Here is a 253,558-nt window from a genome sequence, read left to right on the forward strand (position 1 = left end):
CTGTTAAGTGGAGAAATTTAACAGTCAGGTCTCTCTGACCCTAAAGCCCAAACCTCTTAATTGCTTTGTGTGGCCAAAAATCCACTGTGCTCATGGATTTGGGAGGTTTTCCCACTCAAGAATGTCAAAACCCGTAAATTAATCTGTAAAAAGCATTATAGCTCCTCAAATGACACATTACTTAGAAAACAAAAAATACTCCATTATACAAAATAAACATCCTGAAGTTCATGGAGAAAATAAAAGAAACTTTTATAGTAAAGCAAAATTTTGTAACTCAAATCCTTTCTATTTATGATGATTAATTACCTATGGGGGGACATCCCTAAACAGAGTTGAAACACTGGGGAAGGAAGATTTCAAGATGTTGACTAATTCATCAGCATATTAGACATTATAATTTCTTCAAAGCATTATTCCTGTCCAGAGCTTAGTTATATTTGCTGAATAAAGAACTGAAGATTGTGTCAGGACCTAACACAGTATGTAGTGCATAATAAGGGATTTATAATATGTGGTGAAGGAATGAAGTCATTCACCAGACTCCTTGCTTACAGATTACATAAGTCCATGGTAATAATCATTGCTAACATTTATTGAATACTTATTATTTTCAGACATTGTTCAAAGACCTTTACATGTATTTGCTCATTTAATCCTACAACAATCCGTGAGGTAGAGCTAGTGATATTTCCATTTTGTAAGTAGGAAAACTAAATCTGTCCAAGTTCAGCAGCTAGTGTAGGGCTTGGCTTTGTACCTTGGTCTGCTTCACTGTTCTTGAAAAAAAGAAACAACAGACCCAAAACAGAGTCACTTGTGCTAAGCCCCACATCAGCAAACCAAGACTTAGTAGGTAACCTAACTGCAGTTATAACCTCCCCTAGGATTGTAGTCTTAACAGGTCAGTCTGGAATTTTCTGGTCAGCACCAATGTGGTAATCAGCCACATAGGCCCTTCCCATCCCTCACAGGAAGATGAAGTAATCCACTCTCTCCTTTTCCCTTTCCCCTCCTGTCTATAAAAGCCTTCCACTTCATACAACTCCTTGGAGCTCTTCTCCACTTGCTAGATGGGTTGCTGCCCAATTCATGAATTGTTCAATAGAGCCAATTAGATCTTTACAATCGACTCGTTTGAATTTTTACTCAACACTGCCAAACCTGTGTTCTAATCCTCACAAGACTGTCTCCTGAACCTCCTAGCTCTCCTACCAACTCCATCCCCAATACCAAAGGTTCCAAGTTTCCCTCACTCAAGAGGATTTATTGGCTACCAAAATTGCTCTGAAGGTTGCCAAACCAGAGATACTACTTGGAGCACTAGCTTTGGGAAGTGGGGTGGGGAGTAGGGGTTGGGGGCTAATTATTGACTTAGGGCAAAAAGGAAGGAGGTAACTATTACCAATTGTTGCTGAGAAACAACCTGAAGTTCATAGAAGAGAAGAGAGGAAGTGGAAGGTGAGCAGATGAACTTACCCTCCCTTCCTCATTTCCCTTTTGCAGGATTCGCTGATTGGATGCTTCTCTTCCTTTTCCAGGTTGCCTTGGGCTTCATTTTAACTGTACTTCACCTGGATGAAAATATGCAAGAACGGTAAGCACAGTATAGTTTTCTCAGGTTTAGAAATGCCCCAGGGGAAGGCATACCAGCTAATAAATACTGCTTAACCATTTAAACCCAGGGTTAGCATTTATTCCAATTCTCACCTAAACACACAGGTCCTTCAGATGGAAACTACTTTTTCACACAAATTGCCTTTTCTCCTATAATTTGCTGTCTGGGTTGGAGATTATGTATAGAAGGGTGCAAAGGAGAGGCTACTGGGAAAATAGTGACTCTGATGCAAGGTCTGGCTTAATGTGGAAGAAGAAAATGTTTAGCAAAGATTTGTTGAGAAATGTATGCTCCAGGCATTATACTAAGCATGGAGATTACATGTTAGTGAGGAAAATAGAGATGTAAACCTGTCAGCACAATCAGAGCGCTAAGTTCGATGAGACCAGATGCCCAGGGAGGGCTTAGGAGGGGCATCTGACAAGGGAGGGCAGGACAAGCCTCCAACTGCAGTCTGGGCAGAGCGGTGAGAACCAGCACTAACACAGTGTTCCGGGTGCCCGATGTCTTCTGTCACTCTCTGGGGGCTAAGGCATGGGTTCTTTGACTTCTTCTCATGCAAGGGACTTGTTTTCCTGTGTGATTTAACCAGAACGGGGGCCGGTGGAGGTGGGGGGAGGGTTTTTGTACTGGTCATTCTAATATTGTGGCATTTTCAACACGTAGATTACTATAAAGAGGGGAAACATAGTGATTAAGTGCACGGTTTCCAGATTCAGGCTGTCTCAGTTTAAATCCTGGCTTTGCCACTTATAGGCTTTGTGACTGAAAGCAAGTCACACCATCTCTGACTCCTATTACTAATCTGCAAAATGGGGCAAATACTTGTCTCTACTTCTTAAGGGTGCTGTAAAGATTAAATGAAAATAATACATACAAGCCCTTAGTGTCTGACACACAAAAGCCTTTCTAGTTTATATTATAAGGGTTGAGTGAAATTTTTGGATAAATCACAGTTATTTTTATGTATCCTTTCTCTACAAAGGAATTGTGAGTTTATAGTGCCATCTTAAGGATAAAGCAACCATATGATTTTGTCATTTTATCATCTTTTTTTTTTTTATTACTCGCAATACAAGGCTCATTTTAACCAGCACCTGGGCAATGCCCAGTTTGCCCTTCCCACTCCAGCCATTGTTAATGGTTCTTCTTTGCTGCTTACCTGTATTCATACCCCTTGCAAGATTTATCATGCTAAACCTAAATTCTTGCTTTTACGTCCATCTCCTCAAGAATGGTTGCATATTCAATTATGTACCCACTCTGCCTAGCATACTCAACAAATATTGCTGAACTAAATAAACAAATTCTCAATAAAGACACTTAGTTTAGTACAAATATGTATGTGGATTCCAAAAATCACGAAGGATATAAAGATTCTCTTTGGTCCATCAAAATTTCATGGTCTGGGAATCCACACACTAAAAATTTAACTTAAAAATATGTCACTGGCCACCTGGGGCACCTGGTAAAAACAAATATAAAGCTTCTTTGGAAGGCCATGCATTCAACCCAGGCTGTACAAGTTTCCCATGTATAAAACTGCACGGAAGGACTCACAACCCAAAAGCACAAAACATTTAGTGAAACAGTCCGCAAGAAGCACAAATCAGCTGCCAACAAACAGCATAATTAGATACCCAAGACTTCATGGCCCCCATCCAGCTGTGCCATCACTCTAACATCTCTGACCCTCTTGCCTCCCTCTTATAAGGACCTTTGTGATTATATTGGGCCTACCTGGATGGTCCATGATGATCACCCCATTTCAAGATCTTTAATTTAATCACATCTGCAAATTCCCTTTTGCCATGGAAGGTAATATATTCACAAATTCCAGAGATTAGGATGTGGGCATTTTTGGGGAGCCATTTTTCTGCCTACCACAATTTTCTTTTGCTATTAGGTCAGATCTCTTTAAAAGGCCTGTTTTCATTTTTCCTTTTCAACTCCTCTATCTGCTTTATTTTCTTATCTGGCAGGCTAAGACATCCAATATAGTGCTAAATAGAAGCAGTGATAGTATCATCCTTGACTTGTTCCAGAACCTGAGAACATTTCTAAACATTTCATCATTAAATATGAGTTTGCTGAAGGTTTCTGGTGTTGCCTTTTATTGGTTAAATGAAGTTTTCTTCTACTCACAGTTTTCTAGAAATTTTAACTATGAATGTGTGTTGAGAATACTTTTTTTTCCTGCTTCAATCTTTCTCCTGAAATCTTTCAATATGAAGAATCATATTAATTGATTTGACTTGCTAATATTTAATCACCCTTGAATTCCTGTAGTAAACCCAATTAAGTAATGACATTTACTTTTTTGAACATTGCTACATATGTGCAAATATGTTCATGAGAAAGAATGACAGAAAATTTTCTTCAATTTCCTTAGAAATTAGGGGATTTAGACAAGGTTAGACTCATAAGATGAGCTGAATGAAAAATCTTCCTTCTTTTTCTATTCTCTGAAAGAGTGGGTAGGATTAGAGCAGTGGTTCTCAACTGGGGGCAATTTTATCCCTCACAGGACATTTGCCAATGTCTGGAGACATTTTTGGTTATCAAAACTGGGGAGGTGTTACTGGCATCTAGTGGGTAGAGGCCGAGGATACTGCTGACCATCCTGCAATGCACAGGACAGCTGCCTCCTCTCCCGCCAGCAAAGAACTGTACCCAGCATGTCAATGGTCAGTGGTGCTGAGGCTGTGGTTTATTTTCTCATGCTGAAGAAATGATCACTCTCCTCATTTTGTATGTGTAATTTGGTACTTTTTCAGAGAGGGCTTCAAAATTTATATAAGCTTCAGGCCCCACAGAACCTGGACCTGGTGGGAGAAAGAGAGGGCACCATGCAGAGGAGAGGGGTGTGTATATGTGTGTGTGTGTGTGTGTGTGTGTGTGTGTGTGTGTGTGTGTGTGTGACAGAGAGAGAGAGAGATCATTGAGTCAAAGCCAATGCTAGAGAGAGGGGGAAAAAGAGAAAAATTTGTCTAGACATAATTTTCAAATAATCACAGTGACTAAGAAATTGGCCACAAGCAACAATTCCAAGAAACTGAAGGAAAGTAGTTAGTGTGGTATATGGTCTAGCAATTCTAATTTTTGGTATCTGTCCTAGAGAAATGCTAGTACACATACATAAAGACATGTCTGAGGATGTTCCCTGAAGCAATGTTTGTAAAAATGAAAAACTGGAAGCAATCTACATTTCAAATCAGTAGAGTAATGGATGAAGTGTGATATATTCATACAAAAACTCTACAGCAGTTAAAAGGGAGCCAGATTTATATCTGTCAACATGGATATATCACAGGAATATATTTTTTAAACAAAAAAGCCGTTGCATAACTATTCTTACCATATTTTTATGTTAATACATTTACATATGTATGCATGTACTACATTGTGTGTTTATATAATACATTTTCATAATGCATTCACACTCAAAATATTATTACATATTTTCTGTAGATAAAATGCATGTAAATATTGAAATGGCAGGCTTCCTTGGTGGCACAGTGGTTGAGAATCTGCCTGCCAATGCAGGGGACACGGGTTCGAGCCCTGGTCTGGGAAGATCCCATATGCCGCGGAGCAACTGGGCCCGTGAGCCACAACTACTGAGCCTGCGCGTCTGGAGCCTGTGCTCCGCAACAAGAGAGGCCGCGATAGTGAGAGGCCCGCGCACCGCGATGAAGAGTGGCCCCCGCTTGCCGCAACTGGAGAAAGCCCTCGCATAGAAACGAAGACCCAACACAGCCAAAAATAAATAAATAATTTTAAAAACTTAAAAAAAAAAATATTGAAATGGCCTTAAAAGGCATTACATTACACACTGAACTAGTGTATAAGAGTAGTTAACTCTGAGGGATAAGGAGTACAGCAACAAGATTGAAGAAAAAAATGTCAAGTGCATACTAATTTTATCTGTATTGTTCTAATTTTTAAGAGAAGAATCTGTTCAAATGTTTCATATGTAATTTTTTTAAATAGATTAAAAAAAGACAATGAAATCATGCCAAATTGTTCAGGGTTAATTTCTTTTTTTCCTTCCAGTTTTATTGAGATATAATTGACATACAGCACTGTATAAGTTTAAGGTGTATAGCACAATGATCTGACTTACATACATCGTGAAATGATGACCACAAAAAGTGTAGTGAACATCCACCATCTCATATAAATACAAACTATAAAAGAAAGAAAAAAAATTTTTTCCTTGTGATGAGAACTCGACTCACTCTTAAAAACTTTCATATATAACACACAGCAGTGTTAATTATATTTATCATGTTGTACATTATATCCCTACTACTTATTTATCTTATAACCAGAAGTTTGTACCTTTTGATCACCTTCATCCAATTTCCCCTCTCCCCACCCCCTGCCTCTGGTAACCACAAATTTGAATTTTTTTCTCTATGAGTTTATTGTTTTTGAAATATAATTGAACTTAAAACTAACAAGTTATGGGAGAGTTCAGCACCCCAGCTTGTGGCGATATTGGGATGAAATGTCACTCTCGGTTCCTGATACCAAAGGATTCATTTTATAATTTATGAAGCTGATTTCAACAGATTTAGCACCATGCTGACAATTACCAACTTTCTTTCCTTTAGGAAGTAACAGGGTGTTAGGGGAAATGCTTGCTCTCCCCCCCAGAGGCTCCCAACCCAGCCTGGGCAAGGAGGACCATCAATTCATTCGACAAAGACTTGAAGTTGAGCATAAATTCCTTCTGGAGTGGTTTAATATTGTTTTCCCAATTTATATCCTCCAAAGAAATGAAGGAAGGCCTGTTTAGCTCTAGGCTTTCTAGCATGACACATCACAAACAACACCTGAAACCTAATATTAATTCCTAATGATTTTTTTAATCTTTCAGTTGGTTTTTGTATTCAATAAATGGAAATTTGAGAAAGAGACAAATCTGTTGAGACATTGATCCAGAATATAAAAATGAGTTATGAAAGAGTGCTTAGAGCAGCAGCTGGTATATGGTATATGGTAAATGCTGTTAGTATTAGCTATTACTACTAATACGATAGCTATTATTACAACCAATTCCAATACTAATATTGCTACACCAAGAAGCAGCAGACATTTTGATTGTTTTCAACTTTTGTATGATGTTAGAAACAAATTTTTAAAAATTAAGAACTGTAGAGATAAGGTATTCTTACCTCTAGCAGAACTTGTTTCATGGGGTTTCACTTCCCTGTGGGAAGGGTGCTCATTCTCTTCAGAAACCCTCATCCCTGCCTAGATCTTTCCCATCAGTTCCTTAACTAGGTTGATGAGAAAGTGTGTATATATGTGTGTGCATGTGTGTGTGCGTGTGTGTGTGCATGTGTGTGTGCGTGTGTGTGTGCGTGTGTGCTGGGAGCGGGGAGAGGGGGGAGCGTTGTTCCTGGGGGCCAAGGACTTAGGTTTTAGTATCTGACTTCTTCCCTCCCTTTCAAGCCATGAGGGTTCACTTTTCTACTTTATGAATTTACCAAAAGCAAAAGGAATATTCCCTCTCACTTGGTATATAAACCAGAGGAGCGTATTCCTGTTAACCTGTGAGGGTTCTTGTTAGAACTGGAAGAGAAAGCTGTCTCAGTCAGAGATGGCCTCAGCGGCGTCCCATTCCATGCATCGTGCCCCCACCTTCTTGCTATTGCAGTATCATTATCCAAAGCTTGGAGTGAAGCCAAGAAAGAGAACATAGAATATGATATTCTAATGGTGAGGTGAAATATATTTATAATCCTTGACCCTGCCCCTGTCTGCCAGGTTTTTGTTTGTGTCAGTTTTAAAGTTTCTGCAGAATTGGAAGGTCATCACTTAAAATGGCCCCTGGTCACTTATTCCTTGGTCAATAAAAAGTTAAATACAGTTGCCTTGCCACATCTATTACCTAGCAAGGATGGCACGATGAATTGAGCTGATGACTCGATGGTCACTTATTCCTTGGTCAATAAAAAGTTAAATACAGTTGCCTTGCCACGTCTATTACCTAGCAAGGATGGCACGATGAATTGAGCTGACGACTGGACTTTAAATCATGGATGTGTAAGATTAACTGTTTTGGCTCAGTCACTCATTTATTAGCATCAGATTCTGGTTAATTGATATTCTATTTCCAAAGACCTCCTTCTGCCTCTTTAACACAACCCCTTTCAAGACAGTTTTCACCAGTGGAATTAAAGAAACCAGACGTGGCTGGTTAATAAATAAATGTGTATACCTTTATGGGTGTATGAAATTGTTAAAGAATATTAGGAAGCACTGAGCTAGTATAACCTGCCAGTGTCTCTCTGGTTCATGCTAACTTCCAGTCATAGAGTCCAACAAAAGAGGAGTATTTAAATCTGTTTGACGGAATACTATATACTACACTATACTATATAGTTACTTAAAACTGTGTTACAGAAAAATATTTAATGGCATAGAAAGATAATAATAAGTGAGAAAAAGGGGGTTAAATAACAGTATATATAATTTGTGCAGTATAATCCTATTTTTTTTTTAACAAAAGGGCCATAACATACATATACAAGGAAAAAAGATGTCAAAACATACACCAAAATCTTAACAATGATTAGTCTGGGTAAAGGAATTATGAGTAATTTTCCCCTTTGTGTATGTTTTTCTCTGTGTTCCCCAAATTTCTGCATTTAACACAAATTGCATTTGTGAAACCCAGTAACATTTTCCTTTAAAAAGGATGATGGTAGAGTATGACTGGCTGACTGTCTAGACAAGAACTCATAATGTGTGTGCATTCGTGGGGTCATCACAAGTTCAGGGGCTCTTTCCCAACTTTCAAGTTTATGAGCACAATTTGAGTAGTTCACTAAAGAACTAATGATGATATAAAATGATTAGATATGTTCCTTGCTCTCAACTCCCATTACGCCTACATTATTTTTCCATTAGGATAGGTTTCCCTAAATGTAATCATTTCCTCAAAGAATTTGACTCTTCTAAGGCTCTTGAAGCAGGGTACCAAGTCACTTTTCAAAAAATTTGTACTAGTAATGTAGCAAATGACAGTACAGTGCCCTCCTAAACACTATTTTTTTATTTCCTGCCTTTCAAACAGTTATAAAGGTATTCTACTTTATTTTAATTTGCATTAAACTTTAAAAATTTTCTAATAACAAGTTCACTTTTTTTTTTAAACTTATTTCTACTTTCTTTTTCTTTTATTCTACTTTCTTTTTACTTTTCTTTTAGAGAGCGCAGATTTCAGTTGTGTGAGAGGAAGAAGCAGGAGCCTGGGAAAGGAGCATTTGTCCAGAAGTCAGGAATCAGGGTTCTACTGCAATAGCTTTCTCAATGGCCTCCCCACTCCCATGCTTGACCCCGTCGAATCAGCAGAGTGCTCACTTAAAAACTTTAATCAGATCACGTCCCTCTCCTGCTTAAAACCATCCAATGGCTTCCCACTGCTTTCAAAATAAAATGCACGATGGTCAAGGCTCCCCTAAGCAACCTTGCTCACTTCACTGCAACCTCGCTGCCTTCCCTTTGTTCGTCATTCCACTGGTTCCCACCTCAGAGTCTCTGTCCTTGCCTGGAATGCTCCTTTCTCATTTCCACACCTGCACCTGGCTTCTTCTCCTTCAGGGTTTAGCTTAAATAGCACTTCCTCTGACAGGCCTTTCCTGCCTCTCCATCACATTCATTCTGTTTTTTCTTCCTGGGACCTATCACCGCCTGAAATTATCCTGATCATATGTAGCTTATCTTGTTCTGTTCCTGTCTCACACACCAGAACGTAAGCTCTGAGGCATGCAGCATTGACTGGATCACTTACTGCCGCAGCCCAGCCTCTCGTAGATTAGACATTATTAGTTGAGTGAGTGAAGACCTACGTAGGCCTCAGGGAACCTCATCTTCAGTAAGGGAGTTAACTAGATGAATGTGAGTAGGTTTAAGTGGAAACACCCTCTCAATGACGCCAGCGGGGATTTCTAGAAACCTCAGGGGAAGAAGTCTTAATAGAGAATTAGGGAGCGAGGGGGTGGAGAGTCAGTGAGGAGAACCTTTGCGGTGTACTCTTTCCATCTGTTGGAGAGCGCAGGAGACCCTCGCGTGATGTTTTAGGGGAGAAGCAGGCATAGAGCCATTTGAAAGTCTTTTTTTTTTCTTTTGTGTTTTTTTTTTTTTTTTGGACTCGGGGACCTGATTGAAAGCAAGGTAAGAAGACTCGCCGGACTCCAAACCGGCGAGTCCCGGCGCACTCGGGACCCCGGCCCACCCAGGTGCCACCGCAAACGCCGCCCTCCGTCCCCTCGCGGATCTGTTTCCTGGGAGCGCTGAAAAGGCTTTCAAAATACTAAATGCAACTGACATCTTTTTCTGAGTTGAAAACAAACAAAACCTCTGAAAATACAGAGCAGAAAATCCCGTAACCGCTTCCCGCGAGTTCCCAAGCCCCACCCCCACGTTCTCGCCGGCTCAAGTTAGGCCCTGCACAGGGCGGTGGGAGGGGCGGCGTATGCCCGCTGACGCTACGGGGCTAGACTGCGCAGGCGCGGGGCGGGCTCGCGAGGGAGTCGCGCGCCGCTCACTTCGCGCGGGAGTGGGGCGCCGGAGCGTTGGAGCTGCAGGTCTGTGGGAACGGAATCCACAGCCAGGAAGAGAGGCAGCCAGGATGGCGACACCGAGCAGGAAAACGTCCACCCCAAGTCCCCTGGCCCCCAAGAGAGCTTTCCCGAGAGACCCCTCGTCGGAAGTCCCGAACAAGAAAAAGAGTTCGGCCCCACCGGCGGCGCCGCCGCCGCCACTGCCGCTGCAGTCGTCCGGGCCTTTCGTGGAAGGCTCTATCGTCCGCATCGCGATGGAGAACTTCCTGTGAGTGGCCGGAGGCCGTGCCGCGGCGGAGGAGGCGAGCGGGCCCGCACACTGGGCCGCGGGCTGAGTGCGTGCGGGGGCGGGTGGGTGGATGTGTGCTTGGCTTGTGCGTCTGACAGTAAATTCTTGCCGGGATTGCCGTGAGGATATTTACTTGTGGGCCGTGGAGATCGACGTGTGTGTTGATGCGGTAGGTGTGTGTTGCGGTTTTTAAATTCTTAATGCCAACGTTGTTTGAAGGCGTCATATGGCGGGCCGTGGAAGTAGTAGGAATTAGATCTTCGCCCGCTGGGAGTCGCGGCCTAGAGAAGTAGGACATAATCTGTAATTCACAAAACTATGCGTTCTGGGAACTTAGAGGCTGCAACAGTTAAATCAGAGCGGCAGTGATGCTGCGGCAGATACGTGAGGAGTAGGCAGTTGCCAGGTGGACAAAGATGGTGAAGGTTGTTCTGGATGGAGGTTGAAATATACAGGAACATTGAGCCTTACTCTCAGTTGTTGCGCCTCCCAACAGACCCTTGACTCCTTGAAATCTGGGTTTCTTCCCTGGTTCCTTTCTTACCCTTCAGACAACTAACCATAATACTTCAGAATTGAGTAAATATGTTCTAACACAAATACCGTGTATCCGTTTAGTACCTTGCTGTTCGTTTGATCAAGGTCTGTTTTGTTTTTTGGTTTTTTTTTTAAAGCTTGCACAGAGTGGTGTAGGGAAAACAGAATTGCAGTAACAATAGGGACATTTTTTTTTTCCCAAGAATCTGTCATGTGCCAGGTATAGAAGTAGGTGCTTTATTTACACAGTGCCCTCATTCATTCCTCATAACAACTCTTTATATCACCTCCATAGATAAGCTTAGACAGGTTAATTTGCCGACGTTTACACAGCTAATAAGTAGCTGAATTGCTGTTTGAATCCACATCAGGAAAGATAAATATAATTAAATGAAGTACCTGCCATAATAATGTATATGCATCATGATGCCGTGCGGGCACAAAGGATGAAATGATTAATTTCGTCCACAGTTGTGAGAAGGGCTTTGTACTGGGGGTTATGAAAGTCTTAAAAGAAGGGAAGAGCAAGGAACTGCCTGAAACAGTTTGCTATATTTGGGAAATTTCCAGTATTTTAGTATGGCTAGGACATAGGATGTGAGCTAGTATGTGGACAGAGTAGATACTGAAGATGTAGACAGATGTTGAGGGTCTGTGTTTCCTTTGCTGAGGAATTCCAACTTTATCCTGTAGGCAGCCAGGATGCATTTTAAGCAGGGCATGACATGTGATTTATATTACTTTGGAAGCAGTGCGAAGGATGATTTAGAAAGGGTGCAAGATTGGAGGCAAGAAGGCTTTTACAATATGAAGGCAGAGATGATTGATTAGGGTTTGAACCTAGCAGTGGGAAGTAGGATCAGAAAGAAGAGACTTGACAGGATTTGGCTGCAGATTAATTGTGAGGCATGAGGGTAAGGGAGGAATGGAGCATTTTTCTCAAGTCTCTGCCTTGGCTAATTGGTCATATATAGTGCTATGCAGAAGAAGGAGCAATTTGGGGAGGATAATAATAAATACCTTTTGGATCCTGTGAATTGAAGTTTCCTGTGGGACATCTTAAAGATCTTTTATAGTCAGTAGTTTTAAGGGTTTGGAGCTTACAGGAAAATGTGAGAGGTGAGAGACTTGAGAATCATGCATATAGGTGATTGTTGAAATTGCAGAAATGGTTGAGATTGCCCAAAAGGGAATATAAATAGGAATAGAAGGCTGAGTACAGTGTCCTGAAGGAATGCCAACATTTAAGGGCGAGCAGAAGAACTCACAGACTAAGAAGGAACTGTTCAGGGAAGTAAGAGGAGAACCGTGGGAGAGTATTATCAAAGAAGCCAAGGAAAAAGAGCGCTTCAAAAATATCATCTGCTACATTGAAGTCAGATAACAGGACAGAAAAGAACCTGCTGCATTTAGCAGTTAGGAAGTCTTTGACACTTTGAAGTAGTGGAAGCAGAAAACTTTGCAGTCATAGAAGAATGAATGAGTGTGAGGAAGTAAAGCTTGGATGTGAAGAGGAGAAAGAAAAGGTAGCTGGAAAGTGCAGAACTAGGGGAGGTTTTGTTTATTTTTACAATGAGAGGACTTTGAATTTTAGGAATGAAGTAGGAAGAGTAGGCTTAGAGAACCGAAATGGCCTGGAAGAGGGTAGCCAAGGGAAGGATTCCTGGTAGTTAACCAAGTCGAATGGGATCGAGAGTGGGGGGAGAGATTCCTAGGCAGAAGGAATAGCATGTGAAAAGGCTTGGAGAAGGAAGCATAAGATAGTCAAGAAACTGAAAGAAATTCATTATAGTTAGAATTTAGAGGCCTTATTAGAGAATAGGGGAAGGAGATAGAAAGTAGAAAACAATGAGCTAGAGCTAAGTTATGAAGGGTCCTATTTTTTTTTCTTTTTTTTTAAACTTTATGTATGTATGTATGAACATCTGGCTGTGTTTGGTCTTCGTTGCTGCGTGCGAGCTTTCTTTAGTTGCAGCGAGCGGGGGCTACTCTTCGTTGCAGTGCACATGCTTCTCATTGTGGTGGCCTGTCTTTGTTACGGAGCACAGCCTCTAGGAGTGTGGGCTTCAGTAGCGTGGCACATGGGCTCAGTAGTTGTGGCTCGCGGGCTCTAGAGTGCAGGCTCAGTAGTTGTGGTTCACAGGCTTCGTTGCTCCACGGCATGTGAGATCTTCCCAGACCAGGGCTCAAACCCATGTCCCCTGCATTGGCAGGCAGATTCTTAACCACTGCGCCACCAGGAAAGTCCTTCTTTTTCTTTAAAACAAGTTATTTCAGATTTGCTTGTCTACCAACATGATTTGGTGATTGATTGGATGATGGGTGGGTGGGTAGTGCAGATAGAGGTGAAGGAGATGGTAAGAATCAAAGATGATGCAAAACTAATGCCTAGGTTTCTGACTTGGGCAGTGGGATGAATGATGATATCCTTCACTAAGAGACTATAAGAGTGGTTTTAGATGGGAAAGATGGTGGGTTTAATTTTGAATGTGTTAAGTTTGAGGTGACTCTATCCAAATAGAGTTCTTGAGGTGGGAATTTCATTTATATAGGTCATCTGGACTGACTTTAAGCATGTAGATGCTACCTGAGGCCATGGAGAATACATGAGGTACTAGGCAAAGTATGTAGACTGAGAAGAGGGTGGGCCTCTGACGTTAGCTCTTTCAGAGCGAGCTCAGAGCAAAGGGAACTCACAAAAAGGGCATTCCCAGTAAACATATTAGAAAGGTTTCTTAAAATGCAGAGGCTTTATTTTGTTTTTGGCAATTTTTCCTGTTTATAATATTTGTGTGTATAGTATAGGCCAGAAGTTCTCATGCTTTTTCCCGTTGTATTTATTGTTTGCTTAAATACCAGTTGCATCACTGTTTTAGTAAGACAGTCACACAGAGATTTCACAGCAGGAAATTCCAGTATTAATAGAATGGGGCTTCATGTGTTGGGATTAAGAAGTTCCAAGTCAGATACTTTTCCAGATGTCTGAAATTCCCAAACTAGTTTTATTTTAGCCTATGTAAAGGGTTGCTTTAAAACTCAGCTGTTACTAGAATAAAGCTTCTGAAAAGATAGATAGGTGCTGTACAGAGATGTGGGGTTGGAAACCTGCCAGAAAATACCTCTCTTTACCACCTGTATTTATTTTATTACCACCTGGCATTTCAGAATTGTTAATTTGTTTGAGTATTAAAGTTAAAGTGTGCTTGGTTAAATTATTTAAATACTTAGCAGGTTAGTAGCAGGCTAAGGTTTTTTTTTACTCTTGGGGAATTAGTTGGCAGCTAACTGAAACCCTGTGGGAACAGGACATTATTTATGGGTTCCAATTCAGAGTACTCAAAGACAAGGTAGAAGGATATGTGAGTCAGAGTCCGCTTCACATTTTGCCGTAGCTGTCCCTGAGTACTAATACGGGTTACATGCTACTGTTGCATGTAGAGTGCAGGACAGCATGCTGCTTTCTAGTATGAGGGAATGTTACAGAAGTGCTTGGTGATGATGCACTCTTGTTTCCTCCCATAGGAATAAAATTTACTTGAATTTGTACTAAAAATAGATCCTTTGGTGAATGGCAGCATATTAAAGGAATTGGATGTTATTTTTTTAAGTAATAATAAAAATTAAACTATTGGCTTGATATATCTTCAGTTTTCTAATTAGAATAAAAATAATTTGGTTGACTATGAGAAGTTGCTAGTAAGCATTTTAATTCAAGAGAAATATAAACGTAAAATCCACAGATTTAGTATGAGCCATGGCTTCACTTACATATAATTTGGATAAAAATTATCTTATTTGTATAGTAACTTTGATGTACTCTCTCATGTATTGTAATTATTAAAGAGTAAATAGTATCAAACTTTGCTTTATTCAGCAGACTTAATATTTGAAAAAAAGCACATGAAGTCTTATTTTCCTATGAATGTTCTTATTTTAGATATACATTATCACTTCTTCATTTCTCCCACTGACAGATTTTTTTCCCTCTAGTTTATTAACAACCTATAAATTAACCTTACATTAAATTTGTAAGGTTAGGTGGTTTTTAAAAGAATTTGAGGAAGCCTGTAGATAATGATAAGGGTAAAAGAAGAAAATGTGCTTTGGTAAGAAAATATTCTTCACTTCTTATCTCTGCTTAGTAATGTCACCTCTTTATAATTTAGAACATATGATATCTGTGAAGTATCTCCTGGGCCCCACTTGAATATGATTATTGGAGCCAATGGAACAGGGAAGTCCAGCATCGTGTGTGCCATTTGCCTTGGATTAGCAGGCAAACCTGCTTTCATGGGACGGGCAGATAAGGTGAGTTAACATATGTACGTTTTAACAGAATTCAAAGCCATGAATTGCTTTTAGTCACAAATCAATTTCTATATCTCCGTTCCTTGAGTATAGCAAATGTGTTGTGCTTGAATATAAATAATGAAGTTGGCAGGGACACTGTGGGGAGATTTCCATTTCCAGAAGTAGTGTGCACTATATACCTAGAGAATTCTCCAAGTATGTAACACCTGCAACCTTAGAAATAGTGTAAAATCTATCTTTTTAAATGTATTGCTGGGCTTGTGGAAAGGCGAAGTAAGTTTACAAAAGGCACAAACAAAGTAGTTTGGATCTAAAGATTTCTGCAAGCTCTGGCGTTGTTTACCCAGGGGTATTTGCTTTACCTTGCACCCTAAAGCCTGGCTTTGAATTGGTTGCATAGGATTGGGGGTCCTGAAGGTGCAGAAGGGTTAGTAGATAAAACTAGAAGCCAAGCACTTCATGTAGCAGAAGAAAAAAAAAATCACAAAGTGGGACAGTGAGGTTACTTATCTCATTGTTAGCTGTGAATACAGTAGATAAAAAAAGAAAATCTTCCAAACAAGTCATAACACATACATTGTAATTTTAGTTTAAAGTGGTCCCAGTTAGTAACATCTCTCTTCTGGCAGAAGCAAATGCAAATCCTCTGAGGGAAAATACCTTCAATCCAGTCCTCAACATAAAGCTCTAAGAAATTCATGAATCCATACCTTAAAAAAAATGACAAAGCATAGGAGGAAATGAATCACCAAAAATGAGAGCTAACAAAAACAACAGACTATACAATCAGACCTACAAAACTTGTAGATACAGAATGTAAACTAGGAATACTTAATTTATTTAAGGAACTGAAAGAAGGTTGCAAGTATAACAAAGGAATAAGTAACAAAAAAGATCAGGTAAATTTGAATCAAATAGAACATAAAGAAATAACAGTACATGGGAGAGAAACTTGATGGACAGGTAAAACAACAAAGCAGACATATTTGAGAATTTGTGAACCAAAATACTTGACAGTTTTTCTAAAAATGCAATATAGAGATAAAGTGAGAAAAAAGTATGAAATAAAGATTGTGACCTGATAGTTAATGGACTAAGGAAGAGGCAATATTCAAGAAAGAATGACTAAGAATTTTCCAGAAATGTTGAAAAACTTGAATCCTCAGATTCAAGATACGTAATGTATCCCAGACAGGGTAAATGAAAGAAATACACAAATAGACACATGGTAGTAAATTCCAGAATACCAAACATAGTAGTAATATGGTCTCAGAATGGGAACAGAGGGGGAAAGAAAAGAACAGTTTGAGATGCTCATAAAGAAACTTTGAAAGTATATAATTTAGGAAGAAGGAAAATGATACCAGAAGGAAGTCTGAGAGGTAAGAAGAAATGGTGAGCAAAAAAATGGTAAACATGTAGGGAAGTAAACTGTGTAAAATAATACTAATGTCTCATTTGTCAAGTTTTTAAATCAAAGAAGATTGTACTAAATGTTGTCCTTCCTGGACAACAGGAAGGAAGTGATCATAGTTGAAGTATTCTTTGAATTTGTATTGTTGGGAGGAAGTTAAGATAATTGGTTAGCTTCAGAGTTTATTAAGCTAAATATGCATGTTAAAATTTCTAGGGTAAGCCAGTAAAAAAATTGAAATATATAACCTCCAAACAAGAAAGGTTAAAGTAGGAAGAGAGAAGTAGAGAAAAAATAACCACTGCCCAAACAACCCAGAAGGAGTCTCAAGAAAGGAGGAGGAAGAGAAAAGAAAGAGAAATATAGAAAAGGATATTATTAAAAAACATAAAAAAGATAGTGGAAATACATTCACAATAATAATAAATGCTCTACATTCTTGTTAAATGAGAAAGTCAGAGTAGATAAATAAAACAAAGTTCAGTTCTGTTTTGTTGACAATAAGCATATCTAAAATAAAAAACTACGGAGAAATTGAAAGTAAAAGGATGAAAAAATACATACCAGGCAAATATTATACAAAAGAAAGTAGGTGTAGCTGAACTTATACCAGGCAAAATAGAATGTAAAGGAAAAAAGAACTTTTAGAGATAAAGATGGTCATTAAATATTGATGAAAGTTTCAGTTCAGCAGGAAGATAATTCACCTCCCAACTTAAATTCACATTATCTAGTTACAAAATATATAAGCACAATCACAGAGTTCTTAAAGACAAGTTAACAGCTCCAGAATTATAGTGGAAGAGCTAGTGGTAATCAATAGATCCAATCAGATAAAAAATTAATAAGAGTATAGAAGGTATGAACAACAGTTAGATTGAACTGATGGACATGTTGTAAACACTGCACTCAACAATTGGTAGAGCACGCATTCTTTTTAAGCAAAAATGGAATATTTCTTAAAATTAACCATAAACTGAGCCATAAAGCAATATCAAAAATTTCAAAGAATTGCTACCACATAGACTATGTTCTCTGACCACAGTGCTATTAAGATAGAAATAATAAAGAAGATAACTAAAATTTTCCCATTTGTTCAGAATGAAACATGTACTTCTATATTATACACAGGTCAAAGAAGAAATTTTAATAGAAACTGAAAAGTAAGAGCAGAAATTAATAAAATACTAAACAATGATTCAGTAGGAACCACAAAACTAAACTTTTCAAAAGTACTATTTAAATCAGTAACTTCTGGGGACAGGGAGAGAAAGGAAGAAAAAAATATAAGGAATGGCAAAAAGTAATAGTTAAGATATGTTATATTGTGATCCAGAAAACCCCCAAATTTAAGTGGTTTAAATACGCAAAAGGTTAATTCTTGCTGCTTATCCAGTGTAGGCCCTTTGTGGCCACTTAGGTACTTTAGCCTTATAGAATCTTCATTTCAGTATATACAGTTTACCCTTGGAGAATGCAGGTTTGAACTGCGCAGGTCCACTTATATGTGAATATTTTTCAATAGTAAATATGTATGTTCAGCTCATATTTCATTGGACAAAGCATGTCATGAAGCCATAACTTGGATCAGAGAGAAAGAGCAAGTGCAGTCCTTTGCTTGAAAGGAGAATCAGAATATTCACGAACTGCCCTGATGACTACCACAAGGGCGTTACAAGAATGCAGCAGAGGTTTGAAAGATTATATAAGAATATTATGAGATGGCTTCCCTGGTGGCGCAGTGGTTGAGAATCTGCCTGCCAATGCAGGGGACACGGATTCAAGCCCTGGTCTGGGAAGATTCCACATGCTGCGGAGCAACTAGGCCCGTGAGCCACAACTACTGAGCCTGCGCGTCTGGAGCCTGTGCTCCGCAACAAGAGAGGCCACGATAGTGAGAGGCCCGCGCACCGCGATGAAGAGTGGCCCCCGCTTGCCGTAACTAGAGAAAGCCCTAGCACAGAAACGAAGACCCAACACAGCAATCAATCAATCAATCAATCTTTAAAAAAAAAAAAAAAAAAAAAGAATATTATGAGAATCATTATGCCACTCAAGTTTAAATTTTTAAAAAGTTGTAACTATAAATGTTTCTACAACTACTTAAATTATCAAAGCTGACTAAGTAGAAAAGATAAATAAGCTGGTAAATTTTTTCTCAGAGAGAAAGACAAAGACAATTGTGGATTAGTCCTAATAGCAGTAAGTTTCTGTTTTACACAGAGAATGTGACCCTAGGTACCCAAATCAATCAAGGGTAGAATGAAAAAATTACAAGCCCGTCTCGCTCATGAATCTAGAAGCAAAAATCACACACAAAAAAGAAACTTTAGCATTTTGAATTTAATAATACATAACATATCATGACCAAATTGAATTTATTCAAGGAGTGAGAGTTGTGCTATGTTAATTTTTTCCTAATAATCAACCACATTTTAAAGGAGAAGAACTCCATGGTCATCTTAGTAGACAGAGAAAAAGCATTCAGTTAAATTCCACAGTAATGTATGATTAAAAGCTCTTAGCAAACTAGGAATAGAAGGGACCTTTATTAATTTCACAAAAGATATCTCTGAAAATGTACAGCAAGTTCAGGAGCAAGTCAAGGTTACCTACTACCATTACTATTGAACATTGTACTGGCAGCTCTAGGTAGAACAGAAAAGATACATGTTGGAAAGAAAGAAAACTGTCATTCACAGATTATATGAGTGTCTGCATAAAAACCACAGAGAAACTCCAGATAAGCCTCCTGATGGATCAATATGCAAATTTATCAGGATTACTAGATATAAGATTGTATAACACAGACACTGAATCTGTAGCCACCTTGATCTTGGACATCCTAACCTTCAGATTTGTGAGAAATAAATGTTAAAGGCACCCAGTCTGTGGTATTTTTGTTATAGAAGCCCAGACTAAGGCAAGGACCTTTTTACATTCTTTAACTTACTGAGGAGTCCAAAGCCTTTTGTTTCTGTGAGTTATATCTATTGATTAGAATTAATAATAAACTTAAAAATAATTATCAGATTAGAAATAAAAACTGAGACCCCCCCCCGAAAAAAGTTGTATAACAAAAATCAATTGCATTTCTATATACTAACAAAGAACAGAAAATGCAATTAAAAATGGACATTATAGCCACAAAAGTACAAGTTTCATAGCAGTAAATTAATAAAAGACGTGTAAGACCTATATGCAGAAATTACAATTTTTATTTAAAAACATTGAAGTTTAGAGAGATGCACTGTATTAATGGACAAGAAGATCTAATATAAAAATGTCATTCTTCTACATATTCATTGTCATTCCAGTCAAAATCCCTATACTGTCTATACAAATTACAAGCTGACTCTAAAATTTAGGTGGAAGAACAAAGGGCCAAAAATAGTTAAGATACTTCTAAAGAAATAGGACAAAATGGAAAAACTTGCCTATCAGATATCAAGACAATACAAAATTACAGTAAATTAAGACATTGTGGTATTGGTGTAGGATAGACTAGTGTGATGTGACAGAATAAAGAGCCGAGATACAAAGCCATGATTAGTAAAAACTTGATTTATGACAGAACTGACATTGTGGATGAGTGGAGAAGAGATGAATAAATAGTACTGAGACAATTGGTTATCGGTATAGGAAAAAATGAAATTGAGTCCTTTCCTCACACTTTAACAAAAATCAGTTCCAGATAGATTAAAGATCTAAATGTGATTGACCAGAAAGTTTCTAGAAAAGATTGGTAGTAGAAGAAAATACCTTTGTGACTTCAGGTTAAAGAAGAATTTCTTAAACAAAAATATAGACTGCAAAGGAAAGGTTGATAAATTCAACTACAGTAAAATTAAGGAACTTTTTTGTTCATCAGAAGACACCTTGTAGAGAAAAGACTAGTCACAAATGAGAGAAGGTATATATAGCACATATAACAAGATTGGTATCCAGACTACATAATCAAAATAATGGCAACTCAAGATAAATGAGCAAAAGATATGCTCAGATGTCTCACAGAAGAGGCACCCCAAACAGCCAGTAAATACATGAAAATATGCTCAGCTTCATTAATTATCAGAGAAACACGAATTAACCCTGGCATGGTATATCCATTAGACTCACAAAAACTCTTGTGGTGCCATGTGGCTTATAAGGATATAAAGCAGTGGGAACTCTGATGCATTCTTGGTGGGAATATGAATTTGTACACCCCCTTGGAAAATATGGCATTACCTAGTAAATCTGTAAATGCCTATATCCAGTCCCTCAAAAATTCTACTTCTAGGTACCTTAGTAAGCTTGTGTCCATTTATACTAGGTGAAATTATGGAAATATTTATAGAAGTATTGTTTGCAATAAATTCTAGTATAGTCAAATAAAATTGAATATTATATGACAGTAAAAGCAAACTTTGGCTCATTGGTTAAATCTCAAAAACATAATTTTTTTTTTTTTAATTTATTTTATTTTTGGCTGTGTTGGGTCTTCGTTTCTGTGCGAGGGCTTTCTCTAGTTGCGGCAAGTGGGGGCCACTCTTCATCGCGGTGCGCGGGCCTCTCAGTGTCGCGGCCTCTCTTGTTGCGGAGCACAGGCTCCAGACGCGCAGGCTCAGTAGTTGTGGCTCACGGGCCCAGTTGCTCCGCGGCATGTGGGATCTTCCCAGACCAGGGCTCGAACCCGTGTCCCCTGCATTGGCAGGCAGATTCTCAACCACTGCGCCACCAGGGAAGCCCCTCAAAAACATAATTTTAAGGAAAAATGCCATCACAGAAAAATACATGTAATGTGAATTTGTTTCTGGAATGGTCAAATATATATTTAATATTTGGAGATTTATACAGTAAAAATAAAAGCGAAAGAATTATCAGCAAATCAATTTAGAGATTACATTTGTCGAGAGAGAAGGCCGTAATTGGCGTGAGTTAAGGAATGTCAGATACACTGGTAGTGATCAGTTCCTTAAATAGGTAGATACATGGTTGTTTTGTTATTTCTTAAACAGTGCATGAAGTTCGTATTTACTGTTTGGTATGTATTTCACATAAAAAATGTTTTAAAAAGAAAGTCTAGGGGCTTGGCTTCCCTGGTGGCGCGGTAGTTAAGAATCCACCTGCCAATGCAAGGGACATGGGTTCGATCCCTGGTCTGGGAAGATCCCACATGCCGCAGAGCAACTAAGCCCGTGCACCACAACTACTGAGCCTGCGTGCCACAATTACTGAAGCCCACGCACCTAGGGCCCGTGCTCCACAACGAGAGAAGCCACCGCAATGAGAAGCCCACACACCGCAACAAAGAGTAGCCCCTGCTCACTGCAACTAGAGAAAGCCCATGTGCAGCAACGAAGACCCAAAGCAGCCAAAAATAAATAAAACAAATTTTTTTAAAAAAGTCTAAAAGTTGAGTTGTTACTTCACTGTAAAATATTTTTAAAACTTGAAATGATTCATTTTTCTAAAACTGTTGTAAATATTGCAATATTATCAAAATGATATTACAGGTTTCTTAGCCAGGCTTAAAATTTAATGTAGGTTACAAGATTGAGTTATATACCCCTTATGATTATAAATAACCTATTCAAAATATGATTTTTTTAATGCTCTGTGGGAGGCATTTATGAGGTAGAGAAGATACTGTTTTATTAATGATTGGCTTTGTTACCTTAGTCACTTGTCTGGAACTCAGTTTTTCTTTATTTCAAAGAACAGGGGTTGGAGTAGATAATTTCCAAGGACCGACTCAGATTTTTATAAATATTGATACGTAGTTTTGTCTGTTTTGTGACCGCACCGCCCACTGCTCGGCTTGTGGGATTTTAGTTCCCTGACCAGGGATCGAACCCCGGCCGCTGGCAGTGAACGCACAGAGTCCTAACCACTGGACCGCCAGGGAATTCCTGATATGTAATTTTCAGAAATCATTTATTAAATCCTTATCTCTGTGTAATGGTCTGCTGGATTGTACTCCAAGGGCTGTATGGTCAGAATGGATTGGGCTGTAACAATATTCACCAATCTTCTATTTATTTGTGTCATAAAGAAGACACATTTCTCCTCACCCTTGAGTGGTAGGCTTTTTAAAGGAAGCTGTGGAGTGCAGTGCAGTGTTTCTTAGATGACAGATTGCAGACCTTTGTGTATCCATAGATGTGTTTAGCAAAACTTTTTAGTGTTGTATTTCTATTTAAATGCTAACATAAAAATTTAGTACAAGCATGTTCTGTACCACCTGTACGGATACTTTATAATAAAAACTTCCTCCTGATCTTTTCTTCCATTTGGTACCAAGTATTTTAATTGTTGCAAGCTAATGAGCAGTCGACCCACTCCTACAAAAATGCCATTGTTTTCCCTATCTGTGAAGAAACTGAAACAGAAGTTAAGTAACCTGGTTAAGGTCAAACAGCTTGTATATGGCAGACTTGAGATTTGAACTAGACATGGTAAAGCCTGTACTCTTGATCATTTAGCTGTACTTTCTTGTTACAGGAACAGGCTTTTTCATATTTCTGGGTTTCAGTTTCATAATCTATAAAATGGATATAACATATAGCTCATAACTTTGCTCATAAGTATTAAATGAGAAAATTGTATATAAAGTGCTTACCACAGAAACATTTAGTAATGCTTAATAAATGTTAACTGTTGTGGTTATAATTGTCATCATCACTGTCATTGCCACTATTAAAAAGACAATTATTTGCAAGGTGCATTTTCTGCCTTTTTTTAGCTTTACTTACTTATAGTCTAATTTAAGATCCAATCTGATTTTTTTAGGCCCAGGGTCTTTTTTCATACTTATGCTCAAATATATAGGAACTAGCTTAAATATGTCTATTATACTATGTAAATTGTACTTACCTAAATTGTATTTACTATGTGTATTGCTCTTTTTTTTAAGTGCTTGGTGGTAGGTGTATCGTAATTAATAACAGGATGAGTACTTTTAGAGTGATGGTTAATAATATTTAATCTATGCAACTCCATAGAAGTACCCAGAGTCTGGAGCTGGGCTACCTGGGCTCAGATCCTTGCTCTGCACTACTTACTGGCTCTGTCATGAACTTTGTAAGAGGCTATTAGGCACATAGAAGGTTCAGTAAATGGTAACTTAGATGATTACTATCTGTGAGTGAACCAATGGAGGAGTCTAAATCTGGGAAGGGTACAATTAGAAAGTGATGGGAATGAATAGAGTAGTTATTGAAAGAATCTGACAAATAATAATGACTTTGCTAAATTGCTCATTGTTAACCTGGGAATGTCACCACACAGCTCACTTTGTCTTTCTTATATCTTAGGTTGGCTTTTTTGTGAAGAGAGGATGTTCCAAAGGCATGGTTGAAATTGAATTGTAAGTGTTAAAAGCGCTAAAACCACATTTTCCTACATAATTTCTTCGTTTATGTTCATGCTTTCCTGATGACTTTAGTCAAGAGTAATAATACAGTATTATGGCATAGATATTGGGAATAATATTTAAGGATACTTTATCCAGACAAGTAAGTTTTGTTGGTTTTTTGTTTTGTTTTTGGTTTTTTTAATGCATCTTTTTAAAAAAATATTTATTTATTTATTATTTATTTGGGTTGTGCCAGGTCTTAGTTGCGGCAGGCGGGTTCCTTACTTGTGGCATATGGGCTCTTAGTTGCGGTGTGCATGTGGGATCTAGTTCCCCAACCGGGGGTTGAATCCTGGCCCCCTGCATTGGGAACATGGAGCGTTAGCCACTGCGTCACCAGGGAAGTCCCTTAATGCATCTTTTAAAGCCTGAATTGTAAGAACTTTCTTCTGGAAAAATTCTTAAGGAAATTAGAAATTTATGGGAGATAATGAAATAGAAATATACCACTATTAAATATTCATTAAGAAGTTGCAGTATTTTTTAAAAACTTAAGCTTTCTTTTTTCTGATTTTGAAAGCAAAATATTCACTTGTTTAAAAAAAAAAAAATGCAAACAGTGTAGGAGTGTAAAAAGATGAAAGCCTTCTTGCCATAATTCCACTTGCAGAAATGACCACTGTTAGTAGTTTGGTGAACTTCATGTATGGCAGATACTGGGCATTTATGTCACCATTTTCCATTCCCTCCCTCATGGTAGAAATTGATAATTCATTATGGTGTTCTTTTCCCTTAAACCTAGATGTTCTCAGTTTACCACTCTTGGTAGTCATTTCTGATGGATGAGAGTTACTCTTCAAGATGAAACCAGTTGACCATCCTTGGTGCAGATACTTTGTCTTTTATATATGAATATGCACATCCCTTAGGTGGTTTTTAGAGTGTTGTTTTTTGGAGAGTTTATAGAAAGTTATTGAATTTTCTTAGCTGAAATAGCTCTTAAAGATTATCTAATAGCCTTATTTTATAGGAAATGAGGAAGTGATCTTTATTCAAAAATTGTTGAAAATTTTAGAATTTATGTAGAGATGAGAAATAGGCACACATGGAAGAAAACAGTTAAAGAGGTTATACTCAACTTATTAAAATATAATGGTGGTATTTTACTGAAGGATACAAAACCGAGACCTGAATAAATGGAGAAGCATATTATGTTCTAAAAATATAAATTTAGGGCTTCCCTGGTGGCGCAGTGGTTGAGAATCTGCCTGCTAATGCAGGGGACACGGGTTCGAGCCCTGGTCTGGGAAGATCCCACATGCCGCGGAGCAACTGGGCCCGTGAGCCACAACTGCTGAGCCTGCGCGTCTGGAGCCTGTGCCCCGCAACGGGAGGGGCCGCGATAGTGAGAGGCCCGCGCACCGCGATGAAGAGTGGCCCCCGCACCACGATGAAGAGTGGCCCCCACTTGCCGCAACTAGAGGAAGCCCTCGCACGAAACAAAGACCCAACACAGCTAAAAATAAATAAATAAATAAAGTAGCTATTAAAAAAAAATATATATATATATATATAAATTTGTAGTCACCATTAACATGTCAGTCCTTTCCAAGCTAATGTATAAATTTGATATAATTCCAATAAGAGTCTCAACAGGTAGATTTATAAGTTGATTATAAAGTTCATCGGGAAGAATAAACCCAAGAGGTCTTGAAAAGTAGAATCATGAATAAGACATTTATGTAACAGATGTTAAAGTGTAAAATAAGGCTTTTTTTAAAATTTAATTTTTATTTTATATTGGAGTATAGTTGATTTACAATGTTGTGTTAGTTTCAGGTGTATAGCGAAGTCATTCAGTTATACATATACATATATCCATTCTTTTTCAGATTCTTTTCCCATATAGGTTATTACAAAATATTGAGTAGATTTCCCTGTGCTGTACAGTAGGTCCCTGTTGATTATCTGTTTTATATATAGTAGTGTGTATATGTTAATCCCAAACTCCTAATTTATCTCTTTCCAAGTCCCCCACCCCCACCCCACAATCCCAAGTCTGCTTTCGAAATCTGTGAGTCTGTTTCTGTTTTGCAAATAAGTTCATTTGTATCATTTTTTTTAGATTCCACATAAAAGTGATATATGATATTTGTCTTTCTCTGTCTGACTTACTTCACTTAGTATGATTATCTCTAGGTCCATCCATGTTGCTGCAAATGGCATTATTTTATTCTTTTTTATGGCTGAGTAATGTTCCATTGCATATAGGTACCACATCGTCTTTATCCATTTCTCTGTCAATGGACATTTAGGTTGCTTCCATGTTTTGGCTATTGTAAATAGTGCTGCAGTGAACATTGGGGTGCATGTATCTTTTCAAATGTGCATGTATGGTTTTCTCTGGATATATGCCCAGGAGTGGGATGTATGGTAATTGTTGGAGCATATGGTAATTCTATTTTTAGTTTCTTAAGGAACCTACTTACTGTTCTCCATAGTGGCTGTGCCAATTTACATTCCCACCAACAGTGTAGGAGGGTTCCCTTTTCTCCACACCCTCTCCAGCATTTATTGTTTGTTGACTTTTTGATGATGGCCATTCTGACCCGTGTGAAGTGATACCTCATGTAGTTTTGATTTGCATTTCTCTAATAATTAGTGATGTTGAGCTCTTTTCATATGCTTTTTGGCCATCTGTATGTCTTCTTTGGAGAAATGTCTATTTGGATCTTCTGCCCATTTTTTGATTGGGTTGGTTGTTTTTTTGATACAGAACTGCATGAGCTGTTTGTGTATTTTTGGAGATTAATCCCTTGTTGGTCGCTTTGTTTGCAGATATTTTCTCCCATTCTGTGTGTTGTCCTTGCGTTTTGTTTATGGTTTCCTTTGCTGTGCAAAAGCTTTTAAGTTTCATTAGGTCCCGTTTGTTTATTTTTGTTTTTATTTTCATTACTTTAGGAGGTGGGTCCAAAAGAGATACTGCTGTGATTTATGTCAAAGAGTGTTCTTCTGCCTATGGTTTCCTCTAAGAGTTTTATAGTATCTGGCCTTACATTTAGGTCTTTAATCCATTTTGAGTTTATTTTTATATATGGTGTTAGAGAATGTTCTGATTTCATTCTTTTACATGTGGCTGTCTAGTTAATAAAGCTGTTGATAGTATGGTATTCGTACAGAAAATTAGAGGAGCAGAATGGAGAAAATAGGAACAGTTCTAAATGTATATAAGAATTTTTTTTTGAATTTTATTTATTTTTTTATACAGCAGGTTCTTATTAGTTATCCATTTTATACATATTAGTGTATACATGTCAATCCCAATCTCCAAATTCATCACACCACCACCCCCACCCCACCACCACTTTCCCCTCCTTGGTGTCCATACGTTTGTTCTCTACGTCTGTCTCAATTTCTGCCCTGCAAACCGGTTCATCTGTACCATTTTCTAGGTTCCACATACATGCGTTAATATACGATATTTGTTTTTCTCTTTCTGACTTACTTCACTCTGTATGACAGTCTCTAGATCCATCCACGTCTCTACAAATGACCCAATTTCGTTCCTTTTTGTGGCTGAGTAATACTCCATTGTGTATATGTACCACGTCTTCTTTATCCATTCATCTGTCAATGGGCATTTAGGTTGCTTCCATGTCCTGGCTATTGTAAATAGTGCTGCAATGAACATTGGGGTGCATGGGTCTTCTTGAATTATGATTTTCTCTGGGTATATGCCCAGTAGTGGGATTGCTGGGTCATATGGTAATTCTATTTTTAGTTTTTTAAGGAACCTCCATACTGTTCTCCATAGTGGCTGTATCAATTTACATTCCCACCAACAGTGCAAGAGGGTTCCCTTTTCTCCACACCCTCTCCAGCATTTGTTGTTTGTAGATTTTCTGATGATGCGCATTCTAACTGGTGTGAGGTGATACCTCATTGTAGTGTTGATTTGCATTTCTCTAATGATCAGTGATGTTGAGCAGCTTTTCATGTGCTTCTTGGCCATCTGTATGACTTCTTTGGAGAAATGTCTATTTAGGTCTTCTGCCCATTTTTGGTTGGGTTGTTTGTTTTTTTAATATTGAGCTGCATGAGCTGTTTATATATTTTGGAGATTAATCCTTTGTCCGTTCATTCATTTGCAAATATTTTCTCCCATTCTGAGGGTTGTCTTTTTGTCTTGTTTGTAGTTTCCTTTGCTGTGCAAAAACTTTTAAGTTTCATTAGGTCCCATTTGTTTATTTTTCTTTTTATTTCCATTACTCTAGGAGGTAGATCAAAAAAGATATTGCTGTGATTTATGTCAAAGAGTGTTCTTCCTATGTTTTCCTCATAAAAATTTAATTTATTGTAAAGGTGGCAATTTAAGCATCGGGTATAAATTACTCAAATTGAGTTGAAATAATTAGCTGTTAATTTTTAAAATGGATAAATATAGAGCTTTATCAGGCACCCTGTACATAAATAGAATCTCGATGTGTTAAAGGCTGAGTGAAAAAAATATGTAACTTTGAAAATGATAGGAAAAAATGTAGAATATTTTTTAAATCTCAGGAAAGGGAGAGGCCTTTCTAAGTAGAACAGGATAGCCAATAACCATATAAAGGAAGATAGGAAGAGCTCTAAGGAAGAGAAGGCTTTGGTGACTGGAACTACATGGCCTCTGCCAAACCACATGGAAAGCTAGGCTGAGAACAGCAGGTCTCCACTTGAGATAGGCTGGGACCTGGGACCCTTTACCAGAGCACTTGAACCTGGACAAACTTCCCCTGAAACAACAGAATACAAAGAAACTGTAAGGACTAAAAATAACTGCACATATGGCAGTTGGGGCAGTTATGAACAATAAGATACAAAAAAGCCACAAACCAGTTGAGGTGCCAGGAGCAAAAGCAGGGCACTGTGCATAATCCCTGCACAAAGCACCACCAAGGCAGTGGGCAGGTTACCTAAGCTGTACCTCCTGCCCAACCCACGTACCTGCCCCTGTTGTTACCCATTTTAAAGACCCAAGCACTTCCTCTTGTGGAGTGAGCATGGGCACCTGACTCTTGTTTTCACCCCCTTATGCTGCAGCATTAGACCCAATAAAGCCTTGCCTCGAAAAAAATAAACAAATAAAGGAAAATAAGAAATTTAGGCTCCATAGAAATCTAGCTAAATATAATGGTGCCATAGTTAAAAATGAGTGACAGATGGGAGGAAACATTTTCAGTACAGATAGCATGTACATGTCTCAAAATTACCAAAATACCAATGTTTCATCAAGTCAGTAAAAATTATAAACAACTTAATAGAAAATAAGCAAAGAAATTTAATACAAAGTAAATGGCCAGTAAGTATAAAAAGAGGCTACACCTAACTAGTTAGCAAGGAAATCAAGGTGAGGATTCTTTTCTTCTCAGCTTAGAAAATTTTTAAAATAAAATTCAGTCATATGAAGGTATAGGAAAGTGAATCCTGTTGTGCACTGTTTGTGGGAGTATAGGCACTATATCCTATTCGGCAGCATCTATCAAATATTAAATACAAATATTCTTTGGTCCAGTCACTATTGTAGAGATTGATTGCTCATTGACACAAAAGTAGCTTTTTCCTAATTTTAATAATGAAAATTATGAATAACTCAAATGTATATCACCTGATAAATGGGTAAACAGAATGTGATATATCCATACAATGACATTTTATTGAGCCGTAAAAAGGATTGAAGTACTGATAGACCCTATAACATGGGTAAACCTTGAGAAGATAATGCTTGGTGAAAGAAGCCAGACACAAAAGAATACATATTGCATGATTCCATTTATATGAAATGTCCAGAATAAGCAAATCCATAGAGACAGAAAATAGATTAGTGGTAGCTGGGGTATGAGGGGAGGAAAGAATGGGGAGTGATTGGTTTAACAGGTATGGGCTCCTCTTTTGGGAGATGAAAATATTCTGGAATTAGATGGTGGTGATGGTTGCACAACCTTGTGAATGCATTTAAAAACCATTGTTGATACACACAGTCTTTCAACTGTATACCTGAAAATGGTTAAACTAGTAAATTTTATACATTTTACCACCATTTTTTTAAAAACCATCAAATTGTACACTTTAAAATGGTAGATTGTATGATATGTGAATTATATCTCAATTTTAAAAAATACAAGCATACCTCATTTCATTGTGCTTTGCAGATACTGTGTTTTGTTTTTGTTTTTTTACAAATTGAAGATTTGTGGCAACCCCGCATTTTCAAATGATGGTTAACATTTTTTAGGAATAAAGTATTCTTAATTAAGGTAGGTACATTGTTGTTTTATATGTAATGCTGTTGCACACTTAGTAGACTACAGTATAGTATAAACAACTTTTATAAGTACTAGGAAACCGAAAAATTCGTGTGACGCACTTTATCGCAGTATTCACTCTATTGTGGTGGTCTGGAACCAAACCCGCAATGTCTCTGAGGTATGCCTGTTGCCAAAGATACTCCTGGGTTAGCCTTGATACCATTGATGAATCACAATGGTTTCTTAGATATTGAAACTGAAAAAGTATCCTAAGCCAGGTATATTTATAAAATACAGAGGAAGTATTAATATTTAAGTTTCAAAAGTCCATTATGGATGGCTGCAGATCTTAAGCACTCCTGACTTTCTACTCTGAATCACCAAAGCCCAGTTGTCTTCTTAGTTATCTAAAGAGGTTAACTACTTGGTGTGCAGTAGCTACTTGCTCTAATAATCTAACCAGTGACTATTAACCAGAGTTCTGTTACCAAGTCTGGCACAAGGGGAGGTTTCCCTTTCCCCATACTCAACATGGTTATGTTGTGCTCTCTTGTTCCATTAGGGTCCATGTGGCTTTGAGAGTACCAGACATAAAATGGCTCATTATTAGTTGTTGGAATTGTCATTGCTGTTGAACGGATGCATTAACTGACCGCATATCCATTGAAGGCAACGGTGGATAGAATAGTCTCTGACATGCATTTATGCAATCATTTTTCAAATATTTATTAGTTCATTGGGGGATACAGCATTCTGCCATCATGGAATTTATGGTTAGAGGCGAAGAGGAGACATAAACAAATAGATAATAAAATATGTTAGATGGTGATAAGCACTATGTAGAAAAGTAGAGGCAGGAAGAGAACATAGGGAATGCTAGAGTGGAAATTACAGTATTGAATAAGGTGATCAGGAAAGTTCTCACTGAGAAAGTATTTGAACAAAGACTTGAAGAGAATAAGGGGATGAGCATGGAGATATTTGGAGAAACAGCATTTCAGGTAGAGGAATCTGTTAATGCTAAGACTCTGAAGTGGTACCTAGAGTCACTGGATTGCATTGAACAGGAAAAGGTAAGTTCTGAAAATATCAGGGAGGGAGCCAGCTCATAAGGCCTTGTGGACCAATGTAAGGAATTTGCATTTATTTTGAATAAGATGGGAAGCCACCAGGATTTGAGCAGAGAGGTGACATAATCTAACTTAAATTTTAACCAGACCATTTAGGTTGCTGTGTGAAAAATAGAAAACAGAGGCAAAAGCAAGGATACCAATGTAGTGATGAATATAATAACCTTAAGAGAAATTAAAATAGCTTGGGATTTGCTCACAAATTGAATATAGGGTGTGAAAGAGAGGCATCAAAGAGGACATGTACATATATAGATAATCTGGCATGCTTAAGAGTGGAGTTTCTGTTAGCTGAGGTAATGAAACCTGCATCAGTATGTTTTAGGGTAAGATCAGAAGCTCATTTTGGAGTAAATTATATTTCATCAAATTAAGATGGCAGTATTTGTAAAATGCAGCTTCCAATTGAACTATGACACGGTTTGAAATGCGCAACCCAGTTTCAGAAATGTTAAGATGGAAAAGAACAATAACAAAAACCGATGCTTTTCAGGGTCAGTAAAATACAGAGTAAAGTTTGAGATGCCTATATAGCCATTCAGGTAGAAATGTTGAATGGGCAATTGGATTTTTTAACCTGTCGTTTGGCGAGAAGTCTGGGCCAAAGATAATGCATTTGGGGAGTTGGCAGTAGGGTGATTGAAATCTCCAAGGGAGAAGATACAAAGCAAAGAAGTCTAAGAGCTAGACCCTGTTGTACTGCAGCATTTAGAGGCTGAATATAGGGAAAGGAAACTGGGAGGAATGCTAGTGAGTCAGAAGAATATAGTACCTGGAAAGCAGTACTTTGAATGGCTCGATGGCTTGAGGAGGAGGGAGTGATATGTGTCCAGTGTTGCTGATAGGTCGAGTAAAATGAAGACAAAGAACTTAAATTAGATTTAGCTCATTTTAGGCCTTGGCAAGGTTTAGGGGAGGTGGTGCTTTTATTTATTTCTGTTGAATGTTCAGGAAAGGCCTGTTGAGAATATTCATGAGTTGAGAACTAAATGAGAACCATAAGAACTGGGAGTAGAGTATTCCAGGCAGATGGAATAGTTTGTGCTCAGGATCTAGGGCAGAATTAAATTTGTTGTTTCTGAGGAACAGAAAAATGGTAATGTGGCTGGAGTGAAATGAGGTATTTGTTGTAGGACTTTGGAAGATACCACTTACTTGGTTCCTTGATACCATTTACTTTTTGTTCCTGATTTGGTGTTCTTTTAATTATGACTAGCTAATGAATTTTATCAGCATCTATTGAATTGATCATATTATTTTAATTGTTAAATTCAGTTAATTTCCTGATATTCACCCAGTTTTGCATTCTTAGAATAAATGCAGTATAGTCATAATTTTTGCATTGCTAGATTTGCTTTTCTAATGTTTTATTTAGGATTTTTACATCTGTATTTTGTTTGTGAAATATCTGTTGTTTGAAGGTTTGGTTAAACTTACTGATAAAATCATCTGGGCCTCGAGTTTTTTTGTTTTTTAATTTTTTAACTATTGATTTAATTTAATTAATGATAATGGATTATTTAGTTTTTCTATTTCTTGAATCATCATGGTAGTTTATACTTTCCTAAAAGAATTTTTCATCTTAGCTTTTAATTTTATTGGGCTGAATAATAGCTTCTTATGTAACTTTATTAAATTTGTATTATGTTGTCTCAGATATAATATATATTATCTAAGTGTCTTCTGTAGTTGTATTCCCCTCTTTCATTCATGTTTTTTTCATGATTTGGAAAAAATTGATTTGTTAGTTTTATTAGTCTTTTTTAATGAATTAACTTTTTGCATTGTTATTTCTGTCTTACATCATTGCTTTCTATTTCATTAATTTTTACTCTTACCTTTACTAATTTTTCTTTAAACTTTTGGTTTCTTTTGTTCTAATTTCTTGAAATGGATATTTATTGTACTAATTTTCAGTCTTTTGTTTTTTCCCTGATATAAATAGTTAAGGTTAAAAATTTCCCTCTCAGTATTGCTTTAGTTCCATCTCCCAAATTTTGGTATATTGTGTTTTCGTACTTTTCAGTTGTGAATTTTTTTTTCATTTTCTTTTTGAGTTCATAAATTAAAAGTTGTTTCAGATTCTAATGTAGTGATTTTCCTGTTATATTTTAGTATTGATTTCCACTTTGATAATAGTGTGGTAAAAGAAAGAGAGAGAGAGAGAGAGAGATGGTCTCTATGTTCTCAATCCTTTGAAATTTGTTGAGACTTATTACTTGTACTGAGCTTTTGTAATTGTTACTTGTTTGGTTGAAAGAATGAGAATTCTGCTGTTGTATGTGCAATGTTCAGTATTTGTCCATTAGTTCAAGCTTATTAGTTATATTGCTAAATCTTCTGTATTTTAGCTGATTGCAGTTGTCAGATCAATTCCTTAATTACTGAGAAAAGTGTATTACACTATCCCTTTATGTAGATTCATCAGTTACCCTTGTTCTCTGTCAATTTTTGCTTTATATATTTTCAGGACATTATTGAATTCTTTATTGTTATGTGCTGATTTCTTCATCTTTCGAGGCTTCTTGCTTTAGAATCTGTTTAATTTGCTATTAATGAATGTACTTAGCAGCTTTCTCTTTAAATATTTTCCTGGTTATCTTTCATTCATTTCAAGTTTTTAATATCTTTTTTATCTTATTTAAACAAGGATAGCTGGGTGGTGTTTTTCATATAGTCTTTTAAATAATACATACAGTTCATTTATTGTAATTACTTATACATCTGGACTTATTTTTACTGCCTTATTCTGTGCCTTTAATTTGGCCCACTTTTCAGTATTTGTTTCCTCTCTTGCCTTCATTTGGATTTTTTTGTTTGGTTAATTTTTCTTTTTTTATTGTTTTGGAAATTATGCATTGTTCTCTTGTTTTAATGGTTATTAGAATTTTTAACAAATACTTTAATAGAGTCTAGACTTAATTAAATTTTCATCTTCTACTGAATAAATATCTTAGAGTGCTTTTTATAACTTTTTTTCTGAATTTATATGCTACTTTAATTCTGTCTTGTTTCTTAAACTCTTCAAGACATAATAACTATTATTAACTTAAACTGTAATGTTTGTTTAGAATTACACCACATATTTTCTGTTTGCCTTGCTTTTCATTCTTTCTTGCATTTGTTTTCTTCCCTCTGGGATCACTTTCTGCCAGAGGACAGTCTTTAAAGTTTCCTTTAATGAAGCTCTTCTAACACTCGGTTTTTGTCTGTAAATATCTTGCTCTAAATCTTGAAAGATGTACTTGCTTTATATAAAATTCTACACTGATAGATCTTTTCTCAGCACATGCAAAGTATTCTATTGTCTTCTGTTGTGAATCTAATCTTAGTTTCTTTGTTAGTAATTGTTTTTGGTGTTTTATAGTTTCACATATATTTATGTGTGGATTTATTTTTTATTTATTTTGCTGTGATTTCTTCTTAAATCTGTAGTTTGGAAAATTCTTATCTGTTATTTCTCCAAATACTGCCACTGACCCATTCTTGGCCTCCCTTCCTTCCAGAACTCTTACAAGACAGATATTAGGCTTTCTTAGTCATCCATGTCTCTTAACATCTTTCATATTTTTCATCTTTTTATGTCTACGTTGCATTCTAGATCCATTTCTCTTTGGTTCTTTTTCATATCATTTATTTATATTTTCAATCTTTTATTTCTTAAAATATAATAAACGTATTTATACTTGAGTCCTTTGATTCCAATATGATTTTACTTTCTATTTCTGCTAGTTCTTACTCTTGAAGCTTTGTTTTCTTGCGTGTGTGTTTCCAGCGAGCTTCTCCTTTCTCTTGGAACTTTATCTGTGTTAAACTCTTTGATGATAAAGGTAGATTCCTGCAGAGAGAATTTTTGTTAACTTCTGTTAGAGATCATTGGATACTTTTAAACCAGTATCTCAATACACAGAATTCTCAGTTTGAGGGTTTTTGAACCTCCTTACGTCTGTCATGTAACTTCAAGATACAAATCTGTTTGAGAGTGACTTGGGGTTAGTAACTCTCAGGGTAAAATTTTTCTTCATTTCCAGTTCGAGTCATAGTTTGATACAGGCAAGTTTGCCTTGCTGTGGGTGATGGTGGTGGTGGAGGTAATGGAGTAATTCTAGTTTACCCTCACAGTGACAGTATAGCCTTTTGGGGATGGTTTCTTTTTTCCTTTTTGTTTCTTTTTTTTTTTTTTTAATTAAAGTATAGTTGATTTACAATGTTGTGCTAATTTCTGCTGTACAGCAAAGTGACTCAGTTATACACATATATACACCTTCTTTTTTATATTCTTTTCCATTATGGATTATCCCAGGAGATTGGATATAGTTCCCTGTGCTATACAGTAGGACCTTGTTGTTTATCCATTCTAGATGTAATAGTTTGCATCTACTATCCCCAAATTCCCAGCCAATCCTTCTCCCACCCCTCCTCCCCCTTGGCAACCACAGGTCTGTTCTCTATGACTGTGAGTCTGTTTCTGTTTTGTAGATAGGTTCATTTGTGCCATATTTTAGATTCCACATATAAGTGATATCATATGGTATTTGTCTTTCTCTTTCTGACTTACTTAGTGTGATAATCTCTAGTTGCATCCATGTTGCTGCAAATGACATTATTCTGTTCTTTTTTATGGCTGAGTAGTATTCCATTGTGTATATATATACCACATCTTCTTTATCCATTCATCTGTTGATGGACATTTAGGTTGTTTCCATGTCTTAGCTATCATGAATGGTAGTGCTCTGAACATTGGGGTGCATATATCTTTTTGAATTATAGTTTTCTCCAGATATATGCCCAGCAGTGGCTTGCTGGATCATATGGTAATTCTATTTTTAGTTTTCTGAGGAACCTCCATACTGTTTTCCTTAGTGGCTGTACCAAATTACATTCCCACCAACAGTGTAGGAGGGTTCCCTTTTCTTCACACCCTCTCCAGCATTTATTTGTAGACTTTTTAATGATGGCCATTGTGATCGGCATGAGGTGGTACCTTGTTGTGCTTTTGGTTTGCATTTACTCTAATAATTAGTGATGTTGAACATCTTTTCATGTGCCTACTGGCCATCTGTATGTCTTCTTTGGAGAAATATCTATTTAGGTCTCCTGTCCATTTTTCAATTGGGTTGTTTGTCTTTTTGTTATTGAGCTGTATGAGTTGTTTGTATATTTTGGAAGTTAAGGCCTTGTCAATCACATTGTTTGCAAATATTTTCTCATTCTGTGGGTTGTCTTTTCATTTTGTTTATGGTTTCCTTTGTTGTGCAAAAGCTTGTAAGTTTGATTAGGTCCCATTTGTTTATTTTTGTTTTTATTTCTATTGCCTTGGGAGGCTGACCTAAGAAAACACTTGTACGATTTATGTCAGAGAATGTTTTGCCTATGCTCTCTTCTAGTAGTTTTATGGTGTCATGTCTTACATTTAAGTCTTTAAGCTATTTTGAGTTTGTTTTTGTGCATAGTGTGAGGGTGTGTTCTAACTTCATTGATTTACATGCAACTGTCCAACTTTTCCAGTACCACTTGCTGAAGAGATTGTCTTTTTCCCATTTTATATTCTTGCCTCCTTTGTCAAAGATTGACTGTAGGTGTGTGGGTTTATTTCTGGGCTCTCTATTTTATTCCACTGATCCATATGTCTGTTTTTGTACCAATACCACACTGTTTTGATTATTGTAGCTTTGTAGTATTGTCTGAAGTCTGGGAGGGTTATACCTCCTGCTTTGTTTTTTTTCCTCAGGATTCCTTTAGCAATTCTGGGTCTTCTATGGTTCCGTATAAATTTTTGTATTATTTGTTCTAGTTATGTGAAAAATGTCATGGGTGACTTGCTAGGGATCGCATTAAATCTGTAGATTGCTTTGGATAGGATGGCCATTTTAACAATATTAATTCTTCCTCTCCAAGAGCATGGGATATCTTTTCATTTCTTTGAATCCTCTTTGATTTCCTTTATTAATGTTTTATAGTTCTCAGCATATAAGTCTTTCACCTCCTTGGTCAGGTTTATTCCTAAGGGTTTTTTTTGGTGCAATTTTTAAAGGGATTGTTTTTTTACATTCCCTTTCTAATATTTCATTGTTAATATAAAGAAATGCAACTGATTTCTGAATGTTAATCTTGTATTCTGCTACTTTGCTGAATTCATTTATCAGATCTAGTGGCTTTTGTGTGGTGTCCTTAGGGTTTTCTATGTATACTATCATGTCATCTACATATAGTAAATATTTTACCTCTTCCCTTCCAATTTGGATACTTTTTATTTCTTTTTCTTTTCTGAGTGCTGTGGCTAGGACTTGCAATACTAGGTTGAATAGAAGAGTTGAGAGTGGTGATCCTTGTCTTCTTCCAGGTTTTAGTGAGAAGGCTTTCCGCTTTTCACCACTGAGTATTATATTGGCTGTGGGTTTGTCATAAATGACTTCTATTATGTCGAGATATGTGCCCTCTATACCCACTTTGGTAAGAGTTTTCATCATGAATGGATGTTGAATTTCGTCAAATCCTTTTTCTGTATCTATTGAGATGATGATGTGGTTTTCGACTTTTGTTTTGTTAATGTGGTGTATTAACATTGATTGATTTGCATATATTGAATCATCCTTGTGAACTTGAGATGAATCCCACTTGGTCATGGTGTATGATCTTTTTTATGTATTGTTGGATTTGGTTTGCTAATATTTTGTTGAGAACTTTTGCATCTATACTAATCAAAGATGTTATAATTTTCTTTTTTGGTGATGTCTTTGTCTGGTTTTGGTATTAGGGTGACGGTGGCTTCATAGAATGTCTTTGAGAGTGTTCCCTCCTCGTCAGTCTTTTGAAAGAGTTTTAGAAGGATCAGTATAAGTATGATCTTTGTATGTTTGGTAGAATTCGCCTGTGAAGCCATCTGGTCCTGGACTTTTGTTTGTAGGGAGTTTTTTTGTTTTGTTTTATTTTTTAATTACAGATTCTATTTCACCTCTAGTGATAGATCTGTTCAAATTATCTTTCTTCTTGATTCAGTTTTGGTGGGCTCTGTGTTTCTAGAAAGTTGTCCATTTCTTACAGGTTGTCAACTTTGTTGGCATATAATTATTCATAGTATTCTCTTATGGTTTTTTGTATTTCTGCAGTATCGGTTGAGATTTCTCCTTTTTCATTTCTTATTTTGTTTATTTGGATTCTCTCTTTTTTCTTCTTGGTGAGCCTGGCCAGAGACATGTCAATTTTGTTTACCCTTTCAAAGAACCAGCTCTTGGTTTTACTAATTTTTTTCTGTTGTGTTTTTAATGTCTATTTTATTTATTTCCTCTCTGTTCTTTATTATTTCCTTCCTTCTGCTGACTTTAGGTTTTGTTTATTCTTCTTTTTCTAATTCTTTTAGGTGGTAGGTTAGGTTGTTTATTTGAGGTTTTTCTTATTTTTTGAGGAAGGCCTGTATCGCTGTGAACTTCCCTCTAAGAGCTGCTTTTGCTGCCTCTCATAGATTTTGTATGGTTGTGTTTTCATTGCCATTTGTCTCCAGGTATTTTTAATTTCCCTTTTGATTTCCTCATTGACCCATTGATTTTTTAGTAGCATGTTATTTAGTCTCCATGTAATTTTTTTTTCTCATTTCTTTTCCTGTGGTTGATTTCTTGTTTCATGCCATTGTGGTTGGAGAAGATCCTTGAAATAATTTCTGTACTCTTAAATTTGTTGAGGTTAGTTTTGTGCCCTAGTATGTGGTCAGTCCTAGAGAATATTCCATGTACACTTGAAAAGAATGTGTATTCTGGGTTTTTTTTGGATGTAATGTTCTGAAAATATCAATTAAGTCTAACTGTTCTGTTGTATCATTCAGGATCTCTGTTACCTTATTGATTTTCTGTCTAGAAGATCTGTTTGTTGATGTGAGTGGGGTGTTAAAGTCTCCTATTATTGTATTCCCATCAATTTCTGCCTTTATGTCTGCTAGTATGTTTTATGTATTTGTATTCTCCTATATTAGGTGCATATATGTTGAAGAGGGTAAAATCCTCTTCTTGTATTGACCTTTTTATCATTATATAGTATCCTTCTTTATCTTTCTTTATGGCCTCTGTTTTAAAATCTATTTTGTCTGATACGCTTATTGTGACTCCCGCTTTCTTGTCATTTCCGTTTGCATGAAATATCTTTTTCCATCCCCTTGCTTTCAGTCTGTTTGTGTCCTTTGCCCTAAGGTGGATCTCTTGTAGGCAGCATATTGTAGGCTCTTGTTTTTTCATCTAGTTGGCCACTCTGTGTCTTTTTTTGGAGCATTTAGTCCATTGACATTTAAGGTAATTATTGATACATATATATTTATTGCCACTTTAAACCTTGTTTTCCAGTTGATTGTATGTTTCTTCTTTCTTCCTTTCCTTTTTTGTTTTTGTGATTTGATTACTTTCTTTTATTTTATGCTTGTGTTCTCTTCTTTTTGGTTTTTGTGAATCTATTGTATGTTTTTGATTTATGGTTGCCCTGTTTTTCAAGTATGTTAACCCCTTCTTATATCTGCTTGCTTTAGACTGATAGTCATACAGGCTCAAACACAGTCTAAAAAAAAAAAGAATCTACATTTTCTTACTCTTCTTCCCCACATTTTATGATTTTGATGTCCTTTTTTTACATCTTCATGTTTATACTTTTGCTGTTCCTTGTCTTTATCGTAGCTTTCACAAATAGGTCTTTTATTGTTTTTCTTTTTGATCTGTATACTGGCTTATTTAAGTGGTTTACTTTCCAATTGTGATTTCCTCCTTCCTATATCTTCTTGCTTTTTTCTATTTAGAGAAGACCTTTCAATATTTCTTTTAGGATAGGTTTAGTATCGCTTTATTCTTTTAGTTTTTGATTGTCTGAGAAATTCTTTCTCTCTCCTTCTATTCTAAACGATAATCTTGCTAGGTAGAGTATTCTAGGTTGCAGATTTTTCCGTTTTAAGACTTTGAATATATTTTGCCACTCCCTTCTGGCCTGCAGTGTTTCTGTAGAGAAATCGGCTGATAGTCTTAGGGGGGTTCCCTTGATATTAACTCTTTGCTTTTCTCTTGCTGCTTTTAGAATCTTCTCTTTATTTTTAACTTTTGCCATTTTTATTATAATATGTCTTGATGTAGGTCTGTTTGGGTTCATCTTGTTTGGGACCTTCTGTTTCCTGTATCTGGATATCTGTTTCCTTCTTTAGGTTTGAGAAGTTTTCAGTAGTTTCTTCAAATACATTTTCAATTCCCTTTTCTCTTTCTTCTCCTTCTGGAATCCTTGTTATATGTAGATTGGCATGCTTTGTATTATCCCATAGGTCTCTTATATTGCTTTCTTTTTTTTTTTTCCCATTTGGCTTTCTGTCTGCTGTTTTGATCAGGTAATTTCCATTATTCTATCTTCCAGATCACTTACTCTTTCTTCTGCATTATTCATTCTGCTATTCATTGCCTTTAGCTCAACTTTTGTCTCGGCAAGTGAATTTTCTAATTTTTCTTGTCTCTTCCTTATAGTTTCTACTTCCTTTTTACAGTAATTTGCATTCCTGTTGATAGCCTTTCTTAATTCCTTCAGTATTTTTGTTACCTTCTTTTTGAACTTGGTGTCTGTTAGACTGAAGAGGTCTGTTTCATTGTTCCTTCAGGGGAATTCTCTCGGTCTTTTCACTGGGAATGGTTCCTCTTATATCTCTCTTACTCTGTGTGTTTAGGAGAAACAATTATGTACCGTAGTCTTGGAGGGCTAATTATATGCAGGAGTGTCCCTGTGTAGCTTGTGTGCATTTAATATTTTTTTGGTGTGAGGGTTGCTTTTGGTTTGGATGCTTGCCGTCTCTTTCCTCAGCATGTACTGGCTGTTATCCCTTGATAGGGGCTATGCAGGTGCACTGCCCGTGCACGCTTCCAGGAGGTGGGGGAAGCAACCAGCACCCACTCATGGGACCCTTGGCAGCGGCAGCACTCCATACCCATCTGTGGAGTCCTAGATGGCAGTGGTAGCTCACACCCATCCCTGGAGCTCTTGTAGGTGGTGCCCTGCCGCCTGAAAGCACGCGTGCAGAGAAAGGAACTTCTATGGCAGTCCCACCCCTCTCCTCACACACACCCCAACAATGGCACCTTGTCTCTCTGGTGGTCCCAGGCTTCTTCCCATGCTGCTGATTGCCAGTGAAGAAGATGGATGAATAGATAGGAGGTGTGAAGCAGTAGTACTTTTAAAAGCAAGAAATAAGTAAATACCCTTCTTTCAGATTTTCTGTTGTTTAATGTTCCTTATAGTCATGTGGTACAGTCTCCTCTGAATTCAGAGTGGTGGAGTGTAAGTTGAGGAAACCATGGGCCACCTGTATGGGCAGGCTGATTTTGATGTCTGGAAATGCATATGTAAGAGTTAGTTTTCATTCATACATTTTCCAAGTAGAGAGAGTTTCGAGGTTTAACTGTTACATGTTTTTATATACCAACCCATTTAAAATTGTAGTCAACACACGTGATTGGAGTGTAGCATAATGATTAAAGGATAAATAACTCCTCTGGCAGTGTTTGGGAATTAGTATTGGCATTTGTTTTTATTTTAACAGTTTAAATAATTTCAAATGTTGAAAGAGTAATAACCTGCAGGTGGTCAGTTACGTATTATCACTAATAAAATGTCAGGCTTTCCTTCTTTGGAGGGGCCAAAATGTCAAAAGGAGTAAAAATTATAATAATAATCCTATGTGGCAATCTTTGATGCAAGAGAATTTTAGAAATTTTATTTCTAAAATAATGTATGTATTTTGAGTATAAAGGTTTTTAATTTATTTTTTAACTAGGTTCAGGACATCTGGAAATCTTGTAATCACTCGTGAGATTGATGTGGCAAAAAATCAGTCCTTTTGGTTCATCAACAAAAAATCTACAACTCAGAAAGTAGTAGAAGAGCAGGTTGCAGCCTTAAATATTCAAGTGGGCAATCTTTGCCAGTTTCTACCTCAGGTATGAGAGAATTAAATGTAAAGGTGGGAAAATTTTGTGTATGTTTCCTCTTTATGTCATATAAGAATGTAAATACTTTTTAAGAGTATTGTAATGTTTACTATTTAAAATGAGCATAGTGGTCTTAATACTAACAGTTCTTTGTAAAAGGTAGCATCTCATCTCTTACAGTATAATCTTACTAATTTGTAGTAATTTGGAAATAATCAATTAATAAGTCTGTTAAAGTATTGTAAAGGAAATAAAGGTATTATTTTTAAGTACAGAGAGTAACTTGAACAGCTGTGTGCTCCCATTCATAGACTCGTAAAATTTTGTTAATAAACAACTTCTTAATCAGTGTATTTGTATAAAATATTTTATATACTAAGACTTTTAAATCTATAGGTGTGCCTTCTAAAAACCTTTCATATTTTAAGTTTGTTTAGTAAAAATAAAACATCCTGATATTGCATGTTATATGTTAAAATCAGATCTTTTAAATTTGTCTTTGAATGCAGTCTAGTGACTGAATTATAGTTCATTTTTTTCTTCAGAAACAATGATGATTTGATTACTATGTCCAAGTGAAAGAGAAGTTAAAATTTGCAAGTATTTATCAGCTGATAGAAGACTATCTACAGAAGTAGATGTTTAAAATTGCTCTGTGTTTTTTTTTTTAACTTCTAGTATTCCATTCCAAATTATGTGTAGTAGATAATCATTTCAGTCCAGGGGAGTATTTTTTCTTTTATTTCCAAACTATTTGTTAAATGTGTATAGAACTTTCAACCTGGAAATATTGACATCGAAATTTTTTTAAGGTTCTCAAAAAGATGACAGTTTATACCCTAAGTTTATTATTTTAAAGAATGATATATGAAGGACAGGGTTTATATTAAGATTCACATCTCAAAATAAAGGGTTTTTTTCTTTTAAATGAGTTTCTTCTTGACAAGTATCACTGAGTGAAAAATGTTTTGAAGATATTTATAAACGATAATATTAACTGATATTTAAGGTTTTTGCTCTAGGATAAAGTTGGAGAATTTGCTAAACTCAGTAAAATTGAACTCCTTGAAGCTACTGAGAAGTCAATTGGTCCTCCAGAAATGCACAAATACCACTGTGAACTCAAAAACTTCAGGGAGAAAGAAAAACAACTAGAGGTATTTATAAATAGACAACTCATTTTGTGTCTGTCATTGATTTCTATGTCTCAAAATGTGGGAAAGTAAATAGTAGTTCTGATTCATTGAGTGTATTCATATATTTGTGATTTTTTTCCACCTAGGATTTTGTTGCTAACATTAATTAAGTTAGGTGACAAAAAGTGGGAATGGATTTTATATAAAGTTTGACATTTTTGACTATCATTTCATCAAATATATGTTATTAATTGAATTTCTAAAGCAGCAGTCCCCAACCTTTTTGGCACCAGGGACCGGATTCATGGAAGGCAGTTTTTCTATGGACGGGGTGAGGGGTGGGAGATGGTTCAGGCAGTAATACGAGCGTTGGGGAGCAGCAGATGAAGCTTCACTCGCTTGCCTCCTGCTGTGCGGCCTGGTTCTTAACAGGCCGCGGACCGCTACCGGTCCACAGACTGGGGATTGGGGACCCCTGTTCTAAAGAACCAATAATAGTATTATAAAGTATTTTTTTTCTCTCAGTAAGTTTCAGTGTTATTCTTTTATTCATTCAGTATTTACTAAACACCTGCTGTATGCCAGGCACTGTGTAAGGCTTTGGGTAATACAGCAGATATGTAGCTTTTAATATAGTGTCTCTGTTGAGCCAGTTCTCATATTTTTTTCAGTTGTGTGAGGATGGACTTTGTAAAAGAACTGTACATTTAGTTGCAGTGTTTGATTTTTTATTTTCACCTTTAATAAATAAATTAAAATGTTCTTTTATATCATATCATTTGAAAAGGTGTTTTATTTAATGAATCATTTTCCGTATCTCAGCAGCTAAAATAAATTCAGTAAATTTTTGTAATGAGAAGTCTTGTAAACAAATGCTTTCTCTTAAACTGTAACTGCCTATACTTGATAATGAGTTTTATTATAATTTAATACTATTTTTATTGTTATACTTATTCAGAGTGAATGGCCAAAGGAGTCGTAATTATTTTATCCTACTTTATATACTCTGTCGGTCCTTTTACTTTTCCCCACGTCAAACAATCTTAACACACCCCTCTGAAACACTCACTGAAACTACCTACCAAACGCTGAAAGAAAACAAACGTATTCTACTAAGCTCTGAGTACATTTTTGGCATTTGTTAATTCACAATATAAAGGCTGAATTTTAGCTTTCCTTTATCTCATTTCTAAGTCCTTCAGTCATTGGTATTTATAACATAGTAATCATAATAATACCACTCTTCATTTGTATGTGATGTTAGAGCTTTTGTTGAGCTTTCACCTATAGTAAGTTGAGTTGCTTCTACCCTTGAGGTGAATGGGGCAGATACCTCTCTTCTCTTTAGGCAAGAAGAGTCCAGGCTTAGAGTTGTGTCAGGGCTTCCTCACAGTCCCATAATTAATAAATAGTAGAACCTAGACCAGAATTCAGGTGTGCACATTAGTTTCACACAGTTCTTAAGAACTCCTATGGAATCATTTATTGTGAAATTTTGCTAGCACTGTACATTTTTCATTATTAAAAGCTTTGACCTTTTGTCTTTCTTCAGTTAAACTAATTGTTAAATAAATATTTATTTTAGACCTCATGCAAAGAGAAAACTGAATATCTAGAGAAGATGGTTCAGAGGAATGAAAGATATAAACAAGATGTGGAGAGGTTTTATGAACGTAAGCGACATTTAGATTTGATTGAGATGCTTGAAGCAAAAAGGCCATGGGTGGTAAGTGTGAGTTATTAAAGGTGAAAATAGTGATTCTTTAATTAGCAGAAAAGTTATAAAGAAGGCATTAATTACTGTGTATTCAAATTAGGTGCTTTTGTTCATTTTTGCTTTGTATATCATACATAGTAACATTTATCTCTTTCTTTGTGTTATTATATAACTGTGTTCTATGTTGTTGTTATTGCATAACAGATAACAGTTGATTAAGTCTGTGCCCTTAATTTTTCCAGATTTGAGTCAACAGATAGTTTTGTTTTATAAAATGTTAATGAGCTAAAAATGTTTACATATGTAAAAATTAAATCTTTGAGTGTCCTCAGGTCACAGAATTTACTTTGAGTGTGCTACTAATATCAGCTTCAGCTACAGACAAAGTTGAAGGATATTAATTGTAATCTTCTGCTCATTATGCTTCATAAGCTTACTGAGGCTCCTGTTTTTAGTCACTCTGTGATGTATACTGTTTAAAACCAGTTTGGGCCAAAGATTCATTTCCCTCAGTACATTACTTTTCAGTGGGTGGAACAAAATAAGAAAGTTTAATAATGTTTTTAAGGCTAGGATGGAAATAATTATTAGATTGGAGAAATATGTGGCTTTATTTGTGAACCTTCTCCCACCCACCCTAACCCCACCACCCCTGCTTCACCCTATCCTTTTCCGTAATTCCATTTTCTTAAACTTTTTTCTTTCTTCAGCTCATTTTGATTAGGTTTATCCTATGTCCATTATTATTCTTGCACCTGCTTTATGTTTGTCTTTTGAAGTCTTTTGATTTCTCCCTTTTCTTTCAAGATTGATTTCAATCTTTTTTCATTTTTTCCTTTTTTTGATTTACTGTAATGTTTATTTGTATTCTTTTCTTACCTTTCTTCATCCCATTCATTCTTACTATATGCTCTCTTAGCACTCCACTTAAATTTTTTAGCAAATATTTATTAATTCCTGTGACGTGACAAGCATCATTTTCACCTGGATGCTATATTTTGTTTTTCTCTTGAGCCATTTTACTTTTGTTTTTTCATTTTTATTTTTCATAACTGAGTTTCTTTTGGTTCTTTATATGTTTTTGAATCCCTTCTTTATTGAGAGACTAGAGGAGATCCTAGTGTTAGAAGCCGTTAGGATGTAAGTTTCAATAACAGGAAGGGATGGAAGACAGAGAGTCTGCCCTAGTGATAGAGATAAGTGCTCAGTGAGTATCACTGAGTTAATCATTATGTTGGTATTTACTATTTCTCAAGTTGTTTCAGAGGGCAAATTTTTTATTAATAGACCTGCCAAAGGGATTCAAAACTGTCTTTTTCATAGATTTGGTTTCTGCTTGTACCTTGATTTTAGTATTTGTGTTACTTTAAGCTAGGAGTGCATTAACTTCTCTTTCTTGAATTCGTTACAAGGAATATGAAAATGTTCGTCAGGAATATGAAGAAGTAAAATTAGCTCGGGACCGAGCAAAGGATGAGGTCAGAAAACTTAAAGAAGGGCAGATTCCTATAACACAACGTATTGAAGAAACTGAAAGGCAGCGTCACAATTTGGAGGCTCGAATCAAAGAGAAGGTACTTTTCTGGCTCAATTTTGGATTTCCTGTATTTTATTTTAGCAAATACAAAAATATTTTGCAGGTCTTTTAAAATGTTTTGTAGATTTACTTGTTAACTTTAGTTCCTTAAGTTCTTTTACTAGGAATTCTACTACCACAGGTCTTTCAAGGTCCTAATCATCACTTGCTACTTTATAGGAGCTTGCTACTCTATAGAAATTCCAAGATATAAAAAGAGAAAAATGAAATGTGATTGTTTTTAATAACAGGAGGATCAGAGTAGTATTCCTAGAAACATTTAACTCCCTTTGTGAATTTATTATACATGCTTTGTAACTATATACCCATTTGGAGGAATGTAATATAAAAATCCTGATGTTTCTTGGAATAAATAATATAATGGCATATGGAATTTTCCCGATATTTTGAAAATGTAAATTTAAATTTTTTGTGATCATGGCTTTTAACGTTTAGGTGAGATTTTGGAGTCAGATATTGTTTTGAGAATGGACCCTGCAATTCTATATAATCGTTTCTAGGATAAAATAACATGAGGAAATAAATGTGAAGAGATACAGAAACATATGTATGCATATTGCTGCAGCTGTTTTTAATATCTATATGAATAACCTTTCATAGATTTTCAAATAATTGTTGGTATTTTGGGTGATAATTGTGAATTTAGTTTGAAAGAAATCATGGAAAATCATTGTGGGTAAACTTACATAGCAACTTAATATTTGGATGAGTGGGATCACATAATTGCCTTGCTTGAATTTTTAACTAACTTCCCCTCTTCTGGTTCAATCTTACAGGCAACAGATATTAAGGAGACATCTCAAAAATGCAAACAAAAGCAAGATGTTATAGAAAGGAAAGATAAACATGTAAGATCTTGTATTGAAATTTTTGTTATGTTAATTTGCCCTAACTTTTGTGTTCAGGTGTAGATTATGAGACACCTTCTTGTTTGGGAATTGTCTGAGATCCTCCTCATTCTCTATTTCTTAATCTGTGAGGGGGAACTAAGCTTTGGAAGTATAGCACTTGCACAGAGGATAAATGGGGAAAATGGCTCTGAACTACTCATAGGTATGCATTATAGGGTGCAATAGATATGTATTTAATAGGGTGATGGTAAAATTGGATTTAGTTATCTTAATAGCAGAAATTAAATTATAAGGGATTTATTCTGTTGTTTGTTTATATTAAGAGTTGGGTATTTAAAAAGCTGATTATAAATTCATTGTGCATGGATGGGACTTGATGACAAAATTATTTTAGGATAATTGGGCAAGAAAGTGGGCTTTTTAGCTAACGGATCCCCAAATGTATCTGGAGTTCTGTTCTCCAGGACCATTCAGAAACTAAAGTTTGAATTACCTTTCTTAGGGATAGATGCATGTCTTGAAGCATTCCTGGTGTTTAAAGCATGACGTTAATCTCTCAGTTTTCAGCCTCACCCCTTTTCCTATGCCTTTATCTTCAAGTTCCAATCCGCTTTCATTTAACTTCTCCAGAGAATAAACCTCACATTTTCATGACAGAAGCTTGCTTGCTAGCATTAGTGCTCAAGGTGTGTGCATAGAGGTGGTGTGAAGGCATTGGGGTAGGAGGCTAGTGTAGGGTTGGTAGGGGTAATTCTCTATGTGGGGTGTGTGTGTGTCTCTCTCTTTTTTTTTTTTTTTAATTTACTTTGGAAGGCTCAACAATAATGTATTTATAGCAAAATCTCCTTTCTCTAAATCCCTCTAAAGTATGTACAGGGCAGTCACCATTGTATACAAATAGCTGGTGGAGAAATAGAGACTCCACAAAATTAAACGACTTGCAGAACTCAGAAGTAGCTCCCAGTGCCGCACTCTACTTTCCCCAATATAAAATAACATTTTCCATAAAAATCTTACTTAATATGTAATGTCTTTATACTTGAAATTTCCTAGTTCTAAGAGTCTCCAGGATATTTTTTTTTTAAGAAGAGTCAGTTCTTTTCTTGTTTCTTTCTCTTTCACTCACCCTTTACACTGTGGTTCCTATAATAGGCTGCTAAATTAGTTGTCCCTCTACTACCTTTACTCTTCTGAATATTTATTGAAATCTCCAGTTATTGATGTCTCCTCCCTTACTCCTTTTGTCCTTGTGAGATTGAGCCCTTTTTGCTCCATTTCTGTTATTTAGTTAGAGTTTAGAAGGAAAAAGGCACAAAGATTCACCTTTAAAACCCCAAACGGGAATACTAAGTTGATAGGTTGTCTAACATTGAACCATCCTTGCATTTTGTCATAAATCTTACTTGGTATTTTAATACGTTCCTGGATTCAAATAGAAAATCTTGTTTTTAGGATTGTTTTGCACCATCTGAGATTGACCTAAAATTTTATTTTATTCCATCCTTAATTGGTTTTTTTTTTAGTATTATGCCAACCTTTTAAGTAGTTTAGTACTCCTAAAACCAATGTTTTCTTTTTTTCCCTTATCATAATTGCCAGTTTGTCACTTTTGTAAGTTCTTGAATTTTTAGCCTTTCTTAATTTTTAATACATTTTAGGGTATAAATTTTTTTTCTGGTTATCATTTGGTTATACATCTCATATGTGTGATATGTACTGTTTTTCTGTTTAAGATTTTATAATTCTCATTTAAATGTTTTTGTTTAAGCTTACATAGGAGTTCTTACTGTTTCAATTTACATGGATATGGAATTTTTAAGCTTTTTAAAAAATGTGTAGTTCCAGTTATATTGCTTTATGGTTAATAAATGTGGCCTTTATGACTTTATTTTAGAATTTTTGGAAACCTCTCTTGGACTTTTATATTTGGTTTTGTTGGTATTCTTCATATATTCAAAAAGAATGTATTCTGTCTTTAGGGGTGGTTTTTTATACCTGTAAATATAGATATATAGCTATATATATATCAGGCTTACTATAATTATGCAAATGTTCTACTTATTTCTTTTTCTTACCAACCTGACATCCATTTTAAAGTATCAATACCTTCTTCTGTGAATGTAGATTTGTCTATTTTTCCTTGTAATTGTATTAGTTCTTGCTTTCTAGATTTTAAAGCTTTATTGTTTGTTCTTTCTGCATCATGTTTTTATTTTATCTGCTTAAAATAACATATACTGGGTTTTGCTTTGTAATTTTTTCAATTTGGTGTGAGAGACACTTTTTCATACAGTAAAGGAGTTTAACCAGTTCACATTTACCATTGTTTTCTACTTCCTATGCTTTTTGTTTGATTCTTCCTATTGCCCTTTCTACTTTCTGTTGCTGTTGATTAAGGTTTTCTTATTCCATTTTTTTTCCCTAAAGTTATATATTCTAAGCCTATTCTACTGATTACTCTTAAAGTTTAAATAACATATTTTTCTTAATAAAAAAAGTTAATCAGTATTTTCATTCTACTTAATTAAGATCAGAATCTTAGCAGGCTTTTATTTCTTTTTTTCTCCACTTCATGCCAGTGTCATCAGAAATTTTACTTGTCAGTTTTTTAAGATGTTATTTTCTACTATCTGTATTTATTTAGACTTAATAATATATTTATTGACTTATTTGATCATGTTACTGCTTATATCACACTTCTTATGATTCTTTCTTTTGAAGAGGTAGGAATTTGGGGGTTTTTTTTCTTACTGGCTATCTTCTGTAGGTGTTTTAGAGACGTTCTTTGGGTGATAAACTTTCTAAGTCCCTGTATGTTGCAAACTATCTTTTTTGCAGTTACTATGGAATATTAATATGGCTGGATATTGGATTCTAAATTACAAATTTTTTTTTCCTTAGCACTTTGACAGTCTGCCTCAGTGTCTTCCTGGGTCTAATATAGTTGGCCCTCCATGTCCATGGATTTTGCATTAGTGGATTCAACCAACCACTGAGCAAAAATATTTGGGAAAAAAAAATATTCCAGAAAGTTCCAAAAAGCAAAACTTGAATTTGTTATACACCAGCAACTTTTTACATAGCATTTACATTATACTAGAGATGATTTTTAAAAAATTTTTTACATTTAATCTAATTTTGTTTATGTTTGCTTTGGGATGGGGAATAGATCACTCCGTAAAAGCATACAGTAAAAACAAAGTATGTCTTATGTACAGCTTTAAAACTACAATAATGATGTACCTTTGCATCCCATAATGATGCGTGTAGGTTGTATGCAAATACTATGCCATTTTATGTAAGAGACTTCAGCATCTGTGGATATTGGTAGCTGTAGAGGGTGGGGGGAATGGAGAGGTGCTGGAACTAATCCTCTGAGGATACCAGGGGACAAGTGTATTGTTCCTGAAAAGTAGCAGATATGAGAGGTAGGCAGAGACTATGTTAGGTAGACCCTTGAAGAAAAAAGAAAGCAATTTGAATTTGATTGTAAATGCAGTGAGAAACTATAAGAAGGCTTTGAAAGTTTTTAAGCCATAGAGAAACAGTATTTCATATATTCTATTTATTTGTACATTTATTTATTTTTGGCTCTGTTAGGTGTTCGTTGCTGTGTGTAGGCTTTCTCTAATTGCAGCGAGCAGGGGCTACTCTTGTGTTAAATATTTTCTATTGTACCATTTTAATTCCCTTGTTCTTTTGCTGTGTATTTTTTGAGCTATTTTCTTAGTGGCTGCCTTTAGAATTACAAATAACATCTTAATTTATGATAATCTATTTCATATTAATATGAACTTGAGTAGTATACAAACTTTGCTCCAATATAGCTCCATTCCCTTCTCCTTCCTTTGTGTTATTGTCATACCAGTTACATTTTTAATCATTATAAGCCTATCAACGTAGTTTTATAATTATCTCTTTATAAGTTTCATTTTTGTGGCAATAATTGTGTGATTCTCTGACGCCAACTTTGTGTCCTATAATTCATTTCAGTTCTGATACTAACTACTTGGAATTAAAGCAGATTCTACAATTTCATGGCTCAGTCTCACAAGACAGTCCTGGCTTTACATGCCAGTCTCAATTCCCCAGACCTCAGATTTCCTACTCTTCTCTCTGACTTCACTACAAATTCAGGGATTCCCACAACCCCCCTCCACCGCCAACTTCAGGTTCAGTATTTGCTAGAACGACTCACAGAACTCAGGAAAATGTTATGCTTAACAATTACCAGTTTACCATAAAGGATACAACTCAGGAACAGCCAAATGAAAGAGGTGCATAGCACAAGGGTATGGGGGGTTATAGTGGTGCAGAGCTTCTAATCCCTTTCTGGGTGCACCACCTTCCCACCATATGGACATGTTCACTAACCCAGAAGCTCCATAACCATGTTGTTCAAGAGTTTTATTGAGTTTCATTACCTGGATATGATTGATTAAATTATTGGCTGTTGGTGAGTGAGGTCAATCTGCAGCCTCTCTCTACTCCTTGAGGGCAGGGGGTGAGGCTGAAAGTTCCAACCCCTTAATCATGTGGTTTGTTCTTCTGGCAATCAGTCTCTATTCTGAAGCTGTATAGGGGCCCTGCCAAGAGTCATCTTATTAGCATAAAATCAGGTATCTGCAAAAGGGGCTTAGTGTGAATAACAAAAGACACTTCTGTCACTCAGGAAATTCTAAGGTTTTTAAGACCTCTGAGTCAGGAACTGGGGACAAAGACCAAGTATATATTTTTTATTATACCACAACAGTTGTCTTTTATATCAGATAGGAGAAAAGAAGAGTTACAAACAACAGATACATTTTTACTATCTCTTATTTACATATGTAGTTACGTTTACTGGTGCTCTTTATTTCTTTGTGTAGATTCAAGTTACTGTCTAGTGTCCTTTCATTTCATTCTGAAAGACTTGCATTAGTATTTCTTGTAGGGCAGGTCTGCTAATGATGAATTCTACCAATATTTGTTTATCTGGGAATGTGTTAAGTTTTTCTTTGCTTCGGAGGGATAGTTTTGCTGGGTATAGAATTCTTGGTTTTCTTTCAGTACTTTGAATATAACATCCCACTGCCTTCTGACCTCCATGGTTTTTGATGAGGAATCAGCTGTTAATCTTATTGAGGATCCCTTGTACATGATGAGTTACTTTTTTCTTGCTTTCAAAATTCTCTCCTTTTCTTTCAGCAGTAAACTATGAAATTTCTAGATGTGAGTCACCTTTGGTTTATCCTGCTTGGAATTAATGGAGCTTCTTGGATGTGTAGATTAATGTTTTTCATCACAATTGGGAAGCTTAGGGTCATTATTCTTCAGATATTCTTCCTGCTTCTTTCTTTTTCTTCTCTCCTCCTGAGACTCCTATTACACATATTTTGATATATTTAATGGTGTCCTACATTCTATTTCTTTTTCTTTTTCTTTTTTTCTGTTCCTCAGACTGAATACTTTCAATTGAGCTATCTTCAAGCTCACTTAATCTTTGCTTTGCATGTTCAAATCTGCCATTGAGCTCCACTAGTGAATCTTTTATTTCAGTTACTGAACTTTTCAACTGAGAATTTCTACTTGACTCTTTTTTTATAATTTCTCTCTCTATTGATATTCTCTATTCAATAAGACATTGTTCTTTTACTTTCTTTTCCTTAGACATGTTTTCCTTTAGTTCATTGAACGTATTTGAAATAGCTGTCTTAAAGTCATTATTTTGTAACTATTTCTGGGCTTCCTCAGGGACATTTTTTGTTGACTGCTTTTTTTCCTGTGTATGGGTTATACTTTCTTGTTTTGTTGACTGTGTTTTAATTTTTTGTTGAAACTGTAAAGTTTAAATAGCAGGATGTGGCAACTCTGAAATCAGTTGTCCTCCTTTCACCCAGGCTTGTGTTATTTTTGTTTGCTGATGATGTTGTTGCTGTTTTTTTTTTTTTAATTACTTTCCTAACTCTGTGAATTCTGTATTCTTTGTCATATGTGACTACTAAAGTCTCTGCTCAGTTAGTTAGTGGTCAGCTAATTATTGGATAAGCATTTTCTCAAATGACTATAATGTCTCCCAATCTAGTATGTCTCCCAGTCTTTGTTGAGGGTCTCTGAATGCATGTTGGTTCACACCTTCAACACTCAGCCAGGCATTGTTTTCACTTTCCACCAAGATTCTGTCCTCAAATACTCCCTGAATTGTTGAAAGCTTTGGTTAACTTCCAGTGCTAGTTTACAACTCTGTTTCAGCTTTCACTTCCTGTTTGCACAGAATGTTGTGAGAGATAAGGGCCTCCTCAGGTCTTTCTAGGGCATGCATACAGCCTTGGCCATGCACAGTCCGAACTCAAGCATGCATATGGCCTTCTAGATTCCCAGGAGCTACCAAAACTTCCTATGGGCATCGTATTCTCCAGCTTTTTCTTTTTAAATTTTTTGGTTAGCTTATTGTTTGCCACACTTATCTCACACCAGGCAGCTCTGTTGTTAAACAATTGCCACTGATTGTTTTTGGCAGCTTCCTCCAAGGAAAAGGGTCTTTTGCAGTGTGCAAGCTATGGAGTCAGGTCAAATGAAGACAAGGCTTGCAAGTAAGGTTTTCCTGGAAACTGCCAGACAGATCAGATAACGATAGTTCTCTGAGACTGAGAATGTGAAAGTTCTCTAACTTTGTGATCTCTCCCATAGCTCCTAGGCTGCTGATTTCACTATGACTGTGGGCTGTTGGTTTTCAAGGCTGCCAAGGAACTGAGGAGAGGGGAATAGGAATAGGGCATGTTCAAAACACCACAAAGCTTGTTGTTTTTACCAAGATTCGAGCATTTTTCTTGAGTAAATGCCCTCCGGCTTGTTGAAAAGCCTTTGGTTAAATTCCAGAGTTCTGAAAGAGTTAATTTTGATAATTTTTGTCAATGTTTTCATTACTTTTCTGGAGGAGAGGATTTTCAGAGTTCCTTTGCCATTCCTGTTGACAGCCAAATCTCTTCTATATCTACAGAAAAATGTTGCTAGGATTTTAATGGGACTTGCATTAAACGTATGTCAATTTGGGGAGAATTGAAATCTTTACTATGTTGAATCTTCCAAACTATGAACACGGTATGTCTCCATTTATTTAGATCTTTGATTTTTTTCCATCAACATTTTGTAGTTTTCAGCATATAAGTTCTCTATGTTTTGTTGGATTATACCCAAGTTTTTCTTTTGATTTTTCTTTTTCTCTGTTCCTTATTTTTTTAATGGTTTACTTGGGGTGTTTCTTTATAAGCAGTCATGTCATCTACAAATGGAGACAGCTTTATTTCTCCCATTCTGATTTTTATGCCCTTTATTTCCTTTCTTGCCTATTGCACTGGCTAGAAGGTCCAGCACTGTGTTGAATAAGAATGGTTAGAGTGGACATCCTTGCCTTGTTCCTGGTCTTAGGAGGAAAGCATTCATTTTTTCACTATTGAGTATAATGTTAGCTGTAGGGTTTTTTATAGATGAGGAAGTTCAGGAAGTTCTGCTCTATTCCTGTGTTTCTGAGAATATCATGAGTGAGTGTTGGATTTTGTCAGATGCTTTTTCTCCATATCTATTGATATGATCATGCACATGTTCATTTTTAGCTTGTTAAAATGATGGATTACGTTTATTTTTGAATATCAGATCAACCTTGCATTTCTGAAATAAACTCTGCCTGGTTATGGTGTATAAGTTTATAACTCCTTTTCCGTATTGTTGAATTCTGTTAGCGAACATTTAAAGGATTTTTGTGTCTATCTTCAGAAGTGATATTCTGTGGTTTTCTTTTCATACTTGTCTGCTTTTGGTATCAAGATAATAAGTAGCTTTTTAAAATTAACTGGGAAGTGTTCCCTCCTATTCTCAGTTTTGGAAGAGATTGTGTAGAATTTGTGTTATTTCTTCTTTATATATTCTGAATAATTCTCAAATAACACTATCAGGGTCTGGAGATTTGTTTTTGGAGTTTTGAAATTATGAATTCAATTTACTTAATAGTTACAGGGCAATTCAAATAATCTATTTCGTATTGGTTGAATTGTGGTAATTAGTGGGTTTTTTAAGGAATTGGTCCATTTTGTCTAAATTGTTAAATTTATGTGTGCATAAATTCTCTTATTATCCTTTGGATGTCAGTAGGTTCTATAGTGATACTGTTAACCCTGTTTCATTCCTGATGTTGGTAATTTGTGTCTACTTTGTCTTTTTTTTTTTTTTTTTTTGGTGGGGTATGAGGGTGGGGATCATTCTTGCTAGAGGTGTGTTAATTTTATTGTTTTTTTACAAACAACCAGCTCTTTGTTTCATTGGCTTTTCTCTGTTATTTTTCTAATTTCATTAAGGTCATTCATATTTTTATTACTTCCTTTCTTCTGCTTGATGTGGGTTTGTTTTGCTCTTTTTCCAGGTTCTGCTCAGATTATTGATTTGAGACTTTTCCTCTTTTCTTGTGTGTATGCACTTAATGCTATAAGTTTTCCTCTCATCACTGCTTTACCTGTGTCCTGCAAATTTGGATATGTTGTATTTTTATCTCTGTTCACTTTGATTTTTTTTTTGCACTTTTCTTGAGATCACAATTTGTTTATCCATTCATCTGTTGATGGACGTTTAGGTTGTTTCTGGTTTAGGGCTATTACCAAAAAATGCCGTGAGTATTCTTGTACAAGTTCTTATGTAATATAACATATGCTCTCATTTCTTTTGGATAATTTCCTAGAAGTGACTATCATAGGTGTACATATAACTTTTGAAGGAGTTGCCAAACTGTTTTATTAGCAATTGATTATTGCTAATTGACCAAAATGATTATTAGCAATTTTTTGTAGTTGTAATTGATAAAAGTTGACTTGTGATTACTTAGAATTATTTTAATGATTCTTCACCATAAATAATTTGAGAAACACTGCTTGGAGTAGCCCTGGAGGGGTAGATTTAGGTAGCTACAAGAACTCTCCTTACATTGTATAAGATAAAGCAGAGTGAGTACAGACGGAGGTAGGTTGATGGTTTTGAAAGGAGGAAAAGTACTCTGATCAGAGTACTCTGATTTTAACACTGCTGTTAATGAAATATGAGACAGGGTCATTAGCTGGGTGAGTAGAGAGCCTTTAGCAATATAAGATTGAGGAAGGAGGAAAAGATGTGAATTCATCTCAGAATGAGAGCATACATTTATTAGAAAAATGTAGTAGGTTTTTCTGAGAGTTCTGAGTGCCTGTTTAAGTTTTGTGGCCATAAATTTGAAGTAAGACCTGTTTTCAAGAGTTTCTCCAATTAGTTCAGTTGTTTAGATACAGATAAATAGAAAGTATATATTTAGGTTTAATAAGGACTAAGCTTTTTCCTTGCTAATGTGACATAGGAATGGTGGAGGTTCAAGAGGCTTTTGCAAGGGAGTGATTCTAGAGTTGTGGAACCTCAGCCAGTTAAGGAAAGAAATGAGGGGGATGGTGGATTGTGAAAAGGTAGTAGGGTCAGTGGATTACAGGACCCTATGCAGTCAAAGGATAGTTGGAGTAGGAAGACCATAGTAAGTAAAATGTAAGGAAAGGAGATGGTGATCAAAGAGGAGGATTGTGGAAATAGTTTTCAGAGGTGGTATGATTTTTGGTGATCTACATGATCTAGTCAGAGATATAACTATAGATATAATCTAACATAACTGTAGGAGAAGGTGGCTGAGGTGGTGTTCAGGAAAAGACAGTTGAAGAAGTCAAGGAACACAGAGGCCAAAGAGTTAGACTGGTTTTCTGTATGTATGTTGGAGTTCCATTATGGCCAGCATAATGATGGAGAGAAAGACAGTGAGTCAGGTGCTAAAGGCATCAATGAATGAAGAGGGTGAGGAAAGACTTTGAGGAGGGTAGTTAACATAGCAAAGGTAATGGGTGGTAAAGTCTGATCATATGATCTTCAAAGATCTGAAGTGAGGCTCAATTAACGGAGGAAGTAGTACAGCGGAGATTGATGAGGATACCCTCCCCACTTCTGAGTCCTGAAGTGCTCTGAAGAATTATGGCAGGAAAAGGTCACCATTTGAAAGGTCTCTAGGGAGAAGTATCTTCCAATAGCCAAGTTTTAGGTAGAACAAGAAGAGAGAACATTCAGAGAAATTGAAGATAGAGAGCAGTAGTGGGGATGGTATCCTAGCGAACATGCATGATCCAGGAGGCTTGGACTTACTGTGCCTGAGCTAAACATGGGTGTGATGGAATTAGTTAGTTATGGTAGTTTCTTGGATGAAGGTGGCAAATGAGTTAAAGTTAGAACTCAGAAAATTTAGCTAGAAGGACATGGGACCATCAGGCTGCTTTTCAGTTTTTCAGGTCAACATCAGACAAAGACCTCTTGGTATAAAATTTCTTCAGCAGCCCAGTGATTTTTGGTAGCTTGGTGGTCTCTATTTTGCTGGGATTGTAGAGGTTATATTTGTTAAATTTCTTGTCCCTTTTTTATGGACTTGGACTTCCTCATGTGTTTGGTGATTCTTAATTCTCTCTCTGTCTCCCATGACATGCCAGTTTATTCTTCTAAAAGCCTTGGACTTCATGGGTTTCCTGGCTGAACACTGTGGCTTCTTGTCTGCTTCCTTCTTCTGAGCCCATTGAACATTGTTAATTTTCAGTCACACACACACACACACACACACACACACACACACACAATCTTAATTTTTTCAAACATAATATTTTACCTTTCACTTCTGCATGTTTGTTATAGGAGAGGGGATTTTGGCATGTATTCAGTTCATTATCTTGATGCTGTCAAAGCTAAACTTTTAGAAAAGAAAATTGATTACAACCCAAATTTCCAACAGTAGGGAATGGGATAAAATGTGGTATATCCATATAAAAGAACATTATGCAGGTATTAAATTTTTGTTTTGCAAGGACATGGAGGTAATGAGAAACTGCTCTCAATAAATTTTTAGTGATGCCATTTGCTAAAACGTATATGCTCTATTGATGGATATAGGCTGGCATTAAAATGTAAATGTTTAAGGACCTTAAGATTTTAGGTGTTTTTTATTTGTTTTAAGTTTCTATATTTTCTATAATGGATATGTTGTAAATATACATTTATAATGGGGAGGAAGAGGGAGTAAATTTGACTTGGAAAGAAAGGTAACTAATAAGCAAATTATGTGATATGTTAACCTTATCTCATTTAACACAAAATTCTATTTTTGCAAAAAATAAATTGGGTGTATGCATCTGTGTCTTGAAGAAAATCATAACTCTGTTTTAGGTAGACCATGTATGGTTTTGATAAAAATTCCACTGGCAAGTTGCATGATCTGGTTTTTTTTTAATGATTTACCCTGAATATAAACATACAGATTGAGGATTAAAATCTTAAAATACTAATTTGAAGTGCTAGTAGAAAATAATTTAATTGAAAGAAAATAGTTTATTGTGGTTTTAAATTAGTAGAGTGACATAATCTTCATCATCATTTCTATTGCTGCTTTATTGAAAGTCTGTGGTATACCATGTGACTGTTTTCAGTTTTATGATGTATAGTATGTGAAATCTTCCTATAAATATTTAGAAATCTACTGATTGGCTTTATAAATATTTTGTTTATTTAGCAAATATTTACTGAATGCTAACTATATGCTAACCACTGCTCTAGGTACTTGGAATGTATTGCTGAACAAATAAAGAGACAGGTAGTCTGGTAGGAGTAACAGTTTAATTCTAATAGGATACCTTTTAATGAGGAAAAAACCCATGTTCTTAGATTGTTTGCATTTTTAAAACTGTTTTACTATAAAAGCCTAATAAACCAGGAGAAAAAACAATCTCCAGTGCTAACCTGCTTTTGTTTTATTAGATTGAGGCGCTTCAGCAGGCTTTAACAGTAAAACAAAATGAAGAGCATGATCGACAGAGGAGAATAAGTAATACCCGCAAAATGATAGAAGATTTGCAAAGTGAACTGAAGACCACAGAAAACTGTGAGAACCTTCAACCCCAAATTGATGCCATTACAAATGATCTGAGACGAGTTCAAGATGAAAAGGCATTATGTGAAGGCGAGATAATTGATAAGCATAGAGAGAGGGAAACTCTAGAGAAGGAGAAGAAGAGTAAGTTTTTTTAAACTTATAGTAAAGACATGTTTATAAAATGGAGATATGTCTCTGTTGATGGGCTTTCTTCTTCCCTGATCATGTGTCTAAGTGTTCATGTCTGCTTGTTGAGGAAGCTCAGTTCAGTTCTTCCATTTTAGTGTCTTAATTACCTATATCTATTGTGTAATGATTTGCCACGAGCAGACCGTTGTCTTATGTCAGATTATGGCAGTTGATTTAATTATCTAAAACTACTTTATTTTATTTTCTTTACAGTCACTCACTTTTCTGTTATTTCTCAGGTCAAATTTAAGCTCTTCATTCTAGCCTTCATAACCTTCCATTAGCTTTGCTCCTTGAAGCCTGTCCAATTTCATCTTTTTTTTTCTCTGCTGTAGACCATGTGGCTAGATCTATAGCATTATTTAGTTAGAGGAGATCTTACATTCTGTCTGCTCAGTATATATGACTAAGGTCAGTTATTAAACAAATTTGTTTATATGTTTAGCAAAATGCTACATGTATGGTTTAAAAAAAATAATAACACTAGACAAGAAGGGTAGCCCAGTGCCTTTCCAACTTCCAGACCCACTGTCAAGAGTAAGCACTCTTAACTATTTCAGTAATTTTTTCTAATAGTCTTTCATATATCTTAATCATATTTTTATTTCACCATGGCTTGGTTAATCAACTTTAGATATCATCTTTTAATATTTTGTTGCTTTAGATGTGGATTTCAACTCATGATACCTCCCCTACCTATTATGGTAATTCCTCAAATGGGATTATTATATTAATATTAGTAATCATTAACATTTATTAATGTTGATTTATTACCAATAATATTCTTACTTTTTTTTGTCATTTAACATTTGTTGATAATGCTTGAATGCACACTTATAAGCTAAAAATACTGGTACTCCTAGCCTTCCTTTTTACTTTCCTCCCTTTAATTCTTTAACATGTACTCTGGGTTTTATAGTTTAAAGGCTGAAAACATATTTTATTGAGAACCATAATTAAGTTTTATATGGTCTGTTTATGGGTTAATTCTAATAGCTAGAAATATTAAGTATTATTTATGTTATTACAACAATAAAACTTGTTCACAGCAGAGCCGAGTAGTGCATTATGATCTAATTTCTGTTCATTGATAATTTTTTTTTAGAATTTTAATTTACCATTTTTTAGAAACACCATTTACTTTAGCATTTCCTTAAATTGGGAAAAAAATTATCAGGCATTCTCTTGAGTTCTGAGACCTTCCATCCTCCTCCCATCTAAACTGATTGTTCTCAAGGTCTCCTGTATGGCTGTTACCTGGGACTTGTCTCACACCTTTTCTGTGTTGGATAAAAAGCTATTCCTGAATTCTGTGTCTTCATTTTTCTTAAATTACTTCCTTGTTCTGTAAGAGTACATATTCACATAACCTCCTAAGAAGAGATATTTGGGAATTAATTTGAGTCTTTGCATCCCTGAAAAACCTTTACTTCATTATCCCCTTTTTTCGTTTTCATTTTATAAAAATCTAGCTTGAAAATAATTTTTCTTTCAGAATTCTGAAGGCCTATTGCCATTGTCTTTTGATAGGAAATCTAGTGTTTTCTCATTATTTTGTATGTGACCTATTTATTTTTGATAGTTTAAATATCATCTTTTATCCCAGGTGTTTACAAATTTAAGAATGATTTGTCCAGGGTGGGTCTTTTTCACTGTGTTGGGTACTTGCTGAGTGGTGTTTATAACCTTTAGATCTAAGATATTCTTTTATGTTATTAATAGATTATTTCGCTAATTAAAGTTTTCAGAGGAATAATGCTTTATTTTCCAATTTTAGGTGTGGATGATCATATTGTGCGTTTTGACAATCTTATGAATCAAAAGGAAGATAAGCTGAGACAGAGATACCGTGATACATATGATGCTGTTTTATGGCTGAGAAATAACAGAGACAAATTTAAGCAAAGAGTCTGTGAACCCATAATGCTCACGGTAAGAAATTTGTTCATCTTAGTAGTATCTGTTAGTTTTATTATTGTAATCATTGTAGGTTTTGTTGTTTTAAGAATTCTTAGTCTTATTAACACCCTGCTTTTCCATTAGTAGACTTGTGACATCTGGTATGCTGCTGAATCCATACATGTGCTTTTTAAAGGGTCCTTGATAATAAACCTATGAACTTTTTCTTGATAGAAGTATGAAACTGGCAACTTATTGACCAAGAATCATGTGTAAACTTGGTTAGCTGGTTTCCTTCTGGCAATTGCTATTCTTCGGTTACAACAGGCAATATATTAAATGCTGCCAAAGGGGTAGAAAACTGCTATAAATAAATGCATTTGATATGGAACACCTGACAGGATAGACAACAAAATCATCTGCTACAAAAATAAAGCATTCTGAGGATTCTGAGAATGAAACCAACAATTTATTGACCTTATAAACATTTGATAAGTCTTATTAATGATCATGAGTCATCAAGAATAGGGCAAGCTGTATTTAGTAAATCATTTAATGAAATGTGGGTGTGGATTTACTAGGAGGATTTCCATCTAAAATATTTTAAATGGTAAGTTGGGCCATGAGAAGGAATGAAAAAGTAAAAACCACATTCTTTGCTAATGACATGTTTTATACACACGCACACGCACACATACACACACATACACACACTTAAAACTCCAAAATAATAAAAGGTTTATTTTTGCTAGATGATTTTTTTTTTTTTTTTGGAAAGAATTCACTGTAGATCCTTGTAGGATTCATGAAAAGTTCTATATTCTGTAACTCCTGTTTATATTATGCTTTATTCAAAATCATTTCATATAGTTTGCATTATATTAGCAAAATTAGTGTGCATAACACTGTATTCTCTCCTTGCTCAGGTATGAATTATTAGAATATTTTTGCTTGATCAAGAAGGGAATACCTATTTTGGATGCAGATATTACTGTTTTGATTAATTCAGTAAAGAAGAAATACTGTGACCCTTAGTATTATAAATTAGAATGCAAGTGTAATTTTTCAACAGACTTTCATTAAAATGCTAACCTCAAAACAGTACTTCTAGTCTTTATTTGATTTGTCATCCTCTTGTCACTTGATTTCCTGATAGTAGCCTATCACCAAGTCAGATTACTAGCTGGCATATATTTACTTTTTGAATTACATTTGAGTCTGAGATAAAGGGAGATACTCTGTTATTTTACCCTTCCTGGAACAACCTTTTACTTTTCCGACCACCTTCTTCCAACTGTATCCTGCCCATACACTTACCTAACCCTTCAAAATCTAGTTGAAATGCGTTGTACCACCTCCATAGGCCTTTAAAATGTTGCCATAGGTCTCTATTTACTAATATAAAGGGACATTTATGATATGTTAATGACTTATAAAACAGATTACAGGATAGGATATATAGAAAGATTTCATTTTTAAAAATTGTGGGGGCTTCCCTGGTGGCACAGTGGTTGAGAATCTGCCTGCCAATGCAGGGGACACGGGTTCGAGCCCTGGTCTGGGAAGATCCCACATGCCACGGAGCAACTGGGCCCGTGAGCCACAATTACTGAGCCTGCGCGTCTGGAGCCTGTGCTCCGCAACAAGAGAGGCCGCGATAGTGAGAGGCCTGCGCACCGCGATGAAGAGTGGTCCCCACTTGCCGCAACTAGAGAAAGCCCTTGCACAGAAACGAAGACTCAACACAGTCATAAATAAATAAAAGAACGTGAATTTCTAAAAAAAAAAAAAAATTGTGAAACAGGAGTCTGCCATCAACCACCAGAACATCTTGGAAAGCTACACCTCCTATGTCTACCTGTCTATGTCTTACTACTTTGTAAAGACGTGGCTCTGAAGAACTTTGCCAGATATTCTCTTCACCAATCTCATGAGGAGAAGGAGCTCGCTAAGAAGCTGATGAAGGTTCAGAACCAACAAGGTGGCCAAATCTTCCTTCAGGATATCAGGAAACCAGACAATGAATGCAATGGAGTGTGTATTACACTTGGAAAAAATTGTGAATCAGTCACTACTGTAAAAGCACAAACTGACCAATGACAAAAATGACCCCTACTTGTGTGACTTCTCTGAGACTCATTACCTAAACGAGCAGGTGAAATTCATCAGAAAATTAGATGACCGGGTAACCAACTTATACAAGATGTGGGCCCCAGAATCTGATATGGCAGAATGTCTCTGATAAATGCACCCTGGGGGAGAGTGATAATGAGAGCTAAGTCCTATGCTGGCTTATCCATAACTATAAAAAAAGATGACTTCCTATGGTGATATTGGGGTTACTTTACCCTTTCCGTAAGTTGTAGCAAACACCCACTTTATTTTTTTTTTCATTTGTACCATTCCTTACAACAAAGTATTGGGTTGGCCAAAAAGTTCCTTTGGGTTTTGTTTTGTTTTTGTTTTTGTTTTTAATATTTTATTTATTTATTTATTTATTTATGGCTGTGTTGGGTCTTCGTTTCTGTGTGAGGGCTTTCTCCATTTGCGGCAAGTGGGGGCCATTCTTCATCGCAGTGCGCGGGCCTCTCACTATCGTGGCCTCTTCTTGTTGCGGAGCACACGCTCCAGACACGCAGGCTCAGTAATTGTGGCTCACGGGCCCAGTCGCTCCGCGGCATGTGGGATCCTCCCAGACCAGGGCTTGAACCCACGTCCCCTGCATTGGCAGGCAGATTCTCAACCACTGCGCCACCAGGGAAGCCCTCCTTTGGGTTTTAAGTAAAGATAAAAGACACATTTTTCATTTTCACCAATAACATTATTGAACAACGTATTCACCCTTTTGTTCCACTACCTTCTGCCACTTTTCAGGCGACTTCATAATTCCGTCTTCCCAAAACTTTATATCTTTTTGAGCGAAGAACTGTTCTAGGTGCCTTTTACAGTCTTCCAGGGAATTGAAATTTTTTCCATTAAGAGAATTTTGTAAAGACGGAAATAAATGGAAATCCAAAGGTGCAATGTCTGGTGAATATGGCGGATGAATCAGAACTTCCCAGCCAAGCAATAAGCATTTTTGCCTGGTCATCAAAGAAACATGCCGTCTTGTGTTATCCTGATGGAAGATTATGCATTTTCTGTTGACTAACTCCGGACGCTTTTCGTCAAGTGCCGCTATCAGTTGGTTGAATTGGGGGCAGTACTTGTTGGAGTTAATCATTTGGTTTTCCGGAAGGAGCTCATAATAGAGTACTCCCTTCCAATCCCACCATATACACAACATCACCTTCTTTGGATGAAGACTGGCCTTTCGTGTGGTTGGTGGTGGTTCATTTCACTTGCCCCACAGTGTCTCCTGTTCCACATTATTGTACAGTATCCACTTTTCATGGCCCATCACAGTTTTTTAAAAACATGGAACGTTTTCATCACGTTTAAGTAGAGAATCACATGCAGAAATACGGTCAAGAAGGTTTTTTTCGCTTAAGTGGAACCCAGACATCAAAGCAATTAACATAACCAAGCTGATGCAAATGATTTTCAACACTTGATTTGGATACTTTGAGTATGTCGGCTATCTCTTGCTTGGTATAAAGTCAGTTCTCAGTTAATGTCTCGATTTGATAGCTGTCAACTTCAACTGGTCTACCCGACTGTGGAGCATTGTCCAGCGAGAAATCTCCAGCACGAAACTTTGCACACCACTTTTGACACATTCAATCAGTCATAGCACCTTCTCCATATGCTGCACAAATCTTTTTGGCGTTTCAGTTGCGTTTCTACCTTTCTTAAAATAATAAAGCATAATATGCCGAAAATGTTGCTTTTTTTCTTCCATCTTCAATATTAAAATGGCTACACAAAGATTCACCAATTTTGATTTTTTTTAAAAAATACATGCTGGTATGACAGCTGTCACAATATAGTCTAACAAAGTTGTTTCGAAGTTAAAGACAACTAAGCGCTAGAGCCATCTTATGGAAAAACCAAATGAACTTTTTGGCCAACCCAATAACTTGTTACCAAAAAAATTGTGAAACAGTAGACATCTAATGTCTGTAGTGTTTATGTCTGGGGGATGGTATTTTATATGGCTTTGATTTTTTCATTTGTTTGCTTGTTTATTAGTTTTCCCATCTTTCTATACTGATCAATATTCTGTAATTTAAAATAATACCAACATTTATGACAAGCAGTCTACTGATTTTTTTTGTTGTATTATTTCTTTTAATCCACATTTAGTCCTTTGAGATATAGACTGTTTTACTCTACCTATTTTAGGATGAAGTAACTAAAGCTTTCAGAGATTAGGTGGTACTTGATTAAGGTCATACATAGGAATGGAAGTGACATCTGTCTGATCCCAGAGCCCTAGATCTTGAACTGTCTTAGTATCTTACATAGCACTGAGCCTCAAGTGCAAAAATGTCTAATTAAATGTCTAATCAAATGTCTAATTTGATTAAGTAATTAAGTTTATGCTCTAGTAGTACAAACCTAGGGTTTCTCTTGAAAGCACCCATAGTTATAATTAATCCATAGCAAGTTTTTTTCATTAGTTTCTTAAAGTTTTATTTAGGCCTTTGTATTTTTATACTAATTAGTTTTTGCCATGTATAGCATGAATTCCTCTTAAAGATTAAGAAGAAAAATATTAAAAGTTTGGGGACAGATGAGAAATGTTTATACTCAGGTTACAATCTAACCCTATTTCAAATGTTTTCAGTGAGTTGACCAGAAAGGAACTTTTTATTTCTTAGACAGTATCAAAATCAATATGCGTTAGGTGCTGTTAAAGTCTTGGCTTTTGTTTTACTATGTCTTGGACAGTAAATTAAATAGCCGTTTTAAAATGTTGACTCTTCAATACCAAACTGTTCTTTTTTGGTCTGCTTTTTTCTTGAGGATTTATTTAACCTAATTAAATAAATCTAAGTTAAGTATAATTATGTTCTAGTAGTCAGTTTGGATTTCATGAAAATCAACTTTTATTTTCTTTTTGTTTTGTTTAGATCAATATGAAAGATAACAAAAATGCCAAATATATTGAAAATCATATTCCATCAAATGACTTGAGAGCTTTTGTGTTTGAAAGTCAAGAAGATATGGAGGTTTTCCTCAAAGAGGCAAGTACTGTAATATTTTAACTCACTTCACACTTAGCTTCCAGTGCTTGAGTTTTCAACCTCATTCTAGAGCAAAAAATGATAATGACCTATTTTACCAGCAGTAACTCTTGTGTAAAATCATTCAAATTTGCTAATTTCTTTTCTGTCTATACCACTGAGGATTGAATTAGTTTTATAAGAGGAACAACAGCCTATAATTCCATCTTTAACATTTTTTGAAATTACCATTGGGAATTAATGTGAAGAGTAATTCTGTCACATTGTTTTAAGAGAAACATCATAATGATGAGACTTTGGTCTTGGACATCCTTTTTGGAAATGTATTGGAATGAACTCAGTTTTTCTTTGGAGGGGAATATAATGTTGTAGCTTATTATAAATAAAAAACTTTAAAAAGAATGAGAATTCTATATCGGACTAGAAAAACACCACTGACCAAGAATATAAGCCACTGGAAGACAGCATGGCTTAGTTAAGAGTATAGATTCTACAGATAGGCTACCAGGCTTTGAATTCCGACTTTACTGCTGATTTCAGCAAGTTGACTAAATGTTTTGTGTCTTAATTTCTTCACTATAAAATGGAGATAATATCTACTTCAAAAGATGGTTGTGATGATTAAATAATTTATTAAATGAAAAAGTTTAGAACAGTGTTGGGCACTATTGTTTTTATTATATATTGTTATATATCTATATAATATATGTTGTTAGCTATGTATGTTACTATCCTTGCCAGTAAGGTTTCTTTTTCCTTTTGCAATACGCCTTCTACTTTTTAAAAAACCCTGGAAAGATGAGGTTTAGATTTTGTTTTGTTTAAACTTTTTCTAGTAAGTCTTAAGTGAGGACAGGACCATGAATCAGCTTAAGTAGTCCTCTATTTCTCTGGTACACAAGTGATTGGAAAGAATCTTTACTTTCTTTGACTTTTACTGTATTGCCCTCCTTCTGGTTTGGGAGTTGACAGGGAATGTGAATAAAAGATGACTGGATAAAAAAGTTGAATCTACAGAATTATAAAATGGTCTCCAAAAAGTTAAGCATTTGTGTTATTCAGAACTATTTAAGCCTAAACAGTGAGTTCTTGAACTGATGTCACTGAAGAAGTAGGTTACTTGGATTACAAGTCTATGAGACATGGCATAGTGTGAAGGGCCTGGAGTCAGGTGTAATTAGATGATTTCTATTTTGCAAATGGCCAGCTTAGCCTACACTGAGTAACTGGATTTGCCTCAAAAACTCATGCTTCTTCCTCTGTGCTAAGAATTTGAACCATATATTAATAATATGACAGGTTCCTGGAAATTTGACTTTTTTTTTTTTTTCTTATACTGTGACAACTTTCCATAGGGGCTCATCATTAGGACTAGAACTTCCTCTTACATGTATCACTTTTTGTGTGTATATTTTAAATTTTGAAATATATTGTATATAACCTCCTCCTGTAATTATATCTACTAGAGTACCATTTCCCATCCTTTAGTAACTTACAAACCTTCTTCATGGTGTTTGCCATTTCTGCATACTACCATGTACTACCATCACAATTTTTGCCATATCTGGGTACTAAGTATATTATTATTTAAAATTTTTCTTTAAATCACTTCACTTCTTGTTACTGAAATGAAATATTCTGAAAGGAAGTATAATGTCATTACCAAATTAGAAAAACATAATTTACATTACAGTAAAGACAATAAAAGCAGTATTAGTAAATCCGAGATCTGTACTGTTGCTTCTCGAAAGCAGATGATATGATTTTTTTAAAAGGAGGTAATAAGGAGTTAAAGACATGATAACACCATATGTAACTTACTCATTGGTATGATTAGAAATATTGAAAGGGAATTGAAAAGGAAATTACTTTCTCATTGTGTAATTCAATTTTATTTAGTGTAGCCACCACTAAAACAATAGATTTTTAAAACTTAAATGAATTCTGCATACTAGTATCATTGATACATTGACTCATGGCCAATATTGTTTCATCTATACCTCCACTCCTCTATTTTTTTTAATAACTTATTTTGATATAACTTCAAACTTATAGAAAAGTTGCAAGAGTCATACATATGAATCCTATATACCTTTTACCCAGATTTACAATAATTATTTACATTTTGCCCTATTTGCTTTATTTTTTCATTTTTTTAATTTTTAATTTATATTGGAGTATAGTTGATTAACAATCTGGTGTTAGTTTCAGGTATACAGCAAAGTGGTTCGGTTATGCATACACATGTATCTATTCTTTTTCAAATTCTTTTCCCATTTAGGTTATCACAGAGTATTGAGTAGAGTTCCCTGGGCTATACAGTAGGTCCTTGTTGGTTGTGTATTTTAAATATAGCAGTGTGTACATGTCAATCCCAAACTGCTAATCTATCCCTCCCCCCCGCCCTTCCCCCCTGGTAACCATAAATTCATTCTCTAAGTCTGTAAGTCTGTTTCTGTTTTGTAAATAAGTTCATATGTATCAATTTTTTTAGATTCCGCATAAAGCCATGTCATATGATATTTGTCTTTCTCTGTCTGACTTAATTCACTTAGTATGATAATCTCCAGGTCCATCCATGTTGCTGCAAATGGCATTATTTCATTCTTTTTAAGGGCTGAGTAATATTCCATTGTATATATGTACCACATCTTCTTTATCCATTCATCTGTCGATGGACATTTAGCTTGCTTCCATGTCTTGGCTATTGTAAGTAGTGCTGCAGTGAACATTGGGGTGCATGTATCCTTTCGAACCATGGTTTTCTCTGGATATATGCCCAGGAGTGGGATTGCTGAATCATATGATAGCTCTAATTTTAGTTTCTTAAGGAACCTCCGTACTGTTCTCCATAGTGGCTATACCAATTTACATTCCCACCAACAGTGCAAAAGGGTTCCCTTTTTTCCACCCCCTCTCCAGCATTTATTGTTTGTTGACTTTTTGATGATGGCCATTCTGACTGGTGTGAGGTGATGTTTCTTTTTTTAAAATATATTTATTTGTTTATTTGTTTATTTTTGGCTGCATTGGGTCTTTGTTGCTGCGTGCGGGCTTTTCTCTAGTTGCGGCAAGCAGGGGCTACTCTTTGTTGCAGTGCATGGGCTTCTCATTGCAGTGGCTTCTCTTGTTGTGGAGCATGGGCTGTAGGCACGCAGGCTTCAGTACTTATGGCACGCAGGCTCAGTAGTTGTGGCTCGCGGGCTCTAGAGCACAGGCTCAGTAGTTGTGGCACATGGGCTTAGTTGCTCCGCAGCATGTGGGATCTTCCTGGACCAGGGCTTGAACCCAGGTCCCCTGCATTGGCAGGCAGATTCTTAACCACTGTGGCACCAAGGAAGTCCTTTTTTTTTTTTTTTTTTTTTTTTGAGGTGATATTTCATTGTAGTTTTGATTTGCATTTCTCTAATAATGAGCGATGTTGAGCATCTTTTCGTGTGCCTCTTGGCCATCTGCAAGTCTTCTTTGGAGAAATGTCTGTTTAGGTCTTCTGCCCATTTTTTGATTGGGTTGTTTGTTTTTTTTGATATTGAGCCACATGAGCTGTTTGTAAATTTTAGAAATTAATCCATTGTTAGTCTCTTTGTTTGCAAATATTTTCTCCCATTCTGTGGGTTGTCTTTTCATTTTGTTTATGGTTTCTTTTGCTGTGCAAAAGATTTTGAGTTTGATTAGGTCCCATGCTTATTTTTGTTTTTATTTCCATTACTCTAGGAGACAGATTGAAAAAGATATTGCTGCGATTTATGTCAAAGAGTGATCTGCTGGTATTTTCCTCTAAGAGTTTTATAGTATCTGGTCTTATATTTAGGTCTTTAATCCATTTTGAGTTTATTTATATGTATCTTGTTAAAGAATGTTCTAATTTCATTTTTTCATGTGTAGCTGTCCAGTTTTCCCAGCACCATTTATTGAAGAGACTGTCTTTTCTCCATTGTATAGTCTTGCCTCCTTTGTTGTAGTTTCATTGACCATATATGCATGGGTTTATTTCTGGGCTTTCTTTCCTGTTCCATTGATCTATATTTCTGTTTTTGTGCCAGTACCATACTGTTTTGATGACTGTAGCTTCTTATTGCCATTTTGTTAATTGTTTTGGATTTGTTTTTGTAGGTGTTTTTTCTTCCCTTCCTCTTTTTTTCTTTTGTGATTTGATGACTAACTGTAGTGTTGTGTTTGGATTCCTTATTCTTTTCTGCGTGTGTATCTATTGTAGATTTTCAGTGTGCAGTTACCACGAGGTTTTGGTATAGCATTCTATATATAAACAAGATCGTTTTCAGTTGCTGATCTTTTAATTTAAAATGCATTTCCAGTATCCTGCCTTTGTGCTCTCCTCATAATTGTTGGTTTTGATATCATATTTGTATGCAGATGATTTCCTACCTTTACTGTATGTTTGCCTTTACCAGTGAGCTTTTCCATTCATAATTTTCTTGTTTCTAGTTGTGGCCTTTTCTTTTCCACCTAGAGAAGTTCCTTTAGCATTTGTTGCAAAGCTGGTCTGGTGGTGCTGAATTCTCTTAGCTTTTTCTTGTCTGTAAAGTTTTTGATTTCTCCATCGAATCTGAATGAGAGCCTTGCTGGGTAGAGTATCCTTGGTTGTAGGTTCTTCCTTTTCATCACTTTAAATATATTGTGCTACTCCCTTCTGGCCTGCAGAGTTTCTGCTGAGAAGTTAGCTGATAACCTTATGGGAGTTCCCTTGTACATTATTTGTTACTTTTCCCTTATTGCTTTTAATATTTTTTCTTTGTCTTTAATTTTTGTCATTTTGATACCATGTATCTTGGCATGTTCCTCCTTGGCATGTTTATCCTGCCTGGGACTCTGTGCTTCCTGGACTTGGGTGACTGTTTCCTTTCACATATTAGGGAAGTTTTCAGCCATTATCTCTTCTAATATTTTCTCAGGTCCTTTTCATCTCTTGTCTCCTTCTGGGACCCCTGTAATGTGACTGTTGGTGTGTTTAATGTTGCCCCAGAGGTCTCGTAGACTGTCCTCATTTCTTTTCATTCTTTATTCTGTTCCACAGCAGTGATTTCCACCATTCTGTCTTCCAGCTCACTTATCAGTTCTACCACAGTTACTCTATTGATTCCTTCTAGTGTATTTTTCATTTCAGTTATTGTATTGTTCATCTCTGTTTGTTGTTTAGTTCTTCTAGGTCTTTGTTAAACATTTCTTGTGTCTTCTTGATCTGTGCCTCCATTCTTCTTCCAGGATCTTGTGTCGTCTTTATTGTCATTACTCTGAATTCTTTTTCAGGTAGATTGCCTATCTCCACTTTACTTAGTTGTTCTTCTGGGGTTTTATCTTGTTCCTTCATCTGAGACATATTCCTCTGCTGTCTCATTTTGTCTAACTTTCTGTGATTACAGTTTCCATTCTGCAGGCTGCAGGATTATAGTTCTTCTTGCTTCTGCTGTCTGCCCTCTGGTGGATGAGGCTGTCTAAGAGGCTTGTGCAGGCTTCCTGGTGGGAGGGACTGGTACCTGCCCACTGGTGGGTAGAGCTGGGTCTTGCCCCTCTGGTGGGCAGGGCTGTGTCAAGGGGTGTGTTTATCGGGCAGCTGTTTACTCAGGAAGGCTTTAAGCAGCTGGTCTGCTGATTGGTGGGGCTGTGTTCCCACCCTGTTGTTTGTTTGGCCTGAGGCATCCCAGCACTGGAGCCTACAGGCTGTTGGGTGGAGCCAGGTCTTGGTGAGAAAATGGCAGCCTCCAAGAGGGCTCATGCCAATGGGTACTCCCCATAACTACCATCACCAGTGTCCTCGTCAACACGATGAGCCACAGACACCCCCCCCCCCCACCTCCACAGGAGACCCTCCAATACTAGCAGGTAAGTTTCTTATGAGGGTCACTGCTTTTTTACCTGGGTCCTGGTGCACGCAAGGCCCTGTGTGTGCCCTCCAAGAATGGAGTTTGTTTCCCCCAGTGCTGTGGAATTCCTGCAATCAAACCCCGCTGGCCTTCAAAGCCACATTCTCTGGGGGTTCCTCCTCCTGTTGCCAGACCCCCAGGCTGGGGAGTCTGACGTGGGGCTCAGAACTTTCACTCCTGTGGGAGAACTTCTGTGGTATAATTATTTTCCAGTTTGTGGGTCGCCCACCCGGCATGTATGGGATTTGATTTTATTGCCATTGCACTGCTCCTACCATCTTGTTGTGGCTCTTCTTTGTCTTTGCATACAGGGTATCTTTTTTGGTAGGTAGCAGCATTTTTTTTTGTCAGAGGTAGTTCAGCAGTTAGTTGTGATTTTGGTATTTCCGTAAGAGGGGGTGAGCTCACATCCTTCTACTCCTCTGTCTTGTCTCCTCCTGCTTTATTATTTCTCCATAGCAAAGTACAGGTGGTTTTGCTATAACCAATATATAATTCCTAAAAATTACTGTACTATGCAAAATTGTATAATAACCCACAGGGGCTCTGGTGGTAGGGGGAAGCACAGTTTTACATATGTTAAATTATTAAGAAATATGCAGATACAATAAATGTGCTTTTTCATTTTTATTTGTTTATTGAAGTATGGTTGACTTATAAGTTTCAGGTGTACAGATAGTAATTCAATGTTTTTATGGATTACACACTGTACAAAATTAGTATAAAATATTGACTATATTCCCTGTACTGTACGTTACAACCCTGTGCCTTATTGAAAGACCTGAAGTTGGCTTGTGGAAGTAGGCGTTGGAAGGGTTCCGTATGTGAATTGTGTAGTAGGTAAAACAATTATAAAGCACTTATCTAAAATTGGATGGAAAGTTATAACACCAGATGTGGTTGAGGGGTGGCTCATAATATGTAGTGAACTCAGGTAGCTGGTAGATGTTTGAGAGAGGTGTATGTGTGTCTGTGTATTTGTGCACAAATTATGTCTATTCCTACACAGCTCCATTCAGTTGGGTGCAATTTTTTTGCATTCACCTAGAGAAAACCTTATATTTGTTATGGATGTAATTGTACGTAAGCAAATGTGAGAGTCACATAATGTTTAAATTGTCCCCTAATATATAAATTGCTTGGAATAAATTTGTCCTCAAAACAAGCATTACAGTAAAACTATTTTTCTGTTTGTAATTATGTGTGAGGAAATACTTTGAGCCTTTAAAAATATCCTGTTGCTCATGTAACTGCCTAGTAGGTTTAAGAACCATTAATGATTCTCATCATTCTTTCTATATTTATTAGTTGGTATTCTGTAAGGAAGAGCCCTTTCTTCTCCATTTATTTACTCATTTATTATATCATATAAAATTCATAGAATTTTATGTTTTATGGATTTTAATCCATTACTATCATTATTTATTTTAATGCTCAAATTGTCCCACATTTGGCCAGTGAGACCTTCAGCTTGACCACTGTATGTTATTTTGCCAACATATTTTGAGCACTGCTTACTTTTGGGGAGAGCAAGGTGTTGACTTATACCTTTACCTTGCTGTGTCTGGGCCTTACAATCAGGCTTTTCCCCAAAGAACCCTAGTTTTTAGAAACCAAGATCTGTGTGCTAGATGTATGCATTGCTGCTAGTGTCTCATTGCTTCTTAGCCCTTGCATGCTAACCCTTATATCTATATTTATTTCTGTATTTATCTGGAGAACAAGAGTGCATAAGGGCACCATGAATTCACACTGATGCTTCCAATTACAGTCGAACACAACAGGGGTACCTTCTACTCTTTCTCCTTTGCATATCTGTAATTTCCTACTGTAGCAGTGAAAAACACCTCCTTCTCCCCCTTATCATCAATTTATTTACTAATTTGTTCAAGTGTAGAATGCTGTGAAAGTAGTCACAGCATTCTAGGCTGTGAAAGTAGTTTCAACATTGCTAATCTGTGCCACCATGAAATTCCTCCATTCCGCCATCCCATCTTGTCTCTCAGCAGTGTTTTATTTTTTCTGTGTTTATGTCTTGCACATCTTTTGTTAAATGTGTTCCTAAGTATTTTATGGATTTTTGACACTCTTAGAAATGGATTTCTCAAATTCATTTTTCAGTTGTTAACTGCTAGTACATAGATATAATTTGATTTTTTTTCATTTGATCTGTATCTTGTGACACTATTGAATTCACTTCTTGAATTCTAGTAGTTGCTTTATAGATTCCACAGGACTTTCTGTGTAGAAAATCATACCCTTGCAAATAGATCTTTTTACCTGTTCCTTTTTAATCTTTTACCTCTTTATTACGCTTCACTACATTGTCTAGTACCTCTAGGACAATGTTGAAAAGAAGTGCTGTGATTTGATACCCCTGCTTGTTCCCAGGCTTAGGGGGAAGGCACTCACTATTCCACAATTAAGTATTATGTCTGCTGTATACTTATCATAGATGCCCTTTACCAGGTGGAGGAAATTTCTTTCTATTCCTAGTTTGCTGAAAATCATATGGCTTTTGTACTTTATTCTGATAATACAATAACTTGGATTGATGTAGCATTCAAAATCAACCAATCTCACATTCCTGGGATAAATTCTACTTGGTCGTGTATATTGCTGGATTCTGTTTACTAATATTTTGTTAAGGATTTTTGTATATGTGTTCATGAGGGATATTGTAATACTTTTGTCAGGATTATACTGGAATCATAAAATGACTTGGGAAATGTCCCTTCCTTCTTGTTCTGAAAAGGGTTTTTGGTATTACTGCTTCCTTATCTGTTTGATAGAATTTATCAGTGGAAATAATAGAAGAAATGTACTCTTAGTGAAAACACATAGCTACAATATCATCACACTAAAAAATTTTCTTTTAAGTACCATTAAATAGCTAGTCAGTGTTCAAATTTCTGATCATCCCATGAATGCCAGTAAGAATACCATAACTATAAAAATCATTTTGATTGATAGTATATGGTAATTAAAGTAATATTTTCTTTTCCTTATATTAAGGTTCATGACCATAAAAAATTAAGAGTGAATGCTGTTATTGCTCCTAAGAGTTCATATGCAGACAAAGCACCTTCAAGACCATTGAATGAACTCAAGTAAGTCTTGAAAATATTATTAGAACTAAGCTGTTACTTTGAATATTGAATAATCATTTCTCTCAAATATATTTTAATTATTTCTTTGTCACATACGTATGTTTCTTATAGGCTGTATTATTCCTTTTTAGGATCTCTACTTAAGTCTAAAATAAGGAAAAATCTAGGCCCAGGAACAGACCATGGTATCAGTTAGTATATGATGGTGATTTTTTAAATCAGTGGAATAATACTGGACTACTTAGTAAAAGTTACTAAAATAGTTGGTTAGTTATTGGGAAAATAAAAGGGTAAATCATCACTTCATAATATAAAAATAATTTCCAGAAGGATCAAATGGAAAAACTGCAATTATAAAACAGCTATAAGTAAATAAAGTCTTAATTCTGTATAAAAGCAATGGTAGAAACAACAAAAGAAGAGATTAATAGTTCGTAATTATAAATATTAAATTTTTCTGACAAGGAAATAAATCTGAATATTAATCACTTAATATTAAGTGACTAAACTATACAAAGAAAATACTTTCTGTACCATCGTTAATTTATATTTTATTTATTGTTTAGTCACCACATGTCAACTAGGAGATTTTTTTTTTTAATGATATTTTAAGAAGAAAAACCTAATAGTTGCTTTTCCTTTCAGACAATATGGATTTTTCTCTTATTTGCGAGAGTTATTTGATGCACCTGATCCTGTCATGAGTTACCTTTGCTGCCAGTATCACATTCATGAAGTTCCTGTAGGAACTGAAAGAACCAGAGAAAGAATTGAACGGGTAAGAAAGTACTGAATCAGTACCAAAAATGTAGTTAAAACTTCTTAGCTTAAAGTCAAGGAAAACTTGTAATTTAAAGAAACATGTCATTGTTTTTAACCATACAGAAATTATCTTGGTATTTTCCATTTTTAATATGACATAGGACGGTGAATGTTGACTAATACTTTACGACAGGAGTGGTGTGGAGTTACCTAGAGCAGGGGTCCCCAACCCCCAGGCTGACCACACAGCAGGAGGTGAGCGGTGGGCAACTGAGCGAAGCTTCATCTGCTGCTCCCCATTTCTCCCCATCTCTTGCATTACTGCCTGAACCATCCCCCCAACCCACCCAACCCGGGTCTGTGAAAAATTGTCTTCCACGAAACTGGTCCCTGGTGCCAAAAAGGTTGGGGACCGCTGACCTAGAGTAAATAAATAACTTAATACCTGTAGGGTAGTTAAGTTAAAACCTGAAGAGACACCTGGCTCTCTTATGTGATTCTGCCTTGCTTGACAAACATTTGTTCAAACATTAATGGTTTAATCATTTAAATTCCTGTATTCTATTTTTCAGACAAATTATACTTTAGGCTGGTAGGCTAGGATATGGAACTGCTTTGGTAAGCCCTCCCCTTAAAATTTCCATTTAAGATTATCTCATGTGAATGACCACCCTTAATAGGATTTCATTTTCCTGTCTAGTACAGCTACATAAACTCTTAAGTTCCTATATTCTGCTAATGCTGCTTGGAGTTTTCTTCTCCTTACAAGTAATCTCTAAGACTCCAAACCACCTTCATTGCTTTTATCAAAGGGAGAAACAGGGAAGAAGTCTCTTCTAGAACAGATTTTTCCATAATACCAAGTTGCCATATTAATACTGCTTGTAGGACCCAATTACAGACCTAAGTGCTATTTATAATAGTGAATTTATTAGCGAATGTGTTTTACATTTTTTAACAAGCATTCTACAAGTATCCCTAGGATATTCATTTGTAATTTCGGGGCCTCTATATACCTCATTAACAGAAGATAGAAATGCGGGCTCATTACTAACCCATTTTGCACAGACAAGCAAATTATTAATTATGGTAAGTTGCGTCTTTGATTAAAAATTGTATTATGGTGACCATTTGGGGAAAGCAAAACTACAACTCTCCATGTGGGTGTACCTCTCTCTTCGGTCTTCATAGATGGGGTTTAAAAAAAGAGGACAAGACTATATACATAGACCAATCCAATTTCTGTCATAACTTCAGGGGTAGGTAGGACGCTATCTCTGAAGGTTAGGAGAGTAGGCATTCTTTACTATTGCAGAAAGACTATAGAAAATTTGGTAAGGACTTTCATAGCTTTACTTTGGGGCAGAAAGGAACAGTACTGCACTTGGAAAATCCTTTCACTTTTTGAACAGTGCTTCAAGTTGAATTATTTTTATGTACTTTACTTTTTAACATTTTGGTTGAGTCATCTAGAGAGCTTTAACTCTACTGTCTGTACTAGAAAAATAACATTGTATAGAGTAAAGCAAAGTCAGACACCTAATAAAGCCCTTGACATTGTCTTAGCCATCTTTCTGAAGATACAAACCTTCATTGAGAAAATTCACTGTCTTAATGTGTCATGTCTACCTAATGACAATAATGGCTATATTTCTTCCTTAGAATAAAAATAACATTCTTTAGTGTAAGTTTTGCTTTATTATCAAGTCCTGACATTTTGGATTCTGTAAATGATTATACTCTATTTATGCAGTTGTTCTCATTAATTTCCAAGACTGGTCTCTTTGGTTAAATTGTCTGCTGACCTCCTTAGCTTAACAATGTTCTTTTTTCTGAGAGCACTCCCACCATCTCTGTCAGTTTCAGTGTGCTTAAAACTTATTTTCATGAAACGTGGGTAGGCTAACCTCATCTAGGCTTTCCCTTCATTTCAAATTATTCAGCATTTGTGGATGCCAGTTTATACCCTATTAAACTAAGTATGCTTAAATATGTCTTATCTCTTCACTTAAACTTCTAGAGAGAAACAAGCCACAAGAATACTGGTAATAAACCTTTAGAGACTGGAAAAAACTACAACAGCCTATTCTTTATAAATAACAGTAACAAATCCAATGTTAGGGTGTTTAGAATGTGCATTAGTTTATGAAACTCCTTAAATAAATTCTTGAGAGAAGAGATCTCCAAAAAATGCAAAAAGAAGTCTTTGAAGTCCTTGAAAAGTGTGTGCATTCAGTATTCCCCAAATATACAGGAATTAAATATAAGATTATGTATCTTTGAACAATATAACTGAGGGGAGGGGAGAGTAAATGTGTTAGTTGAGATAACACAGTTCAATCTACTGGGAAGCTGACTCCTGGTATCTCTTCTGTAGATAAAACAAAGTCCCAAAAGTACACTTACTTGGGAGAGATTGTATAGTGAAGTAGAAGTATAGCCAACTTTGGTTGTTGTTTTGGTTTTCTCCCAGTTCTCTCTTCCTTAGTGTTGTTTTCCAAAATAATAACCTGAATTTTATCACTCACCTTTTTAGAGATGTTGGGTACATTTTTTAAAAAATAAATGAAAGTATATCTAGTATATTTTGATCTTCTAAAGTTCATGAGATCTGTATTTTTAATTCTTTAGTCCTTTTAAAAATATATCATAATTATTCTTAGATGTGCACTGAATGCTTATTTTACATTATAGGTAATACAAGAAACCCGATTAAAACAAATTTATACAGCAGAAGAAAAGTTTGTGGTGAAAACTTCTTTTTATTCAAACAAAGTTATTTCTAGTAACACATCCCTAAAGGTAGCCCAGTTTCTCACAGTCACTGTGGATCTAGAGCAAAGACGACACTTAGAAGAACAGCTAAAGGTTGGTCATTTAAAAAAAAATTTTTTTTTATTGAAGTACAGTTGATTTACAATGTTGCATTAGTTTCTGGGGTACAGCAAAGTGATTCATTATAGATATATACTTTTTCATATTCTTTTCCATTGTGGTTTATTACAAGATATTGAATATAGTTCCCTGTGCTATACAGTAGGACCTTGTTGTTTATACATTCTATATATAATAGTTTGCATCTGTTAATCCCAGACTCCCAATCCATCCATCCCCTGCCTCCCCCTTTCCCTTGGCAATCGCATATCTATTCTCTATGTCTGTGAGTGTGTTTTGTAAATAAATTTGTGTCATATTTTAGATTCCACATATAAGTGATGTATGGTATTTATCTTTCTCTTTCTGACTTACTTCACTTATAATCTCTAGGTCTATCCATGTTGCTGCAAATGGCATTATTTTGTTCTTTTTTATGGCTGAGTAGTATTCCATTGTATGTATGTACCACATCTTCCTTATCCATTCATCTGTTGATGGACATTTAGGTTGTTTCCATGTCTTGGCTATTGTAAATAGTGCTCCTATGAACATTGAGGTGCATGTATCTTTTCAAATTATAGTTTTGTCTGGATATATGCCCAGGAATGGGATTGCTGTATCATATGGTAACTCTATTTTTAGTTTTTTGAAGAACCTCCATACTGTTTTCCATGGTGGCTGCACCAAGTTACATTCCCACCAACAGTGTAGGAGGGTTCCCTTTTATCCACACCCTCTCCAGCATTTGTTATTTGTAGACTTTTTAATGATGACCATTCTGACTGGTATGTGGTGGTACCTTGTTGTGGTTTAAATTTGCAGTTCTCTAATAATTAGCAATGTTGACAATCTTTTCATGTGCCTATTGGCCATCTGTTTATCTTCTTTGGAGAATATCTATCTAGGTCTTCTGCCCATTTTTTGATTGCATTGTTTTTGAGTTATATGAGCTGTTTGTATATTTTGGAAATTAAGCCCTTGTCAGTTGCATCCTTTGCAGATATTTTCCCCTAGTCCGTAGGTTGTCTTTTCACTTTATGGTTTGTTTCCTTTCATGTGCGAAAGCTTGTAAGTTTTAAGTCCCATTTGTTTATTTTTGCTTTTATTTCTTATTGCCTTGGGAGACTGACCTAAGAAAACATTGGTATGATTTATGTCAGGAGAATGTATGGTGTTATGTCTTATATTTATTTAAGTTAAAGATTGGTTATTTCGATTTGAGTATTAATAAAGAATATTAACTGGAGTTATAATACTTTAGCCTGTTTTTTAAATATACTAACAATATTGCATATTCCATAGGAAATTAATAGAAAATTGCAAGCAGTAGAATCAGCGTTGACTGCCTTACGTGAGACAAACAAACATCTAGAACACAAAGATAATGAACTTAGACAAAAGAAGAAGGAGCTTCTTGAAAGGAACACCAAGAAAAGACAACTGGAACAAAAAATTAGTTCCAAACTAGGAAGGTATCTTTCAGCCTGTTTTGGGGTAAGGGGGTTGGGTGGGTGGTACAAAAGCACTATAAGGATATTATTAGTTATACATTGTAATGATGACACAATTCCCACCAGCACTCTGTGTACAGTTTCTCTCTCAAACTTACACCCTCCTCCTACCCAAAACATGGGACAAAGGGAGGTGAATCTTAAGTGGTGTGAGTTTTTCTGTTCCCTGATCTGCTGTTCTCATCCCTGGACCCCTTTCTATTCTTAAAAATTATGGAAGTTTTGTTTCTATGGATTATATCTATTGATACTTACCAAATTAGAAATTAAATAATTCATTAAAATGATAATAAAGTCATACATTAACATATTTATGAAACAGTTTTCCAAACAAAATATATTTAGCAAGAAGAATGACATTGTTTTTACATTTTTGTAAATCTCTTTAGATGAAGTCAGTTGTTTTTCATATGTGCTTCTGCATTCACTTGGTTGTGAGATGTTTTGGTTGAAGTATATGAAGAAAATCTGGCCTCACATAGATATGCAGCTGGAAAAGGGAGAAGTGCTTTAATAGACTTTTCAGTGTATGTATTCTTTAATGGTACATCAAAACTTGCCAAGGTGTGGTTTGTGAAAGTTTAATTGCAACATGGAATGTGAACTCATCAGTGAAGTTGTGCACTCTTACATTACTTTAAGTGCATCATTCACCCATGAATGACTTTGTTACATTATGCTAGCTTACTGTGAGATCCCAGGCAATTGTTCTCAGAACTTATTGTTTTATTTTGAATTTAGATATTTTGTAGAAACTTGGAATATATAAGATGGGATAAAAGCTATTAGGGTGTTCAGTCTAGGGGAAAGGAACTGTGGCTTCCAGTTTCAAGGCTTTTCCCATGTCCTGTCAGTCATGACACAGCACAGACCTTTTTGTTGTGATTGTTCTTTTATGCTTCTTTGCTATAGAATAAAGATATAGATATTAATAACATAATAAATGACAGCTCATTGCCTTGAATAAGGTAAAAGTTTACCTTGATCTAATATAATAGTGTTTCTAAACACATTCATAAATTAAATCATATTTAAAATGCTTTAAGAAAAAAAAAATTTTAAGCAAACAATTGCCCATTAACTTTTGTTTAAATAATGTACCTTGGTTGCTTAAAGCAAGATATAACTATTTAGTCTAACTGCCTAGAATTTTTTTGTACTTTAACTCTTCATTTCTATCTTCAGTCATCTACAAGAGGTTTACTGTTGGACTGCTGTATTGAACTCATTGTCTAAAGCTAAACTTTCTCCTCATAAAGTAATGTTGATTTTTGTAGTGCAGTAACCTTTCATATCCATTGTCATCCTGCTGTCTCATACCTCCAGTTACTCACTTTGGAATACTGCAGTGGTGACATGGTTAGTGGTCTCTACTTGACTAGTCTCCTTCTCCATTCAGTGCATCCAGAATACTGTCATCCAGTTTATCTTCTTTTCATGTTCCTACCCCCTTCAAGAATATCTGTTATAGCGTCCTACCTTTACTACATGAAATTTAATTAAATACTGCTTTCCTTTAGATTGGCTTTCAAGTTTTTCAAAATCTTATTTCACTCCACCCATTCTATTTCCTCCCTGTCTTCCCCAGTCTCTTCATGTACCATTCAGTCCACTCTCTACAGCATCCACTGAACTTATTCATTCTTGTTTATTATTGCTTCCATCGTTTGTTCTTGATTTTTCCCTTGAGGCAACATGATGTAGTGGAAAGACCTGGACTTTGATGTCAAACACATCTTACAGCTTAGTAGCTGGGATCTTAGGTAACAACTTCTGAGCCTTAGTTTCTTCATCTTAAAGAGCGAAGTATTAACTTTTAGGATTGTTGTATTTGCCTTTTCATTATATTTTTTTTACCTGTTAATCAGATCTCCACAGTTAAGCTCCGTAAGGGAAGGGACTATATTTATAAACAGTGTTTATCAGTTATGGGCCAGACACTATACTGTGTTGCATAATTTGCCTTTTTTTAGTATTCACCAGAGCCCTGCAGGAGAAGTACTATTATTATTTACAGTTTATAGATGAGGAAACTGAAGCTCAGAAGAGTAACTTGTTCAGTTATATTGCTCATTAGTGGCAAAGAGGAAATTTAAATCCATCTCTCTGATTCCAGATCCTATACCATTAGCCACTAGCATTACCTAGACTATGCTGGGCACACACTCTATCTCAAAAAATACTTTTCAATCTTGAGTGGTTGCATAAAACGATTGTTTAATCTAGAAGCTAGCAGTTAACATCTGAGTAGCATTGCTAAATAGCTCACCCGTAAAGCAGCAGGGGACCTAAGAATTTGGGCTCAATCCTTGTGTTTTCTCTGATTTCCACATCATTATGCATTTCATACAGTTTAAAGCTGATGGAACAGGATACTTGCAACCTTGAAGAGGAAGAGCGAAAAGCAAGTACCAAAATCAAAGAAATAAATGTTCAAAAAGCCAAACTTGTTACTGAATTAACAAACCTGATAAAGGTAAGCCATTTTCTTAATTTTAGTCATATTTTTTTTGTTGCAGGTCGACAGCAAAATCTTAGCAAGAGATTTTCAACAGTAATTTCAGCTCTCTGTTGTTTGACATTTCTCATTATAGATCAGTAAATTGGTTTAAAGCACTCATTAAGCTAAATTATTTTATTCCAGATGACTCAAATATACAAGAAAACTTTAAAATTCTCTTAGAATAATTATTTGAGAAGAGGTATCAGTCACATTAGAAAAATGTTATTTTTTTCATGGTTTATAATTTTGTTTTTTAAAAGAAACTGTATTGTTTTTCTTAGTTGTAAAACAAACTCATAGGGGTTTTTATTCCTAGATTTGTACTTCTTTGCATATACAAAAAGTAGATTTAATTCTTCAAAATACTACAGTGATCTCCGAGAAGAACAAATTAGAATCAGATTATATGGCTGCTTCATCACAGCTACGTCTCACAGAGGTAAAATGTTTGCTTTTATTTTTTATTTTGGGGCTTCAGACCAGTTTGAAAATGTGTGTGTGTGTGTGTGTATGTATATACGTATATGTGTATATATATATATATATCATGCCTTGCAATATGCAGGTTTTTTATGCTCTTTAATTTACAAATTTAATGCATCCTGCTGATGAGGAAGCAATATTTTAAACCCTTTGTATGTATTCTGCATTTTATGTTATTTGATTGGGGGAGGGGTGGTAATAATCAAAAAAGAGAATTAGAGTCCCCGATTTAGTCACTTGAAAACCAAAGTCTCATGTCTGCTTTCTTAACCAATATAAATTATAGTTGTTACTGTTACCAAGCAGCAACCAGTAGCTTTTATTGCAGTTTGTATCCCATAAAGTAAACTGCAGATGAGTTCTAATCAACACTAAGAGTGGCCTTAGTGTGTAATCTTGGTGATTTAATCGTCTGTTAATATCTGTGAAACGATGATAAATATTGAAATAGTGGGGGGTCGGGGGTGATGTACTAAGTTAACATAAATTCCAAGGAAGAACTAGCAACAAAATGAGTTAGTATAACAGTGGCATAGTTTTTGAGTCTTCCAAATCCTTTCCCAAAAATAGAAGAGCAACTAGGATAACATAACAGTTAACAACCCATGGACAACATATACAACAAACCAAGCTTTAAGGTATCCCTATAGGTGTACTGCAGTATATTCTCACACTTAACCACCCAGGGTTAACATCAGGCTAGTTAAGGGCTTAGTCTCCAATAAAACTACCCTTACTTCAAATGCTAGCTGCAAGTTCAGAGGTCCCCAGGCCACTTGCACTTCTGACCAAATGACTACAAATTCAAGGGTTCTTATGACTCCCCCATGTTCTGTAATTAACTAGAATGACTCAGAACTGAAGAAAAGGCTATATTTAACAATTACAGTTTTATTATAAACGATACAAATCCCTACTAGTCAAATGAAGAGACATGTAGGGTGAGGTCTGGGAGGGTCCTGAACACAGTTTCTGTACACTTTTCTGGTGAAATCAGGATGTGTCACCCTCCTAGCATCAGTGTGTTCACTAACCAAGAAGCTCTATGGAGCTTCAGTGTTCAGGATTTTTATTGGAGTTGCATTACCTAGGCATGATTGATTGGATCATTGGCTGTGTGGTTGAACTCAATCTCCAGCCCTCCTCCCTGGAATTCAAGAGATTGGGAGGACAATAATAAGACTCAAAGCCCCAGCCCTCTAGTCACATGATTTGTCTTTCTGGCATTGCCTTCCCCCATCCTGGGTCAGTCACTCCTTAGCGTAGTAAAGTCAGGTGTGATCCTAGTAGGGGCCCGTGAATAACAAAGACAGACACTCCTATCACTCAGACAATTCCTAGGGTTTTAGAGTCTTCCTCCCAAGAACCAGGGACAAACATCAGTCAAATTCTATATTTTACAACACCCATGAACTCCAAAATATAGGTGGGTAAGATCAAATCAGCAGCAGCATCAAGACTGGTATGGTATCCAAAAGTATGTGGTAAGAAGCAGAGGGAAGGCTCCAAGAATCCAAAAATCAAGTCACCAACAGGTACTCATCTCTAAAGAAAAGAGGCCCCATTTGGTGTGGAAAGTTCAGCAGACCAATTTGAGAGCAGCTGAAACTGGGAGGTGACTGTAGACTCAAGAAAGGTCAGGTGGTGCTGGGGTGGTGGTTCAGGCCCTGTGAACTCTCAAATTAACCGAAACTGCTTTGCAGAACAAAGCTGCTTACTGAGGAGAACTAGAACTACAGGATAGACTAAGGAGATAGTAAGCATGTATCATGTGATTATAAGGCTGACACAGTAGCTAAAGGCACAACACTCTAAACATGGGAGAAGGGAGACAGTGTAAGTAAAATGGAATATATTTGCTGATTGTCCTATAGGTACTATCAGGAAATAAAAGGGGGTACTACTTCAGATTAGATGCTTTGGGAGAGGGAAATGAGGGAGAATTTCAATATTGTTTATAGTAGGAACCAGTATCTCAAAAAAGATATTAAGGCCATAAGGATATTGTATAAGATATTTTGCACATAATCTTTCAAATAAAAATAGCTTTCCTAAATTCCAGAAATAGACGAAAAAGGGAGAAGGGGACAGTATAAAACAGATTACATCACTGAAGATTAGATATTTAATTTATATAAAGACAAAACAATGGCAGAACTTAGGCCAAACATCAATCAGTCATATTAAATATAAATGGAGACAATTTATCTTTTTAAAAAGTTTTTTGAAGTAAATTCCAATACTATGCATAATATGAGAGGTACATCTAAAAGAAAGAGATTCAAAAAGGTTTAAAATGAAAGGACAATGAGCACAAGGGATCTTTTGGGGTCAAAAAGACTCAAAATATTTATCAAAAATATGATAAACCTATGAATTTCACAATTGATGCTTAAAATAATAATGGTCACCTTTGGAGGATATTAGGGAACAAGCTCATGATTTTGAAAAATGGCAAAGAAAGAATCTAGCATTTATGCTGGCTTTTTTATGTGAACTATTTAGGATAAACAAATGAGATGGGGAAGTTTTTCTTTACAGAAGTATTTCAGTTAATAATTGCAGAAGGAATTATACTGTTAGAATATCACCACCTTGTAGCTGCTAATGAATCAGTGGATCACATTAGCTGCTAACATCACAAAAAGATAGCCAGATATTTATTTATGTGTATCCTGATGGAAGGACATAACACAACACCACCTATGAACTAATCTTGTGAAAAAATCAAATTTCAATCTGATTAAGCCTCTAGAACAAGGTTTCTCAATCGCAGCACTATGAATATTTTGAACTGGATAATTCTTTTTGTGGGGGGCTGTCTTTACCAGCATCCCTGGCCTCTATTTGCTAGATGCCAGTAGTAACTGTTCCCTCAGCTGTGACAACCAAAAATATTTCCAGACACTGCCCTGGGGAGCAGAATTGCCCCCATTTCAGAACCATTGCTCTAAAACTACCAGTTTACAGGAAATACAGGGGAACAAAAAATATGCTAAATGACTCCACAGGAATACAGTAAGCAAAATGTAGAACGTAAGGGACTGTATAGGGACAAATCATTTACTTTAGCACTGTCCAATAGGAATATAGTGCAAGCTGTATGTCATTATAAAGTCTCTGGTGACCAAATTTTAAAAAGTAAAAAGAAATAGGTAAAATTATCTATCCATTTAATAGTGTATTTAACTCAATAAATTAAAATGTTATTTCAACATGTAATCAATATTGGAAATTTATTGAGATATTTTACAATTTTATAATAAGCCTTCAAAATACTGTAATAAATACTTACAACACATGTGAATTCAGATGATAAATTTCCATCAGAAATATTAGATTTTATAAAAACTTTAAGAGTTGCAAAAGTAAATTCATATTCTCAGATTATTCTAAACATTTTCCGGTGGCTAAAGTGAATATTGATTTTAAATTTTAAATTATTTTAAATTAAAAATTTAGTTTCTCAGAACTCTAGTCACATATGACTTGTGCCTTACTTTATTGGGCAGTGCAGTACTGTATAACTAAGATAAAAAGGGGAGAGGAAATGTATAAGCTAAAAGGGACTTAAAAAACGTACTAACCAAATACTATGTGTGGACATTATTTTGATCCTGATTTGAACGAAGCAACTACTTAAAAAAGTTCTAAGAAATGGAATTTTGAATATTGACTCAATATTTGATAATATTAGAGTTTACTGATAGTATTTTTTAAGTTTGATAATGTGGTTATGGATTTATCTTTTAGAAATACATTGCTGTAATATTTACAAAGAAACTAATGTTTGGAATTGCTTCAAAATAATCCAGGGAGGGGGCCGTGTGGGGAGGGAGTGTAGATGAAACTATGATGGTCATGAGTTGAGAATTTTTGAAGAAGCTGGATGGTAGATACATAAAGGTTTATTATACTGTTCTCTCTCCTGTTTCATATATTTCTACATTTCCTATAATAAAAAGTAAATGTTTCCATTCTTGGCCATCATGAAACAGGGGCTCAGTTTACGCTCTTATTTTAAACCACTACAAGATGGGACAAAGTATATAAAACAAAGATTTTCAGACATTGAATAACAGGCAGCACAGGACAGTGATTCCCTAAGAGAAGGGAAAACAGAACCAGGTGAGCTCTACAATTGCCTTAGCTTATTGCCTGGAGAGTTTCCAGGCCACGATGTAGGGAAGAGGAATTTAATAGGAGAGAGCATAACAGTACAAATCCTACAGACATTAAAAGGATTTGTTCATTGAAATGAACAAATTTCTTAAAAGATACAAGCTATCAAAGATCACTGAAGAAGGAGCTAATTAGAATAGCCGTATATTTACTAAAGAAATCATATTTGTAGTTAAAAGCCTTCCCATAAAGAAAACTACAGGCCCAGAGGCTTCACTGGTGAATTCTACCAAGCATTTAAAAGAATTAATATCAATTCTACCTAAAGTCTAGAAAAGGTGAAAAGGAAAGGAATACTTGACACATTATATGAGGCCAGCCTTAGATATCAAAACCAGACAAAAGAAAACTACAGACCAGTATCTCTCATGAACATAGATGAAGAAATTCTTAATAAAATGTTAGCAAATCAAATTCAGCAATATATAAGAGTAGTATATCCTAACCAAATGAGTTTATCCCAGAAATAGAAGGTTGATTTAACATGTGGAAATTCGTAAGTGTAAATTCACCACATTAACTAGAGAAAAACCATATCATCTCATCTCAATATATGCAGAAAAAATATTTGACAAAATCCAGTATCCTTGTATGATAAAAACTTTCTGCATCTAGAAATAGAAGGAAACTTCATCCTCCTGACAAAGGGCATCTACCAAAAACCAATAGCTCATATCATATTCAGTGGTGGAAACAAGGAAAATGCTCACTCTCGCCAATTTTATTTCACATTGTGCTGGAGGTTCTAGCCAGTGCAATAAAGAAAGAAAAAGAGGAGGCTTACATATTGAAAAGGGAGAAGAAACTTGCCTATTTCAGACAAATATGATCATTTCTGTGGAAAATATTAAGGAATGTACAGAAATGCTTCTAGTTGAATTTAGCAAGGTTGCAGGATACAAGTTCAATATGTAGAAATCAGTTATGGTTCCGTCTGTTAGCAATGAACAATTTGAAACTGAAATTTAAGAATACTGTGTACAATAGCATCAAAAATATTAAGTACGTAGGGAATGTATATATATTGGGTTGGCCAAAAAGTTCATTCGGATTTGTAAGATGTTACAAAAACCCGAACGAACTTTTTGGCCATCCCAATATATATGACCTATATGCTAAAAACTACAAAAGTAAACGAAATTGATTGTGTTCATGATTCAAGATTTGTTAGAATGTCAGTGCTCCTCCAAATCTGTAGATACAGTAAAATTCCTAGCAGAGTTTTTGGAAGGGTTTTAGTTTTTGGAAGTTGACAAGCTTATTCTAGAATGCAGTGGGCTTAGAAGAACTTTGAAAAAGAACAAATTGTATGACAGAAACTACCTAATTTTAAGACTTATTACAAAGCTACAGTAATGAAGACACCATTGTATTGGTGTAAAAATAGACATATGGATCAGTGGAACAGAGAATCCAGAAATAGATACACATATATACAGTCAGTTGTTTTTTGGCAAAGATACTGAGGAAATTTAATGTAGAAAGAATAGCTTAACAAATAGTGCTGGGACAGTTGAATAGTCACATACAAAAAAATGAACCACAACCCTTACCTCATACCATAATGGATCATAGACTTAAATGTAAGAACTAAAGCTATAAAACTTCTTGAAGAAAACATAAGAGAAAATCTTAGTGATCTTAGTTTTGACAAAATAGAATAAATAGAACACTAAAAGCATGAATTATAAAGGGAAAGAAATCAGAAGTTGTACTTCCTCAAAATTAAAAATTTTTTCAGTAGACACTATTAAGAAAAGGCAGGCTACACACTGGGGAAATGTATTTGCAAAACATACATCTGACAGATGTATGTATTGTATTTAGATGAAGGGCTCTTACTCTGGGCCAAATCTAGCCTCAGGTCTGTTTATGTGACGTCCCTGCTAGCTAAGAATAGTTTCTGCATTTTTAAAAGCCTCCACCCAAAAAAAAGAAGAATATGTGACAGACTGTATGTGGCCCTCAAAAGCTAAAATATTTACTTAGTGGCTCTGTATAGGAAAAGTTTGCTGACCCCCGATAGATAGTATAAAAAGAACTCTTAACAATCATCAATATAAGGAAGACAATTCAGTCAAAAAAACAGGCCAAAGATTTAAACATATTCTTCACTAAAGTATACAGAGAGCAAATGAGCACATGAATAGGTGCCCAACCTTATTAGTCAGTAGGGAAATGTGAATTAAAGCCATAATGAGCTATCACCACAGACCTACTGGAATGATTTAAAATTTTAAGACTGACCAAAGTGCTGGTGAGGGTGTGGAGCATCTGGAACTTGCATACATTTCTAGCAGAGATTTAAAGTGAATAACCACTTTGGAAGACCATTTGAGAGATTCTTAAATACTAAACATATACCTGCCATGTGATCCAGCCATTCCTCTCCCAGTATTTACCCAAGAGAAATAAAAGCATACGTCCATGAAAGACTGGTACACAAATGTGTAGCAACTTTCTCTGTAATAGCTAAAAAATATGAAATTCTACAAAATGCAGAATGCTTAGTGACTGAAATAAATCAGTGGTTGCCTGCAAAGGGTACAGTGGGATGGATTACAGAGGGATACACAGTTGTTGAAGGCAATAGATATGTTCATTATTGGTGGTGATGGTTTCACTGATGTACATATTTGTCAAAATTCATCAAGTTGTACACTTTATATATGTGCAGGTTATTTATTCATTAGTTACACTTCAGAACTGAAAAATTTAAGGAAAAAACAGGATTTTATCATTTGTTTTACTGAAGTCTTTTTTCAAGTATGAAATTTTATATACAAGAGTAAAAAGAGTAATATAACACCCATGTGTCCACTGTCCCTTTTAACAGATGTAACACTTCGCCATATTTGTTGCAGGTTTTTAAGACTGTTCATGTATTCAGAGTCCCCTTGTACCCTTTCCTATCCGTTCTTCTACTTTGCTAGAATATACTCCTTTCTGGCAGTGGTCTGTACATGATTCACTTTACACTTACCAGAAACTAACGTGTTGTATAAAAGTGAACTACAGTAGTATCTTTCAGTGGAAAGAGTCTTTAGAGGCTGGGTAGCCATAGGATTGCATAGATGAATGGAAAGATTAAATCAGAGTAGAAGAACAGCTTCATTATTCTGAAGCCAGCTTCTTCAAACTCTCTGGCTTCTTGAAAAAGCTTATGGCTAGAAGAAATGGGAAAAAAACAAGAATTTTGCTAGCAGGTAAGCATCTTAAAGTACGCAAGCATGAACACACCTAGCCAAAAGGAGCTGAAGGTCAGGTTCTGAAGGTCAGGTTCCATATCCTAGGGTTGGGTAGTTCACTTTGAGCAAAAACCGGAGGGTTGGAAGATGGGAAAGTTCCTTCCCTCTCCCTACGCCACCCAAAGAAAAGGAGTGGAGGAAGACAGGAAGGCAGCGGGTGTAGCAGTAGTCACTCTGAACACGTAGAAGAGATCCGGCAAAGAAACTTGGGTGGGGGTGGGGGTGGGGGGAGGTGCTGGATGTGGAACAAGTTTCCAACGGAGAGCTCATCATACTTTGTGGAAGCATAAGGGAAGTCATCTGCAGACCGTGTGTTCTCTTGGTAAATAATGATAGAGCCCATGCCGAAGTTTCTTCATTGATTGAGCCTGTGAACCTGGTTGTTGAGTATGGTGTTATAGAAGAGATTTCACGAAGGAATTGACCCCTTATGCAGATATATGGAGCTTTCCGTCCAGTCACACGAGACAGCATTTGATCCTGCTGCCTGAAGTTTTGTTTTTGAATTAAGTGTCAGTGAGAACTTAAGAAAATTATGGGTGTCATGTTATAGAAGTATCACAAAATCATGTTAGCTTTGGAGTAAGCCCTCTCCCAGACTTCAGCCGCTGTTGACATGGTTAGAGATACTCTTCAGCAGCCTCAGTTCACGTAGATGTACTAAGATTAGGTGCAAACTGTGACTCATCCATTTTGTTAGTAGTAGCAGAAATAGTAATATTTTGAGTTGAGCTGACTACTCTGGAGAGTAGGAAAGTTCTTGTGAGGAGGTTTTGTTCTCAATCTTTGAGTCACTAATTTTTTACAAAGATGGCCACATTATACTGTATAGAGAAATAATCTGATTAGCTGCGTGTCACTCTAGATTTTGTTACCTGGAAATAATACCCACTCAGTTGTCAGCCTCTTACCATACTCACACACACATCTTGTCAGGTTTTTCCATACTAAGCTTACTTGATACTACCCCCCGGCTTTATTTTGTATTTCCTCAACAATATTTTGCAGCATAGTTTCCCTTTTTTATATGTTGATCTGAAAGTTATTAAATGCTTTTTATTCATAATTGTCTTACCAACCCTTTTGTAAGGTTCTTTTATTTCTTACACTATGTTTTGATAAGTTTTGTTACTGACTGATCATAGTCACCAACCACACATTTTAAAGTCAAGAATGGTGAGTAAAAGATAGAGAAGAGTAAGTGTATGGTAGTTCATTTTCTCTTTCATTTGCTCTTTTTCCTTCTCATGTTTGCTGTCACTTACCCATATTTGCTCTTACCTGTTCTTCTGCTGTCCTACTGCATTTGAAACAAAAAGAAATCATTTCCTTCCTTCCTTCCCTCCCTCCCCTCCTCCTTTGGACACACTGCAGGTTGTACTAAGGAACCATTACTGCCACTTCAGGGTTTGTCTTTTACCCTGATCATGAAAACAAGTTCACAAAAGAAGACTGACACAAAAATTCAGTAGGGATTGTATTTGTGAAGGAACTTAGGGATAACTAACCACCACTGAGTTTGAAACTTCCTCAAATTATTGGAAGGCAAATAGGGGAAAAGGGTTCCAGACCCATAAAACATCTCCAGAGGTATGTCATTACCTTCTGGAATATTTTTATGACAAGTTAATAAGCTGACTGTACATGAATCCAGCTACAGAGGTGGACAGATGGATGTACATGTTACTTGGTTTTTTACTTTGGGCAGCGTTCCTAACCACTCCAAGCCTATTGTCTTCAGCCATAGGTATTATGATACCTAACTTGCAGGGATATTTGTGATAGTAAATTTAATAATATACATCATGATGCTTAGTGTGTGCCTAGCATGAAGCCCATATTTCCTTAAGAAGTATAGATTTACATCAGGAATTGGAAGTTGTTAAATTTATTTATCCTAATACTAAATTTAGAAATTCTGTGCTTTCATCTAATGTTCTTTCCTCTGCCTGCCTGCTTACTACTCTCCCACAAAAAACTGAACTTCAGAGGAGACTTTTTTTTTCCAATTTAAATGATATATATGTATTTGGCGGGAAAAAATCCTTTCCCAAGTAAATAGTATTATTGTCACTGCTTCACTGTTTACTATTAGATTGATTGAAATAGAATTTGTAAGCTTATATATTAAAACGTCAGTGAAGACCACTGATTTCTAAACTTCAAATTCGACGTTAAAATTTTAAGTTGCTTAAAACAAAAAGATTAAATACTTTTCATATTTCTAAAATATATATGCAGTCCAACATGAACGAAAACTTATGGTTAACATTTGAATTTGAAATCAATTAAATTGGAATGAAGTTTGATTCTTGTATTTATATGAAAGGAAAATTGAGGAAGAAATGTTTTGATCTACAACCAGTTTTTAAGTAAAAGTTTATGCTACCTAGAACGTAGTTTAATTCCTTTCACACCAAAATGGCTTTCATTTTGTTTCACTCTTATTTTAATAAATTAAGTAGAATATTTACTGTGTTAAGTTTCTGTGCAACATATATTTAGTAAGAAATTCTGTCAACAGTCTGATTTTTTCCACTAGAGGGCCCTCTTAGAGAAGGTTTTTCTTGTTTAGTGTCAAGGTATTTCTGTACAACTTTCATAACAATTGAACTTTATCAAAAGACTTTCAGAGAAAAGATAATACTTATTCATTTCTTTCAGGGTATGTACCTACAGAGTAATCTTTTCTGAGATGTTGGTGGGGGATATTTTGTAAGTTCGCCATTTTCTCCCCTTATGTTTTACACAGATGAACTATTTCTATGGCCTTTTAACTGTTAAAGGCTAGATTCTATGAAGAAATGTAAATAAGCCCTTTTCACTAGCCTGAATTTACAGTGTTATCTTATATAATTGGACTCTTTCTGCACCCCACCCCCACAGAAAAACTCAGTAAGAATTATGGGGTGGGGGAAGAACAGGTGCTATGTGAAGATTGTCACAAACATGTATGTATAGAAACATTTTCTCTGATTTTTTTTTTTCTTTTTTAATTTTTGGCTGCATTGGGTCTTCATTGCTGCACGCAGGCTTTTCTCTCGTTGCGGTGAGCGGGGGCTACTCTTCGTTGTGGTGCGCGGGCTTCTCATTGTGGTGGCTTCTCTTGTTGCGAAGCACGGGCTCTAGGTGCAAGGGCTTCAGTAGTTGTGGCTTGCAGGCTCAGTAGTTGTGGCTCGCGGGCTCTAGAGCACAGGCTCAGTAGTTTGTGGTGCACGGGCTTAGTTGCTCTGCGGCATGTGGGATCTTCCCGGACCAGGGCATGAACCCGTGTCCCCTGCATCGGCAGGCAGATTCTTAACCACTGCACCACCAGGGAAGCCCTCTAATAAAGATTTTAGTAGACATATGCCACCAAACAGAAGGAAACTATTGAATGAGCTTTTGTCCTAAGCCCAGAGCCCCAGATATTCAGCTTGGGAATATTTCTTTCCCATAATGTTCTAATACTTCATTTTAGCAAGATCCAGAGGAATAGGAAGCAGGAAGAGAAGACTTTAGGAGTGTTTAGTTCTGTCTAGCCGTCCCGTGTTTTGCATTTGCCTGAGTATAATAGGCTCTAGAGAGCAGAGTAAGGGTGACTGGGAGTCTTTAATTTTCTTTTATTTCTCTTGGTGTGTAGGGGCCAAGGAATCCATTCAAGGAAACTTTATATTGATACTAACTGATCAGTATAAAGGCTTGCTTGCATTTTCAGATCAGTCCAGTATATATATACTTTTACTTTTTATAACTTGTGTCTTAGTTTACTCTCTTTGCTGTCAAACTTGTGTGCATAAAAACTACCTCAGGACTTTATTAATAATACAAACGTCCAGGCCTTGGCCCCAGAGGTCTTAATTAAATAGATCTGGCTTGTGGCTGGGACATCAATACTGTTTAACAAATCTTCCCTCTACCTCACACCTGCCCTGGTACTTTTTGTGCAGACCAAAGTTTGATGGAAAGAGCAAGCTAAGACCTGTTTTCTTTTTCAGGAACCTAATCATTCGCTATTTCCATCTTAATATCTCTGAACCACATATAAAAAAGGAGGTAATACATTTCTTTAAGATGGTAATGAGGATTATATTAATTACCGTATAGGATGGGGGTGATAACCATGGTTGGCACACAGAAGGCATCCCATGATGCCCTTTGTTTTTTTTTTTCTTTTTCTTTTTTTTTTTTAACATCTTCATTGGAGTATAATTGCTTTACAATGGTGTGTTAGTTTCTGCCTTATAACAAAGTGAATCAGCTATACATACAGATATATCCCCATATCTCCTCCCTCTTGCGTCTCCCTCCCACCCTCCCTATCCCACTCCTCTAGGTGGTCACAAAGCACCAAGCTGATCTCCCAGTGATATGTGGCTGCTTCCCACTAGCTATCTATTTTACATTTGGTAGTGTATATATGTCCATGTCACTCTCTCACTTCATCCCAGCTTACCCTTCCCCCTCCCCGTGTCCTCAAGTCCATTCTCTACATCTGTGTCTTAATTCCTGTCCTGCCCCTAGGTTCTTCAGAACCTTTTTTTTTTTTTTTTTTAGATTCCATATGTATTTGTTAGCATACGGTATTTGTTTTCCTCTTTCTGACTTACTTCACTCTGTATGACAGTCTCTAGGTCCATCCACCTCACTACAAATAACTCAATTTCGTTTCTTTTTATGGCTGAGTAATATTCCATTGTATATATGTGCCACATCTTCTTCATCCATTCATCTGTCGATGGACACTTAGGTTGCTTCCATGTCCTCCACGATGCCCTTCTTGTTACACATGAAACTTTTGCCACCTGGCTCTTGCCCACCTTGCCACTCTCATCTTTTACATCCTTACCTCTCTTCCAGCCACGTTGAATTTCTTGTTCCCTAAATAAGCAGGCCCTGGAGGCTTCCATGGCCTGTATGTGTTAAATCACCTATCCTGGGAATGCCTTCTGCTGCTCCCTCTTTAGTAATTTCTTATTTGTCCTTTAAGATCATTCACTTGTCATAGCTTCTGTGGCCGCTCTGACCTTCCTCCATCCCTTGCCCGCACACACACATACTCTCCTTGCGTAATTCCTCTTTCTTTTTTAATGTGCAAAATGGGGGTGGTGATAATACTGTACGGTGCTGTGAGAAATAAGGGAATGTGTGTGAAGCACCTAGCACATAAGCTTTCAGTAAATAGTAGCTGTTTCTTGTATGGTAATGACTTTGTGTATCTTTCTTCTTATTCACCCTTCTATGCTCAGTGCATAATAAAATACTGACATTTGATAGGTTCTCAGTAATTATTTGGTGAAGGAACGAATGGGTCCATGAATAAATGATAGCTACATGAAAGGCGCTTGGGAAACTATCAAACATTATTTAAAGGTTCTGCTTACATTTGAATGCTGAGTGTTTGGATATGAAGCCTACATACTGTATATATCAAATTTTGTTAGAGTATAATTATACACAGCTAAATTAAACTTTCAGAAAAAGGCAGTTAGGTTTAAATTTCAGAGCTCTTATGGAGTCAAGAAATGCCATATTATTAATGTCCCGATATATTTTGAAGTTTAAGTTCAAATTTAACCTTTACAATAAAATCCAGTCATGGTTTGAGATATGTTTTCAGATGATTTGCTTATCACAATCAAAATTCAATAATATATTTGATATAATGTGGTGGTTTAATAAAATAGCCCTGTGATTTAACAGTAACATACAAATTTTCAAAATATTTCTTTTTCTTGTATTAGCAACATTTCATCGAGTTGGATGAAAATAGACAGAGATTATTGCAGAAATGCAAGGAACTTATGAAGAGAGCCAGGCAAGTATGTAACCTGGGTGCAGAGCAGACCATTCCTCAAGAATATCAGACAGTAAGTATAAAAAGTATATAACGCTACAAGCTAACATATTTAAGACAGTTATTTTTAAGCTTTAAGTGTGTTAGGCATTGTACTGGGCCATGAAAAACACAATGTGCCATAAAATATGAGATCCTCCCACCCCCCTGCCACCATTTTTAAACTGAGTATGTAGGTAAAGTAATTTTGCTCAACGAATTTTCTTCACTATACTCAGACTTGGACACCAGTCAGTCTTATTGCTTCGTACTAAAGTTATTAAAACATGGGTATTATTTTGCAAAATTATTAATACCATAACATTCATTCTTCCAGTAAAACACTTTTTTCCCCAAGCACCCTTTTAAGAGGTAGGGTCAGGAGATGGGTTATAGCTTTTCATGGAAACATAGTACCAGTAATTGATATATAAGGAACAGTAAATAGAGGTGATATTTAGACAAACGAAGGCAAAATGAAAATGTTTTCCTGGAAATTAGGGTGTTTACTTACGGTTGAGTGGGAGCTGAATCTTTATGGCTGACATCTGTTGCTAAGGAAAGGGGAAAAAGAGCCTTTCTTTGCATTATGCGTATTTTATATTCTGACACATCATTCAGTTAGTAAAATGAGAAGATGCTGCCCTTTCTTCCAAGTTCCACCATTAATTAGGTAGCCCTGTGACCCAAAGCTTTATCCGACAGGTAGGAATAATACCTTGCCTACATACCTACTCTCTCAGAATAATGTCAAAGTAAAATTAGAAATAAAATTTTAAATATCTGGTATTTGTGTGGCTTTTTTAATTTTTAATTTCAAATGTTACCTATTTCAGTAGATAATGAAATGTCTGCTAAAGATATAAATAGAACTGGAAATAAAACTTATTTGGATTATAATTTTCATATCCTCAAAGATTGTGCTTTATGCTATCAGACCCAGAAACTAGGGAGAATGGATCTGTTTGGCTACATAGTAGGAATTTAGTAGATATTTGTAAGACAATTGAGGGGCTATTGTTTCTAAAAATAAAACTTCTCCAGAATACATTGTGTTATAAAATAATATTAGTACAATATCGGTACTAATTTTTTCTTTCAGAAAGTAGCATGATTCTATCCTTGATACATGGTACTATTTTTGAAAGAAACAAGATTAGAACATAGTTCATGTGTTCATTAAAAATGTATTGATTACCTTCTATATATCATGTACAGAACAAAACACACATACTTCCTTCTCTCTTGAAATTTATATTCTAGTCTGGAGGGTGGGGAAGACAAATCAAAAAGCACACAGCTTATGTCGGGGATAGCAAGAGGTACTAAGAAGAAGAATAAAACAAGGTAAGAGGCTAGAGTGTCAGGGAAGGCTCCTTTGAGAAGATACTATTTTAGATGAGTCCTGAATGAAGAGAAGAAATCAGTCAAGTGAAGGTTTGAGGGAAAAGCATTCCAGGCAGAGGAAACAGCTCATACAAAGCTCCTGAGGCAGAAGTATACATTGCCTGTTTCAGAATAGAAAGAATCTCAGTGGGGCTACAATTTATAATCCAAGCAGAAAGGAGGGCAGAAGCCAGATCCTGTAGGGCCTTATAGACCATAGAAGGAATTTGGGCTCTATTTTGAGATGGAATCCACTGGAGAATTTTAAACAGAAGAGTTATAGAGGGAGGACAACTTCAGTTTGTAAAAGAGCACCGCAACTGCTATATGGAGAATAAAGTAGGGACACCAGAGTGGAAGCGAGAAGACCATTTAGAAGATTATTGCTTTGGACCAGGCAAGAGATTTTTGTGGCATGGATTAGGGTGGAAGCATTAGAGACAGAGCAGTTTACAGACTTGAGGTATCTTTTAATGACAGAACCAGCAGGACTTGCTAATGGATTTGAGTTGAAGGGTAAGAGAGAGAACCCCTAAATTTGGTCATTTACTGGGATGGAAAAGATTGAAGGACAAATCAGTTTGCTCAAATTGGTGGGGAAGGTGAGGAAGTTGAAGATTTGTGTTTCACCATCTTAAATTTGTCTATTAAAGAGTCAAATGAGGATACCAAGTGTTTGGCACATGAGTTCAAATCTCAATGGACAGGTCAGATTCGGCAAAATATACTTAACAAATATCTGAAGGCCTATAGAAGTTGAACTGCTTTCCAAAAGGTTAAGGAAAAAAAGACAGGTTAAGATATTAGATTAATGCAGTGTGTTTGTTAGGATCTTTTTCAAGGTTTCAATATTCATTTTGTACATTGTAGTACATAAACTTTTGCAGGTTGTGGTGAAAAAACAATGTACTGCTTTGCCTTGCCCGACAGTAAAGTATCTCTTCTAATTTGTCTCTGTGGCATGGTCTCAGAAGATAGTACTGTGGTGAAATTCTACTGTCAAAGTAATTGGATTCTTAGGATGCTTTTGTAGTTCTTCACAAGTACAGTATAAAGTTCTAACTTCTTGCTCTCTTTCAATGCCCCACATATTCTGGACCCATTCTACCAATTCAGCAAGTACCCACCATTCCAAATGGACACAACTCCTCACCCCCCATGGTATGCAGTGCTCATTCTTTTTTCCAAGCTCCTGTCTCCCCTCTGCCTTACTTTTCCCTAGCCATTTGCTTTAAGGCCCAGAGATGGAATCTGGGCCTGAATTCTCTTACTCTCTTGTAGCTCCTGTAGCATGAACTGATACTTCCTTTCTCTGAATTCCATAACCTGTATGATATGTACTGCTTATTTTAATACTCAACATCAATACATTGCCTTAAGGTGTTAGCCCGTGTTATTAAGTATATACATTTTGTTTTCTTTTAAAGCATAAGCTTTTTGAAAGCAAAAAGCTGTGTTTATAATTCCTTTGATTCCTTATTGTGTGCTAGCATGCTGTTCAACACATAGTAGATACTTAGCAGAATATTTTTCTTTTAACTATTTGAATTGAACTATTTTCACTGTACTATATATAATAATGGACAATTTTTTTCTTCTTTAGGCTTTCCAAGATCTTCCAAACACCTTGGATGAAATTGATGCTTTATTAACTGAAGAAAGATCAAGAGCTTCTTGCTTCACAGGACTGAATCCTACAGTATGCCTCTTTCCCTAATGCCCACTGCAGCCACCACCGTCACCACACCCGCCCCCAGACACAAACGCATGCGCGCACACACGCACACATGCACACACACACACACACACACAGTTCCCTCCAGTACTTGCCTCCCACTCTGTACTGGAGCTCTTGGTAATAATAAGCTAGACAGCAGGAACAATGTGCTTTTAAATGCCAGATTCTGAATCTATTAGAATTTTAAATAGATTCTTCCTAAGGAACACAGTGTTCTGTGCCTTTTCTTTATAAAAAGAATACTTGGGCTAACCTGAAATACTGCAATGTCTATTTTTTCAAGGATAAAAAAATGGCATTTTCAGTATGTTACAAGAACATAAATTAACTGCATACAAACAATGCAACAAAAGTGGCATTTTCAGTTAGTGTTTTAATTGATGCAAAATTTTCTATAATTTTATCCTTTGGTAGATTAATCTTAAAGATTTTTTCTTCTGCCAGGTTGTTGAGGAGTACACAAAAAGAGAAGAAGAAATAGAGCAATTAACTGAGGAACTAAAGATAAAGAAAGTTGAACTGGATAAATATAGGGAAAACATTTCACAGGTAATCAACCGTTTTCTTTTTCTCATGTGCTTACCACTAATCATATGGGAATGTAGAATAATGCAAAATGAAATGATACATTGCTTTTTTCTTAGAAGCATATGTTCTCATGACCAGATTGATATTGATATTAAATTTGTTTTATATAAAGTTTTGTATCAATGCAATAACACTTCTTTTAAATCGTGTTTTTATATTGCCTTTACTTGCAGGTAAAAGAAAGATGGCTGAATCCTTTAAAAGAGCTGGTAGAAAAAATTAATGAAAAATTTAGCAATTTTTTTAGTTCCATGCAGTGTGCTGGTGAAATTGATCTCCATACAGAAAATGAGGTAAAATTGCATTTGAAATGTTTCCTGGCAAGTAATTTTAATTATATGCTAAAAGTACATGTAAATTGCTTATTTACTCTAAAGTTATATCTGTGAAAATTTTGCTTACAAAAAAATTGTCCAAAGGAAGGAAAAGACCATATATGGGATTCCATCAGGCTCACTTTTTTTTTTTTTTGGTGACATTTGAGATTAGTGACTAATACCTTACAAAGTCTTTTCATAGCCAGTCTAAGTAATGGTTATTCAGGTGTGGTAAGCAAATGCATTGCTTTTTGAATCTACTACTCAAGTTTGAAGAGTCATAAACAAATTGGCAAACATAACTAAAATATAGTATAGTATCAGTGGTTTCCTTTTGATCAAAAATTTGAGTTCACAAGAATAAAAATATTTAGAAATTTGGTACTAATTTCTTGAGCTATACGTTCATGCATTGCAGTTGTGGGTAAAATAAGATTTCCATTAAGAAATGTGTAAAGAGGGACTTCCCTGGCAGTCCAGTGGTTAAGACTTCGCCTTCCAGTGCAGGGGGTGTGGGTTCAATCCCTGGTCGGGGAGCTAAGATCCCACATGCCTCTCGGCCAAAAAGCCAAAACATAGAATAGAAGCAATATTGTAACAGACTCAATAAAGACTTCAAAAATGGTCCACATCAAAAAATATATATATATTAAAAAAAAAATGTGTAAAGAGATGAACTGGGATGTGCTTCAAAATAATTGGGAAAGAGGAGTGGGTGGAGTTACAGATCAAACAAGATTGGTCATGTATTGATCATAGTTGAGACTAGTTGATGGTAGATACATTAAGCTTATTTTAGGGTTCTAATTTTGTAAATGCTGAAATTTTTCCCTTATAAAGCAAGGTAGCACCTTTATTTTCCCTTACGAACTTTGCCCATGACTCCTTTATCTGCTTAGTGTGAGACATAAGGATAGCAAACATCATTTCACTTCAAGTTTTAGTAAGATACTAGACCTGCCATGAGAATTGTTATCTACATAGTGTGGGCTTGTTAGAAGGAAGGGATGTGTTATAACAAATATAATTTATAATATACTTTCTATGTACCAGACACTGTGCCAAGCACTTCTAGGTTTATCTTGTTTAATCCTCAGAACCATTCTATAAAGCAGAATGGTTTAAAACCGTATTTTATAAATAAACTGAAACAAAATATTAGAACCACTTACTCTCTGCAAGCTCTAGAGGCCTCCAAGGATCTATTTAGATAAAACTAATATCATGAGGTTTTAAGTTCTTTACTCTTATAATTGATTTATTCAGTCTATTTTCAAAAAATTGTATGAAATTGCCAGAGGAAACTCTCACCTTTCATCAACTTTTTTAATGTTTTATAGGAAGACTATGATAAATATGGAATTCGAATTAGAGTCAAATTTCGCAGTAGCACTCAACTACATGAATTAACTCCTCATCATCAAAGTGGAGGTGAAAGAAGTGTTTCTACCATGTTATACTTGATGGCACTTCAGGAGCTTAATAGATGTCCATTCAGAGTAGTTGATGAAATCAATCAGGTATAGCTTATTCTTTTATTGGGTTTCACTGTATCTTGTAATAGATTTAAATCTAATCATTATTATTGTCATTGTTTAGGGAATGGACCCAATCAATGAACGGAGAGTGTTTGAAATGGTTGTAAATACTGCTTGTAAAGAAAACACATCTCAGTACTTCTTTATTACACCAAAGGTAGGTAATAAGTAACCTAAAAATACTCATACTCAGAAGTCCCTCAAACATGTAGCAGATTTTGGCCCAATATGTAAATATGAGCAGGAACACTCCCAAAATAGAACTAAAAAGATTATAGTAATATTTATATTATTAAAGGGGACAAGTTCCAGTGACATACTTAATCAGAAACCTTGTTATCAGAGGAAGAAACGTAGGAGGCATAGCATTATGTTCTAGAACTGAGATTTCCTCCATGCTTTTGGCACTTACTCTTCCTCTAAAGAAGTTCCTCTTTTAGCACTAAAAAATGACAGGAGAATATAAACCCTAGAACGCTGGTCCTTCTCATTTTCCCAGAAAGGTCTGTTTTGGTGGTGTGCTCTGCCCTTTTTAAATTCACCACTGCCACTGACTTGGCCCAGAGGCAGTCCTAAGTACCCCATGATCTTCTGTTCACATATTAACTTTGGAAAAAAAAAAAAAAAAGAATTATCTTCACAGAGAATTTTCCATAAGCTAGGACCATTACAATGGGAAATTTTCTTTTGTGGGTCAATTATAAAACTGATGTACAGTAATCAAAGATGTATTTATTAATGTAATCAGATTTTTTTTTTTAACTAAAGTGTTCAATGAAAAATTTCGTTGGAAATCCTATCTTAAATTCAGTTTTTTATTGAATAGTATAATCTGTCTTCCTTTTCCAGCAGATACCCTGTGGAGTAGCTAGATCTGTTAATTCCTTATTGTTTACCAAACATGTTGGCCTGTAAACCAAGCCTCCCTGTTATATACACTTTTCAGGCTACCAGTCTATCACAGTGCCTCACCATAGAAGTTGCTTGAGAAGTGTTTTGTGGATAAAAGAGTGAAAGTATCCTAGGAAAATTCTGGAGGACGCACTTTTCCAGGGTCAACCTAAGAAGTTGTATGATCCCATTTGGCCTATGAATATAGAGGGCTCCCAAGGCATATTGATGATTCCTTAGGCCATGGTTCAGATGTGCTAATTCAAATGAGGATCACAGTCGGGCAGGGTGTGTATTGAATTGAGAACTTAAGAGTTTCATTCATATTACAAATAAAATACTTGACTGTACACATGTAAGGTTGGAAAGTTGTGCTTCTTTATGGAAAGCATTATATGACAGTTTGTTTTAACACTTACAGCTCCTGCAAAATCTTCCTTATAATGAAAAGATGACGGTATTATTTGTCTACAATGGTCCTCATATGCTAGAACCAAACAGATGGAATTTAAAGGCTTTCCAAAGGCGGCGGCGCCGTATTACATTCACTCAGCCTTCTCAATAAAAGTAAAGGGGCAAGATCTTTGGGACTTTTCTGTTAAATCCTGTATATAAGTGTGGCTCAACTGAATAAAAGTTAGGAGATTCATTAAGACTAAAAAGATCAGTTATTTTTGGAAACCCTATATTAGATACAAATGGGTCGATGAAAAGAGACCATAATAACTTCTTTCTGTGGAACATCATCTGGTAGTAAAAATTAAGTCTTCTTGAGTCCTTAGCACTCTGACCATAAGTCATTGGGTCCCCATTTTTAAAAGTATTTGCTACTCAAATCAAAGGTACAGTGGAAGGGCTTATCAATTACAAGAAGTTTAGTTGACATGGTAACCCTGAGCTTTACTTGCAAAGTAATTTTAACTACTTTTAGAGTCTAAAGATGACTCTACAGCTTAAGTCATAGTTTCTCCCAGTGTTATATTTAATTTTTAAAACTTGATATGGAAATGTCTAGTCTAATGTATAGTAATAATTTATGGCAAATCTATTCATTTCTTCCTATTAAAAAGATTACCTTATCTCCACTAGGAAATGGAATTTTATGAGCCTTTAAAAAAAGTTTTATGAAACTTGATACTATAATTATATTGGTATCTCAAAGGAGGGAAAAGTACTGGGGTTCAAAAATGGTAGCAGGACTTCTTTGAAATGCCACAAGGTGGCCACTAGATGATGCAAAAAATGCAACCAAAAGATTGACAGAGAATAAAATCAAGTGCCAAGGGTTTTTAAAGAATAACCCTGTAAAATGTGGGTGAGGTTTTTTGGATTTTGGTGGTTTTTTCCTTTTTTTAATTTAAAGTCAATTGTATTTTACATCTTAAATTTCTAAAGCATTTTCATAATTATTTTTAGTAAGATTTTTCTTAAGATTTCATATACTGGTTTCTACAATTTATATTTGAAATTTCTCAGTGTTATGTAAAGAGTGAGGAAAAGCATTGATTTGTTTAAAACCATAATGTTTTTAGAATCTAAGCTTATAGAGGTCCTAAAACTTACAGTGTTGATCCTACCCCATTATCTTAGAAAATCTAGTTTAAACTGTTCTTTCAACGTGAAAGAATTAGATGAGAACATCATTTGTTTATCTCTGAGTTATACTAATTAACAGTGCCAAAACAAATTCTATTCTTTTAAATATTGTAAAATAACGGACTAGATCAAGGACATATCTTTGAACAATGGACTGGATCTGTGCCGGTAATAACAGAATTATTTTTTTGACTTGGCAGCTTGACTAAATTGAAGAATTGCAGTCAATTTGGGTTTTGTATGTTCTTAAATAGCCACTGAAATTTATATTCTTGTTAGGTCAAAAAATAAACCTCTTACTTGGACATTTTCTCTTTAAAAAGCTATTTTTTTCTTCATAAAAATTTTAAAAGAGCCTTCCCCTCTTAAACTAAGTCTAATGCATATACTATGAAAATATTTTAAAATAACATTTTTACTAGTGCAAACAACTCATGTAAACCTTGAAAACCTTGGTAACATATTAGTAAATGGATGTTGTTACCAAATGTTTTTGTTGTTTAATACTTCGTTTTCCACCAAAGTATCTTTACTAATATGTGCTTGGTGTAGTTTGTTTACTGTCTGAGTTAGTGCCAGTCATCTTATTCCTGCAAAATGATTATCAATGTGAAAAAGAAGTTTGAAGATTAGGCGTGTTTGAAAATAAAATGGTCAACTACATTTCAGTTTACATATGCCAATAATTATTCCATACCTTGTTTATAAGCATTTCTCTCTCTCTAGTGGAGAAATATTTGGTTTTACATTGAATGTTGAGCTGTGAAGAATAGTAAGTCTAGCACATTAGTCTCAGCCACTTGAAACTTCACATATTTTCTGTAAAAGTTGATTTTAATTACATACAAACTGTAAAAACGTCAAATAACAGTCTGATTTGATGAATAAAATATTTAAAACCCTAAGGTGACAAGCAAGTATTTTTAATGACAAAATCTTCATTGATTTGCCTGAGAGAAATTAAAAGGTTTTTAGCAGTAAGTAAAAGGAAAGATTTCTTGCTGCTTTCTAGTTAATTGTCTTTTGGACATGTGCTTATTTTCTTTGGAGTATGAATCTTTAATGTGTAAAAAAATGTAATTTGAGGGAATTCCCTAGGGGTCCAGTGATTAGGACTCCACGCTTTCACTGCCGAGGGCCTGGGTTCAGTCCCTGGTCAGGGAAGTAAGATCCTGCAAGCTGTGCAGTGCAGCGGGGGAAAAAAAGTGTAATTTTGTCCTGCTATTGTGTGTGTGTGTTTGTGTGTGTGTGTAACTGGAAAAAAACTCTTTGTGGGAAATGCTCCTTTGTTGGTAATAAATGCATATTTTCATATTCTTTTGGTGTATGTCATTTTAAATGAGAAATGTTTTTATATACTTTGAACCTTCGTAAGAGTCATTTTGGTTTGCAGATATGCTGAAAAGTCTATTGAATGCCTACCATTTACAGGACAGTGTTTGGCAGTCCATGTTCAAAAGGATAGAAAATGTAGTCCCTTGTCTGCCTGCAAGGAAATTAGTCTGAATGAATCAAGAAATAAAAGAAAAAAAGGTTTAAACCATCTAAAGAAACCAGTTACAAGGCAAGTATAAATATTTTTAGGTTGAAACCTTAGATGGCCTGCAAGAGAGCCTTGAATATGTCATCTTATGTGTCTATGTACCTAGTTAAACTTCAGCCACTCTGTTACTCAAGAGGGGGAGGGTGAATACTGGGGACAAGCAGGAGTCTCTGCCACAGACCCAAAGAGATAACTGATTACCCTATGGCCTATTGACAGTGGTTTCAGAGAAAAGACTTGGTAGGTTTTCCATCACACTCATAAAAATCCAGTTGTCACAGCCTTCAAGATATCTACATTAAAAAAAAAAAAAAAAAAGATATCTACATATCTCCCCTCTCTACCCTCGTGTAAAATAGCATCCCTAAGCTGCTCTGTTGTGCTCTTACCCTGGTTTTTCTTCATAGCATTTATCACTACTTACCATTATGTATTTTGTTCCTTGTCTGTCTTCTTCACTAGAATATGAGTTCTCTGAAGACAGAGACTATTTTGTGTTGATTGCTACCTCCCCAGGACATAGAAAAATGCTTATCAGTACATAGTAAGCACTCAGTAACTGTAGCATGAATGAATGCCCTTTCTCCCAGCACTGACAGATATTTGAGCATATTTATTCCATTATTCATGTAGTCAGTCCTTATTTACATGTACCACTGGGAAAGCACTATGCTGTATATTTTGAATAAAAAATATAGCCTGCATATGATTCCACTGTCAAGAAACTTAGTTTAGGGTGGGGATTCCGGTTCAAGATGGCAAACCCCATCTTGAAGATCGTGAACTCACCTTTTCCCACAGACACACTGAGTCTACAGCTACATATGGAAAATTCCTCTTAAAAAAAACCTAAAGGCTGGCTGAGTGATGACTACACATCAGGCAAGCAAGAAAATCACATCAAAGAGGGTAGGAGAGGCTGGAACACAAACTCACCATAAACCCCACCCTTGGCAGGCCCCAAATTGGAAGAGAACTCAAAACCTGGAGCTTCTTGATGAGGCGTGAAGGGTTTGAACCCCACATCAGGCACCCCAACTTTTAAGACCTACACCTGGAAGACAAGCCACCATCTAATTTTGATAACCATTGGGGCTTATGTCCCGAGACCCAAACTGTAGTGATCTGAAAAATGGCTCTTAAAAGCCTGGTGTGCTCAAACTCACCAACCCCAGGGCCCAGCTCAGAAGCAACATATCACACCCAGACATAAAGTGAAGAAGGCTCACCTGCTTGAATTGAAGCATCAGCCTTCCTGAGGGCAGGCATCTACTTTGACATACACATCTGGGAGCTGGCTAGGACATTCTGGGGACAGAGACTGGCAAGTGCTATTTTCATGCTCTCCCTCTGCCATGCTCCAGAGCACAAGTGTCTCTCGGGTGAGAGCTTTCACATGCATCTGATGCCCTTATTTTGCTGGCTGCTGCCTGGAGGACACCTCTTGATTGCCCAGCTCTGGAGGCTAGGGTAGCTTGTGTTCCTGGTCCCATGGGACTATAAGAATCAGTGTCACCAGAAAAATCTGGTGCCCCAGTTTTTGTGGCTGCTGCCAGCAAGCACCTCTATACCACCTGACTCTGTTAACCATGGGACCTATGCCAGTGGGTCCCACAGGACAATAATCAACGTAGAAGGAGTTCTTAAATAGCTACCATCCCCAGAGAACGGCAAGAGGCAACAGACCCAGGAGCTCAGTCTGTGCAGAGGGCCTATTAAAAATCATGGCTGCAGTGTGAGGGACAAGCTTCCGATTAATCACACATCTGGTGGCTGTCAATATTTTCCAGAGGTCTGGGAGAGGGGGTACTATCTTCAAGTTCTTCCATTGCCATGCTCCAGAGTGCCAGTGTCTCCCAGAGGGGAGCTTTACACATGTCTGGTACCCTGGTTTTTATATCCAGTCCTCACTTTTTGCAGCTTCTGCCCAAGAGACAGCCCTTGATTGCCTGGCTGTGATGGCCAGGGGGGGCTTGTGTTCCTGGGCCCCACAGGACTGTGGCTATCACAGAGACGGTTCTTGGCAGAACACTGCACACAGAGCAGACTGAAGTATACCCTCACCCCAGTCTTTCTGTGAAGTAGGCCTCTTTACTTGTCCTGGAGCTTTGGCCTGAGAAGCAGGCTTCAAATATGGCACACATCGAGTGGCCTACACAAAGTTGTTCTCAAGGGAAATAGGCTATGGATGCCATCCTGGTGCTCTCCCTCTGCCTTGCTCCTGCTTGCTGGTGTCTCTCAAAAAAGAGCTTATACACTTGTCTGGAGCCACAGCTTTTTTGCCACCCAGGGATACCTCTAGATTTCCTGGCTCTGGTAGCCAACAGGGTTTACACTTAGAATCCCACAGGACTACATATATTTCCATAGTATTAAAAGCTGCTGCCTGAGGATCTGGCTTCCTATCAGCCTGAATCTAGGTAGTGAGAACCTCCCCCTGGGACATGGACAGGTCTTGGCACACCCTCAACTACTGGGAGCTATTAACAATATAATAGGTGCTTGGACAATCACAAAGGTCTGAGAGAAAACCAAAGGCTAGGGCAGGGTTGAACAACTTTCATCTGCTACACAAGGCCATTCCTTTAGGACAGAGAAGTGGTGGTTTTATCTACTGCACACAGGTAGTCAAGAAAACGAAGGAACAGAGGAATATGTTCCAAACAAAATTACAAGATAAAAGCTCAGGGGGAAAAAAAGGCTTAATAAAATGGAGATAAGTAATTTATGTGATAAAGGGTTGAAAGTAATGATTATGAAGATGCTCAACAAACAGGGGAGTAGAATAAATGAACACAGAACTTCAACAAAGAGTTGGAAAACATAAGAAGATATCAAATAGAAGTCACAGAGCTGGAGAATATAATAACGGAACTGAAAAGTACACTAGAGGGTTCAGCAAGAGACTAAATAAAGTAGAAGAAATAATCAGCTAACTTGAAGACAAGGCAGTGGAATTCTCCCTATCAGAGCAGCACAAGGGGAAAAAAATGAAAAAGAGAAGATCGTTTAAGGACTTAGGGAAACCATCAAATAAGGTAACATTCACATTATAGGGCTCCCAGAAGGAGAAGAGAGAAAGGGGCAGAAAAATTATTTGAAGAAACAATAGCTGAAAAGTTCCCTAAATTGAGGAAGAAAACAGCAATCAGATACAAGAAGGCTAGAGAGTTCCAAATAAGAGGAACCCAAAGAGATCCACACCAAGACAGATTTTCTTAAAATGTCAAAGGTTAAAGATAAGGAGAGAATCTTAAAAGCAATAAGCGAAAGCCAACTTGCTACATACAAGAGAATCCTCATAAGACTATCAGCAGATTTTACAGCAGAAATTTTGTAGGCCAGAATGGAATGGCACTCTTTCAAAATGCTAAAAGAAAAAAAAAAAAAAAAAAAAACTTCCAACAAAGCATACTCTACCTGACAGTGTTATCATTCAGAATTAAAGCAGAGATAAAAGAGTTTTCCAGAGAAGCAAAAACTAAAGGAGTTTATCACCACTAAACTGGTCTTATAAAAATGTTAGTGGGACTTCTTTAAGCTGAAAAGAAAGGATATTAGTAAGAAAATATATGAAAGAATAAATCTCACTGGAAAGATAAATATAGAAAAGGATTAATCACTTTTAAAGCTAGTATAAAGGTTAAAAGACAAAAGTGGTAAAAATAACTGATTACAATAATTAAGTAACAAGATAAAAAAGATATAAATGTGGGGCTTTCCTGGTGGCGCAGTGGTTGAGAATCTGCCTGCCAATTCAGGGGACATGGGTTCGAGCCCTGGTCTGGGAAGATCCCACATGCCATGGAGCAACTAGGCCTGTGAGCCACAACTACTGAGCCTGCACGTCTGGAGCTTGTGCTCCGCAACAAGAGAGGCTGCGATAGTGAGAGGTCTGCGCACCGTGATGAAGAGTGGCCCCTGCTCGCCACAACTAGAGAAAGCCCTCGCACAGAAACGAAGACCCAACACAGCCCAAAATAAATAAATAAATAAAATTTTTTAAAAAAAGATATAAATGTAATATCAAAAACATAGAGGTTGGTTGGAATAGAGTAGAAATGGAGAGCTTTAAAATGAGATCAGTCTTAAGTTGTTATTGACTTAAATAAGACTCCTACAGATATAAGTTGTTATATGTAAGCCTCATGGTAACACAAGGCAAAATTTTGTAGTAGATATATAAAAGATAAAGAGAAAGGAATTTAAGTCTACCAGTAAAGAAAGTCATCAAACCATAAAGGAGGAGAGGAAGAGAAGATGATGAGAACAGAGAGGAACTACAGAACAACCAGAAAACAGTGAACAAGTGGCCATAAGTTCCTACCTATCAATAATTACTTTAAGTGTAATGAACTAAATTCTCCAATCAAAAGACATGGAGTGGATGAATGGATTAAGAAAAACAAGACCCATCTATATACTGTCTACAAGAGACTCACTTCAGATTTATAGACACACACAGACTGAAAATGAATCAGTGGAAAAAGATGTTTATTCCATACAAATGAAAACAACAACAAAAGCAGGGGTAGCTATACTTATATCAGGCAAAATAGACTTTAAAATGAATGTAATGAGAGACAAGCCATTCCAAAATGATAAAGAGGTCAATCCAACTAGGGGACATAATATTTGTACACCCAACATAGTAGCACCCAAATGTAAAAAGCATATATTAAAGACCTAAAGGGAGAAATAGACAACAATACAATGATAGTAGGAGGCTTTAATACCCCACTTATGTCAATGGATAGATCATCTAGGCAGAAAATCAATGAAGAAACCACAGCCTTAAATGACAAATTAGATCAGGTGAACTTAACAGTTATATACAGAACATTCCATCCCAGGGCAGTAGTATATACATTCTTCTCAAGTACACATGGAACATTCTCTAGGATAAATCATATGTTAGGCCACTAAACAAGTCTTAATAAATTTAGGAGAATTGAAGTCATATCAAGCATCTCTTCTGACCACAGCAGTATAAAACTAGAAATCAGTTACACAAAGAAAACTGGAAAATGCAAAAATATGTGGAGATTAAACAAGATACTACTGAACAATCAATGGGTCAAAGAAGTCAAAAGAAAAAAAATACCTTGAGGGACCTCCCTGGTGGCACAGTGGTTAAGAATCTGCCTGCCAATGCAGGGGACATGGGTTCGATCCCTGGCCTGGGAAGATCCCACATGCCATGGAGCAGCTAAGCCCATGTGCCACAACTACTGAAGCCCATGCACTCTAGAGCTCACGTGCCGCAACTACTGAGTGCACGTGCTACAACTACTGAAGCCCACACACTCCAGGGCCCATGTGCCACAACTACGGAGGCCACGTGCTGCAACTACTGAAGCTCGTGCACCTAGAGCCTGTGCTCTGCAACAAGAGAAGCCACTGCAATGAGAAGCCCGTGCACCGCAATGAAGAGTAGCTCCCGCTTGGCACAACTAGAGAAAGCCTGCGTGCAGCAATGAAGACCCAATGCAGCCAAAAATAAAGATTAAAATTTAAAAATTTTTTAAAAATACATTGAGACCAAAAAAAAAAAAAAAAAAAGAAACAGAACATACCAAAATTTATGGGTTGCAGCAAAAGCAGTTAAAGAGGGAAGTTCATAGCTATAAATGCATACCTCAAACAACAAGAAAAGTCTCAAACAACCTTACTATATATCTCAAGGAACTAGAAAAAGCAGAACAAACAAAGACCAAAGTTAGTAAAAGGAAGGAAATAACAAAGATAAGAGCAAAAATAAATGAAATAGAGACTAAAAAGACAATAAAAAAGATCAAGGAAACTAAGGGCTGCTTTTTGGAAAGATAAAATTGACAAAACTTTAGCTAGACACACCAAGAGAAAAAAGAGGACTCAAAATCAGAAATGAAAGTGGTATCAATTATATAATATAATCAATTATAATTGATACCACAGAAATACAAAGGATTAGAAGAGACCAATATGAACAATTATACACCAACAGATTGGATGATCTAGAAGAAATGGGTAAATTACTAGAAACATACAACCTTTCAAGGCAGCTGTGAAGAAATAGAAAATCTTAACAGACCAATTACTAGTAACAAGATTGTATCAGTAATCAAAAACTCCCCAACAAACAGAAGTTCAGGATTAAGTGGCTTCATTGGTGAATTTTACCAAACATTCTAAGAAGAAATAATACCAACCCTTTTCAAACTCTTCCAAAAAATAGAAGAGGAGGAAACTCTTCCAAACTCAATGTATGAGGCCAGCATTACCCTGATACCAAAACCAGACAAGGATGCCACAAGAAAAGATATTTTCAGGCCAATGTCCCTAATGAACACAGATGTAAAAATCCTCAACTAAATATTAGCAAACCAAGTTCAACAATACATTAAAAGGATCCAGTGAGATTTATTTCAGGGATGCAAGGATGTTTCAATGTCCACATTAACAAAATGAGTGGTAAAAATCATACAATCATCTCATTAGATGCAGAAAAACATTTGACTGAATTCAACATCCATTCATGATAAAAACTCAACAAAGTGGGGATAGAGGAAACATACCTCAACATAACAAAGACCATATATGACAGACCTACAGCTAACATCTTATTCAACAGTATAATGCTGAAAACTTTTCCTCTCAGATCAGGAACAAGACAAGGATGCCCACTTCCACCACTTTTATTCTACATAGTATTGAGAGTCCTAACTAGAGCAATTAAGCAAGAAAAGGGAATAAAAGGCATCCAAATGGGAAAGAAAGAACTAAAACTCACTATTTACAGATGACATAATACAATATGTAGAAAAACCTTAAGACTCTACCAAAAAACTGATAGAACTAATAAATGAATTCAGTAACGTTTCAGGATACAGGATCAATGCAAAAACTCTCTTACATTTTTAGATGCTAATAATGAACTAGCAGAAAAAGAAATGAAGAAAACAATCCTTTTTACAATTACATCAAAAAGAATAAAATACCTAGCAATAAATTTAACCAAGGAGGTGAAAGACATGTATACTGAAAAGTACAAAATGTTAATGAAAGAAACTGAACACAACACAAATAAAAAGATACCCTGTGCTAATGGATTGGAAGAATATTGTTAAAATGTCCATACTACCCAAAGCAATCTACTAACTCAATACAATTCCTAACGAAATTCCAATGACATTTTTCACAGAAATAGAACAAACAATCCTAAAATTTGTATAGAACCACAAAAGACACTGAATAGCCAAAGCAAACTTGAGAAAGAAGAACAAAGCTGGAGGCATCACACTCCCTGATTTCAAACTAGAGTTGGCTCTTCCACAATGGAGGGGTTAAGGGCACCAACCCGCCATACAGTCATCTGTGTGTATAACTTCACATTCAGCCCTCCATATCTGCAGTTTCACACTGATCGTGTAGTACTGTAGTATGTATTTAGTGAAAAATCCAGGTATAAGTGAATCCATGCAGTTCAAAGCCATGTTGTTCAAGGGTCCACTTATATTACAAAGTTATAGTAATTAACACAGTACGTTATTGGCATAAAAACAATCACACAAGTCAATGGAACAGAAGTGAGAGCCCAGAAATAAACCCACACATATATGATCAATTAATTTATGACAAAGGAACCAAGAATACACAGTGGGGAAAGAACAATCTCTTTAAGAAATGATGTTAGGAAAAGTGGACAGCCACATGCAAAATAATGAAACTGGACCACTATCTTACACCATAAACAAAAATTAACTGAAATGGATTAAAGACTTAAACATAAGACCTGAAACCACAAAACTCTGAGAAGAAAGATAGGTGGTAAGCTCCTTGACACAGGTTTTAGTAATGATGTTTTTAATCTAACAACAAAAGCAAAAACAACAAAAGCAAAAGTAAACAGGTTGGACTAGATCAAACTAAAAAGCTTCTGCACAGGACAGGAAACCAGTAACAAAATGGAAAGGTAATCTACTGAATGGGAGAAAATATTTGCAAATAATATATCTGATAAGGGATTAATATCCAAAATATATAAAGCATTCATATGACTTAATAGGAAAAAATACATATACCTATTTAAAAATGGGCAGAAGATCTGAATAGGCATTTTTCCAAAGAAGACATACAGATGGCCAACAGATACACGAAAAAGATAAACAAAATTGATAAATTTTTAGCCAGACTCATCAAGAAAAAAAGGGAGAGGGCCCAAATCAATAAAATTAGAAATGAAAAAGGTTGTTATAAGAAATACAAAAGACATTAAGAGACTACTAAAAGCCACTATGTGCCAATAAAATGGACATCCAAACAGAAATGGACAAATTCTTAGAAAGGTACAATCTCCCAAGACTGAACCAGGAAATGGAAAACATGAACAGACCAATCGCAACTACTGACATTGAAACTATGATTTAAAAACTCCCAACAAACAGAAGTCCAGGACAAGATGGCTTCACAGGCGAATTACATCAAACATTTAGAGAAGAGTTACCACCTATCTTTCTAAAAATATTCCAAAAATTGCAGAGGAAGGAACACTCCCAAACTCATTCTATGAGGCCACCATCACCCTGGTACCAAAACCAGACAAAGATACCACAAAAAAAGAGAATTACAGGCCAATACCACTGATGAACATAGATGCAAAAATCCTCAAAAAAATACTAGCAAACCAAATCCAACAATACATTAAAAGGATCATACACCATGGTCAAGTGGGATTTATCCCAGGGATACAAGTATTCTTCGGTGTCTGAAAATCAATCAGTGTGATACACCACATTAACAAATTGAAGAATAAAAACCATATGATCATCTCAATAGATGCAGAAAAAGCTTTTGACAAAATTCAACATCCATTTATGATAAAAAAAAAAAAAAAAAAAAACAAAGAAACAAATGTCTCCAGAAAGTGGGCAAAGAGGGAACCTATCTCAACATAATAAAGGTCATATATGACAAAGCCACAGATAACATCATTCTCAACAGTGAAAAGTTGAAAGCGTTTCCTCTAAGATCAGGAACGAGACAAGGATGCCCACTTTCACCCCTTTTATTCAACATAGTTTTGAAAGTTTAGCCATGGCAATCAGAGAAGAAAAATAAATATGCAAATTGGAAAAGAAGAAGTAAAACTGTCACTGTTTGCAGATAACATGATCCTATAAATAGAATATCCTAAAGATGCTACCAGAAAACTACTAGAGCTCATCAATGAATTCAGTAAAGTTGCAGGGTACAAAATTAATACACAAAAATCTCTTGCATTCTTATACACTAACAACAAAAGATTGGAAACAGAAATTAAGGAGACAATCCCATTTACTACTGCATCAAAAAGAATAAAATACCTAGGAATAAACCTATCTAAGAAGGCAAAAGACCTGTACTCTGAAAACCATAAGATGTTGATGAAAGAAATCGAAGATGATACAGATGAAAAGATGTACTGTGTTCTTGGATAGAAATAATATTGTCAAGATGACTGTACTACCCAAGGCAATCTACAGATTCACTGCAATTCCTATCAAATTACCAATGGCATTTTTCACAGAACTAGAACAAAAAAATTTTTTTAATTTGTATGGAAACACAAAAGACCCTGAATAGCCAAAGCAATCTTGAGAAAGAAAAATGGAGCTGGAGGAATCAGACTCCCTGACTTCAGACTATACCACAAAGCTACAGTCATCAAAACAGTATGGTACTGGCACAAAAACAGACATGTAGATCAATGGAACAGGACAGAAAGCTCAGAAATAAACCCACGCACCTATGACCAATTAGTCTAAGACAAAGGAGGCAGGAATATACAATGGAGAAAAGACAGTTTCTTCTATAAGTGGTGCTGGGAAAACTGGACAGCTATGTGTAAAAGAATGAAATTAGAGCACTCTCTAATACCATACACAAAAATAAATTCAAAATGGATTAAAGACCTAAATGTAAAACCAGATATTTTAAAACTCCTAGAGGAAAACATAGGCAGATCACCCTTTGAAATATATCACAGATATCTTTTTGGATCTGTCTTCTCCTAGAGTAATGAAAATAAAAACAAAAGTAAACAAATGGGACCTAATTAAACTTAAAAGCTTTTGCATAGCAAAGGAAATCATAAACAAAATGAGAAGACAACCTACAAAATGGGAGAAAATATTTGCAAACAATGTGACCAACAAGGGATTAATCTCCAAAATATACAAATAGCTCATACAGCTCAATATCGAAACAACCCAATCATAAAATGGGCAGAAGATCTAAATAGACATTTCTCAGGACTCCCCTGGTGGTCCAGTGGTAAAGAATCTGCCTTCCAATGCAGGGGACACAGGTTCAATCCCTGGTCAAGGAACTAAGATTCCACATGCCATGGGGCAACTAAGCCTGCATGCCACAACTACTGAGCTCATGTGCCTCAATGAGAGAGCCCGTGTGCCACAACTACAGAGCCCACACACCACAACTGGAGAAAACCCGCACGCCACAACTAGAGAGAAGACTGCAAGCTGCAACAAAGACCTGATGCAGCCAAAAAAAATAATAGACGTTTCTCCAAAGAAGACATACAGATGGCCAAAAAGCACATGAAAATATGCTCAACATCACTAATCATTAGAGAAATGCGAATCAAAACTCCAATGAGGTATCACCTCACACTGGTCAGAGTGGCCATCATCAAAAAGTCTAGGGACTTCCCTGGCAGTCCAGTGGTTAAGAATCCACACTACCAACGCAGGCGGCAGAGGTTTGGTCCCTGGTCAGAAAACTAAGATCCCGCAGCCTGCTCAGTGCAGTGCAAAAAAAAGTCTACAGATAATAAATGCTGGAGAGGATGTGGAGAAAAGAGAACCCTCCTACACTGTTGGTGGGAATGTAAATTGATACAGCCGCTATGGAGAACAGTAAGGAGGTTCCTTTAAAAACTAAAAATAGAGCTACCGGGACTTTCCTGGTGGTCCAGCGGTTGAGACTCTGTGCTTCCAGTGCAGGAGGCATGGGTTCGATCCCTGGTCGGGGAACAGGGATCCCGCATGCTGCGTGGTGCAGTAAGTAAGTCAAGTAAGTAAGTAAAGAAGTAAAATAAATAAATAGCTACCATATAATCCTGCAATCCCACTCCTGGGCATATATCTGGAGAAAACCATAATCTGAAACAATACATGCACCCCAATATTCATTGCAGCACTATTTACAATAGCAAGACATGGAAGCAACCTAAGTGTCCATCAACAGATGAATGGATAAAGAAGATGTGGTATATATATACAATGGAACATTAGCCATAAAAAAGAATGAAATAATGCCACTTGCAGCAACATGGATGGACCTAGAGATTATTATACTAAGTGAAGTAAGTCAGAAAGAGAAAAATACCATATGATACCACTTATATGTGGAATCTAAAATATCACACAAATGAACTTATTTACAAAACAGAAATAGACTCACAGATACAGAAAGCAAACTGTGGTTACCAAAGGGGAGGGAAGGGATAAATTAAGAGTTTGGGATTAAAATATACACACTACTATATATAAAATAGATAACCAGCAGGGACCTACTGTATAGCAGGGATTCCCTGTATAGTACAGGGAATTATACTCAATATTGGTAATAATTCATAATGGAAGAGAATGTTAAAAAAAAAAAAATATATATATATATATATATATATATATACACACACACACACGTATAACTAGATTACTTTGCTATACACCTGAAACTAGCACAACATTGTAAATCAACTATGTTTTTCAATAAAAAAAAATTTTTAAAAAGAATCTCAACATCACTAATGATGTGGAAAATGCAAATCAAAACCACAATGAGTTATTACCTCAAACCTGTTAGAATGGCTATTACCAAAAAGACAAAAAATAGCAAGTGTTGGCAAGGATGTGGATAACAGGGAACACTTGTGCACAGTTGGTGGGAATGTAAATTGGTGTAGCCACTATTAAAAACAGTATGGAGGTTTCTCAAAAAATTAAAAATAGAACTACCATATGATCCAGCAATTCCACTTTTGGGTATTTATCTGAAGAAAATAAAAACACTAACTCAAAAAGATAAATGTATCCCCATATTCATTGCAGCGTTATTTCCAATATCCAAAATATAGAAGCAACCTAAGTGTGTCCATCAATAGTTGTATGGATAAAGAAAATGTGAATATATATATATGGAATAATGTAATATTATTCAGTTATTAAAAAGATTGAAATCTTGCCATTTGTGACAACATGATGGACCCCTAGGGAATTATGGCAAGTGAAATACTGCATGATCTCTCTTAAATACTGACTCTAACAACAATAACAACAACAAACAAAAAAACAAAAAACCGACCTCATAGATACAGAGAATGAATTGATGGTTGCCAGGGGTAGTTGGGGGAAGAGGTAGCAGAAATGGGTGAAGGGGGTCAAAAGGTAAAAATTTTTTTTTTAATTTTTTTAAGAAACTTCGTCTACCAGTGGTATACAGTGGACCACAAAGACAAATTTTGAAATGCACTAAGTGATATGCAGATTTAATACTGTTGGAATTGAGAGGGGAGTTCATGATGTTATAAATGTACATCCAATTATTCCCAACTGATCCAAGATAATGTCGTCATGTACAACTCTTACGGATTTCACTGGCAAAAAAAGTTTAGCATGGATGAGAGTTAGCTATTCCCCCACACCCTTGTTTAACAGGATACGATGAAAGTCAGTCTTAGATCAAATTCTGCCTCTCACACCTTTGTTAAGCATTATTACAAGCAAGCACAAAACTGTCCATACAACTTGTTTTGTAACTCTGATGAAGTCCTGCTCTTTACCAGTTCGGGTGATTTGATCACACTTTGCATGACAGGTTCACTCATACCGGATGTGATAATATTCCTTTAAATGGACATGAAACAACTAGAAATCGTTAGACCCGAAGTCTGGCCATGGAACTGCTGGATGTTCAAAATTTGGGAACCACCTCTAAGGGTAAAGCACATAGAACTTACACCCAGTTCACAAAATAATGGGGAGCGTCTGAACATTTTAGCCAATCTATTAATACATATCTTGAATATCTGTAATTTCTCAGTGAGAGTCCATTTCTAACATTCATCATGCTAATTACAAGCCATCAATTTAATAAAAACCTATTTCTGACATTTGCTGTACTAATTAGCAAAGCATCTGTCTGGTATTAATCAATATATGGATAGTAGATGCACTTGTGATAGCTACCTCTCTAATCACTTAGGAAGGTAGAGTGGGGCTAGATAATGGATTATCTAATGCTAGAATTGGGACTCAGAGCCAGGCAAAGTACTGAAGAGTGTGTGTGTGTGTGTGTATTTGTCATTCGTGTTTAAAAAGAAAAAATACACACACACACACACACACACATAGCTACATTTTCTCTCTTGAAGGATACAAAGAAACTAACAGTGGCTGCCTCTGAGGGAAGGAGCTAGATAATTGAACAACAGATTGGGGGGAAGATTTATTTCTCACCAGTCCTTTTGTATGTTTTGAATTATATACATTTTATTACTTATTTTTGAAATTTTTTTAAGAGAAAAAAAGAGTATGGACTTTGGACTCAAGGAGAATTTGTTTCTTCTACTTAACTAGCTATGTGGCCATGTCCAAGTTATTATTTTCTAGTTTATTATGACTGCATTATAGAATATATAAAAAAGAAACCAAAAAGTCTCTTAAGAAGCCAACACTCAAGACACAATCACTATAAAACTTTGGTGTAATTCTTCCTAGTCTTTTAAAAAACCTGTACTTCTTTCTGGTTACAAAGTAAACAATTTAACTTTTAAATGTATTAGAAAATTTATTGGTCCATGTAAGGTATAGTGATTTATTGATGAAGATTTAGAATAATGAGTAGAAAGTACTTAAATATTTGTTTATTGTTCAATAAGTGCATCATATTTTCCTGTTCAGGTCCAGGAACTAGCTCTTCTTTATTGACAAATCACCCTTTCTGGCTAATATTATATCCCACCTGGAGAAAAAAGTAGCAACTGTGTTATTACTTTAAATACCGTAACTCTTGGGAATTTGTTTATATTGAAACACTATAGGTCATCTCACCTATGCAGTCCCCCAGTACCACTTATTTAATGCTGGGTACATTATTGCTCCCTAGAGCGCAGCATCCAGCGACTTCCAGTGACTGTCAGAGAGGGACACTGTGCTCATTGATGATGAGGGCAAGTCTTACCCTGAGTATGCAGGAAAACAAGAACCATCATTCATTTTCTAGTCATGTAAAATTTACCGTTTGGAATTTTATAGCATGAAAATAGAACAACAGATTTTCCAAGAGTGACTTCTCTTGAGCTCTTTAGGCCAGAATCACTGCATTCCTAGACCAGATTCTCACTCTCTGTTGACCACACCCCTGCCTTCCACACACTACTGCCCGGAGAGGAGGAGAAGCAAGGGGCCCATGTACAACATGAGAACAGCAGCCCCATTCAGACAAGAAACGTCTTTCCCTTGTTGGGCATGACTTAAGTAAGACCAGCCTGGGAGAGCACAATGTAGCCACATCAATCCAAGGCAAGACAGGACATAAATTGGAAGGGGCTGTTGGCATTATGGAGCAAAAGTTGCAAAAGCCCTGCGAGCAGGAAGACAGATCATCTTTGAGCATCTTTGTTAAACCACTTTGTTTTGTCTCTGTTACAGTAGTGCAGAATTATCACACTCCCATATACAGTTGTCCCTCGGTATCCTCAGGGGGATTGTTTCCAGGATCCCTGTGGATACCAAAATCCTTGGATGTTCAAGTCCCTTATATAGAACAGTGTAGTATTAGCATATAAGCTATGCACGTCCTCCCTGATACTTTAAAGCATCTCTAGATTACTTATAACACATAATACAATGCAAATACTAAATACATAGTTGTAAATACAATGTAAATGTTATGTAAAGAGTTGCCAGCCCATCGCAAATTCAAGTTTTGCTTTTTGGAACTTTCTGGGACTTTTTTTTCCTGAGTTTTTGTGATCCATGGTTGGATGAATCTGTAGATGCAGAACCCAAGTATACGAAGGGCTGACTTTATTGGATATTGCAAATCTTTTTAATTTTCATAAATCTGGTAGGCAAGAAAAATAGTATTTTATTTTTGCTCTAATTTGAACCATCATTATATTAGTGGGGTTGAGCCTATATTTATGTTTCTCAATCATTTGTATCTCTTCTTTAAATTATCTGTTCACGTTCTGTGCCCATTATTTTCTACTAGGGACTTTTTCATTCTGATTTTTAGGAGATCTATCTATCTATCTATATCTATCTATATATAGATAGATAGATATATAATCTCCATTTTCCCATGATATAAGTTTTTAAAAGTTATAAATAGTTTTCCCAGTATACATTTTGATTTTGTTTATGGTGTTTTTAGTTGTTCTAGATAAGATTTGTTGGCTTTGTGGGGGTTTTTTTCAATTTTGTTTTAATCAGATTTTTCAATTGGTATTTTATGTCATTTTCAGAAAGGTCTTTCCTACTCTTAGATGATATCAATAATTTACTCATATTTTCTTCATTATTTTTATAGTTTTGCTTTTACATTTTTGTTTTGTCTATAATTGACTTTGATATAAGAATGAGGGAGGGATCAAGCCCCACCCCTACCCCCCCAAAAAAACCCAATCAGTTGTGCCAATACCGTATACTAAATAGTCCACCTTTCTTCCATTAGTTTGAAATTCCATCTTTATCATCTATTAAAAACCCCAATCTGTATTGGGTTACATTGGTCTATTACCATAGTTTTTAAATTACTAATTCTCGACAAAATATTAGCAAACCGAATCCAACAACACATAAAAAAGACCATACACCATGACCAAGTGGGATTCATCCCAAGTTCACAAGAATGGTTCAACGTATGCAAATCAATGTGATACACCACATAAACAAAAGAAAAGACAAAAACCACACCATCATCTCAGTAGATGCAGAAAAAGCATTTGACAAAATTCAATATCCATTCATGATAAAAACTCTTACCAAAGTGGGTATAGAGGGAACATATCTCAACATAATAAAAGCCATTTTTGACAAACCCACAGCCAATATAATACTCAATGGTGAAAAGCTGAAAGCCTTCCTGTTAAAATCTGGAACAAGACAAGGATGCCCACTCTCACCTCTTCTATTCAACACAGTATTGGAAGTCCTAGCCAAGGCACTCAGGTAAGAAAAAGAAATAAAAAGTATCCAAATGGGAAGGGAAGAGGTTAAAGTATCATTATATGCAGATGACATGATACTATAGATAGAAAACCCTAGAACTGATCAATGAATTCAGCAGGGTAGCAGGATACAAGATTAACATACAGAAATCGGTTGCATTTCTTTACACTAACAATGAAATATCAGAAAGGAATGTAAAAAAAGAATCCCTTTTAAAATCACACCCCCCAGGCTTCCCTCGTGGAGCAGTGGTTAGGAATCCGACTGCCAATGCAGGGGACAGGGGTTCGAGCCCTGTTCCAGGAGGATCCCACATGCTGCGGAACAGCTAGGCCCGTGTGCCACAAATGCTGAGCCTGCACTCTGGAGCCCACGAGCCACAGCTGCTGAGGCCTGCGTGCCTGGAGCCTGTGCTCCACAACAGGAGGGGCCACCGCAATGAGAGGCCTGCGCACTGCAAGGAGGAATGGCCCCCACTCACCGCAACTAGAGAAGGCCCACGAAGCAACGAAGACCCAACGCAGCCAAAAATAAATAAATAAAATAAATTTATATTAAAAAAAAATTGCACCCCCCCAAAAATAAAATACTTAGGAATAAAACTAACCAGAGAGGTGAAACACTTACATACTGAGAACTATAAAACATTAATAAAGGAAATTGAAGATAATTCAAAGAAATGGAAAGATATCCCATGTTCTTGGATTGGAAGAATTAATATTGTTAAAATGGCCATACTGCTCTTTCCACCATCTTTCTGTGCCGCCATAATGGTGTGCATGGATGTCCTGGCTGATGCTCTCAAGAGTATCAACAATGTGAAAAAAAGAGGCAAACGCCAGGTTCTTATTAGGCCGTGCTCCCAAGTCATCATCAGGTTTCTAACTGTGATGATGAATCATGGTTACATTGGCAAATTTGAAATCATCAATGATCACAGGGCTGGGGAAATTGTTGTGAACCTCACAGGCAGGCTAAATAACTGTGGAGTGATCAGCCCCAGATTTGATGTGCAACTCAAAGATCTAGAAAAATGTCAGAATAACGTGCTCCCGTCCCGTCAGTTTGTTTTCATTGTACTGACAACCTCAGCTGGCATTATGGACCATGAAGAAGCAAGACGAAAACACACTGGAGGGAAAATACTTGGATTCTTTTTCTAGGGATGTAATATACACATGCAAATAAAATGCCTCAGAGGACTCTGGTGCAAAAAAAAGGCCATACTATCCAAAGCAATCTACAGATTTAATGTGATCCCTATCAAATTACCCATGACATTTTTCACATAAGTATAATAATAATAATCTGGGAAAATATTATGAACAACCTTATGCTAATAAATTCAACAACTTAGATAAAATGGGCAAATTTCTTGAAAGACACAAATTACCCAAGCTTACCCAGGAAGAAATATATAACCTGAAGAGCCTATTTATTAAAGAAATTGAATTTGTAGTTTAAAACATTCCCACAAAGAAAACTGCAGGCCCATAGGGCAGCACAGGTGAATTCCACTAAACATTTACAAATTCTTCATGAACTCTTTCAAAAAATTAAAAAGGTGAGAATACTTCCAAACTCATTCTATGATTACAGAATTACCGTGACACCAAAACCAGACAAAGATATTACAGAGAAATGGCGGACCAATATTCCTATGTTATAAATATAGATATCAACATAGATATCAAAAATTTTAGCAAATTGAATCCAAAATTTATAAAAAGGGTAATACATTTGACCAAGTGAAGTTTATCCCAAGAATGCAAGATTGTTTTGACACTTGAAAATCCATCAATGTAATTCATCATATTAACAAACTAAAGAATATTCATCTATAAATATATAAATAAATACATAAATTATTTCTGATTATGTCAATAGATGCAGAAAATCATTTGAAAAAATCCAACATCCATTCCTGATAAAAACTCTCAGAAAAGTAGGAATAGAAAGAAAATTCTTCAACCCATTAAAGGGCATTTACTTAAAATCTTAACAACTAGCATCATACTAAATTGTGAAAAACTGAATCAATTTTCCCCTAAGATCAGGAAGAAGACAAGGATGCCAAACCTCAACATTAAAGATTCTAGCCAGTGCAATAAGGTCAAGAGAAAAGAAATAAAAACCACCTATACCAGAAAGGGAAGAAGTAAAACTGCCTTTTTTTCCACAAATGTCATGCTCCCCTATGTAGAAAATCTGATGAAATCTATAAAAACTCTACTAGAGCCCATAAGTGAATTAAGTGAATTTACAGGATACAAGATCACTATATAAGAATTAGATTTCTGGTTCAAGATGGTGACATAGAAAGATCCTGAACTCACCTCTCACAGACCCACCGAGTCTACAGCTACATATGAACAACTTCCTCTGGAAAAAACTTAAATGTTGGCGGAGGAGGCAGGAACCCGAAGGCAAGCAGGGGCTGGGTGGGGACCATGGCTGGGATCACCACCATCGAGGCGGTGAAGCGCAAGATCCAGGTTCTGCAGCAGCAGGCCGATGATGCAGAGGAGAGGGCCGAGCGCCTCCAGCGGGAAGTGGAGGGAGAAAGGCGGGCCCGGGAACAGGCTGAGGCTGAGGTGGCCTCCTTGAACCGTAGGATCCAGCTGGTTGAAAAGGAGCTGGACCGCGCTCAAGAGCGCCTGGCCACTGCCCTGCAAAAGCTGGAGGAAGCTGAGAAAGCTGCTGATGAGAGTGAGAGAAGTATGAAGGTTATTGAAAACCGAGCCTTAAAAGATGAAGAAAAAATGGAACTCCAGGAAATCCAACTCAAAGAAGCTAAGCACATTGCAGAAGAGGCAGATAGGAAGTATGAAGAGGTGGCTCGTAAGTTGATTATTGAGGGAGACTTGGAACGCACAGAGGAGCGAGCTGAGCTGGCAGAGTCCCGTTGCCGAGAGATGGATGAGCAGATCAGACTGATGGACCAGAACCTGAAGTGTCTGAGTGCTGCTGAAGAAAGATACTCTCGGGCTTCCCTGGTGGCGCAGTCGTTGAGAGTCTGCCTGCTGATGCGGGGGACACGGGTTCGAGCCCTGGTCTGGGAAGATCCCACATGCCGCGGAGCGGCTGAGCCCGTGAGCCACAATTACTGAGCCTGCGCATCTGGAGCCTGTGCTCCGCAACAAGAGAGGCCGCGGTGGTGGGAGGCCCGCGCACCGCGATGAGGAGTGGCCCCCGCTTGCTGCAACTAGAGAAAGCCCTCGCGCAGAAGCGAAGACCCAACACAGCCATAAATAAATAAATTAATTAAATAAATAAACCCAAAGTTTAAAAAAAAAATACTCAGTCTTTAAAAAAAAAAAAAAAAAAAAGAAAGAAAGGTACTCTCAAAAAGAAAATATGAGGAAGAGATAAAGAGTCTTACTGATAAACTCAAGGAGGCAGAGACCCGTGCTGAGTTTGCTGAGAGATCGGTAGCCAAGCTGGAAAAGACAATCGATGATTTGGAAGACAAACTGAAACGCACCAAAGAGGAGCACCTCTGTACACAAAGGATGCTGGACCAGACTCTGCTTGACCTGAATGAGATGTAGAGCACCCCAGTCCCATCCTGCCGCTGCTCCTCCCTCTGACCCCGACTCCGCTGAGGCCAGCCTGCCCGAAGCTGACCCTTAAACTGAGGGCTGATCTTTAACTGGAAGGCTGCTTTCTCCTTTCGCCACCTCTCCCACCCCCCACCCCTGTGTCCTTTTCGCCAAACTGTCTCTGCCTCTCCCCAGAGAGTTCATTTGGGCTAGAGGCTGAGCACCTTTGGGAACAACGTTTAAGGGAACGTGAGCACAATGCCAAGTGTCTTGAAAAGCATGTTGTGATGGACACATTTTGTAATTATCTTTTCTGTTGTTGTTGATGTAGCAGCCATTTGTAAAACATTCCAGATAATTCCATAGTTTTGAAGCAGCAGTCTAATCCCTTTCTCACTTTTGGAAGGTAACTTTTCAGCTTAATGCATATTGCCCTCTCCGTAGAGGAGGGGAAAAGGTATGGGCCTGCCTTGCTGAGAGCCAAACAGCCCAGAGAAGGACTCCATTTTGGGAAACCTTATTGCTCTGTAAAAAGTACCCGCCAAACCAGAAAGGTGATTCCAGAAGGAGTTAGCCAAAAAAAAAAAGCTCTGTTCAGGTTTTCAGCTTTACGGTATCTTTGGGCAACTTTTTTTTCCACCAGAAGTGACCAGATGAAATCAAGATGGTGAGACCTCTGAGACCAAATCCTTGTCCCAGCTCTACCCTGTTCCCAGCCGCTCACAGAATGGATCATGTGCCCCTTATTTTGAGGCGACCACTTATTCGCTCTGCCGCCTCCTTGAAAGAAAGGAAAGAAAATTATGTTTTACCACTGATTTAGCCATATGAAACTCATCTCATCACCCTTTTCTGGGTCTGAAGCTGCTGTCTCTAAAAGTGCCATCTCATTGTGCATTGTATCAGTTAGTGCTGGAGAAGTCTTGAATAGCTTATGTACAAAATTGTTTTTAAATTTTATATTATTTTGAAACTTTGCTTCTTTGGGGTTGGGGCACACTGGTCACCCCATCTGGCTGTGAGAGCTCTCTACAGTCTGGGCTGGCAGTGTGCTGATCTTTTAAAGTTTCTTTCCCTACCCAATCCCCTCTTTTTGGTGAGGTTTCAGTGAGGTAAGTTAGGTGTGCATCCTACAGCTTAATTGGCTTAAAATGTACTCCCCTTTGGTGTGGTCTCTTTGGGGGCCGATTGGGAGAAAGAAAAAACAATAGTGTAACTGTTTTGATACTGAACATTGATAAATGTCTTTTTGAAATAAAGAACCAGTCCCTCCAAAAAAAAACCCAAAAACTTAAATGTTGGCTGAGCAGTGACTACACTGGGCAAATGAGAAGAAAACCACATTAAAATGGGTAGTGGGGCTTCCCTGGTGGCGCAGTGGTTAAGAATCTGCCCACCAATGCAGGGGACACGGGTTCGAGCCCTGGTCTGGGAAGATCCCACATGCCACGGAGCAACTAGGCCCGTGAGCCACAATTACTGAACCTGCGCTCTAGAGCCTGCAAGCCACAACTACTGAGTCCATGCACCTGGAGCCTGTGCTCCGCAACAAGAGAAGCCACCGCAGTGAGAAGGCCGTGCACCGCAATGAAGAGTAGCCCCCGCTCGCCGCAACTAAAGAAAGCTCGCGCGCAGCAACAAAGACCCAACGTAGCCCAAAATAAAATAAATAAAATTTTTTTAAAAAGGGGGTAGGAATGGCTGGGACACAATCTTGCTATACATACCACTGTTGGTACAGTGACCCCAAATCAGGAGGGAACTCAAAACCCAGAGCTTCTCCCTGAGGATTGAAGGGTATCAGTCGCACATCAAGCACTCCAACTTTTAATACTTGCACCTGAGAGATGAACTCCCAAATACCTAGCTTTGAAAACCAACCAGGCTCACATCCACAAGATCCACAAAACTGTAGCAATCTGAGAAATGGCTCTAGAAGGGCTTGCACACTTAGACTCACCCTCCCCAGGGCTCAGCTCAGAGGCTGCAGATTGCATTTAGACTTTGAGTGAAAGAGGTTCGTTTTCATATATTAAAGCATTGGCCTGGGGGGCAGGCATCTATTTTTACACACACACATCTAAGAGCTGTTGGAACACTCTCCAGAAACAGAGACCGGTGTGTGCCATCTATGTGCTGTCACTCTGCCTTGCTTAGCCAACAGACGCCCTCTTTTTCTTTCTCTTTTATTCCTATAGGCCTCATTTTTATGCTCCCCTCTTCCTCACTACAGCCAGTGGGTGCCATCATCATGCTTTTAATTCTGCTGTGATCTAGAGCACCAGTATCTCCCAGAAGGGAGCTTTTACATGTGTCTGATGCCTTGAGTTTTGCAGCTACTGCCTAGGGGATGCCCCTCGATTGCCTGGCTCTAGAGGCCAGGAGAGCATGCATTTCTAGGTCCCCTGGGACAGTAACAATCAGAGAGGCAGTTTTTGGCAGGCTACCACGCCCAGGGCACTGCACAGACAGCAGACTCAAACACCCTCCCAGTCATTCTGTGAGAGAAGCCTATTTGCTGGTCCAGGAGCTTTGGCCTAAGAGATAGGCTTCTGGTTTGATACACAACTAATGGCCTAAGGAAGCGGTCTCAGGGAACAGAGGCTGGTGGGCACAATCTTTGTGCTCTCCCTCTGCCTCACCAGCTCACCAGTATCTCCCAGAGAGGAGCTTATACCCTTGTCTGGCACCCTAATTTTTGTAGATGCTGCCAAGGGACACTTCCACATGATCTGGCTCTGGTAGCCAGTGGAACTATAACCAAAGGAAAAGAGTTCTTAAATAGCTAACATTCCCAGGGCACAGCAAGAGCAAGAGACCCAGGAGCTCAATCTCTCTGTGAAAGAGGCCTATTAACTAATCATCACAGATGCAGCCTGAGGGGCAAGTTTCTAATTAAACACACATCTAAGGGCTGACGGTAATCTTTTCCACAGAGCTCAGAAGGGGGGGCTCTGCCATCCTCTGGAACACCAGCATCTCCCAGAGGGGAGCTCTCACATGTGTCAGGTGCCCTGGCTTTTACATCTGGTGCTCTGGTTTTTGCAGCTACCAACAAGGGGACGTACCTTGACTGCCTCTGCTCTGGTGGCCAGAGGGTCTTGTGTTCCTGGGTCCCAAGGGACTGTAAGGACTGGAGAGGTAGTTCTTGGCAGGCTACCAAATCCAGGACACTGCGCAGACTGCAGACTGAAACACACCCACGGTCATTCTGTGAAAGAGGCCTAATTGAATCTCCTGGAGCTTTGGCCTGAGGGGAAGCTTCAGGTTTGGCACACATCTAGGGGTCGACGGAGCTGATCTCAGGGAACACAGGCCAGTGGATGCCATCCTTGCACTTTCCCTCTTTCTCACTAAGGCTCAGTGGTACGTCCCAGAAAAGAGCTTATATTCTTGTCTGGAGCCCTGATTTGTATGACTTCTGCCTAGGGGACACCTCCAGATCACCTGGCTCTGGTGGCTGGTGGGGCTTATGCCTGTGGTCCCACAGGACTGTAGATCTTTGCATACATTAAAATCTGCTGTCTGAGGGTTTGGCTTCCAATCTGTCTGAATCTAAGTGCTGACTGAGAGCCTCCCCTTTTGGGACGTGTACAGGTCTTGGCACACCTTTAACTACTGGGAGCTATTAAAAGTATAATAATAGCCCAGGGGCTTCCCTGGTGGCGCAGTGGTTGAGAATCTGCCTGCCAATGCAGGGGACACGGGTTTGAGCCCTGGTCTGGGAAGATCCCACATGCCGCAGAGCAGCTGGGCCCGTGAGCCACAATTACTGAGTTTGCGCATCTGGAGCCTGTGCTCCGCAACAAGAGAGGCCGCGATGGTGAAAGGCCCGCGCACCGCGATGAAGAGTGGCCCCCGCTTGTCACAACTAGAGAAAGCCCTCGCACAGAAACGAAGACCCAACACAGCCATAAATAAATAAATAAATAAATAAAAATTAAAAAAAAAAAAAACCTTTAAAAAAATAATAATAATAATAATAGCCCAGGCTCTTCTTTCTACCCCTAAAAAAAAAAAGTATAATAGGCTGCTTGGACAATCACAAAGGTTTGAGAGACAACCAGAGGCTAGGGCAGGGTTGAACAAGATTCATCTTCTACACGAGGCCACTGCTTTTACACTGAGAGAAGTGGTTGTTTTGTCTACTGCAAGAAACCAACACAGGGAGTCAAGAAAATGAAGAAACAGATGAATATGTTCCAAACAAAAGAAGATAAAAGCTCAGGAAAAAAAAAACCAAAACCTTAATAGAATGGAGATAAGTAATTTACCTGATAAAGTGTTCAAGGTAATGGTTATAAGGATGCTCACTGAACTGGGGAGTAAAATAAATGAACACAGTGAGAAATTCAACAGAGAGATAGAAAATATAAGAAAGTACCAAACAAAAGTTACAGAGCTGAAGAATAACTGACCTGAAAAGTACACTACAGGGTTCAAAAGGAGACTAAACAAAGTAGAAAAAAGGAACAGTTAACTTGCTGACAAGGCACTAAAATTCACCCAATCGGAGCTGCAAAAGGAAAAAATAAATATAAAAAAGAAGATAGCTTAAGGGACTTATGGGAAACCATCAAATGGGCTAACATTCATAACATTAATGGGCTAACATTATAGGGCTCCCAAAAGGAAAAGAGAGAAAGGGGCAGAAAAATTATTTGAATAAATAATGGCTGAAAACGTCCCTAAACTGGGTAAGGAAACAGCATCCAGATCCAGGAAGCCCAGGATCCAAGTTCCAAATAAGAGGAGCCCAGAGATCCACACACATTTTCTTAAAATGTCAAAAGTTAAAGACAAGGAGAGAATCTTAGAAGCAATAAGAGAAAAACAACTTGTTACATACAAGAGAATTCTCATAAGACTATCAGCAGATTTTTCAGCAGAAATTTTGTAGGCCAGAAGGGAAAAGCACTATATATTCAAAGTGCTGAAAGAAAATAAACAAACTACAACAACAACAAAAACTTCCAACCAAGAATACTCTACCTGACAGAGTTATCAATCAGAAGTGAAAGAGAGGTAAAGAGTTTTCCAGACAGGCAAAAACTAAAGGAGTTTGTCACCACTAAACTGGTCTTACAAGAAATGTTAATGGGACTTCTTTAAGCTGAAAAGAAAGGGTATTAATTAGAAACAAGAAAACATATGAAAGGATAAATCTCACTGGAAATGCAAACATAGAAAAGGTAGTGGATTAATCACTTTTAAAGCTAGTATGAAGGTTGAAAGACAAAAGTGGTAAAAATAACTATGATTACAATAATTAGTTAAGTAACACACAAGATAAAAAGATATAAATGTAATATCAAAACCATGAAAGTCAGATGGAATAGAGTAACAATGTAGAGCTTTAAAATGAGATCAATCTTAAGTTGTTATTGACTTTAAGATTCTTATTACATGTAAGCCTCATGGTAACACAAAGAAAAATCTTATAGTAGATATATAAAAGATAAAGAGAAAGGAATTTAAGTATACCAGAAAGGTATCAAACCACAAAGGGAAAGAGGAAGAGAAGATGGGAACAAGAGGAACTATGAAACAACCAGGAAAACAATGAATAAATGGCAGTAAGTCCCTACCTATAAATAATTACTTTAAATGTAAATGAACTAAATTCTACAATCAAAAGAAAAGAATGGCTAAATGGATTTAAAAAAAAAAAACAAGTAACACCTATAGGCTGCCTACAAGAGACTCACTTCCAATGTAAGGACACACAGAGACTGAAAGTGAATCTATGGAAAAAGATATTCCATGCAAATAAAAACAAAAAAAGCTGGGGTAGCTATACTTATATCAGACAAAATAGACTTTAAAACAAAGACTGTAATAAGAGACAAAGAAGGGCATAATGATAAAAGGGTCAATCCAACTAGGGATATAACATTTGTAAATATGCGTCCAACACAGGAGCACCTAAATGTAAAAAGCAAATATTAAAGACCTAAAAGGAGAAATAGACAGCAATACAATAGTAGTAGGGGGCTTTAATACCCCACTTATATCAACGGATAGATCGTCTAGGCAGAAAATCAATGAAGAAAGCATGGTCTTAAATAACAGACTAGGTGAACTTAACAGATATATACAGAACATTCCACCCCAAAGCAACAGAATATGCATTCTTCAAGTGCACATGGAACATTCTCTAGGATAGATCAAGTGTTAGGCCACTAAACAAGTCTTGATAAACACAAGAGGACTAAAACCATATTGAGCATCTTTTCTGACCACAGTAGTATGAAACTAGAAATCAATTACATGGAAAAAACTGGAAAATCCAAAAATATGTGGAGATTAAACAACACGTTACTGAACAACCAATGTGTTGTTCAAGAAGAAATCAAAGGGACTTCCCTGGTGGCACAGTGGTTAAGAATCCACCTGCCAATGCAAGGGACACGGGTTTGATCCCTGGTCCAGGAAGATCCCACATGCCACGGAGCAACTAAGCCTGTGCACCACAACTACTGAGCCTGCACTCTAGAGCCTGTGAGCCACAACTACTGAGCCCACATGCTGCAACTACTGAAGCCCACGTGCCTAGAGCCCATGGTCCACAACAAGAGAAGCCACTGCAATGAGAAGACTGCACACCACAACGAAGAGTAGCCCCCACTCACTGCAACCAGAAAAAGCCCACGTGCAGCAATGAAGCTCCAATGCAGCCAAAAATAAATAAATTTATTTAAAAAAGAAGAAATCAAATAAGAAATTTAAAAAATTTCTTGAGACAAACAAAAATGGAAATACAACATAGCAAAGTTTATGGGTTGCTGCGAAAGCATTTAAAGGAGGATGTTCATACCATATGATCCCACTTTTATGTGGAATCCAATGCAAACAAAACAAAAACAAAAACACAAAAAACAACTAACCTAACAGATACAGAGAATAAATTGGTGGCTGCCAGAGCTGGGGGGTTGGGAAGTGAGAGAAATGGATGAAGGGCATCAAAAAGGGGCAAACTTCCAGTTATGAAATAAATAAGTCATAAGGATATAATGTAGAGTATGGTGAATAGTCAACAATACTGTATTAATTATTTGAAAGTTGCTAAGAGAGTGGATCTTGAAAGTTATCACAAGATAAAAAAATTGTTTTTAACTATGTGACAGATGTAATCTAGATTTATTGTAGTGATTATTTCACAATGTATACCAATATGGAATCATTATGTTGTACACCTGAAACTAACATAATATTATGTCAGTTATAGCTCAATTAATTTTTTATAAAAAGAACTAGTTGTATTTCCATATTTTACAAATGAATCAGAAATTGGAAATTAAAAATATGGTTTATAATGTCATCAAAACCCAGGATTCTTGGAATAAATCTAACAAAAAATGTGAAAGACATACACTGAAAACTACAAAACATTGCTGAGAGAAATTAAAGAAGATCTAAATAAATGGAGAAATACATATTGTTCAGAAGTTGGAAACTCAGTATTGTTATCATTTTTCCAAATTGATCTCTAGATTCTGCACAAGCTCAATCAAAACCCTAGCAGACATTTTTATAGAAACTGACAAGGTGATTCTAAAATTCATATAGAAATTTGAAAGACTGAGAATTCTCAAAGCAACTTTGAAAAATAAAACAAGGTTTGATGGCTAACACCAGAAGATTTCAATAATTATTATAAATGTAAAGTAATTAAGACAGTGTGCTATGGGAATAAAAATAGACAAATAAATCAATGGAACAGAATAAAGAGTCTATAAATAGATACACATACATACAAACAACGAATTTTCAACAAAATTGCCATGACAATTTAGTGGAGAAATGATAGCCTTTCATCTGGAACAACTGAACAGTCCTATTAAAAAAAACAAAGCAAATAAACCAAAAAAACAAAAAACCCACTTTGATCCATATTTTGCAATATACAAAAAATTAACTCAAAATGATCATAGACTTAAATATAAGATCCCAAACCATAAAACTTCTAGAAGAAAATGGGAAAACTCTTGTGATCTTGGGTTAGGCAAATATTTCTGAGATATGAGACCAAAACACAATTTATAAAATATCAAATTTTTCAATTAGACTTCATCAAAGTTTAAAACGTTTGCTCATGGAAAGGACTGGTAAAAGAAAAAATAAAAAGACAATACATCAAAAAGAAAAAAAAAAAAGAATACAGATTCTTTTCAAGTGCACATGGAACATTCTCCTGAATTGGCCACATACTGTGGCACAAAACAAGCCTCAACAAATTTAAGACTACAGAAATTATTTCAAGCATCTTTTCTGACCACAACAGCATAAAACTAGAAATTAACCACAGAAAAGACAATGAGAAAAAAGCCGATTACATGGAGACTAGACAATATGCTACTAAAAAAACCAATGGGTCAATGATGAAATCAAAGAGGAAATTAAAAACTACCTTGAGACAAATGACAATGAAAACACAACCAAGGACTTCCCTGGTGGCACAGTGGTTAAGAATCCGCCTGCCAGTGCAGGGGACACAGGTTCGAGCCCTGGACCAGGAAGATCCCACATGCCACGGAGCAACGAAGCCCGTGCGCCACAACTACTGAGCCTGTGCTCTAGAGCCTGCAAGCCACAACTACTGAGCCTGCATGCCCCAACTATTGAAGTCCGTGTGCCTAGACCCCCTGCTCTGCAATGAGAAGCCACCACAATGAGAAGCCCACGCACCACAATGAAGAGTAGCCCACACTCACCGCAACTAGAGAAAGCCCATGCACAGCAACAAAGACCTGATGCAGCCAAAGATAAATTTAAAAAACAAAAATAAATATATTTTTTAAAAAAAGAAAACACAACCATACCAAAAGTATGGGATGCAGCAAAAGCAGTTCTTAGAGGGAAGTTCAGAGTGATACATGCCTTCCTCAAAAAATAGAAAAATCTCAAATAAACCACCTAACCTCCACATAAAAGCATTAGAAAAAGAAGAACAAACAAAACCGAAAGTCAGCAGAAGGAAGGAAATAATAAAGATCAGAGAGGAAATAAATAAAATAGAGATTAAAAACAATATAAAAAAATTAGTAAAACCAAGAGCTGGGCTTCCCTGGTGGTGCAGTGGTTGAGAATCTGCCTGCCAATGCAGGGGACATGGGTTCGACCCCTGGTCCGGGAAGATCCCACATGCCACGGAGCAACTAGGCCCATGAGCCACAACTACTGAGCCTGCGCGTCTGGAGCCTGTGCTCCGCAACAAGAGAGGCCGCGATAGCGAGAGGCCCGCGCACCGCGATGAAGAGTGGCCCCCGCCTGCCACAACTAGAGAAAGCCCTCGCACAGAAATGAAGACCCAACACAGCCAAAAATAAATAAATAAATTAATTAATTAAAGGGCTTCCCTGGTGGCGCAGCGGTTGAGAATCTGCCTGCTAATGCAGGGGACACTGGTTCGAGCCCTGGTCTGGAAGGATTCCACATGCCGCGGAGCAACTAGGCCCATGAGCCACAGCTACTGAGCCTGCGCATCTGGAGTCTGTGCCCCACAACAAGAGAGGCCGCAATAGTGAGAGGCCTGCACACGGCAATGAAGAGTGGCCCCCGCTTGCCACAACTGGAGAAAGCCCTCGCACAGAAACGAAGACCCAACACAGCCCAAAATAAAAATAAATAAATAAATAAGCTCATTAAAAAAAAAAAAAAAAAAAAAAAAACCAAGAGCTGGTCCTTTGAAAGGGTAAACAAAATTGACAAGTCTCTGGCCAGGCTCACCAAGAAGACAAGAGAGAGAATCCAAGTAAATAAATTAAGAAACAAAAAGGAGAAATCTCAACCAATACTGCAGAAATACAAAAATATCATAGGGCTTCCCTGGTGGCACAGTGGTTGAGAGTCTGCCTGCCAATGCAGGGGACATGGGTTCGAGCCCTGGTCTGGGGGGATCCCACATGCCACGGAGCTACTGGGCCCGTGAGACACGACTACTGAGCCTGCGCGTCTGGAGCCTGTGCTCCGCAACAAGAGAGGCCACGACAGTGAGAGGCCCGCACACCGTGATGAAGAGTGGCCCCCGCTTGCCGCAACTGGAGAAAGCCCTCGCGCAGAAACGAAGACCCAACGCAGCCAAAAATAAATTAATTAATTAATTTAAAAAAAATCATAAGAGAATACTATGAACAATTACATGCCAATAAATTCCATAACCTAGAACAAATGGACAAGTTTCTATATAGAAACATATAGCCCACCAAAATTGAATCAAGAAGAAATTGATAATTTGAACAGACCGATCACTAGAAGTGAAATAGAATCTGTAATTTAAAAAACAAAAATCTCCCTACAAACAAAAGTCCAGGACCAAGTGGCTTCACAAGTTAATTCTACCAAACATACAAAGAAGAAATTTTACCCATCCTTCTCAAACTCTTCCACAAGAACGAAGAGGTGGGAACACTCTCAAAGACATTCTATGAAGTCACCATCACGCTGATACCAAAACCAGACAAAGACACCATGAAAAAAGAAAATTACAGGCCTATATCTTTGATGAATATAGATGCAAAAATTCTCAGCAAAATATTAACAAGCTGAATCCAACAACACATAAAATAAATCATACACCACGACCAAGCTGGATTCATCCCAGGGTCACAAGGGTGGCTCAACATATGCAAATCAATCAGTGTGATATACCACATCAACAAAAGAAAAGACAAAAACCACACCATCATCTCAGTAGATGTAGAAAAAGCATTTGACAAAATTCAATATCCATTTATGATAAAAACTCTTACCAAAGTGGGTATAGAGGGAACATATCTCAACATAATAAAAGCCATTTATGACAAACCCACAGCCAATATAATACTCAATGGTGAAAAGCTGAAAGCCTTCCTGTTAAAATCTAGAACAAGACAAGGATGCCCACTCTCACCTCTTCTATTCAACACAGTATTGGAAGTCCTAGCCAAGGCACTCAGAAAAGAAAAAGAAATAAAAGGTATCCAAATTGGAAGGGAAGAGGTAAAAGTATCATTATATGCAGATAGCATGATACTATAGAGAGAAAACTGTAAAGACTCCATACAAAAACTACTAGGACTGATAAACAAATTCAGCACAGGAGCAGGATACAAGATTAACATACAGAAATTCGTTGCATTTCTTTACACTAATAGTGAAATATCAGAATGGGAATGTAAAAAACAATCCCTTTTAAAATCTAACCAAAAACAAACAAACAAAAACTTAGGAATAAACCTGACCACAGAGATGAAAGACACATATGCTGAGAACTATAAAACATTAATAAAGGAAATTGAAGATGATTCAATAAAATGGAAAGATATCCCATGTTCTTGGATTGGAAGAGTTAATATTGTGAAAATGGCCATACTACCCAAAGCAATCTACATATTTAATGTGATCCCTATCAAATTACCCATGACATTTTTCACAAAAATAGAATAAATAATCCTAAAATTTATGTGGAACCATAAAAGACCCAGAATTGCCAAAGCAATCCTGGGGAGAAAGAACAAAGTAGGAGGCATAACCCTCCCAGGCTTCAGACAATAGTACAAAGCTACAGTAATGAAAACAGTGTGGTATTGACAAAAAACAGACATATTGGTCAATGGAACAGAATAGAGAGCCCAGAAATAAACCCACACACCTAGGGTTAATTAATCTTTGACAAAGGAGGCAAGAATATACAATGGGAAAAAGTCTCTTCAGCAAGTGGTGTTGGGAAAGTCGGACAGCTGCAAGTAAATCAATGAAGTTAGAACACACCCTTACACCACACACAAAAATAAACTCAAAATAGCTTAAAGACTTAAACATAAGACATGATATAAAACTCCTAGAAGGGAACATAGGCAAAACATTCTCTGACATAAATCGTACCAACTTTTTTTTAAGTCCATCTCCCAAGGCAATAGAAATAAAAACAAAAATAAACAAATGGGGCCTAATCAAACTTACAAGCTTTTGCACAGTAAAGGAAACCATCAACAAAACAAAAAGACAATCTACAGAATGGGAGAAAATATTTGCAAATGATGCAACCGACAAGGACTTACTTTCCAAAATATACAAACAGCTCATACAGCTCAACAACAAAAAAGCAAACAACCTAAACCAAAAATGGACAGAAGACCTAAATAGACATTTCTCCAAAGAAGACATACAGGTGGCCGATAGGCACATGAAAAGATGCTCAACATCACTAATTATTAGAGAAATGCAAACCAAAACTACAATGAGGTATCACCTCACACCAGTCAGAATGGCCATCATCAAAAAGTCTACAAACAACAAATGCTGGAGAGGGTGTTGAGAAAAGGGAACCCTCTTGCACTGTTGGTGGGAATGTAAACTGGTACAGTCACTGTGGAAAACCGTGTGGAGGTTCCTTAAAAACCTAAAAATAGAATTACCATATGATCCAGCAATCCCACTCCTGGGCATATATCCAGACAAAACTATAATTTGAAAAGATACATGTACCCCTATGTTCATAGCAGCAATATTCACAATAGCCAAGATATGGAAACAACCTAAATGTTCATCAACAGATGAAGGGATAAAGAAGATGTGGTACATATATACAATAGAATACTACTCAGCCATAAAAAAGAATGAAATAATGTCATTTGCAGCAACATGGATGGAACTAGAGATTATCATACTAAGTGAAGTAAGTCAAAAAGAGAAAAACAAATACCATATGATACCATTTATATGTGGAATCTAAAATATGGCCCAAATCTAAAATATGGCCCAAATGAACCTATCTACAAAACAGAAACAGACTCACAGACAGAGAGAGCAGACTTGTGGTTGCCAAGGGGGGTGGGGTGGGGGAAGGATGGAGTGGAAGTTTGTGGTTAGCAGATGTAAACTATTATATATAGAATGGATAAACAACAAGGTCCTACTGTATAGCACAGGGAACTATATTCAAGATCTGTGATAAACCATAATGGAAAATCATATAAAGAAGAATGTGTGTGTATATATACATATATATGACAATCACTTTGCTGTACAGCAGAAATTAATACAACATTGTAAATCAACTTTACTTCAATTAAAAACCATCTGACATTTGCAAAAAAAGAAAAAGAAAAACGACGAGACAAGTCACGGACTGGACAAAATAATTTCAGGGCATATATCTGATAAAGGGCTTATATCCAGACTATATAAAGTACTTCCAAATTAGAAAATAACCTAATTTTTTAAATGGGCATAAAGTTTCAACAGAAAATTCACTAAAGAAGATATGCAAGCAAATAAGCACATTATGAAGTGCTCAATCTCATTAGTCATTAGGGAAATGCAAATTAAAATCATACAACTACTAGTGGATACATCTACACACTCACTGAAATGGCTAAAATCAAAGAGATATAGTACCAAGGGTCAACAAAGACACAGAGGAACTGAAACTCTCCTACAAGTGTTGGGAAAGTAGAATGACATAGCCACTTTGGAAAATAATTTGCCAGTTTCTTAAAAAGTTATACATACACATACCATATGATACAGTTATTCTACTCCTAAGTATTTTCAAGAGAATTGAAAACACATATCCATGCAAAGATTTTTACATAAATGTTTATAGAAGCTGTCTTTGTAATAGCCAAGTGCCCATCAATAGATGAAAGGATAAGCAAGCTATGGTATATCCGTGCAATGGAATATTACAAGGATAAAGCTCAAAATAATTATGCTGAGCAAGTGAAGCCATAGTCACCACCCCAAAATAAACAGAACTGTATTATTTCATGTATATAAAATTCTTGGAAATAAAAGCAAATTTCTAGTGTTAGAAAACAATCAGTGGTTGCCTGGGTATGTGGCAGAGGTGAGTAGAAAGGAATGGGATGGAGCAATTATAAGCAGGCGTGAGAAACTTTTGAGGCTCATAGATAAGTTTATCTTGATTGTGATGGTTTTCATGAGGGGTATACGTATGTCAAAATAAATTGTGCACTTTAAATACATGCAGTTTCTTGTATGTCAATCCTAACTCACCAAAGCTATTAAAATCACTGATTTGATAAAATATTGAGAACTTAAAAAAAAAAATCAATCTGACAGACAGACTGGGGGATAAAAAGAGACTTTGATAATAGACTTTCATCCCAGAGCAAATCATAGCATGAAAGTTAATTCTTGCAAAGTCTTGCCTACTTGTTTATGTTTGTTGGTTGTTTTGCCTTATCTATTGTTGATACTACTTCCTTGGAGTCTCCAAAAGAGGGTTTTGATATAGAATAAGCAAAAATTCTCTCCTTTAAAAATGACTCATTTGTCATCATTATAGAGGGAGGAGAAGAGTTTCTCGGCTGATTATAACCCAAACTTGTTATGAACTGTAGAATTAAAGAAACCTCAGCTAAAGTTGGAGTTGGGACAAGCCTGTAGGGGGAGCTGTCATGGGCGCCATGCATCATCAATTACTCCAAACAGGAAGAAACCTACCTATACAAACTCCGACAGGAAAGTGTTACCTATATTACTATTCAGCAGGAAGAAGAAAACTCTGCCCTCGGACAGTCTAGCCAATCAGAAACCGTAGCAACCCAACCAATGGGAAGCCTTCATACTTTGGACTCCCAACTTCCTCCCAGGGATTCTTTATTACAGCTGCTCCAACTCTCCCCTTTTTCCTATGAAAGCAAGTTCCCCTTCCTTGTTTCTGGATTTGCCTCTTGTCCACCATAGTTCGCATATTCTGAATCCAATTCCTCTGGCTGCCCCTGAATAAACTAGCTTTTGCTGGTAAAATAGCTATCATATTATTAAAATTGACAGAAGTTATAGCCAAAGTCTAGTCTTAAAAATCGTTACTGAGTACAAGGGAAGTAGACTGCCCAGCTTGATAAATGGATTACCATTGTGTCTTCTGAGGGAGATTAGAATATAAAAGAATAAGAAATAGACCTAATGTGGAAATATAAAACTACTCTGTATAAACCTGGATTCATTTTACAGAAATAAGTGGGAAGACTTTGGAACCCATAGAGCTCAGGTGGAGAGCTTCTGTTCATTATCTGTCCTCTTGCCTCAGCTATAGCTTCCAAATGGATGAAAAGTCTTTAAAGAGAGGCTGCGTTACCATGGAGTACAGTTTCCTGTTGGATTTGGGTCTAAGGAGAACACAAGGGAGGAGTATAGAGAGATGGCTGGCTTATGTCTCAGAATTATGAAAGGCAGGTGAACAAGAGGACAGGACACCAACGCTTGTTCTCTTGCTTGGACTTTGCTATTTGACTGTTCTTTATAGTATTCTGGAACTGTAGTATACAATTACTGTTTTTATCTTGTGATATTCTCATCACATTCTTTCTGCTGCTCAGTTCCACACATTCTGGCTCTTCAGAAACTAAATGTTAACGAATTTAAAGTGAGAATACTGAATGAAGCAGCCTGTGAGATGCATGGAATATTAAAAACTTAATAACTGGGACCAGGATTGGTTGCTATTGGCATAAATTTTGTATGTATACTCAAATAATAATGCCACCCTTTGAGGCTGTCTTGGAACAGTCATTTGAAGTTAAGAGAGACACCCCCGCCTAAATCAACAAACAACAAGAACATGGAAATGCGGAGCTGTTTGGATAAATGCATTCCTTCCACTTACTGCGCCCCAAACTCAACTTTAAAAAACAGTTAAAAGATTATGGCCATTAAAACCTGCCTTAGTTAGAACATTACCAAGAAGCATTTAAAGAATACTTCATTTCTAATACTATCTTATTGGTAAAGTACCTTCAATTTTGCCAAAGCAATTTCATATCTCTTTCTCACAGGTTTTAATTATAAAAGCTATCTTAACACTTTACACATTTGCATACAATTTCCTCCATCACCTAGCCAAGAAATTTTCCACAAACATTGCATTTTTTAACACAATATACATATGGCCATTATTTTTCCCCTTTTTTTTTTAATTCTCAAATGTATTTTACATCCTGGTTCCTTTCTTCTGACTCATACTCATTTGTAGACTTTCACATTGCTATTCTTTCTAAGACCCATTGTTCTTCCTCTCCTCTCACTTGAAAAATATCCATTAACGAGTAGCAAAGAAAAGCATCTTGGAATAGGACAGCCTGGAGGCTTTGGAGCCATGAAGACCTGTACTTGGATGCTGGCTCCAGTGCCTACCTTGGACCAGTGACAGAACACCTCTGTTTCTATTTCAGCATCTGTAAAGTGGAGATAGAAATGGTATCCACCTCACAGGGTTGTTATGGGGATTAAATGAGATGATGCATGCTCCAAAACAGAGCCACCCTCACTCCTCCCTTTTTGCCAAGTACTCTCACAATCTTTTTATATTAATATGTTAATACCAGCACTGGTTGAACTCCACACCCTGTGCTCAGTAGATTATATATACTATCTTATTTAATCCTTACAACCACTATATAAGTCCTGGTATCATCTCCAGCTTGCAGAGGAGGTAACTAAGGCTTAAAAAAAAAAAAATCAAGTTACTTGTTCACTCAAAGTTACACAGTGTGTAAGTGGCAGGACTGAGACTTGAGCATCCCCTGTCTTGTTTCAGAGCCCGAGCCCTGGTCTACTGACTGCCTTCTTGCTGAATTTCTGTATCTGACTGACCTCCATATCCTTCTTTTGGAGAGATATTTTCCTTCTTGTTCTTTTTTAGATATATTTTCTAACTTTGATTTTATATTGGTCTTATCACCTGAAATATTTTGCCAAGCCAAAATGGATATAAACAAATTTAATACTGAAATTAAATTTTTTTTTGGAACAAAACCTGTCCCATGAGTTCCCGTCTTTAACTTTGAATTCTGTAGCCACTTTCTGACATTGTAGCAATCTTGCCTGCAAATCCATTGACTCCTTAAATCATCTTTGAGATTGCCTGGCATTTTAAATTCCTTGTATCATCCTTCCCATGCCTTTTTCACGCTGTCTTTGTCTGTTGGGTATCTTTTTCTCTCCAGAGCCATACTCCCTCCTTACCAATCTTAAAACATAGGCAGTAGAAATTCAGAATTTTCTCTCCCATTCTATCTTTTTCACATGGAAATGGAATAATGGAAAATTATTCTAAATTCATCGGACCTTGTGCAATAGAGCCTGACTGAGTTGTTGATATTTGACTGCTGAGGCTTATAAGCCTCTTTCTCCTGTGCCCCACATCTGGGCAAGTTGACAGACAGCTCAGGTGCCCCCTCCTTCGATGAGAGCAGGTGGTTCAAACCTCACAAGCCCCTACCCAACTGCAGAAAGCTTCACCCTGACCTCAGCCCCTAACCACAATAAAACGGTGGACCACTCTCCTCTCCTTGCTCTCAAGCCATTTTGAATAAACTTGGGGCCTCCTCTGCCCTCTCCAGAAAGTCTTGTTATATGAATAATAAACCTTTCCATACCTCTTGGTGTGGTGGAGGCATCATTAATCTTGACGTCTGAACCAAATTTGGGGCAGAGTCTCCACAGCACCTTGTACTGAAGGAAGCCTTGTTCTTCTTCCTCTCATGAATCGCCTTCTGAGGTTGCTACCTTATAATATTTGGTACCCAGAAATTGCTCGACTGCCTCACTGCTGTTCTAATGCTGACTCTTAAATCTCCCTTGAGCTCAGTATATCTCCTGATTTTTTTCCCCTTGTTTTCTTAGTGTAGACTAAAAATTCTCACCAACCCACTCCTTATTTTGTACTTCTTTAATATTATTAATATTATTCCCCCTTTCTTCTGTGTTTATGCTTTTCTACTTTGGGTTGCCTCTTGCTCCAGTTTCTGTAGTGTACTCTTTATTCACTTCCACAAGTATTATCGAATGCCAGACATGATCATACAGAAGCAGACAGAATTATTGGGAAATGAGTATTTCCAGTCATGGTTTCACAATTTTTCAACCAGCAATGACTATTCTACCTTAACAAACAATGGTTATATATGTAGAGTGAAGGTTACAAATACTGCCTATAATTATTGGAAAGTTATACTTTAAAAGTCATTTATTTTCAATTAGAAAGGTAATATATGTATATGGTACACAAATAGTAGACAAGGAAGGCTCCCTCTTACCTCAGAGTTCCCTCCCCTTCCCCAGAGGCAATCACTGTAACACTTTATTAGGTATACTTCCAGAAGATTGCAAAGCAAACATTTTATATGTACATATATAAATGTGTGTGCATATATGTGTGTATGTGTATACGTACATGTATATATATGTATGTATACATACAAGCATATTTTTAAATTATACTTTTATATATACTTATAGATACACTTAAAAAAAACCTCACAAATAGAAATATGTGATACTAATGTGGACATGAGAATCAGAGAGCTTGTCTATCTTAAATTCTGTGTCCCCAATGCTCAGACACTATCTGGCATTTAGAAGGTACTCATAAATAGTTTTTGAATGAATGAATAATGCTATTCACAACATCTATCCTGAGAAGTGTCCCATATCACACGTACGTTCTACCTCATTCTTTTTAACAGCAAATTTTATTCCATTTTCTAAATTTGTCATAATGTTTTTAATTGAGGCTGTATGATGGATATTTAGGTTCTTTCCAACCTTTTCTTTATAGCAGATTAAATTTATGACAAATAATATATGCAATGCTTCTCACATGTTGCTTTTACACTCTGATGCTTATAAAATTTTTTGTTTGCTTCTTTCAGGAATACGCCATAAAAACTGATCATCCTATTAGAGGTTTGGGGTTTTCTGTTTTGAAGAACAGCTGCTTAAACATGAGAGAAATACCCAACAGAAAATGTGGAACGTGTTGACAAACAGGCAAAGTGGCATCCCTGACTGAAAAAAATTTTAAGTGTTTTAGAACAAAGCAGTTGCTTAAAATTTTTTAATTTGTAAAAGACCCCTGGAATGAACAGATGTTATCTATCTGTGAATTGACTGTAGGAGATAGTGTTTTGTTTGTTTACCAGTTTGCTCTTGGACAATTTACTAGGAATTAGAGATTAATAATTGTAAACAATGAAAGTATTGCTTACATAGCAAAATAGGTATAAACAATTTAAAACAACTCAAATATATCAGATTGAGAGGAACAAAAAAGTCTGGGAGGGAATCCCTGATACCACCTGGGTCCCCGACTCCCTCTCGTTCTGGACAAAACAGACCCCAAAAGAACCGTTGGTCAATGCAACACTGCAATGCTGTTTGATTTATAATAGATAAACTAAGTAACACAGTCTAAAAAAATGTGAAATATACCTGGAAGATGCGAAATGGAGACTCTCACCAATGTGCCCTCTGAAGAAGGAAACTTAAGAACTGAGAGATTGATTTCCCATAAATGCCTGATTCACAGAACCGAGATGTATCTCCTGACCAATGACCATCCACCAAGAATCTCTCTCCATCCTCAGGGCAATGAACTCACTGCTTGGACTCTGGCTGGATGCCTCCTCTTTGCACTCCCTGTCCATAAATACAGCCCACCCTAACCCTCAATGGACTGGCCTGTAGCTTGCTGGAGCGTGCGTTTCCCAAATTGCAGTTCCTCTGCTATTCCTGACTCAATTTCTAGTAATTCGAGTTTGCCTTAGTTTACCTCTTTATTTAGGTTGACAAAGTTATATCATTAGAAGCCAAATTTAAACTAGCTGAAACAAATTAGGCAATTCACTTACACACAGTTGGGAAGTACAGTGCGAAACAGGCTCAGCTGTATCCAAGGTTTCACATATGCTCAGGGCTCACTCAGGTTCTGCTTCTGAGCTCTTCATCCTCTGTACGTTACACCTCTTTTTCTCCTGCACACAGTTTTTTCGTGCAGCCAGGAAAGATGGCCCTTCGCCGTCCCAGACTCATACAGTCCAACTTAGCAAATGCAGCAGACAAGCACACTTCTTCCCCAACATTGCTGGGGCCAATCTGAATATCTGGGAGAGACAGGGTATGGAAGCCCTCAAAGGATGGGGTTGGAGGGATGCTACATGAAGATAAGTTACACAGTCAAGGTACTAAGAGCTTCATGGCAAAGACAAGAGTAAACAGAAAGCTGTAATTTCATGATGCTGTGTGCTCAGGAGCCCAGAAGAATGAGCAACCAAATCTTTGTTTTTAAAAATGGACTCAACCTTCCATGGTTAATATCAATGTTGCCTCATCTGAGTAAATGCAGAGTCTTTTGACCTTTATACTTCAATTCTCTTAAGAGCAACATTTTCTCATGAAAAACTGAATAGTAGTTTACTCAGCCCCTTTCCCCACCTTCCTCCCACCCACCACTCCCTGATCTCAAGAAAAAGAAGCTTATTCTGACTTTCAAATGAGCAACGTTTTCTAGTCTATTTCCCCAGAATATGTTGACCTTATTGTTTCAATTGTGTTTCTGTATACATTATCATCAAGATTTCAAATAGTATTTTGGGGTGATGGGGGAGCACAGAAGCACCAGGAAAATTAAATAAATGCCAGTTTCAAAAGTAAACTTCAGGTAGCCTCATTCTGAAATGACTTTTGGAGTACATGTAAACTCTCAGATATTTAAATTGGAGGACACAAAACGTAAATATTTAAATGTTGAGACATTCCTTCATAGGATTCTGAAGAGAAAAAAAATGATAAGACTTGATAATAAAAATAAAACTGAAACACGCATAAAGGTTGACTCATTTAGGTAAATTCCTCAGAGGCCAACTGGGATTTCCATGGGTGGTGATAACAGAAAATTATTTTTTAGGATGCCCAAAGCTGATTACCTAAGACCAGCAGAGAAACACAGAAAGTGATTGTAGGCTTTTTAAAAGTGACTTTGATTTCTATAGAAAAAGAAAACATTTTTAGCCATTACCAGAGGTACTTAGGAACAGTATATTTCACGTCAATGCTGATCTCGACCCAGAAAGATAGAGAACAAGCCGTTTAGAATTCATTTATCTGTGGCTCCCTTAGAAATGGGGGAAGTTAGCTGGAATCTTGGGCGGCATAAACACTACACAATGAAATTAATGAACGCATCCTAGAAAATAATAAAAGCTTTGAGAAGCTATAGACGATTTAGCACTTCCTCTCTGGGAGATCTCTGTCTATTTAGAACTGTTATGTAAAAGAGTAAAAAGTCTGGCTTCGGCAGGGGTCTAAAATCTGCAGGAACCACTAGGAAAAGACCGCAGTAGAGACAAGGCGCTGAAATCAAGGGGCTAAAGAGAGTAGGGAAGGGCTGGTATCCTGTTGCTTTAGGAAAATGGGGAAATTCTGCAAACACTGATGGTTTGCAGCTAGTAAAAATGCAAAGAAGATACAAGATCCTAAGGTTTTTCCTAGGAGTAACAGAGAGCAAGCATATTCTAAAACTGGGCAAATATGGTTGTTGAGAGCTGGCAACAGAAGAAAACCTGCCTGCTCTGAGTCTCCAGGCTGTGTGGTATTTCTGCCTGAGAACAACAGAAAGGTCTCTCAGAATAAGCAAATAGAATTCGGTTTGGCTTTGTTATTATCAAACACAGGGCTGTGGCCCTTTAAATCCTGCTCACGTGTGTAACATTTTGCTTAGTTAGGTGCATTTAATAGATTTTTACTTTATGAAAGAACTATAAACAGAATGGACGATATGTTGGACTCACCCTCCAATTATTTAGGCTCATTGTACCTATTTATAAAATTTACGCAGCCAGAGCTGGCCAGGTTGCAGATAGTCTCCACCAAAATACCCATTCTCAGAGAGGAAAGGAGAAAAAAAATCTGCAGAGGCTCTACCCAAGACACCCTACTGTCCCTGTTAGGGGACTGCCCTTTGCACTATGCAACAAAATACTTACTATTAGTATCTGAACATCTCACCTACAGAGAAACGTGATGTGACGGTGACAGTGGTCTCACTGCATAGGAATCCTCACATGACAAAGAGATCACAGGGTCCTTTGAAAGCAGCATCTCCTCAGATGCTTTTTTATAAATTAAATAACAAGGGAGGCCAATGACAAAGGCAGTGTTCTAAGGCATTGCTGATTAAATATCAATTAAAACCTATGATAAAAAACAAATCTGAAATAATTACTTAAAAATAGGTATATAACCTAAAAGCTTAACCCTAAAAGCTAGTCTTGACCACTAACCTGCTGGCTCTTATCTAACAGACAGGCAGAGCATCTAGAAAGAAACATGCAGTCTTAGCTGTGTCAGGCTTGCATTTCAAACCTATCACAGACTTCACTGAAGTTAAAGAAAAAGGGTGGAAATGGAAACTTCAAAACTCAAGCCTTCAAGAGACATTTATTTTGATTACTTAAAAAATGCAATCCAGTGAGCACCAGGTCTCAAATTTAAAGCTGGTCTTTAAGAAATACTTAAATAAGAAATAGCCTAGAGCCTAGATAAGAGCCTAGCCTAGATTCTAGAGCCTAGACTTTTTCTGGAAAGAGCCAGATGGGAAATAATGGCTTTGTAGGCTGTACAGTCTCTGTCACTAATCCTCAGCACTGAAGGTGTGTGACAGCAGCCATAGACAACATGCAAATAAGTGAGTGGTTGTGTTCCAATAAAACTTTATTTATGAACACTGAAATTTGAATTTTAAATCATTTTCAGGTGTCTGATATAAAATTCTTTTTGATTTCTTCAACCATTTAAAACCGTAGCAGCCGTTCTTAGCTTGCTGACGCTATAAAGACGGGCTGTGGATCAGATTTGACCAGGTGCCATAGTTTGCCGGCCGCCACACAAACACCGCCTGCCCATTCCACTTCACACTCTTTCGTAAACAAAGCCTGATGTAAGAAAACGGGACCCACCCACAAGAGAGAAACCAGGTGGTAACCCCTAGTGTTAATGGAAGGCCATGTTAACTCTAGGGGTGAGAGATGGAGAGAACAAATATTTCTTGAAAACCTAGTACTGTGTTTAAGTCTTATTGATTTACTGCTCACAACAATACTACTACATTGTGTGTACTAATGTGCTACTAATACTATAGTATTACATGTACATGCACACTTTTCATCGTAGAGGAAAGTGAGACTCAGAAAATTTAAGTGCCTTGCCTCCACCTGGTTCCCAGGTAGGGTTTGAACATGCATTGGTCTTTTCAGAAAAGCTTCAATGTGGTATTGTGACCTGGGAAGAACTGAGTTGATAGTGAAGATGGGAAGAACAGAAGCTGCACTCGGAAGAGATGAAGCTCAAGAAGCAAGAGCTTCGATGCCGGGGTGACGAGATGGAGCCTGAATTAGAGCCCAGAGGAGAGAATGTGAGGACTCGCTGCTCTGCTAGCACAGCAGCTCCAGAGGCCACCCCAAATCAACCCAAACCGACTGGAGGGTGTGACCCCCAGGTTGGCCTGCCATGGTAAGAGAGGCAGCCCAGAAGCAGACAATTAACAAATATAATTTAATTAAGGCCAGACCATATAGCAAGTTAACCCCAGTTGAAGAGCTAGGGCTTTAATGTTGCTGCTTTTTACAACAGTAATCTATATTTACTTTATAGAAACTTCAGAAAAATACAGATAATATAAAAACTGCCCATCGAGATAATTACGTTTAACATTTTTGTGTAATTTAAATTCTTCTAGTCTTCTTCCTTTATGTTTTAAAGTGGGACTATGCTGTTCGTACCACTTTGCACCAAATATATCATGAACATGTTTCTGTGTCATTTCTCGAAGTCTAATTTGCAAAATGTCCCCCAAAACAAAGCAAACTGACCATAATCAAATAGGTTTGTGCAATTCTGCAGTGTCAGAGCCTCAGATGTTAACAATGCCTGTTTGATTAGAGCAAAGGCTTGCAAAGATCTCCAGTGGAGAAACCTGGTTCACCTTGCCCAGAGTATCCCTTATTTAACTTATTTAATCATGGGATCCTTCTATAATGTAACATTTGGAAAATTAATGTTCTACAGAATATCCTTTGGTGAAAAGCTGTTCTATATCATTTGTAATGGGTGCATCATATTCCATTGTTATTTAAAGGTTTCATTAGAGGGTTTCCCTCGTGGCGCAGTGGGTAAGAATCCGCCCGCCTATGCAGGGGAGACGGGTTCGAGCCCTGGTCTGGGGAGATCCCACATGCTGCGGAGCAACTAAGCCCGTGCACCACAACTGCTGAGCCTGCACTCTAGAGCCCGAGAGTAACAACTACTGAGCCCACACACCTAGAGTCCATGCTCCGCAACAAGAGAAGCCACCGCAATGAGAAGCCCGCGCACCGCAATGAAGAGTAGCCCCCGCTAACCACAACTAGAGAAAGCCCGAGCGCCGCAATGAAGACCCAATGCCGCCAAAAATAAATAAATTTCTAAAAAAAACAGTTCATTAGAACTAAATATTGAGATTGTTTTCAAATTTTCACTATTATAAACAATACCATTTACATTTTTGCAACTTAATCTTTGCAGACTTTCATGATAATTCCTTGGACATGCAATTGCTTGGTCAAGGATATGAACATTTTTATAGTTTTTAAGAAATGGATGTTATCATTTATAGAATTTTGTTTTACATGAGAAAGTGAATGCTACATTTCACTTCTAATTTTATTTCACTAATGATTAATACTTAGACATTTAATCAGGCAAATTTTTACTAGATATTTTATATTCTGTGACTATGCTAAAAGCAACATGTATTGATTTTACAGAGCAACTGAAACTCTCATATACGACTGTTGGGAGCATCTACTGAAATGAATACGTGCAAACTCTATGTATTAGTATTCTACTGCTATATAACAAATTACCACAAACTTAAAAGCAAAGTCATTATTAGCTCACAGTTCTGTAGATCAGAAGTCCAACCCGTGTGGCTGGGTTATCTGCTCAGGGTATCACAAGGCTGAAATCAAAGCGTTGGGAGGATTGCATCCTCATCTAGAGGCTTTGGGGAGAAAGCCATATCCTATTTGTTGGCAAAATCCAGGTCCTTGAGGTTGTAGGATTGAGGTCCTGTTTCCGCGCTGGCTATCAGCTGAGGGCCACCCTCAGCTCCTAGAGACTACTTCTCAGTCCTTACATGTGGACCCCTGTATCGTCAAGCCCCCAACGATGCAGCAAGGACCGCTTGCACTTCGAATCTGACTAACTCTTCTGCTCCCGGCTGGCGAAAACTCTTGCTTTTAAAGCAGTTGGTGTGATTATATTAGGCCCACCTGGATATCTCCCAATAAAGCCCACCTGGAAAATCTATCATTAGGGCATGGATTCTTGGGGGCTATTTTTAGTATTCTGCTGACCGCCTCCTATGACTTCAGCAGTTCCAGTCCTAGATATATACCCAACAGAAATGAGTACATATGTTCACCAAAACACATGCACAAGATTGCTAATAGAAGCACTATTCATATTAACCAAAACCTGGAGAAATTATTCAACAAGAGTTGTGGAATATTCTTATAATTGAATACAGAAATGAGAGTGAACAAACTACAACTACTTACAATGACACGAATGAATCTCATAAACATAATGCAGAGTAAGTAGATAAACGTGTTTTGTGGGAGCAAATGGAGGGGTACCTAACCCAGCCCAGAAAGTCATAGAAAGCTTCCTGGGGGAAGGTACAGTTTTCACTGCAAAGGATTGGAGGAGTGATGGAGGAAGGGGAGGACAGGGCTGAATTTTAAATTTAAAGAATAATATGAACAGAAGTAACACATCTGTAAAAATTTTAAGCAGATGGGTATTATGAATGGATGGCAAAATAGTGGGGAAAAAAGGTGTGCCTAGCAAATCTGGCAGGAGTCAGAACATGGAGAACCTTGAAAGCCATATTAAGAAGATTGACCTTAATCCTGTAAGTGATGGGGACATGGGCGGTCCTTGTGAAAGGAAGGACATGGACAGTTTATATTTGGGACACTGACACTGCAAAGTGGAAGATGATGTTAAAAGAGGAAAACATGGAGGAAACTAGACTAGTTGGGGGGCTATTCAAGGAATACAGGTGAGAGATGATGGGAGCCTGAGTTAGCTGGAGTGAAGAGGAAGAGGGACAATATAGGAAGCATGAATGCCTCATACCCACCTCCCTTGCAGACATCTCTTCTTAAAGTCTTAAGAAATTTTTATAGTTTTAAAATTCTTATGGCCCAACTGTTTCCTAGAAAACATGCACCAATCTGGATTCCCACTAACAATATGCCCATCTCCCCCAGTTCTTGACAAAATGAGTGCTTTATTTTTTAAATGTTCACTAAATGCATAGGCAAATATAACTACCTCATTTTTTTTATATTGTGTTTTTGATTGAAAGCAGGGTGAACATTTTAAAATGTTTATTGTTTTTATGTCAATAAATAGTGTCAATTCATATCATTTGCTGGATTTTTCTAAATAAGTGTTTTTTCATATTGACCTGTAAGAAGTTAGATATATTAAAGATACTAACCCTTTTTTTAAAAATTTATTTATTTATTTATTTATTTTTGGCTGCGTTGGGTCTTTGTTGCTGCGCATGGGCTTTCTCTAGTTGCAGCGAGCGGGGGCTACTCTTGGTTGCAGTATGCAGGCTTCTCATTGCACTGGCTCCTCTTGTTGCAGAGCACGGGTTCTAGGCATGCGGGCTTCAGTCGTTGTGGCACGTGGGCTCAGTAGTTGTGGTTTGTGGACTCTAGAGTGCAGCCTCAGTAGTTGTGGCAAACGGACTTAGTTGCTCCTTGGCATGTAGGATCTTCCCGGACCAGGGCTCAAACCCATGTCCCCTGCATTGGCAGGCAGATTCTTAACCACTGTGCCACCAGGGAAATCCCAATACTAACCCTTTTGAAGTGCATTTTTCCATATCTGTACCTTTTAATTTTGTTTAGGCTAATTTTTCATTTATAATAGTTTCACATTAAATAGTTACATCTATTAATCTTTCTGTTATTGGTTTCCACCTTTAGATTTGTATATTTGAGTTATTCCCCAAATCATGATTTATGAATCTTCACCTATATTTTCTTCAAGTGATTTAATCATTTTATTTAAAGCTTTAATCAATATAGGAGTTAATTTGGTATACAGTATGATGTACCTTGATTTTTTTTCAGATAATCAACTGGCTAAACACAATGGATACTTCCTGCTTTCCCCATTGATTTGGAATGTCACTCTTACAAAATATATTAAAGTATTATGTCTTTAAAACAGGCTGTAATTCCTGGTAGGGCAAATTCTCCCACTTTTCTTTTACAAAATATTCTTGACTATTCTTGTAAGTCAGGGTTAAACTAGCTTCCTACAGTGAATTGAGTTGTTTCCCATCATTTTCTATGCTTTATGTTCTAACAGTTTAAATTCTAAAGAAAATATTGGTTCCTTAAAGATTTGAAAGATTTTGCCTATAAAATTATCTGGGTGCTGAAATTCTCTGACAGTTGTCAACTTCTTTTATAGTTTTTGGTCTATACTGTGCTATTCATCAAAATTGTTCTTTTCCTAGGAAAGCCATTTAATCAAAATGTCCAAAATTATTAGATCATTATATCTATAATCTCTCTTTTCATTCATAATATCATGCATTATTTAGATTTTCTATTTTTCTTGTTTTGCTTTGTCAAAATTAACTTTTATTGGTCTTTTCAAAGATCCACCTCTTGGGTTTATATGTCAATCTCACTTTAATTTTATTCTCTCCTCATGCTTTTCTCAGATTTTGTTCAATTTCTGGCTTCTTGAATTGATTGCTTGGTTTATTTGTTCATGGATAATAATAAAAACATATCAGGCTCTGAATTTTTCTTCTAAGTAAAGCTTTTGGGTATATCTTGGATATACAGCTTTCTCTATTTTTATTGACTTAAATGCTGATTATAATTTGTATTTTCTCTTTGATCTAAGAATTAGGACAATATTTTAATTTCTGCTATTTAAAAAATTATCCTTTTGTTGTGAATTGTTCACTTTATTGCCTGGTGGTCAGAAAATGTAGTCTCTGTTACTTACAGTCTTATTATATCATATTTTTGTACACATTCCACAAATATTTGAAAAGAATATGCACATTACCAAAATCCTCTCTTTTTTGGGTAAGACTATAGTTTTCATGACATTCTCCTGCTGTTTTTGTTTGTTTGTTTTTTATTTTTCTTTTTGTGTATTTTGATGGAATGTTACTAGCCACTGTTACATCTTCAACATAGAATGTGCCCGTATAAAGTAATCTCCTCTTTCATCCAGTTTTTTTTTACATTAAATTCTATTCGTTTCTGTTTTCAGTATGACTACTGCTGAATTATTTTTTGTTGGCCTCTGCCTTGTTTATCTTTACCAGATAAAGATAATCCTTATCATTTCATTTTAGGTGAGCCTCTAGTGAAATATGCGTGCACGCACGCGCGCGCGCACACACACACACACACACACACACACTTTCATATTTTGATCCAAATTGAAAAATCTAACTTTAAATAAGGAGATTTAGGTGACACGTGGATTCTACTTTCCTTCTTATTTTGTTTGGTTTTCTTGTGTCTCCTTTCTTTTTCCTATCTTGTGCTATGTATTGATCAAGGCAGTTTTTGTTTCGTTTTCTACAAATTGTGCAAGAAATGACTATACTTTCTATTTATGATTTTCCACCTCCTGATTACTCTTCCCCCTACCCAACCAGCGGTCTATTTCCACTATTCTAATGTAGCTCTAATAAGTCACCAATAACCTCAAATACCTAAATACTGTGGACACATTTCAGTACTAGTCTTACTCCAGACCCCAGTGACATTCAACATAATTGATTACTCTGCCTCCCCGACTGCCCCTTATCCTAGAACCCTGCAGTTTTCTAAGTTTTGTTACTTCTTGAGCCAACTTTCTATCCCCCCTCCCCTCTGTTCTAGACTCTAACCCTCTCTCTCTATTCTACCACAGGTGATCCCATTTCTGTGGCTTCAGTTACCATCAGACATGATTGTGACTTCCAAATCTCCAGTCCACACAACTTTTCTGAGCTCTAAACTAGTATACACAATCATTGTTCTCTCAACATGTCCACGTGATGTCTGACGGGCACATCAACCTCAACGTGTCCACGGATGAGTCCATGACTTTCCTGCACACCAGCTTTCTCCTTTCCTCCACCTTATCAAACTTCACTAACCTGTTGCTCAGGCCATAATAACCTGAGGGTCATGACGGGACCTTTTCATCATTCACCCCTGACATCCTAACATCTTCAAGTCCAATGATTCTGCCTCAGAGGTGTTTTTGGAACTATTCACTTCTTCCTACTTCCACTGATCCAAATAACCATCATTTCTTGCCCGGACAAATGCTAGTCTCCACTCTTCCACTCTTGCCCCTCTAAAATCCATTTTCCACCCAGCACCCAGAAAGAGCTTCTTGAAATATATATCTGATCATAACCTTCTTCTCTTGCAAACTTCCATAACACTGCCCTGCCCGGCCCTTAGAATCAAAATCAAACACCACATTGTAACCTGCAATACCAGGCCCCGTGATGTGGCCCGTGCCAACCATCCCTACTTCCCATCCCCTCTCATCTTCCTTGTTTATACTCCAGCCACCCCACCTTCCTTGGATTCCTCCAAAATCCTGAACACCGTCCTGCCGAACTCCTCGCACTGGCTCTCCTCGCTCCCTCTATATCTGTAGGCCTGGCTCCTCCGTGTCACCCAGGTCCCCGCTCAAATGTTTAAGTCCCCTCAGGGAGACTCAATCTAAAGTAGCCTTTCCCCAGCACTCAAGTCACCCAACTCTATTTCCATCATAATGCTTATCACCATCCGAAATCACATGGATAATTTGTTTACTTGCTTATGTGTTTCCATCCACTAACACATAAACTCCTTGAATGCAGAGAGCTGGTATGTTTTTGTCACCTTCCTGTCCTCAGTGACAACAATGTGTGGCACTAACAGTTGCTCAATAAAATGAGTCAAATGCAAATAACCTGCTGCAGGCATAGACAGATGGAGGGTTGGATTCAGCAGATCCAGATTTAAATATGGTCTATACCACTTACTAGATGTGTCTTTTAGCAAGTTAGTAATTTCCTCATCTGAAATATGTGGATAACAATGGTATCTTCTGTAAGGAGCTGTACAGAGCTGCTGTAAAGATAAAATGAGAAAAAAGTCCTAAACGCTTGGCACTGTGACCAGCATACAATAAAACCTTAACAAACACTAGCTAGCTAGTATGTATCTATACTAGATTATACTACAATTATAGGTTTTAGAGTCTCTAGACTAAATTACACACACACACACACACACACACACACACACACTTTGGTGTTCATCTTCACTTGGTTTAATGGGTCTACTGTTTTGCCTTTGAGACTTCAACTTGTGTGTTCTTATCAATATCATATCTCAAGAGAACAATCTGAGTAATATCCTCTGACTAGTTCCTGGCACACACCAGCACAGTTATGAGCTTTATAAACCTCTTTAAGTGATTTACCTGAAAATATAAATATTCCCCTCCAGTATAATACAGCAATTTCACGTGGCCTCCGTTCCATCTACTTCCCCAGAGGTCTGTGAATAGTAAATACATACAGGTCTACACAAATATCTCACATGTTGAAAGTCCTAGGGTAAATCATCTTTGCACTCATCACAAGTTAAAGAAGTAACCCCCAGTATGACAAAAACATGCCCCTTTTACAACACATAATGGCTGGAACAATGCAATCTTTATCATTTATTATTTTTATTTGGACAACATATATACATATGTACAAAATACCTACTGTCAGAATCCTCTTGTATAATTTCATTTGATTTACAAAAACGGGACAGCAAAATAACTTAGGTCACTAATACTGTACAAAAATAAAACTGATTAAACAGTTGTAAAGATAAGTATCTTACAGTGTTACAGATCATTCATCTGTTGTGAAAGAACATCTCAATCTATCCAGAGTGATGAGTACTGTGCTTAATCTACCTGCAAACTGACAACGAGTCAGTTTCTGTAATTATAACTATACCAAATATAATTCTCAAAAGAAGCATGATGTAGGGCTACACCTTAAAGCCACGGCATCGTTCCACAGTGGTGAAGGGCTTTCTTCTTCCCTAACCAAGGAGAGGAGTTATCTTAACTCTAAAACTATTAAATTTTCCAGAATATGACAGCTACTTACAGTATTAGATAAAACAATTTTTCTTTCTTTTGAAACACCTGCAATAGTCTTTCAAAAAATTCAGTTTGGTTAAAAAAGTAAACAAAAATTACTATCCTCCATTTGGATTTTTTTAAGTTAAATCCATGGTCTTTTTAATATAAAAAGTAATTGTTTCATAGTTTTAGTGTTCAACGAACTCTAGTAGTCCTATTTGAACCATATCTTGATAGAGTAAATCTAATTAGAATGCTGGTTCCTGTTTTGTGACATTTTAAAACAGGATTTATCACAAGGAATAAAAAGCCTTGAGTTTATACGTTATGTTACTATAACATATAAGAGAATATCAAATGTGTGTTCTTCAACGACTTGAAAAGGCAAGTAGCAACTCTTTTGGGGAAGTAAATTGTGCATTTTTTTTTAAAACAAGTTGCTGCATTTACATCCATCGAAGTGCTGGACAAAAGCCACATGTAGATTTACTCCTGAAACTACAAAGATTGTCTTTCACTGACTTTGCTTGGTTTTCCTTCATTTCGTTCTGTGAGGGAAAGATGAGTTTGTACAAGTTAGTGGGTTGCTAGGCAACGCCAAACTCCTCACTCACTAAAAGGCAGCATGCAGAGCATCACAAGCAGAACCATTCCATGAGTTCAGTAAGAAACAGGCAGCCTAACCTATTTCGTATGGAAGAACAGATGTCCTTAAAACTTATTTTGGACACAGAAATTAAAATTTGGTTTAAAATAAGCGTTTCAAAAATCTGAAACAGAGGTAGAAAGTGTTCTTTATTTTTCCTGACATGTTTTCCCGTGAGAAAACACTTTCCTTTTTATCCCATGGACTGCTCCCAGTCCCTAATGTTAAAAGCAGTTCTCTTTCCAGAACTACTGATACAACTACGCTGGTTAAACAAACAAAAGAAAAACACCATGCTAGTGATGGCTACTGTATTGGAAGTTGGAGTCAGCTGTGACCCATGCCTGCTGCAGGAGCCCACACTGGTTCTGAACTGGAAACAAGCATGTGTCAGGTGAAATGATGAATTCACCCCAGGTTTACACAACACGTCTCATAGCACACGTATAAACTAGAGTGCACCATAACTCCCTGTTTTAAATATCAGATAAAATTGTCAGAAAACGTTGTTTCTGATGAAAAAGAAGAATATGTAAACATTTCCCCCATGATCACTGCTGACTCCCCTATTTGAGGTTTCTTCTCAACGATGAAAACTCGGTTCATTTTTCTGACCACGTAAAGGCCAAAATTAAGTTTTCAGGTAAATGGTATACTATGCATATAGTGGTTGAGGCCATTTTAGACCCCTGGATACGAGATCTTATAGTGGTGAGGCTACTGATATAAAAGATACAGTGTTGTGTTTTCATTCCTCTATGTTCCATGTGCCTTCCTTCTCCAAAAGGGATGATTTTGCACAGTCTCCTCTGAAATCATCGTGGTATCTTCCCTTAGCGCTCACTATTTATAGGGGTATGTTATTTTTCTTTTCACATTTCAGCTCCCTTTTCCTTTTATGTAACTCTTGCACCTGTTATTGGGGGTTCTGTAGGAACATGGGAAGGTAACCAACAAACCTTTTCCCCGAAGAATAAACGTTTCCAGAGCTAGTTACTGTTATGCACCCATTCAAATAAAACCCAACAGAGTCAAAGCCCTCGCCCTTCGTGGCATTATGGTACAATAAGAAGAGGTTAATTAAAAGGATAGGAAATTTTGGAAAAGTTAATAGAGTTAAAATTGTTTGTTCTTTTTTAAATTAAAAAATATATATACTACCCTCCTTCTCCTTCAGCATCTGTTGTATATATTCTGCCCTCACATCTCTGCCATGATTTCATAGGGAAATGTGTATACTGTAAAATAAGCAGATTATAACGTGGTTCCAAACAGAATGTCTGCTTCTATCCTTAAAGCATGTATTTAACTTATTCATCCTCTGCGTTAGAAAATAAAAGTGCAGCTTATGTTCAAAAAGTACAATTCATACAAAGCAAGGTTTGAAAGTTCTGTACTTACAGTAACCTTTCAAAGGTGTGTCTTGATTAGTATAAATTCATACTGCTTACCCATTGGCTATAAGTAACTTTTTTGTTTTCAAGTCTTTAGATGACAGATCATGCTGGAGTAGATGTGCTCTTGCTTGCATAAAGACAGCTGTGCTATGGCGTTTCGTATCTCAAAAGGTAACGTGATTCAAGAGAGTGGTTTTGCTAAAGAAACTGAAGCACACTCGTCATTACATTAAAAGGTAAGAAAACAATTCTGAGAGAGAGCAAGCAGAAAAGCCCAGAATCACTGCGTGATGCTACAAGTCAACTCACCCAGTCAGACATATGTACACCAGTGTTGAATCTTTAAAATTCTACCCCAGTCTTGGCTTTAACCCCCTCCCCACACCTGCCACCCCTCCACCCCCCCAAAAGAAAATTAAGGAGAGGAAAAAAAAAAAAAAGCATTTGTCTTCCCTCCAACAGTCAGAGACGGTTCAGAGTTGCCTCTGCAAGGGGGACCAAGTGTTGACTTTGATCTTAGGCTACAATGTGCTTTTTAAAAACAACGCAGGGAGAGGAAAATTAGACTAGTGACCAAAGAACAGCAACTTCCTGTGCTGGCAGGGCGCCTCTTCTGGGCCGTGGTTCCCACCTGTCTGTCTGTTCGCTGGGAGTAGTTCGTCCTTCCGGGTCCGTCCCTCCCTGGCTCGGTGGGCAGCACCTCACAAAGGGTTGGCCAGCGCCTTTTTGGATCGCTTGATCATGCTGGGGTGGAACTCCGTGTGCCGTCGGGCGTGCTTGGTCAGGTGGTCGCTCCTCATGAAGCGCTTCTCACACAGCGGACAGCGGAACTGCTTCTCCCCCGTGTGGGTCCGGTAGTGGCGGGTCAGCTCGTCGGAGCGAGAGAACTTTTTAAGGCAGTCTGGCCACGTGCAGGGAAAGGGCCGTTCACCTAAGAGAAGAGAATCAGGGATACAGGTTAAAGAACGTGTAACTGAAATTCTCCAGGCTGGTCCTGGTCAACCATCCCCATGACTCAGAAAATAACTCCTTTGTGTTCTGGGCTGAATTGTGTGCCCCCCAGTATCTCAGAATGTGGCTGTATTTGGAGATAAGGGTCTTTAAAGAGGCGATTAAGGTTACATGAGGTCATGTAATCGAATGACTGGTATCTTTATAAGAAGAGGAGATTAGGTCACAGACTCGCAGGGGAAAGGCTGTGTGAAGATGCTGGGAGAAGATGGCCAGCTACAAGCCAGGGAGACGGGCCTCAGAAGAAACTGACTCTGCCAACATCTTAATCTTGGACTCCCAGCCTCCAAAATGGTGAGAAATAAATTTCTGTTGTTTAAGCCACCCAGTCTGTGGTACTTTGTCATGGCAGCCCTAACAAAGTAATACCACGAAGAAATTGCTGAGAATCGTCTTCTCTAGGTAAATGAGCTTGCTATTTGTACCCAATGGATCCCCAAGAGCCTTGGTAACTATATTTTCCAGTTTTTGTCTACGCGGTTGCTGGTTTCACGAGTTCTCTCCGAGGAGTCAAAAACCTTAGTCCTTTGCTAAATTTCCTGGCATCGTACAGATGGAAGAGAACTGGGGCAACTAATCCAACCAACCTCCCACCAGAGGCAGGCATCTCCCCTTAAGCTCCTGAATGTTTGGCCACCCAGCCTCTGCCTGAGCAATTCCGGCGGCAGAGCCCCTTACCTGCCAAGGAAGTCTGCTTGTTTCTGAGCATCCCTGTAATAAACACTCTTATTGATGTGAAACCTGCCTTCCTGCGAAGGCCATATTGTAAGTTATATTGTCTTAACACTAAAAATTAGTTTTTTCCCTCTGCCACCTAATAATCCCTTAACTATCTGAAGACTGCTATCACGCCATTCTCTAATCTTTTCTGGTCTAGTTGAAACAATCCCAGTTTCTTCCATATTTCTCATAAAAGAAGAGCTCACATTATTCTAAAATAACATAAGCGCAGGCACAGCACTAAGGGTTGCACATGCATTATCTCACTGACTTCTTACAGGACACCCCACGGAGGCGGCCCATTTTACAGATGAGGCTTAACACTTGTCAGGGTTTCCACATCCCTCCCATTACGGTTGCTCTCCTCAGAGTCACGCTATTGCCTCCCTGTCCCACTTAAAACGCAGCTAAGCCCCGCCCTCCAGACATGATCAGGCCAGCACTGGGGGCCTCCTGACCCCTGGATTGGCAGGGGAGAGTCTGTGTCCATGTTTGTTGGGCAGGACACACACAAGCAGACAGGCAGAAAGAGCTGCTTAAGATCAGAGTCTTGCTTGCTTTTCTTGTGAGTGACTGTCACCACCCCCCAGCTCTGAGCACCTGCCTGCCTACTCCTCACACCTTTCCAAGCACAGCCCAAAGCAGCTGCTTCACAGACTCAGGGCACAGACTGTGGTTTCCACAGAACTCTCCAGACACTCCTTAGGTAGGTGTGAGGAGTGAATCTTTTCTCACTCCTGTCCCCACCTTCCTGGAACCCAGAGAGAGGCTCAAAGGGCTGGGAGCTGCCCAGCGTGGTGCATCTGAGTCATCCAAAAATGATTCTTTTCCCCCAGCTTCTCCTAACCTGTGCCAGAGATGTGAAAATAAAGATAATAACAACAAAATACCTCTATTACCTTCGTGACTAAGGTTTTATTTGCTGTTCTCTAAGCAGAGGTATGGCCATCACGCCATGTACAACCTACCTGTTCTTATGGGAAACCTGATGTGGGCAAAACAAATTTGTATAAACAGATTCACTATACACAGGTCTAAGTATAAATACTTCCTCGCTGAGCTCTAAGCTGAAAAGTCACAGCAGCAAAAGGCAATAGCAAGCCAGTGAATCCTGAGCCCTACCCAAGGTGGATGATGCCCGAGGACGCTCAGAGTCTCCAGCAGGGCCAAAAAGAGAGAGAGAGAGAGAGAGAGGAAAAGAAGAGCTTCAGACTGAACCCTCTGAAAAATCCAATGACATGGAGTTGAAAACTTCACTTTTGCAACTTCTGTTGGATTAAAAAGCATTTTTACCCAGCTCAGCAGAACTTCTGAGCAAAAGGCGAAATGCAGGCTATCATAACCCAACAAGGTTGAGCTTCCCTGGGCAAGGACAACGTCCCGTCTGACCTCCGTGCTACCTGTGCTGTCAAGCATTTAGTAAATGCCTCAACTCTGTGCGTGTGTGTTCATCTTCCAGGTCGTGCAGGGGACCAAATCCTGCTCAGAAGTTCCCAGATCACAGGAATATTTCCGGGCTATTTCTGAATCAGACTGCAGCCAAGTCCTCACTAACCCAAACGAAGAATCTATGGGAGAAGTGTTCTTTAAACATGTTATGTTAAAAAATATAATGAAGAGTTAGAATTCATAGCGTGATAAGTTGTAAAAAAAAAAAAAACCAGACCAAAAACCCCTGTCTGTTGTCCCTTTCCTGGAGCCCTCTCTCCACTGCTTGATGATTTGGTGGGGAGGAAAGCGATGACAAGGAGAAGTTCCGTGTTTTCTCAACACTTGTTAGGACAAACACCCATCAGAGGCGGTTTCCTTGAAGGAGTGGTGATGTGGTTCAGTTATTCACTGGCACATGTTTCTTTCAAGCGAGTCATGAGGGGAGATTAATTTATTTGAACGGATCTGTGTCCATTGTGGGAAAAATGGGTCAGAAGACCACTCTACTGTGTGCTAAGACTGGAAAAGAAATAAGGCACCCCTTGTTTCAACAAGATGGAAGTGATAGCCAGTGGAAAATCGTCATGAAGCCTGAATCAGCTGCATGTACTGGAGAGCTATTAAGTATTTACGCTTATGATTTACAAAGATTTCAAGTGTAATCAGGGTCCATTCCCATTGGATTCACTTTTGGTCTAGCTTATGGCTACACTCTCTTCACTGCCCCTCATAGTTGTCATGTGATTGTTCTCATTGCTTCTAATCCAGGTGCTGTCATTGACCTAGCATCCTTTTCCCTGAGTGCTTCAGAGACGACAGGGCCACCCACAGAGCCCAGAGCAAATAAGAGCCAACAGTAGCCTTTGTTAGATTCATATAACGTGTATAATTCAAGCTTACAGTTTCCAAGCGTTTAAAAATAGATCTACTTGGAAGTGAGTTGCTGGTCTAAAAGCTCTAGGATCATTTTGAGTTTTCTCGGATCCTTTGGAAAAGCATTAGGGGCTTTTGGTCAATGATCTAAATCAGGGGTTAGCAAACTATGGACCATAGGTCAAATCTCACCTGCTGGAATAAACACCATTCCTATACTTAGTTTTTACCAAATGGTTGAAAAAAATCGAACAGTAATATATTTTGTGGCAGGAGAAGTTATATGAAATTCAGGTTTTCATGTCCGCATACAGAGATGCATTGGAACACAATCATACTCATTGTTTATGTATTACCTATGGCTGCCTTTTCACTACAACAGCAGTGTTGAGTAGTGATAAGAGATCGTACGGACCACAAAACCTACAATATTTACTATCTGGTCCTTTATAGAAAGTTGGCTGACCCCTGATCTCAATCTGCAGGCCTGAATTTCTATCTAGTGTACACCAGAATTTGTAAATCCAAATGTCTATAGGAGCCAGACACACAATAAAAGTGGGTGAAATGCCAAGTATATTAGACCATGGATTGTAGAGGAATCTGGGGCCAACTGGGGAGTGCTTTCCACACATAAAGGCATTCAAATTCAACACTTGATGAAACACCGTGCCAGCCAAGCAGTGTGTGTTCAGGGGACCTGGATTCTTCTTGGGGATTTGCAATTTGCAGCCCTTTGAAATCATCCACCTCTTTAACCCAGTGGAGAGTTTGCGTACAACCTACTATAGGATGCATTTCCACATGTTAGTTAATGATAGACACATATTAAGGTATCTAGAAAAAGATACGTGTTTTGAACCTAACAAAGTATGGAATGGGGAAATCATATGTAGAGAGGGAAGAGATTTTCAGGCTGAATGGGACCAGAGATGATGTGCAGAGTGGAAAAGAGAGGGCTTAAGAGGGCTGGGATTTGCCCTTCATCCTGCAGCCGGGGGTAAATCAAGTCAGGCCCTTCCTTTAGCTCAAGGCTAAGGCCCCCAAAAGAATGGTTAACCTTCTTTATACAGAACAAATCATATGGTAAAGCAACTATCAATTAAGGAATATTTAAACTTGTCTTTCGTATTAATGAGAGAGTTACCATCCTCCTGGGGGAAAAAAATAAATAAAAAAGAACAGACATGTACTTGTGCTTTATTTCTGGCCTTCACAGGAAAACACACCCAGAAGCAGTGATACAATAAAGCCTGCTTTACTGGAGCAGAGCTGGTAACAGCACAAGTTTCTGTGCATTCTCATTATTTATATACCACTTCCCTTCCTCTTCAGCAACAAGCTCAGCGCCTCTCACTGACAGACTCAGCTCTGAGTATAAAACACACTGGATCAAAACGGCTACTGAACACTGCATCAAACGTGTAAAAGGCTTTCTTTGCAGAGACAGGTCAGGTCTCCAGAACTCTCCTGGGTCTCCAGTGGGTTCAAGAGAAGTGGAGGGGGGGCCTTCTGGCTATGCACTCGCTAACTTGATGGCTCATTGCTTTTAAGGAGCCTCCACCCTACCCGGTGATTAGTTGATGATGTCAAGTGAAGCTTATTCTTTTCGGTAAAGTCATGAAATGAACAGTGGTGAGTTTTTCATATAGAGGGAGAATGAGGACAAGTACGGGGACTGCTAACTGGATATATTCAGCCCTGTCCAAGCTCCCCAGAGCTCAGATGGACAGCCATTGCAGTCCTGGCCTAGGGTCTAGACCCTCCCCCTCCCCCCTCTGATTCTCTCTCTTTCCCTCCCACAATTCCACGGAAGAGCCCCAAATGGGCTAAACTTAATTGGGTTTAAGAGGGTTAAAAATACCAACTCTGAAGCTTCCACTGCTTTGAGCAGAAGTAACCCAATCTAGTAAAACAAATCTAAGGGAATTGGGCCTCCTTTTCAAAATAGAACTCTAAAGATGTCAATTAATAATCATAGCTTCGCACAGATGTACAAAATCAAGGCTGTTTCTTGAGGAAAAATAGTGTTTTTCTTAATTACAAAAAAGCAACTAGGATTCCAGAGATAAAAGGATAATTTGATATTGGAAAATCATAATGATATTACACATCATTTAATAGGTTAAATTCACCCCCACCCACACTCATATCTTGCCTTTATAAATGCAGAACAATATCTGATAAAATTCAACATCCATCCCTAATAAAAGCTTTTAGGAAAACAAAATAGTTCCTTAACAGGATAGAAAATATAGATTCAAACCTTTCCCCAGCAGGGTCAATAGTAAAATGAAGGCAGCATTCCCACTGAGGTCAAAGCTCAAGGCAGGAATGGACTCCTGCCCCAATCATTATAGCTATTTAATGTTGTTCAGGAAATGCTAGTGACTGCAAGTAAATAACAAATTAAGAAGTAAATTGTGGGAAGGAGGAGGCAAAATAAGAATTACTTGCAACTGATACCACTTCCTATTTGGAAAGTCTAAGATAACAAAAATTAAAAACACAGAGCAGAGATTGGCACAGCACTGTAAATCACCTATACTTCAATAAAAAAATTGGAGAAAAAAATGCATTCATAGGTGTAAATATACAAAAGAACAATGGTTTTCTTATATGGTAACCACAGTCAGTCAGGGTAAGCCTACCAATAAAATTCAGGACCTGCATGAAGAAAATCATAAAACTACGATATGAAAGGAAATGAATAAATGGGACATTTCCCATGTTCTTGGATGGTAAGACCCAGTGTTCTGAAAATGGCAATTCTGTACAAATTCATCTATGAAATTAACACACACCATAGACATTCTTTTTTCTTGAACTTGACAAAATTATTTTAAAGTTCATTGGGAAGAATAAATACGCTCAACTTGCCAAGAAAATTCTGGAATAGAACAATAATAAATGAGCGCTTGCAATACCAGTTATTAAAATGTATGATTAAAGCTGCAAAAATTAAGATAGTGTGATACCAGCACAGGAAAAGACAAATCAGTGGAGCAGAGTCAAGTCTGAAGATAAACCCAGGACTATAGGGATGGGCATTTCAAATCAGTGAAGAAAAGAATGTTTAATTCAATAAATGGCATAGATATCTGGTAAAAAAGAAAAAAAAAATTAAATCTGGATTCCTACCCTTATACCTTACACTTAAATTCCAAATGGAATTTTTTACATTTACTGTACACGTAAATGTAAAAAATAAAACCATAAAGGTAAAAGAAAATATAGGTGAATATTTTTAGAATCCTGGAATAGGGAGAGACTTCCTAAACATGAAATCAAAGGCAGTATCCTATTTGAAGGATAGTTTTAAAATACTTAAAAATGTTAAACTTCTGCATGGTAAGATACATATACATACACACACACACACACACACACACACACACACGCACGCACATATAAGTAAAAAAATTTAAGAACTAAAACAGTGAACGAATAAAGGAAATTGCAGCCTATTACAAAAGGTTAAAATCTGTGGTACAGAAAGGACACTAGCAAATCAAAATGAATAGCCCAACTTCATAAAATTGGGCAAGGATGCAAATAAGTAATCTATAAAATAAGAAATACCAACAGCCAATTAATAAATATATGCAAATATAGTCAATCTCATAAGTAATCAAAACATGCCAATCAAGACACCAGTGAAATACACATCAGGCTGGTAAAAGTGTTAAAAAGTATGTTCATATACCTATCGTTGATGGTGGCATGAGGAAATAGGCATGGGTGGAAATTATAATTGTTCCAGGATCACCTGGCAATACATTTGTCCAGGAATTATTTGTGGTAACAATTAGGGAGCAACACAAAAATATACAAGGATACCAGCATTGTTTATAAAAGGTAAAACTCGGTAACAACCTAAATGTCTAACAATAAAGAACTGGTTTAATACTTTAGTGTTCCATACAGTGGAATAATATGTGCCTGTTAAAAAGGTACTAGATTATTCTATACAGAAGATGTTAGCAATACACGGCTAAGTGAAAAGAGCAGTGCATGATCTGCTGTGTATGTGTGTGAACATCTAAGGAGAGGAAAAATCCTGGAAGAATATATGCAAAATACGAGCAATATTTATCTACAGGTGAGGGGATAACCTCTACTTCTTTTTGTAATTTTCCCCTATGTTTTCTGATTTTTTTAAGCAAGTACGAATTTCTTTTATAATGAGAAGTCAGAAAAGTCTTACGCAAAACAAAGGTAACGATGATGCATATGAGTTCAAATTTTTCCACCAATGGGTTGATCAAGATCCTATTCCATTCGAGGGGTGGGTGGTTTACACTCTATTGAGAAATAGACTCCAGGGTCCAAGACCAAAGAAAGGCAAAGAATCCTTCTGCTTCCTTCTCAAATTGTGAGAAAGTGAGAAACTTTCAGAGTAAACTACATGTGTTTTCTCACTCCTCCCCCACCTCCTCCTCTCCTTTTTCCGTATGTGAAAGGAAAATGGCCCGTGAGAAGAGACAGGAATCTCCCTTCAGATACCAAGTGACACAGGCAGCGATGGCAGGGCTACCCCACCAAGGAGCAGGCTCCTTAGGAAGCAGGGGGAGAAAGAGGCGCAGACACACAAAGCCCAGAGCCCAGTGCAGTGTTCCTGGTGGAGCACCAGCCCGCACAACTGCCGCAACTGGAAGCCACTGACACCCCATTGTCCATTATCATCGGTCCTCATTCCCCATGGGAGAGCAATGCTAACTTGCAGGTACAAAAATGTGAGCTTTGCTTTACTGTTCTTCATTTCCACACCCAAGTGCAGAAGCACCCATACACTTGCATCGTCTGGGTACAGCCAATTCTACATTTCCCTGCATAAATTATTCCAATTAATATCAAACTCAAAAATCAAGAAATTAAAAGCCTCCTGGTTCGCCAGAAATGTTGCTACTACCTACACAGGTAGATGTCCTAAAAAGATAAAAATTCTTGATAGCTTTAGAAGAATCCTGCCTGAATGCCATCCCATCACATTATGGTTTGCTCCTGGCCTCTCTCTCTGAATCCTTCTTGTGATTTGGTTTCCTTTTATATTTCATTTGTTGATACAACAGAGTCACTATAGAGTTTGGATGTGAGATTTTACTTCCTGGTCCCTGTGTTTATCTGTGGAAGGCAGCCTGTCCCCATACTTGAGGTTCTGAACTGGGAAGTGGGTGTCTGTAACATCTGTCATGCAGTACTTCCTCACTGGAAGCTGGTGCCTAGCTATTTGGAAGCAAGCCTGTCCGAATATTGCTTGCACATTCCCAACCTCAACTGATCTGTGAGGTGGCACATGTGCCAGGACCTCAGAAATGAAGATGACAGACAATAGAGTCTTGACTCTTTAGGTTCTCAACCCAGCAAGAAATATATCATTATGCCTTGATGTCTCCGTTACCTGGCCCCCAGCTCAGCAACTCTGAAATGGCAGAGAGGTGATGTGACCTCCCCACGTCCACACAGCTAGGTCCAGGCCCAGATTAGCCAATCCCCACGACTGCATTCTTCCTCCCACCCCAGCCTGTACTGCCTCTGCCCAGTTCTTTGTGGAAAAGAGAAATAGTAAATAAATAACCTACTAGGCACTAAACATTGAACAGGATATGTAAGCTTGAGGGCAAAGCTATGCTGAGAACGTAGATTCTTTGAATCTTTGCATTCTGGGTTATTTTTATGACCACCTAATTCAAACCCATCCTGTTTCAGATGAAGCCGACTCAGAGAGCCAATGACTCGCCCAAGGACATCCTTAGAACCGGTTTTCAAATTCTTGCTTCAGTTCTGAGCACAGAACAAGGTTAGAGGTGAGAGCAGAACACAGACCTTAACTAAATGTAGAGACAGGCTTTTTCCTGTGTTTTTCTAATCCTCTTACTCCCAGGCCCTCCTTTCCAGATGCATTGCCTCGGGGAGGGAAGAGACAGTTTAAAACAAGTAAGTTGCTGCTAAGCTTGAGGTTTCAAAATAGAGTTTTAAAAATGTAAAGCAGGCCCTGAAATCCTCAAATTCTCTTAATTTGCCAGAGCTTCGTAGCAAGACCTGAGCTATAGGGAGAGAAGTTGGAGGAGCTGTGTTTAGGGAACAGATGCAGAGGTCTGAGAAGTGCAAGCGTTCTGGACTCTCCTATTAGAAGCAGTCTTGGGCAGTCCCAGAGGCGCGACCACTGCTGCCTGGCCCACGGCATGCCTGGAGCCTGTCTGAGCCTCTCTAGGGAAGTCGCCACACACACCAGGGCACCTGAGGAGTTGGGTAGCCACGCTGAGAAAGGGGTCTCAAGTGTTTGCCTAAGTTTCCACCCCTCCTAATGTCGCATGTGAGGACCAGGACCCAAGCTGGTATATGACACCCTGGGGGAGACCAGCAAGGTCAGAGGATGGCACGCAACATGGACAGCCCTTCCATGATGCCGGAAGAAGAGATGAGGCTCCTGCCTACTAAGCAGATCACTCCCAGGAGAAAGAAAGGCAAAAGGAGAGACAGAGAGAACTCCGATTTTGTGACTATGTACCCAAAAGAGAATAAAACTGAACACAAAAGAGACTGAGAGACCCCAAATTGCCAGGATGAGGTTTGTCCACCAACAGCAGAAATGGTGGGGAGGGCAGGGGGGCTCAAGAGAACTCAGTTCTCTTTGGCTCAGAAAAGACAATGAGCAAACCAGGAAAACACAGGAGACTGTCGTCTGGTTAGTGCATGCCTCCTCTACCTGCCACCCAGGTCACGGCACTCACGGAAGTGACCCAGAGTGACTAGTGACGCTGCTCCAGCATCAGGTTTCCAGCTGTTTCTCTCTGGGCTCAACCTCTGTACACGGCTGGCACCAGAGTAAGGCTGCGACGACCACAGATCCTACTCACACATGCCACATGCGCCATCATCACATCATTTTTCCAGCTTTTACAGAGTGAGCCACTAATTCATACAGTCTGGTGTTTGTCACCAAAGACCACGAAGAACGGCAGGGTTGAGCTGTCCAGCTCTTACCCAACAGCCCCTGCCTGACTCCCTCAGCCCTCCTGGGGCAGGCGTTCCTGGACAGCGCTTTGAAGTTTGGGAGCAAGCAGGGCACTGGGAAAAAATGACTCAGGTCAGAGGTGCAGCCTGTGTCTCTTTCACACTGGGAACCCCCGCTTCGGTGGGTAATGCTCAGCAGACAGGCATCTTGTGGCTGGCCGTGGGTATGAATTGCAACACCCAAGAGGGAAAGCAGCTGTCTGGTTGTCATTCTGCTTATTTTCATTAAAACAGCAATGGTACAAAACTACTGTAGAATTATGACAGCGTAGGGATTTAAGTCATTTTTGTATGTTTTTTTAAGTTATTTTTAAGATCTAATTTTTGCCTCTTACGATTTATTGCGGTGTTTTTGCTGGGCATCATGTACACCGGGTAGATTTCTGAATCCCAGTGGGAACCACCATACAAACAGCCCATCTTTGTAAAGGCAAGGCCTCTCTATCAGCACACAGGGTGACAAATGTACACGTAAACACAAGTCATTTCTCTGGGCATTAAAACAGTCAGACGGCTGGAATTAAGACCAAGTGAACGGTGCCGCTGATCACATTGTTGCCGCTATACGTGTTCCGTGTGAGGCTTTGGGTACTGGCTTCTAGAACATCCACTGAGCAGGGCCTATGGGGCTGAGCCTGACCATAAGAAATACGTGTTGAAATAATCTATCTTCTACAAAGACCATTTAGTATACAGTTATCTTATAGGTTGAACTCCAAAGAGAGTTCAGAGCTCTTTCTCTTCAAAGGGGAGAAAAATGAGAAAAATTATTGTCATACCAACCTGTCTCTCATTTTGTCAAACTCTGCTTTTGGGAATATCCTATCTGTAGTTCTAAATGGGTGGATCGAATGAACAGCTGTTGGTTTTGCCTGTCTGGCACCTATTGCCTCTTTGGGGTAATAAACAGCACACCTTGAATTTCCTTTTGGAAACCATTCCTTCCTCACTCTGAGTTTACGTACTTCCAGACGGGCGACCCCACACCCCAGGCCCAGAGGTTGGATGTGACCCAGCTGTGCCACAGTGACTGAGTTCAGGGACAGGCACAAAATTCTGTGTTCTGAAGCTTGAAGCCTGGGACTTTTGCTGGAATCATTAGGAAAGGGGAACTGTCTTTCCACAGGGCTTGCTGAATTAGCAGGATGGGAGTCCGAACTGCTGGCAGCTATCTTACCACCCTTCAGAGACAGCCTGTCGGTGAATGAAGCCAAAGCAGAGGAGAGCAAGGCTGGGCCAGGGAGAGAGGAAGGCACTGCCACTTGTATCCAGAGATCCCTAACACCAGAGCTACCCCAAAGGTGGTGGAAATGGCAACCTATAAAGTTCTCATTTTTACTAAGCCAGTCCAAGTTTGGGTTCTGTTCCTTACAACCAAGAGGCTTGATTAAAACAGCTGTGGACCCACAACTGGGATCTTTTTCAATTGGAAGGATGAAGGTTCTGGATAGCTACTGGAAAATACAGGATAGGTTTGGCCAGGTTCATGATTTCTGAAGGTATTCCTCACCAAGCTTCATAAAAACAAACCAGAAGCCAGAGCTAGAACCCAAGAGTAGAGACAATGGTGGCTTTGGGGCCAAATCCAAGAGAGCCATGCAAAACACAGGGTCTCTTACCACTGGCAAAAACCCAAGGAGTCCTCGTCAACAACCATTCATGGTGCAACTCCAAGCACCTAGAAACATACTAGGAAAACTTCAGAGTAACCTTGGACTAAGTTAACTAACTCCAATTCCTCCTATAAAATGAGAATAAGAGTACCTTCCTATCGCATAGGACTTCTGGGAGTTTAAATGTAACAATGTGTGTAAACCATTTGGCTTGGAACTTGGAGTGTAATACATGCTGGATGCTTCATTATTATCACTATTAATAGCATTATTACTAGCATTAATAATTTATAACTATTATTACTATCAACACTATTATTATCCACAACATTCACAGTACCTGCTGTCAACATCTAGCACAGCTCTTTGCATGTAACAGTTACTCAATAACAAGTATTATTTAAATGAATGAGCTGCTGCTGGATTAATGTGGAACTGTAAACAAAAATTCTAAGCACCTCAAGGGCTTCTGGCCAACACATGTAGATTATTTTTAATTGTAATACTTAGTATATGGAGACACTGTGCTAAATGCATTAAATACCTCATCTGAACTAAGTTTCATAAAAACTCTATGAATATATAATTACTGAACTCCATTTTACAGATGGGAAAACTGAGGCTCAGAGAGTTCTCATAATTAGAAAGTGGCAGAGGCAGGATTCAAACACAGGTCTGAGGGACCCCTAAGCCCGTGTTCTACTGGCTCTACCTACTGCCTCCCTGCTGAAGGTAGAGACCTCTCTGGAGACCCCTCATATTCAAGTTCCTTAGGGTGGGCTGGTTTCCTTCTCACAGGCCTTACTCTGCTTTTCTGACTGCCTCCGTCTCATCAAAGCTGGCTCCCTGGAAGGGAGAGCTGGTGAAACCTCCATCTCTTTGATGAAAGAGGATCTGTAAGATTCCTTCCAGTTCTTAAATGTCCATAATTCTCAGGTAGAATTTTTGTGCTTTTGTCTATTGCCTGCCTCACTGCCCCACTTCGGTTCAAGTCAGGTCCTCTGGGAGGCACTTCTGAAACAACGGAGACTTGCCATGGAAAAACGTTCACACTTTGTTTAATACAAAATACTGCTGCCTGCTTTTCAAATCCTTGTCATTAATTTTGTATGACTTAAGCTCCCATCTCTTTATTTTAATCTATTTAAATAAAGTCCTCACTTTAAAAAAAAAGGGGGCTCAATCAGGGCTGAATTCCATTCTGCTGTTCAAATTTGCGATCATTTTCAATTTTGGTTAAAAAAAAAATTCAAATGGCCAGTGGTCCTGGGCTTAGATGGTGTGCTTACTGGTTCTTGCAGCTCTAGAACCTTTAGATTTCAGATCCAGATGTTCAATTCTCATCTCAGGACGCAAAAGGCTGACAAACTGAGATTACAAGGGAAGCCTGCGGGTGCACCATTGTAAACATGGGCTTTAAGCACAAACAGAAAGGATGACTTGGAAAATCCCATGCATGAAAAATGAATGCCTCTCACTCCCTTAGTGGGAAAGGCATTCTCTATGAATAATAACGTTAGTCCTATTATTTGCTGAGGGGACTGTTTGAGGCTGGGATAAGACAAATGTCTACTCCTGGCCTTAATGCACCAAAAAGGTATTAAAGTTTCGGGAGGGCTCCAGGAAGGGAGGAGTAGGAAATCTCACAAGCAATGGCCTTGGACTGTTTCAGGGTGCTGCTCCCGTAATAAAAGGGCAGAGGTCCCCCGACTGACTCCACCTCTGCCCCTTCACTCCGTTAATTTGGTTAATGCAAAGCAGCTCTTTAAACCAAGGTTAAAACAAAACAAAAAAATGTTAACCAGATTGAAATCCTCAGGAGACCATGGGGGAAAGGAATCCAAATCTAAGAACTGCAAAGAATTCACAGTGAAGGAAGATCTCCATTTGGCTAAGCTCCGGCCTGGAGCACTTCAACTTCCAAGGACCCCATGTCCTCATTGTGCTGCTGAGGAAACTGAGGCTCTGGTAGCTTCCACGCTCTGCCCAACGTTACGTGCCTGCCAAGGCAGAGAGCCAGCCTTTGAACCCTGGTGGTGTGCTTCCAAACCCTCCAGAGCACCCCCAATGCCTCAGTGGAACAATCCTCATCTATCTGAGAGGGTTAAAAAGAAAAAAAAAAGCATTCACTTTTTTACAGACAAAATGATGGATGTGATGACCTCTCAAGGTCACTTCCAACCTCCAAATTCTGTTCTTTTGATACTAACAACTGCTGCCACCAAGTGCTCTGAGTTGGGCTTAGGCCTGTGACTAACTTCCCAACAAAAAGTGGGGCAGAGCAAGAGACAGGACTGCTCAAAGACCACGGCAGAGGATCCTATTTCTTTCCCTTTTTAACTGTCTGTGGGCTTTTCTCCTTCCTTTACCCCTCCTTTTTGCATGTGTTGCATAGAAACAGAAAGTGCCTTTGTACCAATTACTAGGCACTAATTTACGCTCTTCAGTGGGCACCCGCCTTGCTGGAGAAACATTAGGAAAAGGTGGGAGGGTCGGACGTGGGGGAGGATTCTAGCAGCAGAGGCCTGGAATGCTGCAAGCTCTTTCTCCAAGCCTGAGAACAGACAAGAGGAGGAAAGAAAATTAAAAAAGAAACTGGAAAAAATTTTTGGAAGTCAAGACTAACAAAATTGACAAAGCTGGCTTTTTTTTTTTTTTAAATCAAGTATGCTCACGATCATAAGGCATTCAGAAATCAAAATGATGGTCAAGAAATCCGACTCTAACCAGGGCACGACGTCAGGTTGTTTTAGGGGCTCCTGAACGAGTGAATACTGGGAAATCACCCACCCACTTTTCTTCTCAATGAGCTTATTAAGGAAGACCATTGTAAGCCGCTTTCCAATATGTCATACGATGTTTCTCCCTGGGAAGTTCAATCGGGGAATTTCCCACAGACGTTGCAGAATGACTAGTTCTTAGGATAAGTGTCAACAATTGAGCCAGGGATGTATATCTGACCCTTATGTTCAGAGTCTCAAGAACTGATTTCCCTCAGGTTACATCTTTGCGTCTGAAGGTAATGGGGTGTTACCATCAAAACAGCACGCTATGGACTCCAGTACCTCCCCCTCCCTGACCCAGGCCCCACTTGCATTCCTCCCCTCTCTCTTCTCACCACTCACAGATTTGAGAGGAAAATCACGGGAAACAATGGTTTTACCCTGTAATTCTACTCCACTTGTATGTTCTGTTGTGAGACAGTAATCCTGCCAGCAGCAGCAGTTCTTCTAAGGCAACCCTGCTTTGTCTTGCTAGGGCAGCTAGATGCAGGATGATGAAGGACGGGGGGAAAGTGAGGAGGGAGCAACTGGTCCTTCCTACCTCCAGGACCAGGAATAACAAGCTGTTAGGCCCCCTCACAGGCCTCAGTCCCCAGGGTGAGATTCCAGCAGTGAGCTGGGGCTCAAGCAGCTGTGGGCCATCTTTCCTTGGAAGCAAGGGAGTCTCTAGCCTCTTGTCTGAAACCCAGAAACAAACCCTACAGGACATCCTTGCAATTCTTAGGCTACTATCATCCTCCACAGCTAGAGCCCGTTTGCAGTCCTTTGCTCTCATTTTTTCCCCGACAGGATACATGAGCCTGGGTCTAGACAGCCTCACTGGGGATGGGGATGGGGGTGAAATCGCCGCCACAGGGCAAAGACTGGATCTTTGGCAGGTTATAAAAGTCTTAGTTATTACAATGGTTTGTGACCTTATAAAGGGGCACAGTACATAAGCAGCTCTACAGTATATCTGTGGTACTAAAATGTCACGGGGAGGACAATTATAGGGGAAAAAATGGCTAATCTCCTTAGGGGAGAGAAAGTGGAAGAAAAGGTGGCAAAACGATGATCTATGCAGGCCCCACTCAGACTTAATTGTAAGTATATCTTGGATGAAGCATGTCAGGCTATGAAATACCACTCTACATCACTTTGGGGAGCATTATGGAAAGAAGAATGGGGCAGAGAGAAGGTTTCCTTAAGGATCAAGGCACAGGGCCTCCCTTCTACTCATGAAAAGAAGAGCAAGTGGGAAAGACTGGGCAGGGGCTAATTAATGGGCTGCCCAGAGGCCATGTCAACACCCTGCCCTGTCCCTCAACCCCTGCCTCCTGGGTAACGGAAGTGGGTCCTCCTCATACCTCTGATGGTACTAGACTCTCCTGAACCAAAAAGTTGACTCCAAAGCTTTTTGTAGCAATTAAGGAAGAAGGGTTCATGAGGCACCGAGCAGGCCTGGCTCCTGTATAAGCAAACTTTTAAAACTTTAGTCTCAGGGAAGGAAATCCGCCTGAGTGAGAGCTAGCCAGTGATGGATGTTCCTAGAGAGGCCAGAAAAATCTATTTCCTGTTTGGAGGATAACTTCCCTGGTGGGAGCTACCCAGGTCCCCTCCACCAGATATTCTAGGTAGCCCAGAGAAATGTTCAAACAGGATAAAGAGAAACAGAAGCAGCCACTGTTGGCTGCTTTTGCAGCTCTTGTCTCTCCTTGTTTTTCATGAACTTCCTTCTGCCCTATTAAAAAAATACATTGTTTTAAAATTTTTCCCACAAAACTGGGGTGTGATGATTGGGATTTAGGGCTTTCTGGTTTTCAGAATCCTGTAAGCAGTGCCCTTAAGCTCAACCCATTGTCACCATTTGGGGACAGCTGATTTAAGTCCCTCCAAAGAGATAGTAAAATTGCACCTGTCATGGAAATAAGGCCTCAGGTTTCTATCACTGCGATGGCAACCTAGCATGACTCTACATCAGCTGGTTCTGATGACTTCTGAGCTGGAATTTGGATGCAGTTGTTTACCTCTCCAAAAGATACCCCCGTGTGTGTATGTGTGTGTGGGTGGGCCTGTGTGCATGTGCAGGGTGACCACAAAGTTAGGAAACTTGGGTTAATCCTTTTTTCTTTTTTCTTTTCACGGTCCTAGAGAGGCTGAGGGGACGTGGGAGAGGGTCTGGGGAGTCAGTGGGTTTGGGTGTGGGTTTGTGGAGGCCAATTTGGGGTGTGTGCTCAGATGTGGGGGGCGGCGTGTGGATGTGGGGTGTGCCAAGATAAACTTAAAGTTGGTTGCATTTTCAAATAATAAGCTCAACGTGTTTTCAGGCAAAGTATTCCAATGGGTCTAATACTTAATCAGAAACAATAAATACACTCTAAAGTGTCCAAAAGGTCTGGAGACAGAAAAGCTCATATTCCTTGTACTTTTTTTCAGATTAACCATGGATCCACTGCTTAAATTTTATAGGTACATCACCTGAGAAGATATCTGATCTAGAGGGTGAAGAAAAACAAACTGAACATAGTATTAGAAAATGTGAAGTACTGTACTACTTAAAAATAAGTTTCTCCTATGTTTCCTGATTTTAAGCTCGGCCCATTACACACAAATTATTATATTTGCACAAGAATCCAAGTTCAGAGATAGTACCCTATCTTGTGGATTAAGAAACTGAGGCTCAAATAGAGAAGAGACTGCAAACTTAAATGCCAACAGAGACCATGTAAATGATTAAAATAAGGGACACTGCCTCATATAAAGAATGGTCAGTTCAAGCCAATTGTTGCTGGGCAGGAATTCAGACCCAGTATTGCCAGTTCATTCGATTTTTCCAGAGAAGCCAGAAATCTGGGTTTGTGTGGAAATCCTGATTTTTCCATGTTAGTAACAAAATCTTTACAAACCCTGTGCTGGTCAAGCCAAACAAATTAGCAAAGCAAATTCAGCAGCAGACCTCTAGTTTACAAGCTCTGACTTCAAGGAACTAGGTTAACATCTCACAACTGGGAAACAGTAGGACAAATGAGAACCCACCTCAGTCCACCTCAAAGGGGTCTTTTCTCCTAGGATACTCCAGAAATAACTGCACTGAACTAAACACAATTTTGTTTAAGTGGCTCAACTTCTAAAGCCACTGGTTCTGGGACTTTCCAGGTGGTCCAGTGGTTAAGACCCTGCGCTTCGATCCCTGGTCAGGGAAGTAAGATCCCGCATGCCACGCAGCGTGGCCAAAACAAATAAATAAATAAATAAAGCCACTGGTTCTATAAAAGTGGCAGCTGTATGAGGCTCTAGGAGGAGAGGAGCAAGCAGCAGGAGGGATTCTGGTTGGGCCACATTGAGCAGGGGGGGTGTGGCTGGAATTTTACTTCTTAAAGTCTTCACAAAATACAGACATTCCAATTGCTATCTCTTGGCCATCTTCTGGGTTTAATACCAGCAAAAAATTTTAAAAATTTAAAAAAAATTTTAAAATCAAGATGCTACCCCACCCTAAAGACAATCTAACTGGAAGCTGAATCGGAAACTTCCAAATGCATGAGGCCTCCTATGAGTCTCTTATTTAGAGTATCCTTTGCACACACCTTCTCTAGCAGGAGTACACTTTTGACAGTCTTTACAGAGGCTGAGGGTTTTGTCCAACCATGTCCTAGCATTACAGAGCCCCCAAACATAAATAAGACACCTGCAATTACCACATCACTAGTTTCAAAAGACTGACTGTAGCATATAAAATGGGATTAACACTTCACTTCGTTTTCCACTCTGGACTGTGTAAAAGGTCCTCCTGAAACAACCGAGCTGACTTGCCTCATGGAGAATTAAAGAGCAGCATGCATCCACGCACACCTAAGCAGCCATTGCTATAAATGCCTGAGAAAATCACTCAGCAGAATGGTCCAGAATGCTTTTCTGAGTTGGACAGACTCAGGGAGCTCACAGAGAAGCTCCGCAGGCCTCCCCAACTGCACAACTGGGCAGCTCCCTGAAGGAGAAAGTGCCTTTGCTCAAGGTGGCAGTGGGTGTCCCTGTGAGCTGAACTCCGGGAACATGGCTGACACAGCCAGGCCCGCCCAGCAGCTGTCGGTGAGAAACACCCTCTGGTTATTATACCCCTACTTCACCCTGGGAGCCACGCTAAAGGTCACATCCCCCAAGCCAGGCACAGCAACCTAACAGACACAAACTTTAAAATGTGCTGTTTTATGGCAACCTAGATGACAGCCGCAAGCAGAACCTGATTCTGCATTAACCACGAGGAGGAAATTCAGCTTTACTCCTGTGCCAGCAGCCACCTCCACAAGAAGCACTTTCCAAAGGAAATAAAATATGAGATGCAGTTACGTGGCCTTTTTAAAAAAAAGCAAAACCAAACCAAACCAGCCAATGATCATTTTGAAACCACAGGCCCAGGGCCTCATCTTAAAAGTACCAACAATTACACCAAAAAACGACAATACTTTCCAAGTAATTCCAACAAGCTCCTCTTAAACATGGTGTTATAGGACAGAGGGAAAGGAGTTCATGAGAGGACCAAGCACTGTGCTTCCTTATCAGAACAGCAGCTGTAAAGGAACCTTACTAAAGATGGGGAGACAGCATGGTCAAGTGTGAATGCTTTCCAACTTTTTCTGAATATGTTAAACAGAACCAACAGAATTGGCTGACCAAGGTTCCTATAAGTCTCCAAAGCCCATTTTATACTGCAGATGTCTTACCAGCCACATGCATCTGATCAGCCCTGCCTTTGGCTCTCCCTGGGAGAGACCCTTCCACAGGGCCTCCAGAACATCCCAACGTTTGTTATCAGCCTTGACCTCCTTGACCTCCGTCAAGAACCACACCTCCTCACTAACTGCTCTATTCAGGGTGGAGGGTGCGACCTAAATCACGTGGGAAAAAATCCACTCTGAAATCTCATTAAAAAGGCTAACTAGTTGTGAAGTTAACCAACCATCGCTTGATCAAACTTCTCTGCTGCCTGAAGCAGTGTTATTTTAAACCTCTCTGGGGATTCTTGGCCAAATTTAAAACCACCTTGGCAAGCCCTGAAAAGTAGCAAGCATACAGCTAACCGAGCCCTTAGTCATCCCTAAAAGGTTCCATATAATGTGCGCCGCTTCTCTCCAGGTTTCAGCCACTTCGCGGCAATCCCAAAACAGTAAAATAAAAGATACGCCATTTGACTGTGCCCCCCAACCCCCCGCCAGCGTCTGTCCAAGTGGGGTGGCCCCAGAGTCGCCGGGTGCGGGAGTCCTGGGAGGGGGCGGGGCGGGACAGGGGAGGGGCGGCACCACTCCCCATGAAGCCACGCACATCGGCTGGCACTCGGCACTCACTCTGCCCGCCAGGTTAAGGCTCTCCGTGGCTTCTAGAGGCTGGGGACGATTAAGGAGTGAGCTTTCCGTCTCTACCCGGTTCAATCATTTTAAAGAGTTAAACAGCATCTCATCCTAAGTATTTGCACCCTTTCGGCCGAGCGTGGTGTCCTTTAACGCCCAGGAAGGCTGCCCGGCCAAAGGTTAACTAACCCGAGAGTTGGGTGGGAGAGGGAGACGCCGCTAACCTGTATGCACTCTGTAATGGGCTTTGAGATGGGAGGATTTTCCATAGACTTTCCCACAGCCACTGTAGGGGCACTTGTGCCTCTTTTCGGAGGCGTGTTTCCCCTTCGCAGCCACTCCAGGGTGGAGGAGGGAGAGCGGGCTGGGCGCGCTGCCAGGATCCTGTCTCTCCTCCGGGCTGTGGGAAGGACTCGACCCAGATTCGGTGGTCACATCGCTGTCGGATCCCATATCCTCATCTGGACTCTCCAGGCTGTCGCTGCACACCGAGGGGGTCTGGATGGGTCGGTACTTGTTCAGGTCCAACAAGCTCTTGGCGATGGTGACCAGCGTGCAGTAATCCTTCCAGGTGTCCCCCGGGTCACCATGCTCCTTGGTCACCTCGCGCTCAGGTAGTCGCAGCCGCTCGGCGTCCGGAGCGCCCCCATGCTCCGGCACCGCAGCGCGGTTCGAAATGGAAACCAGACACTGGGCAGCCACGAAGTCCATGTAGGCGGCCGCGGACATGGTGCGGGCGACAGCAGCCCCGGAGGCGCGGCCAAACTTGGCGGTGGCTGCGGAGGTTCGGCTCGCCGTGCCCTGGCCTCGGACGATGAGCGCGGCGCAGCGCGGCGCAGCGGCCAAGGGGGCGGGGGCGCGGGGCGCTTCCGACTCGCAGGAGCGCCGAGGCGACCTCAGCCCCTCATCTTTACGTAACCGGCAGCGCCTCCGCACGCAGCATCCACGGCCCCGGGCTCCGCCGCGCTGCCGCCTCTCGCCGCCTCCGGTGCCCAGAGCCGGGCGCAATCCCCCCGACGGGCGCACAGTCTGCTCCGAGCCGGCTCCCCTGGAAAGATGCCACACGTGGCGGTCGCAAGTTTATTCGACCGAAAACGCCCCCGAGGCGCTGGGAGAGGAAACTGCAAGAGAGGTACACGCCCTCGGCCGCCTTTTCAGTCGAGCCAAAGCCCCAGGACATTCACCCAACCACCCGGACGTGGGTGGCAAGGGCCGGACCAAGTGCCAGGTCTAAGAGACACTTTTCCCCCAGTCCACTGACGGCTTCTGAGCCCCTGCTCTTGCCGGTCCGCACCGTTCCGGCATTCTCTCGCTCAGTAACAATTTCGCAGAATCCCATCACGTCACAATCCAAACCCCCTCCAATTGGCCAGTGGGGAGGGTGATTCAACTCTGTTTACTTTCTTCCCCTGCCAGTCAGAACAGCCTTTCGGTGGAGAGGTGCGTCTAGAACTGAGGCGTGCGGCCAATCCGACAGTTCTGTTTCGATGCCTCGTGCTACCTCTACAGCCTCGAACGCCGACATTTAAAAGGGTAACAGCCGGGAGGCTGGAAAGGAGCAGCCGCGCATCTTTGGGAGTGTCTCTCAATCCCTTAGCCGGTCTAGGCCTCTTGGCTCACGTTCCAGCTTGCGGAGTGTGGGATACACCTTCCCTACTCGGTTGCGTTCCTTCTTATGACAAAAGAGAACTTCAGTTTCATTTTCCAGCTCGCAAACAGTTAAGTGACTTCCTGCAAACGCTACAGTCCCAGCAACCAGCCTTCCAATCAAAAGTAAGTTGGTTGATGTCACTGACATTGGCTCAGCCAATCAGAAGGGCATTCCGAAGGCCAGCGCTGCACACTTGTAAACGCGAAGAGCTGTAGTGAAACTGAACACATACTTGTACTTTGTGTTGCTCATGGTAAAATCGAGATATGTATGGGAGGGCAGTGGTGATAAATAAATGCAAAGTGAGTCAATAATTTTAAAAAAACAACTAAATATGTCAGGCCAAGTTGCTCAAGAATAAACACAAATGAGAAAGCATCAATTCGTTTTTCCATTTCAGGATGCAGCATACTTTGGGGCAGATTTTTAGTAATTCTTCCACCCAATACATTAACTATGACTAATTCAACTTAAAAATGCAGAGCTGACAAAAGTTCTGTTTTAAAGCATAGTCCTTCTTCTGTCTGGCTAGTCTTACTTTGAAACGCTTCATTTTTTCTTTTGTGATACCTCAATTCCTCTCCTTCCCTCGTGCAATTTATTCTAAGGAAGCTGTTTTCGTTTTGTTTTGAAGCTATTGTAACCTCTCTAAAATAAATGGAGACAAAAATCCCTGCATAACTTTTAAACCTTTAAAAAAAACAACAACATTCTTAGCTCATTTTCTTTCCACAGACTCCTGTGGGATGTTAGGGTGTGTATCCCTTCCCTCACTTAACAGATATGAAGACTGAGATGCAAGGAAGTGACTTGTGACAGAACTCCATTGAAAACATAAATCTGATTCCTAGCTCTTCGGGCTTCACAACTGAACTCTTTGGTTTTGTGAAATATTAACTCTGCTTAACAGATTCTTAAGAACTGGAACCAGCCAGAGGTCCTTAGCCATTGAATATTGTGGCATTACTTGATCAACAATTAGTATGACTCTTAGAGTCTGATTAACTATGTTTGCCTCTCCCTCTGTAGGAATGATGGGGTTGTTTTTCACCTTGATAGCTGATAAAAGAATCTAGGGCCAATGTCTCTTCCAGGAGGTGTACTATCCGCAGAATTGATTAAAAATACATTTATTTTCCTAAGTGGGTGTGAGGGACACCTGTTTCTATGTGATGTAGATCCAGTGAGGTCTAACCATACCCCCCACTGGCTATTAGCCTTTGTTAAGGTTTGGGAAAGTTACATCAGGTTCCTGGTCTCTAAAGGAAGGGTCTCAAATTTACTCTTCTAGTTTGAAGTCTACGGTAGTTTATTTCGACTTTGCTTTTAAAGTGGTACAGAAAGATACTGCAGTAGGTGACTACACAGGAAAGGGAAGTTTAGAAAAGGGGTGCTGGTCAACTAAGAATATCATCATCACCATCCTACTAAGGTAGGTGGTAGGTACATGTAAAGTGAAGCCATCTTAGAGTTCTTGTATTCCAATCTCCTTAATTTTAGAAAAGAATTCACTGAAGCCCAAGGGAGTCTGCCTACTTCATGATTTTTCTGGGACAAACTCTGTCCCCAAGGATACAAGATCAGTTAGAAATTTCACATTTGCTTGCCTCTTTAAGGTCCACCACAAATACCAGCAGGATCTCTCCAGGACTCCCATGATCACGGCCTATACAGTCTCTCAGATTTGCATTGTAACTGGCATTGCAGTGGGCACCTTCAGATAGCAGAAAGCCCTATAGTTAACATCGGGGTTATTCCAGAAAAGAAGGAAAGTTTGTATCTTTCCTTGAAGATTGTAATCCAGGAACCTGAATAAGTCAATCATCATAGGTTTTTGTGTTTTTTGGTTTTTTTCTATATAGACTTACTTCTTGCCCTCTTCTCTTTAACTCCCTCTAATTTAATTTTGTTTGGACTGGACATAAACCCTGAACTCTTCCAACTCATTCATTTCAGAGCTATACAAGAAAGTAATAAAATACAACTCAGATTTCATTTACATGAATTTCTCTCACACACTTACAAACATAACTACTACTTGATTTAGAGTATCTTTTTAAACCCAACAATTCTAGAAGTGTAGACTGCTTTCTCCTTTTTCTCCTCTTCCACGTATCCACTCTCCAGATATTTATGTTTCTGTCAATGAGTTAGGCATGGGGGAATACAGAAATGAAAAGACAGTCTGTCCTCAATGAGGCTTATATGTTAAAAACAACTATAGCTATAGATAGATATAAATATCTCACAAGTAATAATTCCTACATCAGGATTTTTTCTTGTGTTTTCAACAATAGGATTTCCTTTCTGTGCTAGAGTGCATATTATAGTGAAAACCAATTAATGCTGTTTTGCCAGCATGTGGTTGTCCCAATTAAAATTCTGGCAAAATAAATTATCCCAGATCAATGTGAATCATTCCAAATTGCAATGAATAATTTATAGTAAAGTATATATTATGCCACATAAATATAAGAAGTCTGTTTTCCCCCAAGTTAATCTTTGTAAATACACATTTCAAATCCACACAAACCAACTGGGAGGAGCAGAGCATTCAAAGACTAGAACTGTGCTTACAGTTTGTAAGTATGCATTTTCCTCCCTAATTTCTGCCTAAACCTTGGCTTTATTTTCCCAGTTCTCAAGAACAATGGCCTGTAGCAAGAACGTCTAAGTCTGATTTTCTGTGCATCCTAAAGTTTTTATTTTCATTATCACCCCTCCTAAGAGGCAGTGCCTACAGTGAGCTGATTTTCAGTTCAGGCCAGCATGGGGCAGGGAACTGGCCTCCTGGGCCTGAGGGTGGCTGTGTGACCTCAGGCAACCTCTTAAAGCTATTTCCTTATCTGTGAATTAATGGGATTAGATTAATACATCTCTGTAGTCCCTTCCAAACTCCAAATACTCCAGGGGTCCTCCCACCAACCAAAAAATTCTAGGCAAGACTTGGGTTTTTTAAACACCACCTCATCTGCTGTGCATTTACAAATGCAGCTCTTTAGGACAGTGAAAGTGAGAATACCTTAAATCAATATTTAATTGGATAGCAGGCACAAATATAAATTCGTTCCAAATCCCTTAAATCCTTTATTCCTTAGTTTCTTGTTATAGTGCTGCTTCTTTCTTCAAACTAGTTTGTGGGAAGCGCGCGGAGCGGGGGAGAGGTCACAGAAACCCACCCTTTTTCCTAGGCCAGTTTTCCACCCCAGCTCTTAGTGAGGTATTTCCAGGCACACGCAACCCATTCCCAGGCCCCTTCCCTGGAGGTTTTAATTCAAATGGAGCCCACGGCAACTCCCGGGGTGGGGTGGGGGGGGAGCTCATCACCTGGAGCTTAATCTAAAATACACATTGCCCAGTCTCACCCTTGCCCAAGGCTCAGGGACTTTTAGGTTAAAATCGCACTCTGTAGGTAGTGGGTTCCAACGCTGGCTTTTCTCCCTCTTTCCTGCTGGGAGGCGTGGACGGTGCTGGGCAGAGCTGCCAGCCTCCCTGTTGGAAGGAAGGAGAACAGATGGCCCGCTGGGGGTAGGGGATCACGTGTCGGACCTCACTCTGGGCTGGATCCAGACTTCTTTCAGGACCCAGGTCCTTCGGCTTCATTGATCCCACCAAGGCATACAGGGCATATTGGGGGGCGGGGGTGCAGGAGGAGAAGCAGTGTTTATTTTAGTGAAAGCTGGGTAATTAGGGGAAGGTGGCAAGTTTGGGGAGGAGGGAGGAGGGAAGAGGGGCTGAAGGGATCGAGCTTCCAAGAATGGCGGTGTGCCTGGATTTGAAATGCAATCAGGTAAAGCCCTCCCTATCTGTTGAAATGCCCGTGGCCATAACGACAGTTAACACGCAGGTGCTGGAGAGGGAGGAGGGCCTCCGGCCCGCGCGAAAACTTGCACGACGCCCTACTTTGCTCTCGCTCCACTTAGCAGCCTTCCGCAAAACTCCAGGCCTCTCCTTTGCCGAGCCGAAAGGCCACCCGTTCATGCATATGCAAGAGGATAAGTTTAGCTCTCAGCCCCGCGCACTCGGAGGAGCCCCACGCCGCGCACGGTGAATCACCCGAGCTCGTGGGCGGGCGTTCGGCTGGGGCCGCAGACTGGCGGGCGGCGCAGCCACTCGCCGGCCGCGCGCCCCGGCCTGGCGTCGCCCTTTTAAAAAGTCTTCCGCGGGCGGCCGCCGCAGCAGCAGCCTGAGGAGGCGAGTTCATCTGAGGACAGTCCCAGTTCTCAGAAATCCCTTCCCTGCTGGAACATCAAGCTCCCTTTACTGCAGTTGAACAAACTGCCCTAGATTAGGGGATGAGGAACCCGCCCCAAACTCGTGCAAGAAGCTCCGGGCGCCCGCGCCCGCGTGAGCTAACCTTGAAATTAGCCCCTGCACCCGGTCGGGAAGGGGTGGGAGTGGGCGGAGGCTGCTCGTTGGCCCCTCGCGGCCCAAGCCCTAGGATTTGCGCCCTCTGTGCGTACGGCCCCCGTTTCATAACTCTGGCGGGGTTGCATTTTAAAAAAAAATTCCCTGGGGGAAGACAGGTGTGTGTGGGGGGACTGGGGGGAGGAGGCACCTTCTCCATCACCCACGCCCGCGAGGAAGAGGAAAACCTGCCCTACTGTCCCCTTGGGAACACTGCGGAGTAGGGTGTCGGATGACATCAGCTTCTAAACATATCCCGCACCGCACCCCAACTCAGCGCCGCGAGCTGGGCTAGCGCGGGGGAGGGGGGGACAGCGGGGGAGGCGTGTGCTGCCGGCCGCCGGCGGGGTGGGGCGGGCCGGCTGGCCGGGCTGTGCGGGAGGAGATGACTTTGCAGGAATCGTGCTCACGGAGTTTGCAGGCAAGCCTTTCCTGCGGTGGTCGGGCCACTGGATGCTGGGGCCACGGGGTTAGGAAACATTCGTGCCATTCCGCGCTCTCCCCTGCCCCACAAAAGCCACACGCACGCACGCACGTAGCCCTTGGATCTAAGCTGCTTTTGTTTATATAAATCAACCCATCCCCCAGTTGTAGCTGTAGCGCCCGGCTGGGTCGGTCCGGGGACCCTCCGCGCCCTCCAGCCCCGCGCCGGCCTCCAGGCTAAGCCTGAGAGGGGGTCGGCGAGCCCTCCCGGTGAGTCAGATGGGCTGTGTTTCCTGTAGTTGTTGTGGAACAGTTTGTCCTTTTTAACCCCCCGCCCTCCTCCCCCCGCACCCGCCCCCCCCCCGCTTGGTCTCCACCCCCTTGGTAAATATAGCGCTCACGTTTCATCATCTCTTTGTCCAACGAGCGCTAGACACCCCGGCCCGCGGCCCCCGCCGCCTCCCTCCTCCTCCCCGCTCGCGGTTACCTCGCATAACCCCGCGCGGGCAGGCGGCGGGAAGCAGCCTGCCCCGCGGCCCCCGCCAGCCCTGCACCCCAGCGCTTCCCGCCGCAGTACACTCCGACCTCCCTCCCAGCCCCTCCCTTGCTTCCAATTCCCACTTAAGTTGTGTCCCCAGGCCCTCGTCCCACCCCCCGACCCCCGATACGCCCGTGTCGTGGGGACCGGGTCGAGAAATGTGCATATGTTGGAAGGTAGACACCCCTTTTCCCAGCCCCAGGCGGCACCCCACGCCCAGGCCAGTACTGGATCTTCCACTCACCCATCCTACCCCTTCCCAAGGCCGCCCCCTGTTCCCCTCCTGAGTGCAGGTGACAGCTGCTTAGACAGTGTCTGATTCACCGACAGCTGAACCAGCTACGAGTACTTGGGGGTGGGCGCTTCGTGAACCGTCTCCCTCCCACCCTGTCACCCCAGAGGGGGAGTGGGCTGGTGGGTCAGGAAAGGCGAGGTGGGTGGGTAACAGCCGAGGAGCGCTTGCTTACTGTTCCCTCTCTCCCTTCCCCTCCCAGTTTCATTTCCACACATACAGCCACCCACCGGGGACCGGAGGCGGCTGGTGTTCTCTGAACGCAGGGAACTGGCTCTCTCTGTGGTCTTCTGTTTACTTCCCTCCTCCTCTCCCCCTCCCTCCTCCTCGCCCCCACCACCCCACGCCGCCTCCCGCCCCGAGCAGCTGGGAAACCTGCAGCAAAACACTGCAGTCATGAGACTTCCCTGGACTCGAGCTGCGGCCTGGGTTTGCCCTGCCCTGCCTTGCCCTGTGTCCACTTGGGGCACTTTTTTGTTCTGGAAAGGCCCTTGGGGCTCCCCATCCAGGACTGTGGAAGAGGCCTCCTTCCCTCCCTCCCTCCCTCTTCCTCTCCCCTCTTGGCACCAGGTATCGTCCTGTGGGGGCCCTGCCGGGCTGCCTTTTGGGCCAGGGCTCTGGGCCACTGCCATGAGTGGCCACCTGTCCAGGGACAGGTAGTGAGAGAGCTGACCGTGTGCAGGAATTCGGCATCCAGGACGCCGCAGAGCTGGCTTACTTGTTATCACAGGCTCTCCCGTTCATGACACGGTGCCCAAAGTTCCCTGCTGACCAAGGTTTCAGGCAGATCCCCGAAACCTGCTCCCAGGGACACACCCTCTCCATAGGGAATCTGGCAAAACCTTTCCTTTCAAAGCTTGCTTCCCAGCAGGGAAGAATTCAAGCTCTCTCCCTAAGGAAGCTGAAAGAACAAAGAGCTCTGAGGAGGCCATGAGGGTTGAGCTCTGGGTGCCGCCTGCCTGAAGTTCACTCCATTCAAAAGCCACCTCTTCACCACCGCTCTGCTCCACTACCATGGTTACCAGTTCCCTGTCCTTCCGCAGCACAAATGTTGCACAGAGGCAGAAACAAACGACGGCATTTTAAATGTTCTTTTAAATATCCAAAACACTGCCTTGGTATTTTGGTAGCAGAGAAGAGAGAGTGAAAATCCCGGCAGTTCCCTGGTTTCCTTCTGACCCTGTAACCCGGAATAAATCCCTCACCCTGGATGGCCTCTCAGAGCCAAAGGAGGGAAGGGAGCTTACTGAGATACTAGAGAGTAGAATTCAGAAGAGCAGGTCCACCTACACCCAGAGAATTAATACCCAAGTTAGAATAGTTCTCCCCTCTGCCCTCCAGCTGTAAAACCCCCAGCTGCTCTGAAGTACCTGCCATAAGACCATACCAAGCCCTGCTTGTTGCTGTGTTCTGCCACATCTCTCTCTTGTGCACCCCCCCACCCCCCATTCCCGGAGATGCTAGCATCTGACAGCAGAGTTCCCCACCTCCACCTCATTCCTGCTGACATCTTTGGTGAATTTAGCATCCTTGTAGAGTAATGACCCAACTGAAACCCTAGTATCTAAACTGCAGCCATATCCCCTTCCACCCTACTGTCATGTGGGTACCCTGGACCTTTGCATCGCCAAATAACAGCACCACCGCTGAACTTTTCATTTCAAGCATCCTGTTCCCTGATCAACATGTCTTTCCCTTCCAGCTTATTTACTCTAATAACCCCACTTGAACAATTCTTTGCCCCCATTTTGACCTCTAATCTACTTTCCCACTGTTCTTCATTGCCCTTATATTCTCATATCTCTCCTACGCACATTAGATTTCATAGTCATCACTATATCATCCCTTTGCATACACTCCTCACTTCCTTGTTCCTGGGACTACCTGCCAGGCAAAACCCTGATTCTGTCCAGCTTAACACGCTGGACAAAAATAACAGTGCTAACTGTTGTCACTAAATTTATGATCATAAATCTCAAGTGCGCTCTCAACACTGCCCTTCTGCATTTCCCTAGTCAGTTTACTTTCCCACACTCTGAAATGACTGCATTGCACCTCCTATCCTCAAATATCAACACCTCTCCCCTTCCCCACGCTGAGCTGAAAACTTTACTTCTCATTTCACTGAGAAAAATAAAAGCAATTTTACAAGAACTACCTCATCTTCCCACCCCATGGCTTCCATCCTACCTGCCTCTCTGCTCGACTCTGCCTTCCCTCCTGTCTCATGTATGTAGTGTCCCTGCTCTTATCTAAGGCAAGCCCTTCCATTTGGCACCATGGTCCCTTCCCCTCTTGACTATTTAATGACTGCTCCTGAAATTATCTCATCTACTGCTCATCAATTGTCCTCTCCTAAATAATTCACTTCAGCACAAAAACATGGTGTACACCCTCCTGTCTTTATATATACACATACGTCCCTTTAGCCCCATATTCCCCTCTAATATTACTCTAATTTGCCATTTCTCCTTGGCTGCAAACACCTCAAAGTTGCCTGTATGCCCACACCTCCTATTGTCTCTTGATCTCATGGCAATCAGACTTTCACCCCCATCAGTTCACCAAGACCACTCTTGTCAAGGTCACAAATGACCTCCATCCTATGAAATCTATTGGACAGTTATTTCACTTCATCCACCTCAAAGCAAAGAAGACTAAGAAAGAGTGGGCTGCGAAGTAAGAGGAAAACAGGAAAATATGGTATCCTGGAAGCCAAGAGAAATTGTTTCAAGGAAAAGAGTTTAATTAATTCCTTCTTAGTCTCCTTAACTGGACTCTTTTTCAGCTCTTCTCCTGGCTCTCTAAGAATTGGGGTGCCCCAGGGCCCTATCCTTTGCCCTTTTCTACATCTATATTCACTCTCTTGGTGACTTAATCCACCCTGAAGGCATTAATACCTTCTATATGCCAGTGGCTGCCAAATTTTTATCTTCAGTCCAGACCTCAAACATCACACTTGACAACCATCTATTCCTCATCTCCACTTGAAGATCTAACAGGCATCTCAAACTTAACATTTTAAAACTGAACTACTGAGTATAGCACAGGGAACTATATACTCAATATCTTATAATAACCTATAATGGAAAACAATCTGAAAAAGTATATACATATATATGTATAACTGAATCACTTTGCTGTACACCTGAAACTAACACAACATTGTAAGTTAACTATACTTCAATAAAAAGAAATAAAATTGAACTACTGATAATTTCCACCCCAAAAGGCTCAATTCAGAGACCCCCCCCCCCATCTTAGATAAAGGTACTCCTGTGATTCTGATTGCTCAGGCCAAAAACCAAGGAGTTATTCGGATTCCTCTCTTTAATCTATACCCCACAGCTGATCCATCAGGAACTCCTGTTAGCTGTATTTTCCAAATACAGCCAGAATCTAGCACTTCTGGTCACCTTCACTGCTACCACCTTCATCTCTTGTATAGATAACTTCAGTGGTCTTCGGCTGGTCTTCCTGCTTCCACCCCTGCCCTGGTTCCTTTTCTCAACATAACTGCTAGAGAGCTCTTTTAAAAACACACGACAGGTCACATCTCTCCTCTGCTCAAAACTCCGCAGTGATTCCTGTCTTAGAGTGACTGCCGAAGTCCTCACCATGGGGACAGGGCCCATACCATCCACCTGAAAGGTGGCTGTCTGACCTCCTCTCCTTCTTGCACCCCCTGCCTCATTCCTCTCCAGGCACCCTGCCCACCTTGCTCAGCTGGGAACTTTCCAGCCACATTCCTTCCTTAAAACATTTGCAATGGCTCTCCCATCCACCTGGACCCTCTTCTCCGAGATCTCTGCCTGCCTCACTCCCTCACCTCCTCCAAGCCTTGGCGCCAATGTCCCCTTCTAAACAAGGTCTGCCCTGGCTGTCCTATTTGTAGTTGCAACTCCTGCAGTTGCCCTTTTCTACATTGTCTTCCCATGGCACTTATCATTCCCACATGCTACATACTTTGCTTATTTGTTATATTTGTTGTTTATTATCTGTCTCCTACTAAATACAAGCTGTTTGTTCACTGATGTATTCTTAGTGTCTAGAACAGGGACTGGCAGATAATAAGCTCTCAGTAAATTCTGCTGAATGTAAACAGGGGATAAACAGCTGTAATTTTGTTTGAACCTTGCTATATACCAGGCACTCCAAAATACACTCTGTGTGGTCTTAGTACTCCTGGTTTATTGATGAGGAAATTAAGGTTAGGAGAGAATCAGTGACAAATCCAGGCTCACACGGTGGCGAAGCTAGGATTTTAACTCAGTACTCTGAATCCAGAGCCCGTGCTCTTTAGCACTCTACTATCGTGCCCCTGTATATGTGGAAGCTGTAAGGCAACAGTGAGTTCTTTCAAGCTGTGGCGAAGCACATTGTGACGTATACAGATGTCACCTGAGTGTGTGGCAGCAAGGTGGGTCACACAGGCTCCTTCCCTTACTCTAGTCGCTCATGCTGAAGAAAGGGTGAGGGTGATGGGCAAGGACATGGCCATGTATTTAGCTTGCACTACAATATTTTGGCTACTTATGAAGATGCTGAGCATATTTGTAGAACAGAGGCAGCATGGTGCAATAGATTGGTTTCTTGTTCACCATATATTTTGAACAAAGACTGGCTGGAGTCTCTTTTAATTCAGGACCCAGGTTGCTGGAACAGCCACTATTTGGAATATTCAAGTCATAGTTTCTAATTACACCTCATTTGTTGCCATCTCATCCATAAAGGGAACAAGAAGAAGCACAATCCTTCCATGTGCCCAGATGGCAGAGAGCTAGAAATAGTTGTTGGGCCCATGTCCAGTATTACTGACTATGCTCTTGTTGGACCAACCCTCTTAATAGATACCAACTATAACTCTGGATAAAATATAACTCTGGATAAAATTACCTGAGGCTCCTGAAGAGTGAACAAAAGCAGGCAGATAGTGGAAGGGAGTTACATTTGGAAGAAGGGAATGACATGAGGAGAATTTCCTGTTTATTATGGCTTTTAGCTTGCAGGTAGGTCCTAATTTGTACCACTTACAATGGCTAAAATACTGACAGAAAGGCAACAATCTTACTGGCTTAAAGAGCCAGGGGGTAAGTTTTGGGGCACCCACAAATGCTGGTAAGTAAGGGAAGAAACTCCAGAAAAGAGACAGCTAGAGAGGAGGAGCCCCAAATTCTAGGTATAAACTCTGCCCAAATCTCTGGCTGATCGCTGAATCATACATGCATGCGACAGACTCCAAGCACCCCAGGTAAGAACACACAAGTGACCTGAAATTTGAGCAGCCACTCACTGTAGGGGAAATGGAGTTTTGCCATTTGAGTTCAGCCAAGTTAACTGTTCACTTAAATGAAAAAAATCAATACTCTTTAGAGGAATATAACAGAACCCACAGTCTTTACAACCTGTTATCCACAGTATCCAGGGCATATTCCAAAGTTACTTGACATATGAAGAAACAAAAAAATATGACCCACTCACATCATAAAAGACAGTCAACGGACAACAACCCCTGGATAACTCAGATGTTGCATATTGCAGATATGGATTTTAAAGCAGCCATTATACTCATGCTCATGGGTGGAAAGAAAAATATGCTTGTAATGAATGGATAGGAGGTCTCAGTAGAGAAATTGAAACAAACAAAAAAAATCAAGTGGAAATTTATAGAATTTAAAAACAGCAGGTGGAAATGACAAGAGCCAGTGAACTTGATGATATCAATAGAAATTACCCAATCAGAAGACAGAGAGGAAAATATGGGGATAAAAGAGCCTCAGGGACCTGTGGGTCAATATCAGAATATCTAATACATGTGTAATCAGAGTCCCAGGAGAAGAGAGAGAGAGAATGGGACAGGCAATATATTGGAAGAAATAATAGTGAGACATAATTGACATATTCAAAAAGGTCAGTGAACACTAAGCAGCATTAATACAAAGAAAACCACACCTAAGCACATCATAGTCAAGCTCCTGAAACATAAACACAAAGAGGAAATCATAAAAGCTGCCAGAAAAAAGTCATATTGTATATAGAGGAATAATGATTTGAATGCCACTGACTTCTCATCAGAAGCAATAAAGACTGGAATACAATGAATGACACCTTTGAGGTACTGAAAGAAAAAACTCCAGTCAAACCAGATTTCTATATCTAGTGAAAATATCCTTCAAGAATGAAGGCAAAATAAAGATAATTTCAGATGAAAGAAAACCAAGAGAATTTGCCACCAGCAGGTCAGCACTACAAGAAATGCTAAAGGAAGTTCTTTGGGATGAAGGAAAATGAACTCTGATAGAGACTCAGCTCTTTAGGAAGGAATAAAGAGAATCAGAAATGGCAAATACGTGGGTAAATATGAAAGACTTAAAACATTTCTTTAAAATACATATTAACTATTTAAGGCAAAAATTATAACATTGTCTTGTGAAGTTCACCATAATGTATGTGTACTACATATAATAATTATAGCATAAAAGATGGGGGAGGGTAAGTGAACCTCTATATTACAAGATTTTAAAATTTTATGTGAAGTGGTATAATATTAACTCTAAGCAGATATACTGATGTACAGGAAATTAATGACTACTATGGTATACCTTCCCAAAGAGTTCACAGTATGGTGGAAGAAGACATATGTCCAAAAAATTACAACATAGTGTGGTATGTGCAAACAAAACAGGTTGTACAAAGACAAAGACCTCTGGGATTCCAGAGAATCAGTAATTAGCCCTCCTTGGGGGGTAGATAAGTAAAGGCTTCATGGTAGAAGTTATATTTGAGCTGGGTTGTGAAGGATGATTAAAAGACGAGAGGAAGAAAGGCATCCCACACATGGCATAGATGTGAGGGCAAGATGGTGCAGAATGTGTTTGGGGCACCAAGAGTCATCTAATTCTTCCTCTGGGAGTGGCAGGAACTATGAACCTGTCAAGAAGGGCCTCAAAGAGAAAGATAACTGTAGGGTAAATATGGAGGATCAACTGAGGCAGAGAGAACCTGGAGGCAGGAAACTAATTGAGAGGTGATTACAAAATTCCTTATAAAAGATGACGAGGACCTGAACAAAGGCTATGGCAGTAGTACTGGGGATGAGGGAATGATGGGAGAGATGGTCAGAAAATAGCATCAGTCAAGCTTAGTAACCAACTGAATATTAGGAGGAGTCCACAGTAAGCCCCAGGTTTATGAATGTGGGGACTGGTGCCATTAACTGAGATAGAAAAAAAACACTGGAGGAGTGAATTTGAACACGGGGGCAGGGACTGGAGTAATTAACTTAGTTTTGACACCTTGAGTGTGATGAGCCTGAGGGCCATTGGGTGTCCACCCAATACCAATTCTCCCATTTCTTGGGAGCTGGCTTTGATTTCTGTTTGAGTACCAGTGCCTCCTTAGGCAGTCCAAGTGTTTTGGGAAATCTGAACTCTATGTCAGGATATGGAAGTTGGGCATTTTGCTTTACTTAACGTAAGCTTTTCAGAAAAACTTAATCTTCTGGTACTTTAAGAATGCATAAACTTGCACTTCCCTGGTGGCACAGTGGTTAAGAATCCGCCTGCCAATGCAAGGGACACAGGTTCAAGCCCTGGTCCGGGAAGATCCCACATACCACGGAGCAACTAAGCCCGTGAGCCACAACTACTGAGCCTGCGCTCTAGAGCCCAAGAGCCACAACTACTGAGCCCACGTGCCACAACTACTGAAGCCCGCATGCCTAGAGCCCATGCTCTGCAACAAGAGAAGCCACCGCAGTGAGAAGCCCGCACACTGCAACAAAGAGTAGCCTCCGCTCACCGCAACTAGGGAAAGCCTGCGTGCAGCAACAAAGACCCAATGCAGCCAAAAATAAATAAATTAATTAATTTTAAAAATAAAAAAGAATGCATACACGATCCATCTTAGATCAGTTAACCTGTACACTTTCCTGGGGGCTTCTAGAAAAGAAGCTCCTTTTGACTCTTTCCTTTTGGATGAGGTAGTAATATATGATGGCAGAGTCTGGAAGATCTTCATGCATTCTGTGACCATGAGGGAAGCCAGCCACAGGGTGAGCTGGACAGACAGAAGTCGGATCAGAGAGTTGGAAAGGAACTGGGGTCTTCGATCCAGTGAGTTAATGACTCAAATTGACCCTAAAGCTTATACAACCTGTGAATTTTCATGGTATGTGAACCAATAAGTACCCTATTTTATAAAGCCAGTTTTGTTATGGTGTTTGCAACACAAAGAGCCCAACTGATCTATTTAGACAGAGATGGCCAGTAGGCATTTGGAAAGATAGGACTGGATCTCAGAAGAGTCTTAGGGTTTAGAGAAGTCAATTATCTGTCTAGGTTGATACTGGGGTTATGGTAGTGGATGAGATTGTCCAGGGAGCAAATGTCAAGGGAAAAGAGAAAATGATGGTGTACATGCTGAAGTGGAGAACAGGAGAAAAGGTGTATCTCAAGAGCCAGAGGGGGACTTCCCTGCTGGCGCAGTGGTTGAGAATCTGCCTGCCGGTGCAGGGGACGTGGGTCTGATCCCTGGTCCAGGAAGAGCCCACATGCCACGGAGCAACTAAGCCCATGCGCCACAACTACTGAGCCTGCGCTCTAGAGCCCGCGAGCCACAACTACTGAAGCCCGCGCACCTGGAGCCCGTGCTCCGCAACAAGAGAAGCCACTGCAATGAGAGGCCCGCACAAGGCAACAAAGGGTAGCCCCTGCTCACCTCAACTAGAGAGAAAGCCCGCGCACAGCAATGAAGACCCAATGCAGCCAAAAATAAAAATGAAAAAAAAAAAAAAAAAAAAAAAAGAGCCAGAGGAAGAGAGGGTCCAGAGAAAGGGAGTTGTTGACCGTGGTCAAATAGGATGAGGACTGGATTTAAAAATTAAGAGGTGATGGGGCAGTTTGGTGAGTCAGACACTTCACTTCCTAAACAAAAACTACCCCTCCCCTCTCCTTTCTGGTGGAGATCCCTTGATCTCAGAAAAAGTAGGCCTATCTCTGCTCTGGAGGTGGGCATGTGACTCGGTTCTGACAACTGGGTGTAAGGAGGCTAAGTTTGCTGACAGGCAGGCATAGGAGGAGAAATTCTGTTCATTGAGCCATTCAGATCCCCTCACACAGTTGTGTGAGGGTAGGATGTTTAGATCTGTTATGACCATGAGAAGAAGGCCAAGAGGATACCTGAGACCAAACCAGAGCCCTGTAATTGGTTAAGTGCTGAATTGCTAGCAGTGACCTACTTCTGGGCCTGTTTATGAGGAGAAATCATAGTGTTTGTGTTTAAGCTACTGCCAGTTGGATGCTCTGTTATTTGCAGCCTAACAGACACATTTAGCAAGAAATGTTTCAGTAGATTAGGGGCACATTAATCAAACTCAAATGAGCTGAGGTCTGAACTATAGGTAAACACATATCATCAGAGCCTATGGTGTGGTTTTGCAAGAAGTTGGAAGGTTAAGGGGAAAAGCAGATGTAGGGGTAAATGGAGGGAAGGAAAGATGATCGGGACATTTTTTCTAGATTGCAAATACTTGAATACGTTTCATCGAGGAGAAGGAGGGAGTGGTTAGGCATAAATTTAAAATATATGAAGGAGGAGATCACCGATAAAACAAGGTACAGAAGGGAAAAGTGTCTCGAGAGCCCAGAAGGAAAAAGGAAAGCTCTGTCTTCCTTTGAGGCAGAAAGAAGACTGTGAGCCTGGTTGAAATGCGAAGTTTGGAGGTGGAAAGAGGAAAGCCCTGGGGAGTTCATGCCTGTTTTCTTTGTGAAGTAGAAACAAGGTAATCTGTGCAAGGGAGATGATGGAGAATGTGACAGAGGCCACGGGGAAAGTGGCAAGGGTTTGGAACACCTGTCATCAGAATAAGCCACCTTATTTATATCTCCTTGCACTGTGCCTGGCACATGGCAGGTTCTGTCTGCTGGAAGAATGAATTGACTCAATATGAGTAATAGGATCGTTAAACAGCAACAGCTGCCCAGTTGAGATGGTAAACCATGCATTTGTGGGGCTTTCTTAATAACTTTTATTCTTGTTACGAAACGAATATACTTTCATTGTAAAAGAGTTAAAAAATACAGATAAACTCAAAGAAAAGAAATAAAAATTAATCATACCCCACAAACCCAGAGGTAACCGTGGTTAGTATTTCAGGATATATTGGTTTTGTCCTCTTTATGCACAACTATACATTAAAAAAATAAAAGCGAGATCAGGCCGTACATATTTTTGTATAACCTGTTTTTCAGCTAACAAGTCAGCTGAACAATTTCAGCTAACAAGTCAGCTGAACAATTTCAGCTAACAATTCTATGAATGTTTTCCACATTGTTTTACATTCTTCTACCTTATTATTTAAAAGAATTATCTTTTGAATAAGTAAGCATTCACATGGTTCAATTTAAAAAGTTTAAAGGGATATGTAATGAAAAATCTCTTCCCCAACCCTGTCCTTCAGCTACCTAGTTACCCTTTCCAGAAGCAACTAAGTTTTTTTTTTTTTTAAATCCCTCCGGAGACATTTTATATATATCCAAGAAATACACATATCTTGCCCACATTTTTACACAAATGATTAGTATCATAGCAGTGTTTGCATCTTGCTTTACAAACTTAATAATATATCTTGACGATCACTACAGACCAATACATACAGTTTCCTCACACCTAAGGACTGCCATAGAATTCTAATACAAATGTACCTTAACAACTCCCCTGCTGCTCAGCATTTAGGTTACTTTGGGTCTTTTGGAATTTCAAAAAAGACTACTTTAAATAACCTTCTTTCACTTTGGAGCAATACACTTGAAGGATAAATTTCTTAGAGTGTAATTCTGGGTTAAAAGCTACGTGCATCTGTGATTTTGATAGATGTCAAACTGCTCTCCCTAGAGTTTGTACCATGTACATGTACAAACTCCGTATAGCAATGTATAAAAGTATAAACTAGTAATGTATAAAAGTGCCTGTTTCTCCACATCTTCATCAATGAGTTGGTTAAAAAGCTGTTTGACCTTTGCCATTCTGATTGATAAAAATGATATTTCAGCCTTTAAATTTTCATTCTCTCATTAGAGGTGAGGTTGAGAACTTTTTCATGTGTTTGAGAGCTTTGGATGTTTCCTTTTTTAACCCATAGCTATTGTCCATTTTCTTTTGGACTGTAGGCTTTTTCCCTCTAGAGTCTTTTTATATTAGGATATTAGCCCTTTGTCTTTGGTATGAATCACAAATATTTTTGGCCAATTTGTCATTTGCCTTTTATCTTTGTTTATTGTGGTTTTGCCATGCAGAAGTGTTTTTTTTTTTGTTATTGTTGTTATATTTATCAGTTTCTTTTACTTCTAGATGTTATTTCATAATTTGAAAGTCCTTCCCCATTCATATTATAAAATAATTGTCCCATGGCTTCCTCTAGAGCCCTTATGATTTCATTGATCTATTTTAAATGTTTTTTTTTTCCAGTGTACTTTGTGAAGTATGTACCCAATTAAATTTTTTCCAAATGATATCTAGCTATTCCAATCCTATGTTTTGATTTTATTTTTTTAAAGATATAATCATGTCATCTCTGAATAAAGACAGTTTTTCTTCCTCTTTTTTGAGCTTCATGCCTTTTCTTTCTTTCTCTTACCTCATTGTACTTCCTAAAACCTCTAGTAAAGTGTTGGCTGAAGTAGGGGGAGTGAGCATCTTTGCCTTGCTCTTGATCTTACCTGAGAGCAAACAGGTAAAGGACCAGCTGGCTCTGTGTTGCCAAACTGCTCTCCACAAAGTTTATGACAATCTGAAGTACTCTGCAGTGTATGGAGTTGCCTAGGAAACCATAACCATTAAGTATGATGTTAGCTGTAGGTTGTAGATACACTTTATCAGATGGAGAAAGTACTCTTCTATTCCTAGTTTGTTGAGTTTTTATCATGAATTTTGAAAAGTGCTTTTTCTATATCTATGGTGAGCGTGTGCTTTTTTTTGGCCTTTATTCTGTTAATGTGGTGAATTACATTAATTTGTTTTTGAATGTTAAGTCAACAGCATTTCTGGAATAAACCACACTTGGTTATAATTTATTATCTTTTCATATATTGCTTGGTTCTATTTGCTAATACTTTGTTAAGGATTTTCATATTATTTTCATGAGGGATATTGATCAGTATCCCTCCTGCTGGTCTTTCCCTGTAATGTCCTTGCTGTGTATTGATCTGAGATACCACTTGAGTCATATACTAAATTTCCATAAATGTTTGAGTCCATTTCTGGATTTTATGTTACATTTTGTTTCATTAATATTTGTCTTTCCTACCTCATTATCATTAATGGATGCATTGTTGGATATTTGGGAATTAGGTTTTTCCAGGGTTCTACTACTACAGACAATGCTGTAATAAAGAGTATTTTGGCTAGATCTTTTCCCACTCCATGATTATATACTTAGTGTTAAGTCCTTAGAGGTTGAATAGCTGGGTCAAGGGGTAGATATAACTTTAAGAATTTAGCTACTTTTCAACCAGTGTCCCATCAGGAAAATAAAAACCATGGTAATTGTTTCAATCAGGGTACCTAATTTAAGGAATAATTATTATTGTCGGAAGGACTGAAGAAGCAAAAAGGGGAAGGTGAGATAACCCCTACATTAGTAACTGCAAGAAGCCATTACCAACACTAGGATTATAGGAGCAAACAGGAGGAAGTAGTGTCGCCAGAACCCAGGACACTCTCACTGCGGACACTGGTGAAGACTTGTACTTAACTGTTGAAACCACTCACGCTACTGCTAGAGTCGCTGCAGGATGCGGGAACCACAGTCACCACCACTGCAGCTGCTGGAACCAAAGTATGCTCCATTGCTTCTGGAGGTGGAGCCAGAAGCAGAGGGGGATACAAATGCCTTCTTCCTTCCTGCCTTTCAGTTGCCCCTCCCACCCCACCAATGCCTCCCATTGACTGAACCTAATCAGAAGCAAGATGGCAAAGAAGTCTGGAAAAATAGTTGACAGAGTCCAGCTCTGTATGATACAGAGACACAAGGCCAAGCAAGGTCAGCTTCATGGCCATTCCATCTGTGCAGTTGCACAGGGCTTCATCCTTAGAAGAGCCCCATGCTGTCACTCTTCTGAAATTTGTTTTGAACAAACAGTCTAGCATTTTTGTTTTGCACTGACCCTGCAAATTATGGATCTGGTTCTGCAGAGCAGAGCACGGATGGGCAAAAACGGAGCTGACAGCAAAGAGGAAAATGCCAGGACTGCTACGTGTTGCCAAATTGCTCTCCACAAGTTTATATCAATTTGAACTTAGTACTGTAAAGAGGTGTCTGGGAAACCAACCATCAATTAGTTACAGTGCTGATAGGCAAGTTCCTAAGGTTTCCCCTAAGCACTTCCTAACAGTTCCAAAAGCAGAAAAGTTGTTGAACTAGTCCTCTGGCCTCTCAACTCAAGAGAGTCAGATTAGTAACCCTCTTTGAGATTTGGTATGTAATTTCCCTACCTCACCCCTTCAAGGAGGAAACAGATCTGACTGGGGAATGTGTTGACTGTGATAAAATTCATTATGTAATTGCTTTTGTATTTGCATATCTGGTCTATCATTACATTTACCTTTTATTGCTCTTTCTATGTCTTGTTGGAGCAGAGAAAAGGGTGAGTCAGATACTCAGCAGCACTTGGGGTTTTGTGAGGCTCAGCAGGCCGACTTCCAGATGCAGAGCCTCTGGACATGCTCCTGGACGCAGACAGCAGTCTGCACATTGGACCTGAATAACCCAGCAACAGTATGGGAATGGGGGAGGTGGTCAGAGAAGGGCCTTGAGATCTTGCTCTGGTGGTTACATTACAGCAATGACCAGCGCATGCCATGTCACTGAAGGAGGTGGGCAGGTGATGTGGAGAGGAAGTAGAGGGACCTCACAAGGAGCTCAGAACCAATGCTCCAGCCCTTTAGGGACCAAGAAGAGGCCACTTTGGGATAAGACACTTTCAGTATGCCCCCCCTATAGTCTCCCCTTGTCTGTAGGGGAGACATTCCAAGATCCCAGTGGATGCCTGAAACTGTGGATAGAACTAGACACTATATATATTGTATTTTCCTGTACATACATACCTATGATAAAGTTTAATTTATAAATTAGGCACAGTAAGAGATTAACAATAACTAACAAATCAAGAGAAAAAATGATAACAATATACTCTAATAAAACATAAGTGAATGTGGCCTCTCTCTCAACCTATCTTACTATACAAATTTAATGCATTTTCCATCTGAACTAAGCACTTATCATGCACTGTGGCCATAATTTTTGCAGTTTGAAGTGCAACAGCAAAACTAGTACAAATTTCTTTTTCCTTCTTCACAATTTCACGAATAGAAGATTCGTTCTCAACCGTGGACCTTAGCAAGTTCAGCAAACGATTTTTAAAAATCGTTTATTTAAAAATTAAATCACGAACTTCCACCTTTTCACTTAAAGGAAGCACTTATGGCTTCTCTTTGGCATATCCGAATGGCCAGCATCACTACTCTTGTGCTTTGGGGCCATTATTAAGTAAAATAAGGGTGACTTGAACACAAGCACTGAGATACCACGTATGATAACCAAGACAGCAGGATACTCTGGACAAAGGTATGATTCATGAATCAGGTGGGATGGAGTGGGACAGCACAAGATTTCATCGCGCTGCTCAGAATGGCACACAATTTAAAACTTGTGAATTATTTCTGGAATTTTCCATTTAATATTTTTGGACCCCAGTTTACCGTGGGTAACTGAAACCATGAAAAGCGAATCCTTGGATAAGGGGGACTACCGTACCTGCTACAGTTGTCTGAAATGTCTTCCTTAACAATCCATTTCCTGAGCTAGAGCATGGAGCCCATAAGTTTTTACAGTTACTCATAAAGGAAACAAGTCATTCACTCATCATTCATCTATTTTTCAATAGATTGGGCCTCCATATATGCCAGCATTGGCACAAGGGATATAATGGTGAACAGAACACACATGACTACTGTCTTCCCAATCCTATGTTCTAGAAGTGGGGGGAGAGAGGGGGATAATCAATTGCAATACAGTGTAATTAATGCTATGACAAGAGGATTAAAGGGTGCTACAAAGAAAACATAATAGGGGTCCTTCACCTTGTCAAAGCATCAGGGAAGGACTGAGAGCTAAGCTGAGTAGGATTTAGGCAAGCAAGGAGGGGAACTGGGTGGAAGAACGTTCTAGGAAGAAGGAATAGCAAGTACGAAGGTCCTGACGTGAGAGATCAGGCTACATATAAGGAACTGAAAGTAGTGTAGCCTAGGAAGGCAGGGGTGAAGAGAGGTGAGGCTGGGAAGGAAGGCATGGGTCAGATCTTAAATGTGAATACCCATATGGCTTTTATCCTAAGGGCAATGGCAAGCCATTCAGGTCTCTAGCCAGGAAAGAGACATAGACTTGTATTTTAGAAATACCACTCTGCCTGCAGTCTAAAGAATGAATCAAAAGGAACCAAGATTAGAGGAACAGAAATGAGAGTCCAGGGAACAGATGGAGGTAGCTTGGAATAGGACTGTGGCAAAGGAATGGAGAGAAGTAGGCAGATTCTGGATACAGTTAGGATGAAAAATTGACAAGGCTTGGGAATTAGGTTTGGTGGAGAAGGGCAAAGGAGAGGGTAAGGATGTCTCCTAGGTTAACGGATTCAACAACTGTGGAAAGCAGATTTGTAGGTGAGGGGAAGCTGACTTTGCAGTGTCTGTGGGACAGTCCAGTGGACAAGCCTAGTAGACAGCTGGCTAATTATTAGCCACTAACTCCTCACCTTAAATTACTTTATTACAGATTAACAACCTAGTTAACTTAAAGTTCTAAAGGAATAGGATACAAGTACTTTTGTTTTGCTGAAGGAGACAGGGCTAAGTAAAAGCCATGAACTATCTCCTACCTCAAATTCATATGCCCTCCTAGAGTTCATCCTCCTACCTCTGGTTGACCTAAACTTTCTCCCTGAATCTTTAGTATAGCACTCTCTCACTGCTTTCCAAGTTGTCTGTTGACTCACCAGTGTCTTTTATCAGATTATGAGTTTGAGGCAGGATCTCTGTTCAGTTCATCTTTGGATTTCCAATGCCTTATAGGGTGCCCTGAACAGGGTATATCCATCTCTCACTCAATGACTTTAATTTGTACTGAAAATTCTGCTACTATGTGAAAAGCTATTACATGAAAAAAAACTCTATTCATTTTAACAGGAAAAACTGTGTTGTAGCCCATCCCAAGATACCAAACAACTTTACAGATAAAGAAAAATATATGACTTGAGCAATGAAAATAAATTTAGTTAAGTAATAAACAGCAATTTGAAAGTTAAATCAATACAGTTTATACATAAAACAATGTATTAAAGGCTAACTGTACTTCTTTTTCTTCTTTCTTGTTCAATTTTTCAACACTTTGGAGACTTTTGCACTTACACGGGGTTAAAAATAAAATTATAGCACAGAAGGATACCTCTATGGCAAAATAAAAGTTAAACATGAGAGTGCTTCGAAATATATGGAAATAGTGCACGCACTCAACAGGTCAAAGAGCCATAGATGCCACGACCTCTTCAGTCCTCTCATTGGGCCCATGTACACAAAACAAAATGTTTGGGGTTTATATAAACATGGCTCACAATTTAAATTGGTTCCAAATAATATTCCCTACAATAAACCTGTGTCAAGAAAATTGGTGAGTGGGTTTTTTGCTTGAAACCCCAATGAAGAAATATTACTTCTTGTTCATTATTTATTTAGTGAGGTTTTGAGTGAAAAAGTTGTTATATCAAAAATAAAGTGGTATGACCCAGCAATCCCACTGCTGGGCATATACCCAGAGAAAACCATAATTCAAAAAGATACATGCACCCCAATGTTCATTGCAGCACTATTTACAATAGCCAGGTCATGGAAGCAACCTAAATGCCCATCGACAGACGAATGGATAAAGAAGATATGGTACATATATACAATGGAATATTACACGGCCATAAAAAGGAATGAAACTGGGTCATTTGTAGAGATGTGGATGGACCTCGAGACTGTCATACAGAGTGAAGTAAGTCAGAAAGAGAAAAGCAAATATCATATATTAACGCATATATGTGGAATCTAGAAAAATGGTACAGATGAACTGGTTTGCAAGGCAGAAATAGAGACACAGATGTAGAGAACAAACGTATGGACACCAAGGGGGAAAATGGCGGGGGGGTGGTGGTGGGATGAATTGGGAGATTGGGGTTGACATATATACACTAATATGTATAAAATAGATAACTAATAAGAACCTGCTGTATAAAAAATAAATTAAAAAAAGGAAAAAAAAATAAAGTGGTATAACTTTTCAAAGGCTGGGATGGTGAAAAGTTGTTAATATGTAAAAGAAAACATGGAAGTTGAATGAATAAACGAATAACTGTAAGGCTCTCTGTCAGCAGGAACCCTTGTTGCATGAGAGAAGCCTGAGAACACTGGGGAGCAGATGATGGTGGAGGAGGTGAAGGAATGCCCAGAGGAACCTGGAGAATTCCAGCCACCATTTATTGACCATTGAGTACATGTTAGGTGTAGTGACAAGATGATCTCATTTGAGACTTCATTCTTCCATCTTGTCATTTTGTGGAAAGCCGTATACTGTTCAATCATCGGCCTTTTTCAGTAGTATAATTCCAATGAATCAAATATTTTCTAGGATAGTATTAATTTCAAATATTTTGTTCTATTGTCAGATCATGTGTTTCATACTTTGGAAAATATGGTGCTCACAGGGAGACTATAAAGACCTGGGACAGGGCAAAATAATTTTTTGGTGTGAATGAAAGAAAGGAAGGAAACAACTGTTGGCTGGTATACTTTGGGGTAGAATATTTAACTATGGGGTGTCCTTACTGCTATGCACACAAGTTTTTGTGTCTGTTTTAGAATTAACTAGAAATGTTTGAAGTAAAGAAGACAAAACTCGCAGGCTTTAAACAACATCCTAACCACTGACTCTTACCTTAAGTCCTGGCCTCCTTGGTTACAAAGTTAGGAAAACAGGAATCTGAGGTGAATGAATGAGTAAGGAATGGTGGGTTCATTCCACCTTATATTTTACTTAATTCACTTATGATGATTCTTCTCCAACTTTTCTACCAAAATATCCTAAAAGGCCAGAACAGCGAACCGCTGAGATTCTAAGGGCTTGCCACAAAGGAAAACAGCAATTTCTTGTCATTTCTTTGAAGACTGGTGTTTTATTATAACGACTCAGGAATTTTGTATTGATGCTACATATCTATATGTATTTTAATATAAAAATATAAAAGTTTTTTTTTCTTACCCAAATGTAATGGTAAAATTGTCCCCCCAGAGAGGCTGGCTGTATAGTACTTATTCAGTGGCTTTACGTGTAGCTCCCACCGCCATCACTGCCACATGACCACATACTCCTAATTAGGGTGCATATCCTCATGAGTTCAAGGGTAAATTGATCTTTGGAGTTTTGTTTTAATAATTTAAACATGTGTTTACTTACCAACAGTATGTAAACTCTTTCTTTGACTGGAAACCTCAGGGAGGATCTCTCTACCAAACAAAGGGATCGTTAAGCAGTGGGGCACCTGGGGTAAACCCTGTGATGGCCACTATCACTTCCGATGTTGATCAGGAACACAATTACTGGCAAGGCTAAACAAATGCACCCCCCCACACATACCCAAATTTAGGGAGAATATGTGGGACAACACCAAAAGTTGTGGGCCTCCAATCATTAAAAACTCTACAAATAAAAAATGTTGGAGAGGGCTTCCCTGGTGGCGCAGTGGTTGAGAGTCTGCCTGCCGGTGCAGGGGACACGGGTTCGAGCCCTGGTATGGGAAGATCCCACATGCTGCGGAGCAACTGGTCCCGTGAGCCGCAATTACTGAGCCTGCGCATCTGGAGCCTGTGCTCCGCAACAAGAGAGGCCGCGATAGTGAGTGGCCCCCGCTTGCCACAACTAGAGAAAGCCCTCACACAGAAACGAAGACCCAACGCAGCCATAAATAAATAAATAAATAAATAAAAATAAAATGACTAATACTCTTAAAAAAAAAAATGTTGGAGAGGGTGTGGAGAAAAGGGAACCCTCCTACACTGTTGGTGGGAATGTAAACTGGTACAGCCACTATGGTAAACAGTATGAGGCTCCTCAGAAAACTAAAAATAGAACTACCATATGACCCAGCAATCCCACTCCTGGGCATATATCCAGACAAAACTCTAATTCAAAACGATACATGCACTTCTATGTTCATGGCAGCACTATTCACAATAGCCAAGACATGGAAACAACCTAAATGTCCATCGACAGATGAATGGATAAAGAATATGTGGTATATATATACAATGGAATACTACTCAGACATAAAAAGGAATGAAATAATGCCATTTGCAGCAACATGGATGCAACTAGAGATTATCATACTAAGTGAAATAAGTCAGAAAGAGAAAGACAAATACCATATGATATCACTTATATGTGGAATCTAAAATATGACACAAATGAACCTATCTACAAAACAGAAACAGACTCACAGACATAGAGAACAGACTTGTGGTTGCCAAGGGGGAGGGATGCAATGGGGCACTGGGGTTAGCAGATGCAAACCATTATATATAGGATGGATAAACAACAAGGTCCTACTGTATAGCACAGGGAACTATATTCAATATCCTATGATAAACCACAATGGAAAAGAATTTTAAAAAAAAGAATGTATGTAAATGTATAACCGAATCACTTTGCTGTACAGCAGAAATTAGCACAACACTGTAAATCAACTATACTTCGATTTTAAAAAATTTTTAAAAAAGAGCATATGGGATGGGGAAAAATAAAATAAAATTCACAAAAAGAAAGCTGCAGGCCTCCAAACACAGATTTTGAATCAACATTTGGAACAACATCCCTGTCCCTTCCATAAAGGTTAAATTTTTCCATGTAGACAAAGGCTTTTGTGTTTTGAGGCTTGGTATAAGAATTAGCTGGAGACTTCTGTCAAGATTGTATTGTAAGTTCATCCTCCAATCAGCATCTTTGCTCCAATGATACTGATGATAGATAAAAAAATAAAACTACATAGCCATGCTCAAAGGCAAGATAAACATTTGTTGATCAGAAACGGAGCAGAAAGACAAATAGTGAGTAGGCCTGAAGCAGCAGGCCCTGGGTCCAAAATCAGGCAGAAGCAGTGAAGAAAGTTTTTGCTTGAAGTGGGGCATTCAACACACTTATTAGATATGAAGAAAGGCTCAAAATAAATTAAATATTGTACTTGAGAAGGTAAAGAGAAAATAACAGAGTAAATCCAAATAAAGTAGAATCAAGAAAATAGTAATTATAAAACTGAAATTAAGTAAAATAGAAAACTAAGAAACAATAGAGAGTCTCAACAAAGCCCAAAACTGATTTTTTTTTTTTTTTTTTGGTCACACTGCGTGGCATGTAGGATCTTAGTTCCCTGACCAGGGATTGAACCTGTGTCCCCTGCATTAGAAGGTGGAGTCTTAACCACTGGACTGCCAGGGAAGTAACCCAAAACTGATTTTTTGAAGAGTTTAATAAAATAGTCAAATTACTGGCAAGATTAATTAAGGGATAAAAGAGAAATGTATAAATAAACAGTATTGTGATCATAGCTATAGACACTTATAGATTTAAAAATTCACAGGTGATGAATATGAACTAGGTTATGACACTGTATTTTAAAACTTAAATGGAATGGGCAATATGCTGGAAAAATATAATTCACCAAAAAGTGAATCAGGAAGAATTATCAGTAACTATTTAAGATATTGGCTTAGTAATTTTAAAAATCTTCACTTAAATGACACTAAACCCAGAGAATTTTACAAAAAAGTTTTACTAAATCTTTAAGAAACAGATAATTCCTCCTGTACAAATGTTTTACAGAACAGCAAAAGACAGAAAACTGACTACTTCATTTCTTAAAACAAGAAAAAATATCTTTAAACCTAATTTCAGAAATGACATACCATCCCATCTGCCACACTGCCATTAGAAGTACATCACTAGGTCCAGCCCACACTAATGGAAGGCATCACACAAAGGTGTGAATACCAGGAGGTGAGGATTACTGGGGGCATCTTGGAGTCTGGCTACCACAATCAGAATATAGGAGAAAATATACATAATTATTCTAATAAATGAAACGAAAACATTAGTTAAAATTTAAAGTATGTTCATGATAAAAGACTTAAATTAGGAATAGAAGGAAAAGTTTTTACATTAATATAAAGTACATTCCAAAAATCTGTAAGACACATGATACTTAGTGGTGAAATTCTATAAGTAGCAGGTATACTTTCAACAGACTTACAGAAATCAAATCCTATAAATCATTAGTAATCAGCTAAGATATGTAACACTAAAAGATTCCATTCAAAATATCAAACAAAATTGTAAGGTACTTAAGGTTCAATATATGCACAAGACTGTTCTGGAGAAATTCATAAAATGTTTCAAGAGACATAAAGGAAGATCTGAATAAAAGGAGAGATAAACTGGTTTCATGGATGGAATGACTAAATATTTTAAGGATGCCAATTAGTCTAAATTATTCTATAACTTTAAGCCATTCCAAATAAAATCCCTGAGGTAGTCTTGAACAGTGCCAATTTAGCTAGGCAGGAACTTTGTTACCCAGACTTACCTTCACTGAATGGTCCTAGGTTAGGATGAGGCATAGGAAAAGTCTGCGTGAAGATTGGAAGGTGGAGGTAAAGCAGTAGTAATTTTTTATGCTCTGAAGTTCTGTCTAGGGCCAGGCCCTGTTGCAACTCATGAGGTAGCAGCTGCACCACGTCTGTGTGACAATTCTATGGTGAAGGGTGCCAGCTTATCCTGAAAATCATCTGTATCATGGAGGTTGGGGGCAATGAGAGAAAGACACAGGTTTGCCCTTGTGGTTTCCTAATTGTCTCTGCTCTGCCCTATTTTTCTTGTTTCCCTCTTACTGGTCTTGTTGACTTCAGGTCCAACACCAGACACAGCCCTAAAATAAATCCCTATTCTATATCATTCATAGTGGTTGTGTGTTTCTGATCAATTCCTAATTAATGCAACTCTTAACTAATGCAGTCCCAAAGAGGCATTTCATAGAAATTGACAGGCTGATCTGAAAATTAATTTGAAAGATGAAGAGGCCAAGAACAAGCTAAGAGAATTTTGAAAACTTAAAGAAGGTGGGTGGGGGGAGACTTGCTCTAGCAGATATCAAGACTTATTATACAGCTATTAAATCAAAACAGTATGATACTGGTGGAGTAATAAAGCAAAAGGACTAATAGAACAGAACCAACAGACCATAAAGACAAACAAACATACATGAAAACGTAATATATGATAAAGGGGCATTACAAATCAATAGGGAAAATGAACTATTCAACGTTGCTGCTGTGGCACTTGGATATCTTATATGAGAAAGAATTAAAATATATCTTTACATTCCATCATACTAAAAAAATACACTCTAAAATATCTAAAGCTCTAAATATAAAAAGCAAAACTTTAAAAAGAATTATAGCAGACTATCATTTAGGATAAGGAAGAATTTCTTAAACAAAACAAAAATTGCAAGCATAAATGAAAAATTAATAAACTTAACTATACTAAGAAAAAGAAGAAACTTAGTCTAAGTGATAAAAGACACCAAAAAAACAGAGTTAAAATACAATTATATTTTGGGAGAAGACTTTGCATTACATACAATATACAAAAGATTAGCAAACAAAAAAAAACAAACCCAAAAACAAACAAAAAAAACCCCCAAAGGATTAGCATCCAGAATACACAAAGAACTCCCCTAAATACTTGAGAAAAAACCTACTAACCAAAGAAAACGGATAACAAAAGAATACAGACAGGAAATTCATAGAAGATGCTGACCTGAAGGGGAAGATGCTCAGTCTCACCAGTCATCATAGAAATACAAAGTAAAATTAAAATGAGATATTATCTCATACCCATCAACGAAAATTAGAAGTCAACAATTATACTGAGGGTGTGGAGAAAAAGGAAACCTTACACAGTGCTGGTGAACATAAATTGGAAGGACTGTTATAGGAATAATTTGGTAATATCTATGAAAGTTGGAGATATATATACTCTACCACCAAGCATATATCCTAGAGAAACTCTCACGAGGATTTTATTGCAGTGTTGTAGCAGCAAAAAATGAAAACCAAAAGTCTATCAAAAGAAAAATGAATTAAAAAATTGAGGGCTATTCAGATAAGGGAATAGCATGCAACAACTAACTGAATAAATTAGACCTGTAAGTAGCAATATAAATGAATCTCAAAAGCATAATGCTTAAATTTTAAAAAGCAAGTTTCAGGATCCTATGTACTATCTTTTATGCAAATTTTAAAAACACCCTCAAACAATGCCAGCTACTGTTTATGGACGCATATAGATGTAGTAAAAAAATAAATAAATAAAAAGATAGATTTAAAGGGTAAACACGATTTTCCTGATTGTGGTTACTTCTCAGGAAACAGGATCAGAGAAGGGTCCGGATAAGTTTCCAAGTGTAGATGTAACATTTAGAATAAAGATTTAAAGCTAATACAGTAAAGTATTAACATTTATTAAGTCTGGGTGGTGGGTACTATGGCTTATATTACACTTTCCTGTGGTTTGAAATTTTTCATAATTAGAGAAAAACAAATACTAGCGGTGCTATGGACTGAATGTTTGTGTCCCCCTAAAATTCATATGTTGAAGCCTTACACTCAAGTGTGATGGTATTTGGAGTTAGGAGTCTTGGGGGCTAATTAGGTCATGAGAGTGGAGCCCTCAAGAATGTGATTAGTGCCCTTACAAGAAGAGAAACAACAGAGATGATCTATTTCTCTGTCAGGTAAGGATACAGCAAGAAGGCAGCCATCTGTGAACCAGCAAGAGGGCTCTCACCAGGAATCAAACTGGCCAGCAGGGCAACTTGATCTTGGACTTTCCAGCCTCTAGAACTGTGAGGAAAAAAATGTCTGTTCTTTTTTTTAAACAGATTTTTATTTTTTAATTTTTAAAATTTTATTTATTTTTGGCTGCGTTTGGTTTTTGCTGCTGCACGCAGGCTTTCTCTAGTTGCAGCGAGCAGGGGCTAATCTTTGTTGCGGTGCATGGGCTTCTCATTGCGGTGGCTTCTCTTGCTGCGAAGCATGGGCTCTAGGTGCGCGGGCTTCAATAGTTGTGGTTCGCGGGTTCTAGAGCGCAGGCTCAGTAGTTGTGACGCACAGGCTCAGTTGCTCCGCGGCATATGGGATCTTCCCAGACCAGGGATCGAACCTGTGTCCTCTGCATTGGCAGGCGGATTCTTAACCACTGCGCAACCAGCGAAGTCCAAAATGTCTGGTCCAAAATGTCTGTTCTTTAAGTCACCCAGTCAGTGGTATTTTGTTATGGCAGCCCGAGCTGACTCAGACAAGTGGACACCTGTGATTCCCCTAGACCTGACTTCTCCCAGAGGTGTAGGCTCTGCAGAGAACCTTGGCAGGTGGTCTGATTTTACATCCTGAGGACTTGCTCTGCACACCAGTCCAGAAGGCCTTCATGTGATCTCCCTGTAGCTTCCTTGGCCCAGGGCTGTGTTGCTATGGTCAGCACACGGGCTGACATGACTTTCCTCTCCTTGCAGCCAACAAAACTGCTATCACCTTCCATCTCTATTCCTACTGCCTCAGCTCAAAACAATCTGGAACAGAGAACTGTCTCCTTCTGCATCTACCATCTACCTGGCATGTGGATTCCTTGAAAGGTAGATATCTTATTCTCCCCTCTTTGCCTTTTCTTCTTCTCCCTTCTCTGTTTTTGCATTTGCTTCTCTAGTTTCCACACATGACCTTATTGTTTCACTGTGCGTCCACTTTGCTCTCTCTGGTCTGTCCCGGTGCTCCATTTTTTCTGATCTGTTTCCTCTGTATTTCTGCCCATTTGTTCCCTCTGCAGTTTCCCAATACATGTATGTGAAGACTGGTGAGAGTTTCCCATCCACAAACCAATGGGAAAACCATAGGAATCTCTGAGTATGAGCACTACATGGACAGAAGTAGAAGATCACAATAAATTGCAAAACAACTTCAGCATTGTAGAATCTTAAATCCTCCAAGACAGTAGCCATTGAAATTCTATATATCTAAGTGAAATTTTATTCAAGGCTTTCTTTCTTTTCTCTCTTTTTTTTCCTTTGGCCGCACCGACTGACATGTGGGATCTTAGTTCCCCGACCAGGGATTGAACCCATGCCCCCTGCAACGGAAGCGCAGAGTCTTAACCCCTGGACCACCAGGGAAGTCCCTCAAGGCTTTCTTAAGCTTTCAGTTCTATCCAAGGCATTCTACTGATCAGGCCTAAGTGTTTCCCATCAGTTCATTAGATTAGTGGGAGTTGGGACAAAGATGGAGTAGAAGGCTAATATAGAGGTTCTCCCAGGGATCTACAATGATTATAGGAATCTTCTTTGGATCAGTAAGCAATGGTCTTCAGCCAGCTCTTAGCTTCTAGCTCCTTGAGTCTAGTGTTTACAGTTGAAAGGTTTATGACTTTTGCCTTGGAGGCACCTTCCATACTGCAAGATCTATAATGGGGTTTTGGATTTGACTAGAGACTAAAAGAATCAACTGACCAGATAAAATTTTATCTTGGTGTTAGGCAGATTTCAATAAATTATAAATTGAAGTAGCCACAAGGAGGCCACCCATGTAGCCCAAGTTATATGAACAGTGGTTTAAGATGTCAGTATTCTCATAGTTCATATTTCCATGCTGGATCTAATGGAAATTTTACTCAACACAGCCAGTTAAGAGGGAATAGCATGTGAGTTATTTTAAAAAGACAGTCTGTCTTCGCTTAACACTTTTATCCTTTTGGTGTTTTATAACCATCTCTGTCACCTGAAATAGAGGCAAGCATTATCACTCTCATGTCATGGATGAAGAAATGGTGCACAGACATTAATTGACTTTCACCTTGCAGGGCAATGGCTGAGTCATTCAGGGTCACAGGTCTCCTTTTTGCTGCTTATTCTATAGGACAGCATCACCTCGTGGTCAGTGAGTTAAAACTCCTGGGCTCTCCTACGGAGGCAGGCGGTCTGTTGGTGACCTTGAGCGACTTTCATTCTCTCTGGATGCTCATTTTCTTGCTAGAAGTCTGGACAACAAACCCATACTTCTGATCATATCTTTCTTTTTTAAAATTAGGAATGATGGATTGCCAGTAAATCAGAGGTGAGGGATTCCATATGACATTTAAGCACAGAACCTCCAGGTTGGAAAGGACCTAAAAAGGGCAGCTGTCAGGGTGGTCCTGAAATTTTGCCTTACAGGGGAATTAGTGAAGGAGTTTAAAAACAAACAAACAAAACAGATTCTTGAGCCCATCCTACTGAAATGGAAAATACCAATATGAGGACCAGAATTCTGTATTTAAAAAATCACTCCAGGTAGTCTGGTGCAGGTTTAGAAACCATGGCTTAAGTGGAAGCCCTCCAAGTGCACAGGAGAGGGGACATGGTCTGCAGCTGCTGGGGGTCAATGTGCACTGTAAATAAATAAGCAGGGGATCAGAAATGCAACCCATTTGAAAGCAACTGAGCAGATGAAAGATGGACTGGGCAGAGGTGTGGAAAACCCTGGAGTCTGTTTTTGCCAGTAAGTCCTCCAACTTAAGTATGGAAGGATGCTGAAAAGAGCCCCAAATGGAGTGAGGCTCAGTGTTGACCGGCTGTGTGATATGGGCAAGCCATTCCCCCTCTCTGTGCCTCAGTTTCCTATATGTAAAATGGGACCATGGACTTGTTGATCTCTAAGTTGCTCCTATGACATTTTGAGATTTACCTAATGTCCTTTTCGATGTGAACACGCTATAATTCTAAATGTTGTCCAGTATCCTAATCTATTAAGATAATGCTTTGTGGACTTAGTGCTTGTCCCACTGTTTTCAGTCCTGGGTGTCCCCGAGCAGCTGAATGAAAGCTGTGCTCAGCCTCTGAGTCAGTGCAATTGCCCATAGAACTCAAAGCATTCTAAGATGACTTTCTGCCACCTTAGACTGGAAAATCAACCTCCAAGAAGGCAAGTTCCAGGGAAGGGAGGCAGAAGCCTAGACTGCAGAGGCATTTGGAAGAAAATGTGGTTTGGTTTGGAGGAAGGTAAGTATCTTTCCTTCCAGACACACCTCTGCCTCAGGTGAGGGTAATTCTATCTGCTGCTCGCTGCTTCAGAAGGTGACCAGAGAAGGTTCCATCAACTGGCAAAGACTGAATGCTTTCCAGTGACCATGCTCATCTTACCCCTGGGTCATGGCTGCTCTTGGCAGGAAAAGCGTGTAATGGTTATAGTTGCTGGCACCAGTGTTAGCTGCTCAGGCCCAAGCTTGGCCAATGAGAGGAGGCTTAGTAGAGAGAGACTTGCATTAGGAGAAGCATCTTGGTAGGACAGAAATGATCAAGTGTTCACCCTGACTGGAAATGAACCAAAAGAGAACAGTTTAGGTAAGGGAGCCCAGGCTGAGGAGGCAAGTGATAGGTTTTACAGGGTTTTTGTTAGAGTCAATTAAATTCAATGGAGAAAACATCTGTTGAGCACCTACTATGTGTCTCAAACTGTGCCAGGTTTCAGGAATTCAAAGAGAAACAAGGCAGGGTCCCTTTCTTTAGGTGTTTATAACCTTGTAGAGAAGTTCTCCATAAGAACAGACACAACGTATCATTCTAGTGGTGAAGCCATGGCAAGGGAAGAGCATATAGGGTCTCAGGCAGCAGGAAAGCAGATAAGGTGACATCTGAGTAGGACTTTGCTTGGAGAAGGGAGTGGACAGCCAGCCTTCTAGGCAGAGGAGACAAAATTAGCAAAGGCAAGAAGGTGCAGTGAGCAGGTTGGAGGTGCAGGGGCCCTAGGTACACTTGGGAAAGAGGAGGGTGGAGAGGTACAGTTGTAGACCCAGCTAAGGAGCTGGGCTGTGTGTGTGGAGGGGGGCTTTAGCAAAGGGGGTCTCTTATCATAGTCATGTTTGTGTTTCAGAGATATTGTTCTGGAAGCAGTACAGAGGATGAGGGGGTGGAGGGCAAGAAGAGAACCTGAAGACATATTAGGAGGTCAGGGAAGAAAGGCAGCAGTAGAGAGCCTGGTCAATTTTGTACTGGGTCACAGAATGGATCTGGTAGCTGTCTGGATGTGGGTGGTGCATGAGAGGGATGCACAAAGGCTCGTTCTCGGTTTTCTGGCTTGGATAATGGGTTCTGGAGAAACCACTTCTCTTCCTCCTTCCTTCCCTCCCCTAAGTCTGTATCAGTTGGGCTGGGTGGGATCCCACTTTCTGCTTTTATAACAATCATCCCATATAACTCAGAAGCAGGCAGTCGAGGGGCACAGTTTAAGGTACAGGGAGTTCTTAGAGGCGCCCATAAGAAGAAAGTACTTAAAAGTAAACTTCTGTAAACTGTTTTTAGGGACTGTGCATTATTTGGACTGTCTATTAATCTTGAAAACAAAATACATAAATAATTGTGAAGCACTCTCACATACTAAGAAGCATACAAAATAGGAATGAAAACTCTGTGACTGATCACAAAGCAAATTTTGATGTGACCATGGTGCTGGGCAACACCGCCAGCACCCCAGCAGCCCCTTTCATGTCCTCTTGTTCTGCCACCTACCACCCTCCCCCGCAAAGAGAACCACTCTCCTCATGAAAGTACTTTAAAAAAAACACACATTTGCAAGTTAATATGACATAACAGCAAATCTTATTTTCCCTTTTCCAATATAGGTTAATTTTTCTTCACCTTAGTCTGACTGACTTTAGGGGTCCTGAAACAGTTATTTGGTTCAATACCTACAGTAGTTGCAAAATTGTGATCTGGGCTGCCTGTTGGCCTGTGTCTATATAAGCTAAGCTGTGGTCTTGATCAATTAATCACCTCTGTAACTTTTTGTAGCTGATACAGCTGTGAGTTTACAGAAAGTCCATTTATCTTGAGAGAGGCATTTGCTTCTGTGTAAACAGTTGTGAGTACCGAACCATTTAAAGGGAGGGAGGAGAAAAGAAAAGAAGGCTGGAATCCTAACATTTACTTATTTAGGTTCTGAGTGTCTTTATAGGCTTGAGGAGCTGCTGTTTTGTTTTGCTTTGTTTTTTAACAGGCTCTTAGAATTACCAGCTCCAGCCACCGCTGATACATCCGACACTTTCATTCATCGCGGAGCGAGTTCTGTATGGAGAGAGGGTCTACCTAGAGGGAAAGAGTGGACGGCGCAGATCTTTGGTCCACTGGAGCAAGCCATATCAGGAGAGGGTCAGGCAGCGGAGCAAGGCATTAGGAAGATTTGGAAAGACCCCAGAATTGGCAAGAAGGCAGCAGCCCCTACCCGCTCTGCCATCCTGAAGGCAGGCTGGGCCAGTCTTCCAAGTTCATGTCAAGGTTTACGAGGGTCAGTGCGTTTGGGCTGGCCTTGACATTTTCACAAATTGCTCTGCAGTTGTTTTTATTAGTTTTATTCCAGCTGTTGCTCCAGGGCCCTTCTGGCAACCAGGCCTTCCAGGCTGGCTTGGAATCACTTGTTAATTGACTCAAGTCATGAAAAGGTGCCATCTGCTTTGAACTCTTGCCTGTTCCAAGGCTGGACAAATCCCAGGCATGCACCATAGGAAAAGCCATAATGAGGCTCACACCTCCAAGTTTGCAGTGCCCAGCTCTGTCTGGTCAGGTGTTAAGTGCAGGGGTGAAGTGCGAGCCCAGGGTGACGGGTTTGAAGAGTAAACAGGCCCTGAGAATGTGCTTCCTCCTGGGTCCTAAGCGACACCGAGCTTGGGAGGAGATTTCACAGCATTCCTGTCAAAACCCTGCAGTTAATAGCATCACGATGTCCCAAATAAACTCACAGATATCAGTTACTCCCCGTGTTTTCACTTCACACCAACTCTCCACAGATGCGTCTCCACTTGGGAAAAACTTGGGAAGAGGCCTCAGTGAGATTTTTCCTGTGAAGCTATTAGTTTTATCCCACTTCAGAGAAAATAAGAAAAATCTTAAGGAGGTTTAGAAGAAAGGCCACCTGATGTAAGTGATGTGTACTGCTGTTGAAATACTTTCTCATTTCATATTTATTATCTAAAAGTTATGGCAAGGGCAGCGTCAATGGACCAAAATATTCATTGACTTTCGTGAAACATCCCCCAAGAGTAGCATTTTTAAAAAGTGTTATATCAACTGCAGTGTGAAATTGACTTCTATCTCCTCCAGTACGATATGTAATCAGACTATCTCTCCTTGATAAATTTTGATACTTTAAAATGGACCCAAGTTCAAGCATACCTTTTAAAGTTATACCTTAAAGAAGGGGGTCCAGTGTGCTGTTATTTGTTGATCAGGAGAGATGAGTCACTAGTGGAAATCAGAAAATAGAGTGTTCACTAAGGTTAGAAAGATTGCCTCAAAATGCACCGCTAGTGCAGGGTGTGGCAGGTGGGGAGTAGTGACAGACGGAGGAAGAATGAACCGATTTAGGAGACATATCAACCAAATGCCATGTGTAGACCCTGTGTGGATCCTCATTTGGACAAACCAAGTGTAAAACAAAACATGAGACAATTGGAGGAAATAAGACAGTGACTGGATATTTGATGACAGTAAGGAATTCTTTAAAAAAAAATTTCGGCATGAGAATGGTATCATGATTATGTTAAATAAAAAGAGTTCTCAACTTCTCATCTTTTGGAGATATGTACTGAAGTGTATACAAATGAAATGATACGATGTCTGCAATTTGTTTTAAAATAACCCAAAGGGTCAGGGTGAGGGTTAAGTGTATGGTGAAGTAAGGGAGGCAAGACATGAAATGCAGTTGGCTTTGAGTTGATAATTGTTGAAGATGAGAGATGGATGCAAGAGTTATGGGTTTATTGTATTATTCTCTCTACTTCTCTATGTTGAACATTTCCATTATGCAAAGTTAAAAGTGAAAGAACTCAGTGGGCTCTTGGCCCTGTTAACTTTCTTTGGTAGGGAAGGGAAAAGGTATTAAGGATTTCCTCTCTAATTGGGCATACAGTTTTTACCTTTATTAAATTTAGAGTAAAGAAATCTCATTGGGGCTCTTCCTAATCTTATGATTCTTTGATGATATGATCCTGTGAGATTGTGATCGGCTGTTACACCGGTCATAGCCATCATCAGTGGTTGCTCCACACTAGGGTTGGTGGAGGCAGAAAAGGAAGGGACTACTTCCCACCGGGAAGCTGCTGGTTTTTTACTTACACAAAGTCAGGGAACTGGTCTGAATATTCATGATGGGGTGGGGAGATGTGAAAGAACAGAATGTTATGCTTTGGGGCACTTATATAAACGTGGGTCAGGAGAGTAGTTGCAGCTTGTGTAATAAAGCTCATTTTAAAGAAACACAGTATCTTAGGCTCAAAAATAATTTGTACCTTGTAGTGGATTTCCAATGCTATCACAACTGTATCAGTTACCCATGTCACGTAACAAATTCCACCGAAGTTTAGTGGATGAAAGCCACAAACGTTTATTTTCTCTCAGTTTCTGAGGAATCAGGAATCTGGGCCCCAGAAGACACGCTCTTGTCCCCTAACAGCGCTCAAGCAATGGCTGGTAAGATTGGGTCTATAAATCCCCCAGTCCTCTCATCTCTCAAGTGTTCTAGTTCTCTATGTCTTGGGTTCAGCAGTCTTTCTGAATGAGCCCACCCTATTTCTCTACTTCATTTTTTCCTTTCAGGGGTCAGCATGTGAGAACTTCTCTGCTCCTAGTCCCTGGGGGGGTATAAACATGGCAGTTACCGCTGGCCAGTCCCAAAGTCACTCTGTGCTTGTGGAAAGCTGGACAGACTGTGGCTTGATCTCTGGACATTCATTCATTCAATAAGCCCTCACTGGACACCTACTATGTGCCTATCTTCACGTTAGGTTTTGTAATAACAAAATGAATGAATGAGTAAATGGCCTCAAAAGTTTTGCTTATTAGAAAGCTATAAATAGCACCTGAGTTTCTGGACATGAACTTTTTGGCTCTCTGCCCTTCATACACAGTTATACTGAGACTAAAGGAAAGAAAGGCCTTTATTCTTTTACCTGCTGTGTTGTTTTAAAATTTTACCAAATGTACAATGCTCAGAAGAAACCCAGATAGAAAGAAATCTATGGTGTCTAAAAATGTACAAATCCATCTCTCTAAGAGCCATGGTCAGGTCAGCAGTCACACCTCCATCAAGGGTGGGATGCAGACTCTCAACCCTTTAACATTTTTAAAACCACCACATATTATTTTTGAGAATGGTTTTACCTACCCAAGAGTAATGCTAACTAGCCCTTCTTCAGAAGCTGTGCAGTCTTCCACGAGAGACATTTAATTTTAGTTAACTGAATCAGCCATTTACTTTGTTTTTCTAAACCCTCCACCACTCTCAAGGCAATCTGAAGAAATCTCTCCCCAGAGGAAACCGTACTTTTGGACACTTCATGTAAGCGCTTTCCACTGCTGCATTCAGCAGGTCGGCGGGGGCAAATCTCAGGGGTTTGCTGAATGTCTGGCACAATGGGGTGCATAATAAATGCTCATAAATTCTTATTTGACTAATGGATTGATATAAATCTCATTAGGGCTTGGATTGTGCCTGCGTCCCCCGCACCTAGTGCCTCGTACCTTTTAGGTGCTCAACAAAAATGCTGAATGAACACATGAGTAAATATTACTGGGAACTAATGAGCTTTGTAAATCCAGAAGTCTGCTCTTAGGTCGACTCATTTGATTCCTTTCTAGCTCTGGACAGTAAAATAAAGCAAGGCTATGACTTCAGAGTAATTTTGCTTATGTTCTGCATCCTTTTTGGAAGATGGGGAAAAGGTTATCAGGCAGAGGCACTTGTTCACCAACACACCAATCTGACCTGGTCCTCCCCGCCCATTCTCTCTCCTTGGAAAGTGCCACTCCAGCCAAGTCACTGAAGTGAAAAACAAAAACAAAAAAAAGCCCCTAGGTTTAATTGTTATTCCTTTCCCTCATGCAAGAGTGCCATGACTCAAAATCCAGAGGAGTGTCCCAAGGGGCTGTAAACAAAGTGAAACTAGAAAGTTAGGAAAGAAGACGACTCTGGAAGAAAAGCACCATTTCTGAGCCATTCTTGGGGACCTCCACTGTCACCTGAAGCCTGGCTTGTGTCTTGGCTCATGCTGGGGAATGCTTACTCCCTACTCATGATGTTCCTTCCATGTGGAGGGCCTTTTATTACGGCAACATTCCTGGCCTTTCCATACCCTTTTACTCATCCCTCCCAGGAGAGGCTAGGTGACGTAAGAGAATGATGAGTTTGAGACAACAAATTGAGTCCTGTGGCTCAGTTTCTCCCTATCCTTGGGACTGGCCGGCCGGCAGAGAGCCCCCATTCTGCTCTGCTCCTGCATCGTCTACACAGAGCAGCCTTCGCCTCGGTTGGGGTTTGTAATCATTCAGTGCTGCCTATGACTGGGTGAGTTAAGTCTGCCTAATTCTGGGATTCAGCATTAGAAAGCTCATTATTACTGCACACCCCAGACACATCTTGCCACCCAGCCCTTCTGAGTAATGTCTTAGTTTTGGCTGCTATAACAAATTATCATAGACACAAATATCAACATTTATTTCTCACAGTTCTGGCGGCTGGAAAGGTCCAAGATCATGGTCAGGTTCTGGTGAGGGCCCTCTTCCTGGTTTGCAGGTGGCTGTCCTTTTCCTGTGTCCTCACATGGCATAGGGCAGAGAGAGGAAGCAAGCTCTACCATGTCTCTTCTTATAAGGACACTAATCCCATCTTATATCCCACCCTCATGACCTAATTATCTCCCAAAGGCCCCGTCTCCAAATACCATCACATTGGGGATTAGGGTTTCAACATGTGAATTTTGGGGGCACATAGTCAGCCTATAGCAAGTAATAAAGATGGTATTTTCATCTCCATCTGCCTAACTCCTCTTCTTCTTGATTGGTTCCAAACTTGGGTGAGGAAGGGATTCCCTCAAATAACAACAGCTGAGGTCTAGTATTTGGGTATAGGGGTGTTGATGTGGTTGAAAGGATCAGGGACAAGCAGACAGTGTTTCTTTGGTTCAGTCCTTGACCAGTTTGCATAGAACAAATCCCATTTTCTTTCTTTGTGTGCCTGCATCCAAGACTGCTATAGCACATTCCTATAGTTGTCACTCCCTCCCCTACATGAGGTGTAACACTCCACTGTTGCTGTTTTGATGCAGCTGCTGCAGACATTTTTTCCCCAGCATCCACCATATGATAACATCATCAAAGAGAGGGGGGAACTTTAGGAACACAGAGCAGGAAGAATGGGCAGAAGCACTCCAAGGAATAGCCCTCTAGGCATCCTTCTTTAAGGCAAACTGACTCTTCTTCAACAAAGCAGATACTTTGAGACTCATGTTTCATTAGGTTAAATTTTTCCCATAAGGCATCTTGGTTCTACATGCAAATAAAAATCTTCTGGAGCCAATCTCAATAGCTGAACGGGCCATGTCTGAATCTGAAATATATATGCAATAATGCTATATATAATATATATAATAATATACAATAATGCTATATATACACATATATCTTAGGATTTAATGCTACAGATGAATATACATATGCACAAAGAAATATGTGTGTACACATACATTTGCTACATATAATAGAACAGCTCTTCCCCAATAGCCTTTAAAATTCGAAGTCAACAAAGGTAAGGAAGGGACTGTTTCCATATTTCTGCTGCCCTCCAGGTTAGCTCTTTGAATCAAGCTTCTCTCCCAAATTGGGATTTAATTTCCTTGGAAAGGGAGTATACGGAAGACAAGAAGTTAAGGAGCCAGGTCCTTTTCCTGACCACATCACTGGCTGTATGACCTGGGGCACCACCCTCCTGCTTCACTACCTGATTTCACTGCATAGTAAGTATGGTGGAGGCTGTGCTGTATTGGCTCCTTTAACTCCAAATAGCCAATGATTTACAGGTAGCCAGAGGAAGACATGATTGGAGGGAGAAGGTGGTGAGGTTTGAAGAAACAGGAAATATGATAGTCCTCATTCACTGGAGAGCTATGTGTTATGCAACTGGCAAAGGACAGGGGTTCAGACATTCCAACTGAATGCACTGCCCATCTCATCAATCAGCGCAAGAATGATATAAGAAACTATGGTCAGTTTTGCACCCTTCAAAAGAAAGGCCTTTATAGGTGTGACAGCTGTAAACAGAGTTAGTACTGTGGAGGGGGGGGTGGCAGGAGAGAGGGAGGGAAGGAGGGAGGGAGCAGGGGGGAGAGAAAGTGTGGGGGAGGGAGAGAGAGGAGAAAATATGCTTGTTTGGCATATGTTTGGCAGCCTTTATATGGCAGCCTTTTGCATACTGTGAGGGACACAGTGGTGGACCAGCCATGGACCCATCCCAACTGCTTGCCTTCTCTGGCAAGGGAGGTCAGCTATAGGCTCAGGAGAAACTGCTCCCTAAGAGTGGGACAGGTAAAGTGCTATGGAATTTGATAAACTAGAACTGAAATATAAAACTTTCTTTTTCAGTCAACAAGCATCTACCTGTCAGATTCCTTCAGGGGAGGGCCCCATGTAATTCATGTTTGGTTCTCTCACCTTGCTTAAGCCACAGAAGCATGATGAATATTTACTGCATGTACTGGCAGCACACATTACTTACAAAACATTGCACTTGAATTGTGGTTAGGCAGGGACATACTTAGAGAAGCTTCTGTGCTCATCACAACTCTGTGCTAGAAAGATCTGATTTGAGATGCTTAAACTGCGTTTCTTATGTTATTTACCTTGATCCTTTGTGCTTTCTGTTTTCCAGTTCCTACTCATCCAAGCCTTCTCTTTCTCCAAAAACATTCAGATGGCTTAGTCTGATGGAACTGTGACTGTCTTACTAGAAACACAGCACTTTGCAGAGCTTGCTTTGTATAAGATTTCCTTTACTGTCTACCAGTGGCATGTAAGCATGAGGGCAAGGACACCCACTTAAGGCCTTAAGGCTGGAAAGAACATTCTTAAAGTGGGAGAAGCAAAATGGCTCTAGGTTCCTGGTGCACATATTATGCTCCGAGCCATAGCTATTGCTGCTATTATTACTAATTAAAACTACTCATTTAATGTTCATGGCAAATCTCCAAGGTAGGAATTGTGACCTGTAATCTACAAAGGAAGGGACACTCAATTTGAGGAAGGTTATATCACTAATAAAAGGCAGAGCCAGTATTCAGACCAGACTCGAAGATCTTTTCCTTTATTGAACGAATGATTTAATGAATGGATGACTGGTGATATCACGACATGCACCAGCTGGACTTTCACTAGGAGTTGACCTGATTGTTGATGTTCTGTAATTCTTTTGGTTTCCCCCAAATGTTGGCATGATTCATTATCTAAATTCAAGGTGAGTTATCTGATGGGTCTAAGTCACGGAACTCTGGTAAGTTCATGAAGTCGCTTCTTAACTAAGCATTTTAGTGAAAGAGGCACCATCAATCAATGAACGAATTTAACTCTTTGTATGTTGAGACCTAGGTGCCCACCAAGGTGAATTTATGGAAAGTTGGCATTCAGATACTCTCAAATGCTCATTTTCACCGTTCCTTTCCCAATTCTAACGTGGATAATATGTAGCAGCACTGAGTGAATTTAAGCTCTCCAGGCTCTCTCCTCACTCACGTGGAATGAATGAGCTCAAGGTGAGCACCCAGGAGGCCATGGGGAAGAAAGAAAGGACTGGGGTGGTTTATATCTTGGAAGTCAGTGTTTGAAAAATGAGTAACTTATGACTTCTATTTAGAATTTCCTCATTCTTCCTCCTCTTGTTCTGTCGATTTTAAAGTCCTAGGTGTATTTTGTTGTTTTTCCTGATAATACAGGCAGCTAAAATGTGTATCATCCTTAAGGACTTACAGATGAAACTCTGTGGGAGGTGTCATTACTGTCATTTACAGAGGTTCTAAGAGTCTTGGTGCCCAGCCTGGTCCACTGGCTCCAAGTTCAGGGCTTCTCTAGAGTCGCAGGGTGTTCTCCTGGGAGCCTCTCCTCTCTTCCCTCCACCCCCACTTAGGGACTGTCACTTGCTTTGGAGGAGAATTCTTTTTTTTTTTTTTAATTAATTTATTTATTTTTGGCTGTGTTGGGTCTTCGTTTCTGTGCGAGGGCTTTCTCTAGTTGCGGCGATCGGGGGCCACTCTTCATTGCAGTGCGCAGGCCTCTCACTATGGCGGCCTCTCTTGTTGCGGAGCACAGGCTCCAGACGCGCAGGCTCAGTAGTTGTGGCTCACGGGCCTAGTTGCTCCACGGCATGTGGGATCTTCCCAGACCAGGGCTCGAACCCGTGTCCCCTGCACTGGCAGGCAGATTCTCAACCACTGCGCCACCAGGGAAGCCCTGGAGGAGAATTCTTATGTAGAGTTCCTAAAGCTTTGGATTTTCCAGACTATTCCACAGCCTCTCAGAGATCAGCTCACACCATTTTGCCCTGAAACACACACAGTGATTTCTGTGCTAGATACTGACTTTTTGGTATTTCCTGCTGGAGCTCTGTCTGGGTGGAGCTCTTTTTGGAAGCACCAGAGTTTTCCTGTCTGTGCAGCTGATTTTGAAAGCCTTAAATAAACTCTGTTGTGATGTGTTCAGAATCATAACAACTCATCAACTATTTATTAAGCACCTACTATGAGCCTGGCACTGTTGTAGCAGCTGGGGATACACTGGTGACCTCAGCAGACCCTGCTTTCAAAGAGCTTTCAGTCGGGTCCAGGACACAGATTAGTAAACAGGCATTTGTCCTCCACGTGGTGAGTGCCATGAAGGACAAAGTCCAGGGTGCTGGAGGTGGGAGGTGCGGTACAAATAGCAGGGGCTGCGAACCCAGCCTTGGGAGTGGCAGGGCTGGGAGGGGCGGGGATGCGGGGGGTGCCAGAGGCTTCGCAGAGCCAGAGTTGGCTAAACTGTATCCTAAATATAAGAAATCAATTTTTATAGAATCTGTTCTCAATTATCTGCCCGCAAAAAGATGATTCCACTTGGTTTGCAAGAAAACTTTTTTCAAGCCTGCTTTTCAATGGCTTGAGTATCTCAGCTCCCTCTAGCTACACTGCATGTTAACACAGAGGCACCAAATCTCACAAGGTAGAGGCACCCACTGAGAGAGAACTTGTCTGAAGGAAGGTTTGGGCCCAGGTGAAACACTGCATTTCCTGCTTGGAATGAGGAGAAGGGTGAAGGGAGGTCAGGCAGGGAAAGTGAAGTGCTTCCCAAGCTTCCAACAATTCAGGTCTTTATAGGGAACTTCATTATTTCACCTGAAGTGTATTTTCAGGAGGTCCAGCAGGCACATCTCTATTCAAATACCAGATAGGCAACAAAACACATTCTAGAGCCACCAGATGTAAATGATTCGTGGATTATTCCCTTTTTAGATTCTCTGGGCCATTGTTCCCCTCCATTGGTGCAAATAATAATGACCAACTTCCTGCCAAAAGAAAAAAATAGGGGGTGGGGATGGGGAACAGTACAAAGGCATCTGCGTGTCTGGCCACATGGAGGTCCCTGAGACTGGTCTTGGATCTACTTCTGATCTCCTGGTCAGGCAATAAAACGCCTATTTGATTTTGAATAAACTTTACTAAGGTATAATTTACATGCAGTAAAACACACCCATTTTAAGTATACCACTCTGTGAGTTTTCACAAATGTATACACTGGTGTAATCAAGACATGGGACATTTTCAACTCCCAAAAGTTTCCTCACGCCTTTCTGCAGCTGCCCCAGCCCCTGCCCCAGGCAATCGCTGACCGGCTTTCTGTCACCACAGATTAATTTTGCCTGTTCTAGAATTTCCAACATATGAAATCATACCATACACCTTCTTTTGCGTCTGCTTTTTTCACCCAGCATAATGGTTCTGAGATTCATTCTTGTTAGTTCATTCCTTTTTATTTAAAATGCTGCTTTTTGAAGTAGCAAACAATTGTTCAGTGTACCACTTAGGAAGATGAGCATAGCTAGGAAGTCCCTCTGGTATACAAATTCTATCAACTTGTCTGGGAAACGCAGCCCTGAGAATTGCATCAGGCTGGTACAGATCACATTTAGGAAGTAGCCAGGCACGTGAATTTCTGAGCACCAGGAGTCCAGAAGGACCGGGAGAGATGCGGCCTCAGTGAATGATGGGACGTATTACAGAGGATGACAGGGCTATTTGTTCAGTTCTATTATGAGCTCAGCGAAATGTGACAATCCTGGGAAATATAAATATATACTGCTATATTTATACATGTGTTTGTCTCGGGAGACCTGGCGGGGAGTGGTGGGTGGTAGTGCTTCCTTCAGGATTGGAGTAGGCAGAGATAACTGGGCAGAAGAAGCCTGTTCCAGGCCACATCAATGCCTAGTCAATAAACAAGACTTACAAGGAGAGTATTTACTGAGCACTTACTACATGTCAGGCACTGCGCTCTGTTCCTTATATGTGTTGCTTCCTTTAACCTGTCCCTGTATCCTGTGTGGCAAAGGCTGCTGGTGCTCTGCCCGCATCCCTTCACATGCTTTCCCCGTATTCCTGCACACTTATCACCATGTGCTATACTCCCAGCAGCCAGCACCCTGGCTCTGTGTTGGGGGACAGTCCTTGAGCTACTGGAGTCACTCTTGCTTCCCAGCCCGGAGAGCATAAGTACCTAGGATTTTACTGGTAACGAAACAGTGCAGGGGGAAAAGTGCCCCAGCTCCCAGTGGCACCTATCTTGTCTCCAGTTCTCCCCTCCATGGCATTTTGCTTCCTTCTCAACCTTGCTTGGCCTCCTTCCCTTCATGTTCCCATTCTTCAGCTTCTCTAGCAGTTTCCCCTGGGGACACTTCCCAATAAACCATGTTCACATGAGTCCTTATCTCAGGATCTGCTTTTGGGGACCCCAACCTTAGACTGTAAAACTTACTATCACTGTTTTACGAATGAAGAAACTGAGGCTGTCACATACACACACACCATCCACACTCCTTTCCTTCTCTCCCTCCCCTCCTCCCTTCCCCCCACTTCTTCTTTCTGTCTGTTTCCCTCTCTCTCTCTCTCTCTCTCTCTCTCGTAGCTATCTCCTACTTACCCTTGAGCTGAAGCCTTGAACTTCACTTTCTCAGGCAGCCTTCCTGACTCCCCAGTCTCGGTGAAGTTCCCTGCTTATGCTCTCAGAACCATCCTTTGTAGCGCTTATCTTGATTCTCAGTTTACAATGATCTGTGTGATTATTTCACTAATGACCACCTCCCCTGCCAAACTGCTGGCTCCAGGTCAGGGGCCCTGTCTCTGTTGTTCTTAGTTTTATCTCCAGCACCCTAGCAGAGTTTCTAGAACATAATAATGGTCCAATAGATATTTACTGAATGAATGAATGAGTTGAAGTTCCTTTCAGATGCTACCTGGCCCCTCAGATACTGCTCATCCTCCTAATGGGCCAGAAAAGCATAACGTATAACGTTAAGAGTGACGAAGGTCTCCTGCCCATTTCTGTTCTTCTGGGTACTGAGGGAAGAGCCATATCCAGGGCAAGGTGAGAGTACTTTGCTCTAGGGGACCAAAATTTAGCATCAACTGTAGAGCTGAATCTAGAGGTGGGCTTGGAAGGCTAGGTAGAATTTGAATGAATTATTCAGAGGAAATTTGAATACTATTTTAATGAAATACAATGTCATTTAATAACACACACATTCTTGGATCTCTGTACTTCTTAACAAAAGTACAGTTAGTCCCGAGTTCTCATTAGGAAGCCGATAAGCATCTATTTCCTTCTACTCCAGCAGTGACGATTCCCCTGCTACATAAAATTTACAAACTGTTTTGGAAGCATTTATGGAGAAAGGTGTCATATGAATGTATAAGATTATTGAAATAGATGCTGATTTAGAGATTTCCCATGTGGATACTTAAATATACCCAGGCACACACAGACACTCACACCCCACACTCAGGGGACTTTCCGCTCTGATCAGCAGGGATAAATTCTCCTACCTGACAGGTGACTGTAAATCGAGAAGTGTGTTTTAACAGTCACCAGCTCTCTGCTTCTGTGTGCTGCTGTCTCAGGCAATCCTTCACCTCCTGGGACACAGGACCTGAAGGATCTCGGCTCGTCTCTGCACTGCGCATGGGGAGGGGGCGCTTAGCAGCCAGGTAAACATTGGCATGCTGTGCATGAGCAGTGAATGTAAACAACTCAGGATACCCTTAGAAAAGTTCATCTCTGGATCCACCTTTTGTCTCACCAATAGGTAAGAAAATAGAAAATCATGAGTTCCCCAGTTTTTTTGGCCAAATTAAAACAAAATAGTTTTGCAACAATATAAACGCTGGAAAGTATCTGAGAGTCAAATGCTGAAGAAATCGTTTTGACGGTAAACACATGTCCTTATTTCCACAAACGCTGACAACTGGATGAGATTACTGGACTTGCTCCCTCTCACCTTATCCCTCAAAATCCTACCCATCAATGTTTGCTCAGAGTAGTGCCGATAAACCAGGCTGTTCTACACCCCAGTACCTTTGCACCTGCTGCTCTCTGTGACTGGACTGGAATGCTTTTCACTAATCCAGGTGGGCCGGGGACACTTTCTGATATTTCAATACCTGGCCCCAGATTAAAGGATCTCCTTTAATCTCCTTTATGAAGCTCTTCTTGACAAACTCTCCCACAGCTAGAATTGCCACTTTATCCTGTACAAATGTGATTGCACATATCTATTTAACACAAACACGATTGGGTTCACTTCAGAAGTTCTGGCTCACACTCTGCACAGTTTGAGGCCACAATCAACACTTCATTGCTACTCAATTGTCCCCTTGCGACCTCTCAAGTCACCTCCCAAAGTATTTTGAGTAATATATGTTTTACAGAAATGCTCACAAGGGAGAAAAGTGGAGGGCTTACATTGAACACCATATGGTGAAACTTCATAAAAATCCCCATTAAAAATCTCCATCATTCCCAAAGCCTTTTCTCTCCTCGTTGCCAGCTGCCTTATCTCCTCTGTCTCCTCCATTTCCACGCTCCTCCCACTCCTGGATTCCTCACCACCATCCCAATTCCATTTAGCAGACTAGCCATTTTAGCCCTTTCTGCTTCATAAATGCACATCCTTGAAATTTTAGATCCTATTCATCAAACAAAGTATCTCTTTGAGATCAATTCTCTTAAAAGGCAATGGTAAAAAACCAAACACATTTCTTCTTCCACTAAAGACTTACAGGTGGGAATCAAGCCTTATCTACCTTTGTAATTCCTATGCAAAATATTTAAAATATTTGTGAAATGAAAGAATATAGCCATAGATTAAAATCCAAAAAGTTCCACTGTAATCATGGTTTTTCTCCTGTTTAAAGATTTTTTCATGCCTTCTCAAAGCAATGCTTTGGCCAACTGCCATTTCTCCCTGACTTGAGCACTCTGCCCAGCTGTGATGGGCCCTTTCCCCTCAAGCCCCACCGCGCATATTCTCGCCTTCAGGCACTCATTCGGTGGTCTCTCCAGGCCTGGAATTACCTATGCAGTTCATGAGCGTGACTAGTGGTGCATTACCATCACCCTATTGAAGGCCAAGGTGGATGCAACTGGTCTGCTCCTGTGGGTCCATCCAAGGCCTTCACTCTTCAAGGTTCAATGCAGGTCTTCACTTCCTAAGGATACTTCACTGAGGTCTCCGGTCCAGGCATAATTCTCTCTTGAGTCCTTAGGACATGTCTTGAATGCATCCGTGCCAATGGCACTTAATCTTTCAGGCTTTCATTGTTTGGAATTTGGGGCATGAAGCATTAAGGCCATTCCTCTTCCTAGAATGTGGTCATTAATAGGTCTATATACCAGATTTTTCAGGTTTTTCTCCATTTCCAGACTCTTGGTAGGTTTGTACTTATCTAACCTCTGAAGTTATGTGTGGCTGTTTAATTTGCTTTGGCCAAAGAAATATGAGCAGAACTGACATGAGCCCCTTTAGGGAAGAAGCTCTCAGAGGAAGAAGTAGTAAGAGCTGGTGACTGGTCTTCCCCCCGACACTGGTGGCTGGCAATGACTGAGATATCTAGTGGACTGTCCTGGAAGTCTGATAGAGGACCCAGCTGATTCACCATGGGTATGTGGTGTAAGAACTAAACTTTGACTGTGTTATGCCATTTAGATTCAGAGGTTGTTTGAATAATTAATAACATAAATAAAAATTAAATAATTGTGTGTTACTGCAGCACAATCTATCCTATCCAGACTATACGTTCCTTGAAGGCAGCACTCATGCATAACTCACCTTTCTATCCCCCAGAGAGCACAGCACAATGCCCGATGCATGTTCAATAATTATTGCTGACTGATTATATACACTGAGATAAAGTAAAATATCAGAGGTGGAAGAGTAGGACTTGGTGTCAGAACTTTGAGACTTCCGTCTCTGAAAAACCAAAATCGATGTACAAGATGCTTCCAACAGTGTTCTAAAAAGATCCTTGCATACAGGGAGGCAGACTAGTATAATGAAAGGAACCTGGGCTTTCAAGCTGGACAAACCTGGGTTCAAGTGCGAGCTCTACCATATACTTGGCTGCATGACCTTGGGCCAGTTATTTAAGCTCTTTGACTCTGGGATAACATCACTAACTACCACACAGGGTTACTGTGGGGATTAAATGAGAGAATGTGTGTAAAGCACCTGGTATATAATAAATGGTCAACTAATGTCACTCTCTTAGGCTCTCCTCCCATCAAGTGTGTGTGGGTGGGTATGAACTTGGAACCACTTCCCTTCATTTATTCTCTCTGAGATCTTGGTTACTTGCCTAAGTCCCTGGATTGATTTAGCTTGGTCTACCTCAGATCCTCAGGGTTTTGCTTTTGCTGTCCCATGCACACTCTGCCCTTTTGAGAAAGTCCATCTGCAAATAGCTGGAGTTGGCAGGAGCCCTTGGCAAAGGAGGTCCAATGGGGGAAGTGTTTTTGTGACAGGCTGTCTGCTGCGAAAATGTTAAACAGGACCCTTGGTGTGGTGGGTATAGTCAGGGAGGTGATCTCTGTGGGGGAGAGAGAATTCAAGACGTCATGGTAGGCAGTTCCAGGGAAGCCCCACCTTGGCCTAGGCCTGGCTCTAATGGCAGATGATTCTTCTACTGAACCCTGGGATTGTTTCAGTGATGGCAGCAGGGAAATCTGTGAAATGATCTGCAATGACTGACTCCTTCCCCACGCCGGGGCTTGCTGTGGTGCCCAAGGGCTTGTGTTTTCTTGAACTCCTGGCTCAGTGAGCCTTGTGTTTACAGGTTTATGCACTGTACCTGACTGAGTCCTTGAGGCCACCCCCCTCCCCCATGTTCCCAAGTAGAAGCCATGATGTGGCATGACCAACCACCCCAAAGGTGCTTGTGTAACTTGTTTTTCAAAGTCTTGGCAGGAGCTCTGGTCCTGAAGTGAGAAAGGGTGTTTACATTCTGGAAGAGCAGTCTCAAGAAATGTCTTGCATCAAACCGACCAATCCCCACCCCCCAGCAGCTTTCTCTGTGGGATGGCTGTGATAGCCACAGAGGTGGTCTGGGACATGGAAGGAACGAGCCTGAACATGAAGGAAGATCGGCTGTGAGGAAGCATCCATCAAGCCACAGGGCGGCCATTGCCCTATGTAAACTCCCTCCCTGGTCAGGGGAGGAAGCTTCCTGAGGACAAGTCCTTTGTTGGCCCGGTGCCCGCTGCAGTGCCTAACACAGAGCACAGTGCTGGGTATAGGTGCTCAACAGGCACCCAGTTAAGTCAATAAATTGTGAACTACGTGGGCATGAAAACATTTGAGAGGACACATTGGTGGAAGTTCTCAACTGACACCCCAGTTAACAGCTTTCTCTGAACAGTACTTAAATTAATAATAACAATGGTTACTATTTATTAAGTACCTAGCCTATGCCAAGCAAAGGCATATATTGTTTCCTTAAATTATACAATAGTCAATAGTTCCACGAAACAGGGATTTCTCTCCCCAGTTAACAGCTGACGGAGGGCACAGCGGAGGAGACTCACAGGCACAAAGTCTGAGAATCTCATGTGAGACCACACAGACAGTAAGCCAGGATTCCAAAGCCCTCACATGCACGGAAGCCCCTGCATTCCCACTTGCCATTTCTCTACGCTTCTCCCCCCAACGCCTGCCCAGTTCCCCATCTCTGCGTCCTGCAGCGTCTGCAGGAAAGGGTGACTTTAAAGGAGGCATGGGGCAGCGATTCCACTCCCCTGCTGCGGGCAGTTGTGCATTCTCTTTGTTTCTTCCTCTAGCAAACAGGATTGAATCCAGCATGGAAGGAGCACTGGGTTAGCAGCCCCATTCCAGACGTCTGCTTTGTCATCCTGAAGAACACCCACCCATGTTCAGGGCCTTCTAGTACCTCAGCCCCTCAGCCCTCCTGGAGAAGCCCCTCTCCTCCCCTCCCACCTTCCACTGCTGACACATACAGCTTCTCTTTTCTTCCTCCGCTGACTGGCTTCAAGGCCAGGTTTTCACTTCACGAGAAAAACCTTGCTACAGGTATTATTCTGTAGACAGTCCCTGGCACCAAATATGCACTCAATAAATATTTACTGAATTGCATGCTAAATTCTAGACAAAAGAAGAAAAGGCTGCGGATCCAGAAAGAAAACTGAAAAGCTGAGGGGGTGGGGGAGGGGTGCAAACACCAACTTGACTCTTTCCTTTCCTCGCCTCCCTCCCCCTTAGTAGGGAAGCAGCCACGTTATTCAGTGTTAATGCTGTCATTTGATTACAGTAACATACAAACAGATTGAAAAGCTCCAATCAATGCCAGAGCAGAAGTGCACACGCAGGGGGCTGTTTCCTTGGAAATAATAACTCTCCAAAGAGAAATACCCAAACAACTTTCTTGACCCTCTGGAGAGAAGAAATAACAATTGGACAGAAAGTCGTGTGTGTGTGTGTGTTTGGGGGGGGGGGGCGCATGCGCGTGTGGCTGCACCTTCTGCATGTCCTGTCCACGGGGTGCCTTTGACAGCCTGTCTATTCAAACGCTGGGGCCATAGGCTGGCGGCGCAGTGCCTGCCGCCGCGGTGGCTGAGATCACACTGTTGATTTTGTTTTACAGAGAGCAGCCCAGCCTGTTGTGAAGAGTACAGAATGTTCTCTTCTGTGAACTGAGCTTGAACTTTTCCAACCCACTTTGTTTGAGGAATCATACAGACACAGAGGGTAAAAAACAGGGAAGATAACCCCCAAATTGTTGAAATCGTTGTGTTCTCTCTGATTTTGGCCCTGATCATTTGCTTTTCACTGCTCGAAATTAAAAATCCCAAGCGTTACAGTTCTCGGAAGAACAAAATGCCTGTGATGTCCTTTCTCTGAGTCAGTACTCCAGCTTCCACTTTGGAAAGAAACAAGTCTGTCACCATCTCTCCTAGATTTCTTTCTTTCTTTCTCTTTTTCCTCTTAGGCACTCAAGGGACAACAACAATAAAAGATATTTTTCTGTAGGGAAAGGAAAGGCCTCCAATGCCTGTGACTTCTTTCAGGTGTTCAGGCTATCATGATGTTACAAACAGTGGTCCCCAATTTACTGTATGGCCTGAGAGAATCGATAGTAAGGGTTCTGAGTCATTTGCCTCCACATAAATCACCAACTTGAGACACAACCAATGCTTGGTAAGGTGGTCTGAAATTTCTCTTTGAAAACAATCTTTGCCTAGTCTTAGGGCCGAGCCTCCAACTTGGGGGCACATTGATAAATGGTTTAGGGGGTCTGCTTGGAGGATCTGAATGTGAGACCTCTGTAGGATAGGCAGCAGTAGTTTTCCAACTTACTATTTTTTAATAGCAGTAGATTCCTTTCTTTATGCTATAATTAACCAAAACTCATTGGTGAAGCAGAAGAGTACAATTTTGTGAGAGCTGCGTGTTTGAGTTTTCTACTTATGCGTGCACATGTGATACTGGTCAACTCATGCCTTGTAAAACTCAGCTGGTGAAAGGGGTTTGTCTTGTGTACTTACAGAGTCATTCATAAGTGTCCAGTGCCATACTGTTATGCCAATGAAAGACGTTCTCTTGCATTCACAGCTCCACCACCTACCTCATAGTTGAGGGGCTGCTGTCTTGTAGATCTTGCTCACTGCTCACTGCTGGCAACTGGGAGATTCCTACAACAGTGTCTTTACTTCTGAAATGATTCTAGTTCCTGGAGGGTCCCTGTGATCTTTTGTTTTTTTAAAGTCAACATGCCATCAGAATTTTGGTTGATTAGTTCATACATTCTATAAACGGCCATTGAATACTTGGTATGTTTAAGTTATTAGATGGGACTTAGGGGTTGAGAGATGGGTAAGATATGTTCACTGCTTTCAGAGAGTTTATTGTCCACTGGGAGAGGCAGAAATACACACACACACACACACACACACACACACATAATACTGTATACATATGTAATACAAAGGAGGTTGATGTATGTCCAACGGAAGGACAAGGCTATAAACTGTGAATGTAGAGTATCACAGGAACAAGATGAGGATTCTAATAGGTGGAAGTTGGGTCATGTGGAGTCTAGACAGCAAAAGAAAGAAATCATGGATTATCAAATAAGAAATGATGATAGGATATGGTTCAAGATGGCAGAGTAGAAGGATGTGTGCTCACTACCTCTTGCAAGAGCACCAGAATCACAACTAAGTGCTGAACAATCATCGACAGGAAGACACTGGAACACACCAAAAAAGATACCGCACGTCCAAAGACAAAGGAGAAGCCGCAATAAGAGGGTAGGAGGGGCACAATCACAATAAAATCAAATCCCATAACCGCTGGGTGGGTGACGCAAAAATTGGAGAACAATTATACCACAGAAATCCACCCACTGTAGGGAAGGTTCTGAGCGCCATGCCAGGCTTCCTAACCTGGGGATCTGGCAACAGGAGGAGGAATTCCCAGAGAATCAGACTTTGAAGGCTAGTGGGATTTGATTGCAGGACTTCGACAGGACTGGGGGAAACAGAGACTCCACTCTTGGAGGGCACACACAAAGTAGTGTATCAATCAGGACCCAGGAGGAAGGAGCAGTGGTCCCATAGGAGACTGAACCAGACCTACCTGCTAGTGTTGGAGGGTCTCCTGCAGAGGTGGGGGGTGGCTGTGGTCACTGTGGGGACAGGACACTGGCAGCAGAAGTTCTGGGAAGTACTCCTTGGTGTAAGCCCTCCAGGATTCCGTCATTAGACCCACCAAAGAGCCTGTAGGCTTCCAGTGCTGGGTCACCTCAGGCCAAACAACCAAAAGAGAGGGAACCCAGCCCCACCCATCAGCAGACAAGCGGATTAAAGTTTTACTGGGCTCTGCCTACCAGAGCAACACCCAGCTCTACCCACTACCAGTCCCTCCCATCAGGAAGCTTCCACAAGCCTCTTAGATAGCCTCATCCATGAGAGGACAGACAGCAGAAGCAAGAAGAACTATAATTCTGCAGCCTGTGGAATGAAAACCACATTCACAGAAAAACAGACAAAATGAAAAGACAGAGGACTATGTACCAGATGAAGGAACAAGATAAAACCCCAGAAAAACAACTAAATGAAGTGGAGATATGCAACCTTCCAGAAAAAGAATTCAGAATAATGATAGTGAAGATGATCCAGGACCTTGGAAAAACAATGGAGGCAAAGATTGAGAAGATGCAAGAAATGTTTAACAAAGACCTAGAAGAATTAAAGAACAAACACCAAGAAGAATTAAAGAACAAACAAACAGAGATGAACAATACAATAACTGAAATGAAAAATACACAAGAAGGAATCAATAGCAGAATAACTGAGGCAGAAGAACGGATAAGTGACCTTGAAGACAGAATGGTGGAATTCACAGACACAGAACAAAATAAAGAAAAAGAATGAAAAGAAATGAAGACAGCCTAAGAGACCTCTGGGACAACATTAAACACACCAACATTCACATTATAGGGGTCCCAGAAGAAGAAGAAAGAAAGGACCCGAGAAAATATTTGAAAAGATTATAGTTGAAAACTTCCCTAACATGGGAAAGGAAATAGCCACCCAAGTCCAGGAAGCACAGGGATAAACCCAAGAATAAATATGCCGAGACACATAGTAATCAAATTGACAAAAATTAAAGACAAAGAAAAATTATTAAAAGCAACAAGGGGAAAATGACAAATAACATACAAGGGAACTCCCATAAGGTTAACAGCTGATTTCTCAGTAGAAACTCTACAAGCCAGAAAGGAGTTGCATGATATATTTAAAGTGATGAAAGGGAAGAACTTAGAGCCAAAATTACTCTACCCGGCAAGGATCTCGTTCAGATTCAGGAGAGAAATCAAAAGCTTTACAGACAAGTAAAAGCTAAGAGAATTCAGCACCACCAAACCAGCTCTACAACAAATGCTAAAGGAACTTCTCTAAGTGGGATACACAAGAGAAGAAAAGGACCTACAAGAACAAACCCAAAACAATTAAGAAAATGGTAATAGGAACATACCTATTGATAATTACCTTAAAAGTGAATGGATTAAATGCTCCAACCAAAAGACACAGGCTTGCTGAATGGACACAAAAACAAGACCCATATATATGCTGTCTACAAGAGACCCACTTCAGACCTAGGGACCCATACAGACTGAAAGTGAGGGGATGGAAAAAATATTCTGTGCAAATTGAAATCAAAAGAAAGCTGGAGTAGCAATACTCTTATCAGATAAATGGACTTTAAAATAAAGAATGTCACAAGAGACAAGGAAGGTCACTACATAATGATCAAGGGATCAATCCAAGAAGAAGATATAACAAATATAAATATATATGCACCCAACATAGGAGCACCTTACTACATAAGGCAAATGCTAACAGCTATAAAAGAGGAAATCGACAGTAACACAATAATAGTTGGGGACTTTAACACCTCACTTACACCAATGGACAGATCATCCAGACAGAAAATTAATAAGGAAACACAAGCTTTAAATGACACAATAGACCAGATAGATTTAATTGATATTTATAGGACATTCCGTCCGAAAACAGCAGATTACACTTTCTTCTCAGGTGCACACAGAACATTCTCCAGGATAGATCATATCTTGGGTCACAAATCAAGCTGTGGTAAATTTTAAAAAATTGAAATCATATCAATCATCTGTTTTTTTTACCACAACGTTATGAGATTAAAAATCAATTACAGGGGAAAAAAACGTAAAAGACACAAACACATGGAGGCTAAACAATATGTTACTAAATAACCAAGAGATCACTGAAGAAATCAAAGAGGAAATCAAAAAATACCTAAAGTCTGTCATACAGAGTGAAGTAAGTCAGAAAGAGAAAAACAAATACTGTATGCTAACACATATATATGGAATCTTAAAAAAAAAAAAAAGGTTCTGAAGAACCTAGAGGCAGGACAGGAATAAAGACACATACGTAGAGAATGGACTTAAGGACATGGGGAGGTGGAAGGGTAAGTGGGGACGAAGTGAGAGAGTGGCATGGACATATATACACTACCAAATGTAAAACAGATAGCTAGTGGGAAGCAGCCACATAGCACAGGGAGACCAACTCAGTGCTTTGTGACCACTTAGAGCGGTGGGATAGGGAGGGTGGGAGGGAGATGCAAGAGGGAGGAGATACGGGGATATACGTATAGCTGATTCACTTTGTTATAAAGCTGAAACTAACACACTATTGTAAAGCAATTATACTCCAATAAAGATGTTAAAAAAAATATCTAGAGACAAAGGACAACGAAAACACGACGATCCAAAACCTGTGGGATGCAGCAAAAGCAGTTCTAAGAGGGAAGTTTATAGCAATACAATCCTACCTCAAGAACAAGAAAAATCTCAAATAAACAATCTATCCTTACATCTAAAGGAACTAGAGAAAGAAGAACAAACAAAACCCAAAATTAGTAGAAGGAAAGAAAGCATAAAGATCAGAGCAGAAATAAATGGAAACAAAGAAAATGATAGCAAAGGTCAATAAAAATAAAACCTGGTTCTTTGAGAAGATAAACAAAATTGATAAACCTTTAGCCAGACTCATCAAGAAAAAGAGGGAGAGAACTCAGATCAGTAAGCTTAGAAATGAAAAAGGAGAAGCTACAACAGACACCGCAGAAATACAAAGCATCCTAAGAGACTATAAGCAACTCTATGCCAATAAAATGGACAACCTGGAAGAAATGGACAAATTCTTAGAAAGGTATAACCTTCCAAGACTGAACCAGGAAGAAATAGAAAATATGAACAGACCAATCACAAGAAATGAAATTGAAACTGGGATTAAAAATCTTCCAACAAACAGAAGTCCAGGACCAGATAGCTTCACAGGTGAATTATATCAAACATTTAGGGAAGAGCTAACACCCATCCTTCTCAAACTCTTCCAAAAATTTGCACAGGAAGAAACACTCCCAAACTCATTCTATGAGGCCATCATTGCCATGATACCAAAACCAGACAAAGGTACTACAAAAAAAGAAAATACAGACCGATATCACTGACGAAAATAGATGCAAAAGTCCTCAACAAAATACTAGCAAACAGAATCCAACAACACATTAAAAGGATCATACACCATGATCAAGTGGGATTTATCCCAGGGATACAAAGATTCTTCAATATACGCAAATCAATCAATGTGATACACCATATTAACAAATTGAAGAATAAAAACCATATGATCATCTCAATAGATGCAGAAAAAGCTTTTGACAAAATTCAACACCCATTTATGATAAAAACTCTCCAGAAAGTGGGCATCAAGGGAAACTACCTCAACATAAGAAAGGCCATACATGACAAACCCAAAGCAAACATCATTCTCAATGGTGAAAAACTGAAAGCATTTCCTCTAAGATCAGGAACAAGATAAGGCTGTCCACTCTCACCACTATTATTCAACATAGTTTTGGAAGTCCTAGCCATGGCAATCAGAGAAGAAAAAGAAATAAAAGGAATACAAATTGGAAAAGAAGTAAAACTGTCACTGTTTGCAGATGACATGATACTACACATAGAGAATCCTAAAGATGCCACCAGAAAACTACTAGAGCTAATCAGTGAATCTGGTAAAGTTGCAGGATACAAAATTAATGCACAAAAATCTCTGGCATTCCTCTACAATAACAACGAAAGATCAGAAAGAGAAATTAAGGAAACAATCCCATTCACCATTGCAACAAAAAGAATAAAATACCTAGGAATAAACCTATCTAAGGAGGTAAAAGACCTGTACTCAGAAAACTATAAGACACTGATGAAAGAAGTCAAAGAAGACACAAACAGATGGAGAGATATCCCATGTTCTTGGATTGAAAGAATCAATATTGTGAAAATGACTATACTACCCAAAGTAATCTACAGATTCAATGCAATCCCTATCAAATTACCAGTGGCATTTTTTACATAACTAGAACAAATCATCTTAAAATTTGTATGGAGACACAAAAGACCCCGAATAGCCAAAGCAGCCTTGAGGGAAAAAAACAGAGCTGGAGGAATCAGACTCCCTGACTTCAGACTATACTACAAAGCTACAGTAATCAAGACAATATAGTACTAGCACAAAAACAGAAATATAGATCAATGGAACAGGATAGAAAGCCCAGAGATAAACCCACGCACCTATGGTCAAGTAATCTATGACAAAGGAGGCAAGGATATACAATGGAGAAAAGACAGTCTCTTCAATAAGTGGTGCTGGGAAAACTGGACAGCTACACGTAAAAGAATGAAATTAGAACACTCCCTAACACCATACACAAAAATAAACTCCAAATGGATTAAGACCTAAATGTAAGACTGGACACTATAAAACTCTTAGAGGAAAACATAGGAAGAACACTCTTTGACATAAATCACAGCGAGATCTTTTTGATCCACCTCCTAGAGTGATGGAAATAAAAACAAAAATAAACAAATGGGACCTAATGAAACTTAAAAGCTTTTGCACAGCAAAGGAAACTATAAACAAGACAAAAAGACAACCCTCAGAATGGGAGAAAATATTTGCAAACGAATCAATGGACAAAGGATTAATCTCCAAAACATATAAACAGCTCATGCAGCTCAATATTAAAAAAAACAAACAACCCAATCAAAAAATGGGCAGAAGACCTAAATAGACATTTCTCCAAAGAAGACATATAGATGGCCAAAAGGCACATGAAAAGCTGCTCAACATCACTAATTATTAGAGAAATGCAGATGAAGACTACAATGAGGTATCACCTCACACCAGTTAGAATGGGCATCATCAGAAAATCTACCAACAATAAATGCTGGGGAGGGTGTGGAGAAAAGGGAACCCTCTTGCACTGTTGGTGGGAATGTAAATTGATACAGCCACTATGGAGCACAGCATATAGTTTCCTTAAAAAACTAAAAATAGAATTACCATATGACTCAGCAATCCCACTACTGGGCATACACCCAGAGAAAACCATAATTCAAAAAGACACATGCACCCCAATGTTCACTGCAGCACTATTTACAATAGCCAGGTCATGGAAGCAACCTAAATGCCCATCGACAGACGAATGGATAAAGACGATGTGGTACACATATACAATGGAATATTACTCAGCCATAAAAAGGAATGAAATTGGGTCATTTGTAGAGACGTGGATGGACCTGGAGACTGTCATACAGAGTGAAGTAAGTCGGAAAGAGAAAAACAAATATCGTATATTAATGCATATATGTGGAATCTAGAAAAATGGTACAGATGAACTGGTTTGCAAGGCAGAAACAGAGACACAGATGTAGAGAACAAACGTATGGACACCAAAGGGGGAAAGTGGGGCGGGGGGTGGTGGTGGTGGTAGGATGAACTGGGAGATTGGGATTGACATATATATAATAATATGTATAAAATAGATAACTGATAAGAACCTGCTGTATAAAAAAAATGAGTAAATAAATTAAAAAAAGAAACAAATCATGAAGAGAGATGGTCTTTGTGGTTAATAGAATTGTGTACGCTATTTGGGTAGTAATGAGTAGTTCTTGTGGCTGAGCAGTTGTTGCTAGAGTACGTAGGAAGAAGAAAAAAAAAAATAGATTGAGCCTAGATTGGCGATGTCTACTTTTTCATCTTATGCCCACAGCTAGTCTTTCTTGCTGAGTTTGTATGAAGCTTCAGAATCTTTCTCAATGCAATTCCCCAAAAAGCCACCACTAATCAGCTGGGGTTGGCACTTGAGATAAAACCATCTGTCATTCTTTGCTTGGGCCTTAAATCCTATCCTTACACATTTGCATTTTATTTTGTTGTTCTTGGGGAGTTACTGCGTGTTTCTAAGAATCAAGATGATATGAGTCAATGACATGATTCAACCTGGGTTTTTGTAAGGTAGCTGATGGCCATGGGAAGGATCCCTGGGAAAGGTGAGACTAGAAACCACGAGAGACCAGTAAGAAGACTACACAAATCATCTAGAATGGTGTGAGTGGGAGGGAAAAGTGGGTTGGACAGAGGAGACACTGGGGAGGTAGAAGTGATAGGACTTGGTGATGATAGAGGAGGGAAAGAAGACTTGACAATACTGAGTTTTCTCAATTGGGTTACTGAGAGGCAAGAGGCTGCTATGGTCTGAATGTGTCCCCCCAGATCCATATGTTGAAATATTAGCTTTCAAAAATGATGGTTAGGAGATGGGGTCTTAAGTCATGAGGGTGGAGCCCTCATGAATGAGATTAGTGCCTTAGAAAAGTGACCACGACCAAGAGGGCTCCCTAGCCCTTTCCATCATGTGAGGATACAAGAAGTCTGAGACTTGGAAGAGGGCCCTCACCCAATCATGCTGGCACCATGATCTTGGACTTCCAGCCTCCAGAGCTGTGAGAAACATATTTCTGTTATTTATAAACTATCCAACCTGTGATATTTTGTTATAGCAGCCTGAACAGACTAAGACTAAGACAGGGGCCAAGAGAAGGAATACAGGAAGAGCTTTTTACTTTTTTTTTTTAAATAAAGGGAAGATGATACATTATGCTTCAGATAGGTTGAATTTGAGGGATATGGGACATCTTATGGAGAGAACTCCAGCCATCATTTGGAAATACATGTCTGGAGTTAAGAGCTAAAGAAGTAATTCAGGATTCAGCCACATTAAAGGAACCACTGAAAGCCTTGGGAGTCGATGTTATCACCTAGAAAAAGAGCTATGCAGGTCATTTACAGACCTGTGGAAAAGAGGGCCTGATTATACCTTGAGAGATGCTTACATCAGAGGAAAAGCATCCAAGAAATAACACAAGTTTGCTTTTTTTTTTTTAATTCCATTAGTCTTTTTTTAAAAACATCTTTATTGGAGTATAATTGCTTTACAATGGTGTGTTTAGTTTCTGCTTTATAACACAAGTTTTTAACAATATGGGGCACCATTAGTTTAATCTTCTACTCCTGTATCTGATTCTTCTTTAATACAGAAAAGTGACTCACCTGAATGTTACTTGTTTGGTGTCTTTCTGAGAATTAAAGAAAAAAGGTAGTTTTCTCTTCCATATCCTTTAAGGCAGTGTTTCTTACACTACTGTTGGCTGATCATGTCGCACAATAAGAAATACATTTTACACATACATACTTAATTATGTAACTAAAACAAAGGGCTTTATGAAACAATATCTGCCTGAATCTTCTGCAATTAATGCCATTTTCAATTTTATTCTATTCCATTAAAAAAAAAAGGCTGGTTGGGTCCCAGTAAGTTGATATCACAACTGCTAATATGTGGCTAACTGCAGTGTGAAAGACATGGGGATTAAGGGGCTGTGGTTTCTAGAAATCCATTCTCCCTCTAGTGGTTGGCATCTTTCAGGAGAGAACAGAGCTTACGAGTGAGTCTCAGCTCAGCCTGAAGACCCCTGGAGAAAAGCTTAACTCCATCTCCAAAGGCCTCCCTTTCCTGTAGGGATTTCTAGCTTTGGGAGGAAGCCTAGGTGAGTTCTACCAGCAGTGTTGCTTGTTTTGTTCCCAGATGCAAATACTACTATTACTACTGCTGCTGCTGCTGCTGTTGCTAACAATAATAATAATAATAACGACATTTAAAAAAAAATAAATTTATTTATTTTATTTATTTATTTTTGGCTGTGTTGGGTCTTCGTTGCTGCATGCAGGCTTTCTCTAGTGTGGCGAGCAGGGGCTACTCTTCCTTGTGGTGCACGGGCTTCTCATTGCAGTGGTTTCTCTTGTTGCAGAGCACGGGCTCTAGGTGCATGGGCTTCCGTAGTTGTGGCACGTGGGCTCAGTAGTTGTGGCTCGTGGGCTCTAGAGCGCAGGCTCAGCAGTTGTGGCACACAGGCTTAGTTGCTCTGTGGCATGTGGGATCTTCCCAGACCAGGGCTCGAACCCGTGTCCCTTGTGTTGGCAGGCAGATTCTTAACCACTGTGCCACCAGGGAAGCCCAATAATGACATTTATTGAGTCAGGCACTTTACATAACATTGTTAACACAATTCTCATAATAAGCCTCTGAGGAAAGTACAATTGTTACCTCCATTTTACAGATGAGAAATACTGAGGCTAAGGGAGATATGCCCCAGATATGCCCCTGATCATCCAGCCAGTGAATGGTGAAGCTGAGATCCAAACCCAGCTTGCAGAATAGCGAGTGACAGTAAGCTATATCTTCTTTGGTCCACCTGGGCTTCCATGTCATCGCCATCAGCCCCTTGTGTGGCAGGGCTTGGTCTTTTCTCACGGCACTCGTTACTCCTTCTCTCAGTGGAGCTTCCATGCGTTTAAAAATTTCTTGAATATAATCAAATATCTGACATGCATTCAGGAAGTGGAGGCAGGAAAGGTAGCAAGAGAGAAAGAGGAAGGGTGGAGCAGGTTGATGAATGGACTTTTGAGGCTGGGTTGCAAACAGCTATCTGAAAGGGTAGAGGCCAGACCTTCATCACCTTTACCTGGTGACAGTGTCTGGACTAATTCCCCGCTTCCATCTTCACCTCTGACAATCCCTCCACCCTCCCCATCTCCATTAGGCTTATCTTTCCAAAGCAGCACTGTCATCCTGCTTCATGCTTCCTGCTGACACTGCCAACTCACCCTGTCCCAAACTGAATGCTTCCTCCCTCCCTTCAGTGCTCCCCTTCAATGCTAACCCTTCTCACCCCACCCTGTGTCTACTCTGCGGACGGTCATTCCAGACTTGCACCTGGCCCCACCCACTACTTCCCCACACAAGGCTCAGCCTGGCAAGTTGTCTCTCTGTCCCTGGATGCATGGGGCTTGTCGGATCTCAGTGGCTGTGCCCCCGTCGTGCCCCTGCCTGGAATGCACCTCCACCTCTCCCCCTCTCTACACCTGTCCATCCTTCAAGACCCAGTTCAGATCTTGCCTCTTCCCCTGAGCTCTTCTTTTATCTTTGCATCTTTGCTTTTGTATCATCCATTTAGGAACATCACTAAATACTGTAGACTATTTAAATGATTCATGTTTACACTGTCATCCAGATTCATTCATTTATTCATTTTAAAACTATTTATTATTGAATTGCCTATTAAGTTTCAGACACAGGAAATTCAGTGACAATGAAGGTCAGAAGAGGTGTCATAACTCCAGCATCCACAAACAGGGCCAGCAGAGTATAGTCCAGAGTTGTTGTTTTTGATACTCAGCTTCCATTCACCTTCTAGGAAAATACTCCAATTATCTTTTGGGCACCCGCTGAAGTACTGGTCCATGTTGGATGAGCAGGGCTGACCTCCCCTCCTTGAATGAGGAGTGGGCATATGACAGAGGCCAGTCCAGGCCAGTGAGAGAACTGCATTTCCCTGGTCATAGTTATTGGTTCAGAGATGGTATGTAACTCTGGCTAGGCCAATGGAAATTAGCCCCAGGTTTTTGCTAGAACTATCCGAGGACGCTAAGCTGGCTGAACCTGAGCCAGGAACTTCTGGCAATTATTATTGTCACCACTTGTAGAGGGCCTGTCTGAAGATGAAGCCAACATGGAGGAAATCAGAGTGGAGGGATGGAAAGCGACTGATTCTGGATAACATCCCTGAGGTGCTTAGATCCAGCCACTACTATACCTTAACGTAATAAATTATCTCGTTTAGGTCGGTTTCTGTTAAGATTCTGTAATCTACAACTAAAAAGGTTTCCCTAATTAGCCTAGACTGATTCCCATTCCAGTTTAGGTTGGGTTGAGGGTCAGATCAAAGTGAATCTATTGATTTAGCAAGACTCTGGGCATAGAGGAGCACTGCCTTTTTTCCTGTATAAATCCTTCCCTCATCCCAAGGCAAAAGAAATAAAAGCAATAATAAGCAAATGGGACCTAATCAAACGTAGAAGCTTTTGCACAGCAAAGGAAACCATCAACAAAATGAAAAAACAACCTACGGAATGGGAGAAAATATTTGCAAACGACATGACCAACAAGTGATTAATATGCAAACTATACAAATGTCTCATACATACACACATACATACACAGGAATATTACTGAGCCATAAAAAAGAATGAAATTCTGCCATTTGCAACAATGTGGATGGACCTAGAAGGTATATGCTTAGTAAAATAAGTCAGATAAAGACAAATACTCTATGTTATCACTTACATGTGGAATCTGAAAAATAAAACAAACAAATGCATATAACAAAACAGAAACAGCCTTACAGGTAAAGAGAACAAACTAGCAGTTACCAGCAGGGAGAGGGAAGGGGGGAGGGACAAGATTGGGGTATGGGATTAAGAGATACAAACTACTGTGTTTGTAAAATAAATAAGCAACAAGGATATATTGTAGAGCACAGGGAAATATAGCCGTTATTTTGTAATAACTTTAAATGGAATATAATCTTAAAAAATTAAACACTATGCTGTATACCTGAAACTAATATAATACTGTAAATCAACTATACTTCAATTTTTAAAAAGCAAAAAAAAAAAAAAAAACCAAACAACTTTCCAAGTACTTATAATGTGCTGTAGTTTGTATGATCTGACCAGGTCCAGGAAAAAAAAAAAGCTAAATCCAGTCTTTGTTTAAACAGGTTATCATTGCTTAGAATTTACTTTCTATATGCCATAGAATATGATTTTACAATAAAGAAATTTGGAAAAACTTTTTGTTTTTTTGAATTGTCATGGGAGGGGGGGACATCTTCACCTTGCCCGTTCCACAGGACTGCTGTGTAGCCTACGTGAGATTATGAAGCAGTGGCGGTGCGGGGAGCAGTGCTCTGTAAACCGGGATTGGCAACCTCACACACCTGCCTGGGGCTGGGGAAAGGCAGGTAAGCGCCAGCGAAGCGCAGGACACCAGGCAGCCAGGGGCCCAGGCCTGGGCTGAGGCAGGAGTCCTTTCTCAGGGGAGACACTGACCCCACTCTGGCTGATTAATGACAAGTGAATCTGGTCTTAATGTTGCCACAACTTTGGGGGAGAATATACACATTAGTATTTGTAGGCAGAATCTCTCAGTGTTAAGAACACTGAGCGCCAAGAAGCACATTTGAGGACCAGATCATCATTTTATGAACTCTGAAACTGTACAGAGGTGGGAACCTGTTTAAAATCGGGTTTTTTGTTTTTTAGTAAATCACTCCATTTCTAAAACTTACTTTTATTCCCATTGTTTTATGGATTGACTCCTCTATAGGCTGCTTTGCTAGGGGAAGAAGCATTCTCTATTCTCACAGGCACTAGAAAACATATTAGTTTGTTCTTTGGGAGTTTCCTAAGCTTTAAGGAGTTGACATGCTACGTGGGGAAGATGGCCTGGGAAAGAGTTCTGAGCTGGAAGGAATCGTACCTGCTGTATTAAGTGGTTTTCAGTAGTCTGGCAAACCTCTGAACGAAGCTGGCTGGGTCAGGGTCCCTGGGATGGGTCTTGAGGCAAAAGGGAGGAGGGGAGTGTCATGGAGGAACACGGGTCCTGCTCACCATGGCCCTGCTTGTGTCTGGTAAACAGTATCAAGAGAGGCATGAGGGGACTTCCCTGGTGGCGCAGTGGTTAAGAATCTGCCTGCCAATGCAGGGGACACGGGTTCAATCCCTGGTCGGGGAAGATCCCACATGCCGTCGAGCAACTAAGCCCATGCGCCACAACTACTGAGCCTGCACTCTAGAACTCGCGAACCCCAACTACTGAAGCCCACGCTCCTAGAGCCCGTGCTACGCAACAAGAGAAGCCACCACAATGAGAAGTCCGCACACCACAACGAAGAGTGGCCCCCGCTCGCCACAACTAGAGAAAGCCTGCACGCAGCAATGAAGACTCAACGCAACCAAAAATAAATTAATTAATTAATTTTAAAAAGAAAAGAGAGGCACCAGGTAGAGTATTTAAGGTCAAAGGTAGGAGGTCACTGAGAGGAGACTGGAATTTTGTCACGGGAAAAGGAGGTGCTGAGAGTTAGATTTGAGTGAGACTCATTTGTCTTCATGCTTTTAGAAGCTGCTAGATTTTGAGACGAAATTTTGCCTGTGGAACCAGTTGATATACCTATGGTGCTCCCTCATTTTTATGACTTTGGAGCATGCAGAGGGAAAGGAGAAAACCACTGTTTGGACATAAATGTCCTTAATAGAGTTCAGGAGTGATATGAGAAGCTATTAAAACATACAAATGTTAAGCTGATTTATACTGAACTGAACCACACCGTCTGAAGCTTGTTTTCCCACACTTTCTTTGAAAGTCTCCTTAGTTCCTTCCCATACTCATCGCACAAGACTGCTTGTAAGCCCTCTCGAGTGTGGAGAAACAGTAGAACTCCTCAAACAAAAACCAAAGAAATATCAAAAGGTTGTAAAAGCAATTTCTTCAAGCTTAAGACATCATATCATCATAATATCTAGAAATAAATAGAATTCAGGAAAGAGGATTTACTGTGGTTAATCCCTTTGTAAAGCAAATGTATCAATAGCATGTGTAGTCTCACCTAAGTTTTTGTGTTTTGTGGATCTGATTTTGGGTTTGCTTAAGGTACGACACACCTGTGTCCTATCAACACCTCTCCCCCAAAGTGAAGTGACTTTGAAATGAATGAACACGAGTAATTAATTACCACCATCATCAAATTTCCTTTCCACACCATACTATGTGGGTTTTCTATTTTGTGTTTGGAGTCAAATAGAGTCATAGCACATTAGAGTAGAAAGGGACTGTTGATATCCTTCATTCCGTCCTCTTCAATTTGCAGACAAGGACACTGAGGCCCAAAGAGTTAGAGAGATATGCCCAGGGTCACATGATCAAGTAGTGGCTATAATGACACTCTTGGTCTTACCCAACATCTAGTCCCTACTTGTTTCTTTTCAACAGAATTCCAGTTTTGGCATCTATCTTTCCCCAGTGTGACTCAGGGATAACCAATGTGACACTATTTCCAGATCCAGGGTAGATCTTGGTTAGTCTAAATCAATCAATGCATGGCATGCTCCTGGCAACCACTACTGACCCAGAGCGGAGTACATGACCTATGGTGGACCAGTAAGACTGAAGGAGAAAAATTATGTCTTTTGCTTGGGGGAGAAGGCTCTTTCTCCTGCATGTAGCCTCCATTACCACTGAGAGGCAACTTTTCACCATCAGGGATCAATCTGATGCAGGTGTCCAAGCACAATTAGAGCACGGCTCAACCTCTACTAAGTGAGTCTGCTCATTGTACCACACAATTGCCTCACAATTACTAGTAGCTTAGGCTACTCTGCTGGCATCTGGGCAAAAGGAATTTTTTCCAACTTTTCCAGGCTGCTGAGTAGAGGTGGTGAGTAGCCAAAGAATGGCACTGAGGGAATTTCTGTAGTTCAGTCTCTGGCCACTGAAACTTTATGCTGGTCCCCAGTGCTGTGAATGGCACTGCCTGCATTTGCATATGGCTAAGGGACAAAAGAGGAAGAAACTACCTGAACTAGCCAAGATATTTTAGTTTCAAGTGACACATAATGCAATTCAAGCTGTCTAAATAACTAAAGAAATACATGGGCTTAAGCAAATAAAAAGGATCTTGGGCGTGTGACTCACCTACAGGCTCAAATGCTGCCACTAGGACCCTGCCTCTAGTCACTTTTTGGCTGTCCTATCACTCACATTGTCTTTATTTATTCCCACATCCCACACGGGGGCAAGACTGCAGCCAAAACCCCCAGGCACACCTTCTCGCTTGCTCAGGACCAAAGGAAAAGAGATGGGTCTCTCTCCAGTCTCAGGTGAGGCAAATGTCTTAAAAGTTGGAGTGCCCAGTGCGAGGTAGGAACCCTTCGCTCCTCAAGGAGAAGCTCCGGGTTTTGAGTTCCGTCCTGCGGCGGGTCGCGGTGCTAGGGGGTGGGGGTGGGATTTATGGCGAGACTGTGTTTCAGCGTTTCCTACCTGCTTCCAGGCGAGTTTCCTCTCATTTGCCCGATGTGAAGGGGTCGCTCCGCCAGTTTTTAAGTTTTTCTCGGAGGAAATCTTTCCAAACTTCGAATTTGGTGGGTCCACGACGACTTCAGGTCTTCCCGTTTCGCCATCTTAAACCCAGCCCCTATGCAAATATATTCTTGACTCTCATTGGCTCTGGTTGGATCACATGCCCTTCCTGAACCAATCACTAGGGCAGTGCCCTGAATGGCCGGACCTGAGTTACAAGTCTCTCCCTGGATTGAAGAAAGTGGACTGAGAATGGCAGCAGTTAGCCCGGGGGGAAATTACTGTTCTGTTTACCGAGAAGACGTGCGAATAGGTGCTCGCTGTCCAACTCAATACCTAGAAGCTTTTCTAAATGTGTAGATTTTTTTGGTTTATATTGTGCAAAGAGCGGAGAATTTGAAATCAGAAAAATGGATATTTCAGTCCCGGGTCTCTGAGTCTTTCTGGTCTCCACAATTGTTAAATGGGAGAGAATACCTTTACCCAATTTGATCCCTGTGTTGTCCTGAGGCTTGAATGAGATCCTGTATAGGAAAGTACTTTTATAATAAATGTTAAGGGCTAAATCCAAATGAGGGATTGTAGTTGTTATTACTAGTATCATCTTTTCTGAATTTCTCCTACTCATGCTCTGATTATGATGCAATGCTCTTTCAGGCAAGGCGTGGAAAGTAAATGCATCATCAGCAACTAGAAAGAATTTGGCCAGGGTTGCTATAAGCATATATACAATCTCTGTGAGAATCAGAAATAGACCCTTCCCTCCATCTCTGAGTGGTGCAGTTTCCAGGGAACATGGCTTGGCAGGGGAATAGGATCTTCATGCAGAGAAAAAGCCACCCCTTCCTCTAGGTAGACACCTGCATGCTAGGTTGCATGGCTTGGTGAGGGGACAGCACACTGGATTTCAACTGTCCCTGCCCCATTGACAGGAGGGCGGGCAGGCAAGGGTGGAGGGTTGTTCTGTGCAGTGCACAACCTGCACAGCTGTACCCTGTGGACCTGACTTTGGTGATGAACCATTGAGGAGGTTGAACTCTGAAAGCCTAACTCCTCATTTTCCTGGCAAAGTTCACCTAACCTTCTAAGACCATTTATCAATTTCCCCTTTTCTGCACATTTTCACTTCATGCTGAATGCAGCAGTCGTCTGTGCTGTCTCTTTTAGTTAACTACCCACTAGCAATCCAGATTCTGCTGGCTTTTCAGATGCTCACCGCATCCCACTCCAACTGCAAGGAAGAGAATCCTTCCTTTTAAACCGTCCTGATGAGTGATGTTGCAGAGGATAGCTAAGCCTTTAAAACGAGCACAGCACATTCTTTGCCCACAGTTGTCTGTTGCTGGAAAGTCAGATGCTGATTTCTCCGAATTGCTCAGGAAGACGGGATGCAAACACACGCAGCTTCACCTAGTTTGACCACCCCTGTTTGCTATTCTAAATCCTCCTGGTAACAGCAACTCCGGAAAGAAATTATTTGAACTAGATCCAGCCAGCCTCCAGGGAGCTGGGGAATGCAATATAGTAGCCTTTGTGTTACTATGAGTGAAGGTCTTCCTATTCTAAAAGATTATCTTTCTCTTGTGTGAAAGATGGATAGTTAGAGCCAGCACGAGCTTGCAATGTTGTTGCGACCGTGTTGCCCCTTTCACTTCAACCTTGGTATCTTTTGGGGCACCTGAAATTACAGAAACTTTCCAATGCGATGTGAGCCAGGAGTAACCGGTCACCATTACATCGGTGGTGTGGCTTAGGTAAATTGGGTCTCAGTTTAAAGCATGCTCAGGTGTCTTTTGCCTAGAAAACACCTTTGCTTGACACTGCTGTTCTTCCCTCATCCCTCTTCTTCTTTCCCCAGAAAATAGCCTGGTGCGCTATCTGCCATTTTCTCACTGTCTCCTTGCCTCTTACTTCCTCCTTCCTCCAAGTAGATGGTTTTTCCATTTGTCTCCCTCTCTCCACAGATCCATTCTCTGCCCCTCTTGGGCTCCTCTGCTCTGGGGTTTCTGGTTGGTTCACCCAATGGGAGGCATGGCAGGAAACTGGAGGGTGTGAGGGCTGTGGGATGAGGTGTGGACTGCCTCTGACCCTCCACGGCAGCCTCATGAAGGCTGTGGTAGAGGCTGTGTTCCTCTGCAGCCCCAGTTCCTGGTGGGAGGGGTTCCTCCATGGCTCCAGTGTCACCATCCCCTCTCTTGCTCCTTCAGGCACAAGGATGGAAACAGCTTCCAGCAATCATGAGTCTCTGGGTGACTCATTATCTCTTTCTGGCTCCTTTAATCCTGCCTACACCTTATAAAGTCCCTTCGTGAAATTCTTTAGAGTCCAACTTTGTTGAGTATCCATCTGTTTCCTGCCAGGACACTAACTATACAGCCTTCATCCTTGCCAGTCTTCCAGAAGAGCTCCCTGGCTGGTCACCAGGGACACGCAAAACAGTACCCAAGAACACCTCCCTGCTCTTCTTTTTAACCCCTCGTGCTCAGGTTATTTCTTCCTCTTTATCCTCTCCTCTCCTAGATGCTACTCTATCCTCCTTTCCTGCTACCTTTCCACTCGTTCTCTGACAAGAACTACTCTAATTGTTTCTTAAGTGGTCCTCTAATTTCTATTCCATCCTGCCCTATCTGGAACATCACCCATTAAAAAAATAATATTCCCAAAACCCCTGGAAACAATTTATGGAGCAGTCTCACTCAGGACGGAGAGGTTCTGGAGAGCTTCCATTTGCCCCTCTTGATCAATTCCTCCTTCTCCATCATGCTCTGAGTCCTGGGAGACAGACCTTTAGGGAGATATCAAAGGGCTCCCTTGTCCTCTAGCCTTCCATTGGGCTCAGCCAGTTAAGAAGCACTGGCAAGGACTCTAAGGGTAGGAGGAAGATAAGGTTGGGGTATTCATCTCCTAGGCTGCCTCCCAGATGGCCAGAGGGTCGGCAGTGGCTACATTTCTCTCACATAGACCACAGCTCCTGTTGGGTAGCCCTTTCTACAGCCACACCTACTTTCTCACCTTTGGACCTCGGGATGCTAGCATCTCCCTACTACTGCTAGGCTTAACTTGCCCACCACTTGTAAATAGTCCTGTCCTATTAAACTCTCTTAAATTACCTCCATTTGAAGGTACCATGTGCTTCCTGCTGGGACCCTGACTGGTCCTGAGGCCCCAATCACTGCTGTCAGTCAAGTTCTGCAGACTTTCCCTCTCCGATCACTTAGGGAGTTCTCATTGTATCCTGGTCATTTCAATTTATCACCACTTAAGTCCAGTCTGGTTGGAAATTT

At 39.3% G+C, this 253,558-nt stretch overlaps 4 protein-coding genes and 2 pseudogenes across 11 annotated transcripts; 5 read left to right on the forward strand and 1 right to left on the reverse strand.

Annotated features, from left to right (window-relative positions):
• The first annotated feature begins 10,164 nt into the window (after nt 1-10,164).
• SMC5 (structural maintenance of chromosomes 5) lies at nt 10,165-106,641 on the forward strand. 5 transcript variants are annotated; one of them, XR_014247837.1, is made up of 26 exons: nt 10,165-10,465; nt 15,190-15,331; nt 24,047-24,099; nt 42,285-42,447; nt 43,461-43,595; nt 45,160-45,300; nt 46,704-46,865; nt 47,665-47,736; nt 59,566-59,821; nt 61,647-61,801; nt 66,784-66,897; nt 75,795-75,889; nt 76,535-76,667; nt 79,346-79,519; nt 80,831-81,000; nt 83,392-83,515; nt 83,859-83,981; nt 97,179-97,304; nt 99,773-99,817; nt 100,260-100,355; nt 100,839-100,943; nt 101,156-101,275; nt 102,640-102,819; nt 102,899-102,994; nt 103,784-104,016; nt 104,150-104,226. XR_014247837.1 is itself a non-coding variant. In XM_082403646.1 (25 exons), exons 1-25 carry the CDS (start codon nt 10,266-10,268, stop codon nt 104,291-104,293), a joined length of 3,324 nt encoding a protein of 1,107 aa, XP_082259772.1. In that variant the 5' UTR covers nt 10,166-10,265; the 3' UTR covers nt 104,294-106,641. The 5 variants fall into 5 exon arrangements, 4 of the variants coding, with proteins under 4 accessions (XP_082259772.1, XP_082259773.1, XP_082259774.1 ...); XM_082403646.1 differs by lacking the exon at nt 103,784-104,016 and having other exon boundaries at nt 10,166-10,465; nt 104,150-106,641; XM_082403648.1 differs by lacking the exons at nt 10,165-10,465; nt 103,784-104,016 and adding an exon at nt 10,546-10,655 and having other exon boundaries at nt 104,150-106,641.
• Nucleotides 63,552-64,204, forward strand: LOC309633787 (ferritin heavy chain pseudogene; annotated as a pseudogene). The gene has a single exon. The product of its transcript is annotated as a ferritin heavy chain pseudogene (transcript).
• On the reverse strand, nt 81,009-181,193 carry KLF9 (KLF transcription factor 9). 2 transcript variants are annotated; one of them, XR_014247838.1, is made up of 6 exons: nt 180,686-181,193; nt 159,744-160,620; nt 156,984-157,060; nt 156,541-156,628; nt 83,309-83,422; nt 81,009-81,945 (listed from the first exon to the last, which is right to left on the reverse strand). XR_014247838.1 is itself a non-coding variant. In XM_082403698.1 (2 exons), exons 1-2 carry the CDS (start codon nt 181,188-181,190, stop codon nt 160,391-160,393), a joined length of 735 nt encoding a protein of 244 aa, XP_082259824.1. In that variant the 5' UTR covers nt 181,191-181,193; the 3' UTR covers nt 157,214-160,390. The 2 variants fall into 2 exon arrangements, 1 of the variants encoding a protein (XP_082259824.1); XM_082403698.1 differs by lacking the exons at nt 81,009-81,945; nt 83,309-83,422; nt 156,541-156,628; nt 156,984-157,060 and having other exon boundaries at nt 157,214-160,620.
• Nucleotides 120,220-124,289, forward strand: LOC309634099 (small ribosomal subunit protein uS8 pseudogene; annotated as a pseudogene). The gene has a single exon. The product of its transcript is annotated as a small ribosomal subunit protein uS8 pseudogene (transcript).
• On the forward strand, nt 125,473-127,288 carry LOC309634104 (uncharacterized protein). Its single transcript, XM_082403704.1, has 2 exons — nt 125,473-126,083; nt 126,441-127,288. Exons 1-2 carry the CDS (start codon nt 125,538-125,540, stop codon nt 126,636-126,638), a joined length of 744 nt encoding a protein of 247 aa, XP_082259830.1. The 5' UTR covers nt 125,473-125,537; the 3' UTR covers nt 126,639-127,288.
• Nucleotides 181,194-181,275: 82 nt separating the features above from the next.
• On the forward strand, nt 181,276-182,423 carry LOC309634095 (uncharacterized protein; the record flags this gene model as incomplete). The annotated part of the gene is made up of 2 exons (XM_082403697.1): nt 181,276-181,593; nt 181,878-182,423. 2 exons carry the CDS (start codon nt 181,276-181,278, stop codon nt 182,325-182,327), a joined length of 768 nt encoding a protein of 255 aa, XP_082259823.1. The 3' UTR covers nt 182,328-182,423.
• Between the last annotated feature and the right edge of the window lie 71,135 nt (nt 182,424-253,558).

Source organism: Balaenoptera borealis, assembly GCF_965194805.1.
Source record: "Balaenoptera borealis genome assembly, chromosome: 8".
Classification (NCBI taxonomy): domain Eukaryota; kingdom Metazoa; phylum Chordata; class Mammalia; order Artiodactyla; family Balaenopteridae; genus Balaenoptera; species Balaenoptera borealis.

Bases quoted from the DNA above. Each gene is read 5' to 3' on its own strand.
- SMC5 (XM_082403646.1), top strand. From the start codon at position 10,266: ATGGCGACACCGAGCAGGAAAACGTCCACCCCAAGTCCCCTGGCCCCC. The intron at 47,737-59,565 runs GTAAGATCTTGT...TTGTTTTATTAG, and splicing joins TAGAAAGGAAAGATAAACAT to ATTGAGGCGCTTCAGCAGGC. The intron at 100,356-100,838 runs GTATGCCTCTTT...TTCTTCTGCCAG, and splicing joins TCACAGGACTGAATCCTACA to GTTGTTGAGGAGTACACAAA.
- LOC309634104 (XM_082403704.1), top strand. From the start codon at position 125,538: ATGGCTGGGATCACCACCATCGAGGCGGTGAAGCGCAAGATCCAGGTT. The intron at 126,084-126,440 runs GTGGCGCAGTCG...CTCTCAAAAAGA, and splicing joins GATACTCTCGGGCTTCCCTG to AAATATGAGGAAGAGATAAA.
- KLF9 (XM_082403698.1), bottom strand. From the start codon at position 181,190: ATGTCCGCGGCCGCCTACATGGACTTCGTGGCTGCCCAGTGTCTGGTT. The intron at 160,621-180,685 runs GTTAGCGGCGTC...CTCTTCTCTTAG, and splicing joins CCATTACAGAGTGCATACAG to GTGAACGGCCCTTTCCCTGC.